At 36.2% G+C, this 282,847-nt stretch overlaps 2 protein-coding genes across 2 annotated transcripts; both read left to right on the top strand.

Moving 5' to 3' along the window:
* Window positions 1–31,914: 31,914 nt before the first annotated feature.
* HMGN5 (high mobility group nucleosome binding domain 5) lies at window positions 31,915–39,366 on the top strand (the record flags this gene model as incomplete). The annotated part of the gene is given in 7 exon segments (XM_084258941.1): window positions 31,915–31,929; window positions 33,621–33,650; window positions 34,153–34,182; window positions 34,733–34,783; window positions 36,269–36,415; window positions 38,739–39,023; window positions 39,025–39,366. Coding segments are annotated over 7 exon segments (846 nt in total). The 3' UTR covers window positions 39,313–39,366.
* Window positions 39,367–82,489: 43,123 nt separating this feature from the next.
* On the top strand, window positions 82,490–251,429 carry BRWD3 (bromodomain and WD repeat domain containing 3; the record flags this gene model as incomplete). The annotated part of the gene is made up of 41 exons (XM_084259146.1): window positions 82,490–82,520; window positions 82,645–82,703; window positions 82,899–82,928; window positions 83,340–83,399; window positions 94,451–94,601; window positions 98,703–98,801; window positions 152,137–152,297; window positions 153,050–153,271; window positions 157,611–157,711; window positions 158,966–159,036; window positions 159,888–159,988; window positions 162,169–162,209; window positions 180,037–180,141; window positions 181,432–181,585; window positions 190,758–190,892; window positions 191,869–191,997; window positions 193,080–193,305; window positions 194,988–195,155; window positions 197,509–197,692; window positions 198,995–199,088; window positions 200,788–200,937; window positions 205,932–206,008; window positions 206,570–206,738; window positions 207,837–207,950; window positions 216,563–216,670; window positions 219,585–219,709; window positions 220,392–220,474; window positions 221,821–221,932; window positions 223,036–223,097; window positions 223,197–223,352; window positions 224,019–224,139; window positions 224,996–225,121; window positions 225,211–225,289; window positions 230,839–230,895; window positions 232,954–233,094; window positions 240,544–240,618; window positions 242,229–242,381; window positions 243,787–243,950; window positions 244,327–244,424; window positions 244,985–245,143; window positions 250,675–251,429. 41 exons carry the CDS (start codon window positions 82,490–82,492, stop codon window positions 251,427–251,429), a joined length of 5,406 nt encoding a protein of 1,801 aa, XP_084115272.1.
* Window positions 251,430–282,847: the final 31,418 nt, after the last annotated feature.

Genomic DNA, 282,847 nt, shown 5'->3' with positions numbered 1-282,847 from the left:
ATAGTGGTGCAGGTGCTCTTTGGAATTGATGTTTCTGTGTCCTTTGGGTAAATACCTAGGAGTGGAATTGCTGGATCATATGGAAGCTCTATGTTTTGTAGGTCCAGAAATCTCCACACAGCTCTCCATAGTGGTTGGACCAGTTTGCACTCCCACCAGCAATGCAGGAGAGTTCCTTTTTCTCCATATCCTCGCCAACATTTGTTGTTGCTAGTTTTTTTTTAATATGTGCCATTCTCACTGGTGTAAGATGGTATCTCATGGTAGTTTTGATTTGCATTTCCCTGATTACAAGTGATGTTGATAATGCAATTTGCAGCCACATGGATGGCGCTGGAAGGGATCATGCTCAGCGAAATAAGCCAGAAAGAAAAAGAAAAATACTGGATGGTCTCACTCATAGCAGGAATCTAGAAAACTTAAATAAGGGACCAGGAAAATGAATAACTCTAAGAAAGTGAAAATCAAAATCAACAAAAAAATTATGAACCAGAGACACTTTATGGCGGGTGAGGGGCGGGGAGGGGAGGGATTGGGGTCAAAATAAGGGGGTTGCAATTGTATGGGGAATATAAAAATAAAATTTATTTTAAAAAATCAATCTAAAAAAATAAAAAAAAAATACCAAGGGGGAAAAAAAAGGACATATCATCAGACTGTTTTTTGATATAATATTCTGGAACTTAAAAAGGCCAAAACTAGAGTCAATCAATGCCATGTATCAGGGTTGATTCACCTCATATCAATGGATGATTTGAGACAAAAACAAGTTTAATTGCAAAAATGATTAATTTGAGGTGTATATGGGTCACTGAAGTGGGGTGTCAAGTAGGTAATTTAATAAATAGAGTTGGAGGCAGAGATAGAAGTGTGGGCATCATCAGCCTATAGTCATGGTAGTAGATGGGAACATATAAGGACAGAATATAGAGATAGAAGAGGAAGTAGTCTATAACTCCAGCATTTGATGTTAGATAAAGGATGAATTCAAAGCCGATGATCTTTCCATTATATCAAGCTATCTCCCAAATAGAAAGGAAAATGCATGTGATTATTTGATAAATTTTATATTAAGCACCTGGTATGTACCTAGAACTATTTATAATAAGTACTTTGATAAATAAGTGAACAAAACAGGCCTTGGGGTATTTTATTGTTTAGTAAGTTTCTTCATAATGAAGCAGGTATTTCAGAAATATTCTACTATAAAGTCTCTGAAAATATCAATTTCTCCACCCTCATTATTAGAAAGAACTCCTAGCTTCCATCTATTTACCCATTTCTCTCACTTCAGCATCTTTGCTCAGGGATGCATGTGACTTTGGTTTTCCAACAAAGTTGCTGGTTGCTTTGAACAAGTGTAATAGATAATAGAGGAATCCAGAAATTAGAGAGGCAATGACCTTGGGAAACAGGAAGGAGAAAAAATTGTCACATAAAAAGGAATGAGCGACATTCATAATGAAATAAATAACATTATAGAGCAAAGCTAAGATAAATGGACAAAGAAATCTTAGTGCCTAGATTCACAAAGTATAACAAAGATGGGACAACATAGTTACACAGTATTGGAGGGAGTAAGGGTAAAGGGGTGGATCTAATTTGAAGATGCCAGATTAAGAAAGGACAAATTAGCGTGAAAAGAGGTAACTAACATAACCATTTTTCTGATTCTGTGTATGTTTTTGCTATCTTATTTTTACTTCCATCAGGCAACAAGTTGATCTGAGTCAAGCCACATAATAAATGCATGGAAATAAAATTGAATGATAAACTCTCAGCATTTCTGAAATAACCCTGTTGTTACAGGCAAGGAAAATTATTGATAGAAGTTGCCTGGTAACATTTAATGATTGCTTTTCTGTGTCTCTATAATATAACATTAGTTATGTGGGGCCTCTGTCTGCTTTTCTACATACCTGAAACTTTGTACCAACTAAAGAGCCATTTTTAAACAATTCTGAAACTCCAGTGCCTTATATGGTAATGCAAAGACACTTGTAAAATAGTTTTAATTCCTAATGATTTCCTTTGTCCTTTTTGATGCCCTTGGCTGCTGAGAAATGGAAACCTACATAATATCCTTTCTCAGATTTCTGGGGTATATTAGTATAATGATCATTGAATTTCAGATAGAAAATTCATATTCCAAATTACATAGTCCCTCTTCCTACCCCTTGTAGATTATGATATATACCTCCTAACCTTATACCTGAAAATGTGTAATGAGACAAAGTCCTTAGAGACTCATTACTCAGTTGTGTTAGGAGGGAACAAAGATTGAAAGTGACTTATTGATTTGGCATTTTTTAATATATTTCACAGATATATTTCTCAGACAAAATCCTATTCTAAGCAATAATGATTTTCTAACACAGTTCTATTTCTAGGTAAAAATTTTTAAAAATATATCTTCAAAAGTCTACAGATGGAGTTCCTCCATTCTGTTTGGTAGCATATTCTGCCTGTCTGACTAGACTCTAGTTTAGAAATTAAGAGTACTGGCTATCAGATCCTGCTCCAGTTACTATTGCTATGCGACAAACCACTTAAAACTTAATGACTAGCAACAGCTTACTTATTATGCATATTCTGTAGGTCAAGAATTTAGAAAGGACACATCAGGAATGGAGTGTTATGCTCACAGATTCTTTGGTTTAGGAATTTTGAAAGGACACAATAAGGAGGTCTTATTTTTGATGAAAAATGTCTAGGACTTCCCCTGGGAATACTCAAGGACTTGGGGGGGAGGAGACATTTTAAGGCTAAGTCAAACAGTCAGATAAAACCAAAACAACAATAAACCCTAGATATCTAAGTGTAGAATTAAAGCTACCAGAGAGGTAGAGGGAAGATGAGAAAAAAGTGTGGAAGGGGCCCTATGATATGGTGGAAGACTATGGGTGACTTACTAGTGAGTGTGGTGTGATGACACACAACTTTAAGGGTGTGATCCTATACAGTTTCAGATGTAAAATTTCTCACCTCGGTAACTGTGTTATTTCATACCACAAATAGATAGTGAAGGAACTATACTTTGGCTTTATCCGATCTTTTGATTTGTTTTTCTATTTTCCACAAATAAGTGGTACCATCCAGTATTTGTCTTTCTCCTTCAGACTTACTTTGCTTAGCATAATCCCTTCCAGTTCCATCAATGTTATTGTGAATGGCAAATATTTATCTGTTTTTATTACTGAATAATATCCCATTGTATATATACCCCATCCTCCTAATCCATTCATTTGTCCTTAGATCCACAGGCTATTTCCATACCCTGGTTATTGTACATATTGTTACACTGTACATAGGAGTGTACAAGGAGGTAATCCTATATCTCTAAATGATATAAAGTGAAAATATTAATTAAAAATAAATGATATAAAGTGTTGCAAATCAAGGTTACCTCAATTTAAAAAAATAATTCTAAATAAAACAAAAACAAACTTTTAGACTGTAAGACAAATTAGTGGTTTCCAGAAGGGAAAAGGGGTAGGAAAAAGGGGATAGTGGTATGGTAAATGATAGATTTGGACTTTTTGTAAGGTTGAGTAAATAATTCTGGTTTCATCCTTTTTCTCCTTTTCATTCAGATAACATTAATTTACAACACTGTATAAGTTTCAGGTGTAAAATTTCTCTCCTCAGTAACTGATATTTCATACCATAGATAGATATTGAGGGACCTATGCTAAATGCAATAAATTAAAAAGAGAAAGATAAACATTGTATGACTTCACTCATTTGTGGAATATAGATTTGAACTTTTAGTGCTGACCTTAATGTACCATATACATATTTATTCTCAATAGTGAACACCTGAAACTAATATAATGTTATAATATAATATCACCTCAATAAATTTTTATAAATCATTCATATTCTCTCCCTCTAACTTTTTCTTAAATGAGGAAAATCTTAGCTGCCTCTGTAATCTGACTACAGACCCACATAAGGCAGATTTCAGGGCATTGGGAAACTTATTCATGGTCCAGCATGTCCAGAATCACTCTGAGCCTCTGTCATACTTAGAGGAAGCATACATTGAGCATCTGCTGCTAGGAGAGATCCATCATCTCTCAGAATTTATTAGGGTATGGAATTTTATGAGGCTACACCTACTAATATTGATAAATGAATTCAATTGGTCTAGACTGAACTATCACCTATAGCATCCTGAAATATAAGCTTAACCTTTGCCTACTCATGATATTAATGAAGGCAGATTTTTCAGATTGCCTGCTTTGTCATTCATACTGACAGTCAGAGTGTTTAACCAGAAATCTATCTACTGAGATTTTTTCTCTTTACAGAACAGAGAGAAGATATTCTCTTTATTCACCTGTTGAATAACTATTGTTGACTTACCATGAGACAGACACTTGGTACAATGGTGAACTAAGAAGACAAAAATAGACAAATAGTATATTAGAAAATAATCAGTGTTATGGAGACAAATAAGGCAAAGATAGGACATAGTGAGATTAGTCTTAAATATAATCAACCAGGGAGAAAGTGATATTTAACCACATAATGGAAGAATCTGAAGAAGCACACTATGTAGCTACTGATATTTGGATGCAAGAGCTCTAGACAGAGGGACAAAGAATTGGCAATCTTAACTATGCTTTAAAGTCTGGATTGAAGCTTCAGTCATTGTGATTAAATAACAAGTGAACCTGATGTGTCAATTCTGCTTTATTTCTAGACATATTTTGACTTACTCTCTTTTTTTGTGCTTATTTGCTATCTAGATGCAATCTTCAGTGAATCAACTGTTCATATCTTTTGCCTACGCTACTTGTTCTTTTTTCTAAAGTAAGATATTATCAACAAACACAGAATGGTTATTTATTCATTCCAATTATAAGATAATATGGCTTCAAATATTTTCTTAAAATAAACAGATTTAACAAATATTTGAATACCTATATTTTCAAAGAGCATAGATTAAATTATATAGGTTCTGATGAAAATGATAGAAATTTAGCAGTGAACTCTGTACATGTACATGTGTATTTAACACCGATATCTATGAGTTGAATCATAGTTTAGTAATTATATATATATATTATTGAGGTAAAATTAGTTCATAATATTATATAAATTTGAGGTTATACTTCAACATCTATATTTACTGTATTATGATCACTATCAAAAGTTTAGTTTCCATCTACGACCATACAGTTGAACACTGATAATGGAAATAGACAGAAAATCAAGTAGCTTTGGACATTGGAAAAGCCATAGAAGCCAGAAATCTGCTAAATAAAGGCATTAACTATGAAGATGTCTTGTGAACAACAGCCTGAAAGATTCAATTTATCAAAATCTACATATCCCCCCAAGGAAAGTTATGAAATTTGAAGACCTAAAAGTTACCAGACACAACTTGACCCAATATGTCTATAGAGAGACTCTCTAGTATAAAAAGACTTAGTAGCCTTGATTCGCACCTCTTCTCACACATAAATTATATCTGGCCACAAAGTTAATGAATTTTTTGAGATACACAATGTGCCCTCGCCACTTTTCAGTAACCAAGCATGTAGCAAGACATATCCTTTATCTCTGTTATAGAAAAATCATTTATTTTCTTTCTGTGCATATATCCTATCTCTATAAAAGGTGTATAAATTGAAACTAAACTTTTTAAGGTGGGAATGACACTCAGAAATCTAAAGGCCATCTCCCTGTGTCTAGATCTTAAGTTTGTTCTGAATAGCTTCTTTAATACACTTCTGTTTTAGAAACATCAATTCCAAAGAACACCTGCACCCCTATGTTTATAGCAGCACTGTTTACAATAGCTAAGCTTTGGAAACAACCCAAATGCCCAAAAATAGATGACTAGATCAAGAAAATGTGGTACATATATACCATGGAATATTACTCAGCATTCAAAAAAGATAAACACATGCAATTTGCAGCAACATGGATGGCGCTGGAAGGGATCATGCTCAGCGAAATAAGCCAAAAAGAAAAAGAAAAATACCGGATGGTCTCACTCATAGCAGGAATCTAGAAAACTTAAATAAGGGACCAGGAAAATGAATAACTATAAGAAAGTGAAAATCTAAATCAACAAAAAACTATGAACCAGAGACACTTTTAGGGGGGCGGGGGCGGGAGGGGAGGGATTGGGGTCAGAATGGGGGGGCTGCAATTGTATGGGGAATATAAAAATAAAATTTATTATTTAAAAAAAATACACTTCTGTTTTAATTGCTTCACAATGGCATCCCCTTTAATCATCTTACCCTCTCTCATCTTCTTCTGGTCCCTCTGGTCACCACCATCATGTTCTCGGAATCTGTTGGTTTGTGTTGTGTTTAGTTTGTTCATTTGCTTTGTTTCTTTTTCTTCCACATTAGTGAAATCATTCAGTATTTGTCTTTTTCCATTTCACTTAGACAAGCTAAAATGAAAATCAAACAAACCAAATCTATAAGATAAATTAAAATTATACTGAGAGAGATATTCAAAGCATTACAGGCTTACTGTAGGAAACAAAAAAAAAATCCCAAGTTGCTCATTTAACCTAAGGAAACAAAAAAAAGAATAATAAATAAAGTCTAAAGTCAGTAAAAGGAAATAAATAATAAAAGTAAAAGCAGAAATAAATATGGGGAAACTGGAGAACCATACAGAGTATAGATTGGAGAAAAGAAAGTGTCTTCAAAAAAATGGTGAGGGAAACAGTATAGTCACATGCAAAATAGGAACTAGTCCATTATCTCATACTGTATACAAAATTAAGCAAAAAGATTAAAGACATAGATGTGAAATATGAAACAATAATATACATAAAAGAAAACAGACAAAATATTCCATGCCATTGGCCTCAATGATCTATTTGAAAACTGGACTCTTACAGCAAAGAAAACAAGAGTAAAAATTTAAAATGAGACTATGTCAAACTAAAAATTGTTGTACAGTGAAAGAAACTATTATTAAAATGAAAGGACACCCTACTGAATGGGAGAAAATATTTGTACATCATGCCTATGACAAGTGGCTAATATTCAAGAACATCAAGGAGTTCATACAACTCAACAAAAAGAAAACAAAAACTTTAATCTAAAAATGGGCAGAAGCTCTTATATAATCCAATGACAAAGGCCAAACAACCCAATTAAAAATTGAGAAAAAGGAACAAAGTAGACATTTTTCCAAAGAAGACTTTCACATAGCCTACAGACATAGGAAAAGTTGTTCAACATCACTTACTATAAGGGAAAGGCAAATCAAAGCCACAATGAGATACCACCTCACCCTTGCAAGAATGACCCATGTTGGTGAGGTTGCAGTGATAAAGGAATGTTATCCATCATTCATTGGAATACAAGTTGGTTCAGCCAATGTAGAAAACAGTATGGAGATTTCTTAAGAAAATAAAAATGGAAATTCTGTATGATCCAGCAATACCTCTTTTTGGTATTTATCCAAAAAATATGCAAACTCTACTAAGAAAATATTTATCTACACCAATGTACATGGCAGCACTGTCCACAATCCCCAAGTCATGGAATCATCATAAATGCCCTTCAATGGATAAATGGATAAAGAAATTTTGTAATATATACTCTGTGGAATACTACACACCTGTGAAAAAGAGTAAATAGTATCATTTGAGACAAAATGGATGGACCTTGAATTTATTATGTTTAATCAATAAGTAAAACAATGAAAATAGATATCAGATGGTTTTGCTCATCTCTAGAGTATAAACAACAAAAAAATATATACAGGGAAAATGGAGTAGGAATAAATCTTGAACTCTCTAAAAGAATAAAATGGTTACCAAAAAGAACGGTGAGGAGAGACAAGGGGATGAAGGAGGGAGGCAGATGGGGTATTGACATGACTGTTTTGATGGAGGGTGAGTGGAACATGTGCACATATGGAAGAGCAAAAATATAACCTGAGAAACTAAGATAAAAATTTAAAAAGTGAAACTATAATTTCTACAGATGAGTGTGAACGGATGTGTTAATAATATTAGAATAGGTATGTCCTTCTCAAAGAAAACACTACCAAGAATTCATGAAGAAAAAGTGATAAAAACTACTTAAAAACTTAACTGTTCTGTCTAGGAAAACTTTTTGAAATTCTTTCCTCTCTGATAAACAAGCCACACAAATTTCAAGAACTTAGCTAGTGTATTCTCAAAACACAGTTATTAGCAGCTGTATGCAGGGAAAATACACAAAGATTTGGTTAAGTTTTTTTTTTAATGGAAACAAAATGCAAATTAATATTTAAATAAACTATCTTATCCCAATTATTTTAAAGATGAAATTATGATGACTAAATATAATAGAATACTACTTTTTATAGGCAAAGTTAGCATAAGCTCACATAATTATGCTTTAATTTTCAAGAGCTGCACAAAGAGTTTTCACAGAATAAAACATACCTTAGGAACTAAAACAGTATGCATTTTATTATTTTTTAAAAAATCTCCAATATGGGCCTTATCCATAAAATATTAATTATTCAATGTCAATTAATCTCATAATAAATTTAGAAGTTGAACATAAAAACAAAAATGATATTTTTACCTTTGATTTGCATCAGCATCAAATTTATAAGTAAATTCATAAGCAGACTAAACAATATATAATCCAACAAATACACTATTTAATGGACATATTTTTAAAATATTGCCTTATTTGCATTTCAACAATATAACTCTGAAACCTAGGAATGACTCCAAAGATATGTTTCATTTATGGGCTATAAGTGTAGATTTATATTATTGTCATTATAGTGTGTAAGAATTAAGCATATTCATTTTCTTGAATAGACATTCATATAATCTCCTAAGTTTTCATTTAAAGATTTATTTATGCATACAAGAACTGGGGTCTAGACCAGATGTGCAGGGGACCGGGGCGGGGGGTGAGAGGATTCACTAGAGAGTGGGGAGCAGAACAGGCAGATCTGTTGAGATACACTGCTGAGGGGAGCAGCAGGAGAGACAGGAGAGGAGGTCTGCTACACCATTTGGGTTAACTCCCTGGCCAGGGATCTAACTCATGCCACAGGGTTTGGCGACTACTTGGTAATGCTGAGACTTTAATCCCTGCACCACCAGAGATGCCCTAATTTCCTAGGGTTTAAGTAAGAAAATCAATGGAATTAATATGTCAGTTGTTATTCAATAAATGAATTGTATATAGACCGACTAGTTACAAAGAGGATAGGGGAAGGTGACTTGAGGAGACCAGTGATTATCTCCAGACACAGTTGGGCCAGCCATTTGCACAGCCCTGGAACCAAATCCGCAAAAACAAACCTGCCTTTCAGAGTTTCTCTCCAGTGGATCTCTCCCCTTCAACCGGGGGTTTCTCCTACATCCTCCCAGGTATCCTTTCAGACTTCTAAAGATGAGAGAAACTCACTGAGGCCAAGAGAGTTCCACATCAGGATTCAAGAGCACAGAGCACACAGAGGGACTGAGAAGAAGCTGTGACTCATAAATGATGTCAGAGGAGGTTCTTTGCTTTTCTCTGAAAGTTAACCCATATTAGCACTGTACCCAAACAGGTGCCAGGGCTTGGAGAAAAACTGAACATCTCTGGGACATCAGAGATAAGCATGGACCATACCAGAAAGGACACTGGAGAGATTCATGACTCATTAAGCAATAGGTGGGTGGAGAGAAATGCATGGAGGTTGTGGTCTTGGATGGCAGGCTGCCTTACAAATCATAGCTTTGCGGCCAGGCCAGTGACCCTGAGGAAGAGAGATCAAAGCAGGTTGGAGGCACATATCATTGACTGAGGGGACATATGTGCAGAGAGCTGCAGTACTCCAGAGGACTGGATGCACAGTAAACGGAACAAGGACAGGGCTCTAAACTACATTCACCCTCAATCGCTCTCCAAGACTGGTCCTGAAACTTGTGGAGCAGAGAGATAGTGCACAGTCTATACAGAATCAGTTCTCAAACCCGGAAAGAAATGTTATCAGCAGTGCCACAATCATGAGTCAACTCCCTGTCCCAACTCCCACAAGATTTCCAAGGCCATCAGGAGAAGACAATAACAGTCCAGAATCCAACCACAAAGACGTGGAACTACAATGTTCAAAATTGCTATGATAAAGAGATTAAAAGAATGTTCAAAACTGCTATGATAAATTAAAAGAAATGGAGTAAACAAAAAAATAAGCAGATCAAATAAATACAAGAAAATACAGAAAAAGAAGTAAACAATTTAAGAAATAAAATTAAGAGATAATGGAAATTGAAGCTTTGATAAGAAAATAACAGAGATGCAGAATGTGAAAGAATCAATAGAGAAATTAAAAAAAAAATTCTAATGAAAGCTATGGAAGCAAAATAGACCAAATGGAAGACCAAACCCGTGACCTTGCAGATGATAATGCAAAGAGCATGCAGGTGGAAAAGGAAAGACAACTATAAAGGAAAATAATGAAGAAATGTTTGAAGAATTAGAATTATTGACTCCATTATGATAAGCAACATAAAAATATTGGGTACTCCAGAAAGGAAAGAGATGTTATTTAGAGAAATAATAGAGGAAAATTCCCAAACCTGGAGAAGGGAACTAAATATAAAAGCCAACAAAGCTAAAAGAAAACATTGTTATCTAAATATAATGAAATCCGAAACAAGAAACATAATTGTGAGCTTCCAAGAGTTCAAGACATATAAAGAATATTGAAGGTGGTTAGCAAAAAACAAGATATAACCTATAAAAGTACTCTAATCAGGCATGTATCAGACTTCTCTGAAACAACCATGCAAGCATGGAAAGAATGACATATTCAAAATACTTACAGATGAAGATTGATAGGCAAGAACACAATACCCTGCAAGATTCACCTTCATATAGGGAGGAGATATAAAGGTCTTGCCACAAAACAGAAGCTGAGGGAGTTTGTAACACTAACCTCCCCTTCAAGAAAAATTGAAAGGAACCCTCTTATCAAAATCAAAGAAAAGGACATCTACACAAAAATGAACAAGTAAATAGATATAATTAGAAAAACAAAGACACAATGACAGTAACAGAAACTCATATATCAATAATAACCTTAAATGTAAGTGAACAGAACTCACCGATCAAAATGCACAGACAAGCTGGCTGGATCAGAAAACAAAACCCAATTTTCTACTGTCTCCAGGAGACCCATCTAAGGAACAAAGAAAAATATATAATACAACTACTAACAAACTTAAAAACAAATATTATCCACCAAAGAATAGTAAAAGACTTCAACACCCCTTTTACATCAAAAAAATAAACAGGGAAACAATAGGTGTAAATGAGAAATGGATCAAGCTACTACACATTTACAGGGCACTGCACCTACCAGAACTTGGGTACCCATTCTTATCAAGTGCACATGGAACATTTTCAAGACAGATCACAAATTGGGTTACAAAAAAAGTGTCAATAAATCCATGGTGATTGAAATCATATCTAGTGTCTTATCTGATCACAATAGTATTAAAACAAGAAATCAATCACAAAAAAGAAAATAGGGGAAAAAAGGTCTAATATGTAGAGACTGAACAACGCACTTCTGAAAGACTTTTGGGTTAATGAGGAATCAAAGAAATGTAAAAATACTTGGAGACAAATGAAAATGAGACATGATATTCTATAAAATATGGGATGCAGAGAAACTAGTACTAAGAGGATAGTATATAGCAATATAGGTCCATACCAAGAAAAAAGAAAGAGCTCAAACAAAAAATTTAACATTGCCCCTTAAGCAACTAGAAAAATAAATGAAACCAAAAGCCAGTAGAAGGAAGGAAATAATAAAAATTAGAAGAGAAATAAATGAAATAGAAGTAAAAAAGACAGTTTTAAAGATAAATGAAACCAAAAGCAGTTTCTTTAGAAAAATAAACACATTGACAAACCTCTAACCAGAATAAGAAAAGAGAGTAGAAATATTTATACATAGAATCATAAATGAAATAGAAGTTACTATAGACACCTCAGAAATACAGAGGATCATTAAAAACTACTATGAATGTCTTTATACCAACAAATTGGAAAATCTGGTGGAAGTGGACAATTTCTTAGAAGCAAACAACATTCCAAGATTGAATCATGAATAAATAGAAAACCTGAACAGACCAAAAACAGTAATCAAAAATGCCCCTCGGGCCTCCCCGGTGGCGCAGCGGTTGAGCGCTGGGTTGCGAAGCTGCCTGCGGCCTCTGCGGCGCTGGTTCGATCCCCGGCTGCTCCCCGGCCACCAGAGGAGGGTCCCACATGGCGCGCAGACCTCTCCTGCCGCCCGCTGCTCCCCTCAGCAGTGTACTTCGGTCCTTCTGCCTGCTCCTCTCCCTGCTCTGGCTCTGGTGAATTCTCTCACCCTCACGCGCTTCTGACTGTACCCAGTGCATGTATATATATATATATATATATATATATATATATATATACATATATATATATAAAAATCAACAAATAAAGAAATAAAAAAAAAATGCCTCTAAAAAAAAAATGCCCCAAAAGGAGCATACCTGGTGGTGCAAGGGGTTAAGTCTCAGCACTATGAAGCTATCCACAACCACTGCAGCATGAGTTCTATCCCTGGCCAGGGAGCTAACCCACATGGTGCAGCAGAACTCTCCTGTCTGGCCTGCTGCTTCCCTCAGCAGTGTATTTCAGTGGATCTGCCTGTTCTGCTTCCCACTCTATCTCTGGTGAATCCTCTCACCCCCAGCACCTCTGGTCTACACCCCAGCTCTTGTATGCATAAGTAAATAAATCTTCTTTAAAAAAGAAAAAAAAGTCCCAAAAAATACAAAAGCCCAGAGACATAGGGTCTAACTAGTGAGTTCTACCAAATATTCAAAAAGGATCTAATACCTATCCTTCTCATACTCTTCCAAACACTGAGGAATGGGAAATGCTCTGAAACACATTTTGAGGCCAACACCACTCTGATACCGAAAGCAAAGGCATCACACGCACATACTAAAGTACAGAACAATATCCCAGATTAACAAAGATGCAAAATTCCTCAAGAAAATTTTAGCAAAATGGATTCAACAGTAAATTAAAGATCACATATCATGGCCAAGTGGGATTTAATCCAGGGATGACATGACAATTCAACATATGTGTGTAATTCACCATGTCACGAAAGGAAAGTAGTGAAGTCTTATCATTATATCAATAGATGCATAAAAATCATTTGACAAGATTTATCAAGCACTTTTGATAAAAATTCTTAAGTAAAATGTGAATGGAAGGAACATACCTCAAGATAATATAGGCTATATATACCTAAACAACCTTTAGCATTATACTAATTGGTGAAAAAATGAAAGCTTTTTCTCTAAGATCAGGTATACAACAACAATGTCCACTCTTGCCATTGATTTTCAACATACTAATGGAAGTCTTAGCTAGATCAATTAAGCAAAAGAAAGATATAAAATGAATCAAAATTGCAAAAGAAATATATCTATCACTATTTGCAGATGAAATGATATATAAGAACATAGACATGTATATAAATGATCCTCCAAAGTTTTAAGAAATGTTTTCTTAACGACTCTTCTCTTCTCTCTTTCATCCTGAATTATTCCTTTACTATATATTCTGAAGCATTTTCAGTTTTAACACTTTTGCTGTACAGCCAATTGTTCATGTATCCTCTTGGAGAAATATATAGTAGTTAGTGACAACAATAGCATTGACTGCGAATTTCTTGAAACAAAACATACTTGAGTTATACTACTTCATCAGTTAATTCAAATCTACAGTTTTAAGATTGGAAAAAAATAGTTTTAATTTTGTTATCACTTTTTATATATGTCTAAATTTTTTAAAATATTTATTTATTTATTTATTTATTTATTTATTTGTACAAGCACTGGGTACAGTCAGAAGTGCGGGAGGGTGAGAGAATTCACCAGAGCCAGAGCGGGAGGCAGAGCAGACAGAAGGACCGAAGTACACTGCTGAGGGGAGCAGCGGGCGGCAGGAGAGGTCTGCGCGCCATGTGGGACCCTCCTCCGGTGGCCGGGGAGCAGCCGGGGATTGAACCGGCACGGCAGAGGCTGCGGGCAGCTTCGCAACCCAGCGCTCAACCGCTGTGCCACCGGGGAGGCCCTATATATGTCTAAATTTTAAAAAGCTGCATGTGTTTGGCTCATGTTTTTCAAGTAATTCACAATAAATTAAATAATGTAAAGGGTCATTTGGTGCTTATAATAAAATAAACTGATATATAGAAGACTTTCAAAGACCAAAACCAGTAAAAGGAGGGGGGATGGCCTTAGCGTGATCCAATGTTGAGGATCATTTCTGTATGTGCACTTTGAATTTTAGCTACTAGTTAAAATGGCATCAGCTTACTAAATTGAGTATTTTTATTGGTGAAGATGTTGGTTTCTGAAACACCACCTGTATGACAGATTGCCACTGTTTTCTCTGTGAAGAGTGTTTGTTTTTAATCAACATTCACTGATGTACATTTGGACTACATAAAAGATGGAACTATATTTTCTTATGGAGCAGCATGGGGCATTTATCAATTTGTTATGAATTATTTTATAAAATATATTTTATAAGCATCATCAGCATTAGTGACTTCTTAAGAAGATAGAAGACTGAAGTATTAAGGAAAATTAAATATACAAAATCAAAATATACTTGGATTAAACTAAAGGTGTCATTGTCTTAATGTATCATATTCACACAACTTGAGAAGTGACCCAATCTCCTCTTATCATTTTATAAACTATGAAGATAAAGTTTATGATAAAATATTAGAAAAACATTTAGATTTTAAAAGTATTATTTCATGCAATAACATAGATATTAGCAACATCAAAAACACAAATTAAATTCAATAGATAGAATTTAGTAAATCTCCTCCCCACTCCACCCTTGCCTCTGGTAAACTCAATTCTGTAGAAGATTTCTAGGTTAATTCTGTAGTTCCTATGTAGCCTCTACATTCTTCTAATATAATGCTTCTCACATTGTTAGGGGGAAAGGATGTCCTGAGCAAACTCCATACAGGTTTTGTGGACTCCACCCCCACTCCAGACCAAAGCCATCAAGACACTGGGAACTACAAATCTCATCATCACCAAAGGGAGGATTGCTGGGACCTGAGGGTGGAGTTAAGCAGCCAGATTTGTTATAAAACCAGTCATGTGGGCCTTGGGTCTCAATCTTGGCCTCATGGCTCTTGGCTTTTCGCCAGCTCTCAGCAGGCCATTGGGATACCATGTCAGTGAAACTAGTAGGACACATTCACAAATATATCTCCCTCTTTTTCTCCCTGAGTTATTCATCTCTTCATTTCCCCTTCTTTTGTAAATAAACCTTTTATTAACCTTTTGCGTGTGCCTGCAGTTGAGTATTAATAAGTCCCTTTTAAGTGTGCGGGTGAGGACCCACAGTCACACAACCCGTTTCATATCGGAGTTGCCCTGTAACATTATATGTTCATATAGTTTAAGTGTCTGTCTCTTTTACCAAGTTCTTAGTATGTAAGGCAGGAACCAGTTTTACAAATATTTTTAACATTCCTGCATCTAGCATGATGCCTGTCACTTTATTAATCACTTAATAGAAGGTATATTGGATTATAAAATAAAAAGAATTCAGTTTATTCAAGGGAACTAGAAGTCTTCATAGCTAAAGTGAGAAACTTTAAATCTCTTTTCAGGTAAATGAGGACACATACAAAATTCAAATAGCTTTTAGCCAATGAAACAGCTTATCTGAAATTTCATTTGCAAGCTTCTCTGCTAGAAAAGAAAAGAGGAAAACATGGACAAATATTTGGCAAGTTCTAGGTTAAAAATCATTAATTAGAATTACTTAGGCCAAAAGACAAAAAAAGCTCCTCTCCCCTAAATTTTCTATTTTATTGTAGTAGTTGAAAACTATGATCAAATTTAAGATCATAAAGGAACAGAGAGCCCAATAATAAATAGAAAGAAATATTTGAAGTAAGCTTATGGCCAGAGATTCTTCTTGAATATTGAAGTCACTGGAATTAAATAGAAATTCTACTCACCAGATATAGTCATATAGTCTCTAAAATTGCTGCATAGTTGGTATAATTGCTAATTTCACAATCAAATAAAATTTTAGTGTAAAAATGAAACAAAAACTGCTCCACATTTAATCGATGATCTTGGAAAATCATTTAAACTCAATGGATTTGAGTTAATTCATGTTTTCCAAGGGTGTTGAACTAAAAAATCTCTAATAGTCTCCTCTAAGCTTGAAGGTCCGAGAGTCTAAAAATAAGATTCTTTTGATTTATTATTTTAAAATTATGTGTAAAGTTTACAATTAAAAATGTAATTTTACTATATTTTCCCTAGAAAGCAGCACCATTTGTTTTACCATTGGAAACCTACTTTCCAGACCCTTCATATAAAGAATCACTTATTAATTTAGCACTTATTGCTTATCATCAAAGAATATAGGATATGGGAAGCTTTGAGTTCTCAGGATTATAGATTTCCAGAGTGAGCCTCTGTTAAGTGTTGCTATCAATCTAAGCAAAATCATCTATTTTAAACAATGCTCAAAAATAAGTTCATTGATGGGTTTGACTAAATGTAGACTAGCAATTTATTCTGCCCTCCAAAAATATCAACCAATGACATATTTTAAACGCAGTATTTTAATTATACTCCACAAGTCTTATATCAGTATTTAACAGTAGTATGCAGTTTGCTGTATGCTGTTGATGTTGTTTTGTTTCAGTATAGTAGAAATAATGGAATGGAGGAGACCAAGAAAAGAAATCAAATAGAGGGCCTCCCTGGTGGTGCAGGGGTTAAAGACAGTGCTGTCAAACAATTGGCAGCCACTGCAGCACAAGTTCGATCCCTGGCCTGCCAGGGAGCAACCCACATGGCGCAGCAGACCTCTCCTGTATCTCCTGCTGCTCTCTTCAGCAACGTATTTCAGTGGATCCACTTGTTCTGCTCCCCACTCACTCTGGTGAATCCTCTCACCACCCCACACACCTCTGGCCTTTATCCCAGTTTTTGTATGCATAAATAAAATAAATCTTTTTTTTTTTTTAAAAGAGAGAGATCAGAGACTAAAGTGGTGTCAGAGGAGATTCTTTTTTTTTTTTTTCTTTTGTTAATCTCTCTTGGCTTTATTCATATTGTTACATTCTTTTTTTAATTTAAATTTTATTTTTATATTCCCCCTACAATTACAAGCCCCTATTTTGACTCTAATCCCTTCTTTTCCTGCCCCCACCCTCCATAGAGTATCTCTGGTTCATAGTTGTTTGTTGATTTTGAAATTTTCTTTCTTATAGTTATTCTTTTTCCTGGTCCCATATTCAAGTTTGCTAGATTCCTGCTATGAGTGAGACCATCCGGTATTTTTCTTTTTCTTTCTGGCTTATTTTGCTGAGCATGATCCCTTCCAGCGCCATCCATGTTGCTGCAATATTCCATGGTGTATATGTACCACATATATATACATATACCACATATATATATACATATATGTACCACATCTTCTTGATCCAGTCATCTATTTTTGGGCATTTGGGTTGTTTCCAAAGCTTAGCTATTGTAAATAGTACTGCTATAAACATAGGGGTGCAGGTGCTCTTTGGAATTGATGTTTCTGTATCATTAGGGTAAATACCTAGAGTGGAATTGCTGGATCATATGGAAGCTCTATGTTTAGTAGGTACAGAAATCTCCACACAGCTCTCCATAGTGGTTGGACAAGTTTGCACTCCCACCAACAGTGCAGGAGAGTTCCTTTTTCTCTACAACCTCGCCAGCATTTGTTGTTGCTGGTTTTTTTAATATGTGCCATTCTCACTGGTGTAAGATGGTATCTCATGGTAGTTTTGATTTGCATTTCCCTGATTACAAGTGATGTTGAACATTTTTTCATAGGCCTGTTGGCCATTTGCATTTACTCTTTGGAGAAGTTTCTTTTTAGCTCTTCTGCCCATTTTTTGACTGGATTATTTTCTTTGTTGTTGTTGAGTCTCATCAGCTCTTTGTAAAATTTTGTGATCAGTCCTTTATCATTAGTGTTGTGTGCAAAAATGTTCTCCCAGTTGGTGGGGTTTCTCTTTGTTTTTGTTATTGTCTCTTTTGGCTACACAGAGGATCATCTAATACTTAATCAGAGGGACACAACACCCAGAGAGTCCCATGGCTTGGGGCAAAACTGGAACACTTCTTGGACATCAGAGAACAGCATAGGCTTCACCAGAAGGAACATGGAGAAGATTCATGCTTCACTGAACAAGAGGTGGGTGGAGAGAAATACCTGAGACTGCAAGTCCCCATTGAGAGGAGGATTGTGGAGTTGTTGCTCAGGCAGGGAACCTGTAGTAGCAAGAGCTAAATGGAGTACAAGCATACACCATTGACTAAGGAAAAATAGTGTGGCGGAGGTAAAATGCTGCACACAGGACAACAAAATCCATTGTGAAAAGAACATAGACATTCAGATGGATTGTGCTCCCCTTCCCGCAAACCTCAGACTGATACTGACCTCATGAGTGCTTTGACAGCACACAGATTACAGAATCTTGGGTCTGGAACCCCAGATAGGAAAGATATTTGTTGTGCCACAATTATGAGCCCTTCTACTGACCAGAAAATTCATACCAGTGACTAGACTGTTCCAGGGACCTCAAGCACCCTGACTCAGCAACAGAAAATACTTTTCAGTAAAGGCTAAAAGAACTAAAGCTAATACAGTCTAGAAAACTAAAATTAAAACACCGTTTGGCCTTCTGGAAAATAGTAATTGTTCAACTAAGTTAGTGCTGCAGATGTTTTAAAAACATGAAAAAATGTAAAGCATGTAGAGTGTGAAGGAGGGCTATGAACACTTTGCTGGTTGGAAAACTATGGAGACCCCACCTGAGGGTAGAAATTCCATGTTGTGAAAAAATAAACAAGAATGTTTAAAAAAGGGAAAAAAAAGCAGCGATTTGGAAGAACAAAAAGATACAATGAATGGCACCTTGACACTTGAGGGAATATGAAATTGAAGGAGTGAACAATTCTATAGAATCTTACTAAAAAGATAATGGAAGATTTCATTTCCTGTCAGATCTGTCTTGACTTCAAAAATGCCATAAAAAGAAAACCAAAGAGATGGAATAAAATGCAAAAAAAAATAAATTCAAAGTGATATAAGAGAACTCAGACAAGATAAATAAAGACTTAAAAAAATTTTCAGAAAAACAATGAATGGCCTGGATAATAAAAGCAATGAGCAAAGCACAGATACTTAATCTTTAATTAAGAAAGTAACAGAGATTCAGGAAATGAGTGTTCAATAGACATGCTAAAAAATTCTAGAGAATGTTATGGAAGTAGGACAGAACAAAGGAAGGATCAAATCAGTGGCCTCAAAGATAATAATTCAAAAAGGACCCCAGTGGGCACAAGACAAACATCAACAGATACACCAAGATTGAAATCATATCAACCATCTTTTCTGATCATGAAGGCATCAAACTAGAAATAAACCATAAAAAGAAGGCAAGGAACTTTCCTACCTCATGGAGATTAAAAACCACACTACTGGTAGACCACTGGACTAATGAGGAGATCAAAGAAGAAATTAAAAAATTCTTTGAATTGAACGACAAGGAGGACACCAATATCCTAAATGTATGGGATGCAGCAAAAGCAGTAATAAGAGGAAAATATATAGCAATAGAAGCTCACATCAAGAAACAAGAAAGAACTGAAAGAAACAACCTAATCTCGAAGCTCAAAGATTTAGAAAAAGAACAACAAAAAAACCCCAAAACCAGTAGAAGAAAAGAAATAATAAAAACCAAAGCAGAAATAAATGAAACTGAAACTAAAAAAAAAAATCCAAAAGATCAATGAAACCAAGAGCTAGTTCTTTGAAAAAATCAATAAAAAAGACAAACCCCTAGCCAGGCTCACAAAGGAAAAAAGGGAGAAAGCACAAATAAACAGGTTCATCAATGAAAGAGGAGAAATCACAACGGACACAGCAGAAATCAAAAGAATAATCAGTAACTACTATGAACAGTTATATGGAAACAAGTTCAACAATCTAGAGGAGATGGACAAATTCCTACAACTCTACAATCACCCAAAGCTAGATAAAGAAGAAGTAGAACACCTAAACAGACCAATTACAATTAGCGAAATTGAAATGGTAATCAAAAACCTCCCCAAAAACAAAAGCCCAGGACCTGATGGATTTACAAATGAATTCTACCAAAGATTCAGAGACCAATTAGCGCCTATCCTTCACAAACTCTTCCAAAAAATTGAGAAGGAAGGGACAATACCAAACACGTTCTATGAAGCCAGCATTACACTAATCAAAAAACCGAACAAGGACAACACAAAAAAGGAAAACTACAGGCCAATCTCCCTAATGAACACTAATGCAAAAATCCTCAATAAAATTTTAGCTATCAGAATCCAACAATGTATCCATAAGATAATTCACCACGACCAAGTAGGATTCATTCTAGGGACACAAGGATGGTTTAACATCCGAAAATCAATCAACGTTATCCAACACATCAACAAAAAGAAATATAAAAACCATATGATAATATCAATAGATGCTGAGAAAGCTTTTGACAAAGTGCAACACCCATTCATGATAAAAGCCCTTGAAATTCTTGGGATACAAGGAACATACCTCAACATCATAAAGGCCATCTATGACAAGCCAACAGCCAGTATCATTCTCAATGGTGAAAAGCTGAAAGCAATTCCATTAAGATCTGGAACAAGACAAGGATGTCCACTCTCACCACTGCTTTTCAATATAATACTGGAAGTCCTAGCCAGAGCAATAAGACAAGAGAAAGACATCCAAGGAATCCAAATAGGAAAAGAAGAAGTCAAGCTATCACTATTTGCAGATAATATGATAATATACATAGAGAACCCCAAAAACTCCACAGAAAAACTAATTGAACTCATCAATCAGTTCAGTAAAGTGGCAGGATACAAAATCAACACGCAAAAGTCAGTAGCCTTCCTATACACAAACAATAAATCTGAAGAAGAAGAAATCAAAAAAAAATCCCTTTTTTTATTGAAACAAAAAAAATCAAATATTTGGGAATAAATCTAACAAAAGAGGTAAAGGACCTATACAAAGAAAACTATAAAACACTGTTAAAAGAAATAGAAGAAGACACAAAGAAATGGAAAGACATCCCCTGCTCATGGATTGGAAGAATAAACATTATTAAAATGGCCATCCTTCCAAAAGCAATATACAGATTCAATGCTATTCCAATCAAAATTTCAATGTCATTCTTCAAAGAAATAGAACAATTATTGATGAAATTCATATGGAATCACAAAAAACCCCGAATAGCCAAAGCTCTCCTGAAAAAAAAAGAAGGGAATGGAGGCATCACACTCCCAGACTTCAAACTATACTACAAAGCCATAATCATCAAAACTGCATGGTATTGGAACAAGAACAGACACACAGACCAGTGGAATAGAATAGAAAATCCAGAAATAAACCCACAGATTTGTGGCCAACTAATCTTTGACAAAAGAGCAAAGACTATGCATTGGAGCAAAGAAAGTTTGTTCAATAAATGGTGCTGGGAAAACTGGGTCGCTACATGCAAAAGAATGAAGCTTGACCACTACCTCACACCATACACAAAAATCAACTCAAAATGGATTAAAGAACTAGACATAAGACCTGAAACCATAAAATATATAGAAGGAAATATAGGCGAAACACTACGTGATTTGCACATCAAAGACATCTTTACAGACACATCACCCAAAGCAGTGATAGTGAAGGCAAAGATAAACAGCTGGGACTACATCAAATTAAAGAGCTTCTGCACAGCAAAAGAGACAATAACAAAAACAAAGAGAAACCCCACCAACTGGGAGAACATTTTTGCACCCAACACTAATGATAAAGGACTGATCACAAAAATCTGCAAAGAGCTGATGAGACTCAACAACAACAAAGAAAATAATCCAGTCAAAAAATGGGCAGAAGAGCTAAAAAGAAAATTCTCTGAAGAGGAAATGCAAATGGCCAACAGACATATGAAAAAATGTTCAACATCACTTGTCATCAGGGAAATGCAAATCAAAACTACCATGAGATACCATCTTACACCAGTGAGAATGGCACATATTAAAAAAACTAGCAACAACAAATGTTGGCGAGGGTGTGGAGAAAAAGGAACTCTTCTGCACTGTTGGTGGGAGTGCAAACTGGTCCAACCACTGTGGAGAGCTGTGTGGAGATTTCTGGACCTACTAAACATAGAGCTTCCATATGATCCAGGAATTCCACTCCTAGGTATTTACCCAAAGGACACAGAAACATCAATTCCAAAGAGCACCTGCACCCCTATGTTTATAGCAGCACTGTTTACAATAGCTAAGCTTTGGAAACAACCCAAATGCCCAAAAATAGATGACTGGATCAAGAAGATGTGGTACATATATACCATGGAATATTACTCAGCATTCAAAAAAGATAAACACATGCAATTTGCAGCAACATGGATGGCGCTGGAAGGGATCATGCTCAGCGAAATAAGCCAGAAAGAAAAAGAAAAATACCGGATGGTCTCACTCATAGCAGGAATCTAGAAAACTTAAATAAGGGACCAGGAAAATGAATAACTATAAGAAAGTGAAAATCAAAATCAACAAATAATTATGAACCAGACACACTTTCAGGGGGGCGGGAGGGGAGGAATTGGGGTCAGAATGGGGGGGGGCTGCAATTGTATGGGGAATATAAAAATAAAATTTATTATTTAAAAATAAAATAAAATAAAAAAATAAAAAAGGACCCCAGTGGAAGATTAAGAAATATAAAGAAACAATTGAGAACTATCAGACTCCACAAAAAGGGCAACATAAGGATAATGGGTATCCTAGAAATAAAAGAACACAGAGCTCTTTCAAGGAATAATAGAGAAAACATTCCAAACCCGGGGAAAGAACTAAGTACACCAGCCCATAAAGCTGAAAGAACAGCTAGTTCCTTTATATGTAAATATAATGAGAAACACATTAAGGCACATAGCAGTCAAACTAACAAGTGACAAATAATATTGAAGGCAGGTAGGAAGAAAAAAAAAAAAAAACAGATAACCTAGATAACCTATAAAAGTACTCCCATGATGCTTTCATAAGTCTTTTCAGAGGATACCCTAAAAGACAGGAGAGAATGAAACCATGCTTTCAAAATATTTAAAGATAAAAATTGCAAACCAAGTATATCATATCCAACAAGACTCTCTCCAAGACATGATAGAGATATAAAGGCTTAACACTAGAATTCCCTCACAAGAAGAGTTGGAATGACCTCTCTTATCTAAATAGAAGAGAAAAAAATACACAAAAATTGACCAGGGAAATATAGAACCAGAAAACTAATGACAAAATGGTAGCAGAAAATTCTTGTATACCAATAATCACCCTAAATGAAATGAACTGAATGAAATGAACTGACTGAACTCACCAATCAAAAGGCACAGAGTGACTAGTAGGATCAGAAAACATACTGCTATCATCAGAACTATCGTAACTCTAACAAAAAAGATAGGCTCAAAGCATATGGTTAGTAAACAATTCTATAAGTAAATGAAAACCAAAGGAAAAAAACAAAAAACCAAAAACCACAGAGACAGTCATACTTATATCAGATAAAAAAAGAAGAGTGAAAACATCAGCAATCCATAACACTTACCAATAAATATGCAACAAATAACAAAATGAAGGAGGATGAAAATATATAATGCAACTATTAATAAATCTAAAAAACAGATGTTGAAAGCAACATCTACTTTCCATAAGTGGGCTACCTCAACACTCCAACACTACACTCAACACTCCACATCAATGGACAGATCAACAAGACAGAAACTCAAGAAGAATATTGTCACCTTAGTTGAGTAATTATCACATAGGCCTACAGGATATTTATAGATCTCTGTACCCCCAAAAGTTGAATAAGCAATCTTGCAAGTGCACAGGGAATCTCCTCAAGGACAGAACAGATGTTGGGTCACAAAAGAAGTATTAATAAATCTGTGAAGATTGAAATCTGATCAAGCATCTTCTCTGAACACAACGGTATCAAACTAGAAATCAACCAAAAAAGAAAGTGTGAAAAAGTTCTAATATATGAGACTGAACATTATGTTGAATGACTATTCTGTATAGAGATCAGGAAGAAATATAAAACCTGAACAGACTAATTTCAAGGAACTGAAGTAGTAATCAAAAGTCTCCCAAGAAACAAAACTCAGGACCAGACAGTCTCACTAGTAAGTTCCACCAAACCTTCAAAGAAGAGCTAGTACCTATCTTTCCTATCTTTCTCAAATTCTTCCCAAATATGAGGAAGAGGAATGCTGCCAATCACATTCCATGAAGACAAATTTACTTTGATACCAAAAGCAAAGACTCCCCCCCCACACACACACACACAAATTACAAACCGATATTCCTGATGAACATAGATGCAAAAATTCCCAGTAAAATTTTAGCAGTCTGAAATTAACTGTACATTCAGGGTCATAGATTATGACCATTAGATTTATTCCAAGGTTTCAAGGATGATTCATTACCTGTACATTGATCAATGCAAATTCACCATATCAACAGAGGGAAAGATAAAAATCATATACTCATATCAATAGATGCCAAAAAGAGAATATGACGTTTCACTATCTGCTTATTATAACAATGTAAAAAATGGGAACCTACCTCAGCATAATAAATGCCATATATAACAAACATAACTAACAATGGTTAGAAACTGTAAGCTTTTCTTCTAAGATCAGGTACAAGACAAGGATGTCCACTTTCACTACTACTATTCAACATAATATTGAAAGTCCTAGGTAAAGCAATAAGACAATAGAAAGACATAAAACTAATCCAAATTAGGAACAAAAGAAGTAAAAATGTCACTATTTGCAGAAGATATGGCAATAAACATTGAAAACCCTAAAGATTCTACTGAAAAACTACTAGAAACAATAAATCATACATAAAGTGGCAGGCTACAAATTTACAATAAACAAAAATGTTGGCATTCCTATATTCAAATAATGAACTAGAAAAGAAAGAAACCAACAAGCAATCTCATTTGCTTTCCCATGAAAAATAATTAAGTACCTAGGGCCTCCCCAGTGGTGCAGCAGTTGAGCGCTGGGCAGTGCTGGTTCCATCCCTGGCGCCCGGGGAGTGTCCCACATGGTGTGCAGACCTCTCCTGCCGCACTTGCTGCTCCCCTCAGCAGTGTACTTCGTCTGTCTGCCTGTTCTGTTCCCTGCTCTGGCTCTGGTAAATTCTCTCACCCTCCTGGCTTCTGACTGTACCCAGTGTTTGTATAAATAAGTAAACAAATAAATAGATAGATAAATAAATAAATAAATCTTTAAAAAAAAACTTTAAAAAAAAGAATTAATTACCTAGGAAAAAAACTTAACAAAAGAGGTGAAGGCCCTATACAAGGTAATCTATATATAATCATTAATAAAATTAGAAGACACAGAAAAAAATGAAAAGAAATTGCCTTTTATGAACTGGAAAAATTAACATTGCTAAAGTGGTCACCCTACCTAAAGCAATATACATACTCTATGCATTTCCTATCAAACCTTCAATGATATTCTTCAACGAAATAGAACAATCAGGGCCTCCCTGGTGGTGCAGGGGTTAAAGACACAGGGATATCAAGCTATGGCCAGCCACTGCAGCAGGAGTTTAATCCCTGGCCAGGGAGCAATCCACAAGGCATAGGAGACCTCTCCTGTCTCACCCGCTGCTCCCATCAGCAGTCAGTCTGCTGTTCTGCTCGCCACTCTCTCTGTTGAATCCTGTCACCCCCAGAACCTCTGGTCTACACCCCAATTCTTGTGGTATGCATAAATAAATAAATCTTTTTAAAAAAGAAATAGAACAAACATTAATGAAATTTAAAGAGATACACAAGACCCCAAATAGCCAAAGTAATCCTAACAAAAGAAGAATGGCCGCATCACACTGCCAGACTTCAAAATATACTACAAAGCTATACTAACCAAATCACTATGTTATTGAAATAAAAATAGACCACTGGGATAGAACTGAGAGCCCAGAAGTCAGCCCACACTTCTTTTTTTTTAAGATTTATTTATTTATGCATACAAGAACTGGAGTACAGGCCAGAAGTGTGTGTGTTGGGGGGGGGGGGGTTAGAGGATTCACCAGAGACAGAGTAGGGAACAGAACAGGTAGATCTACTGAGATACACTGCTTAGGGGAGCAGCGGGACAGACAGGAGAGGTCTGCTGTGTCACATGGGTCAGCTCCCTGGCTGGGGAATGAACTCATGCTGCAGAGGCTTTGAATGGCTTCATAGTGCTATGTTTAACCCCTTGCACTACCAGAGAGGCCCAATGAGCCCACACTTCTATAAACAGTTAATGTTTGACAAAGTTGCCAAAAGTATACAATGGAGAAAAGAAAGTCCCTTCAACAAATAGTGTTGGAAAAACTGGAAACCATATACAAAAATGAAACCAAATCATTGTCTGACACCTTATCTCACAAAAAATAACTCAAAATGTATTAAAGACTTGAATATAAGACCAAAATCCATTAAATACATAGGAGGAAACATAGATAAAACACTCCTGACATTGACGTCAGGCATGTCTTTGGAGCCTAGACTCTAATGGAAGGGAAATAAAAGCAAACATAAACAAATGGGGCTACATCAAACTAAAAAGCTTCTGAACACTGAAAGAAATTATTATTAAAAGAAAAATACACCCAATTGAAATGGAGAAAACCTTTGTTCATCATGCCTGTGACTGGGGTTTTAATATCCATATCTAAAAATGGCTCATAAAACTCAACAAAAAGAAAACTAAACACCCAATCAAAAATCAGCAAAAGAATTATAATTCAGGGCCTCCCCCTTGGCACAGTGGTTGAGCGTTGGGTTGCAAAGCTGCCTGCAGCCTCTGCAGCACTGGTTCGATCCCCAGTCGCTGGGCGAGGGTCCCACATGGCGCACAGAACTCTCCTGCTGCCCACTGCTCCCCTCAGCAGTGTACGTCGTCAGTCTGCCTGCTCTGCTCTTCCCTCTGGCTCTGGTGAATTCTCTCACCTTCCCACACTTCTGACAGTACCCAGTGCTTATATAAATAAATAAATAAATCTTAAAAAAAAAAAGAATTATACTTCTCTTAAGAAGACATACAGATGGCCAAGAGGCACATGGAAAAATGCTCAACATCATTTATCATCAGGGAAATCTAAACCACAATGGAGGGGGTAGTAAAAATAATAATAAAACCACAATGAGAAGTAAATCACACCTGCACGCATGGCCCATTTCAAAGAAAATAAGAAACAGGAGGTGTTGGGTAGGAACCCTTCTACATTGTTGGTAGGAGTATAGGCTGGTCCTGTACCCATGGAAAACCGCATGTGGAGCTTTCTCAAAATATTAAAAATAGATCAACCTATGATAAAATCTTCCCACTACTCATTATCTAGGAAGAAGGACGACACAAATTCAAGGGATATATGCACTCCTACATTCATTGCAGCACTATCTACAATAGTTTAGGTATGTGCCCAAAAACAGATGAATGGATAAAGAAGATGTGGTATATGTGCACAATGAACTGCTACTCAGCTACAAAAAAATATAAATTTCTTTTGTGACATGGATGGCACTAAAGGAGATTATGGTAAGCAAAATAAGTCAGAAAGAGATGATATCTTAAGGTATGTAGGATATGTAGAAATAAAACAAAGAATCAGATAAATATAAAGCCAAAACAAACTACAAATATGACTATAGTATTGAGGCTACCAAAGGGAGAGAGGGAGGGTGTGGAATCAAAAGGGGTGGGAAGCCCAATGGACTATGTTGAAGGACTATGAGTACATTTTTAGTGGGTGTGGTGGGGTAACATACATCTGAAGAGATGTGGACCTGTACCTATAAATAACACATAGTGTTATAAACTAATGCCAATTAAAAAATAATACAACAATAAAACATAAATTAAAAACAGATATTTTGATAGGGAAAAATGTTATACTAGTCAGTTTTTGAGACCTCACTGCATGTAAAGCAGCTTATATATACGTCTTTTATGCATATTCATAGTTTAAAATTACATATATGACTCACTTAAAGTTATATATATTGGGGCCTCCCCGCTGTGCAGCGAGTTAAGCGCAGTGCTGTGAAGCTGACCACAGCCTCTATAGCATGGGTTCGAATCCCGGCCAGCCAAGGAGATACCCACATAGTGTGGACCTCTCCTGTCTGTCCCACTGCTCCCCTCAGCAGTGTACTTCAGTCTGCCTGTTCTGTTCCCCGCTCTGTCTCTGGTGGATCCTCTCACCCTCCTGCACTTCTGGCCTGTACCCCAGCTGTTGTATAAATAAATAAAATCTTTAAATGAATTTATATATACATATATAATTTTATACTGTGAATGTACAGAGGACATTTTTCATCCTAATTATCTAGTATTCCTTTTCTAATAATCTCAATGTCTTAATAGTTTGTTTTTTTATTCTCTATCTCAAACTTTTTAATGTCCTTTATTATTTTTCTTATCTTCCCATGTCATCCCCCAATTGTTACTAAATAGACACACCACAAACCCTGTAAGTTTTGAGAAATGTATTCTTTGGATGAATACCAAGGAGTAGAATTGCTGGGTCATATGGTATGTCTATTTTTAATACTTTGAGAAAACCCCACATTGCTTTCTTAGAGGTTGGACCAGTCTAACATTCCCACTGATGTGTAACCAAAGGGTGCTTTTTCTTCACACCCTCACCATCATTGATTTTGTCTCAGAAAATTTTCTTATACATACATGACTATATTTTTCAATGTAAGGCGTAAATCACAGTTGCAGCAAGTTAGAATGCAATGAAGAAATGCTGACCAAAAACAAAATTGCTGGCAAACTTAAGAGCAATCTTCGAGTCCACTAACATGTCCATTTTGACTTTGCCTCTGAACTAAGTTTTACCTTGCTGGGCTCCTCATGATTATTTGTTTCAATTCACTTGGACTAAGCATTCTGTCCCCTAAACATGTACAAACTTTTCCTGTTTCTGAATTTGCTATAATGTAACAGTCTACCCAATAGTTCAGAGTCAAGTCAAATACCACCTCCTCAATAAAAGTCTTCTCCCAATTACGTAAGTCCCAAAGTATAGTTACTGCCTGGTTTATTACTGAATTTAGATTGTACCATTAATATCTGACAAGGAATCTTGATTTATAGATTTGTTTGCATTCTCTTTTTGCTGTATCCTACAAAATTATAACAATTCTTAAGGACAGAAACTGTGTCATTCAACTTTGCATGCCAGAGGGTTTTGCATATTCACAGACTAGTCTACAAAAAATAAAATCCAACTCACAAAATAATGCAAAATGTGAATTGTTGAATAAATGTATTCCAGTGTTGACACATTTTTAATATGCTTTTTATCGAACTACCTTTACTTTACATCCTTATTCATTTTTTCACAATAAAGAATTTCTCCCCTAAGGTGTGGTTACCATAGTTCTCCCACCACCACCCATAATCCTCCACTATGACCATTGTGCTTACCCACCTTCCCTCCTGGATGCTTCAGATCTATGGTCAGCTTTCAAGGGTTGGTTTTAAAGTTTGTCTTTGTCTGATGCGTTGTTTGTTTTCTATATAATTTCCTCTGTGTTTCTCCTTATCCTTATGAGGCAATCCTTATATTGAACCCAAATTTTATGTTTACCTCCAACACTCAAAAAATAAAACATTTGAAATATATCTAGGTTCACCTTACAATGCTTTAATCTTAAGGATAGGAAGAGGCATCTATAACATGTAGGTCTGATCCCAATAACTGGGGGCAAAGGAAATAATTTGAATGTCTTTTTGATTTACCTGTTTGAATCAAAATGCAATATGAGGCCAGAGGAGGAAAACTGAGTTGCAAACCAGTCTTATTCTACCTGATCTGTTTAATTTCACAGTGTAGGTGTTGGAGAAGAATGAACAAGAATAAAAATGATGGGGTCTTCTGTTTAGCTGGATTTGAGTTTGGTATTCTATAGCAGCTGTGAATATTTATTTTTTAAGCTAACTAGTCCCATTTTTAATCCACATGAACACAAATGGAATTCTCCCTTTAAGAAACTGTTTAAAAGGTTAATTTCTCCTTTTGATCATCCTTCCAAAATAGGGATGTGGACTTTTAAACACAATTAGCTGTTACAACAAAGAAACCAAGCCACTTTTGAAAAGGACCTGGGGATCTGGATCCTCTTTATACACAATTATTTTCAAGTATCTTATTCATCAACCCCCATCCCCACTTCCACAAGCTTTAGGTCTCAAAAAGTCTCCTAAATGTGGACAGGACTAGAGTGAGGCACTCTCAGACATAAAATATAAGGGAGCATCGCAAAACTCAGTGAAGATAAATATTTAATGCATAATGTTAGGGCCTCCCTGGTGGTGCAAGGGGTTAAGCACCGCACTATGAAGCAATCCGCAGCCTCTGCAGCACGAGTTCGATCCCCAGCCAGCCGGCCAGGGAGCAACCCACATAGCAAAGCAGACCTCTCCTGCTGGCCTGCTGCTTTCCCTAAGCAGTGTATTTCAGTCAGTCTGCCTGTTCTGTTCCCCACTCTGTCTCTGGTGAATCCTCTCACCCCCCTGCATCTCTGGCCTGTACCCCAGGGCTTGTAAGCATAAATAAATACATGTTTAATTAAAAATATTTAATGCATTGTTTTAAAATATTAAATTAATGCAATAAATTCCACGACTAACAAAAAGCAAAATTTTAAGTAAACACAGGATCTTACCCTGCACTTGCCTGATTCACCTCAATTGCTTTATCCTAAACTGAATTTTTGTCACATTCTTAAATTTTGTGCTAAAACTGAGTACCTCAATGCCTTATCCTAATCTAGGTTCTTAATCCTAAATACTTTCATGTATAGCACCTTCCTGAGTCCCTTCAGTAAATGCCACCTTGAATTCAAAATCCACTGTGCCAGTCCTTTCCCTGAAGATCTCTATTACTTCACACTTCACTGCGGGGGGCCTACTGAATTCTTGGTGAAGTACAACCAAGAGGGATAATGGAGTTTAGAGAGTGCCCCTTCAATCAGACACTTCCCTTACTTCCAGTTTCCAGTTATGTGTCTACTCCTTCCTCTGTGGGAGATGTGCTATTTCGGCACCCTCCTAATGCCAGGACCACAATTCTTCTTTGGCGGGAAATCCCCACAACCAGATTAACAGCTCCACTCTTTTCTTCTTTCTGAATGAATCCTCACCTCAGTTCATCTCCACTCTACTGCCAAAGGCAGATGGAGAGACTGGATTCTAAACTCAGTTTCCAAAGCACTTACCCCGGGGAAGAGGTAAAAAATGGGGATTTGGAGACTGTGGAGAGAGCAACTGCAGTGACTTTAGCCTGTCATTACAACATAAAAGGGAAAAAAATACAATCAAGACAACTTCCGCTTTCCCTCTGGCCTTATGCTGGAGCACTCTGCCAATATTAAGTCAGCGTGCTCTTCCAGCACCGGCAGTCTAAGCAGGTAGCCTTTGGGCAAGACCCTGGGCCACACCCCCTGGACCGGTCACCTTCCCTTATTGGCCTGACAGCCTGTCACTCCAATCTGGTTCCAGCTCCTGCTAACCATTCACGTAGTTTGGTTGCGTCTTGGTGTGTTTAATGTTGCCGATAAGGAGGAATTTTTTTTTTTTTTTTTAGAGGCGAGTACAGGTCGTGCTGCATTAGTTCATTGAAAACTCAGTTGCTCTTCGAGCAGTCCGGGAGAGACTGCTTTCGGCTTTTTATCTGTTAAGATTTCCTATAGAACTGCAACAATGCCCAAAAGAAAGGTATGTGAAACGGAAGGTAGAAGGAGGGATTCGCGACTGAAATACATATTTACTAATTGGCAGATTTATCTATCTATCTATCTATCTATCTATTTATTTATTTATTTATTTATTTTAGGATTTTGGCTTCTAGTTCGATTTTATGATGCACTGAATGGAAGGGGAGGGACGGGGAAAGAACGGTCGGTGTAAGATTTAGAATGGTCTTGCATGCAACTAGTAGTTCACTTTTGGCTTGTTTTGTTTAAGAGAAAGAATCGTTGAGAGGTGTCTCCATGCTGAATTACAAACAGCCATAGCACTGTGCTGTCGCTTCCTACCCCACCCCCTTCCTCCGCTTACCCTATTGGAGAACACTTCTCCCAACCACACTTCCACGCACCAGTTTCCTCCTCAGTCTCCAGCTTTTCCACCTGGAACCCGCCCGTTTGGGGGAAGGAAAGCCATGGCTTTCTCCCCTATTTGCCTTTGTTCTTCCCGTTTTCTTTTTCCTTTTTCTCCCTTCCCTCCTCCACTTCTTGTCAAGCCAGATGGCTTTGCAATAGTAATGCTATGCCATTAGGCGGCGCAGGCTTCAAACTCCCTTCTCAAAACTAGGAAGGGAGAGAGTAATTAGCAAGTTTAAGGGTGAAAGATCTGGGGCTCTCCAACCTTTCTAAAAGTGGATGGATGAGCTGTTGGTGATGTTGGGGTGGCATGGACTTGTTCACTTTGGATATACAGAATTGATATGAGCTATTCAAGGGCAAATCCTCACTTGGAAATTCGTGGCTCCTCTTGGATGGGTAATAAATTCACGCTCCGTGTGTGTTTGTTTGGGGTGGGTTCTTTTTAGGGACGTATCCTATATAAGTGACATAGAACGCTGTTTAGTTCCTTGATAAAATTGTAAAACACTGCGCTAAAGTATTATGGTTGCTTTCTTCTTATTGCTATATATACATCTGCCTTCCTAGAATTTAAGAATTAGAACGAAATCCCCGGTGCCAATGGAGGGCTGTATGAAGGACTGCTCAGATATCGAAAGCAACCAATTAGAAACCCGCCATCACCCCTTCCTTAGTTTCCCGCCGCTGCACTTTTCTAAACTTGTGCTAAGAGTGTTGCTATTTTGCAGAGCTGACAGCAACTTTGTAGAAAGTTGTGGCGGGAAGTTTTAAAATCCCTGGCCGGGTACTCAGAATAATGCATTGACTTGGCAATAAAAGTCCCCCATCCCAAAGCATTGTGGGGGTTGTAGTTCTTATATGCAAAACTTTAAGGGGAGTCTAGTCCAGAGCCAGTAGAGAATGTTCAAGAAATACAACTGCATATCAAACATAAGGCAAAGGACAAAGAAACTGCTTGAAGTGCCGCCTTCATTCTGCCTGCCCCCACACATTTTTCCTGGCTACAGCAGGTGGGTTTTTAATTTGAAAGATTTATTTTTAGGAGACACAACTTACCCATAAGGGTGAAGTTGATTACCAGTTGTGTAAATTTATGTATTGGAGAATGCATTTGCATCTTGGTGTACATTTGCATGTTACTAGACAGCAGTATGTACTATACTACTAGGAAATAACTGTTGACTACTGAGCCGGAATTCAGGAAATAAACAGTTATATTTCAGATGTAATCTATAACATTATTTTCTTGATCTATGTTTATATCAATGACCTTATTTCTGTGTGGTTTTCTTCTCTGTATAGGCTGCAGGACAAGGTGATAAGAGTCAGGAGGTGAGTTTGTTTAGTTTTAGAATCTGAAAAAATTCACTCCTTTTATAAACTTGAGACACATAAGCTACTAAAAAATAGATGCTGATACATATGAGTACAAATGTGGTATGCCAGTGAGCTCTCTCAGAAATATAATAAGTATTGAAAACTACAAACTATGTGGAATTTGGGATCTTGTATTTAAGAACTGGAGAAAACACCTTCCTTTTAAGCAAATGAATTCCTTTGTCAGTTTGCAAGGAGGTGCTGTATTTTCTTTTCAAAATAGGCTCCTTGTTACCAGCCACCTAGCAACTGAAGTTTAATTTGGATTTTTACCCTGTTAGCTGTTTAAATGATCCAGAAGAGGGAAAAATAAAAGCTATGTTTTTTTTTTCTAATTAAGTTCACAATTGCTTCTTTAACAACAATATTTATGTAGTGTAAACTAGTTTCACAATATTAATAATTCTAGTGTTGTGTATCTATAATTCTCTTAACTGGTCATTGTTTTCATTTATAGCCAAAGAGAAGATCAGCCAGATTATCTGCTGTGAGTAGTCTTTTTAAAAGTTGCCCATGTATTATAAAATGTAATTTTTAAATTCACAAATTCCTGCGCAATGCTATAATTTAAAACAAGATTATTTTTTTAAGATTTGTTTATTTATTTATACAAGCACTGGGTACAGTCAGAAGCGCGGGAGGGTGAGAGAATTCACCAGAGCCAGAGCCAGAGTGGGGAACAGAACAGGCAGTGTGATGAAATACACTGCTGAGGGGAGCAGCGGGCAGCAGGAGAGGTCTGTCGCACCGTGTGGGACCCTCTTCTGTGGCTGGGGATCGAACTGGTGGCTGGGCATTGAACCAGCGGTGTGGAGGCTGCGGGCAGCTTCGCAGCCCAGCGCTCAACCACTGCGCCACCAGGGGAGGCCCAAAACAAGATTGGCTTTTGACATTTTGAGAAAAAACTTTCACAAGGAAATAATTTTTCCTAGTGCTCAATTTGAATTGTATGCATTTGTTTTAATTAACAGGTTGGATTTCATTGTTAGTGGTCTTTCTTCACTTTTCTCCCCCCACATTTGTGTTTTTTGATCTAGATGCCTGTGCCCATTATTCCTGAGGTGAAGCCCAAAAGAACAACTCCAAGGGTAAATATTCAACTTGCAAGGTTTAAAGAAAATTATTTTTCGGAAAAGCATACAGCTGATAGATTTGCTTTTTTTCTGTTCAGCCTACCTCACATTACATCATATGGCACATTTAAGCCCTTTGAGAATCATACTCAATGAATGATCTTTTAAGGATGGCTTGAATTCTTAAAATTATAAAATTTAAAGCTAGGAGGAATATTAGAGATCATCTAATTCTACGACTTTGGTGAAAGAAACTAAATTATAGTCATATTTTTACATTGCTTTGAAAATATTAAGATATTGTTAAAACTAAAGTGAAGTTTTAGCAATAATAATAACAGTAAATGACAACGAAGAGAAAGTTTCTTATTATTTTTCTTCTATTTCACATTTCAAGGTCACAATTCTATAAAACTAGGTACTCAATTACAAGTTATTAAAATAGCAAGTGCCGTTTATTTCCTTTAAAAGTAGAAGATAGTGATAGAATAAAACAGATACTATGTAATCATGGACTTTAAAATACTTTATCTTCCCTTACTCTCAGTTTTTCATGTGTGAAAGAGTAATAACTTTCTGTATTTTATTTTACAGTTTCTAAAGCAATTTCACAAATATTTTCTCATTTGCTCCTTATAACATCCTTATGAGGTAGGTGATATTACTGTCTTTCACATATGAAAAAACAAACTCAAAGAGATTTATGCTTTTGCTCAAGATCATATAAGTCACAGATCCAGAATTTAAACACAAGATGTCTGTGCCCTTAACCCAGTGTTCTTTCTTCTACATACACACTTATGCAAAGGGCTTTTTTGGTAAATCATGATTCAAGACATTCCAAAGCTTGTAGACCCAGAGATTGAATCATCTATATCTGCAGGTATTAAATTGATGTTTTTACTAACATAATAGTTCTCTTAATTATTGCCAGTGAGGTTTCATAATCAACAAAACCCTGCTGTTGATTATTAGACATAATAGAAATAAATTGACTCCCTCTAGTCAGAGAAAATTTATCAAAGTCTAACGTGATTCTAGCAGTTGGTCGTGAGAGACTGCTGGTCAACATTTTAATTTGTTACCTCTCATCTAAAACAAAATGTGTTTTATATCAGAAAAACATACTCATTTTTAATGTCGCTTCAAGTTTACAAAGAAAGTGTCACTGTACAATTTTGTTGGTATTAAGTTTATATGGGTATTTTAAATCCTTTCCATAAATTATTAAAGAATTAGTAAAGTAAATTGGGCCACATGATTAACATAGCAGTTAAATTGTATACAGCAGGTCCTCAAATAGCAAATAGTGTGTTTCTTTAAGCATTGTTTTGTTATGTTGATGAGAAAAAAATTTGGCAGACATTGAACTAGACAACTTCATTTGAGGTCCTCCTTTGTTATAGGTCTTTTCACTTGAAGTCAGTTTCCAAGAACCTATCCATGACATCAAGTAAGACTTTGCTGTATTTATTTTTATTCTTTTGTGTTACTGGACAGAAAATGAAGACAAAAAGTGAAATGATGGAAAAAAACACAGATCCTTGTGATATAAGTGCTAAAGCAATAGAGGAAATAAAGGAAGAAGACGTTAAAGAAGAATACAACAATGAAAGTGCTAAAAATGGAGAAGCCAAAATTATAGAGGTACCTTAGAATATTAGCAGATTTCTCCATTTGAAAGTTTAACAGTGGGTACATCTGAAAGAATTCTTATTACCTTGTAGTTTTAAAGTTGAGAAACATTAAATGAGTAGTGTTTCTATAGTGTCTCAGTCAGTTTGGGCTGATTTAATAGAATATCATAAACTATATGGCTAATAAACAATAGAGATTTATTTCACACAGTTCTGGACATTAGCAATTTCAAGATGAAGGTGCCAGCATTTTTCATGACTACTGAGGATATGTTTCCTGGTTAATAGACAAAAGTCTTCTTACTTAGTCCACACATGGTTAAAGGAGTCAGAGAGCACTCTGAGGCCTCTTTTATGACACTAATCTCATTCTTGAGTGCTCTACCCTCATGACCTAATCACCTCCCATAGGTCCCACCTCCACATACCATTGCATTGGGGATTAGATTTCATCATATCAGTTTGGGGAGATACAAATATTCAGTCCTTAGCATATAGTATAATGGAATCTAGGGGGGAAAGAAAAAAATGGATTCAAATTATGAGAGTGGGAGGAAAATTATGGGTAGTAGGAGGAACACAATGACAGTAGTCATGACTTAGTACGAATATTATGATTCTCTTATTAAATAGAGGACAATTCTGTATTCCTTTTGTTAATAAATGAACTATTTGTCACTCCCTTTCCCATATCATATGATTCTTTTGTTCCCTCTGCACACTGCAAAAACAGAATCACTGTGTAAATGTTTCCAACAGGTCTTTCTCTACATATTTAATATATACCACTCTTATTTTTTTTTCATATTGAGATAACATTGGTGTACATTGTTTTTTGTATTTTGGAAGTATAGGAAGTATAGATATTGTAATAAAACAATGAAAATGGGATCAAATGCCAAATCTATGAACTAAACATGCACATATAAGGAGAATATTATATGTGATCTTATGATACCTGGTAGAAGACTTTTCAAGTAACTTTTTTTTAAGTGTATTACATAGTTATTTTATATATGTATGCATTGCAAAATGATTACCACAAAAAGGTTAATTAACATGTCCATCAGCTCACATGGTTAAGATTTTATTCATAGAGAGAACTTTTAAAATCTACACTTAACAACTTTCAAATAGTACTGTTAATTATAGTCACCATGGTGTACATTATATCCCAGGGCTTTATCTTGTAACTGGAAGTTTATATCTTTTGACCACCTTCACCTATTCCCCCTACCCATGGCAGCCACCAATCTATTCTGTTTCTGTAATTTTTTTTTAATGTTCTCTATATAAAGTGAGAATATGGAAAGAGTATTTACCTTTCTCTGATTTATTTCACTTAGCATAATGTCCTCAAGGTTCATCTATTTGTTGTAAATGACAGGAAATCCCTCTTTATATGATTGAATAATATTCCATTGTGTGCATATGTATATCACATTTTCTTTATTCATCCATTGATTGTCACGTAGGTTTTTTTCCATGTCTTAACTACTGTGAGTAATGCTACAGTGAACATGGGCATACAGATATTTCTTTGCCATATTTTAATAAATTTTATTGAGATAACATTCATTAATAACATAAGTTTCAGATGTAAAACATTATATTTCAACATTCGTGCATTCTATGTTACATTGATACCACCACCTAAAGTCTAGTTTGTATCCATTACCATACAGTTGACCCATTTTACAAAATTCATCCAACCCTTAATCTCCTTCCCCTCTGGTAAGCACCAATCTTTATACCAAGAGGTTTTTTTGTTTTTACTTTATTTGCTTTGTTATTTCATTAGTGAAATCTTATAGTATTTATCATGAAAAATAATAATATCTTGCCATTTGTGACTATGAATAAACCTTAAAGATACTATGCTAAGTGAAATAAGTAATTATTTTGCAAAGAAAACTTAAATGTCACCATTACAGAAACAAAGTCTATTATATATAATATAAATATATTATATATAAGTCAGTTATATCTCAATGAGTAGCTGCTCATTGAGAATTGCTGAACAGAACAAATGTACTTTTTTCCCTGTATTTGCCTTGTTTTTGCATATTTGTAATGAAATTTATTTATATTTATAAGCTTTCCTGAATTTATTGTTCCAAATCCATTTGTGCATGCTTTTGTGGAAATATTTTAATTCTATTTCTTATGATGCTTTTCTCATGATTTGATATGTAGGAGACCTTTTCCACAAGAAAATTACTTGTTGTAAATGAAGTTTTACTTTTTCCATATAGTGGATATAATTCACTCTAAATATTTAGGGGAAACAGTTCTAAACTTAAAAATATAATCTTTTTTTCCTGCACATATAGGTACTAGTTTCTAAAAAAGACATTGAAGAAATAAAAGGAGAAACTGAAAATGTCATAGAAGAGGGTGAAGAAAAGGTAAAAGAGGTCACAGTAGATGGAAAAGAAGATGAAAAAGGAGATCAGAAAGAAGATAGAGAAGATCAAGTTGAAGAAGAAAAAGGAGAAGATGGGAAAGAAAACAAAGATGGAAAAGAGAAAGGAGAATATGAAAAAGAGAATGAAGATGGAAAAGAGAAAGGAGAAGATGGAAAAGAGGAAGTAGGTAAAAAAGAGAAAGGAGATGAAAAAGAGGGTGAAGATAGAAAAGGGAAAGGAGAAGATGACAAAGAATCAGAAGTGGAAAAAGCAAAAAGAAATGAAAAAGAGGATAAAGATGGAAAAGAGAAAGGAGATGGAAAAGAGAACAAAGATGGGAAAAAGAAAGAAGATGGAAAAGAGAAAGAAGATGAAAAACATAGGAAAGAGAAAGATGGAAAAGAGAATGAAAATAGAAAAAGGAATGATGATGGACAAGAAGACAAAGACAGAAAAGAGGATGAAGGTGGAAAAGAAGATAATGGAAAAGAAAAAATAGAAGATAGAAATGAGGGCAAAGATGGAAATGTGGAAGAAGGAAAAAAGGAAGATAGGGCAGAAGAACAAGAAGACTATGGAAAAGGAGATGGAAAAGATAGAGGAAATGGAAAGCAAGGTGAAAACAAGCCTGAAGCTGGGAAAGAAGAGGAAACAAAAGAAGAGTCTCAGAGTATTGTTTAAAGCTGCCCTTTATACTTTCATAAATTGGCAATATGTACCTCCATGTTGTAATGTTAATAGAAATAGAGATGAATATTTTTATCAAATATTTTATAAAAATAGCTTTTCTTTAGCATCAGTTTAATTTCAGAACATCTTCATACTGATTAGTAGCCACAAAATTCCTAACAGGAGACCTTCATCTTGAAGTTTTGTGATTATAATAGTAGAATATATAGAAAAATATGCTTTCAACTTTGTCAGTGAATTTTGCATTGTGTAAATCATGTGTTAAGTCGTTGGATTTTAGATTTATTCTATGTGATAATTTTACAAGCTAGGTCTCAAAGAGTTTCCTCCAACATTCTTGTGGTTCTCTAAATTGGTTTTATAAAGAAGGTGAACTATTTTCGTGTAATGTTAAGAGTTGAATTATCTTTCCCAAATATAACTTTCTTGTCAGCTTGAGGGAAAAAGTAAAATTGTAATTCCATTTTTAAAAACAATACAAATATTTACTTCAGAAGGGCAGTTCTGATTATATATGTATCCACAGAATTTTACTGACTTAGCTTAATAAAAAGACTCTTCAAAGATGATTGTAGTTTGTTATATCTCCAAAAAATGTAGGGAAATATTATATTTAATTTTTTTCTATTGTGATGTCATATAAGCAATTTAAATTTGCACCAATATAAAACTAACATAACATATACATCACCATTTAAACTATTTCAAATTGTACAATTCAGTGGTTTTTAATACATTCAAACATTTGTGCAACCATCACCACTATCTAGTTCCAGAACATTTTTATCACCCTAATAAGAAACAGTACTGATTAATAATGCCTCTGTATTCTCCCTCTCATAAGGGTTCCCTGGCAACCACTAATCAACTTTCTATCTCTATTGATTTGACTATTCTGGTATTTCATATAAATGGCGTTACACAATATGCAACTGGCTTCTTTCATTTAGATTATTTTTTAAGTTCACCCATATTACCTGTGCCATTACATCATACCTATTTATGACTGAATAGTATATTACATTGGTACACATTTAAGTTATCATGTTTTATCAATTATGAGTAATGCTACCATGAGCATTCATGTACAAATTTTTGAGTGCATGTATATTTTCATTTCTCCTGGGCATCCATGTAAGAGTGGAACCACTGAGCCATATAGTAATTCTATCTTTATATTTTTGAGTAGTTTCCAGACTTCTTTCCAATGTAACTTTAGCATTTATAGTCTCACCAGCAATGTATGAGGATTTGAATCTCTCCCAGTCTTTGTCAGAACTTGATGTTTTCTTTATTATAGCTATCCTAGTGGGATGATTTTTTTTTTTTGAGGGAGGTATCAAAATCACGGTGATTTTGATTTGCATTTGTAAAATGATGTTGAGCATATCATCTCTTTGGTTATTAGCCATTTGTATATCTTCTTTGGAGAAATAGCTAATATGATTTGGTCATTTACATGGGTTATCTTTTTAGTATTTAGTATAGTAAAATTATGTATATACTTCAGATACTAGTCCCTTAAAAGAATGTGATTGCAAAACTTTTCCCCCATTCTATAGGTTGTCTTTTTTTTAAAAGATTTTATTTATTTGTTTGTTTGCTTGTTTATTTATTTATACAAGCACTGGGTACAGTCAGAGGCGGGGGAGGGTGAGAGAATTCACCAGAGCCAGAGAGGAGAGTAGAACAGGCAGAGTGACGAAGTACACTGCTGAGGGGAGCAGTGGGCGGCAAGAGAGCTCTGCGCGCCATGTGGGACCCTCTCCGGTGGCCGGGGATCTAACCGGCGCTGCAGAGGTTGCAGGCAGCTTTGCAACCCAGCGCTGAACCGCTGCGCCACTGGGGAGGCCCTATAGGTTGTCTTTTCACTTCCTTTATATTGTCTTTTGATGTGCAAAAGTTTTAATTTTTTAAAAATTTAAAATGTACAATTAGCTACTTTATCTTGTTTGTGTTTTGTGGCTTATCTAAGAATCTTGAGCCAACCCCCAAATCACAAAAATGTACATCTATCTAAATAAAGAACTTATAGTTTTATCTCTTACATTTAGGCCTTTGATCCATTTTTGAATTTTATATATGGTGTGCAGCAGGTTTCCAACTTCATTCATTTTCATGTGACTATCCATTTGTCCAACCACCATTTGTTGAAAATATTTCCCCATTGGATAATCTTGGCACTCCTCAAAATTCAATAGACCACAGATGTATGAGAATTTTTTCTGAATTCTCATTCTAAACTATTTTATCTATACTATGTTAGTATCACATTTGGTAACTAGCATTGTAGTAAATTTTGACAACCAGAAGTATATTTCTTCCAATATTATTCTAGTTGTTCAGAGTTCCTTACATTTCCACAAGTTTTAGGATTCGGCTGTACATTGTACCAAAAAAAAAAGGAGGGGCAGCTGGAGTTTTGGTAAAGATAACAATAGAAATGCAAATCAATTTAGGAATTATTTCTGTGTCAACAAATGATGAAAACACAAGAATTCTTTTCATATATTTAGGGTCTCTTATTTAAACTAATTTGTAGTTTGTAGTGTACAAGGCGTGCTTCCTTGATTAAATTTGTTCCTAAGTGTTTTATTCTTTTTGATACTATAAATGGAATTGTTCTCTTGATTTCTGTTTTAGATGGTTAATATTAGTGTCTAGGAATAAAAGACAATATTTAACATTAATAATGGATTTTGCTATAAAGTTCCTTCTATTGGTTTTATTGCTTAAGGAAACATTCAGACATTCTTTATTTTATTTCTTATTACTCTTTAATTGAGGTAACATTGATTTACAACACTATATGATTCAGAGATGTAGGATCATACCCCTTCAGACAAATGTTATCATACCACACCAACTACCAAGGCACCCACAGCCCACCAAAGTGCTTTTGAACCTTTCACACTTTGCTCACCAAACTGAGTCCTTCTCTGGTGGTATATTTCTAAAGTTAAATGTCTAGGTTTTTTTTTTTAGATTTATTTATTTATACAAGTACCAGGGTACTGGCCAGATGTGCGGGAGGGTGAGAGGATTCACCAGAGACAGAGCAGGGAACAGAACAGGCCGACTGATGAAATACACTGCTAAGGGTAGCAGTGGGCAAGACAGGAGAGGTCTGCTTCACCATGTGGGATTCTCACCTGCCAGCTGGGATCGAACCTGTGCTGCAGAGGCTGTGGACAGCTTCACAGTGCAGCACTCAACCGCCTGTGCCACCAGGGAGGCCCCTAGATTTCTAGGGTTTGTTAATTGGTTTTGTTTTGCCTGACACTGTGTTTTTATCTCTATATTCCACATAAACTGAAACCATCCAGTATCTATTGCCTTCTAATTATTTGGCTTTGTATTATCCCCTCCGGTTGTACTGATGTTGCAAAGGGAAAGAGCCTATTATTCACAGATTAGTAGTATTCCATTGTGTATATATACCACATCTTCAACTACTCATCTGTTCTTGGGCGCTTATGTTTCTTCAATAAGGTGGCTTTTGTAAATTGTGCTTCAGTGGACATAAGCATGCATATATTCTTTGAATTAGTGTCTTTACATACTTAGAGTAGATACCTAGGAGTGAAATTGCTGGATCATATGGTAGATCTATTTTTAATATTTTGAGAAACCTCCATACTGTTTTTCATAGGAGTTGGGCCAGAGTAAATTCCCTTCCATAGGTTTTGCTAGAGATTTTTAAGGTCTCATTTGTTGAGTTATATACATCCTGAGCCTCTTATTTTATTACTTAATGCTATAATTTCTATTTTATGTTTATTTTATATCTGAGCTCATTTTTTCCTAAATTTTGTATTATCTCTGCTTAGCTCTGGGTTCTCTCATACTGCTTTGAGTAGTTTTTTAGAACTTCCTCTAGCTCTTTGGGTTTCTTTATTATAATATTTTGAATTACCTATCTTATAGGGAGAGAAATCTTTCATGTCTTTATGGTTGGATTCTAGATAGTAGTTTTCTCCTGATGATGTCTTTCTCTCTCGAGGTCTTTAGTGGTTGGTTTGTGGATTGTTGTCCTCTCCATGTGATATTATACTCCCTTGATGTCTATAGTTACCATGTGTCACGTATTTTTTGTCTGTCCATTTTGCTTCTTTAAATTTCCCTAGTTTTAAAAAATAAAATAACTTTGAGTTATTTGAGTGTGATACTACTTTTACTTTTCCTGCAGGTGGTGCTGTATTTTTGTTTTGATTTGATTTTCTTGGCCTATGGTTACTTCTGTAGCTCCTGAGACTTATATTTGCATGTGCTGAGTCATTAGTGTGGTGGAGGAAACTGACTGGGGGTGGGGTGGGGGAGATTTGTCTAGCTATTAAAGCAGATTTGCTGAGAGGTGAGGGGATAAGGGAACTGGCTTGTGTTTCTGGTACTACCAATATCCTCCTACACTGGGGTTTCAGATATAAGACAATTTATGTGCTGTTAAGTTCAATTCATAAGGTCAGTAGCAGCCCCTAGCTGTGAGGTAGTGGGAATACACTCTAGATCAACTTCTCTGTTCTTTCTTTGCCAGGGACCCTGCTTTGTTGAACATCTCAACTCTTCCATATGAGTTTCCCTTCTTTCAAGGATTTGAGTCTCCACACACTACCCTCCCTTCCCCCAAGAGATCCTAGCTAGCAGGCAGCCCTGCTGTATTTCCCCCAAACAGAAGCCTTCAAGCATCTCTCTCCACTCACCTGTCCATCGACCAGTGAATTTTCTCCATGTTCACTTTATGTAGTCTGCTGATATCTGATATATAAATGGTGTTTCAGTCTCAACCCATGGTGCGGGAGTCTCTGCATAGTGTCACTTTGATTAACTGTAAGATATTCCTCTTACTGCAGCCAGAAATCATGGGGATCATTTGGGAGGATTTCCTGTCTTTTGGAGCTGCTGGACTTGCCAGGCTCCACAACACTGGCCCCCTGTAACTAATTTGTTTAATTGTATCCTGCAACTTAACACAATGTGTTTATTATTTCTTAGTACTTTTTGTTTGAGTCTTTAGGATGTTCTATATATATAATATTATATAACCTGCAAACAGGCACATTTTACTTATTACTTTCCAATTCAGATGTATTTTCTTTTCTTGTTTAATTGCTCTAGTCAGTACTTTCAGAACTTTATTGAATAGATATGGTTAGAGTAGGCACCTTCATCTTGTTCCTCATCTTTAGAGACAAAGCATTCAACTTTTCACCACTGAATCTGATGTTAGCTGGGGCTTGTCTTATATGGTCTCTGGCATGTTGAGCTATGTTCCTTTTACATGCAATTTCTTTATAAATTCTATCATGATTTGAAGTTGAGTTTTCTCAAGTTTCTTTGCATCTGATGAGATAATATAATTTTTATATCATTCTATTGTGATGTATTATGTTGATTGATGATATGTTGATTGATGATTATGCTGATTGAGTATATGTTGAACCATCCTTGCATCATAGATCTTAATTCATCCTGGCATATCATCCCTTTATATGTTGGACAATTCTACCAGTTTGTTTCTACAGAGGCACAGTTGATGACTGAACTCTGTTAAGTTGCTGCTGAGAGTGGAGCACCAGAATGCTCTATCCAGCTTCCTGTGTATTTTGGGTAAGTTTCCTGCTCAGATAGAACTAGGGCAGTGGGACTCCCTGGTGGCTCAAGGTGTTAAGTCTCAGTACAATGAAGCTATCCACAGCCACTGCAGCATGAATTCGATCCCCAGCCAGGGAGCTAAACCACATGGTGCAGCAGACCTCTCTTCTCTCACCTACTGCTCCCCTCAGCAGTATATTTCAGTAGATCTGCCTATTCTGCTCCCCACTCTATCTCTGGGGAATCTTCTCACCCACCACCCAACACCTCTGGTCTACATCCCAGCTCTTGTTTGCATAAATAAATAAAATAAGTCTTAAAAAAAGAACTGGGGTAATGGAAGTTTCTTATGAAATGAATTATATGTTTACTTTATTTTTTGAAATAGCTACTGACAGATGCAATAACATAGAAGAATCTCAAAAATACGCTGAGTGAAAGAGATTTACAGGAATAATTAAATAAATACTACATGATTCAATTTATGTGAAGTCATAGAACAAGATTAACAGAGTTGGGGACAATAAGTAAAGGAAAAAGTATGACTGCATGCCAATGAAACTTTATTTACACAGTAGGTAATGGATAAGGTTTGCCCCTTGGGCTGTAGTTTGCCAACTCCTATCCTAGAACAAATCCAATCTGATAGAATAAAATAAAAAAAATGGTTTCTTCTGAGGGATATATAGGTAGGGATTTATTGAACAAAGACACAGGGAACTTCATGAAGTGAATATATTTACTATAATTCATGGAATGATACATTCAAAATTTGTCTTCCAAGTCACATAAGTTTTACTTCTGTGCTAGACAAAATTCTAAGATATTGTCCAAAATTCCTTGCTCCTTGTGTACATGCCCTATAGAATCTCTAGTAATATAAATATGATGGATTAAATTGTTGTGATTAGGCAATGTTACATGACATAGTTAATTTTAAGAAAGGGAGATCATATAGATGGACATAATATAAAGGTGATCTCATTAATAATGGGTCTAAATGTCAGAAAAGGAGAAGTCAGACTCAAAGCATAAATGAGTTGATTCAAGGGAGATTCTCTATTGTTGAATAGAGAGTACAATGTTACAATTAATATGGTCATCTCTAGGACCTGAAAGATGTCCCTGACTGAAAACTAACAAAAAAAAAAAAAAATGAAACTGAGAGTCACTTGGACCTGAATTTGGTTTACAATCAAAATGAGCTTGGAAGTGTACTGTTCCCCAGAACCTCTAGATGAGAATTTGTTCTGGTTTATCCCCTGATGTAAACCATTGGTACTTTAAGCAGATTACCCAGCAATATCAGCCACTGACTTACAGAATTGTGGTCTAATAAATGGGTGGTCTTTGAAAACCCCAAATTTGAAGTAACTTGTTATACAATCATAGAAAGCTCAAAAAGAAAAAAAAAAGGGTCTCCCTGGTGGCACAGCAGTTTGAGCGCAGTGCTATAAAGCTGTCTGGAGCCTCTGCAGCGTGGATTCTATTTCCGGCCAGCCAGGGCGATACCCACATGGTGTGGCAGACCTCTCCTGTCTCACCTGCTGCTCCCCTCAGCAGTGTATTTTGGTCCATCTGCCTGTTCTGCTCCCCGCTCTATTTCTGGTGTATCTCTCACCCTCCCACGCCTCTGGCCTGTACCCCAGTTCTTGTATAAATAAATAAATCTTTAAAATAGGAAAGAAAAAATAAGTAAATGTTGAACTGTAATTAATGATATGTATGCTGGAGGGTTTTAAGGCAAAGAATACTGTCTGTGACTTACTTTGAAATTCATCAAAAATAATTGGAAGAATGGGTAAAAGAATTAGAAATGGATATGTAAAAAAGTAATATTAAAATATTAACTCTGAGGTTACATGGTTTTTCACCTTACTATTTTTTAGATTTGTCAATATATTTGAAAATTTTCAAAATCAAATGTCAAAATATGTGATGAAATGGTACCATGGTCTCAATGCTAAAATTCTACTCCCTAAGACTTATTAGGAAGTGGAATCTCTGGAGAACGATTAAATGAAATTAGTGGCCCTATAAAAAAAATTCTTCACAGAGTTCCTTAGCCATTTCCAACAAGATGATGACACAGTAAAAGCTCAACTCTCTATGAACTAGAAATTCCTCACTGGCAGAACTTGTGAATGATAGAATTAGATATTTGCTGTGGAAATTTCTAAGCAAACTGTTAAGGGAGCTGCCTGTTTTCTCTTGAATGCTTAAATTAAATGCAGTAAGATAGAAAAAAAATAAAGATGGAATTGTAAATGAAAAAAAGTTAAACTTAAATTTGTAAAATTCTCAGTCTCTTGATGTTGAATGTATTGAAAACGCTTGTTCAATTGATGGAAAAACTCTCAGAATCTTGGACACAAGACCCAGGCAGCGGACCATTGCAGAGAGTCAGTAATGCCCAGTAGAAATAGGGAGGGCGGGTCACTCCCATGATTCCAAACTGTTAGAATTAGAGAAAGATAACTTCAGCCCATTACAGCTACCATGTGGATTTCACTCAGCAATGTCTAGGGGGTAGAGATTTTTCAGTGTGTCTCAAAGGAAGATTACTCATCCCAGTGAGTATAGAAAATAGGACTTCTGCCCCTACTGTAGACCTGGAGGGCAAAGCATCATGTTAGCAAATATTATTCTCAAACCTTAAGATTTGATGTTTGTCAGTTGTTTTTTTTTTCTTTACTTTCTTGTGATCTGTCACCCTTTTCTTTGCACTTTCTTCCATGTGGAATGAGATTATTTAACCTATGCCTGTCTCATTGTATTTTGGAAGCACGTAATGTTTTATTTCTCAGGTTCAGAACTGGAGAGAATTTTTGCTTGAGGATAAATTAGACATTGTTGTGGGGCATCCTAAGGAAGATGGCCCCCTGTCCACAGGCAGCAGCTTAGTCCTCAGTAGTGATGACCATGATGACGATGACAGTGACAACAATGATATTTAATCTCTTCAATATACTTTTTAGGGAGAAGATTCCTTCATCTACATCTTGACTATTTGCCAGGGTAATTGCCAGAAGTGTTACGTGAACATGTGCATAGGGGTAGGATGCCATCTGATTAATGTATGGATGTTTTCATTATTACTGTACTTAATGATTTTAAATACATGTTAAGTGGCTGTTCGGTTAAACTTCATAGTTACAGTGCAAGTAGACTGGAAACATGTCCCTTCTCAGATTTGTTAAATGCATGCAGGATAATATTTTTTAAAAGTATTCTGATTGAAGTTTGTGATATTCAGAAATAAAAACTAAGTTGTTAATATGCAGAAAAATTAAACATTGAGTCATACTATTACTTAGATATTTAGATATTTTGGACTTGGACTTTTGAGTTGATGCTGGACTGACTTAAGATTTAGGGACTATTGGAATGCAATTAATGTACTTTGCATGCAACAAATAAATGAATTTGAGAAGCCAGTGTTGAAATGTTATGACCTGAGTGTTTGTGTTCTCCCAAAAATCATGTTGGAGAACACAGATATTCCATTATATGTGGAATATAGAGAAATCAAACATAGAGTCAAAGACACACTTTAAAACTAACCCTTGAAAATTTACCATAAATATGAGGCATCCAGGAGGGTAGAGAAAAAGAAGGCAGAGGGGGAGGGCTGAGAGCAGAGTTGGGAAAAGTACAGTGGACTATAGTGGAGGACTATGGGTGGGAGAGCTATGGTGACCACACCTGAGGGGAGAAATCCAATACTGTCAAAAAAATTTCACAAGGATATAAAATAATGGTACTTTATTTCAATATATATGTAATTTTAAAAGTATTTGTAGGCATCTTTGGTTGAAGTAAAAAGAAAAACCACAATACTCATGTTGAAATCATAACCCCCAAGTTGATGGTATTTGTAGGTTGGACATTTGGGAGGTTACTAAGCTATAAGAGTATAGTCCTTATGAATAGGATTAGTGCATTTATAAAATAAATAGCACAGAACTCCCTGGTGCCTTCCACCATGTGAGAACACAGTGAAAAGATGGCCATCTATGAACTGGGAATGTCTCCCTTGATGTTGACTCTGCTGATATATTCAGCTTGGATTTCTCAGGCTCCAGTTCTGAGAGAAATAAATTTCTGTTTTTATAAATCATTCAGAATTTTGGATTTTATTAAAACTGTCCATATGTACCAAAAATACCAAATTCAAGACATTCAGAGCTAATGGGTATCTTAGAGATTATTCCTCACCATGTGGAGGGATCCTTCCTTTCTTCCATCCTTTCATTGCATCATGGCTTCCCAGAGATAGCTTATGCAAAATAAACAATTCAAATAAACACTATTCAGTTATTCAATAGCACTGCTTTGTTACCTTGGTGATCTGGTCTGGGTTATCTAAACCTAAACCTGAAAGTCATCTATAACTTTATCCCTCCTTTAAGCTTACTTTACCTCTCTCTGTCTTACCTTGATTATTCTATGTGTAATCAGTACAGAAGATATATTAAGTCCAAATTAAAGCAATCAAAGGAAAAGTAGAACCTAGAGAACCAACGTTCATAAGATTAAACTTTCACTTAGTCACAATGTAGTCATTCAAAAAGCCTTAGAATCTATCAAAAACCATGACGGTTCTGATATTTTAATCTATTTGCAAGCTGCCATGTTGGTCTGCCACTGTTTCGGGAATGCTGATAGAAGACAGTAGACAGAGGACTTTATTATTCATGGCACAGCAGGCAGCATGAGCTTCATGTTTGTACTATTGATAGTTTCCCTTGCTCCCGTAGTTCTATAGAGGTATTGTGGAGATTTGTTCAGGTGGATACTGAGCATTCAATGGGTTTTCATCATAGCCAAGGAATCCTGAGTTTGAAAAACACCAATATTTTAAAGAAGATGGAAGAGAACTTGCCTAGCCTTTGTCCCTGGAGGAGAAATTATTATAATGGTTAGCACACATATCAATATTTTCCTTCTATCTCACAAGGAAACACTATATCTTCTAAGGCTGCCACACAAGCATTTTTGAGAGATCATCCAGAATGTAAGACAAGAAGATTACCAAAAAACCCATGGAGATTTGTCTCACAGCAACTTCCAATGAGAATATGACATTTTTCTACTTTATCTCTGACCCAGATGTTTCAATGGCTTCTGTCAGCGTCCATGGCTTTAAATTAGTACACTTACTGACTCTAAGTACATCATTGTGGCCCTTGAAATTAAAGTGTCATATTCGTAACTTCAAAGAATCTGAAGACTGAAAATAGCACAACTTGGGGTGATGGTCAAGGTATTTAGTAGACCTCCCATGTTCTCTCCCATTACAAGTATCCAGTATTATTGAACTTTGTAATAACTTCCTTAAAAATCAGCCCAAAAAGATTTCTGGCTGTACTTTCCTGGTCCATATAATTTAGTAAAGCAAACAAGTCTTTAAATTCAGCTATCTCTAGAAAGGGAGCATCTTCTCTTGGCCACTTCTTAGGTAATAATCAGATGAAAAGAATTGGATTCTGTACAGATCTATTTTGAAAAATTTTACTTCTTCTTTCCCAATTCGTATTCCTTTCATATTTTTCTTTTTCCTGATTGCATTAGCTTGGACTTCCAATACTAAGTTGAATAGTCATGGCTATAGTGGACATCCTTGTTTTGTACCTGATCTTAGAGGACAAGATTTCAGCTTTTACCATTGAGTATAATGTTGGCTGTGGGTTTGTTGCATATGGACTTGATTGTGTTGAGTAAAGTTCTATCTATCCCCTGTTTTTGAGTATTTTTATCACAAATGAATGTTGAATATTATTAAATGCTTTGTATTCATTTATTGATATAATCTTACAACAAATGGGACCCAAAGAAGGGCAGGAACAATCACACTTACAGCAGATAAAATATACTTCCAGTTAAAAATGGTAAAAAGAGACAGAGATGGACACTATGTAATGATTAAGGGAACGACACATCAGGAAGACATAACACTAATCAATATCTATGCACCAATTGAAAAAGCATCAAAATACAGAAGGCAACTATTATCAAATATGGAACCAATAATTGGCAGCAACACAATAAAAGTCCCTGTGAAGAAGTCTATGCTAACAATCTGGCTGCTCTTTACCCTACTCTCAGGCTAAACAGTCTCCCTTGCTTGAAACCTCATTATGAGCACAGGTAGAGGATTTGCACTTATACAAGGGGGAGTGTTGAGCATCTTTCCAATCTCTGGAAACGCCACAATCTATAAACCCCATAATGAAAAGTCTATAAGTGCAATATGCTCTGTGGTGACCCTGATGAACAACCCACCAAAATATCATGTTCACTGTGGCCGATCATAGCCTTCCAATAATTGCAGACCACAGAGGATTGAGATAGAAACTTTAAGTAAGAAAATAAAATAACTGCATGGTATAAAAAGAATAATTTAGGAGGTTAAAAATTCTGGGAAAATCCATGGAAATAGAAAAGAAAATATGGAAGAGTGAATCAGTAATATCGAAGATGCAGATATAAAAAAAAAAAAGAAAACCCCAAACTTAAAACAGAAAGAGATACAAAGGGAGCATAACAACAACAACAAAAGAAAAAAAAAACACTTCTAGAAATATCTGAACCATGATAATAGGAAATATAAGAGTCATAGGAATCCCAGGAAGAGAGAGAGGAGGGGGGGAGAGGGAGAGAGAGAGATAAGGGAGCTAAAAAGCTTTTCAAGGAAATAATTGAAGAAAACTTTTTAACCTTGAAGAAGGAAATAAAAATAGACAAACAAGAAACTAAAAGGATGCTAGACTACCTTAATGAAAGGAAATCTACAGCAAGACAAATAGCAATAAAGCTTCCAAGAGTCCAAGATGAAAACCTAATGAAGTTGACAAGAGGGAAGAAACGGATAACCTATAAAGGAACACTGATTAGGCTAACGCCAGACTTCTCTGAAGAAACACTATGGGCAAGAAGAGAATGGAGTAACTTATTCAAAAAACTACAAGACAAATAAATGCCAGCTATGAATATTTTATCCTACAAAGTTCTCTGTCTTATATGAGGGAAAAATAAGGACCTTAGACAAACAAAGCCTTAAGGAATTTGCTACTACTAAACCTCCACTCCATGTAATATTACAAGGAGACTTAGCATCTAAGCTAAGAGAGGAATGAACACAAAGACCACAATAAGGATCTAAACAGAACCACAATAATGATGAGCATCATGGTAGTAATGGATTTTCATGCAACAATAATCACACTAAATATTAGTAGACTAAACTCACCAATAAAAGACACAATGTAGAATGTTGGATTAGGAAACAGAATCCAACCTTCTGCTATCTCCAGGAAACACACTTAAATTCCAAAGCAAACATATACACAATTCTACAAAAAAAGTCACTAAATGAAGGTGGGGAAGCCATACTTATATAAGATAAAATAGACTTTGAGTTAAAAAAAGCTGACAAGACACATGGGTGGACACTATATAATGATCCAGGGGACAATACATCAAGAAGACATAACACTTATCAATATACACTATTATATATACTTGCCAAATAAAGGAGCACCAAAACACATTAGACAATGACTATCATTTCTGAAATTATGTGAAATTATGTATTAGAGAAAATACACACATGGTAAGAGATTTCAACATCCCAATATCACCATCTAGACAGAAAATAAACAAGGACACAATATCCCTAGACAATGATCTAAGCTACATGGGCCTAACAGACATTTATAGGACACTGACTACACATTTTTCTCAAATTCACATGGATTGACCACGTACATACTGGGTTACAGGAAAAACTTCAACAAGTACATGAAGACTGAAAACATATTATCTTCTCTGACCATAAAGGTTTCAAACTAGAAACCAACTACAAAGAGAAAGCAGGGAGATTACCAATTACATTAAGACTGAGCAACGTGGTACTGAAAGACCACTGGATTAATGAGGAAATAAAAGAAGAAATAAAAAATACCTTGAGACAAATGGTAATGAAGATACAACCTTCTAGAATATATTGGAAACAGCAAAAGCAGTATTAAGAGGGAAGTATTTAGCAATACAGACCACATCAAGAAGCAAGAACTCCCCCCCAAAAAAAAATCAACTTAATCTTCCATCTCAAGCAACTAGAAAAAGAAGAAAAAAGACCCCCAAATCCAGTAGAATAAAGGAAAATAATAAAAATTCAAGCAGAAATAACTGAAATAGAAATAAAGAACACAAACCAAAAGATCAAGGAAACCAAAAGCCTGTTCGTTGAAAAAATAAATAAAACAGACCAACTTATAGATAGGTTCACAAAGAAAAAGGGGGAGAAAACTCAAATGAATAAGATCATAAATAAAAGAGGAAAAATACAAAGGAAAAAAAAAAAACAACAGAAATCCAGAGGATAGTCAGTGATTACTATGAACATTTATATGTAAACAAGTTCAACAACCTAAATGAGATGGACAAATTCTTAGAACTATACAGTCACACAAGGCTGAATAAAGAAGAAATAGAAAACTTGAACACACAAATAACAAGAAAGGAAGTTGAAACAGTAATCAAAAACTTCTAAAACACAAAAGCCCTGGATCAGATTGCTTCACACATGTGTTCTACCAAACATTCAGATATGAACTAATACCTACCCTGCTAAGGTTCTGTCAAAAAACTGAGAAAAAAAGTAGTACTTCCAAATAAATTCTATGAGGACAAAACTACACTAATACCAAAAACAAGCAAAGAGAACACACAAAAGAAAAATACAGCCCAATCTCCCTAATAAATGCAGATGCTAAAATTCTCAATAAAATCTTAGCAAAACAAATACAATAATGCATCAAGAGGATTATACACCATTACCAAGTGGAATTTATTCCAGGGACACAAAAATGATTCAACATCTGAAAATCAATCAATGTAACCCACCACATCAATAAAAAGCAAAATAAAAAACATATGAGCTTATCAATAGATGCCGAGAAAGCATTTGATAAAATTCAACATCCATTATGATGAAGCGCTTGAAAAACTTGGGATAAAAGGACATATCTTAACATAATGCAAGCCATATGTGACCAACACATAACTAACATCATTCTCAATGGTGAAAAACTGGAAGAATTTCCACTAAGTTCTGGTACAAAACAAAGATGACCACTTTCACCATTGCTATTCAATAGAATGCTGGAAGTCCTAGGTAGAACAATTAGGCAAGAGAAAGACATAAAACGAATCTGAATTGGCAATGAAGAAATAAAGTTATTGTTATTTTTGAATATGATATAATAATATATAAAGAACTTTAAAAAATTCACAGAAAACTAATTAAAACAATAAACCAGCTTAGTGAAGTAGCAGGTTCCAAAATCAATACACAAAAATCAGTAGCCTTCCGATATGCAAGCAATCTCCTTGAAAAAGTATAAGTTGGGCCTCCCCGGTGGCGCAGCAGGTTGAGCACAGCTGTCCGCAGCTTCTGCAGCGCAGGTTCGATTCCCAGCCAGCCAGGGAGATTCCCACATGGTGTGGCAGACCTCTCCTGTTGCACCTGCTACTCCCCCCAGCAGTGTATTTCAGTCATCTGCCTGTTCTGCTCCCTGCTCTCTCTCTGGTGAATCCTCTCACGCTCCCGTGCCTCTGGCCTGTACTCCAGCTAGTGTATAAATTATTTTTTTTTTGAAAAAAGGTGTAAGTCAAGAAAAATCCTATTTACAATTACACACACACACACACACAAAACACCTGGGAATAAACCTAACAACCGAAGTAAAATAACTATACAAGGAAAATTACAAAACATTGCTAAAATAAGTAAGACACAAAAAATTGGAAAAATATGCCCTGATCATGGATTGAAAGAATCAGCGTTGTCTAAATAATCATGCTACCCAAAGGAAAACACAGGTTCAATACAAGGCCAATAAACATATTAATGACATTTTTCAAAGAATTGTAACAAACACTACTGAACTTCAGATGGAATCACAAAAGACCCTAAATAGCTAAAGCAATCCTCACAAAATAGACTATGGAGATACACACACTTTTAGAATTTAAACTGTATTATAAAATCATGATAATTAAAACAGCCTGGTACTAGAACTAAAACAAACACAGACCAATGGAATAGAATTGAGAGCCAAGAAATAAACACATACCTATAAATACATGGGCCATTAATTGATGACAAAGAGGCCAAGAACAAACATTGGAACAAGGATAACCTCTTCAATAAATGGTGTTGGAAAAACTTGACAACTGCATGCAAAAGAGTGAAACCAGACCACCATATAACAGTACACCAGAAAAATCAATTCAGAATGGACAAAATACTCAGATGTAAGACTGGAAACAATGACATACCTAGAAGAAAACATAGGTAAGATTTTTCATGGCAATAAGATTCAGTGATATATTTTGGGATTAGTCCCCAACAGCAAGGAAAATAAAAGAGAACATAAACAACTGGGACTACTTCAAACTAAAGAGCTTCTACACAGTGAACAAAACCATAACAAACACAAAAGGGCACTGTACTGAATAGGAGAAGTTATTTTTACATCATCTATCTGACAAAGAACTGATATTGAAGATCTACAAAGAACTCATACAACTGAAGAACACCAAAAATAAACTAACCCAATCACAAAATGGGCAGAAGAACTAAACATTTCTCCAAAGAAGACATACAGATTGAAATCAAGCCCATGAAATAATGTTCATCATTAATCATCACAAAAATGCAACTCAAAACCACAGTGAAATACCGTTTCATAATTGTGTGAATGGTCCATATCAAAAAAACCAGAAACAGGGCCTCCCCGGTGGCACAGCGGTTGAGCGCTGGGTTGCAAAGCTACCCGCAGCCTCTGCAGTACCGGTTCGATCCCCGGCCGCCGGGTGAGAGTCCCACATGACACACAGACCTCTCCTGCTGCCCACTGCTCCCCTCAGCAGTGTATTTCGTCAGTCTGCCTGCTCTGCTCTCCGCTCTGACTCTGGTGAATTCTCTCACCCTCCCGCACTTCTGACTGTACCCAGTGCTTGTATAAATAAATAAATCTTAAAAAAAAAAAGACCAGAAACAACAAGTGCTGGCAGGATATGGAGAAAAGAGATCTCTCCTACACTCCAGTGGGAATGAAGACTGGCCCAGTCCTTATGGAAAGCAGTGTGGAGGTGTCTGAAAACATTAAAAATGGATCTTCAGTACAACCCAGTAACCTACTTCTAGGCATCCAGCAGAAAAATTAAACAACACTAATTTGAAAGGAAACTTGGGCTAACATGCTTATTGCAATGCTATTTATAATAGCCAAATTATGGAAACAACCATGAATGCCCAAAAACAGATGAGTGGATCATGATATGGTATCTGTACACAATGGGATATTATTTGATGACCAAAAAAGAAACTGGCAACATTGATGGAGCTGGAAGGGATAATGCTAAATGAAATAAGCAAGAAGGAGAAAGATAAATACTGGATGCTGTCAGTAATATGTGAAATACAGAGAAACCAAACTAAGAGTCAGATAAAGAAAAGCTTAAAAGCTAACCCTTTAAAGCTGACTATTGAACTGTTGCATTCAAGGGAGATGGAAGACCGGTAAGAACAAAAAGGAAGGAAGCACAAAGGACTATGGTGGTGAACTATGATGATTTGGTGGGGGTTGTATTATGGTGGCAATATCTGATGGGGGTATCCTAATATTACCTCAATTAAAAATAAATAAATCAATTAAAAAACAAAATGGTGTTATATTGACTCAGTAAAAATTAATAATAAACAAATAAAACTTGAAATAAATTGATAAATAAATAATACCTTGGGTCCTTTGCCTTTGGCCCTAGAAGTCTTAGCAGTATTGGAATGGAATATTCATTTTAGTATATAACAGAATTCTAGGAAATCTTGATTAAAGAAATTTGTAGTTTAATGGTCATAGTAATTTGATAAACAGGATAAAACAAAAGCTTAAGAAATTATACCAGGTTTATCTAATTAGTCTTTACAAGTAATTTCTCAAATTTAAGGTTTTAATGCATTCAGTGGGAATTCATTGACTATCTAGAGCATTCCAACTGCAATTTTTGAATTTTTAGATTTTCTTTTGACTTCTTGTCATGCAAGAAAACTTTGGTAGATTTTGCAGGACTTTAGTGATGAGACAGGGGACTGTGTACACAGCATGCAGAGACTGCAAGAAACTCCAACACTGAGAGAGGCAGGACGCAATTCCAGGGCCTCCATGGTGGTGCAGGGGTTAAACACAGTGCTATCAAGCTACTGCCAGCCACTACAGCCCCAGTTCAATCCTTGGCTGGCCAGGGAGCTAATCCATAAGGCACAGCAGACCTCTGCTGCCTCACCCGCTGCTCCCCTCAATGGTGTATTTCAGTACATCTGCCTGTTCTGCTCACCACACTCTGATGAATCCTCTCAACTCCCCGCCCCCGACCTCTGGCTTACACCCCAGTTCTTGTACGCATGAATAAATAAATTTTAAAAAAAAGGAACACAACTCCACTGCCTAGTTCTCCTTACACTGTTAAGTGCCCAGAGACACACAACCGATAGATTGTTGCAAACGCTAGGCCCATCTCTTGTTTGCTAGACCTCTGAATGGTGGAAAACAGCATTTCAAGGTATGGGCTGTCAGTTGTGTGGAATGCGAAAAATAGCCTGATTTTAACCCATTTTACCTACACTTCTTATTATAAAGAAATCTAATAATTTAATATCTGTGAGTAAAATGTCTTAAATCACTTTGGAAAATATAATAATCTTTTAAAATTATTTAAAGTTAATTGTAAGTCAATTTAAAGGGTTAATGATAAAACATGGGGTTTTATTTTTAACAAATGCTTACAATTTAGAAATGAAGGTTTTAAGGAGTAAGAATTCTAATTAATGTATAAAATAAAAATAATAAAGGGAAACAACTTTGTAAAAAGAGAATGTGTATGTGAATATATAAGGAATGTAATATTTTGTTGAAGGTCAAAGAAAGATTTAGACTTAAGATGAAACTGGTTATTTTTGGAATAGAATTATATAAGATGTGAATGCAAAAGAAAGTATAGGTTTGATAAGAATGACTTGTTATAAGGGTATATTTAAATTAAGTTTTAGTATCAGCAATGTTTCTTTGTGAAACCAACCTTTAATTTCTTTCATCTGCTTGAGGGACACAAGCATTTTTTAATTATTGTCAGTTTTTTTGTAAACTGGTTAAGTAATCTAAAGATGTGGTGCTGTAAGTTCTCTGATTAGCTAGAGAAATCTAGTTTTGTTGGCATTGCTGTACCTTGTCAGAAATAAGTTCACTCTTAAAATGTTAGGTTGGGATTCTGGGTAATTATTGTTTCATTGTAATCCATTTGAGTGTTAAATCTGCGACAAAACTCCCCTAATATTAAAATTCTAAAATAGTAAAGTCTTTATTTAATTTAAAGGAAAATATATGGGAGGTCATGGAAATATATGGGGTCTAAGACACCCTATAAAATTAGTCACCTTGTGGAAAGAAATTAAATAAATTGGGCCAACTTGGAATATTGAAATTCATGGGAAGCACTGTCATAGAAGGAGAAATGTTAAACCTTTTTAATATGTATGTACATATTAATATGCATTCCAAAAATTATGTAAAACTTATGGGCTAATATTGTCTGGTATAATGTTACTGGTCAATTCTTGTTTTTCTGAAATACTGTATGTCACAAATTGAGCAAACTTTCTTGTCAATTGCTTTATAATTGAATATTAATTGTGGTTATTTTAATTCTTTTTCTATTTGCGGAAGTGACTTACTTTGCTTTATATTTAGAGAAATTCACAGGAAAAGGAATGTGGCATATCAACTAGAAATAAAGGTTTACAATGGATCTAGAAAAAGTTGCAGTGTATAAGGGGGAAAAGAAACTACTTATAGGGCCTCCCCGGTGGTGCAGCGGTTGATGCGAAGCTGCCCGCAGCCTCTGCAGCGCCATTAGGATCCCTGGCCATCCGGAGAGGGTCCCACGTGGCCCACAGACCTTTCCTACCACTCCAGCTGCTCCCCTCAGCAGTGTATTTCGTCAGTCTTCTGTTTTGCTCCCTGCTCTGGCTCTGGTGAATTCTCTCACCCTCCCGCGCTTCTGACTATACTCAGTGCTTGTATAAATAAATAAATAAATCTTTTTTTTTTTTAAAAAGAAAAACAACAACAAAAAAAAGAAACTACTTATAAAAATTCCTAACAAGAGATTAAGATTTGCTACATAAGACTGAATAAACTGTGAAGGACCAATATAATTTTAATGACTGATATATTAATTTTTTTCCCCAGAAATCTTCTCTCGCTGTCGTTCTTTTGTTATTGAGTTGATCTGTGGTCTGGTATATTAACAGCCCTGGTAAATTCAATATTTTTGCACGCATTTGCTTACAAAACATTTGCTTTTCTCTCTCTGACACCCCCAAATGTGAAAACACTGAGTATTCTTATTTCTCATAGCAATTTATTTATTTGCATAAATTCACGAAGACTTTCCCCCTCTATAATAGATATTTGGTAGTTTTGAGTAGAATGTCATAATTGAGCCCAGTCTTATTTCAGGAATCCACACATCTCAGACATTTCAAAGAAAAATTCAGCCTTAATTCCTTTAGTTCAGAGTTCCAACTCCATCAAGAAAAAGGTAAGGAAGGCCACCCTTTGGCAGACCCTAAAATCCCAGGATATTTTGGTAACTTCTGCAGAAGAATTTATTTAAAGATACAGGTATTTCAGGCACTCGTGTGTTAAGAACTTGGCATGGTCCTGAGAGACTGGTGATTAAGAGCTCAATCTAAGAATCCTCATGAAAAGTCACAGCAAAGCATATTTTTAAAAGTATATTGTCATATTTTGCTTATATTGTGCTTATGCAAAAGAACTGGTCCAGTTTATTAGAACTGGACTTCATTTGCAAGTTAATTGTACTTGGTTGTGCTGGAGTGAAGGTGGAGAAAAATGTTCCAGTAACATATCTTTTTTGAACATCAGTGTCTAGTCCTCTTAATCATTTTTTGGCTTTTGCTTTTGTACCTGTGGACTGGAGTGGATCCCAAATTTTCATATTATCAGGGTATGATTTTCCCAACTAAAATTTCCAGTTTTTCTTTCAATAATTTTGGTTGATAGATTGAAACTAAAACTGTTTTACTAAAACCAGAGATAGAGAATTTTTATAGTTCAGAGAGATCACCAAGATGGCTGTTTCAAAATGTGACTGTTGCTGTTTTCCTAAATACCTGATGACACTGAACTTCAAACAAGGAAAACACTGCCTCCCCTAATCCCATCTGAAGATGCTGTGACCCAACATCTAGAAATTTTAACTGGCTGCTCTCAAAACTCCTGATTAGAGTTTGTGTCAGTCTTTAACCTTTCTCTCTTTTGTTTCCTTAGAAATGTCCCTTATTTTTTTATGGCTAGAAATTGTAAGTAACTGTTTAATTGGACTCTGAACTGCCTAACACAGTTACAGTGGGTAAAATCACTATTACCTACTACAAGACCAAATTAAAATCTCCCAAATAATTGTTTCTGGGGAGACCCAATGGGCTCAGAAGGGCAACAAAAGGTTAAGTTTCAGATCTTAATAGCTGGAAAGGTAAACATGAACTAAAAAACGTTTTTAGGTGAAGCATAGGCAAAAGATATAAGAGGTTCCCCAGTACTGGAAAGAAAATACTTTAGTCAAGAATGTAAAAAAGGATTAAATTCTGACCAAAAGGAGGATTGTAAACATGAATTTTTCCTTGGAATCCAGCACCTGGTCTAGAATAGAATTGAGAGCCCATACATAAATCCATATGATCCAGCAATTTCACTCCTATGTATCTACCCAAAGAATGCAAAAACACTAATTCAAATAGATCTATGCACTCCTATGTTCTCTGAAGCACTATTTATGCTGGCCAAATTATGGAAACAACCCAAGTGCCTTAATATTTAAGAGTGGATTAAGAAGATGGGGTATATATTCACAATGGAATAATACTTTGGAATTAAAAAAAAAACAAACTACTACCATTTATGACAACATGGATGGAACTGGAGAGGTTTATGCTATATGAAATAAGTCAGAAGAAAGACAAATAGCAGATAGTGTTCCCTATATGTGCAATATAGAGAAACAAAAGAAAGGTCTATTAAAATGAAATCAATACAGACCCTAGAAATCTGAATGCAGAATTTTTTTTTTTTAATAAATTTTATTGTTATATTCCCCATACAATTGCAGCCCCCCCATTCTAACCCCAATCCCTCCCCTCCCGCCCCCGCCCCCCTAAAAGTGTCTCTGGTTCATAGTTTTCTGTTGATTTTGATTTTCACTTTCTTATAGTTATTCATTTTCCTGGTCCCTTATTTAAGTTTTCTAGATTCCTGCTATGAGTGAGACCATCCGGTATTTTTCTTTTTCTTTTTGGCTTATTTCGCAGAGCATGATCCCTTCCAGCGCCATCCATGTTGCTGCAAATTGCATGTGTTTATCTTTTTTGAATGCTGAGTAATATTCCATGGTATATATGTACCACATCTTCTTGATCCAGTCATCTATTTTTGGGCATTTGGGTTGTTTCCAAAGCTTAGCTATTGTAAACAGTGCTGCTATAAACATAGGGGTGCAGGTGTTCTTTGGAATTAATGTTTCTGTGTCCTTTGGGTAAATACCTAGGAGTGGAATTGCTGGATCATATGGAAGCTCTATGTTTAGTAGGTCCAGAAATCTCCACACAGCTCTCCACAGTGGTTGGACCAGTTTGCACTCCCACCAACAGTGCAGAAGAGTTCCTTTTTCTCCACACCCTCGCCAGCATTTGTTGTTGCTAGTTTTTTTAATATGTGCCATTCTCACTGGTGTAAGATGGTATCTCATGGTAGTTTTGATTTGCATTTCCCTGATGGCAAGTGATGTTGAACATTTTTTCATATGCCTGTTGGCCATTTGCATTTCCTCTTCAGAGAAGTTTCTTTTTAGCTCTTCTGCCCATTTTTTTTTTAATTTTTTTTTTAATAGAGGCATGCTTTATTTATTTATTTGTTTGTTTGTTTGTTTGTTTTGTTTATACATGCACTGGGTACAGTCAGAAGCGCGGGAGGGTGAGAGAATTCACCAGAGCCAGAGCAGGGAGCAGAGCAGGCAGAAGGACCGAAGTACACTGCTGAGGGGAGCAGCGGGCGGCAGGAGAGGTCTGCGCGCCATGTGGGACCCTCCTCCGGTGGCCGGGAAGCAGCCGGGGATCGAACCGGCACTGCAGAGGCTGCGGGCAGCTTCGCAACCCAGCGCTCAACCGCTGCGCCACCGGGGAGGCCCTTCTGCCCATTTTTTGACTGGATTATTTTCTTTGTTGTTGTTGAGTCTCATCAGCTCTTTGCAGATTTTTGTGATCAGTCCTTTATCATTAGTGTTGGGTGCAAAAATGTTCTCCCAGTTGGTGGGGTTTCTCTTTGTTTTTGTTATTGTCTCTTTTGCTGTGCAGAAGCTCTTTAATTTGATGTAGTCCCAGCTGTTTATCTTTGCCTTCACTATCACTGCTTTGGGTGATGTGTCTGTAAAGATGTCTTTGATGTGCAGATCACGTAGTGTTTTGCCTATATTTCCTTCTATATATTTTATGGTTTCAGGTCTTATGTCTAGTTCTTTAATCCATTTTGAGTTGGTTTTTGTGTATGGTGTGAGGTAGTGGTCAAGCTTCATTCTTTTGCATGTAGCGACCCAGTTTTCCCAGCACCATTGAATGCAGAATTTAAACTACTAGTTGGAGAGGTGGGATGGGGATAGCAGAGTAGATATGGGGCACAATGGACTATTGTTGAGGGCTATGAGTACCTTGGTGGTGGGTGTGATATGGTAACATAACACCTGAAGGGTGTGATCCTACACCTGTATATCACATACAGCATTGTAAACCAATGCAGCCTCAAAAAATAAAATAAACAAAAAATAATTTACATGATCAGGGAATCCCTTTCCATTTCCTTATGACTTCTATTTCTTTCAACTATATCTATAGCTTTCATTGAACAGTTCCTTTTGTCTCCTTTGTTAAGTTTTTTTCCCATGTACATCATTCTTTCTGATGCAATAGTAAATAGGATTGTTTTTTGCTTTTCTTTCTCTTCTAGTTCATTGTTTTCATCTAAGAATGCAATTGATTTTTTTATTGATTTAGTAGCATGCCACTAGTTTTGTTTCTAACAGTTTTTAATGGAGACTCTTTTCTTTGTATATATTTTGCAAATAGTTGTAGTTTTACTTCTTACCCAATTGGAATTATTTTTATAGATTTCTCTTGCATAATTGCTTTAGCTAGAACTTCCAGTATTAATGTTTAGTAGTGGTGGTGAAAGTGAATACTCTTGTCTTGTACCTGATCTCAGTGGAAAAGAATTCAGGTTTTTCACTATTGAGTATGATCAAAGCTGAAGGTTTGTCATATATGGCCTTTAATAGGTTCCAGTATGTTTCTTCTAACCCCATTTTTGAGGATTTCTACAAATGGCTTTTGAATCTTATCAAATGCTTTCTCTGCATCTATTTGTATTATGATTGTATCTTTCCTTTTATTAATGTGGTGAATTACCTTGACTAATTTTTCATGATGTGTAATCCTTTTTAGATATTGTTGAATTTGGTTTTGTAAGATTTTGCTGAGGGTTTTTTTTATCTATATTCAGCATGAATGTTGGTCTGTAGTTTTCCTTTTTGTGACGCCATTTCTGCTTTTGTTATTAGATTCATGTTTGTTTCATAAAATGTATTGTCATGTTTATGGTTGTTCTCCAGGCATAAAAATGTTATAACAGAGGGAAATCTGGATCTACATAAAGGAAGACCACCAGAACTGACAAATAGTGGGTACCAATTTTATAAATTATTGCATGTCTTATTAAAAGATAATCAACTATGCAAACAAAAATAATAATGAACTTGTGCTTCGTAACATGTAAATGTGTATCTGTAATATGTTAATATATGTCATATATAAATATGCATATATATTCCATATCTAATGACCATAATTGCATAAAGGCAGAGAAGGGAAGACGGAAATATACAGTTGTAAGATTCTTATATGTGAAGTAGTGTAATATCACTTGAAGGTAGATTATGAAAAATTAAAAATGCATACTATAATCTCTGCAATCAATAAAATAACAAACCAAATAGTGATATCTAATAAATTCAAGAGAAATACAATTAATTATTATAATGGTCACCTGAGTGGGTCAGAACAGTACTGAGGCCACAGCCTTGGGCTACACCCCTGATTGGATGAGTTAACTTTGTTTCAATATGGAGATACAACTGAAGTTTTGATCTAGATCTGTCTTCTTGGAGATGCATTTGATTGAATTGTCATGGATATTGTTGTAGGGTTGGGTGGTGAGTCAGTGAAGACAGAGTTAATAGCTCTACAGAATTAATCCCTGGTATTCTAGAGAGAACTCTGCATAAAACAGCCATTGATCAGTCAATAGCATGATATTTCTATACAAGTACCGCACAGTGCCATGTGAGCAACAGCCCTTCAAATGTAAGTTACAACAAGAACTTGAGCTTCTAGGACTTAATTTTTTATGTTTTTTTTTAATTTTACTTTATACATTTTTTACATCATTCTTCATTTTTGTACAATGTATGCTTTCTCATCTGTGAAATTCCCACCACCAATTCACCTGTGCACCATCTCCATAGTCCCTTGTGCTCTTCCCTCTCCTGCTTTTATCCTCTCCCTTCTCTCCCCCTGCAGAATGTCTTTGGTTTATAGTTGCCTGTTGATCTTGTATTTTTACTTTATTATAATTACTTTTTTTCCTGATCCCTTATTTGGATCCTCTACGTTCCTCCTATAAGTGAAACCATCCAGTATTTTTCTTTTCCTTTCTAACTTATTTCACCAAATATGATCCTTTCCAGCTCCATCCATGTTGCTGCAAATGGCATGAGTTTATCTGTTTTGATTGCTGAGTATTATTCCATTGTATATATATATACCACATCTTCTTAATCCAGTCATCTATGTTTGGGCATTTGGGTTGTTTCCATAGCTTACCTATTGTAAATAGTGCTACTATAAACACAGGGGTGAAGGTGTCCTTTTGAATTAATGTTTTTGTGTCCTTTGGGTAGATCCCTCAGAGTGAGATTACTGGATCTTAAGGAAGCTCCATTTTTAGCAGTTTGCGGAACCTCCACACAGCTTTCCATAGTGGCTAGAACAGTTTGCATTCCCACCAGCAGTGTAGGGGAGTTCCTTTTTCTCCACATCCTCACCCACATTTGTTGTTGCTAGTTTTTTTTTATATGTACCATTTTCACTGGTGTAAGATGGTATCTCATTGTGGTTTTGATTTACATTTCCTCTAGGACTTATTTATTATTTTTTTCTAAGATGTTGCCAAGAAAAAAAAAAATGTAACATTTTTCAGAATTGGAAAAGGTCCTAACATGCTAAGTCAATAGGCATCTGTCTAGTTACAGTCAGCTTCTGATGTTAAGTTCAAATTTGGAGAAAATATTTAAATAGAAGTGTGTTTGTCCTAGAAGAAACTCCCATAAATTTAACAAATGAATATTAATTGAGATTGTTTATTTTGATATCACAATGTGCATTTTAAATTTAGAATATTCATTACTTAGTGTGTGAAAATTGGCTAACGTATTGAAGAACAATGAAAGTTTCTTGTACTTTGATGAAGAATGATTAAACTCCATGGTCCTATCAGGTTTATTCATCTTAATTTTATTTCAATAATACATTTCCACCTACCCAATTATTTACAATCTTTGCTGTAGGTTTTATCATTATTAGTGAATCTATGACCTTTTTTCCTCCCCTGCTTCTAAATCCAGCAGAATACTGGATAGAGTATTCTGAGACAGCAGAATACTGTCTCTAGTGTATTGCTGTATAGGTTCTTTATGCCAGACTGTGTTCTTTGTATTAACTCTGCCCAAAGCTCTCAAGTGGGCATGAATCCCTTGCTCACTACTTTGGGACTACCATACTGTCATGATCAATCAGGAAATACTGCTGGCTGGGAAAGATACAGACCTGCCATTTAGTGTTTATAAAATAACATCAACTTAATGTATGCTTCAGTTCCTAATATTGATTGTATTAGTTTTCCAGATCTTTGTAATAAGTTAATACAAAAATAGCAGTTTTAAACAAATCACATTTGTTATCTCAGTTCCATGAATCCAGAATCCAGACCTAACTCAAGTTCTAATAAAAATATCATCAAGGTGTTGTTGGGACTTAATTCCTATCAGAGGCTTTATAATAGAAAGTTCCATTTGCTATCTCCTTCAGGTTGTTGACATAATTCATTTAATTGTGACTATAGTACTCGTGGTGAAGTTTATCTTCATACCCAGCAGGACAGTCTCCACCTCAGGGAAGTCCGGAGTACCTCTTTAAAGGGATTTTTGCCTGATTAAGTAAGGCAAAAGTCAGGTCTCTTTAATTAACTCAAAATCAACTAACTTGGCATATTAATTCCATTTGCATAATTCCTTCATCTTTGCCCTAGTCCATGCTTTATTAAGATATAATTTACATATAAAATTGTTTTAGTTTCAGGTGTACAACATAATGACTATATATTTGCAAATATTACAAAATGATCACTACAATAAGTCTAGTTAACATCAACATAGTTATGAAATTTTTTTCTGGTGATGAGAACTTTTAAGATTTATTTCACTAAACATAATTACCTCCACTTTCGTCCATGTTGTCAAAGACAAAATTTTACCCTTTTTGGATTGGCTTTATTTTACATTGTTTTGCATGTCACTGAGACAACCAACTTGCCTTGTTAGTTAAATTCTTGTCATGAACTTTCTCTGGATCTTTCACTTTTGAAACTTATCAGTAATATATTAGGCACAGCTATTTTAAGTCACTGTCATCTTCAGATTTTTAATTTTTTTAATTTTTTACATCATTGTTCATTTTTAAACAATATTTGCTTCCCCCTCAGTTGTAGTCCCCATAGAATTTCCTTCACCAATACACCCATGCACCATCACCTCAGTCCCCTGTGCTCCTGCCTCCCTCCCTCTGATACCTCTCCCTCCTCCTCCCCTGCAGTATGTCTCTGATTTTTAATTGTCTGTTTTTGCTTGTTGTGTTTTGTACTCTTATTATTTTTTACACTGATGTCTTATTTGGTTCCCCAATATTCCTGCTATAAGTGAAATCATATGATATTTTTCTTTTTCCTTCTGGCTTATTTCACTGAACATACTTCCTTCTAGCTCCATCCACGTTGCTGGAAATGGCATGAGTTTATCTTTTTTGATTGCTGAATAGTATTCCATTGTGTGTATGTACCACATCTTCCTGATACAGTCATCTATTCTTGGACATTTTGGTTGTTTCTAGGTTTTGCCTATTGTAAATAGTGCTGCAATAAACATAGGGGTACAGGTGTTCTTTTGAATCAATGTGTTTTTGTCCTTTGGGTAGATCCCTAGGAGTGGAATTGTTGGGTCATAAGGTAGCTCCATTTTTAGTAGACTGAGGAACCTCCAGAAAGTTTTCCATAGTGGTTCTTCAGATAGTTTTTTATCTTAATCTGATACTCTCTTTAAGGTTCTGAAATCAGCTGTAGTCCAGAATTAGTGTCTTCAACCAAGGAGCGTCTTAGAACCCTGTGGAAAAGGACTGTGCCAGATATTTCAGGTTGTTGACATTTATGTTATTAATGCAGTTACTTCAACAGAAGATAAATAAATAAAAAAAATAATTGCGATCTTAGGTTCTGAATGCTGATGGCATTTCTTTAACAATTTGAAAATGTTAGGAGTGGGTTGACTCAAGATTTCCATAACTTTTTGGTCAACAAACTGATGGATTTCTAAAATACAGAGGAATAATAATTCATTACTTAGAAAGATGATTGTAAAATATTAGAAAATCATAGCGAGAAATGAAACTGGATCCCAGATAGATAAATATAAAGGATTGTTCCATTTTTAGGGGTCATGAGAAATAAGAGGTTTTGGCAGCACTAATTTTCATGACTATTTGAGTTTCTCCAGTTGACCTGTGGGTAGAACTGAGGAAAGGGAATAGTAGAATTGATCCTAGGATAGGTTTTTATTAGAGTAGCTGCAAATGAAAGATAAAGAGGAAATGAAGTTGGGGTGCCTGGTAAGAGGCTGATTGACTTCATGTACATGGGGTCTAATTTTATCTATTCCTCAATCCCACCCATATCTCTGATTATTTTGAAAGTTTTGAAATTATGTATCACCCATAAATAATTCATTATTTCTCTTTAAAGGATAACAATTATATTTAACATACCAAAACACACTTGTCAATTCCTTAAAATAATGAAAAATCCAGTGACAAATTTCCAACTATTTCATAATTATCATAATACTCCTTGAGCAGCTGTTTGTTTGAATCAAGATCCAAATAAGTTCTGCATATTGGTATTTCTTGAGAATACTCCTGTATCTTTTAATTGGTAGATAGCTACTTCATTTTTCCCCTCTTGTAATTTATTTATATAGTAAAAATAAACAAGGTTGCTTGTCTCACAGAATTTCCTAAGGTCTGAATCTTGATGACTACATCCAAGTGGTGCCATATAATATGTTCCTTTACCCTCTGTATCTCCAATTAATAAATAATTGGACAAAAGTTTTCATCAGGCTCAGGTTTATTTCAGAAAAGGCAAGAATATTTCATAAGTTGTGTTACATTCTTCATCAAGGGCACACATTATATGGGCAGGTCACTACCTGCCCGTGTCTATGCAGCTGTCTCTCTTTGCTTTTTTTCCCTTTACTCAGTAAATTTTCCGTGTGCCGAGAAATGGGAACATCTGCTGAATTCTGTCTCAGAGGGACCCAAGAACTTCACACACCAAACGTCATCATCTGAACTTCAACACTGCTTATTTTGATATTTAATGTGCACTTATTGTTCTTCATTCCCAATCTGTACCTTTATTTTCACATTTTTCTTTAGTACAAGAATAATTTAGGAATGTAGACATTCTCCAATTCTAATCTTATTACACTGTGATAGACAAAATGCCTTTTATGATTTGTTGGGATTTTTGTAATCTACTTAGTTATATTTATTTGTAAATGTTTTCTGTGTATTCACCATTGGACTTAAATATGTACATGTACACCTATACCCATGTTACATATGTAGATAAATAAATATACTATTCAAGTAAAAAAAAAAAGGACACCATCTTTTTGAGACATTATACAGTTGTTGATGTTAAATGCCAGCTACATTAAGTAATTAGAATTGCAAAATGTTAATGCTCTAATTGTAGCATTTCTTCTTCATTTTTTTATCTGGACTACTTCTACAAAAACAAACTACTTTATCTTCTATTTGTTTATGCTATGATGCATTTTATTTAGGAGAGGCTGGAAAAAGTTGTTTCCTTTCCAACTTACAAAATGAGTTTGTTTACTAGCAGCTCCAATGGTGACCAATTCATTAAAAAAAATTCATTATGATCCAATTTATTAATGTGTTGCAATCCATGACAGTTATTATCCTTATGGGTGCTCAATAATATAAGTTTCAGATATTTAAGTACACTGACCTGTGGCAGTTTGTTCAAGTTGCGTCCTAAATTCTTTTTGACATAGCCACTAGCAATCTAATAGTTTTTTTTTTTTTTTTATTTCTGGTTTGACAAGATGTTCCAGGTTTGTCTGTACATTTCCTGCCCAGAACCTTGAATTTCTCAAAGTAACACTTTCATGTTAGGGAGAATGTTTTTTTTCAAAACCACAATCTGGCTACTAGAAGTGCTCCTTGTTCCTGGGCTGGTCATTATTTCTTGATGTTTTCAGTGGACAGAGCAAGGAATTTATTTTAAAGATTAAATACTTCATGAGTTCATATTGATACTTAAAATTCAAATCTCAGACCACATGTTTTAAATTAACCTCTTTGATCTTACATCTGTATCAGTTACTGCAATGTTGGGAATCCCAATTCTCAGAGTTACAAAGAATGAGAATTAAAAGATATTTGAGTTTCTTTTTCCATGAACTGACTTTTCATTGCTCTAGTTGATATTTTAATTGTGGTTCATCTCTTTCTTTTTTACTTTAAAAAATGGGCTTTTATACATTAGGAATGTTAACCCTTTGTTGGTGATATATATTGAAAATATATTTTCCAATTTTGCTTTTTTTTTTGGTTTTGAAGTTTCTTTTGTCCATGATAAATCTAAAAAATACATAATAAAATTTATATTTTCCCTTATTGCTTCTAGATATCAAACTATAGTTTAGAAAGTTTCTTCATTCACAGATTTTAACATATTTTTTCTCATACGTTCTAGTACATTGTTTCATTTTTTGTACTTAAATCTCTGATACTTATATTATTTGTTTTATTGTATAGTTTAGTAAAAGGAGCCCCATGGCTCCTGGTTCTGTGGCACAGTGGAGCTTACCTGGCTTCCCTGTGAACCCAGTGTGAAATGTTCTACCCCATGCAGGATGGGTTTTGACATATTGGTCAGATTTTGGTTTTGAAACTGGAGCCAGATTTTAAAATGCACCAAGCAATTTAAAAACTCACAGACCCTGAAAGCCATAAAGGGCAGGGTGCAAACAGCTTAGGACACAGGCTTGCCTCAAACTGACTCATCAAGACCTTTGGTTCCTTTCTTCAGACCTTTGCTTTTTCACTTCTGATCATGAACCACAGCTCCTGCCTCTGGCACAACCAGCACCATTGCTTAGAACTGTACACTGTTGCCAGACCCTTCACATTGAGGCCTACTGACCTGTGCTAATTGGCACTGCTGGGCTGTGCCTGGACAGTGATATTGTTACACCATTAAACGGGGGGTTAGTTCTTGATAATAACTATACTTATAGCATCTATTATGTTTTAGAAAGTGTCCTAAAACTTTATCAATTTTTGTAATCTTCATCATAATCCTCTGAGAAAGAACAGATCTTGTTCAACTTATTAATTGGTTACATATTGAGAAACCCATGATAAGTTGAAAATATTGTAAGTCGAAAATGCATTTAATACACCTAACCTACTGAACAGCATTGCTTAACCTGGACTAACTTACAGGGGTCCAGAACACTTATTTTAGCCTACAATATAACACAAGCCTGTTTTTGTAATTAAGTGATAAGAAGATTATCGTGATAAGAAGATTATCATGTAATATATAGAATACTGTATTGAAAGTGAAAAATAGTGAAGAATTGTTTGTTTACCCTTGTGAGTATGTGTTTGGTAGCTGTGACTTGCTATTACTGTCAAGCATCACAAGAGGGTATTATACTGTATTTCATTTTCCAGGGAAAAGATAAAAATTAAAAACTTGAAGTTAAGTTTCAACTAAATGCATAATCAGCTCTGTATATATAAAGTCACAAAATCATAAGTTGAACTCTCATAAGTTGTACCATCTGTACTAATATTATGCCTGTTCTTACTTATGATAAACTAAGGTTCCGAGAAGTTATGTAACTGGCCCCAGGGAGTGGTTGAACAACCTCTCTCTACTACCACAGGGCCACCACTCTATTTTCTTTTTTTGATGTAGGTGTTTTTTTGACATGTGTTAATAGTACAAACTTTCATCTGATCACTGTCATATAACATAGATTCTGATTTCATGCTTTATTATTAAATTTAATAAATTATTTTAGCAAAAATTATAAATATTAACAAATTATATTTCTTATTTCTCATTTGATTCAAGAATTCATTAGTGCCACGTTTGTTTAATTTTCTAGAAATAAGTCCCTTTTTGTGGGAAAGTGGCTGTTAATTTTTAGTTTTATTGCACTGTAGTCAGAGAATGCAGTTTTCATTATTTCTTTTTTTTCCAGTTTTACTGAGATGTAAATGCCATGTACTTTTTTTCTGTTTGTTGAAATATATGGAGATTTTATTGGATAAAGGTCTTTTTTTTTGTGATGCTTCATGGGCATTTAGGTAGAATTCATAGTTTAATACCTACCTATTAGATATATAATATTATATTGTTAAGTTTATATTATTACCATTTTGCTCACACTTTGTATTCAACAGAAAGAGGTTTGTTAAATCCTACCATTTTGTGTTTTTATTACTTCTGGCATCATCTATAATTTCTGCTTCATTAGAATTGCTATGTTACTGAGTACATAAAAATACTAATAACTATTTTTTTAATAGAGACATGTTTTATTTATTTATTTGTTTGTTTGTTTTTGTTTACACATGCACTGGGTACAGTCAGAAGCGCGGGAGGGTGAGAGAATTCACCAGAGCTAGAGCGGGGAGCAGAGCAGGCAGAAGGACAGAAGGACACTGCTGAGAGGAGCAGCGGGCGGCAGGAGAGGTCTGCACGCCATGTGGGACCCTCCTCCTGTGGCCGGGGAGCAGCCGGGGATCGAACCGGCGCCGCAGAGGCCGCGGGCAGCTTCGCAACCCAGCGCTCAACCACTGCGCCACTGGGGAGGCCCAAAATACTAATAACTATTAAAACATCATTGTGACTTTTTAAAAAGATTTATTTATTTATTTATTTATTTATTTATTTATTTATTTATTTATTTATACAAACACTGGGTACAGTCAGAAGCATGGGAGGGTGAGAGAATTCATCAGAGCCAGAGCGGGGAATAGAACAGGCAGACTGACGAAATATATTGCTGAGGGAAGCAGTGGGTGCAGCAGGAGAGGTCTGTCGCACCATTTGGGACACTTGCCGGCGGCCGGGGATCAAACCGGCACTGCAGAGGCTGTGGCAGGCAGCTTCACTGTCCAGTGCTCATCCGCTGTGCCACCAGGGGAGGCCCTATTGTGACTTTTGAGGTAAATTGGCTTACATCACTCTATACGATTCAGAGGTATAGGTTCACACCTCCTCAGATATGTTACCATGCCACACTCACCATAAAGCACCCATAGTCATTCACCACAGTCCATTGGGCCCCCTCAGTCCTCTGCTATCCATCTTCCCCTTATCTCTCTGGTAGCCTCAGTTCTACAGTGTGATTTACAGGATTTGTTATTGGTTTGAATTTGTCTTATCCTTTGTTATGTTTCCCTATATTCCACATATAGGTGTCTTTCTCCTTTTGACTTATTTCATTTAGCATAATACCCTCCACTTCCATCCATGTTGTTGCAAATGGCAAGCTTTCACCTTTTCTACAGTGAGTAGTATTCTATCGTGTATATGTATCACATCTTTTTAATCTTTTCGTCTGTCAATCGACTCTTAGGTTGTTTCCATAAGTTGACTATTGTAAATAGTGTGGCAATGAATGTAGGAGTGAGTATATCATTTTGAATTAATGTTTTTGGGTAGATACTTAGTGAATTCTATGAGTATGGGCTCACTGTCACAATTCTTTTTCTGTAAAGTAAGTTCCTTGGTAAGAAGCAATGCTGAGCAAAATACCATGAAGGTGGATAAGGCGTTCTGTAAGTCTAAGGATGGTAGTTTTGACAGAAGCATTGCATGCAGGGAAAACCAATCTATATACAAAGTAGCTGTTCCTGTAAGAACAAAATGCTGCAGCTTCCAGAACAGAAGTGGTTCAGTGCAATCAACCTGCCACCAAGTAACTGGCTGGTCACCCCATGGAATGGTCTCATATCAGGGGTTCAGTGTTAGTTTCTGTTTCTAGCACACTGGGCAACTTAGTGGTAGTCACAGACAGATTGGCCGTGGTGAGTGAAAATATGTTACTTGAGCCCATAACCTCCATCCCATTCTACCTTTACTGCCTTCTTTCACATTGAGTGAATATTTTCTGACACAGCATTTAAATTTCTTTAATGATTTTTTTCATTATTTTTTTTGAGTTATTCCTTTAGTGGTTTTTCTGGAGTTTACTCTGTGCATTGTAACTCATCAGAATCAGCTATGATTTAAATTAACTTAATCTGATGGAACATGGAAATATTACTCCTATATATAATCCATTTCCCCCTTTTGTGCTAAATATATTACATCTATAATATTTTAATCTAAACAATAGGGTGTTAAAATCATTAGTTTATATGATTTAATGTCTTAAATAATCTAAGTGAACTAATATAGCTATACCTTTTGTTATATTAGCCTATTATTTGTCATTTTTTGTTCTCTGCATTTGTTCCGGCAGATTTGAGTTACCATCTGGTATCACTTCCTTAGACCAATACAACTTTATTCCCACTCATCTTCTCTTTGCTGCATATTGGCAAATATATTACATCTCTATATGCTATGGGCCAAACAATGCATTATAGTTTTATACAATTAAAAATAATTTAAGAAAGAAGAAATACGTATTTTTACTGCTTTTATAATTATAGTTATCTTTACCATTGCTCTTTGTTATTTGTGTGGATTTCAATTACTGTCTGGATTCAGTTGCTTTCAGATTGAATAACTTTCATTACTATTTCCTGTAATGTGGGTCTGCTAGCGACAGATCTACTTATTTTTTGTTTATCTGCAAATGTTTTTAATTTTAAAAGATTTGCTTTCTTGGATATACGATTCTCGTTTCATTTTTTTTTTTTTAAGATTTATTTTATACAAGAACCGGGGTACAGGCCAGATGTGTGGGAGGGTGAGAGGATTCACCAGAGACAGAGTGGGGAACAAAACAGACAGACTGATGAAATACAATGCTGAGGGGAGCAGTGGGCAAGACAGAAGAGGTCTGCAGTGCCATGTGGGACCCTCACCGGCCAGATGGATCTAACCGGCGCTGCAGAAGCTGTAGACAGCTTCATAGCCTGGCGCTTAACCGGCTGTGCCACCAGGGGAGGCCCTCAATTTGTTTTTCTTTGAGCATATATATTATCTCATTCCCTTCTGGCCTTCATTAATTTTGATAAGAAATCAGCTTTTAATTTCCCCTTATGAGGTAGGAATCACTTTTCTTTTGTAACATTCAAGATTTTCTCTGTCTTTTAGAATTTTTACTACGACTATTTGTGGGTCTCTGCATTTTTCCTGTTTGCTATCACTGAGCTTCCTGCATGTTTAGATTAGTGGTTCTCAATAAATTTGGGAAGCTTTCAGCCATCTTTTCCTTTTCCTTTTAATACCCCCATTACACATATGTTGGTATTCTTAATTTTGTTCCAAAAGTCTCTGAGACTGTCTTCATCTTTTTTTTTATCATTCTTATAGTGCATAATTTCTACCAATTATTAAGTTTGTTCATTATTCTGCCAGTATAAATTTACTTATTCCCTCTATGCATTTTTAATTTCAGTTATTGTTCTTTTGAGCTCCAATATCTCCACTTGTTTTTTTTTTTCATTTTTTTTTCTCAAGAGATTTATAATCTCTATTTGATGGGATATTGAGGTCATACCTTCCTTTGATTCTTTAATCATGATTTCCTTTAGTTCTTTGAATATATTTATAATGGCTACTTTGAAGATAATTTTCTACTGAATCTAACAGCTGATCATTTTCACAGGCAGTTTCTATTGCCTCTTTTTTCTGGTGTATAGTTCTTACTTCCCTATTTTTACATGCATATCATACATTTTTGTTGGAGACTGGACATATTAGATAATATATTTTAGCAACCCTGGCTACTGATTCTGCCCCCACTTCAGGTTGCTTGTTTACTTCACTGTGTGAAAATGATGTTGCTCCTCAGGGGCTTTATCTTTGAGGATGGATACAATCACCCAGAGACCATAATGGTTTTAGCAGGACTCTCTTTGTCTCTTTCACTGACCACTCCCAGTTCATAAATTTCAGTAATTACCTGCTGTTTGCACTATTGTTTTTAATAATGTTCAAGGTATAGTTTTATCCAGTCAAATTTTGGCTCCTTTAAAGGGATATTTTCCTAAGTTAAAGTTTGAGATTTGTTCTGACCTCAGGAGGACTTTTTTCAGTTGTCGTTTTTCTGTTTCTGTCTAGCAAACCTATCAGCCTAAGGTTTAGCAGTTAACTTCCAATGAGTCTACTAGTTTTTTTCCACACCTTTCATTGTTTTATTAGGCTTGAATTTCTCCACAGTTTCAAATAAAGTCAGCTTCTCTGGGGAAAGATTCAGCGCTCTTGTCTAAGCCCTACTTCTTCCATAGGGCAAAATTTTGAGTCTCAGCTGCAGTACTGGAGACCAGGACAATGGCACACTTCTCTCTGACATCTGCTTTTAGTGGTGAGAGCTTGGTTTTAAGAGGGGGCAGCAAGTCCAGGTTTCTTTGCTTTTCTTTTCTTAGTATGTATCTCATTGGGCCACAGTCCTGTGCAAGGATGATCAAGGTCCCAGTTCTCAGTGCCCTGATGTCTAAGATCTAGCCTTATCCCATGAATTGGGCTGTGCAAAAGACGGGAGCCCAGCCCCAACTCATAGGGATTCAATGCATCAGAGCTTAGCCTCAGCAATAGGATGAAGTATGAGAAGCACTTGTGTCCTCCCCCACCCCAAAAGATAGACCTCCAACTTGGAACTAGGCAAAGAGGGAACCATGTAATTAGTTATTCTGGAATAGGTTTCCATCTTGCTAAGCTTGAACAAAGGGAGGGAGTGTGGGAATCTTGGTTGAAATATGATAGACTTTCATTTTTCTTAAAGTTTTAATATTCTTGAATAAATTATTTTGCATTGTTTTAAGCCACTAGTGTTACAGGCTCCCCCTCAAAAGAGTGGGTCCTTTGTCCTTTAGGGAAAGAATTTACCAAAGAGCACCAGGCTCATGCATGAGAGAACCAGTAGGGAGAAAGGAGAATTTAGCCTGTCTCCTCAAAGGGAGTTAGGAGGAAATATTAAAAGGTAAGTCTACTAGGTGGGGGCTTGGGGAAGGAGAACAGTATCATAGGTTGTTCTGGGTTGGTCTACACAGGGACAGGTACAGATGGGTTATATTCCAGCTGTGCAAGGGGGCTCTTGGACTTTAAATTCCAGGAGATTATGAGATAATTAGTCCGGATCTAACACTTTTTGTCCATCATGGTGCACCATAGTCAGTGTGGTGGTCCAAACTGAGCCCTGGACAGGGCTCAGCAGTCCATGATTTATTGTACCTGTTCAAACAGGACTTTGGGCAACTCATCCTACTGGTTCTCAATTTCTTTCACTACACTGTCTCATTACTATATCCAGAAACTTTTTTTTTTAATTTATTTTTGTGTAGAAGATCTGGGGTGTAGGCCAGAGGTGGGGGGTGAGAGTATTCACCAGAGACAAAATGGGGAGCAGAACATGTGGATTTATGGAAATACACCGCTGAGGGGAACAGTGGGCAAGACAGGAGAGGTCTGCTGTGCCACATGGGTTAGCACCCTGTCTTGGGATCAAACTCAGGCCATAGCAGTGATAGTGCTGAGACTTAATCCCCAGGCCACCAGGGAGGACCCTATTCCCAGAAACTTTATTTTTTTAGATTTTTATTTATTTATGCATACAAGAACTGGGGTACAAGCCAGAGGTGTGGGGGGTGAGAGGATTCATCAGAGACAGTGTGGGGAACAGATAGGAGGAATGACTGAAATACACTGCTGAGGGGAGCAGCGGGCAAGCCAGAAGATGTCTGCTGCACCATGCAGGTAGCTCCCTGGCTGGGGATAGAACTCATGCTGCAGTGGCTGCAAATGGCTTCATAGGCTGCTTCTTAACCCCTTGCGTCACCAGGGAGGTCCCCCAGAAAATTTAAATTATTGTTTATACTTATAATTTTCACTAGTTTCACTGGGGAGCTGGTCCATAAAGGGCCTCATGCTGTCATGTTGTAAGGGGAAACGACCTATTCACATATTATTGTCAATATAGATGGATTTATATCTGCCATTTTAATTTTGTTTTCTATATGCCTTATGCCTTTTTGTCCTAGTACTCCTTTCATTCTTTCTTTTGCTTCAAGTAAATATTTTCTAGTGGAAGATTTTAACATTTTAATGACTTTTTTTCATTAGTTATTTTCCTGGTGGTTCCTTTAGGGCTTACCATATATACATCTAAATATATCAGAATATACTTCATTTTATACTTTAGTCCTTTGAGATACACAAATATTACTCCTGTATAGCTTTATTATTCCATCTTCCTTCTTTTTTTTCCTTTTTCTGTTACACATCTTACACCTATGCACATACAAAAACATACTATGATGTGGCATGTTTAAAATCTATGAACATTGTTTTAATTATTAAATTATGCTTTAAAAAATAAACTGGGATTGGAAAGGGAGAAATTATTTATTTATATGCTTGTGAGATCAATCTTATTTACCGCTACTGTCCCACCATCTCAGGATTTTCCACTCTTTCTCTTTCTCTTTTTGGCATCCTAGGGAGAACTGTTGCATTTTCAACATTTATCTTCCATAAAAATGTGATTTTAAAGAGCCAGAATAAGTCAGAAATGATGATTTAGTGGGTTGAATGTTATGTTGAGTCATGCGGTTTCCATGATCTAACTCCTATTTACCTATGAATATGAACTTACTTGAAAGTAAGGTCTTTAAATGTAACTAAGTTAATCTTTTTGAAAGGATGTCCTCCTATACTTATGGTGGGCCCCAAATCCAATTGACTGATGTCCTTGAAAAAAAGGAGAGGGAGTTTTAACATAGGAACACACAAGAAAGAAGGCCATGTAAAGATGGAAGTAGAATTATACTTCCACAAGCCAAGGAATGCCAGATGAGGCAAATGATTCTCCCCTAGACCTTTTGGCCCTAGTGATACTTTGATTTCAGACTTTTGGCCTCTAGAACTTGAATAGAACAAATTTCTGTCCTTTTAAGCCACCCAGATTATGGTAATTAGTTTAGACAGTCCTAGAAATTAATATGCCTATCAGGTAACATTCCAGATTTTTTTTTCAGTATAAATCTATATATGGTTTAGTTGACGAAATTTTCCTTCCCTCCCCTACTATGCCTTTGGCCACAGAGTTAAGAATGGTGATTTTAATTGTAATAAAATAATTATAAGCACTAGGCTTATTCTGCAGAATAAACCTGTTATTAATTTAATGTATACATTTTAATAACTTTCACTTTACAAACTAGTTATTATAGTCAGGAAAACAACTGGAAATTTATGCCAGGTTTTTGATTTGTCACTTATCTCCAAATTTACCCTTATTGAATACTTTATTAGAATGGAACTGGGCAATTTAAATATACTTCCTTTGTCAGCTAGAACTTTAATTTTGCAGTAAAGGAAATTGGAGCGTGCAAGAAGAAAGGTTTTTGCTTCCTGTTTCTGTCATGATCACTGCTTAGGCTATTTCTAGAGCCAGTACAACTTTTTCGTGCCTGGCTCCTGTGGTGGATAGTTCTGGTAGCACCAACAGCTTCCCCTGGCAATGTCATTTTGGTGGTTTCATAAAGTGCAACTAGTGAGAGACTTACCTATGAACATCTTTCTTAGGCACTGCAGAGGGCTGATTCCAGATGGTGGGCTTCTGGAAAGTTCCAGCAATTTTCAGAGGTTGGAGGTTCAGCAAGTTCTGTCTACAAGGTACCACAGCATCGTTCCTCCCATTGAATAATCCTCAGTTGTGACCTCTCCAAGAAGGTATGATTCTTAGACCTGGGTGGGAATATGGAGGTTGAGAGTACTCTATCTCAGCTCTAGGGGTAGTGACTATGCATTATCATATGCTTATCTTCAATTTCTATATTCCTTTAGTGCTCTCTTTACTCTTTATTAAACAATACCCTATCATCCCAATGTCCTGATATTGTTAATAGGTCTGCATCTTAAACATTCTCTATTCAAATTACTGTGTGCCTTTTCTCGCTTGGTTGAACCCAGGCTGATACTGATCACTGAAATAACAATGCCAAATTTTTCAAATTTTGAAAAGTGACACCAATATATTCACATAACTTTTTCATTAATTAAAGATTTATTTTTATATATTTATGCATACAATAACTGGGGTCTAGGCCAGAGGTGAGTGGGGGGTGGTGGTGAAAGGATTCACCAGAGACAGAGTGGGGAGCAAAACAAGTGGATCAACTGAAATACAATGCTGAGGGGAGTAGCAGGTGAGAAAGGAAAGGTCTGCTGTACCATGTGGTTTAGGGAATTCAACTGATGCCACAGTGGCTGGTGACAGCTTGCTAGCGCTGACTTTAAACCCTGTGCCACTAGGGAGGCCCACATGACTTTTTAAAAAACACTTCCTGTGAAGTAGGTATTGCCACTATTTTTATTCACATTTTATAGCTGAGGAATAGTTTCCAGTATTTAAGTAAGTTGTCCAAAGTTATAATTTTATCATCTATAAAATGAGGGTAATAATAGAATCTACCTTTTAGGTTCATTGTAAAGGTTACTTTAGAGAGCCTTCCTGGTAGCCTAGGGGTTAAGTCTCAGTGCTTACACCCCTATGGCCTGAGTTCAATCCCCAGCCAGGGCACTAACCACATGGTGCAGCAGATCTCTCTTGGTTCACCCACTGCTCCCCTTAGCAGCGTATTTCAGTAAATCTACCTGTTCTGTTCCCTACTCTGTCTCTGGTGTATCCTCTCACCCCCCACCTCTGGCCTAGACCCAAGTTCTATGCAAAAATAAATAAAATCTAAAAAAAAAAAAAAAGATTTCATTAGATAACATGGAAAAGGTTTAATACGTAGTAATGGCTTGGTAAATGTCAATTGTTATATGTATATTATATTTGAAGTGTAAAAATATATTGTCTGGTGTTTTGATGAATCATTTGCAATGAGTTGCCTAGAGTTTATATCTTTTTCTTCAATAACTGATTTTTTTCATTTAATGGCATTTGTTTCATGAAGTACTGTAGTATGACTAAAGATAGGCCAGTCATATCATAATTAACTAATGTGAAGACTGCATTATAATGGGAAAATATGGCCAGAGTGAGAGCTAACCAACCTAAGTGTTTGTCAACAGACTGCAATTCTAAGTCCATTGTGGTCAACAGCTGAGCACCTGAGGAAAACAAATTCCTAAGGATTCTGCTCTATACTTAAAAGGTGAATTTTCAAATTTGGATACTTCCATGTAAATAGTATATGAAGTTAAAAAGATCCAAGTCTGTTCTCATCAGACTTAACTTTTATTATTATTTTTTCTGGTTAAGGCTTGAGGTGGGAGCAGGAAGTTAAGGCAAAGTAGGAAAGGAAACTCAGTTTACTACATGTGTTACTTTACAAATCCTCAGATCATTGAAGATTGAATAACCAAACACTGAACGTCGGTTTTATATATATATATATATATATATATATATATATATATATAAATAACAACAAATAATGCCCCAAGACTGTTGGGTAAAAATAAATGGTTCATGTCTGCAAGCAAATTACTCATGAAATATTTGTCAGCATCAGCAGCCATTTTTATTAGTTGTATTAAAAAAAATCTTTTGGGGACAACTGTTTTAAGACATATAGGTTCACACTTCTTCAGGTGTATGTTACCATACAACACCCACCACTTAAGTACCAATAATCCTCTACCATTGGACATCCTCTACCCGTTGCTTCTATCCCCCTTCTGCAGTCAGATTCCAAGAGTTTGTTTGGCTTGGTTTTCTCGTTTTTTTTTTTTTTTTTCCCTTCTTTATAATTAGTGGACATTTTTTGAACGGGTCTTTCACGCTAACAATGCGTCCAATTACTCTGGAATGACATTACGGCATTTTCAGCTAGTACCAAAAATCAGTTTTTAAAGTGAAACAAGTGACCATGAAGTAGGGGCTCATTTCCTCCCTCAGTCACAAGACTGTTTAGCAGCTAGATTCCCTTCAGTGAGGGATAGGATCAAAAAAAAGTTTTTATGCCGCGAGGAAAAAAAAAAAAAACAGCTGAGTCAAGTCAGCTCCTCACAAGGTCCTCAAGATCACCTCGACCAGCGAAAAGGATCCTCAACCGGAAAAGATCCGACTACCCTAACAGGAAGGGCAGCCGGCTGTGAGCTCGCGTAAGAGAACGCCACCACTGAGTTTCGCAGTGGCTGCCAGAGCGTCTGCCGTCAATTAACACTTCTCCCTCCTTCCGGGAGCGGTTGCTAGGCAACCTTTGGCCGTCTAAGAGAGTAGAAGCCTGTGGTCGTATTAGTGCCTCTGGCGGCGAATAGCGAGCGCTGCAGGCAGCTCTCATAGTTTTTACCCTCCCCTCTCTCCACCTCCTTTGCCCCCGCCCACCACTCCGCCACTTGGGCTCCTCCCTCCTCTTCTCTCTCTCCCTCTCCTTCCTCCTCCGCCTCCTCAGCTCTTGGGGTAGAATATCTATGGGTCGAAACGTGATGCGATGAATCCGAGAGAGACCGAAACTGGGACGTGGAGTGCGGCGGAAGCGGCGGGACTCCTGGGCATGGGGGCTTCATCACAATAGAGGCAGCGCCCCCACCCGCCTCTTCGGAGCGAAGCCCCCAAAACCCCTCGGGAAAAGGATGGCGGCGGCACCTACCCAGATCGAAGCTGGTGGGTAGCTGTGTCGGGGGCAAAAGGGATGGAGGCTTAGCGCGACGGCTGTCAGTTTCTTTTGAAAAAGCTTCTATTTCTTTTCTTTGCCTCCTTCTCAATCTCTTTCCCCCCTTTTCTTCAGAGCTGTATTACCTGATCGCTAGATTCTTGCAGTCCGGACCATGCAACAAATCCGCTCAGGTAAGAGGCACAAGATCTGGGACTCGCTGGGATTGGTCCCAATGGGGAAATCGAGGTAGCGGGTTGCGTGGCTCCGCTGAGAGAGAGGGAAAGGCCGGCCTTGACCGTCAGCTGCTGGGTTCTAAGTAGGGAGGGAGGGAGGAATGGGTTAATGGCTCGAGCTGCTCCTCATATCCATGTTTCCCTTTTGCTCAGGTGCTAGTGCAGGAGCTCGAGGAGCATCAGGTAAGGTCTCCCTTTGGGAAGAGGGGAAGGGTTGAGGTAAGACTGGAGAAAGCTTAGAGCAAGTCGGGCGGAGGGCAGGGGCCGAGAGGGAGGCTTGGATCTGGGCACTCATAGCTGTTGTCACAGCAGTGCACCGGTCTCTTCCCTCAAAAGGGGCAAATAGTGCTGGGGTCTTAACTCGCCCCCTCTTTTTGCCTGCGGGAGGCGGTTTTTCGGGATTCCTACTCCTCGGCCTTCTCCCTCTATCCCCCATCCCCCCGTCGTCTCTGAGGCGGTAGCTATCCGGCCGGTAGAAACACGGACGCAAAAGGGTCGGGGGCACAGACCCAAACTAGGTCGGGTTGATGGGGAGTGGATGTTTAGCCTTTATCGTTTGCTCCCCTCCCCCCTTTCTTTTCCTCTGGCCCCCAGCTGATTCCGCGCCGCTTAGACTGGGAGGGGAAAGAGCACCGAAGAAGCTTCGAGGATCTGGTGAGTAAAGTTTTCATTTCAACTTAACCCAACTCTTTCTCTACTTTCCCCCAACCTTGTTCCCCCAACCCGCCCCTGACCCCACAGCCAACGGGGCTCTAGCTTAGTGCCGAGTCTAAGAACGACTGCCCCCTTCCCCCCTCCCAGCGAGTCGGAGAAAGGGTACCTTGCCCTCCCCTGGCCTCGCTTGTTTCCACCCGAAAACTTTGAAGAATGTAAGTTGGTTATCAGAGGTGCGGGACTGTGGATAGTGAATATGTTACAAACATTGGGAAAGGCCCTTTGTAGGGGGAAAAGGGAGAGAAACCAGGGGGTTATCTTGGGGCACGTACCAAGGACTGACGCTGGCCAATGACAGCGTTGGTAACTGCTAGGAGTTCCGGATTAGTGGAAGAAAACTGGCTTCTGGTTGGTCCTGGCTTGAAATACGGGAACTGAGGCCAGGCTTAAGTCTTTTTTTTTTTTTTAAAGGAACAGCGGGGGCGGGGGGTGGCGGGGGTGGTGGGCAACTGGGGCCTTGGGGGTGGGGACTGAAAAGAGGAGCGGACCGACCTGATACTGGGGAAAAAGCGACACAATTACAAATAATAGGGAACATCGAGCGAATTCCAAAATGTGCCGATTAGATAATTCGACTACCAAATAAAAACAGAATCGCCTCTCTCAGATTTTAGAGAAATATTTCATCAGATCATTAAATTGGCATTCGTGCTAATAAATTCTCACTAAATAAATTACGACCTTTTTGAGAATTGACAAAACATGATTTTGTGTTTTCAAGGCGACAACAATGGTCATATTTTAAAATAGAATATACCCAAAGCGTGGAACTGTGTTGTTTTTCCTGTAAAATGATTTATAGTGTAAATGTATCTTCTGTTAAGTCTTGACACGCACAAAAAAGGTTTTTTTTATTTTTGGGAAGAAGTTCTCTTGTGTTACCCACTAGCACTGTGAATTGGAAGGGAATGAAAGGAGAAAGAAGTGATGTTGCTAAAGTGTTAATTCAGCTATAATGAGATTTAAGTGGAAGAATATTGGACAAAGTTAAAGGGAAGTGGAACTCTAAATGTAAATACACTGATTTAAACTTTTTAAAAACAATATTTAAATTGCTTCGTTGTTCATTTGATACTTCTTTTTATTAAAATAATGAGGCCATGTTAATTGTTACTAAATCTAGTCACTAAATTTTTCTTATTTTTTGCAAATCACAAAATGAAAATTGTGATAAGGATAAGCTCACTGTACTGTTAATGGTGAAAAATTCTGCGATGGATAAAAATTATTTCTGAAAATCTGCATGTATTCTCAGTTTATTTAATTTGTAGTCAGACCTTTTGTTGAACTTAAGTCTTGTCAAAAAAGGTGCAAAACCAACAGTAACTATACTAATATGTTTTAACACTTTATGACTAATGTGGTTTTAAAGATACAGTTTTATACTGAGGTGTATTGAAAATGTTTTCGTTTACATTTGTGTCTAAACACACCATTTTAGGCAGGTGGCAAAAGGAAACTTAAAAAGTAAAACACTATAAAAATCAACTTGACAGTGATGAAATAAGTGAACATTAAAATAATTAAAAATATGGAGTCTCTTAACCACATACAAAAATACAAAAAACAAAACTGATATAATTGGATTTCCTTTCCTTATATTTTAATGGCATATTGTTCTGTAATTGTAATCAATGTTCATTCTATGGTTTGTATTTTCTGTACATATACTTATCTATATTTGAATAGTCATTTCTATTTTAATGGTAGAAAAAGATTCAGTTGTTTTTAACTTGCTTTGATTTGAGCTGAGTGTAGCATTTGGGTTACTTCCAGTTTTTCATTATCTTTGCATAATTAAGTAGCCTTTCTGCTGTGTGTGTGTGGATCGTTTTTCCTGGGCTATAGTTCTGAAGGGGAGTTATCAGGTCAGAAAGTCTCATCTTGTAAGATTGTACTAATTTATTATGTCACCATCCTAGATACTTAGAGGGAGTTTTATATTTTTTAATCTTTCGGTGGCTTTAATAGGTGAAAATAGCCTCTACTTGACTTAATCACCTCTTTTCTTCCGTTTGTAGAGGGGCTTAACTTGAACCAGTTATGTTAATCCATTTTTATATCCCTACATATACTTGCTTTTCACCTTTTCTTTTTCTTTTTTTTTTCTGTGTTTGTTTCCTTATACGTTTTAAAACTTTATATACAGAGAATTTCTTCTATTGTTTGAACATAATCTAAAGATAGTATATTGTTTTTGTTTTTAATTTAATTTTTTAAAAGATTTATTTATTTATTCATACAAACACTGGGTACAGTCAGAAGCGAGGGAGGGTGAGAGAATTCACCAGAGCCAGAGCAGGGAGCAGAGCAGGCAGAAGGACCGAAGTACACTGCTGAGGGGAGCAGCGGGCGGCAGGAGAGGTCTGCGGGCGGCCAGAGAGGTCTGAGCGCCATGTGGGTCCCTCCTCTGGTGGCCGGGGAGCAGCCCGGGATCGGGGGATCCAACAGGCGCTGCTTCACAACCCAGTGCTCAACCACTGAGCCACCGGGGAGGCCCCTAATTTAAATTTTTTATGTTGTACACTTAGGTTTTCATTTTTTCACATTGGGATCCAATATTTTGATGCAAAATGCTCGTTCTCTACCAAAGATTTCTTTGTTAAGGGAAGATAGGACAGGACTGAGTGAGAATTTTAACAGAAGGAAAAGAAGTGTAATGGCTGGAAACTGAGTATTCACCAGTTGTATTTTTGATTAAAATTATTTCATATTTGACCTCTCAGATTTTGAGTGGCTTTATTGTGGGAGAGATGGGTGTTTTCTTGGAGTATTTTTTTAAGTGTTATCAGAACAATGCGTTTATACAGTGTTGATTTTTGATTTAGCTGCGGGTTTTTGTATTGAAATTTAGGGCAAAGTATTAGTATAGCGTACAGTCTGATAATGTTACGTTATATAGCAGCACTTCAAATACTACATACTGAGGTTTAAAAAGAATGAAAGTGTATAAAGGACTATGAACAAAGATATGACATACTAAATTGGGGGTTGCATAACTGTGTTTTTACTACTCATTCGAAACAAAAATCCTGCCTTTCTGTCCATATATATACTTATATATATACACACACATACATATACATATATATATACACACACACATATATATGGTTCTGGTTGAATTAATTGTACTGTTTAACTTGATTTATCCAGAAGGATATTAAGATAATAGTAAGTTAGATTTCTTCAGTACTTCATTACTGTTACTACTATATGTTCTAGAAATCCCCCTTTCTTTCTTCTTAAATCTGATTTAGTGTTTTACTTATAATTTGGAACGCAGGAGAAGGTGCTTTTTTGGTAAAGCTACTGGCAGACCAGTATTGACAAATCCAGATCTAAAATGCCTTTTAAAACCTGACTCTATAAGTGAAATATATTTATATTTATGATGAATTCTAAAGGTTTTTGAATATGGCATTCAAAATAAAACAATCTAAATTAATTTTAGAAATTTTTGGTAGTGATGGAGAATTTTGAATTCATGATGATTGTTTTTGAAGTTTGATCTGAACTTTTTTTTTAATTTTCTACTTCACTGTTATTAACAACTTAATAGAATTAGATTTGCTTTTTGAAATTCATCTTAAGATAGATAATTTAAATAATTACAGATGTCCTTTCATTTCTGGTGGCCCTGTCAGTCTGATCACTATGTTATTGCTTCTTCCTTGAAGGAGTGAGAAACGTACTAATTAGGGACTGTGTGTTTGTTTAAATGAATGATTTTTTGTTATTATGGACATTTTACATATTGAAGTAGTGACTTGGAAACATTTTTTAATGGCACCTTTTAAGAGGTTTAAATCATTTTATGGCGACTCCTCATAAAACTGAACCAAAGGCATAATTGTTCTTAGGTTTGGTATGTGTTTTTACATTTATTCATCATTTTCTCCCATAGAATTGAAAGCACTAATTATCGCTTACATTTGGAGTGACATAGATTGTATTACCTTCCATTTTATTCACAAAAGACTTGAAGCAATTTTATACTGTTAAGCAAAACTTTTATCATGGCTGTATGATCACTACTATTTTTAAAAAGAATACATACATATATAAAAACTTGCATCTACATATAGCATATTTAAGTTTAAAAGTTTTTTACATCTTCTCATTTGATTCTCAACTACTTTGAAACACTGTATTTAAATTCTAGTCATACCTGTATTTTTTTCTTACCATACTCTTTTTCTCTATTTAGTAATAGCTTGAATTGTCTATTAGAACAATTAGAACATAATCTTTGAGTGCTGGTAGCATAGTTATTGAATCTGTAGGTATGGAAGCGGTTTAAGTATGTGTAATTTATTAACTGGTATGTGGACACACAATCATAGTTAGGAAGAACAGAATGCACCATGGGAAAGCAAAAAGCATGCCCTGCTCAACCCAGTGTGGATATAGTGCTGATAGGTATTATGGCAGAGAACAATCAATGTATGGTAGCTAGTATTACTACTGACTTGATTCAGCAATGTGTATATGCTGATTTTTTGTAATACTTTTGTTTTAACTATTTGTCTGGCTTGACCCTTGACTTTTATTTATTTTTCACACCTGGAATGTAGGAACATACTTTTAAAGATAAAATCATTTTGGAAATTTATCATTAATCCTAGGAAAACTGGTGTCTCAATACAAATGAGATGGTATTAAGAAAAGCAAAGTAGGGAGTAATATTTTTTTTTTTAATAAAATTTTGTCCTGAAAATCCTTTCATCAAATTTGAATAGTTGTTTAATTTGTGTTTGTCTCATTTTACTGATATATTTGGTCAATTAATGATAAGATTTTAATAGGGAGAAAAATAATAATTTAAAGGCACTTTCGTATTTGTGTCATATTAGAGATGCCCTTGCTTGACTTTTCTTACATAGCATTTTGTGGGGAGTGGAAAAGACCATGAAATACAGTCTGGAAGATAGTTTTTACTTACTGAGTGATAACCTCTCAAGAGATTTGATTTCCTCATTTATGAAATAAAAATCTGTGCTGTTTTAGACAATTGCTGTGTACCAAATGAGTTAAATATGTAAGAATGTATTTTGTTAATTGAAAATGTTGTATAAACAAATTAGTAACTATTTTAAAAATAGGACATAAGGAAAATCTGGAGACCTATGGTCCCAGAATTTGATTTTCTTAGCTAATAAGCACCACTTAATTTTCTTAATATTTTATAGCATAAAGGTCATATCAAAAAGTAACATTATTCACACAATGGAATACTACCCAGGTATTAAAAAAAATGAAACATTACCTGTGCAACAATTATGACTCTAGAGTGTATTGTTCTAAAGTCAAGTCAGAGGGAGAAAGACAAACACCATATGATTTCACTCATATGTGGAAGATAATGAAGAAACACAAATGAACAAGCAAAACAAATATGAACTCTTGAAACTGTAAAAACAAAATATATAGTGATTACCAGAAGGAAAAAGGAAAGCTTGGTGGGTACATTGGGCAAGTGTGGTCAAATGTGTGGTGAAGGATGGAAACTAGAATTCTGGTGGTGAGAAAAATACGATATTACACAGATGTTGATTTGTAATGCTATACACCCCATATATATATATATATATATATATATATATATATATATAACTTTACAAACCAGTATGCAATAAAAATTGAAAGTAAGAAGTTTCAGAATTGAATCCAAAATGAGTATTTTGAAGTACGATTTTTAATTCAAACGAGAAATTATAGGGTCAAAAGATATTTAGTGTCATTTGTGTTGGATTATAGAAGAGAAGTTCAGTGTGATGCTGGTGTAAAATTCACTCTTTCAAGAAGTGGGAGGTAGGGATCCTAATCTCTTCTTCTGAACTTACTCTGTACATTGTTGATATTTTTTTGTATTTTAAATTACCTTGTTGAAAGTGTTTTCTCATGTCCTTTAGTATTTACCATGATACTTTATCTGGCCCTTAGTTATTAAGTTGTTCAATTTTCTTAGCTTTTGTTAATAGCATTTCATTATATATATATGTATATATATATATATATTTAGCCTATTTAATCTACAATCTGGTATTGTGTTCTCTACTGACAAATTTATAGAATGTGGATGGGTCCCTTTGCTAGTCTTGATATCTTCTGCCCTCAGGGTTATAGTAGTTGCAGTGCTTTCTTGAGGCAGTATAACACAGATAATACTTGAGCCTAAATAGGTTGCTATGGCTCTCATTTCTGAGGAAATTTTAAAACGAATGAAAACAAATGCTAGTAAGAGTGACTAACATTTTCAAAGTGAAGTGTTAGGAAGTCTTAACACGTAGCCCACCCTGTTAACCAGTGTGCATTTCCCTCCCCACCTTGAAATTCAGCAAACATTAAAATGGGCACTTAAATTATAAATATATAAAATTGGTATCTTGCAGACATTTATATTTTATTGAGAAGTATTAAGAAGAAAATAAACTTACTAATTTTTTTTCCTCCAGTTTCTGTTTTAATAGTATGTATTTTCTTCCTTCAAAGTCAGATATTTCTGGGCCTCCCCGGTGGCACAGCGGTTGGGCGCTGGGTTGCGGAGCTGCCAAGGCCTCTGCAGCGCTGGTTCGATCCCCGGCTGCTCCCCGGCCACCGGAGGAGGGTCCCACATGGCGCGCAGACCTCGCCTGCCGCCCGCTGCTCCCCTCAGCTGTGTACTTCGGTCCTTCTGCCTGCTCTGCTCCCCGCTCTGGCTCTGTTGAATTCTCTTACTCACCCGCACTTCTGACTGTGCCCAGTGCTTGTATAAATAAGTAATAAATAAATAAATAAATAAACAAATCTTTAAAAAAAAAGTCAGATAATTCTCTAGATAGAGTTTCATATTGCTTTTTATTTTTTAACATTTTGGAGGAGCATCTTAAACATTGAGGATATATTTTTTGCTAGTGACTGTGTAGAGTATGTTTGTTGGGTAGGAGTTTTGCAGTGCTAATGCTCTCTCTCCCTTTCCTGTGCCTGTACTGTGAACTTTTACTTTTCCTTCAAGTGTGAAGTTGGATATGAACTTATACCCAGGCCAAATTGGTTACTGTACTTCTTTGCTTCCTTAGGAGTTTTGTAGTTTTGATTTGTTTCCATTTACTTGTTTATTTCTTCCACGGACTGTGGGTTCCCTTAGGCACCAATTTAATATTCTTTCCATTGTCATCTCTGAATGCTTGAGTATGATTTTTTGTTTTAACCAAATCATACGAGGTGGTAACCATTATTCCCTCCTTTACAGATGAGGATGTTCAGGCTCAGAAAGACCATGTAATATTGCAGATCACATTAATTGGGAGCAGGGGATGCTGGAAAATTCAAATCTCAGTCCTTTCTACTCTATCACATTGCTAGAACAGCTAGTATATTTTAGAGCCTGAATAATGTAGGCTCTCAAATTGATATATTTAAAACTTTGATGTCTTTTTCAAAATTTGTTTTCTGTCTTTTAATCTTAAATAAGGTGACTTTTTGTATATGCCTCCTCTATTTCCCTACCCCTGGCCAAAGTAAAAATCTCAAACAAAATGTTGCATTCTACTTCTATAGCATATTTTTCTAGTTTGATTCTTCTTAGGAAAGAGGACACTAACAATTCTCTGTTAATATTTGCTTTTTTAGACTTACTTGTTTGAGCCCTGTTCTAACAGACAAGTAAAAATAACATCATTGCTATTTGAAAATTAGTAAGTATGTCAAATGTAGCTCTTGGTAGAGGTCTGGCCCCCCTGAGATTAGGTACCTTTGAATTTTTATCAGTGTCCGGCTTTATTCCTTTTAATTAATTATGATGAGTAGGATAATCTCAGTAATCTCTCTGGTATTTTCAGTTGTCAAATTGGTACTAGTGTGGTAATTCAAATGTTAGATTTTTCTCTTTAGGTCATCCTTATCAAGAAGAGTTATAATGTAGCTTTCATTTATTTTTCTATCAGTTATTCAAATTTTAAATTATTTTTATTTTTTACAGTCTTTCCATTAACTACCTTTATAATTCTTCAACATGCTTAATTTGGTACTGTGACCATGGGGACCCATATTCCTGTCCACTTCTCACCCTCCCGCACCTCTGACCTATACCCCAGTTCTTGTATAAATAAAAAAAAAAAATCTGAAAACAAAAAAGCTTCATACTAAACTTAAAAAAATTGGACCTCCCCGGTGGTGCAGCGGTTGAGCACTGGGTTGCAAAGCTTCCCGCGGCCTCTGCAGCGCTGGTTCGATCCCCAGCTGCTCCCCGGCCACCGGAGGAGGGTCCCACATGGCGCGCAGACCTCTCCTGCCGCCCGCTGCTCCCCTCAGCAGTGTACTTCGGTCCTTCTGCCTGCTCAGCTCCCCGCTCTGGCTCTGGTGAATTCTCTTACCCTCCCACGCTTCTGACTGTACCCAGTGCTTGTATAAATAATCAAATAAATAAATAAATAAATCTTAAAAAAAAAAAAATAATGGCCTCCCTGGTGGCGCAAGGGGTTAAGACACAACCTTTGAAGCTATCCACAGGCACTGCAGCACGAGTTTGATCCCAGGCCAGGGAGCTACCCACATGACACAGCAGACCTCTCCTGACTCGCCCACTGTTCTGGGCGAGTATTCCATTCACTCTGCCCATTCTGCTCCCCTCTCTGCCTATGGTGAATTCTCTCACCCCCACACTGCTGGCCTGTACCCCAGTTCTTGTACGCATAAATAAATAAATCCTTAAAAAAAGAAAAAAAATAATAAAATTTTGTTGATTCTAGAGTTATGGACTTTTTGATTGGAACCACTAAGAAAGTGTGCAATTTTTATTGAAGAGAGTAAATACCAAATTTGTGAAATTTATTTACTAATTTATAATACAAATCTTCAAAGATGAGAAATTTGGGGTGTGAGTGGATAAACCTCAGTTTAGTTGCTTAGTTAATGATTCTGTAGTTTTGAGTTATTACTGTGGATTGATAAAATTTCTTACATAATTAGCTGAAAATCATTTTTATAAAATGAAATATCTAGGGGGCTTAAGATGTCAGTTTAAGATGTAATTCTGACAGGCTTACCAGTAGAAGGACAATTCTAAAAATTCCCATTTAGAGAGTTTCCATTTTTCTGGATTATATATTGCTAGATATTTCAAAATTTCTAGGGTCATTAGATTTTTGTGAGATGTTAATTGGATGAAGAAAATGAAACTGACAAAATAGAAAATGCCAGTAAAGACATCAACTATCATCCTATGTAAAGCCTTTATATAGCATTTACTTGATGAAAATGTATTGGCTGATCTCAGAAGCCGTGTCTATTCAGGATAGTGTTGGGGATGGGGAGAGGAAAGGGCATAAACTAGATGTTAATGTACAGTATTTTATCTTTGTGATATTTTCAGGGTTACTAACTATATGCAGACATATTTTAGAACATGTCATAATGGTGAGAGTATGAATTATACTTAAGTTAGGATTTTAGGATATCAGTTTCTATATGTACCAAATTTTTTTTTTAGATTAAATCTTCAGCTCTTTGACATTAATATTGCCTGTATATTTTACTGAAAGATAGCTCTTTGTAGTTATTTTCTGGGAAAATAAAAAATAGAGATGTGAGAAATAATTGGAAACATTTGGCATATTCTTTGTCCCTAAACCAGAAGCAAAACCTTATAAAGTAATCAAGGCAAGGAAAAAAACAAACAGGTTAAGTTGCCGTTCTTCATGAGCATTATGTCAGTTGCCCAGGCCCCAGTTATCTTGGTAGATTATAATTGGTTTTTGCAGGGACTTACAAAAAAATAATAGGCAGGAAATTAAAAAAAAATTACAAAAGAATCACTTATTCCCAGAGTTCTGAATACCTGTTGGATTGTAACCACTTGTGTTTTCCAGGAAGCTAAAAATGTACTCTGATGTGAGAATCTAAAACTTTTCCTCTATGATTTCATGTGCCATTACTTATAGATAGGCTGAACTTTGGTTTTTATTAATTCATTGATTCATTGAACAAATATTTATTGATTTCTGCTTAACTTAATACCAGGCACTATTCTGGATTCTAGGAATACAGCACTGAACAGAACACACAATCTCTTCTCTCATGGTGATCATTAGGGATGACTTAAAAAATTACTGTGTTTTGTTCTTGACCTGGTGTTAATATGTTGATGTATGTCCTATGTGATGGGGTGTGTGTGTATGTGTATGTAATTAGACACAGTTCTGTTGTTTTATTGTCTCATCTCTACACATTTTAGCCAACTTCAAAAATTTACTTGTGTAAAAATAAGTTATTGTTGTAATGAAAAATAAGTTATTGTTGTAATGAATTTTGAGTACATATCTCAGTTGTTCACATCACAAGTATTTATAAAATCATTAATTTGATACTCTTAAAAACCAGTTAACTTTTCTAGGAAAAATGATTCTGCTTTATTATGCAAATGGCTTTTGTTAATCCTAAAGTGATTTGAGTGAGATTCCTGCAATACCTTTTGTTTGCATTCTTATTTGTATACAATATAGATCCTGGATTCTTTTTCTAAAGATTTATTTATTTATGCATAGAAGAACTGGGGTGTAGGCCAGAGGTGTGGGGCATGAGAGGATTCACCAGAGACAGAGTGGGGAGCAGAACAGGCAGAATACATCCTCTGATTCTTGATCATTTCATTATTACTACTGAATAAATCAAGTATTAGAATCATCATCTTTGTACTTATAGGGTTTTAGGCATGCTTACTTTCGCTTTTGTAACACTTATTTCATAAGAATGACTGATAAATGTTTTAAATCAAGCCATGTAAAAGTAAGAGTGCCACATCATTTAAATGTTACCATATCATTTAAATGTACATAATTTTTGTAGTTGTTTCTTAAATTTGGCTTAAGTATTACATATTCATAATGTTACTTTATTTTTTCTGTAATTTAAAATTATTGTTTGATCCATTTTGGATGGAACAATTTGATAATGGTCTAGATTTTCTTTAACCAAATTTGTTTTTAATGTGCTTTATTTATGCTTTTTAGGTGGCAGCCAATGCACACATTCCTCCAGACTACCTCCTTAAAATTTGTGAGCGGATTGGTCCCTTACTAGATAAGGAGATCCCTCAGAGTGTTCCTGGGGTACAGACATTACTAGGCGTTGGTCGGCAATCTCTGTTACGGGATGCCAAAGGTAAGATTTTCACAACTTTGAGAGGCAGGAGTGGGAAGTAGAATATTTTTACATTAAGTAAATGTTCCCATAGTTTTATAAATAATATCTTTCTTCTACTTTTTCTATCTTGCCAATATTTTTTAAATTTTCTTGGCCTGTAAGTTTTTAGAGTCCTTTTTCTGTAAAAACTGTCAGTATCATATTTTTCTTTTTCCTTCTGGCTTATTTCACTGAGCATAATTCCTTCTAGTTCCATCTACATTGCGGCGGATGACATGAATTTATTGTTTTTGATTGCTGAATAATAACATTGTGTATATATGCCACATCTTCTTGATCCAGTCATCTATTTTTGGGCATTTGGGTTGTTTCCAGGTTTTACCTATTGTAAGTAGTGCTGCAGTAAACATAGATGTATAGGTGTTCTTTTGAATTAATGTTTTTGTGTCCTTTGGGTAGATGCCTAGTAGTGGAATTGCCGGGTCGTATGGTCGCTCCATTTTTAGTAGGATCCACTATGATAGGAAACATTTCATTCTCAAAAAAAAAAGGTTAGATTTTTTCCCCCAATGTGGTCAAAGTTTACCTAAGTATAGCATGCAAGTGGAAAAATAGGGGACAGAAATCAGGTATTGGCAGCTTTTCCATTTTCACTTGTATGTGAACTTTTTTTTTTTTAAGATTTATTCATTTATACAAGAACTGGGGTACAGGTCAGATACACGGGAGGGTGAGAGACTTCACTAGAGACAGAACAGTGAGCAGAACAGGTAGACGGACCAACGATACTGCTGAGCGAAGCAGTGGGCGAGGCAGGAGAGGTCTGCCACACCATGTGGGTTTCTCCCTGGCCGTCCGGGAATGGAAACCACGCTGCAGAGGCTGTGGACAGCTTCACAGCACTGCGCTCAACCTTCTGTGCCACCGGGGAGGCCCCTGTGTTTGAATTTTTAATATAAATGCAGGGACATAAAGCATGAATATAAGTCAAGATATTTCAATGAACAAGTTTCAGCAGTTCAACTTTATAAGAATCATAAATAAACCTTTAATTTTTTCTGAAAATGAAAACTGTCAGTATCATAGATGTAAAGAATATAAAATCTTATAATCTTGTGGAATATAAAATTTTGTAATTTTGTGGAATAGAGATCTCAAAAGATCACTGCTTTGATTAGTAGAGTATAAATGCATAAAATAATATTTTATTACACATTATAATCTTAATCTTTGTAAGTCTCGATGTCATCCTAATATCATTTCATAAATATATTTCATACTAGGTGAATGAAAATTATGTGTAAAGTTTTTTGGAAAATATTTGTTTTAATGTTTATCAGTTTGTATTGCATATGAAGCAGTAGCATCGTAGTGTATGGGAATTATTTTCCTCAGTTGCACACATAAGTTATGGTTGTTCTAAGCCAGTATACATAGTTTGGAGGGGAAGGCTAAACAATAGCATCAACCATGTTATTGAATGTAAGAATTTTTATTAAAAATATTAAAAATAAGGGCCTCCCTTGGTGGCGCAGTGGTTGAGTGCTTGGCTGCCAGGCTGCCTGCAGCCTCTGCAGCGCCAGTTCCATACCCGGCCGTTGGCGAGGGTCCCACATGGCGCGCTACAGACCTCTCCTGCTGTGCCTGCTGCTCCCCTCAGCAGTGTATTTCATCAGTCTGCCTGTTCTGCTCTCTGCTCTGGCTCTGGTGAGTTCTCTCACCCTCCCGGGCTTCTGACTGTACCCAGTGTTTGTATAAATAAATAAATAAATCATTTTTAAAAAGTGATATTTTTAAAAAAATATTAAAAATTAGATAGCAATGTTAACATAACTCTCATCATTGGTGAATGGAAAAATAAAAAGTGACTTTTGGAGATTTAAAAATAAAAGAGGTCAGATAAGAAACCAAGAAAGTACTACACATTGCCATACAGTCAAATTATCATACTTCAGTATTTACATACTTGATAGCAGCATTATTTTTTAAAAAAGATTTATTTATTTATTCAAGCACTGGGTATATTTGGTGGTATATTTGGATCATATGATATTTCCATTTTTATTTTTTATTATTTTTTAAAAAATTACTTATTTATTTATACAAGCACTGGGTACAGTCAGAAGCGTGGGAGGGTGAGAGAATTCACCAGAGCCAGAGCGGGGAACAGAACAGGCAGACTGACGAAATACACTGCTGAGGGGAGCAGTGGGCGCGGCAGGAGAAGTCTGTCGCGAAATGTGGGATCCTCACCAGTGGGCAGGGATCAAACAGGCGCTGCACAGGCTGCGGGCAGCTTCACAGCCCAGTGCTCAACCTCTGTGCCACCAGGGGAGGCCCAGCAGCATTTTTTTTTTTACTGAACTCTGTTCAGCTACATTTAGGAGCACATCAAAACAAAATATGCATTTATCAATCAAGATCCAAATGAAGGAAAACAAACACAAAGTCTCTAAATTGAACACTAAAAGTAGATGAACATTTGTGCAGAATGAATCAATATGTGCATTCTTGGACTGTTTTATTCTGTTCCAGTAAAAGTGTAAATTCAGATTATCAATTGTGTATTTTTGGAGGATTTTAGTTTTACCAACTCTTAATTGTGCTGTGTTCTTGGAACAAAGAAGGTCATAATAAATTCTTCTACACAATGAACTTTAAGTAGACAGTTGAAAATAAATATACTCCATGTAAACAAACACATACATATGCACAAAATAAAAGAAACTTTTATCTTTAAACAGTCAGTGCTTCCAAAAGCACATTTTATCTTCTCTCCCCTTAGTCTCTGTCTCCATTACATAATCATTCCTTTTTTCTGTCATGTCCTCTCGGTGTCTTCTGTTATCTCTTGAATGGTCTCTCTTTCTGATCTCTTTCAGAGTGTGTAATTCTCTGACCACTAACAGCAGCTTGTATTGCTTGAAAATGTTTAAACAAAAACATTACCCCATCAGTGACAGTTCAATAATAGTTTCTGTATAGTGCTGTTTTTCAACTTTTATAAATTGCCCCCAAAGTTACATAAAAGCCTCTTAAAAATATAAGGTAATATTTTAGTATAATAAATACTTCAAGTATAGCAAACAGTTAATTTCTGTGTTAATTTTATTAGCATAATGCTTTAAAAAATTCAATTCATGTATTCCTTGGTGGCCTAGGGGTTGTCTCATAAATAAAAAAAATTAAATAAAAATTTCAATGCATAAATGCAAATATTTGCATAAATAATACCTGATTTTAAACATCTAAAGAACTGGGGTATGGGCCAGAGGTGTGGGGGTGGGGGTGAGAGGATTTACCAGAGACAAAGTGGAGAGGAGAACAGGCAGACTTACTGAAATAAAATGCTAGGGAGGAGATGTCTGCTGCATGCTATGTGGGTTAGCTGCATGCTATGTGGGTTAGCTCCCTGGCCCGGGATTGAATTAAGGCCCTTGCAGTGATAACACTGAGACTTAACCCCTAGGCCATGAAGGAGGCACTAAACATCTAATTTTATAATGTAAGGAAATATTTCAATTCAGTTAATTTGGAAGTTTTTAGGAGAGTGGTAGAATGTTTTTGTTTCAAAGTTGAATTTTTAGGAATATTTTATATTTGCTTGATTTTTTACATAAATAAAACTATTTATAGTCTGTTATAATTTTGTAAGCAGTTTTGTTACTAGTTATGCACAGTAGGCAGGTACTCCATAACAGAACCATGTACCAAGGATAAATGTGTATGAATTTTACTTAGAATGCTGACACTATAGTTGTTTCCTTGCTTATATAGTTTTATATGATAGACATGTATAAGCCTAAAGATCTAGAACCAAAATAAATTTAAAACCTTAATCATATATATATTTAAATGAGATTCATATATATATATAATAAAAGCTTCAGTTCTGGATCAACACAGAATTAAAATATTTTGATGATATATTAAGGCATTGGTGCCTAACAGTGATAATTTAGTTTGTAGCATGGTGAAAAATATATATGTGTGTTATTTTTTGTGTTTTTAATAATTAGAAGTGTATTTTAGGAAATGATGTTGAAAAGAAACATCTGACTCTAAGGTAGTCAGGAAAACTGTTCTATTTCTTTACTAACTATTGATCCTTTTGCATAGACTGTAAGAATACACTATGGAATGGGTCTGCATTTGCAGCTCTACATAGAGGCAGACCTCCAGAACTACCTGTAAATTACGTGAAACCTCCAAATGTGGGTGAGTAATGTCCATGTGAGTTTATAAACATAAAATTCTTGATTTGTTCCTTCCTGAACTTGTAATAAAGCCAAAAATAGGTACCAGAATTAAATTTGAAGTATAAACAAATTTCGTTTATTTTTGAGGAGTTTCATGGTTGTTCCAGATTTTAAAGCAAACATAATCATGGTTTTGTAAAAGGTGAACCTTTTTTTCTTTATTTCTTTTTTTCCTTTTGTAGCAGAGGCATTTTCTTTTTTTATATACTACAGATGTTTTTAACCATACGGATGTCTGTTTACATATCTATGTGCTGAAATTTTTCAAAGATTATACAGGAAACTGTAAAGAGAAATTTCAAAAGGGAATAAAAGTGTATTCTGCTTATATCTGCTTCTAAACTTAAAACAATGTAATAAAATTTTCATATGTCTTTATTAAAACAAAAAAGTCACCCTTCCCACTTTTAGTTTACTAAAATTCCTTGTTTCTTTCATATTATTTTTTGGATATCTCTGACCAGACCATTATGAAGAAATATTAGTAGTGGCTCCCAAGAAGATCTAGCTATAAAACTGTTCATAGTTACATTAACTTTTACAAAATATGAACAAAAGCGAGCTACTAGATGAGTAATTGCCCCTCTACTTCCATGTTTTCTCAGAACTCTAAAATTTTTAAAAATTACATTTTATATATTATCTAGTACCTAGAGAATATGCTTAAATTCAAATTGAAAAGAGTACTTTTTTAAGGTATACTATTTTATGTAATAATTAGGACTTACTTAGCTCCGGAGGATAAATAAATTTAAATAGAAATAATTTTAAAAGATACTTAGAAACAGTGAAAGGTTCATATGGTTTATTAAGAGAAATTGGACACTGATATAAATTGCTTACAATACTTTTTCATGCTTACAATACTTTTCCACTAACTTTCTAACATTGGTATTTCATTTTCTGGAGTTAACATACAGAATATTCCAATCATTTCTCATTATTTATTACTAATTTATTACATCAAAATGAGGTAGGTTTTGTTATTCATGCATTTATGTATTTATGATAAAACATTTTCAGACTATTAACATTTTTTAATTTTTACTTTTTTAAAATTACATACTTTTGATTGAAGTAACATTGATTTACAACACTGTATATGATTTAGGGATATCAGTTCACACCTCTTCAGATGTATGTTACCCCGCCACGCTCACTGACAATGTACCCATAATCCACCACAAGCCATTGCATCCACCCCCCCCATTTTGCTCCCCACCCTACACTCTCCAACTCTGGTAGCCCTGATCTTGCAGTCAGATATCTAGGGCTTATTATGCCTGTTCCTTTGTTTATATTCTTTATATTCCACATATAAGTGAAAACATCTGATATTTGTCTTTCTCCTTCTGACTTAATTTTGCTTAGCATAATCCCCTTCACTCCCTTCCATATTATTGCAAATCACAAGAGCTCATCTTTTTATTGTAGCTGAGTAGCAGTCCATAGTGTGTATCTATCACATGTTTATCCACTCATCTGTCTCTTGGCATTTAGGTTGTTTCATTAACTTAGCCTTTGTAAATGATGTTGAAGTATACATGGGCATGTACATATTTATTCAAATTAGTGTTTTTGTATTCTTCAAATAGATACCCTAGAGAGATTGATGAATCACATGGCAGATCTGTTTTTACTATTTTGAGAAATTGCCATATTGTTTTCCATAGAGGAAAGAGTATATAAGGGTTCCTTTTTTCTCTATATCTTTGCCAGCTCTTGCTTCTGGTCTTTTTGATACTAGCCTTCTCATGGGTGTGAAGGGATGTTTGATTGTGGTTTTTATTTGCATTTACCTGATAAGTGATGATGAGCCTTTTTATATGTGCCTGTTGGTCATCTGTAAGTCTTCTTTGGAAAAGTGTCTGTTTAACTCTTCTGTCCATTTTTTCAATGGGTTGTTTTTGTTGAGCTGTGTAAGTTCTTTGTAGATCTTGGATATTAGCCTCTTGTCATTTGTATGGTGTGTAAACATTTTTTTGCCTTTTGGTAGGGTATCTTCATTTCAGTGATAGTTTCTTTTGCTCTGCAAAGCTTCTTGGTTTTATATATAGTCCCATTTATATATTTTTGCTTTGGTTTCTTTTGCCATTGGATTTCAGTCCCCAAAGATATCCCTGGAGCCAATGTTGTGGAATGTTTTGCTTATGTTTCCTTCTACGTATTTTATTGTTTCAGATCTTACATCCACTTTTATCTCTTTTGAGTTAACCTTTGTTTGTGGTGTGAGATAGTGGCCAATTTTCCTGTGTTTACATATGTTTTTCCAGCATCATTTTCTCTTTCCATTTCTTGTGTTCTGTTTTTTTTTAGTATCTTAGAGTTTTCATTGTACAGTTCTTTTACCTCCTTTGTTAGGTTTATTCCTAGGTATATCATTCTTTGTGATTGTAAATGTGATTGTTCTCTTGGTTTCTTTCTCTTTTGGTTCACTGTTTGCATATAGGAAGACAACAGATTTTAGTGTATTAATTTTGTGTCCTGCCATTTCACTCTCCTGATATATACTGTTTCTAGTGATAAATGTTTTTTAGTGGATTCTTTAGATTTTTCTTATATATTATTATGTCACCTGCAAATAGTGATAGTACTAGTACTTTTACAATTTGAAATCCTTTTATATCTTTCTTTTGTCTAATTACTCTAGCCAGGACTTCCAATACTATGTTATATAGTGGTGAAATTGGACATCCCTGTCATGCACCTTACCTTAGAGGAAATCCTTTCAGTGTTTGACCACTGAATTTAATGTTAGCTATGGGTTTGTCATATATGGCCTTTATTATATTGAGGTGTGGTACTTGTATTCCCATTTCATCAAATTTTTATTATAAATGGATTCTTCATCTTGTCAAATGCCTTCTCTGCATCTGTTGATATGATTATATGGCTTTATTCTTTCCTTTTGTTGATGTGGTGAATCATACTGAATGATTTGGGGATGTTGAACTATCCTTATACACAGTATTCTTTACTAAATGTATTTTTGAATATGGTTTGCTAGGATTTTATTGATGCTTTTTACATCTCTGTTCTCCAGGGATATTGATTTGTAGTTTTTATCCTTGTCACCTTTCGTATCAGAATAATGTTGGCCTCATTAATTTTATTTGGAAGCATTCACTGTTCTTCATTTTTTTTTTGAGAAGTTTGTGAACCATAGATATTGTTTCGACTTTGATTTGTTAGAATTTAGAAACGGAGTGATTTGATTTGGACATAGGCTTTTTTTATTTTTTTGGAAAGAGTGTGGTGGTGTCCCCTACTGCTGTTGTGTTGGTGTATCTGTTTTTATGGTTTTTTAAATAGTTTTTTGTGTTTTGATGCTCCTTCATTTAACACACACACACACACACCACACACACACACACAGATCCCTTAATCAGTATATATCTTTATCCCTGCCTCTTGTTTTCTTTTAACCTGGATATCTATTTTATTTTATATAAATATTGCCATCCCTGCCTTTTTTGAGTATCACTTACTTTCAAGATTGTTTTCCAGCCATTTACTTTGAGTCAGTGTTTATCTTAGAAGCTCAGATTGGAGACAGCAAAAAGTTGGGTTTTGTTAGATCAAACCAGTCACTCTGTTTTGATTGTGAATTCAGTCCATTTATTACCTTTAGAGTGATTATTGATATATAGGTACTTGCTGCTCCCGTTTTGCATTTAGTTTTTGACTTTTATCTTTTCCCAAGTTATTTTGAAAGTATCTGACTTTCCCCATTGAATTATCTTGGCACAGTGGTTGAAAGTTAATTGTATATGTATGGGTGTATTAAGTGGGCTCTGCTATACAAGTCCTCCAAACTTGCTCTTGGTTTTTCAAAATTGTTTTGGCTTTTCTAATTCCTAGCATTTTCATATAAATTTTAGATTTCTTAATTTCCACAGAAAAGCAACTAGGGGTTTTGCTTGGGATTACATTGAGTCTGAAGAGCAGAATGGAGAATTCACATCTTAACACGTAGCCTTCTAATCCAGGAACACAGTGTGATTCTCACATTTGTTTAGGTTTTAATTTCTAACTTCAGTGTTGTAGTTTTCACTGTACAAGTCTGGAACATTCACTGGTATTTTCTTCTAAGGATTTCATGGTTTTTGGTGCTGTAGTGTATATTTTTAAATTTCAGTTTCCACTTTTTTGTTGCTAGTAAACAAAGTTTTTTTTTTTTTTATATTGACTCTGCAAAATTCACTAACCAGATTTCTACTAGTGTTTTGTTTTTGTTTGTTGCTTATTTTTTTGAGATTCTTTACAAGTTAATATTGTCTGTGAATAAAAATAGGAGTAGTTATTTCTTTCTAATCGTGTGCCTATATTAATTTTTCCCTGCATTATTGAAGTGCGGGTGTCTCTACTAAAATGATGAAATCAAAGTGGTTTAGATTGGTGTGGGGTCAAGCAGGAACAGGTAGGCATGCAGGTTCATTGTTGATTGGGGCAAATGGATAAAGGAATCTTTGAGCTTTGGGTAGATTTGACAGGCCTTTAATGCTCAAGCAAGGAACTGGGTACAGGCAGACCAGCAGTTATGGAGGAATGCATGAGGGGGGCTGGGATGCAGGCAGCAGCCAAGCCCCCCCCCCACCGCAGCCCCTGCTATCTCCCTGCTTCCCTTCTCTCTCTTAGTCTTGAGATCTTGTGCTCTCTGGCTTCTCAGCCCTGTTGTCCAGGTGCTCTAGCTCCCAAGTACCCTCCATTAAACCTTATCATGTTTGGTCAGTGAAACCTGGGGGGAAAGCAAGGCCGCATATGGTGGCTGTAGAGGCTAGTGGAAGGAAGGGGAAAAAGAGCCTGAGCCACCCATTTCCCCCTACAACTGGATATCCTTGCCTTATTCCTCATCTTAGGGGGAAATAGGCAATCTTTCAGTATTAAATATGAGTGTAGATGCCCATTCTTAGTTTGAAAATGTTCTGTTCGTACTTGTATGGATTTTTTATCATAAATAGATATGTCCTGCTTTTAATTTCTCTCCAGTATATTTGGAATTATGCTTTTTTAAAAGTTATATACTGTAAATTTTTAAAATTAAAAAATATCACATTAGGCCCCCCCTGGTGGCCTAGGGGTTAAGGCCAGCACAATCACGCTATTGCAGCTATGGCCTGAGTTACATCCCCTGCCTGGGAGCTAACCCGCATGGCACAACAGACCTCTTCTGTTCCACCTGCTGCTCCCTTTAGCAGTGTATTTCAGCCAGTCTGCCTGTTCTGCTCCCCACTCTTTCACTATAGAATCCTTTCTCTCTCTTTCTCTCTCTCTCTCTCTCTCTCTCTCTCTCTCACACACACACACACACACACACACACACTCATATCTGGCCTACACCCCATATCTTGTACGCAAACTAAATAAATCTTAAAAAATAAATAGCACATTATAACATTATGTAAGTTTCAGGTGTGTATCATTATAAATCAATATCCTGTAATACCACTTATTGGGGGGGGCTCATTTTAAGTGATATTTTATGTAGAATAGTGCTACCCAGTTGTGCTTTGTGCAATAGTGGAGATGTTATATCTATGCTATTCAAAACAGTAGTCACTAGTCACATGTAGTCACATGTGGCTGTTGCATTTGAGGTATAGAATTTTGAATTTTACAGAAGTTTGAGTAATTTGACATTCAGTAAGCACATATGGCTAATGGCTGATATTTTGAGCAGTGTGGGTCTAGACCAAATGGGAACTAGTAAGCTGCTCTCTGTATAGGTGCATAATTTGGTAATGCATTGAATAATGATTCATTTTACAAATTTGACTTTTAATGTTTCCACTTTTTGCTTTTAGAAATTACCCTTAGCTTTTTCTATTTTGAGTTTAGTAATTCTCTGTGAAGATCACATTGTACCACTTTTTTATTTTTTACATTTTATTTTATTTATTTTTGCTTTTTTTTAATTTATTTATACAAGCACTGGGTACAGTCAGAAGTATGGGAGGGTAAGAGAATTCACCAGAGCCAGAGCGGGGAGCAGAGCAGGCAGAAGGACTGAAGTACACTGCTGAGGGGAGCAGCGGGCGGCAGGAGAGGTCTGCACGCCATGTGGGACCCTCCTCTGGTGGCCCGGAGTAGCCGGGGATTGAACTGGTGCTGCAAAGGCTGCGGGCAGCTTCGCAACCCAGCGCCCAACCACTGCGCCACCGGGGAGGCCCTATTTTTTACATTTTAAAAGGACAGGTTTATTAGGAAAAGGAGAAGGGAAAAAAAAGAGAGGCACCTGTATAGACAAAGGTGGGGAGAGAGCTCATGCCACCTTTTTCTAATGAAACCTTTATAATTGCCTTGGCCAAAAACAGTAAAATTTTGACTTTGTTGCTGTTCTCTACTATGTTGAATTGTTTATTCAAATGATCCTATCGTTTGTGCAGTTAATCAACAATTTTATTTAGTACTTTAATGAAATATGTATATACTGAAGTTCGCCAAGGGCAAATTTCCAAATTTCTGTAGGACAAGAATAAAAATGGCCGTGATGTTTACATTATTACAGGACTAAGCTCCAGTCATACCATTTCATTAACTGTATGCTTGATTAATCAAGTTGGTTTTTTGCATGGTGCCAAAATTAAAGAAGAAAAGTGAAATAAATTCAAAACAGTATTAATATCTAATGCCACTCAAGGAAATCCTGGGGCATATATAATATCTGTAGTATAGTTTGAGGTCTTGCACTATAATCATTAAGTGATTTCTTCATCTATTTAAAGATTAATATTTGTTTTGGAAACTAGTTTGGAAAAACTAGTATTGTAGTTGCCCATTGTAAGGTCAGGACTGGGCACAGTGCAGGTTTTCTGATCCCATGCAGACCGGGTAAAGGAGGAGTCAGAGTCCTCAGTAGTTTTGCAGGTTTTTTATTTGGGGTTCACCAGGCATATGGCAGGCAGGGGTGCTGGCTGGGGGGCTGGGAGGCTGGCAGGCAAGTCTTCACTCTATCTGGGCTCTCTGGCGTTCTCTGCTTCTGCTTCGGCTTCTCCTTCAGGTTCTGCTGCTGGCTGGCTGGGGCTGCTGGCGTCTCCCTGTGACGCCGCCCTTAAAAGCACAGTCTTAGCTCAGCTGAATCCCATCTACCTATGCCCACACCCTATTCCAGGTGCCCGCCATCAGGCATGCATTCAGGACAAGGATCCATCATCTATCCTGATGGCGGAAGGGCAGAAAAGCCTGATATTTTCTTTACCCTACAGTCCACCCCCTCAGGGTTTTCTGCCATATAGTCTATACATATATATACAATTTTCTAAGCAAACAAACAATGCAGCCATGGCCCACAAAAGCAAATACATCAAATATAACAAAACACAATATAACAAAATACAACAGAACACAAATAAGTCCAGGCAGGGCACCAACCTAGTGCAAAAGACAATTATTGGTACTAGCAGATAAGCCACCAAATCTGCTGCCGAAGGCACTGCTCATATGAGGGAGGGGAATCACTCACGGCATCTACTATATCACACCAGGAGCCGTCAGGCTTCCTGGCCTTCTCTGGCTGTAGTCTCGGCTACAAGGCACACACAGCATCCACCCCCAGGATGCACTAGCTCTGGGATTGGCAATTTTATTCTGTTGGGGGTAATCGCCAACCCTCAGGGTTTCTGTCTGCAGTCGCTCCAACACTCGGCCTTCACGGCCACCAATGCGACTCGCAGACCCCTGCACTCAAGCCAACCCACTGCACAATCACATGGGTCGGGGATCCAAACTCTGCATTCGGCTTGGGCTCCACCCCAAGCCACATTCCCCACCCGTCCCCCAAGGACAGGTTCCTCAGTTCCTCACCCTCACTCAAGAATAAGCAGGGCATCACCCACAGGTGATTTTACGAGACTCACAGTTCTTCAGCATACTCAGGCTGCTTAACAGCCACTCAGGGCTTCTCAACTTAGCATCAGTACCAGCTTTTGCCTTCTTAGTTGGCTTTTCTCCTCCACCTGGCTGCTGGGCATGCACAGGCTGCTTTTGGCCATCAAGGCCCACTGGCCACCCCCAGATTCTCAAAAAAAAACATAACCTGCCAAGGTCCTCCGCCTTTTGGCGGGATTGTCAGTCCAAGATCATCAGTTCATCTGTCTATCAGTCCAAGTCCATTGGCCTCTCCCTGCTTCAGCAACGGCCTGCTGCCTCAGGGGTCATTGGCTGGTCCTTTCCGGTGTCGTTGGCTGGTCCTATACGGTGTCGTTGGCTGGTCCTTTCAGGCGTCTCCTTCACGCCAGGTCTCATCCTGTAGCTCGTGGACGTATCCATCTTCTATACCGCCATGGCGCCTCCAGCGTCGTCACAGGCAGTCTGTTCTCCTTAGTCCCTCCAGGTCTTCGGAGGGCTCCAATACCCGTCTGCATGGATCCTGCCGACTACGCCAATTGTAAGGTCAGGACTGGGCACAGTGCAGGTTTTCTGATCCCATGCAGACCGGGTAAAGGAGGAGTCAGAGTCCTCAGTAGTTTTGCAGGTTTTTTATTTGGGGTTCACCAGGCATATGGCAGGCAGGGGTGCTGGCTGGGGGGCTGGGAGGCTGGCAGGCAAGTCTTCACTCTATCTGGGCTCTCTGGCGTTCTCTGCTTCTGCTTCGGCTTCTCCTTCAGGTTCTGCTGCTGGCTGGCTGGGGCTGCTGGCGTCTCCCTGTGACGCCGCCCTTAAAAGCACAGTCTTAGCTCAGCTGAATCCCATCTACCTATGCCCACACCCTATTCCAGGTGCCCGCCATCAGGCATGCATTCAGGACAAGGATCCATCATCTATCCTGATGGCGGAAGGGCAGAAAAGCCTGATATTTTCTTTACCCTACACCCATTATAGAAAAATTGTCCTAATTACCATTTTCACAAAATTATCCATGGAATGGCAGAAGAATGCCTTGCTCATACTAGTTTGAGACTGACATACCCAAGGAATAAATGTTTGTACTTACATTTCTAAATTGTAAGTACATTTTCTGCCTTTTAACTTTAGTAAAATTGACATATAACAGTGTGCCCCATAATTTACATAGTAGGCCTGTAATTTACACTGTATACAACTCCTGAGGCTTGCATTAACCTAAAGCCAAATTAATATTTACATGTTGTCATAAGCTTCCATTTAGCATTGATTGGCTCTTGACTTATTGGCCTTTGTATGGTTATATGTCACACTTAATGCCAGAATTAACTTGGAGCTGGTAAACCTGTTCCTTATTAATATGTAAATATAAATTGAAAGAAAGTAGTCTAAATTAACTTGTTTAATTGACTGAGATGACTGGGTTTCTGCCAGGAATATTTGCCATTCCCCCTCACTAATTTTATGTAGTTCTTATACTTCCTGGGCTTTACTATTTGTTGCTTGCGTCCCTCCACTTACCACCTTCCTCTTTTTTGTACTCACTTAATTGTGCATGAAACAAGTTGCTTCTAAGTCATTATTTTTATGTATTTGTAGAAGAGCAGGGGATTCTTATCATATCTGAAAGCAATTAGAATAGAAGGTAAGCTCAGAATCTTACATGTGCTACATTGTGAGTGCTCACTAAATATTAAATAGAAGTGCTGTAATTGCTGCCACATGGAAATGGAAGCATCCCCTTTAAAAGTACTTATATGGTTTTATACTAATATGAGATTTTAGCCCCTTTTTCTCTATTTCTGGAATCAATAATGTATTAATACTAGGATTAATACTTTTAGTTATTATACAAGTCTTAGTGTTATTGTGCAAAATACAATGCAAAAAGAATTTTTGTTTAATCCTACTATGAACAATTTTCCTTCCCTTGAGCTTTTTCTTTCAACATACACCAAAGTATTCTAAAATAATCCTTTAGCATTTGTTCTATACAATTTATTCAGTACCTTATAAAAACAGAACTTTATAGTTTGAAAAGGGAAATTGTAAATCAGTTCCAGATTTATGTGTAAGAAAAGGCAGTCTAAATTGTATGTATAATAACCAAATCAGGTTAAATGGATTAGAAGATAGTAAAATATTTAGGATATTTATTTCCAAGTTATAGTAAGTGAACTTTGTAGAAAGGATGAATGGATTTAGAAATAGTGTTTCTGGGGGCCTCCCTGGTGGTGCAAAGGGTTAAGTCTCAGGACTTGAAGCTATCAGCAGCCAGTGCAGTATGAGTTTGATCTGTGGCCGGGGAGCTAACCCACATGGCACAGCCCACCTCTCCTGTCTGGCCTGCTGCTCCCCTCAGCAGTGTATTTCAATCTGCCTGTTCTGCTCCCCACTCTGTCTCTGGAGAATCCTCTCACCTTCCTCCCCACCCCACACCTCTGGTCTGTACCCCAGCTCTTGTATGCATAAATAAATAAATATTTTTTTTAAAAAGATATAGTGTTTCTTTGCCATATCTCACTATTATCCAAGCAGTAAGACACTCTGTGCTTATAGGATGTATTAGTAGTATTGTACTGTGGATGGGTGTTATGATATGGGAGTATGATTAGCTTCAAAGACTGTAAAGCTGTTACTCTGTGTGGCTGCATTTTCAGAGACATAATTTGATCCATGGTAACATCAAATACATCGAAGAAATAATTCTTTCATTTTGTGCTTTTATTCAAGGTTTTTAGATTTTATTAAAATTCACTTTGCCTTTTCCTGGCTTCTTTCCAGGCTTTATTTTAATTGTATTTAGTTGTTAGAGCTTGTTGGAAAAACCTCCAACCAAGCTTTCACACAGAAAACAATTATAAAACTACAACTGACACTGAATTTAAGTCACTTTCCAGTGTTCTTGACAGAGAATTTTGTTAGTCTGTTATCCTTGCTACTTATAGGAACCAATAATTTCACTGCATTTTAACCAATGATACTATTCTATTTTCTGATTTATTAAAAAAATAAAAATGAAACTTAGAAATGTTGACTAAGTGCCCCCCATTTTTGCAAAAGAGAAAAGGCTTTAAATATAGTTTGTTTGCTCAAAAACTTTGTATTTGAAGATAATACTGATGGTGCTGGGTGTGGTTTTAAAATTCTGCATCTGAGAACAGAAGTCCTTTCTGCTTTGTTCATATATAGCACAAGGTAAATTATTTAGTAAGCAGTTATTGACTGAGTGTGGTGCTGTTTTTGATTCAGTTTTAAACTTTTGCAAAAAGTACCTCCTCTTCCTGCTTTATCTTCTACCCCACCCTTCCATTCCTGAAGTTTGTTTTTGAGATAGGTGTGTAACTACTCTTTCTTAGAAATTCAAAACTTTGCAGGATTGTTTTGAAGTTGTTTTAGTGGATAATAAAAATATTTCTTCTTGATCCTATAGACATCATATTAGAACATGATGTCCTTTGTCCCTCATTCCCTTCATAAGGCTGACCTAGCAAGGTTGTGTTGCCATTATTTTTTAAAATAGCTAGACCTGATGTTTTCCAAAGCATTATTGGTAACAAGGCATCTTTAAACTCTAGATGTTTATGGCTTCTCAGGATATGAAGTTAACTTGACCTGTGGTTAAAAGAATTCAGTTTACCTTCAATGCTATTTACGAAATTGGAAATATTCTATTTATATAATCCGTACTAAAGTTTAAAAAGTTAGAAAATTGCACAAAAACTTCATGAATACTTGGCATGGAATATCATTACATTGTGGGTGGCAGATAAAATCTTTCAAGAGTTATGTAACTCATATTAAAAATAAGACATCAATTTGTACACTTAAGTTTTTTACCTGGGAGCTTGATGCGTAGTTGATGTACTCTTTCTTCCACCAGTTATGGTAGTTACCTGGCTTTGGTTAATTACTATATCTTTTAGCATCATTGATCAGATATTTCCTGTGATAGAAGCTGTAGAATTCAGTGATTTACTCCAAATGTTCTAGGCAGTGAAAGTCTCTTGTAGTTAGTAATTTTCTGGTTTGGAGTCAGAAGATTTTTTTTTTTTCTAAGGGGGAGAACTTTTGTCAGTACTAACTACTAAATTTGTAGGGTAATTTAAAATAGGTTACTTTGTTGAGAACTCATCTTCAAAAGGTTACCAGGTCAAAAAAAAAAAAAAAAGCTTGTAGTCTGACAAAATCAGATTTTTTGACTTATAGTGAGGGAGTATAGTCATGAGGAACCGTGGAAGGCCACTGAATAAGAGAGAAGAAAGTGCCTTTTGTAAATTTTGGTTTACCACTGAAGAATTCTGAGGAGGGTCTAAAGGAAGGCAGATTAATTCTGGTTAGGCTTCTGAGCCTTATTGGGTGAAGTGGGGATTAACTAGGGATTGAGTGCTGTCATGAAGCAAGAGGTTTAGGAGCTGTGTAACTCCCTTCAGTAAAAAAAACAAAAATAGCAAAGCCAGTCTTGGGGCATCATTGATAAGAAAGCAGTAATCACTCAAAGAGGGGTTATGATATTTTACAACTGCTGCGTTTCTTTGGGAAAGACAATGATTCTTGTAAACATTGTTACTTCCTTTGTCTGACCTTCTAGCTTAATTCATTATAGGGATGTTTTTTTTTTTTTCCCTTTTTCAGTCCGACCTTGATGTTCTTTCAATTCCAGATAGGGTTTTGCTCTTTCTGCATGTGGTCTTATAAATCTTTTTTTTTTTTTATAGAGGCATGCTTTATTTATTTGTTTGCTGGTTTGTTTGTTTGTTTTGTTTATACATGCACTGGGTACAGTCAGAAGCACGGGAGGGTGAGAGAATTCACCAGAGCCAGAGCGGGGAGCAGAGCAGGCAGAAGGACCGAAGTACACTGCTGAGGGGAGCAGCGGGCGGCAGGAGAGGTCTGCACGCCATGTGGGACCCTCCCTCCTCCGGTGGCCGGGGAGCAGCCGGGGATCGAACCGGCGCCACAGAGGCCGCGGGCAGCTTCGCAACCCAGCGCTCAACCGCTGCGCCACCGAGGAGGCCCTGGTCTTATAAATCTTTTTGAAGCATGTGGTCAGCATAGAATAATTTGTTATTCATTGCATTTAAATGGCTCTTCTGGAGCCATCTTAGTCTGTTGACTTGAAAATTCTTTGTCGGCTAGAAATATTTTCTGTCACCACTTGAAAGCTCCTTGCCAGCATAAGATACTAGTTTTAATACAAAAGATTTTTTTTTACTATAAGGGAATGAATATAATATAGAGGTCCAACAACTCGGATGTGATCATCTTAGAATACTCTGCTCTTGGTGGATTTTCCAGTGAAACCCCATTTAGTAGACATAACAGTCCCTTCTTGATTTTGTTTAGTGTCTTTTGCAGGTGAAGAATATCATGTAGAAATTTTGCTTAAAATTAATTAAAGTTATTTCCTATTTCAGGCTTATAGCAGATGTGCTTTGAGTAATTAAATAACATTGAAAAGTGAGAAGACTATTGAAATAGGATAAAAAAACTTGGAGTGAACCTAGACTTTGTCGTTTATTGGCTCTGTGATGTTAGACAAGACACTTTGTTTCTTTGGGCCTTAATTTCTTCATTTACAATTTGAGGGAAATGCTTTCTGTGAACTCAAATGGATGTCTATGGAATTATTTTATAATTTTTTAATGTTATGCAAATGCAATTTTTAATTATGATATTAGAACATATATGCTCATAATAATGTTGACATTGATCAGAAGTCATAGATCAGATATCTAGTATTTGAATTATCATCATGAAAATTAGCTTATGTGCAACTGTGTTAGGACACTACTTTAATATGTAGATTTAAGTCTTAGAGCTTTGACTCTAAATACAGTGCTCTTCTCACAAATTCTTCCAAAGTAAATGATATATATTTCTTGGTTGCCATAATAGAACTTTTTCAATCATTGTAGGTGCTTTGAGATATTTATATTGTCAAAATTATAGTTTATAGTACTAATACCACTGTTACCAATTTTCAAGTACTTTCCAACCTCATATTTATATTTAGAATCATACTTTTAACATTGTTATGTGTTTTTAATAAATATATCAAAGGAACAGAAGGAATTGGTAAGAGCCATCATTTTATTTTTTTTAAGATTGATTTATTTATGCATACAAGAGCTGGGATACAGGCCAGAGATGCAGGGGGGTGGTAAGAGGATTCACCAGAGACAAAGCAGGAAACAGAACAGGCAGACTGACTGAAATACACTGCTGAGGGGAGCAGCGGTCAAGACAGGAGAGGTCTGCTTCACCATGTGGGTTTTTCTCTGGCCAGCCAGGGATTGAACTTGTACTGCAGAGGCTGTGGATTGCTTCATAGTGCGGTGCTTAACCCCTTGGACCACCAAGGAGTCCCAAGAGCCATCATTTTATTCAATATGCTTTGAATATTGTATCCAACTTGTATCTAGTATTGCCTCTTGAAAAATGAGCTTTGGGAAATGGTGAAATGTACAACCCGCCAAGACTGAACCAGAAAGAAATAAAAAGAAAACCTGAACAGACCAGTCACAAGCAAAGAAATTGAAACACCAATCAAAAGTCTCCTGGATGTACTAGTTTGTTTGACTGTTTGCCAGTTGAAGGGCTCCTGGGTAATTCTAGGTTTTGAATATTACAGTTAAGCCCTTATGAACTTTCATGCATGAATTCAAGAAATTTTTTGGGTATGTGTGTGTAAATGTAAGCCTTCGTTTCTCTGGGATAAATGCTCAAGAGTACAATTTATGGTTCATATTTTTTTAAGGAACTGCCACTCTTCCAGTGTAGCTATATAGCATTTTGTGTTCCCACCAGCAATGTATATGTGATTCTTTTTTTTTCTACATCTTTGTCAGCCTTTGGCATTGTCATGATATTTTATTTTAGCTATTTTTATGGGTGTATAGTATGACATATAATTGTGTTTAAATTTGCATTTCCCTGATGCCTACTAATGTTGAACATCTTCATGTCAGCTTATTTACTCTGTGTTTTTCCTTTTCGTTGAAATGTCTATTTTTCACCCATCTTCTAATGGAATATTTTTTATTTTATTGTTAACCTTTAAGAGTTCTTTTTTTTTATTTTAAGATTTATTTATTTATGCATACAAGAACTGGGGTATAGGTCAGAGCTGTGGGTGGGCGGGTGAGAGGATTTACCAGAGACAGATTGGGGAACAGAACAGGCAGATTAGCTGTAATACACTGCTGAGGGGAGCAGTGGGCAAGTCAGGAGAGGTTTGCTGTGCCATGTGGGTAGCTCCCTGGCCGGGGATTGAAATCATGCTGCAGCGGATCTTCGCAGGTTGTCTCTTAACCCCTTGCGCCACCAGAGAGGCCCAAGAGTTCTTTATGTTTCTAGATACCTGTCTTTTGTTAGATATGCCATTTGCAAATGTTTTCTCCCTGTTTGTAACTCTTCTTTTCATCACATGAATTCACATAGGACTTGACAAACCAAAAATTTTTCATTGTGATGATACTCATTATATCAGTTTTCCCTTTTATGGTACATGCTCTTGTTATCAAGTCTAAGAATTATTTGCCTAGCCCCAGATCCTGAAGAATTTCTCCTTTGTATTTTTTTTCTAAATGCATGATAATATTGTTTTACATTTTATATTAGGATCTATTTTGAATTAAATTATGTCAGGTATGAGGTTTTGGTTGTGTTTTTATCCTTTTCTTTTTTTAACCTATGGTTGTCTAATTGCTCTAGAGCCGTTTGTTGAAAAGGTTATCTTTTCTCTATTGAATTTGATTTGCACTTTTTTCCAATTATCAGTTAAGAATATTTGTGTAGATTTATTCTTGGTCCTTTTCTGTTCATTTGATCCATGTTTTTAACTCCTCATCAATAATCACATTATTTTGATTACTGTAGTGACACAGTAAGCCTTAACACTGAAAAGAATGATCTCTTCCTCCCACTTTACTCCTAATAAAGGTTGTTTTCAATATTCTAGGGCAAGTGCCTTTCCATGTACATTTTACATTAAGCTTGTCAATGTCTGCAAAACCTTTCGAAATAAAGCATATTAACTATATTAGTCAATTTTGAAGAATTGACATACAACTTGTCAAACCTTCCAATCCATGGACATGGTATATTTCTCCATTATTTAAGTCCTTGATTTCTATCATCAGCATTTTTTTTTAAGATTTAATTTATGCATATAAGAGCTGGGGTACAGGCCAGAGACATAGAGGGTGAGACGATTTACCAGAGACAGAGCGGGGAACAGAACAGGCAGACTGACTGAAATACACTGCTGAGGGGAGCAGCGGGCAGCAGGAGAGGTCTGCGCGCCATGTGGGACCCTTCGACGGTGGCCGATCATCAAACTGGTGCTGCAGAGGCTGTGGGCAGCTTCGCAGCCCAGTGCTCAACTGCTGTGCCACCAGGGGAGGCCCCCAATCAGCATTTTTTAATTACAACAAATACTGTACATATTTTTAAAGTGTGTATTTAATTTTCCTTGAAATGATTTTAAATGGTATGTTTTTAATTTTGATTTGTACATGTTCGTTGTTAGTGTTTAGAAATATATTTGACTTGTGTGTATTCATCTTATTTCCTGTGACCTTGCTGAGCTCACCCATTATTTCTAAGTGTTTTAAAATTTATTTTTAAGCATATTCCATCCTGCTTTGGCAGGTGGGTGGGAGTAGGGGGAGATTTAAATATGTCCTGGCTGGGTTTGGGCTACAATTTAATGTTTAGGGTGAAACCTATTGTAGTCATTGGAGCATAATTTACCTATTTGGGCAACTGATAATGTTTAATTTTTTTTTCTAATTTTCAGTAAACATTATAGGATATTGATTAAGAAATTAGCCTCTGAGGCCATATTGCCTGGGTTTAAATATTGGATCACTTGTGCACTAGCTTAGAGTCTTACAGAAGTTAATTAACCCATGTATGCTTCAATTTCTGCATCGTAGTATATGTGCTGCTATAACAAATATAGCAATCTTTAAAAAGGGGATACTAATAGTACTACACAGGGTTAAATAAGTTAAATAATCAAAGTGCTTAGCACAGTGTTTGACACATTAAAAAAAAACACTAAATGTATGTCATTATATAACAACTCTTTGTTGTTGTTGACTCTGGTCAACAAAGTATAGGTAGTAATTTTGTATATATTTTATTTTTTCTAGCATAGTGTCACCAATGTAATACCAACCTGTTTCCCTTCCCACACCCTACCCATTTTAGAATGTGAGAGTGCTGATATCCCAGAGAAGAAAGGAAAGGGAAGAGGAATAGGGACTAGTCTTAATTGTATTTTTTTAAATTTAATATATTTATTTATATGAATGTATATTTTTACATCATTGTTCAATTTTGTTCAATGTTTAATTTATCTTCTCAGGTGTAATTCCCATAAAATTCCACTACCAAGTAACACATGAACCGATACCATAGTCTCTTGTGCTCTTGCCTCCCTGTTTTGATCCCTCCCCTGATGTATTTCTCCAATTTATAGTTAGCCTGCTATTTTTTTTTTTTGATGACCCCTTGGTTGGTTTCCCTATTTTCCTCCTGTGAATAAAACCATCCAATATTTTTCTTTTTCCTTCTCGCTTATTTCATTGAGCATAATCCCTTCCATCTTTATCCATGTTGCTGAAAATGGCATGAGTTTATCTTTTTTGATTGCTGAGTAATAATATATACAACACCTGTTTTATCCAGGCATCTGTTTTTGGTCATGTAGGTTGTTTCCATATCTTAGCTGTTATAAATAGTGCTGCAGTAAACATAGGAGTGCAGGTTTCCTTTTTAAAGAATGTTTCTACTTGTTTATTTTAGCTTCTGTTCTTTGTGTTTTTGGTGTCATGTGAAAAAATCATTACCAATATCAATGTCAAAGAGCATCTTCCCTACATTTTCATCTAGGAATCTTATGGAATCATGTCTTACATTTAAGTTTGATCCATATTGTGGTAATTTTTATGAAAGGTGTAAGATAGGAGTCCAGTATCACTGTTCAGCACGTGTTTATCCAGTGGAAGAGACTATCCTTTCCCCATTTTGTGTTCTAAGCTCCCTTATCATAAATATGGAGGTTTAATTCTGCATTCTCTATTCTATTACATTGCTCTCTGGCCTATTTTAAAGCCAGTATGATGTGGGTTTTATTACTATAGTTTTGTAGTACAATTTGAAATTGGGAAGTGTGAAACCATGACTTTGTTCTTTTTCTCAGGATTGCTTTAATTATTCTATGTGTTTTGTGGTTCCATACAAATATTAGGAATGTTTCTTTTATTTCTGTAAAAAATGACATTGGTATTTTTAAAATTTATTTATTTATACAAGAACACGGAGAGGTACAGGCCAGATGCAAGGGAGGATGAGAGACTTCACCAGAGACAGAGCAGGGAACAAAACAGGCAGACTGATGAAATACACTGCTGAGGGGAGCAGCGGGTGAGACAGGAGAGGTCTGCTGCACCATGTGGGATTCTCGCCGGCCAGCCGGGATTGAACCCGCGCTGCAGAGGCTTTGGACAGCTTCACAGTGTGGCACTCAACTGCCTGCGCCACCAAGGTGGCCCATCATTGGTATTTTGATAGAGATACATTGAACATATGGTCAGAGTTTGAAAGAATTGACTTCAATTTTGAAAGAAGTTCTACTGTGGGTAAAATGCTATCAAACAAAATTGTGTTCCTCGGAGAAATGTTCTGTAAATGGAAGAGGCAATGAATGTGGCAAGCTTCACTGATGGCTTTAATGTAAGGACTTAACTTACTGCCATCTTTTTTGTCTTGTGATTGCTTTCTGTTTTTACATTTTTTTTTTTTGGTAGAAGGCTTGGGATGTAGGGCAGAAGTGTGTGTGTGTGTGTGTGTGTGTGTGTGTGTGTGTGTGAAAGGATTCACTAGAGACAGAATGGGGAGCATAACAGGCAGATTTACTGAAAATACACTGTTAAGGGTAGCAACAGGCAAGACAGGAGAAGTCTGCTGCATTATATGTGGGTTAGCTCCCTGCCCAGCCATGGAGGTTATAGTGCTGAGACTTAACCCCTGGGCCACCAGGAGGCCCTCTTGTGGTTGTTTTCTATTTCCATTGCTTCTTTGTCCTTCTGTTAATGCCTACTTTTGTAAATTGGTGGTTTTTCCATAGTGAAATGCTCACCCTATTTTTTCATCTTTCATGATTCCACTCTATAGATTTTTGCTTTGTGGTTACCATGAGTCTTACATTATGTATCTCATAGATAAAACAATCCAATGTATGCTGCTAGCAACTGTACTCTCCTATATAGCAACTTTATTCACATTTTATCCTTCCCTTTTATTTTTATGTGACTGTTTATCCCATTTTATGCTGTGTAGTCATTAATAAATTGGAGTAGCTATCATTATTTTTTATATTTTTATTTTAACCTTTATATTATAGTGAAAAAGGTTAACAACATACTATTCTAATACTTAACAGTTTTCTAATTCTGATTATTTTTTACCTTTACCACAGTGTTATTTACTTTTTATGTTTTTATATCACATAATAGGGTTCTTTTACATCAGCTTAAAGATATCCTTTCAGCATTTCTTGCAAGACAGGTCCATTGGTGAATCCCTTCAGCTTTTGTTAATTAGTTTGGGAAAGTATTTCTTCTTCATAATCTGAGGGATAACTGCTGGGTAAAATATTCTTGGCTGGCAATTTCTAATTTTCAGTGCTTTGAATTCATCATTGTACTTTTCTCTTGGCCTGTACACTTTCAACTGAGAAATCAACTGATAGTGTAGTATGGGTTCCTTTTTGAGGCCACTTCCTTTTTTCTGGCTGTCTTCAAGATTGTTTTTCATGGTATTTTGACAGTTTCATTATGTTGTTCTTTGGAAGTCTTTTGCCCTTGTGATAATTGTATCTTCTATTAGCTTTGTGGACTTGTATGTCCCCAAGTCTTTTCCTAGGATTGGGAAGTTGGCTATTATTTCTTTAAATAAATACTTTGTCCTGGTCTTTTCTTTCTAGTACTCCAAATTTGCCTTCTTGAATTTGCCTTTCTTCTTCAATCTGATAACTCTGGTAGGATTTTTTTTTTTAATTCTTAGTTCTCTGTCATTTCTGTATTCCTATCCTCTAAGTCATTTATCTTTTCTTCTGTCCTATCCTGGTCTGTCTCATTAACCAGAGCTCTCTATTGCATTCTTCATCTCATCTATAGAATTCTTCAGCCACATATTTTTTTTTTTATCATTTTAAACCTTGCTGAAAACCCATAAATGTTTCCCATTGGCCTAAGGATAAACTTTTAATTCTCTCATTAGTTTTTATTTTTATTTTATTTATTTTTTCTTACATCGTTGTAGTCCCCACAGTTCTCCCACCATCATATTACCCATGACCCATCACCCTTTCCCCCCATGCCCTCCTTTGCTGTATGCCTCAGTTCTATGTTCACCTTGCTAGTTTTTACTTTTTCTTGACCTTTTGTTTGGTTTCTCTATATCTACATATAAGTGAGACCATCTAGAATTTATTTTTTCCTTCTAACTAACTTTGGCTAGAGTAATTCTTACTTCCAGCTCCATCCATGTTGCTGCAAATGGCATGAGTTTGTCTTTTGTGATCGCTGAGTCCATTGTATGAATATACCACAACTTTTTGATCCATTCGTCTACTTTGGGACATTTGTATTGTTTACATATCTTGGCTATTGTAAATAGTACTGCAATAAACATAGGTGTGCAGGTTTCTTTTTTAATTCGTGTTTTTGCATCCTTTGGGTTGATTTCTAGGAGTGGAATTGCTGGATCATATGGTAGATCCATTTTCAGTGTCCTGAGGAACCTCTACACAGTTTTTCATAGTGATTGACCAGTTTACATTTCCACCAGCAGTGTAACAGGGTTCCTTTTATCGCCACATCCTCTCCAGAATTTGTTGTTTCCGTTTTTTTTTAATGTGGGCTGCTTTACTGGGGTGAAGTGGTATCTCACTGTGGTTTTGATTTGCATCTCCCTGACAACTAGTGATGTTGACCATATTTTCATATGCCTCATGATCGTTTGCATTTCTTCTTTGGAGAAGTTTCTTTTTTGTTATTTTGCCCATTTTTTAACTGGGTTGTTTGCTTTGTTTTTATTTCATTTTGTAAATTCTTTGTAGATCTTTGATATCAGTTCCTTATCTGTGTTATGGGGTGCAAATATTTCCTCCCATTCAGATGGACTTCTCTTTGTTTTGATTATTGTCTCTTCTGCTCCACAGAACCTTTGTAGTTTGCTATAGGTTTAATTTTTCCTTTGTTTTCCTTACTTCTGGAGAAGGTTCCTCAAAGATATTCCTGAGGTTTATGTCATGGAGCATTTTGCCTATGTTTTCTTCTCTATATTTTATTTTTATTTTATTTTTTTTAAAGATTTATTTATACAAGCACTGGGTACAGTCAGAAGCATGGGAGTGTGAGAGAATTCACCAGAGCCAGAGTGGGAGCGGGAAACAGTACTGGCAGACTGACAATATACTGGTGAGGGGAGCAGCGGGCAGCAGGAGACATCTGTGCGCCATGTGGGACCCTTGCCCAGGGGCCGGGGATCGAACAGGCGCTGCAGAGGCTACAGGCAGCTTCCCAACCCAGTTCTCAGCCACTGTGCCACTAGGGAGGCCCTTCTGTATTTTATGGTGCCTGGTCTTACATTCAAGTCTTTTATCCATTTGGAGTTCATTTTTGTATATGGTGTGAGATAGTAGTATATTTTAATTTTTTTGCATGTTGCAGTCCAGTATGTGAATACCATTTATTGAAGAGGCTTTCCTTGTTCCAGTATATATTCTTTGATACTTTGTCATGGATTAGTTGACTTGTATATCTGGTTTTATTTCTGGGCTTTCCATTCGATTCCATTGGTATGTGTGTTTGTTTGTTTGTTCCAATACCATGCTGTTTTTATTATAATGGTTTTGTAATATTGTTTGAAGACTGGGAGTGTAGTGCTCTGTTCTTTTTCCTTTTAGTAAGGAAAGCTTTTGCTAATTGGTGTTTTTTGTGGTACCATATGAATTTCATCAATATTTGTTCTATTTCTTTGAAGAATGTCCTTGAGATTTTTATTGGAATTACTTTGAATGTGTAAATTTCCTTTAGTATGATGACCATTTTTATAATGTTGAGTCTTCCTATCCATGAGCAGGAGGGACTATGTTTCCATTTCTTCATGTTTTCTATTTTTTAAGAATATTTTGTAATATTCTTTATATAGGTCTTAGGCATTTAATTTTTTTTTTTTGGTAGAATTCTAAATGGGATGTTTCTCTGAATTTGTTTTTCTTGAGATTGTTTGCATATAGGAAGACTACTGATTTTTGTTGATTTTGTAACCTGCTACTTTACTAAACTGGTTTATTGTTTAATTAGTTTTTCTGTGGTTTTTAGTATTCTCTCCATATATTATCATATTATCTGCATATGATGATAGTTTCACTTTTTTCCCTATTTGGATTCCTTTTATGTCTTTCTCTTGCCTAATTGCCCTAGTTGGGATTCTAGTACTATATTGAAAAGCAGTGGTGAGAGAGGACATTTTTGTTTGTTCTATATCTTAATGGGAAAGCTTTCAGTTTCTCACTATTAAGCATGTTGTCAGCTATGAGTTTGTCATATATGGTTTTAATTATGTTAAGATATGTCCCTTTTATGCCAAGTTTTTCAAGGTTCTTCATTATAAATGGCAGATAGACTTTATCAAATGTTTTCTCACCATCTATTGATATGATCGTATGGTTTTTATTTTTCTTTTTGTTGAAGTGGTGAATTACATTAATTGATTTTGAGATGTTGAACCATCCTTGTGTCTCTGGGATAAATCCCACTTGGTCGTGATGTATAATGCTTTTGATGCAATGTTGGATTTGGTTTGCAAAGATTTTATTGAGGATTTTTATATCTGTGTTCATTAAGGTGATTGGTTGAAGTTTTCTCTTTTTATGTTGTCTTTGGTTTTGGTATTAGTGTAATGTTGGTCTCACAAAATGAATTTGGTAGTTTTCTTTCTTTTTCTTTTTTTCTTTTTACTCTTGATATTTTTTTTTAATTTTATTTTTATATTCCCCATACAATTACAACCCCCTTATTTTGACCCCAAGCCCTCCTATCCCCGCCCTCTACCCACCATAGAGTGTCTCTGGTTCGTAGATGTTTGTTGACATACATATTTTCATTCTTATAGTTATTCTTTTTCCTGGTCCCTTATTTAAGTTTTCTAGATTCCTGCTATGAGTGAGACCATCCGGTATTTTTCTTTTTCTTTCTGGCTTATTTTGCTGATCATGATCCCTTCCAGCGCCATCCATGTTGTTGCAAATTGCATATGTTTATATTTTTGAATGCTGATTAATATTCCATGGTGTATATGTACCACATCTTTTTGATCTAGTCATCTATTTTTGGGCATTTGGGTTGTTTCCAAACTTAGCTATTGTAAATAGTGCTGCTATAAACATAGGGGTGCAGGTGCCCTTTGGAATTGGTGTTTCTGTGTCCTTTGGGTAAATACCTAGGCGTGGAATTGCTGGATCATATGGAAGCTCTATGTTTAGTAGGTCCAGAAATCTCCACACAGCTCTCCATAGTATTTGGACCAGTTTGGACTCCCACCAACAGTGCAGGAGAGTTCCTTTTTCTCCACAACCTCGCCAACATTTCTTGTTGCTAGTTTTTTTAATATGTGCCATTCTCACTGGTGTAAGATGGTATCTCATGGTAGTTTTGATTTGCATTTCCCTGATGACAAGTGATGTTGAACATTTTTTCATATGCCTGTTGGCCATTTACATTTCCTCTTCTGAGAAGTTTCTGTTTAGCTCTTCTGCCCATTTTTTGACTGGATAATTTTCTTTGTTTTTGTTGAGTCTCATCAGCTCTTTGTAGATTTTTGTGATCAGTCCTTTATCATTAGTGTTGTGTGCAAAAATTTTCTCCCAGTCAGAGGGGTTTCTCTTTGTTGTTGTTAGTGTCTCTTTTGCTGTGCAGAAGTTCTTTAGTTTGATGTCGTCCCAGATGTTTATCTTTGCCTTTACTATCACTGCTTTGGGTGATGTGTCTGTAAAGATGTCTTTGATGTGCATGTCATGTAGTAATTCGCCTGTATTTCCTTCTATGTATTTTATGGTTTCAGGTCTTATGTCTAGTTCTTTAATCCATTTTGAGTTGGTTTTTGTGCATGCTGTTAGGTAATAGTCAAGCTTCATTCTTTTGCATGTAGCGACACAGTTTTCCCACACCATTTATTGAACAAACTTTCTTTGCTCCAGTGCATATTCTTTGCTCCTTTGTCAAAGATTAGTTGACCATAAATCTGTGGGTTTATTTCTGGATTTTCTATTTGATTCCATTGGTCTGTGTGTCTGTTCTTGTTCCAATACCATGCAGTTTTGATGATTATGGCTCTGTATTATAGTTTGAAGTCTGGGAGTGTGATGCCTCCATTCCCTTCTTTTTTTTTCAGGAGAGATTTGGCTATTCGGAGTTTTTGGTGATTCCATATAAATTTCATCAATTTCTATTTCTTTGAAGAATGACATTGAAATTTTTATTGGAATATCATTGAATTTGTATATTGCTTTTGGTAGGATGGCCATTTTAGTAAAATGTATTCTTCCAATCCATGAGCACCGGATGTCTTTCCATTTCTTTGTGTCTTCTTCTATTTCTTTTAATAGTGTTTTATACTTTTCTTTGTATAGGTCCTTTACCTCTTTTGTTAGATTTATTCCCAAGTATTTGATTTTTTTTGTTTTGATAATAAAATAATGTTTTTTTTTTTTATTTCTTCTTCAGATTTATTGTTTGTGTATAGGAAGGCTACTGATTTTTGCGTGTTGATTTTGGATCCTGTCACTTTACTGAACTGATTGATGAGTTGAATTAGTTTTTCTGTGGAGTTTTTGGGGTTCTCTATGTATATTATCATATCATCTGCAAATAGTGATAGTTTGACTTCTTCTTTTCCTATTTGGATTCCTTGTATGTCTTTCTTTTGTTATTGCTCTGGCTAGGACTTCCAGTATTATATTGAAAAACAGTGGTGAGAGTGGACATCCTTGTCTTGTTCCAGATCTTAATGGGAATGCTTTCAGCTTTTCGCCATTGAGAATGATACTGGCTGTTGGCTTGTCATATATGGCCTTTATGATGTTGAGGTATTTTCCTTTTATCCCAAGAATTTCAAGGGCTTTTATCATGAATGGGTGTTGCACTTTGTCGAAAGCTTTCTCAGCATCTATTGATATTCTCATATGGTTTTTATATTTCTTTTTGTTGATGTGTTGGATAATGTTGATTGATTTTTGGATGTTGAACCGTCCGTGTGTGTGTTCCTTGGAATGAATCCTACTTGGTCATGGTGAATTATCTTATGGATACATTCTTGGATTCTGATAGGTAAAATTTTATTGGGGATTTTTGAATAGTGTTCATTAGCGAGATTTGCCTATAGTTTTCTTTTTTTGCGTTGTCCTTGTTATGTTTTGGTATTAGTGTAATGTTGGCTTCATATAACTTGTTTGGTATTATCCCTTCCTTCTCAATTTTCTGGAAGAGTTTGTGAAGGATAGGCACTAATTTGTTTCTGAAAGTTTGGTAGAATTCATTTGTAAATCCATCAGGTCCTGGGCTTTTGTTTTTGGGGAGGTTTTTGATTACCATTTCAATTTTGCTGCTGTTTAGGTGTTCTATTTCTTCTTTATCTAGCTTTGGGTGATTGTAGAGTTGTAGGAATTTGTCCATCTCCTTTTGATTGTTGAACTTGTTTCTATATAACAGTTCATAGTAGTTTCTCATTATTCTTTTAATTTCTGCTGTGTCCGTTGTGATTTCTCCTCTTTGATTCATGATCCAGTTTGTTTGTGCTTTCTCCCTTTTTTCCTTTGTGAGCCTGGCTAGGGGTTTGTCTATTTTATTGATTTTTTTCAAAGAACCAGCTCTTGGTTTCACTGATCTTTTGGATTTTTTTTTTTTTTTTTTAGATTTGATTTAATCTATTTCTGCTTTGGTTTTTATTGTTTCTTTTCTTCTAATGGTTTTTTTTTAATTCTTTTTCTAGATCTTTGAGCTTTGAGATTAGGTTGTTTCTTTGAGTTCGTTCTTGTTTCTTGATGTGAGCCTCTATTGCTATATATTTTCCTCTTATTACTGCTTTTGCTACATCCCATACATTCTGGAAATTGTTGTCCTCCTTGTCATTCAATTCAAAGAATATTTTAATTTCTTCTTTGATGTCCTCATTAGTCCAGTGGTCTTCTAGTAGTGTGGGTTTCAATCTCCATGAGGTAGGAGAGTTCCTCGCCTTCTTTTTATCATTTATTTCTAGTTTGATGCCTTCACGGTCAGAAAAGATGGTTGGTATGATTTCAATCTTGGTGTATCTGTTGATGTTTGTCTTGAGTCCCAGTATGTGATCGATCCTGGAGAATGATCCGTGTGCACTTGAGAAAAATGTGTACTCAGATTTTTTTGGGTTTAGTGTTCTATAGATATCTGTTAAGCCCAAGCGCTCTAGATCCTTATTAAGAGCTTTGGTGTCTTTAGTTATTTTTTGTCTCATTGATCTATCCATCTTTGATAGTGGTGTGTTGAAGTCTCCCACTACATATGTGTTTTCTCTGATGTCAGTTTTCAGAGATGTTAATAGTTGTCTGATATATTTTGGTGCTCCTTCGTTTGGTGAATATATGTTAATGAGTGTTATTTCTTTGGCAGTATTTTCCCCTTGATCATAATGTCGTGACCATTGGGGTCTCTTTTTATGTTTTTGAGTTTGAAATCTGTTTTATCTGATATAAGTATAGCTGTTCCTGCTTTCTTTTTTGGTACATTTGCTTGTAGGATTGTGTTCTATCCTTTAACTTTGAATTTATTTTTATCTTTTGTAGCTAAATGTGTTTCCTAGAGACAGCAAAGGTTGGGTTTTGTTTCTTAATCCAGCCTGCAACTCTGTGTCTTTTTATTGAAGAGTTTAGTCCATTTACATTTAGAGTTATTATTGATATATTAGCATCTGTATTTGCCATTGTGTTTGTCTTTCCTTTGATTTTATTTATTTATTCTTTTAATAACTTTTTTTTTGGCCTTCTTTCTTTGTTATTCATCCCTCTGAGGTTCTGGCTTTGGGAATCTTTGTAATATTTTTTGGAGTGGGGGTTTAGTCGTAATGAAATTCCAGAGTTTCTGTTTGTCTGGGAAGGTCCTTATTGTTTCTTCATAGAGGAAGGAGAGTTTTGCAGGATAGAGTATTCTTGGTTGGCATCTCTTTTCTTAGAGTCTGTTGACTATATCCTTCCATTCTCCTTGCCTGTAGTGTTTCTTCAGAGAAGTCTGATGTCAGCCTGATTGGTTTTCCTTTGAATGTTATCTGTTTCTTCCCTCTTGTCAGCTTCATTATTTTTTCCTTGTCTTGGATTCTTGGGACCTTTACTTGTATATCAATTTTCAGCTCCTTCTTCACATTTGGAAAGTTTTCTTCAATTATTTCCTTGAATATTTTCTCTGTTCCTCCATCTCTCTCCTCTCCTTCTGGGATTCCTATAACTCTTATATTTCCTTTCTTCATGGAGTCAGATAGTTCCTGAAGTCTTTCTTCAGTCTTTTTAATTCATACTTCTCTTTCCTTTTTTGTTTTGTTTCTTTTTATTTCTGTGTCTTCAAGAGTGCTTATACATTCTTCCATTTCATCTATTCTGCTTTCATTGCTTTTCCCAGAGTTCTTTAGCGCCTCCATTAATTTTTGATCTCCTGCATTTCTTTTACTTCCCTCTTTAGGGACTCAATTTCATTCTTCTGATCCTTGTTTTTCTTAATGACTTCCATAACTTTTTTTCTTCACCGTAATTTTAAGTTCTTTTTCTGGAAGACTCAGAAGTTCTTTCAAGTCACCGTAGTTGCAAGCTGGTGAGTGTGGTTTTTTTTTTTTGTTTTTTTTTTTTGTGATGTGTCTTTTTTCTGAGGCGTTGCTACTTTGCTTGTATTTTTTCTTTTCCCTGCTGTCTGTCTTCTACTATGCCTTATGCATTGGGACACTGTGCCACTGATACTGGCTGGCATCTTTTTGGTGTGTTCTTTCGGGAGTTTCAGAAACTAGCAATCCAGACGAGTCAAATACTGTTATGCCAGAAGTCTAGTGAGGCAGTGGTACTTTGAGTATGTTAATGATCACTGTCACAGAATCTCTCCTCCTTTTGTGTTTAGTTACAAAGGTGTGTCTTGAAGTCCCACAGACTTCCCTGGAGGTGGGGCAGCTGGATTGAACTCTGGGTTCCAAATTTCTGAATTCTCCTCTGGGCTCTGACTTCCTACCAGGTCGGACCAGGCTTGTGGGGACTTTCAGCTCACCTCTGACTGTGCAGGGAACCTTCTCACTCTGGCTCCACAGGGAGCCTTCTGCCAGATTCAAGCAGTCTTTACTAATTTGGCAATTCTGATACAGGCACACTCTTCCGCGCTCCCAGTCTGACCCGACCCTGGGTGCCCACTCCCCCTCTGGGTTCAGACTGCTGGCCAGAAAGGGGCATGGCCTGGGCGAACTTCCCAGCTCACCTCTGGCTCCTCTGGGAGCCTTCTGCCAGTTTCAAGCAGTCTTATTGAATAAAGGTCCCTATTCTAATATGGCAATTCGGAGACAGGCACACTCTCCAGCACACTGGATCTGCCCTGGCAGTGGGTGCCCGCTACCCCTCTGGGTTTGGACTGCTGGCCAGAAGGAGCCTGGCATGGGCAAACTTCCCAGCTCACCTCTGCCTCCTCCGGGAGCCTTCTGCCAATTTCAAGCAGTATTTATTGAAAAACGGTCCCTATTCTAAAATGGCGATTTGGAGACAGACACACTCATCTGTGCGCTGGGTCTGCCCTGGGCCTGGTTGCCCGCTCCCCCTCTGGGTTTGGACTGCTGGCCAATGGGGCCAGGCCTGGGCGAGCTTCCCAGCTCACCTCTGGCTCCTCCTGGAGCCTTCTGTAGGTTTCAAGCAGTCTTTACTGAAGACAGGTCCCTATTCCATGGAGTGTTGGTGATTTTTTTCTGGTCACTAGGTGGCGGCAGAGATCTCTCCTAGTGTCCTTGGGGAGCTGTTTTTTTTTACCCGGTGGGACAGGGGAACAGATTGGGAGTGGTGGGGAAAGCCTCAACGGCTTTGGGGTGCTGTGTCTGCCTTGTGCCCCACCATCGTGAAGATCCCACACCCCTAATTTCGTCCCCCAGGTCTGAGATCCAAAGCCCTGAGGTCCAGGACGCGGGCTGTAGCCCAGTTCGGTGTCCACAGAAATGGTGCCTTTTGCACCCTGCTCCCATATCAGGGCTCCTGGTTTCTGAGTACTCAGTGAGGGACAGTCACCACAGTGAGGGCCCACGCGCGTCTCCCACAAGCTTAGGTCGCAGGCCAGGGACCTTGGCAGCCTTGATCCGCATATCCTTTTGAATCATGCCACTTTTCTGCACAAGCTTACTGGCTGGCCTGGGGCTGTTTGTAGGTCTCTGGGAGTCTTTGTTTTTCTCTAATGGTGCCTGGAGCAATTCGCTTACCTCTGAGGGGAATCCTGCAGGGTTCTCCACAGCTACAGTTCACGGGGTGTGGTGGCTGAAATGATTCCTTTCCACTCACAGTCCCTCTTTATGCGTAGTTTGTTCTTGTTGGTTGTTTTAGTTTTTTTTTTGTTTTTTCCTCCTTTCTGTTGGTCGGAAAGTGCACTTTGTGGGTGGGGGAGGGTAGCAGGGTTCTGAGCTTTCCTCCCTTCTAGTCCTCTTTTATGGCAACTTTCTTCTTCAGGTAGTTTGCTGGAGTTGCCCGCTTATCTTCCGTGTCCCAGTTCTCACTGGGACCTGCCGCTTTTCCTCCCTATTTACTTTTTTTAATGGGAGATCTTACTTGCAGCGTTTCCTCGCCGCCATGTTGATCCGCCCCTTTGGTAATTTTCTTGATACCATATTTTCTTTATTTTTCATACTGTTTGAAGGTATGTACTTTTACATTGAAGTGTCCACTATTTCCTTTATTAAGGTTCTGTGTCTTATTTATTTCTTTAACAATTAGACAGTTTGTCTATACCTTTCTTTTGTATTCTTTATGGTAACACAATATTTCAAATGTGTGTTTTCTCTTACTAGTGTTGACTTCCTCAGGTGTATAACAACTTGAAGATGATTGGTGGGAGGTGTGAACTAGCACATGGGATTTTTGGAGTGCCCATGGCCTGATGGGAGTGGTCCTTCAGTGGACATCCCCTGAGGTCCTTTTGTAGGCCTTTAGCTGAAGTGCAGAAGGAGATATCAGGAAATGTGTTCCTTCAATGGCCTCTGATATTCTTATCTGCTTTCTTCTCTTTGCTTTCTCTGCATCCTGTTGGGATGGAGGAGGGGGCTCTCCTAAGAAATTCAGATGCTGTTGGAAAAAACGGTCTCTCCAACCACCACCCTCACAACTGGGGCACTCAGCACAGCACTGTGTATTTACATCCCCTCCGTGGGAGAGGTCATATAATCTACCTGCGTTATCAGAACCATTTTCAAATGGTGTAAGCATCAACAGCCCAGTACCTTGTAGTGTTGCTCTGGGAAAGGGGGACATGCATTGGTAGTTCTTCCCTCTCTGTGTCAAGAATTATATGTATCCAACTCAGAAGGCATGCTGGATTGTCCTGCCAGGCAAGTTGGACCTCCACAAATTCTCTCTGGTCTGTGGATACCTGCTCTATTTTGCATTACCTATGTCCGTTTTCCTCATGGTTAGGACCAGTGTGGGTAGGGAAGGCTTGTTATTTCCCTTGGATCTGCAGTCCCCATTTTTGGGTGCACAGGTATATAGAAACCTTGGTGTCCTGGTATAATGTGCATAGGCACTTTTGTTCAGTTTTGGATGTGTAACTAGTTGTTAATCAAAGGAGAGAGAAACAAGGATCAACTTGTCAGAATGCTGACACCACTCCCTTAATGCACTTTAAATTTGTATTCTGCTATTGATACTTGTATTTAATCAAAAAATCATGAGGACTGTGACCTTTTATCAATAGTATTTATTTTAATTTGAAAATGAAACCATTTTCAAATATATTACCAAATAGACTAGATCTTTTAAGATACTTAAGAGCTCTATTTCAAAATTTTTTTATTAAGTATATACAATTCAAAACTTTGAATTTAATATAAATTAACTATTATTTTGCTCCTTATTACCACTTTTTTACTTTTCCCAGTTTTTAACTTTTTACTATTTATCATTTCTACCTGTTAAATAATTGTTTCAGTATGTTTCAGCATAGACTTTCTGAACTTTTTTTGGCCTAATGTTCTTTCATGTATGAAGATACTAAAGGGAAATGTGCATTTGCAATAATCCTTTTATTCTTGCTCATTGGCATAAGCTTTTGATATGATTGACTGGATTTAGTAGCACAAACTGTTTTTCAGTTATTGTAGGAATAGATTGACTTACTTATTCTTAAGAATTTGTTATTAAGCATCCTTGTTATTGAGTTTCTATTTTTTTAGTGTTTTTCTTAAATCACCAATTCATATTTGAGAGTTTAGTACTAAGGGTTTAGGTCATGGTGATAAATAGTATGTCTTGTACCAGTCTCAAATATTCTAAAATAAATACTTTTTTTCTAACACTAAGATTTTAATAGGATATTGGTAGTTTTTTTTTTTCCCTCAATAAAATGGAGTGAATTAATAGTGGAAAGGATAATGAAGGAAACACTAAAAAGGGAAAAGAAGCACATCCTTATAATCACAGAGTAAAAAAAAGTTATTAATTATAGGACAGTATGAAAAAAGTCATAGGTTGTTTCATACTTTGTTAATTTGGGTTACCGTATCCCCTATGTTAATTTTGAACCAAATAGATTTTGACTATGTGAAATGGTGTTAGTATCCAACATATATTAGAATACTATATACCTCAAATTATGACTTTTTTTTTTCAGAGGCCACTTAGTATTCTTAATTTCTAAAGGGAATTCAATGATTTTAAAAATATCAATTAAATAACAAATTTGTTATTTATTCAATTAAATGACAAATTTCAGGAGAACTTTTATATTAATTTTACCAGTTTTAATTAATTCTTTAATATATTTTGATAAAATTGGAGGTTTCTTATGGATTATTGGTGACTTTATAATCTCTTTATTTTCTATTCATTAGCACTTCTACTTGAATGTATAGAGCCCAGGAAATGAAAACAAAATAAAGTTAATTTTACTTTTTATTATGGACTTTGGTAAGAATATCCAGATTAAAAAAAAAATTGATGAAATAGATATCAGGTATAACATAGAGAAAAGATTCACAAACGAGGAAGTGATGAGTAACTCTCACAAGAGAAAGCATTAAGATTGGGCAGATAATTTGTAAACATTAGGCAAAATACAGCAAGGTAAACTAGAAAAGATAAAGAAATTTGAAATGGGATTTAGTACTTAAAATGTGATTGATTAGGGCCTCCCTGGTGGCGCAGCGGTTGAGCGCTGGCTTGCGAAGCTGCCCACGGCCTCTGCGGCGCTGGTTCGATCCCCGGCTGCTCCCCGGCCACCAGAGGAGGGTCCCACATGGCGCGCAGACCTCTCCTGCCGCCCGCTGCTCCCCTCAGCAGTGTACTTCGGTCCTTCTGCCTGCTCTGCTCCCCGCTCTGGCTCTGGTGAATTCTCTCGCCCTCCCGCGCTTCTGACTGTATCCAGTGCTTGTATAAACAAATAAATAAATAAATAAATCTTTAAAAAAAAAAAAGAAAAAAAATGTGATTGATTAGCTATATTTGGTCCTACACAAACTGATCTAACAGAAAGGTGAGGAGTATCAATGCATGTTAAATGTGTTTAGAAACCCATACACTAACATGTGGCTATACTATGATAAATAAGGGGTAGGGATAAAAGAACTGAGAAATCTATATGGGAATGGAGAATAAAGATGATTCTTTAGTAATGGAGAGGTAAAGAAATAGAATACCTAGATTATTTTAATTCTTGATGTTCTTCCATATTTTCTATTCCAATTATAGATATTGGGTTGAGTCATTTAAAATTACTGTCTTTGTATGTAGAAAATGGTCAGATATCAACAAATACATTTAATTTGAGGCCATATAGGAATACCCCAAATTACCTTTAAAGTTCCAGTTAACAGAAGAGGAAGGAATCTATAGATTTGTTAAATATGAATATATGGTGTAAGTTTACAGTTACAATACAAGAGCTGGAAATAACCATATTTTGCTTTAGGTTTCTCTATCAAAGATAGTGGTCTCTAAGCTGGAATGAGTAAAGCAAGCATGATCAAAGAAAAGAAAACCCAGGATACGTGAGTACTTAGTTGCTTTAGGAGATCCAAATGAATTAAATCTTGTTATACTGAAATAATAGTTTTTACTGGCAGATATTCTTTATGAAATCAGAGTGGACAGGAAAAATGGAAATAACCCATTGCATAATTATACAAAAGGGAACAAAGAATAAGTTGTAGAAATTACAGACTTATGAATTTAAATTTAACCCCAGGCAAAATTTTAATAGGTTTATTCTCCAGGTGGTTTGTGTACTCTTTGAAAACAGATGATCATTAGGAACTTACATAAGTTTATTAAGAAAGAATGTCATATAACTTTGTTTTTAATCTGACCAACATATAGTATAAGGCAGCTATTTTAGAAAACAAATACAGTCTTTGCAATCTGAGCCTCCTGCTCTTCTGACTAAACTAGCTGGGCGCCCTAGTCTCTACAATCTTAAATTGCATTTTTAGAAGTGTCATTGGAAATAATGTACTGTATCATGTGTGCATGAGACTACTGAATTAGAGACTTCTCAGAAAAAAAGCAACTACAAAGTGTTTATGATGGATTATTTTTTTTTTTGGTAGGGATGATAGGTTGTTTGTGAAGTATGTCTGTGAGTAATATAGTGGTAACCTCACATGTTGAGTGAATAATATAGAGTGGAACCTCATATGTTGAGAAGAGACTTAAGGCACAAATGGTAGTTATCTTTAAATAGGTCATGGGATAATATTTAGCAAAACAATATAACTTGTTTAGTGTAGCTCCCAACGGCAGAACTTAGATAACTCTGATTACAGGGAGAGAGACTGAACTCAATTAAATGTAGAATCTGACCAAAATTAGAGCAGCTCAGCATAGAAACTGGCCATTTTTGAGAAATAACCATTACTAGAAGTGTTTAGGCAGTTATTGAATGGCCATCTGTCAGATATGTTATTGAAATGATGCTTTTTAGGAGAGGTTAGACTAGAATTGGTAATTGCCAAATTTGACAGAATATCTGCATTGCCTTCAGAGCTAATAGAAAAAGCATATTTTAAGATATATATATATTTCTATAAATCACTTTATCCATTAAAATATTTCTTCCTCAAATTGGGTAAATGATGAGAGATTTGCCAAGTATAATTTAAATTCTATGAGGATGGCGGTCTTGTTTGACTTGTTTATAATTTCTATTTCTAGTCTGTACTGTTTAGCTCATAATAGGCAGTTAACCGACCTTTTTTAAAAGAGAAAATGTAATTACTCCATTGACAGTTATTTATTGATTTCTATGAATGTGTAAAATATACACAGTAAGAATATCTTGTTACTTGGATCATTAAAAATTGTGAACAATTGCTGAATAAGTTCATATCTTATTTTTTGCTAGAGAACAATTTAGAAGCTTTATCCTACAGAATTTTTAAAAAATTTGGGAGACATAGCTCTTCAACAAATGGTGCAGGGAAAACTGGACAGCTGCATGCAAAAAAATAAAACTAGATTATGATCACAGACTATATACAAAAATTAACTCAAGATGGATTAACGTATTGTATGTTAAGTCCTGAAACCATAAAATTCATAAAAGAAAATGTAGAGAAAACACTCCACATCCTTGGCTACCATGATGATTTTGTGGATTCATCTCCAGCAGCAAGATAATCAGGAGAATATGAACAATTGGGATGACATCAAATGAAAAAGCTTCTGCACAGTGAAAGAAACTGTCACTAAAACAAAAAGACACCTTACTGAATGGCAGAAAATATTTGCACACCATACAATGTGTGCTTGGACAAGTGGTTGATGTCCAAGATATAAAATAACTTACATAACTCAACAAAAAGAAAATAAGTAACCAAATGAAATATGGACAGAAAATGTAAATAGTCACTTCTCCAAAGAAGACATACAGATGGCCAACAGGCACATGAAAGAATGGTTATCATCACTTATCATCAGGGAAATGCAAGTAAAAGCCACAATGAGATGCCATCTCACACCTGTTAAATGGCCCACATCAAAAAGACTGGAAACAAGTATGGTTAGGTTGTGGAGAAAAGGGAACCTTCATATACTGTTGGTGGACATGTAGACTGGTTTAGCCCATTTGGAAAACAGTATGGAGGTTTCTCAAAATACTAAAAATAGACCTACCATACGATCCAGCAATTCTACTCCAAGGTATCTACCCAACAAATGCAAAAACACTTATTTGAAAGGATATATGTACTCTTGTGTTCATTGCAGTGCTATTTATAATAGCCAAGTTATGGAAACAACCTAAATGCTTATAGACAGAGATTGAGATTAAGAAGATATGATATATATACCTGAAGGAATACTATTTAGCTATAGTAAAAGATAAACTTTTACCATTTGAGACAACATGGATGAAACTGGAGGGGATGATGCTAGCAAAAACAAGTCAGAAGGAAAAAGCGAATTATGGAAGATTTATATGTTAAATTTAAAGAAACAAAGGAAATGGCCTGATTGACCCAAACCACATCAAACCCTAGAAATTTGTACATCTGAGACTAGCAGAGAAGGAGTGTGGGAGGGTGGAGAGCAAAATATGGAGGATGCCTATTGGACTATGGTGGAAAACTGTGGGTGCTTGGGTGTTAGGTGTGGTATGATAACAGTCTGAAGGAGTGTGATTCTATACTTCTGAATCATACAGTGTTGTAAACCAGTGCTGCCTCAAAAAAAGTCAATACATTTTAAAAGTATTTAATTTGAAAAAAAAACTTAGGTAACAATGGATCTAAATAGAATATTTAATATTAAGATGCCCTTTATACATATATACATTTGATTAATTTGTAACTAATTGAATATGTCAGTTTTGCTAATTATAAAGAAGTGTTTTGTGACATCAAGATATAGTTAGCATGCTCATATCACTACTCAAGAGAAAAAGTTCCATAGTTGATTATTGGAACATGACTATAACCATCTTAGCTCCCCACATAAGGAAGGGTATCATAACTATAGTGCTGTATTGTTTTTCATAACTTGCCAAACCCTTAATAACCATAGAATGAGAAACAGGCACCTTTTTTCTGACTAAAATATGTCGATTGGTTGCTTTGTTTTAACCAGTGTTAGAATTGTATTGCTATTTTACTTTTGTGACTTTGTGGGACTAAATTTCTCAGTAATATTGGGTTAGATAGCATTGCTTATCCTTTATATTGTTTTTGAAGTAATGAAAAAATCAAAGTAATTATATACCCTGAAACTTACTTCATACTTTTAGTCTATAAAATACTGTAGGTTTTAGAATGATGATGTGATTATGATATTATAGTGGCTATCTTGGCATAGGATTGTGGAAATTATTTACTCGTCGTTTTTTATTTTAATACTACATTTTATTTGGTTATGGTGAAAGTTAAATTGTTGATATGTAAACATTAATTGTATTTACAACAGAAGAAACAATTGACTCAGAGTATATTTTATAAAACAGAAGACACTAGTAAGTGTGTGTCTTCACCTTTATTGTTACCTTCAAGTAAAAGAAAAATGACTGACTATTCCTCTCCCTCCAAGTTGCTATATATCCAGGCTAAAAGAATGAGATCCACTCCTTTCTAGTAAATTACTCCAGGGTTGGGTAAAAGTGAACTCTTTTTATTATATTTTTGTAGTCTGTTATCAGCTACTAACAATTCGGAAAAAAGTTCCTGATAAAGTGTTATTGTGCGACCGAAGTATACCCAGAACCCCAAACTTTTAAGGTGTGCACACTCTTAAAGGGGTCCAGTCATAGTAACATACTAAGGCACAGGAATCAGACTCTTAGTGTGAAAGATTATTTTTTTTAAAGGGGACTCATTTATTGTCACCATTCCAAATGTACCAAAAAAATTAGAAAATAACCCCCCAAAGTGTGAAAGTTTCTTAGTAGAATTGGTATGCAAAGAGAAAGAGAGAGAGCGAGAAGAAAGTATTTCAAATAATAGTAACCCAATAAAATTCTAAAAATTACTCATCTCCTTGTGGGCAAATGCTCAGCCAAACAGGCCTGTCCTGATGGGGAACCACAAGAAAGGGCTTAGGCAGGGCCCAGTGAGCTGCAACAGAATGAGAGACTTAAAATTCAAAATACACCACATCAAGATAATGACTGCCATTTACAAACAGCTTCCCTATGTGTGTCTCACCTTTGTCTCTTCCAAGTGTCTCTGCATGATTCTCTTCCTAGCATTACAGGGTTTAAGTTGAAGCTGTAAAAGCAAGAGTGAGTGCTCACCTGTCTTCTTGGTATATATAATAGGTCCACCTGGCGACTCAGCTCTGCCCTTTGTTTTCAGTAGCTTCGCGGCTTAGTCAGTCTGGTTCATGGCATACGGGGACCTGTCCAAAGTTCTGCATGTAAGTGGGAGACAATGGTGCCTATTCATTGCATGTGATGCACTTTCTCCTTTTATGGAGATGCATTCTGTAACAAATGTACTCTGAAGATAAGTAAGAAAAGCAAGAAGCAGCAGTACATTATTTTTTTATTTTTTTTAAAGATTAGATTTTTTTTTAAGATTTATTTATTTATTTTTTTAAGATTTATTTATTTATTTATTTATTTATTTATTTATTTATTTATTTATTTATTTATTTATACAAGAACTGGGGTGCAGGCCAGAGGCATGGGAGGGTGAGAGAATTCACCAGAAAAAGAGCAGGGAGCAGAAAAGGCAGAGTGACTGAAATACACTGCTGAGGGGAGCAGCATGCGAGACAAGAGAGGTCTGCTTCACCATGTGGGTTGATCCCTGTCTGGCTGAGGATCGAACTCGTGCTGCAGAAGCTGTGGATTGCTTCACAGTGCAGTGCTTAACCCCTTGTGCCACCAGGGAGGCCCTTTATTTATATTTTAAACTTTTTTAAAACAAGGGTATTTAAAGTCTATTTATTTTAGTTAGTTATTTTATGGAGGTAACATTGGATGACACTGTATATACTTTAGGGGCATAGATTCATGTCTCTTCAAATACATATACCACACCACACCCACCATCAGAGCGCCAGTCCTCCACCAGAGTCCATTGGGCTCTCTCCTTTCTGTTTCTTTGCTGTGCAGAAGCTTTTTAGTTGGCTAGAGTTCCATTTATTTATTTTTTGCTTTAGTTACCCTTGCTGTTGTAGTCAAGTTAAAGCCTCTGTTTCAAAAGTCACCTCCAAGTAATTGCGTCTTTTCTGTCAGCAGGTTTTGTTATTTATTTATCTATTTATTTTTTAAAAGATGTTGTTGGTGATTATCAGCATATTTTATTTATTTGATAAATGATGCATGTTTATTATTTTATTTTATTTTTTTTTTAAATAAATTTTATTGTTATATTCCCCATACAATTGCAGCCCCCCCATTCTGACCCCAATCCCTCCCCTCCCGCCCCCCTAAAAGTGTCTCTGGTTCATAGTTTTTTGTTGATTTTGATTTTCACTATCTTATAGTTATTCATTTTCCTGGTCCCTTATTTAAGTTTTCTAGATTCCTGCTATGAGTGAGACCATCCGGTATTTTTCTTTTTCTTTTTGGCTTATTTCGCTGAGCATGATCCCTTCCAGCGCCATCCATGTTGCTGCAAATTGCATGTGTTTATCTTTTTTGAATGCTGAGTAATATTCCATGGTATATATGTACCACATCTTCTTGATCCAGTCATCTATTTTTGGGCATTTGGGTTGTTTCCAAAGCTTAGCTATTGTAAACAGTGCTGCTATAAACATAGGGGTGCAGGTGTTCTTTGGAATTGATGTTTCTGTGTCCTTTGGGTAAATACCTAGGAGTGGAATTGCTGGATCATATGGAAGCTCTATGTTTAGTAGGTCCAGAAATCTCCACACAGCTTTCCACAGTGGTTGGACCAGTTTGCACTCCCACCAACAGTGCAGAAGAGTTCCTTTTTCTCCACACCCTCGCCAACATTTGTTGTTGCTAGTTTTTTTAATATGTGCCATTCTCACTGGTGTAAGATGGTATCTCATGGTAGTTTTGATTTGCATTTCCCTGATGACAAGTGATGTTGAACTTTTTTTCATATGCCTGTTGGCCATTTGCATTTCCTCTTCAGAGAAGTTTCTTTTAAGCTCTTCTGCCCATTTTTTGACTGGATTATTTTCTTTGTTGTTGTTGAGTCTCATCAGCTCTTTGCAGATTTTTGTGATCAGTCCTTTATCATTAGTGTTGGGTGCAAAAATGTTCTCCCAGTTGGTGGGGTTTCTCTTTGTTTTTGTTATTGTCTCTTTTGCTGTGCAAAAGCTCTTTAATTTGATGTAGTCCCAGCTGTTTATCTTTGCCTTCACTATCACTGCTTTGGGTGATGTGTCTGTAAAGATGTCTTTGATGTGCAAATCACGTAGTGTTTCGCCTATATTTCCTTCTATATATTTTATGGTTTCAGGTCTTATGTCTAGTTCTTTAATCCATTTTGAGTTGATTTTTGTGTATGGTGTGAGGTGGTGGTCAAGCTTCATTCTTTTGCATGTAGCGACCCAGTTTTCCCAGCACCATTTATTGAACAAACTTTCTTTGCTCCAATGCATATTCTTTGCTCCTTTGTCAAAGATTAGTTGACCATAAATCTGTGGGTTTATTTCTGGATTTTCTATTCGATTCCATTGGTCTGTATGTCTGTTCTTGTTCCAATACCATGCAGTTTTGATGATTATGGCTTTGTAGTATAGTTTGAAGTCTGGGAGTCTGATGCCTCCATTCCCTTCTTTTTTTTTCAGGAGAGCTTTGGCTATTCGGGGTTTTTTGTGATTCCATATGAATTTCATCAATAATTGTTCTATTTCTTTGAAGAATGACATTGAAATTTTGATTGGAATAGCATTGAATCTGTATATTGCTTTTGGAAGGATGGCCATTTTAATAATGTTTATTCTTCCAATCCATGAGCAGGGGATGTCTCTCCATTTCTTTGTGTCTTCTTCTATTTCTTTTAACAGTGTTTTATAGTTTTCTTTGTATAGGTCCTTTACCTCTTTTGTTAGATTTATTCCCAAATATTTGATTTTTTTTGTTTCAATAACAAAAGGGATGGTCTTTTTGATTTCTTCTTCTTCAGATTTATTGTTTGTGTATAGGAAGGCTACTGACTTTTGCGTGTTGATTTTGTATCCTGCCACTTTACTGAACTGATTGATGAGTTGAATTAGCTTTTCTGTGGAGTTTTTGGGGTTCTCTATATATAATATCATATCGTCTGCAAATAGTGATAGTTTGACTTCTTCTTTTCCTATTTGGATTCCTTGGATGTCTTTCTCTTGTCTTATTGCCCTGGCTAGGACTTCCAGTATAATATTGAAAAGCAATGGTGAGAGTGGACATCCTTGTCTTGTTCCAGATCTTAATGGAATTGCTTTCAGCTTTTCACCATTGAGAATGATACTGGCTGTTGGCTTGTCATAGATGGCCTTTATGATGTTGAGGTATGTTCCTTGTATCCCAAGAATTTCAAGGGCTTTTATCATGAATGGGTGTTGCACTTTGTCGAAAGCTTTCTCAGCATCTATTGATATTATCATATGGTTTTTATATTTCTTTTTGTTGATGTGTTGGATAACGTTGATTGATTTTCGGATGTTAAACCATCCTTGTGCCCCTGGAATGAATCCAACTTGGTCGTGGTGAATTATCTTATGGATACATTGTTGGATTCTGATAGCTAAAATTTTATTGAGGATTTTTGCATCAGTGTTCATTAGGGAGATTGGCCTGTAGTTTTCCTTTTTTGTGTTGTCCTTGTTCGGTTTTGGTATTAGTGTAATGTTGGCTTCATAAAACGTGTTTGGTATTGTCCCTTCCTTCTCAATTTTTTGGAAGAGTTTGTGAAGGATCGGCACTAATTCGTCTCTGAATGTTTGGTAGAATTCATTTGTAAATCCATCAGGTCCTGGGCTTTTGTTTTTGGGCAGGTTTTTTATTACCATTTCAATTTCGCTAATTGTAATTGGTCTGTTTAGGTGTTCTATTTCTTCTTTATCTAGCTTTGGGTGATTGTAGAGTTGTAGGAATTTGTCCATCTCCTCTAGATTGTTGAACTTGTTTCCATATAACTGTTCATAGTAGTTACTGATTATTCTTTTGATTTCTGCTGTGTCCGTTGTGATTTCTCCTCTTTCATTGATGATCCTGTTTATTTGTGCTTTCTCCCTTTTTTCCTTTGTGAGCCTGGCTAGGGGTTTGTCTATTTTATTGATTTTTTCAAAGAACCAGCTCTTGGTTTCATTGATCTTTTGGATTGTTTTTTTAGTTTCAATTTCATTTATTTCTGCTTTGGTTTTTATTATTTCTTTTCTTCTACTGGTTTTGGGGTTTTTTTGTTGTTCTTTTTCTAGATCTTTGAGCTTCGAGATTAGGTTGTTTCTTTGCGTTCTTTCTTGTTTCTTGATGTGAGCTTCTATTGCTATATATTTTCCTCTTATTACTGCTTTTGCTGCATCCCATACATTTAGGATATTGGTGTCCTCCTTGTCGTTCAATTCAAAAAATTTTTTAATTTCTTCTTTGATCTCCTCATTAGTCCAATGGTCTTCCAGTAGTGTGGTTTTTAATCTCCATGAGGTAGGAAAGTTCCTTGCCTTCTTTTTATGGTTTATTTCTAGTTTGATGCCTTCATGGTCAGAAAAGATGGTTGATATGATTTCAATCTTGGTGTATCTGTTGATGTTTGTCTTGTGCCCAAGTATGTGATCGATCCTGGAGAATGATCCGTGTGCGCTTGAGAAAAATGTGTACTCCGTTTTTTTGGGGTTTAGTGTTCTATAGATGTCTGTTAAGCCCAATTGCTCTAGGTCCTTATTTAGAGCTTTAGTTTCTTTACTTATTTTTTGTCTTGTTGATCTATCCATTGTTGATAGTGGTGTGTTGAAGTCTCCCACTACGTATGTGTTTTCTCTGATGTCTGTTTTCAGAGAGGACAACAGTTGTCTGATATATTTTGGTGCTCCTTCGTTTGGTGAGTATATGTTAATGAGTGTTATTTCTTCTTGAAGTATTGTCCCCTTGATCATAATGTAGTGACCCTTGGGGTCTCTTTTTATCTTTTTGAGTTTGAAATCTGTTTTATCTGATATAAGTATAGCTGTTCCTGCTTTCTTTTTTGGTCCATTTGCTTGTAGGATTGTTTTCCATCCTTTAACTTTGAGCCTATTTTTATCTTTTGTAGCTAAATGTGTTTCCTGGAGACAGCAAAAGGTTGGGTTTTGTTTCTTAATCCAGGCTGCAACTCTGTGTCTTTTTATTGAAGAGTTTAGTCCATTTACATTCAGAGTTATTATTGATATGTTAACATCTGTATTTGCCATTGTGTTTGTCTTTCCTTTGATTTTATTTATTTATTCTTTTAATAACTTTTTTTTTTTGGCCTTCTTTCATTGTTATTCGTCCCTCTGAGGTTCTGGCTTTAGGACTCCTTGTAGTATTTTTTGGAGTGGGGGTTTAGTTGCAATGAAATTCCGGAGTTTCTGTTTGTCTGGAAAGGTCCATATTCTTTCTTCAAAGAGGAAGGAGAGCTTTGCGGGATAGAGTATTCTTGGTTGGCATCTGTTTTCTTGGAGTCTGTTGACTATGTCCCTCCACTCTCTCCTTGCCCGTAGTGTTTCTTCGGAGAAGTCTGATGTCAGCCTGATTGGTTTTCCTTTGAATGTTATCTGTTTCTTCCCTCTTGCCAGCTTCATTATTTTTTCCTTGTCCTGGATTCTTGGGAGCTTTACTATTATGTGTCTTGCTGTATTTTTCCTTTCGTCGTGGAAGTTTGGTGTTCTTCTTGCTTCTTGTATATCAATTTTCAGCTCCTTCTTCACATTTGGGAAGTTCTCTTCAATTATCTCTTTGAATATTTTCTCTGTTCCTACATCTCTCTCCTCTCCTTCTGGTATTCCTATAACTCTTATATTTCCTTTCCTCATGGAGTCAGATAGTTCCCGAAGTCTTTCTTCGTTCTTTTTCCTTCGTACTTCTCTTTCCTTTTCTGTTTTGGTTCTTTTTATTTCTATGTCTTCAAGATTACTTATTCGTTCTTCCATTTCATCTATTCTGCTTTCATTGCTTTTCCCAGAATTCTTTAGTTCTTCCATTAATTCTTTGATCTCCTGCATTTCTTTTACTTCCCTCTTTAGGGACTCAATTTCTTTCTTCTGACCATTGTTTTCCCTCTCTAGGGACTCAATTGCATTCTTCTGATCGTTGATTATTTTTCCCTTATCATTGTTTTCCTTTATGACTTCTGTTAGTTTTTTAATCACGGCAATTTTAAATTCTCTTTCTGGAAGGCTCAGAAATTCTTCCAAGTTATTGTCTTTGCAATCTGGGGGCTGGCTTTCTTTTTGTGGTGTGCTTTTTCTCTGGAGAGTTGCTAGGTTGCGTGTGGTTCTTCTCTTCCCTACTGTCTGTTTTCTAATTTGCCGTATGCGTTGGGACACTGTGTAGTTGGGACTGGCCGGCATCTTGGGTGGGCTTCTCTGTTCCCCTCTGGTTCTTCCAGGAGTCATCTGTCAGTTTCAAGCAGTCTTTACTGGAGAAAGGTCCCTGTTCTAAAATGCCGATGTAGGGACACACTCCCCTGTGCGCCTGGTCTGCCCCGGCGGTGGGTTCCTGCTCCCCTCTGGGCTTGGACTGCAGGCCAGAGGGGGTCTGGCGTGGGCGAACTTCCCCCGCTCACCTCTGGCTCCTGAGGAAGCCTTCTGCAGGTAGTCTTTACTGAAGAAATGTCCCTGTTCTAAAATGGTGATGTGGGACACACTCCCTGCGTGTCTGGTCTCAGGCACACTCTTCTGTGCACCTGGTCTGCCCCGGCTGTGGGTGCTCGCTCTCCCTGTGGGCTCAGACTACTTGTTCGGAAGGGGCCCGGTGTGGGCAAACTCCCCAGCTGGCCACTAGCTCCTTCAGGAGCCTCTGCTGGCTTCAAGTCGCTAGGTGGTGCCAGAGATCTCTCCTAGAGCCCTTGGGGAGCTGATTTTCCACCCCGTGGGACAGGGAGCAGAGCGGGGATGGTAGGGTACACCTCAACGGCTTTGGGGTGCTGTGTCTGCCTTGTGCCCCACCGTCGTGGGGAACCCACGCCCCTAATTTCGTGCCCCGGGTCTCTGTTCCAAAGCCCTCAGTTCCAGGACGCGGGCTGTAGCCCAGATCAGTGGGGCGGGAATGGCGCCTTTTGAATCCTGCTCCCCTGCCTGGGCGCCTTGTTCCTGCTCACTCAGGATGGGCCTCCGCCGTCTCCCCCTAATTTCGTGCCCCGGGTCTCAGTTCCAAAGCCCTCAGTTCCAGGACGCAGGCTGTAGCCCAGATCAGTGGCGCGGGAATGGCGCCTTTTGAATCCAGCTCCCTTGCCTGGGCGCCTTGTTCCTGCTCACTCAGGGAGGGCCTCCGCAGTCTCCCCCTAATTTCGTGCCCCGGGTCTCAGTTCCAAAGCCCTCAGTTCCAGGACGCGGGCTGTAGCCCAGATCAGTGGGGCGGGAATGGCGCCTTTTGAATCCTGCTCCCCTGCCTGGGCGCCTTGTTCCTGCTCACTCAGGATGGGCCTCCGCCGTCTCCCCCTAATTTCGTGCCCCGGGTCTCAGTTCCAAAGCCCTCAGTTCCAGGACGCAGGCTGTAGCCCAGATCAGTGGCGCGGGAATGGCGCCTTTTGAATCCAGCTCCCTTGCCTGGGCGCCTTGTTCCTGCTCACTCAGGGAGGGCCTCCGCAGTCTCCCCCTAATTTCGTGCCCCGGGTCTCAGTTCCAAAGCCCTCAGTTCCAGGACGCGGGCTGTAGCCCAGATCAGTGGCGCGGGAATGGCGCCTTTTGAATCCCGCTCCCCTGCCTGGGCGCCTTGTTCCTGCTCACTCAGGGAGGGCCTCCGCCGTCTCCCCCTAATTTCGTGCCCCGGGTCTCAGTTCCAAAGCCCTCAGTTCCAGGACGCGGGCTGTAGCCCAGATCAGTGGCGTGGGAATGGCGCCTTTTGAATCCAGCTCCCTTGCCTGGGCGCCTTGTTCCTGCTCACTCAGGGAGGGCCTCCGCAGTCTCCCCCTAATTTCGTGCCCCGGGTCTCAGTTCCAAAGCCCTCAGTTCCAGGACGCAGGCTGTAGCCCAGATCAGTGGCGCGGGAATGGCGCCTTTTGAATCCCGCTCCCCTGCCTGGGCGCCTTGTTCCTGCTCACTCAGGGAGGGCCTCCGCCGTCTCCCCGCAAGCCTAGGTCGCAGGCGCGGGGACCTGGGCAGCTGCGATCCGGTCCGGATCCGCGCCGCTTTCCGCATGCAACCTTACCTGGCGGCCGGGGCTGTGTGCTGGTGCTGGTCTCCTCCTGGGGGGCGTGGCTCTCTTTAATGGCGCCTGGAGCTCACCTCCGCGGCGGATCCTGCAGGGTTCGCCTCTCCCGTTCACGGGGTGTGGTGGCTGAAATAGTTCCTTTCCACTCACAGTCCCACTTGCTGCGTCCGTTTTTCTTGTTGGCCGTTTTGGTTTGTTGTTTCCCTCCTTTCTGCCGGTCGGAGAGTGCCGACTTTGTGGGCGGGGGAGGGGAGCAGGGTTCTGCGCTTCCCTCCCTTCTCGTCCTCTTTTATGGCAACTTTCTTCTTCGGGCAGTTTGCTGGAGTTGTCCGTTTATCTTCCGTGTCCCAGTTCTCACTGGGACCTGCCGCTTTTCCTCCCTATTAACTTTTTTTAATGGGAGATCTTACTTGCAGCGTCTCCTCGCCGCCATGTTGCTCCGCCCTATCTATTTATTTATTTATACAAGCACTGGGTACAGTCAAAAGTGCGGGAGGGTGAGAGAATTCAACAGAGCCGGAGCAGAGCGCAGAGCAGGCAGAAGGACCGAAGTACACTGCTGAGGGGAGCAGCGGGCGGCAGGAGAGGTCTGCGCGCCATGTGGGACCCTCTTCCTGTGGCCCAGGAGCAGCCGGGGATCTAACCGGCGCTGCAGAGGCTGCAGGCAGCTTCGTAACCCAGCGCTCAACTGCTGCGCCACCGGGGAGGCCCGAAGCAGCAGTACTTTAAAAGCAGTACCTAAATGTATTCAAACTTAGAGTGAATTGAACTAAATGAAACAAGTCAAAGAAAGAAATGTCATCTGATTTTCACTCATTTGAAGACAATAAACAAAACAAAACAGAAACAGTCCCTTAGATTCTGACAATAGAATGAGTGATGGTTACCAGAAGGAGATAGGGGTATGGGTAAAACAAGTAAACGGCGTTTAAGATTTATTTATGTTTTTATTTAAACAAGAACTGGGGTACAGGCCAGATGCGCGGGAGGGTGAGAGGATTCACCAGAGACAGAGCGGGGAACAGAACAGGCAGACTGATAAAATACAGTGCTAAGGGGAGCAGCAGGCGAGAAAGGAGAGGTCTGCTCCCCACGTGGATTGCCCCGAGGCTGGCGGGGATCTAACCTGCACTGCAGAGGCTGCGGACAACTTCACAGCGCTGCACTCAACTGCCTGCGCCACTAGGGAGGCCCCAGGGGGGTTTATAGTATAGTTCTACAGTGGAAACTAGACTTTTGTTGGTCATCATAATGTTATTTCATTTAACTTAATACACTCTAAGTCCATCAATGTTGTAGTAAGTGGCAAGATCTCATTTTTTTTCTTACAATTGAGTTATGTTGTGTACATATGCCACATCTTTTTTAATCCATAACTCTGTCTGTGGGCTCTTAAGTTTTCATTGTCTTGGCTACTTTAAGTAATGCTATAATTAAGATAGGGATATAGACATATATTTTCAAATAAGTGTTTTCATGTCCTTTGAAATAAATATTCAGAATCAGAGTAATGAAATCATGTGGTATTTCTGTTATTAATTTTTGGAGGCATCTCTATGTGTAGTGGCTGCAACTCTTTCCAGTCCCAACAAAAGGTGTGCAAGAGTTCCTTTTTCTCCAAAGCTTTACCAACACTTGCAGGTTTTTTGTCATTTTTATATAGCCATTCTCAACAGGTATGAGGAGATATCTCATTGTGGTTTTGACTTTAATTTCCCTAATAAGTGATGATGTACATATTTTCATGTGCCTATTGGCATGTATAACTCCTTTGGAGAAATGTCCATTGAAATCTTTTACCAATTTTTAATTGTACTTTACTGTTATTCTTAAGTTGCAGTATTTGTTTTTATATTTTGGATATTAGACACTTGACAGATTCATGATCAGCAAATATCTTCTCCCATTCAGTGCTTGCCTTTTCATTTTGATGATAGTTTCTTTTGCTATGCAGAAGCTCTTTGTTTGATGCATCCCTTCTTTTGCATTCCTTGCCATTGAAGTACAATCCACAAAGACATTGCTAAGTTAATGTTGAAGATCTTACCACCTATTTTCTTTTATGTATTTCGTGGTGTCAGGTCTTGCATTCATGTTTTTAATCCTCTTTGAGTTAATCTGTATGTATGGTGTAAGGTAGTAGTGTAGTTTCATTCTCTTGTATGTGGCTATCCAGTTTTCCCAGCATCAGTTATTGAATTAAACTTCTCTCTTTCCGTTATATGTTCTTGGCTCCTTTGTTTTAAATCAGTTGTTCATATGTGAGTTCATTCTTTATTTTGAATGTGAACTCCTTTTCCATTATATGGTTTGTGAATATCTTATCTCACTTAGTAGGCTGTCTTTTCACCTTGATGGTGGTTTCTTCACTATGCAGAATCATTTTAGTTGATTATCGACCCTTTTTTAAATTTTTACTTTTTATTTCTATCCTATTGGAGTTGAATCCACAGACATCACAAAAGGCAATGTCAAAGAACTTACCACTTATTTTCTGTTATGTATTTCATAGTTTCTGGTCTTACATACAATACTTTAACATGTTTTGAGTTCATTTTTGTGAATGAGTGTAAAAAAGGTGTAGTTTCATTCTTTTGCATGTGGCTTTTCATTTTTCCCAGCACAATTTTTGAAGAGACTTCTCTTTCTCTATTGTGTGTTCTTGACTCTTTTGTTGTGAATAGTTGTCCATATAAATGTTGGTTTATTTGTGGACTCACAATTCTATTCCATTGATCTGTGTGACTTTTATTCCAGTACCATGATATTTTGAGTATTATAACTTCATAGTATGTTTTGAAGTAGGGATTCACAATATGTCCATTTTTGTTCTGTACTCTGAGGATTGCTTTGTAGGGGTCTTTTATGGTTCCATAAAACTTTCATGAATTTCTGTTCTATTTCTGTGAAGAATGTTATTTAGATGTTAATATGCTATATGTTGAATTTATGTAATAGTCATATTAAAAATGCTAAATCTTCCAATTCATGAGCATAGACTACATTTCCACTTCTTTGTTTTCTAGTTTTCCTTGCAAGTCTTTCATTTCCTTTGTTAGATTTATTCTTATGCATTTAATTCTTTTTAATGCAGTTGTAAATGGCATTGTTTTCTTGACTCCTTTCTCTTCTAGTTCATCATTTGCATATACAGATACAACAGATTTTTGTATATTGAGTTTATAGCCTGTCACTTCACTGTACTGATTATTTCCAGTAGTTTTTTAGTAGAATCTTTAGCATAGTGATAGTTCTTGTTTTTTCCATTCCAATTTTAATGCCTTTTATTTCTTTTTCTTGCCTAATTATTCAGACTAGGGCTTCCAGTTCTATTTTGATAGTAATGAGAGTCAACATATTTTTCTTGTTCCTGATTTTAGAGGAAAACTTTCCAGGTTTTCATCACTGATTGTGACATTTATTGTGGAATTGTCATACATGGCCTTTATTTTGCTGAAGTGAGTTTCTTCTATATCCATTTTATTAAGAATTTTATTGTAAATTGATTTTTAATCTTTTCAGATGTTTTCTGTACGTATTGAGATGTTCATGATTTTTATTGTTCATTTGGTTGTTGACTTGTATCACATTAATTGTTTTGCATGTATAGCTCCATATCTATATCCCTGGAATAAATCCCACTTGATTCTAGAGTATGAAAATATATATATATTCAAATATATATTCAATTATATATATGTTTAATAATACATTCAAAGTATATTTGAATATATTTAAATATATTTAAATATGAAATAATATATTCAAATATATTATTGAATTTGGGTTGTTGTATTTATTGAGTTTTTTTGATTCTATGTTCACAGATATTTGCCTCTAATTTTGTCTCTTTGGGATCAGTAATGTGGGACTCATATAATGAGTTGAGAAGTTTTCCTTCCTCTTCAGCTTCTTAAAAAGTTCTTTCCTAAAATATATTGATTTTCCACTAGTTTATTTACCTGTATAATTTTTGGGGTACTGTTACTCATCTCCATATATATACATGCTTCATTCACCCTCCAGCAACTTTGCAGTGCCACAACCCTGCCTTCTCTCCCCTGTACTCTTCCCCTATCCTCTCTGATAACCAGTATGGTTTTCATAGAATCTCTAACAATTATTCTTGTTTTTACCTATTTTGTTTTCTTTTGTTATTTGCATTTTGCAAACGATATAACATCCAGTACTTTCTGACTTATTTTACTTAGCACAATTACCATAAAAATCATGTTCTTGTGCCTAAAGGCACCATTTTATCTTTTTAAGTAACTGAGTAGTATTTTATTGAGTGTATAGTACATAATTTCTTTATCTAGTATTCTATTGATGGGCATGACTTGGCTATTGTGAATAATGCTGCTATGAACAAAGGATTGCATAAATCTGTTTGTTTTGTATTTCCATATTCTATTACTGTATACCTAAAAATGGTATTGATGGGTCATATGGTATATCCACTTTTATTTTTTTGAAAAAATCTCTACATAGTCCACATTATAACCCCGCCAGTAGTGGATGGGTGTTCCTTTTTCCTCCACTTCCTCACTGACATTTGTTTCTATTCTTTTTTATGTAACCCATTCATACAGAGGTTAGATGATATCTCATTGTGGTTTTGAGTTACATATCCCTTATACTAAGAGGTTTTGAGCATATTTTCATGTACCTATAGGCGGTTCTTAATGTCTTCTTTGGAGAAGTGTCTTAAGCTCTTTTCCAATTTTTTGATTCAGTTATTTGTATTTTTGTTGAGATATATGACTTCTTTGCATATTTTGGAAATTAACTAAATTAACCCTTTGTTAAATGTGTGATGTGCAAATATCTTTTCCCAGTCCCCAAGGAACCAATCAGTTTTTGTGGTGATACCTTTCTCTGTACAAAAGATTTTCTTTTTCGTGTAGTCCCATTTGCTTATTTTTAATTTTACTTCTCTTGCCATTGGAGCTGTGTCCCCAAATGTACCTGTTGATGTCCAGGAATGTATCTCTTATGTTTACTTCTTTGTATTTTATGCCTTATCTTTATATCTAAATTTTTAATCCATTTTGAATTATTTTTGTATGGATTTAGGTATGAAACTAAGTTACATTTTTCTCCATGTGGCTATCCAAGTTGCCCAACACCATATTAGAAAGAGGCTTCCTGTTCTCTATTTTATGATTGTGGTTCCTTTTTCAAAGAATATCCATCAATATTGGTGTGGGAAGAATGGAACTTGATTTGGGGCTTTTGTGAGATAAACACACAGCACATTTCTCTTATATCTCCCATCAGGTAGGTGTGAGGTTGCTCCGCTGCTGGTAATGTTGGCAGGCAGATTTTCTGTAACTAAGCCCAACAAACCCAGTACCTGTATGTAAGTAGGTCTATACTCCTTGTTAGCTGAATAAAATTCTTCACACAGACTATGCACTCACTAATTCACTAGGTAGTCTATACCTACTCCCCAGCTTTTTTGACTATAATGACCACCACCCTGGCTGCATCTCCCTTAACTTTTTTTCTATTCTTCCTCTTTAGCAATTCATTAACCTTAGTGTAAGGTAGGCACACCTCAGAGTAAGGTAGGCATTTCCATTTCCTTTGGGTGGTGATGAAGTGGTGACATTTTCTCAACACATTCTACCCATCTTCAGACACTCAGATGCATTTATATCTCTGATGTCCTGACTTGATATGGAGATAAACTTGTGTTGAGTTATAGATGTCCTTTATTAGTTATAGATTAAAGAGGGCATGAAAAATTGAATGCCTCATGCCACCATGATATAGATGTCACTTCTGTATGTATTTTAAAATATTAATACTTTTTTCATATTTTTCACAAATATTTTCCTTTGTTTTCTTTTCAGTTAATTATTTTCTTTATAAAGGAGTCATAAAAAGTTAAAGCTAATTTGATACACTATAGGTACATAAAGTTTTCACTAAGGGTCTCTGATTTAGCAGTTTGGTCCTGAGAGAGTATCTTTAAAAGCTTAAGAATATTTTGTTGATATACTTATGTTCATTTAGCCATTGAGAAACGTAGATATTTGCTGTATGAATAAATTGATTTTTTTGGTAGATTTTTACCTTTCCTTTCCGTCATTCTCTTTTTGCTTCTCTTTCTGTCTCTCTTCGTCTTCTCAGAGTTGCTTTTTGATTTTTTCTTTCAGTCGAATATATGTATATATGTGTATATGTGAATATATGTATCTTTTAAGCAGTGGTTTCCAAATCAGGGGCAGATTTTTTTTTTTACAACCCTTAAATGCCCCCTCCCAATAGGGGTGGTTAAGCAGTGTCAAGGTGCTTATTATTTTTGATTTTCCTGATTTGGTGGATGTGGTAGGGTTGTTACTATCTTCAAGTGTTTAGGAAGCCAGGGATCTGTTTAACAGTCTACAATGGACAGACAGTCCTCCCACAATAAAGTATCATCGAACTCAAAGTGCCAAGAGTTCCAGGGTTGGTAAACCCTGACTTCAAGTAACATACCTTTTCTTCTATTTACAAATTATGAATAGAAAAAAGAAAAGCAGAAGTAATGAGTGAGTGTTTTAAGGACCTTAAAGTAGTAAGAAATATTGGACTGTAGAAGGAAAATAATGAAGTGCCAGAGTTATTTCTCATATTGAGTCATAAAAATTTTTACATTTTAGGATGAGGAGTAACTGCCAGAAAGAAATCCTCATACCTGGTACTGATGCTTATGGGTTGTTTACCATTATTTTCTTAGCATCTCACAGTGTTATATAAATACTCAGTTCTGTAATGTACCTTATGAATTTCATTCAGTGGTTTGTTGATTTTGCTGTTCATCATTCATTTTTTCTGTCATTTTATCTGTTTAAAATGTCCAGTGAATCTACCTTTCCCTGAAAAAGAGATTTAATTGTACTAATCTAGCTACAAGTCAATTCTTGCATTAATTTTGACTTACTTCAAAATGCAGCATTTAACATTTGTACTATATCATTTATCCAGTATGATACAATGTCACCTTGAAGGTGACTTTGAACTTACAGGAATTTTATAGTTTGGTTGAAATATATTGTGTAGTGTTAACTATTTTCAGTATATAAGGATAGACTTACTTCACAGGGCAAGTGAATGCTTGTAAATGTTTATATGGCTACCAAGATTTCTATTTTAGGGAAATGAGCAGAATGCTCATTTGGTATTTGAAGGAGAATTCCATAGACTTAGTCTTTATTCTGGTCATTTTTTATGAAAATTAAGAACAATGGGAAACAAAGGAGATAAGATGATCTGATAGGAGATGAGTCCTCAGAAGCACATTTTTAACTAGAGGGAGAGCTTCCAGTTACAGAAACCAAAAAAAAGAAGTCTAGAAAGAATTGTTACTAAAAACAAATGATGTGGTATAATAATTTCCCTTCTTTTTTCGCAGTATAAATCTCTTGTTTTACTATTTAGATTTTAGGAATAGCTGAATATGGGGTAGATGGGTTTGAGGTGGTAAGACAGGAATGCATGAAATTCCCAATATAATATTAAAGATGTGTTATACTTAACCAAATATAGTCTTTATCCTAAAATTCCTTGATGGCACAGTACATTTGTCTATACATTTAATTTATTATTTATTTATTTTTTAAAGTGATAGTGTCTTTGACTATAGTGCATCAATAAAACAAAGCATAAAATGTACTTGAGAAATCATAGTAAAGTAAGCAGAAAATCAGACCTCCTTCCATTTAAAAGATTTATCCTTAGTACTTTGTGGTAGTGAACTTAATAAAATCATGAAATATGTAATGGAACTTGGATTTCTCATAGGGTAGAATTGTGATGTGTATATCCTGTTTTTTCTCATCTTAATATTCATAATTTAACTTCAGGAAATTGGTTTCAATTTTTAGGTTCTAAGAAGTGAAAATCCTATTTTGTATTTTCCAGTGAATATCACCTCTGCCAGGCAATTAACTGGATGTAGTCGCTTCAGCCATATTTTTCCTTCATCTGCTTACCAGCACATTAAGATGCATAAGAGAATTCTGGGGCACTTATCATCTGTCTACTGTGTAGCATTTGACCGAAGTGGGAGAAGAATTTTTACAGTGAGTTTAAATTTTATGGTACTGTAGTATGTTAGTGATTTACAACAATTGAAGCTAGGCTTTATGACATTGAATTCTGTTTTATAAGCAGTTTATCCTTTTTAGATACATGAATGTAAGAAAAATGAGAAGATGAGTAGAAATTGAAAACTTTTCTCATTTTATGTAACTATAATCTCCTCAATCTTTTGGGAAACCTATTCTAAAAGGCTTTATATTCTAGAGGTAGTTAAATTGTGTTAGCTACTTAATTTTATGTCATTCCATTTTAGCAAATATTTATAAAATGTATTTTGGATGTTAATGATCATGATGAGGATAATCCTTGACATCTTTTTATTAACATTTATTAAGTAACATCTACATCTGAGTAAGATTTCATCTTACTATTTTAAAGCAATTTTGAATATTCAGTAGAAAGTTCAGCATAATATTTTCACCAGACATTAACAGCCCCTTATTTTCCTGAGAAATGAATGTGAATTTAAATTATTTTGAGTTGTCAGGACTGGTAGTAGTAGTTTTAAGAAACTCTTCATTAATGCCATTGCCAGTTAGAATAATGCTTTGCTAGTGCTATCATTTGGACATTGTTTATATTTGTTACTAGATTTATGTTATGTAGAAAGAGGGCATTGCAAAGTAAAGGTTCAAGAGTAACCTAATAAAACCCCTTTGTCTTTGGATTTTTTTGTGTGACAGGGAAAATGGCTACTTCGTTGTAAATGTCCTGTCCTTTTGTGTTACCGTAGGGTTCAGATGACTGTTTGGTGAAAATTTGGGCTACAGATGATGGACGCCTCCTTGCTACACTTCGAGGGCACTCTGCTGAAATTTCTGACATGGCTGTTAACTATGAAAACACTCTCATTGCCGCAGGCAGCTGTGATAAGGTTGTAAGAGTGTGGTGTCTTCGAACTTGTGCACCAGTTGCAGTCCTTCAGGGACATTCAGCTTCTATTACTTCCATACAGGTAAGAAAATTTAAAAGATATCTCTAATGTATATAATACAATAAAATTTCATTTTGTTATTTGTATAATTTGTATATTTTTATAAACAACAGGAAAATGTTGATCTCTTACTGTCTTTTGTTCTTATGCAACAGTCTGGTATTTTTTTTAAGAAAAAAAATTATTGAAGTAACATTGCATTTTAACATTAGTGTCAGTTGTGCATTATAAGTCAACATCTGTATATGCTGTATTAAGTTTACCATTAAATATCCAATTCTATTCTTCACCATACCTTTGACCTCTTTACCTGATTTATACCTGCCCACCTGCCCCCCATTTTCCCCTTGCTTGATAACCCCCCTTGCCTGATAACCCCCTTTGCCTGATAACCATTAATTTGGTCTTATACTCTACAAATTTATTTTTGTGTCATCTAGTTTATTTATTTTGTTTCTCTATGTACCACATTTGAGTGAAATCATATGGTGTTTGTCTTTCTCTGACAGTCAGGTATATTTTAAAGTTCCTTTTTCCTGTAAATCTATTCCCTTTAGAAAAGTTTCCTTGCAAAGGTTTTTGCAGATACAGTGTGAGACATCTTATTTATCTCACTTATATTTATTAAGAAGAAAGGAGACTTATAAATGCCTTTAAGGAGCAATATGAGTACCTGTTGATTAGGATATAAGCACGTTCTAACTTGAATATTGGCATACTTTGTGTTAATATTTGCTGCAAAATATTTTTATCAGATTCAGTATATCTGTAGTTTAATGGTAGGAAAATTTTTATATTAATTTCAGTGATTTCTTATTTTAACTGATGTTTGACATTCAATAAATATATTGACTTAGAGCAGTAGATGAGAGCTGTCATTTCTGATTTTTTCATTGTCTTATACATATATCTAACTTGTTAGTAAATCATGTTGACTCTACTCTCCTAATACTTATTTAGAGTCTGACAAATCTCATGACCTCCATCATTAATACCCTATTTCATACTATCATCTGAGACCTAGATTATTGAAATAGACTTCTAACCGATCTTCCTGCATCTTCACTTTTCTCCCTCTTGCTCCACTCTAACCTCTGCATAGCAGTCTGAATGATTAAAAACAAACAAACAAAATGAAATGGAATTTAAATCAAATATCTAATAATGCTCAAGCCTGACATAAAAGCTGATGCTTTTAAAATGACCTACAGGACCTTATAGATTCTCAGCTCCTTGCTCTCTTTGACCTAATCTTCACTATTTGTATACTCATTCTGCTTTAACTGCTGCCCTCTCTGCTTTTTTTTGCAGCACTCTAGCTACACAACTGCTTTTGCTATTGCTTTTTCTTATCTCTGAAAGGGTCTACGTTGAATAGTCATAAGACTTATTACCTCATTTTCTAATTGCTTTGTGCATGTGTTACTTTCTCAGGGAAACCTTCTCTGATCACCTTACCACTCTAATAAAATGATAATTCTTACCCCCCTCATCTACACTCTGTATCTCCCCTGAGTTTCAATTTTCTCCCTAATAATGATCACCACTTAGCATGCATTCTATGTATGTGCTTTATTTATTCTTTGATAACTGTCTCATTTAATATCATTTTTTAATTGAGATAAAGTGGTATGATATTGATAGTTGTAGCCTCTGGGCAGCGGAATTGTAGGTTGCTCTTATTCTTTTTACCTTTAATAAGTATGTATTTGTATCTCTGAATTGCGTATGTTTTTATTTTTATACTATCTCAATTTAAATATAGTAGGGATAATAAATGTTTCAGTGTTTCTTCAAAATTAACAAAATTGCTCTTTCAATTTGTTTCATTCTTGTAGATCAGAGATCAACAAATTTATAGGCCAGATAGTAAAAGTTAAGGCTTTGCAGTCTGTGTGGTCTCTGTTGCAAATATTTAACTTTGCTGTTGCAGTGCAAAAGCTGCCATGGGCAGTGTATGCTAACTATGTTTCAATTAAACTTTATTTACAGAAATAGGTAGTAAGGTGGAATGGGTTTGTGGGCCATAATTTCCTATAAATTGTGGATTAATGTTTTCTAATGAAAGCTTCTCTGTCTTAGAAATGAAAATATAGGAAAGTTACCCAAGTATTTATTTATCATTTATATGCATTTTATGTATGTATTTATTTATTTTTTACTTATTGTTCATTTTTAAACAATATTTGCTTTTTTTTTACACCCCTCAGGTGTAGTCCCCATAGAATTTCCTTCCCCAATGCACCCGTGCACCATCACCACAGTCCCCTGTGCTCCTCCCTCCCTCCCTCTGATCCCTCTCCATCCTCCTCCCCTGTAGGATGTCTCTGATTTATAATTGTCCATTTTTTCTTTGTTGTGTTTTGTACGGTTATTATTTTTTTACATTGATGTCTTATTGGGTTCCCCTATATTCCTGCTATTAAGTGAAACCATCCAATATTTTTCTTTTTCCTTCTGGCTTATATCACTGAGCATAATTCCTTCTAGCTCCATCCACGTTGCTGCAAATGGCATGAGTTTATCTTTTTTGATTGCTGAATAATATTCCATTGTGTATATGTACCACATCTTCTTGATCCAGTCATCTATTTTTGGGCATTTGGGTTGTTTCCAAGTTTACCTTTTATAAATAGTGCTGCAATAAACATAGGGGTACAGGTGTTATTTTGTTATTATTTATTTATTACTTATTTATTTTATGTTTTACATCATTGTTCATTTTTAAACAATATTTACTTCCCCCCCCAGTATTAATTTCTTTACTATACATTAACTATGAAGAGATAATATTAATTAATGATTATTATGTGAATTAAACTCTGTAGTTTTTAGAAGTTCTGTGCTTCCAAATAGTAAAACTAAGTTAAATGACTTTTATCTATAATGATCCATTTTTCATTTGAATTAAAATTTTATTCAAATACTATGCATCTTTATCTGTAATTTTTATATCAATGGAAGGTATTCTTTATCTGTTTGGAATTTTTAAAACTCTAGGCATACTAGAGATATGTTTGATTTTCAACTATTTTTTATGTCCCATGCATCATTAGCCTACTAGCTCTTCTCAGTGATTCTATTCTAAGGACATGTAAAGTACTAAGTGTCAGAAACTCAGACTCCTATGATTAAGGCCTATGTTCATTTTCTGTCAAGGGTAGTAACTGTCCTTTACATTGGCAACTTAGTATATGTTTTTTAATCTATTTTTCCATGATGATGTGAACAGAAATTTGATCTATTTGCACTAGTCATTAAATTGAATGATAATGGTTACATTTTAAAAGAACAAAATTGATACCACACTTCATTGAAGTTGGAGTTTAAAGTGAGATATTAAATAAAGCCCTAACACTTAGATATTATTTCCTAATCATTGGTTTAGATTTACTTCTGATGCCATATTCATATGTACTATAAAAATTTCATAATTTTTACTATGTACATTTATGTTTAGGAGATTATTAATGATTTAATTGTTTTTTTTTTATTTTTTTTCTGTGTGTAGAACTGGAATGTAGGCCAGAGGTGTGGGGGTGAGAGGATTCACCAGAGACAGAGTGGGGAGCAGAACAGGCAGATTTACTGAAATATACTGCTGAGGGGAGCAGCAGGCCAGACAGGAGAGGTCTGCTGCGCCATGTGGGTTAGCTCCCTGCTCCCTGACTGAGGGCTGGGGGGGTGGGCACTGTGCCTAGAATTCAGGTTGTATTGGTGATAGCACTGAGACTTAACCCTTTAGGCCACCAGGGAATCCCTAATGATATAACTATAAATGACTTGAGTTTCTTCATTAAAATTAGTGAAATCTTAGAAGTGTCATGTTAAGTAATTTTATTTATTTTTATATATTTTATACCAGTGTTCATTTTCAAACAATGTTTGCTTCCCCCACTGCCAGGTATAGTTTTAAAGTCGTTTTTATGTCTGAAATATTTTACAATGACAATTTTCTACAGTTACTTTATATTTTAAATCTTTGTAAAGTGTTCATTTATCTCAATGATGTAAACTAACATTACTTAAATAAAAAAATGAAAGAAAAATACATTTGATGGTTAATTGCTTGTAGTTATCGAATTACCAGTATATTAATAGGCAGAGTTAGCTTTAACAAAGATTTCGGCTATGCATTACATTTTAGATCACAAATTAGAAATACTGCTAATTATATTTCAGCATTTCAAAATATTTCTAAAACTTAAGAAATTTAAATAGCTGTTATTGTGAAACAAATTTTAAGTGAATATATTATAACCTGTTTATTAAAGTGTGTATAATTTTAGAACATGCTATGTTTAAAATAAGTTTAAACATAAAACCTTTCTATTTGAATTAGAATTTTTTTTTTTTTAAGTTTTGTCCATCAACTAAAGGCACAACCAGATACCTCACTTCTACTGGTGCTGATGGAACAGTATGTTTCTGGCAATGGCATGCAAAAACAATGAAGTTTAGGTAAGTTTAGAATTGGGTTAGATATTTTGTGTAAAACAAGCATGAATAATTTTGCATTATTACCTTGAGATATTTTAATAGTCCATATATTTAATTAGTTACTATCTATCTGTATATATATGTCCATACTTCAATTTTGTGTTAGAGATTTTGAAATAAAATTTTTATGGAACTACATTGAAGAGACTATACATAGTTTTGGTAAAGAGTATTTTTTTATTTCTTACCCTGCTATAAGACTTTGAACTTCTCCTAATTATAGTTCAGTTGACTCTTGAACAATGCAGTTGTTGGGGCATTGATCCACATGCAGACAAATCCACATACAACTTTTAACTCTCCCAAAACCTAACTACTAATAGCCTGCTGTTGTATGGGAGTCTATTCAATAACATAAATAGTCGATGAACACATATTTTGTATCTTATATAGAGTATATGTAATTATTTGTATACTGTAGTCTTAAAGTAAGCTAGAGAAAAGGAAATGTTACTAAGAAAGTCATAGGGACAAAAAATATGTTTATAATACTGTACTGTATTGTTGATTCCATAAAGCTTATATCATTTGTTTAGAAGTTCATTTGTCTTTTTAGTACCTAGATCAATATTGTCTTATATGCTAAAAAACGCTGTAGATACTATACATTTTCTCATACTTGATATCAATAAATGAAAAGTTAACATGAAAAAGAAATTCATGTTTATTTACAGATATAAAGATTCACACATTGATAGCAAAGCAGCAGGAACATAATTACTTTATAGCAGTTTAGTGTAACTGATGTGATTGCTTCATGTTGGCCTAGCCTATACACTATGAGTGAATCCTTATAAAATTTTTTATGGCATATAGTATTACAGTCATATTCATATTATAGTACTGAAAATGTTAAATTTTAAAAAAAACTGTGATGATAGACTGATATGCATTTTGAAATCTCAAAAAAAAATCTTGTAATATATTTATTTAAAAAAATCAGCATATAAGTGGGCCTACACAGTTCAAATTCATGTTAATCAAGGATCGGTTGAATTTATTTTAAAGCTATATTAATATTACTGACATTGTAAAGTTTATTTTTAAGGGTAAATGCATTTTTAACATGGATGATGGGAATAGTATTTATTCACTTTCAATTGTGTGGTTTCTATAATATTGATACTATATATATATTAATATCCAGCAGCATGCTAAGGTTTTTATGCATTAGATAACATGATGAAAAACAAGAACATATTACTTTTCTCTTAGAGATCGTCCAGTGAAATTTACTGAGAGATCCCGACCCGGAGTTCAGATATCTTGTTCATCTTTCAGTTCTGGTATGTATATTTCAAATTTGTGGAGGTAAAAATGCTTATATTTCAGTGTTAACAGAAATATACCAAAAGAGTGAACCATATGTTATGATAGGTGGACCTTTGTGGACTCTAATTAGCATGTAAAGGCTGTTGAGTTTTTTCTTTATTTGCAATTAATATTTTTATAATACAGATTTTAGTCAGTAAAAATGCAAATTCAACACTAAAATCCTGCCATGACATTTCAGAAAACATGTTGCTGTTGCTTCATATAGGAGACACTTTTACAATGTGTAAACAGTGCTTTCCTACTGTTAATAATCATTCTCTAATTAGCTTTTTCTTTTATTGTGGTAAAATATAACAAAAATTGCCATTTTAATAGCCATTTTTAAGTGTATGGTTCTGTAGTATTAAGTATATTTACATTCTGCATTCATTACTACTATACATAGTATAGTAGTAGAATTTTCTCATCATCCCAGAAGTGGTTGAGTTTATATATTCAATCACTATAACTCCTATAAAGAGACTTCTAGATAATAGATCATTTTATAAATAATTTTGCAACATTATTGTCTTAACATAAAAAATAAAGGAATGAATTCCTCAAAGCTGTGACCTTAAATCCTACAATCCAGACTTGGTTCATTGCATAACTGGTAGATTTTTTTGAGTGAATGTTTTGGTTGCCCTTTAAATAGTTCTCTTCTTTGTATTGAATTTTATCTATTTTTTCTAAAATGTGGCTATGTCTTTAATGATTAGAAGATAACCTTTTAATGAACATGGGGTACATATAACTAAGGAAGCTATCAGAGATTTTAAAGTACCTTGAGATGATGTTTCTTTGTTTGTTTTTAATCCTCCAGGTGGTATGTTTATTACAACAGGTAGCACTGACCATGTGATTAGGATATATTATTTGGGTTCTGAGATCCCTGAGAAAATTGCTGAATTAGAGTCACATACGGTAAGGGCAAAGTAAGAAATTTAAATATGCTGCTTTCTTTTTCAATATCCCTGGGAAATTGGTATTATCTCTTCTGTTCTCAGCTGCACCCTATTTTACTAAGATTAGTACTAAAATGTATATGAGTAACATGTCTTTTCAGTAATAGTGTAATATTCTAGATTTAGTATAGTTACGGTTTTTAAAATAAGTTCTATTTGACTATAGGAAAAAATTGCATATATATTACAGTCATAATTTATAAATAGTAGTTTATAAAAAGAACCTTAGCTGGTTCTTTTAGCCTGCTATACTTTAATTAAATAAGTTGTTGGCATTTAAATTGATAAATTAGTTAAATTGATATATTTGTTAAAGACATACATATTAAGTATGTCTTAGGAAAAATTTTGTACTGAATTTAGCTTGTCGATGTGAGTATTGTTTTCAAAATGATGTTAAAGATCCCTGAAACACAATTCCACTCTGTAATCAATAACAACCTTCTGTCAGGGAACAACTTTATTCCTGAGGTGAGAGACATTAGGGACTGACACTTTTCCTCTCAAGTTCTCTCCCCTCCCTTGTGTTCCTTTCATCTTTTCCTACTTATTTTTTAATCATTTTTTTCAGATAATTATTTACTATGGATCTTGGGAGTAATTTTCTTTCAACTCAATGTACATGTCATTGAAGTTGTGTAGTCAGAAATTGAAAGCACTCAGCTTTGCAAATCTTAGTGTTACTGTTCTTAACTGCTATTGACAACTGATTTGAAATAGTATTAATATACATTAATAAAAAACACACAATTTCCCTGAAAGATAACTTTAAAAAAAGATACTTTGTGAGCTGTAGAATCAATAATATTCCTGAATCTTGTAGTAAAAGAGACCCCTGTTAGAAAACCTTTTCTTTCTCGAGCTTTTGTAAATAAACTTCTGCTTCCTGTTTTGACATATAAACATAGGACAATATCATGAAGACTTACTGAACCAAACTGAGTTCTTGTCTTCCTGTTAACTTATTCCTAAATACTAAAATTCTGGAATATTTAAATTGTGGAAGGGAAAAACCTAGGATATAAAGATCTCAATATGAGACTATCCAGTGGGAGAAATTCATTTGTGCTAGAGCATGCAAGGGAGGCATCTTTACAATTACTGCCCAGGTAGAGTGTGTATACCCGTGCAGTTAAGTTTATTGAGAGCTGATAGAATAGGGAATAATAAATTAATAGGAAATAATTGGGCAGAATGAAGAAAAATTGGTAGAGGTGTCTTTTTTGTTTTTTGGGTTTTTTTTTTTTGCATGTGTCTAGCTCATAAGAAGTCAGATAAAATAAATAATCCCTACCGAAATCAGTGGGGACTTTAGTATTTAAAATAAGATGTCCCTTCAGAACATGTAGAACCAATTATTGCAGCTAGTGAAATCATGTAACAGTATGAATCATGGTTACCTCAAAACATATACAGCCTAAAAAAAATTTAATGAAAAATAATTAAAAATCACATAATATCTGAGTTTTTAATTAAAAATTAAGTGCAAATGCAATGTAGTAATTGAGTGGTTTGTGAAAATGTGTGTACAACATTTGAGGGTACACTTTTATTATCAAGGGATAAAGAAGAGAATTATCCACATTTTGGCTTGCACTTCACTCTTCTTGCTGTGATACACATTAGATTTGTAAGAGTATGGTTTAATCATTATAAAAGATTCAAACAACAGTCTATAAATTATGGTACCCAAGGGCTATCAGATAAATTCATTATAAGTTAGTTATTCCTTGTGGGAAACAAAATTATTTTTTTCTGAAATTAAAATAATGGATTAAGGAGGGAATGTAACTACTATTAAGTCAGTTAAAGTGGTGTTTCCATTGGCATACTATTTTAGGGGAGACATAATGAACTAATACCTATTCAGAACTATCTGTCTATTGTGATTATGGTTTTCTAAACCATAAAAATTACAAGTTTGCTTATGTCTGGTTTGTCTCAAATTACTGTTGATAAGTATTCCTCCTTGGCTAATTAATTGTTTAGCTTTCATTAATTTTTTCAAAGAAAATTAGTGTTCTTTTTTAATTGTTTTTAAAAATCTACTCCATGATGCTTTTACAAGTGAATTTGAGGGGAAGAACAATTTGTTTTTTATATAAATTTTAACCATAAATCTGTTGTTTTATGTTATAGGATAAAGTTGTTGCTGTTCAGTTCTGTAACAATGGAGACAGGTAACTATGAAGTACATATTTGTGTAAACAGGTGTTTGAAATATTTTATATCAGTTGCCTCAGCAGCATCTACCTCTAATATAGATAATTTATGTCTGTCCAGTCATTTAGGCTGAAGCCCTTATTATCTTTGATGTTGCCCTTACCTCATCTCTTCTCAATTCCCATCTAATGTGGAGGGGAAAAAAAAACACCTTTTACACTGTTGGTAGGAATGTGCACTGGTCCAATTCCTATGGAAAACAGAATGGAGTTTTTTCAAAAGATTAAAAATTGATCTGCCATATGATCCAGCAATTCCACTCCTGGGTATCTACTTGAGAATACAAAAAAACTTATTCAAGGAGAAACATGCACTTCTGTGTTTATTTACAGTACTATTTATAATAGCCAAGCTATGGAAACAACCTAAGTGCCCAAACACAGGTGAGTGGATCAGAAAGATTGAGTATAGTATTCTATACTCAATAGAATACTACTCAGTTATCATAAAAGATAAACTGTTGCCATTTGTTGCATCAGGGATGGAGCTAGAGCAGCTTACTTTAAGTGAAATAAGTCAGAAGTAGAAAGACAAATACCTATGGTATTACTTACATGTGGAATATAGAGAAACCAAACAAGGGGTCAGATAAAGCCATACTAATAATAAGCCCTAGAAATTTGACTATAGACATGAGGCTACCAGAGGGGAAAGGGTAAGGAAAAGAGTAAGAACAAAGTGGGGAGGGAGCACAATGGACTATGATGGTGAACTCTTGGTGTTTTGATGATCGGTGTGGTATGATAGCACCTGAAGGAGGAGATGGGCAGTCCCATATTTCTAAAACATGAACAAGGTGAACCAATGTTACCTCAACAGAAAAAAATAAGTAAATAAAATCCCATTCAAGTAATAGCCATAGTCTATCATTTCTTTCTAAGTGATTTCTTTTTCTGTTTTGTCTTGCTTTTTCAATTTCTGTTACCACCTACCTTAGTCAAGGATTCCATTATTTGACCCATTATCTTCAATTTTCTTTTCACTGCTCAATATATCCTGACTGTCTTTGCCAGATCATCTTTGCTCTATTTAGAAATCTTTAATGTTTCCTCTGTCTCGTATAGGAATTTGAATTGAATCAAATTCAGTTGAATGAATTGAAATATTTTAGCCTGGCCTTCAGAATGACTTAGAAATATAGTCTTCTCTCATCTTCTAGTCCCTGTATAAACCCTCAAAGCCAGCTTAATTGATTTACTCATCTGTCCTGTATATCCCATGTATATTCTCTCATCCATTCCTTTGCGTCTTCATACCAGTCCTGCCCAGAAATACCTCCTACATCCTCCTGTGCTTCTACATGCATTTTCTCCTTCTTTTCCCCTCTTTTTTTTTTTAAGATTTGTTTATTTATCCATACAAGAGCTGGGGTACAGGCCAGAGATGCAGGGGGTGAGAGGATTCACCAGAGACAGAGTGGGGAGCAGAATAGGCAGACTTGACTGAAATACACTGCTGAGGGGAGTAGCGAGCAAGACAGGAGAGGTCTGCTGCGCCATGTGGGTTGCTCCCTTGCAGGCCGGAGAGGCTGTGGATTGCTTAATAGCCTGGTTCTTAACCCCTTGCGCCACTAGGGAGGCCCCATCTCTTCTTTCTCTTAGTCTTCCTCCCCTGTTTTCTCTCTCTTCTTTAAGACATACTTTCTTTTTAAGGTTCATGCCCTACTTGACGCTATTCCTCACTGCTCCAGCATATATCTTTCTTGTCTTACTCTGAACATCTCTATCCCTTATTGTCTTGAAAACTCATGAAACATATTTCCTATGTCTGTAAACTCAAATTATGTACAGGTGTTCTTGTACCATCTAAAATGTCTCATCCTATAAGAAACCTGTGCTAGCCTGAAAGTTGGTGTAGATTAGAATTGAAGTTTTAGCCATGAGGCTTGAATTTTTATTCATATATATCTATGAGGACTTTATATAAAAGACCATGTTTTATTTTTAAATACTTTTTGGACAGTGGATGATTTTTGTGATGAATTTGTTCATATTTATTAAATGTAAGAGTAAATGATAATTGTCCACCAAGAGTTAAGTTTATATTAGGATTTCAAATAATTTTTAAGGTTTCTTTATTGCATTGTGCAGTTATATACTTGCTTCTTCCATGAGAAAGGACTCTGCATTTTTAAATTCCTTTGTCTTTTTCCCTAAAAGAGAAATATTTTATTTATTTTTTTTTATAGAGGCATGTTTTATTTATTTATTTATTTGTTTGTTTGTTTTGTTTATACATGCACTGGGTACAGTCAGAAGCGCGGGAGGGTGAGAGAATTCACCAGAGCCAGAGCAGGGAGCAGAGCAGGCAGAAGGACCGAAGTACACTGCTGAGGGGAGCAGCGGGCGGCAGGAGAGGTCTGTGCGCCATGTGGGACCCTCCTCCGGTGGCCGGGGAGCAGCCGGGGATTGAACCGGCGTCGCAGAGGCCGCGGGCAGCTTCTCAACCCAGCGTTCAACCGCTGCGCCACCGGGGGAGGCCCAAGATTATAAAAATATTTTATAATATTTATAAAAATGGTGACTGGAAATAGTATATTTATCATTAGGGAATTGATTAAATGGATTTTGATGCATTCATATAGTTGAACACTTATTAATAATGATGGTACTTTTATACTTAGAAAAAATAGAAATATATCTACAAAACACACTTAGGAAAAAAAAATTATGTGTACTATGATATATTTCCTAGAGAGGGAAAGATACATGTGTTTGTTTTTAATAAAGTTTGAAAGAATACAAATGAAAGTATGAACAGTGACAGAATTATGAGGGAATGAATGTGTTTTTATAAAAGTTTTAGTGAGATATAATTCACGTGACACAAGATACAATAGCTTTTTCCTCCACTTTTATTAATTTTTCAGTCATAAACATATTTATATAACTTTGGGGATAAATTTTCACACCTTCATGTGTGCACACGTTTCACTCATCCGCCAATAAAACTTCCTAGCCAGTGTCCTATCATGTTCCTACATTTATCGCCTCCTCACTCTTCCCTCTAGTAACAAGTATATTTTTCACAGTCTTAAGAATTATTTTTGCTGGCCCTCCCTGGTGGTGCAAGGGGTTAAGCACTGCACAATGAAGCAATTCGCAGCCTCTGCAGCACAAGTTTGATCCCTGGCCGGCCAGGGAGATTCCCACATGGCACAGTAGACCTATCCTGTTGGGCCTGCTGCTCCCCTCAGTAGTGTATTTCGTCAGTCTGCCTGTTCTGTTCCCTACTCTGTCTCTGGTGAATCCTCTCATCCCCCGCATCTCTGGCCTGAACCCCAGCTCTTGTATACATAAATAAATAAATCTTTAAAAATAATTATTTTTTCTGTGCTTTACTAGTTTGTTTTCTTTGGTTACTTATATTCCCTACATGACTGAAGCCATCAGGTGTCTTTCTTTCACTTTCTCACTTCACATAGCATAATTACTCCAAGGTCCACCATTTTTGTCCTAAAAGGTACTATTTCATTTTTTTACTTTTTTTATTATTTGAAGATTTATTTATTTATTTATACAAGAACTGGGGTACAGACCACATGCGCGGGACGGTGAGAGGATTGACCAGATACAGAGCGTGGAACAGAACAGGCAGAATGACGAAATACACTGCTGAGTGGGGAGCAGCGGGCGAGACAGGAGAGGTTTGCTGTGCTATTTGGGACCCTCGCCGGCTCTTCTGAATTGGACTGGTGCTGCAGAGGCTGCAGACAGCTCCACAGCATGGTGCTCAACCTCCTGTGCCACCAGGGGAGGCCCTTCATTTTTTTTTAATATATATTTTTATTAGTTTACATTGTTCTTTGTATTTAAGAAGTATAAGATTCTTCCCTCCCCGCTTTCTGGTGTTGTTACCATAGCAATCCCACCACCAAAACACCCATAAACAGTACACCACCATAGTCCATTGTGCTCCTTTCTCACTTTTTTGCCTCTCTCTTCCCCTCCCAGGCTGAATATCTCAGTTCTGTTGTTTGCTTTCAAGCACTAGAGTTTTGAGTTTGGCTTTATCTGACCCTTTGTCTGGTTTCTTTATATACTACATATAAGTGATAGAATCTGTTTTTGTCTTTTACCTTACGACATATTTCACTTAGCTCATTCCTTCCAATTCCATCCATGTTGTCACAAATGTTATGATTTACCTTTATTGATACCTGAATAGTATTCCTTTATAGTATTCCTTCTCGATCCATTCATCTGTTTGAGGGCATTAAGGTTATTTCCATAGTTTAACTATTGTAAATAATGCAGCAATGATCATAGAAATGCAGATTTTCCTTCGAATTTGTGTATTTGTGTTCTTCAAGTATATACCTAAGAATAAAATCGCTGGGTCGTGTGGTAGATACATTTTTAATCCTTTTTTAAAAGATTTATTTATTTATTTATTTATTTATTTATTTATTTATTTATTTATTTATTTATTTATACAACCACTGGGTACAGTCAGAAGTGCGGAAGGGTGAGAGAATTCGCTAGAGCGGGGAACAGAACAGGCAGACTGATGAAATACACTGCTGAGGGGAGCAGCGGGCGCGGTAGGAGAGGTCTATGGCACCATGTGGGACCCTCGCTGGTGCTGGGGATCGAACCGGTGCTGTACAGGCTGAGGGCAGCTTTGCAGCCCTGTGCTCAACTGCTGCGCCACCAGGGGAGGCCCTACATTTTTAATCTTTTGACAAACCTCCATACTATTTTCAATAGGGACTGGAGCAGTCCACCAACAGCATACAAGCATTTATTTATCTCCATATCCTCACTAGCACTTGCTTTTGGTCTTACTAATATGGGTCATTCTCACAGGAGTGAGGTATTACCTCACTCATTTGCATTTCTCTGTTGATGAGTGACTTTTTTCATGTGCCTTTTGGCCATTTATATATATTCTTTTGAAAACTGCCTATTTAGCTCTTCTGCCCTTTTTTTTTTTTTTTTTGATTGGGTTATATCTTGTTCTTTATGTTGACTTATTTGAATTCCTTGTATTTCTTTGATATCAACACCTTATTAGATGGATGGGGTGTGAATATTTTTTCACCATTCAGTTGGTTGTCTTTTTGCCTTAGTTGTGGTTTCTTTTGCTGTGCAAAAGTTTTTTAGTTTCATGTACTCCCAATTGTTTGACTTTTTTTGTTTTACTTGCTGTTGGAGACATAGCTGCAAAGACATCATTGAAGCTTATGTTGTTTATTGTTTTCCCTACATTTTCTTTTATGTATTTTATGGTTTGAAATCTTTTATCCATTTTGAGTTGATATTCATGTGTGGTGTTAGATGTTGATCGGGCTTGATTCTTTTGCATGTAGTTGTTCAGTTTTACCAACACTATTTATTTAGAGGCTTTTCTTGCTCCAATGTATGTTCTTGCCTCCTTACATTAACAATCCATATAGGTGTTGGTTCATTTCTGGGCACTCAATTCTATTCCATTGGTCTGTGTTTCTATTTTTGTTCCAGTATCATGTTTATTTATTATTGTTTTATAGTATAGTTTGAAGTCTGGAACTATAATAGGATGATTCTTCCTCTGTTTTGTTAGGATTGCTTTGACTATCAGGGTCCATTGTAGTTCCATATGAATTTCAGTAATATATGTTCTGTTTCTTAAAGAATGCCATTACATTTGATTGGGATTTCATTGAATTTGTATAATGTTTTGGGGTGGATGGTCATTTTGACTATGTTTATTCTTCTAATATATGCGCAGGAAATATCTTCACATTTCTTATGTCTTCTTTTACAATTTCTTACAGTTTTCTATATAGAGGTTCTTCACCTCCTTTGTTAAGTTTGTTCCTAGGTATTTACTTTTTGTTTGGTGTGATTGTAAATGAGATAGTTTTCTTAATTTCTTCTAGCTATTTTTCTTATATCGGAAGGTAACTGATTTTCGTGCACTGATTTTGTATCTTCCGCTTTGATGAAGTGGCTTATTGTTTCAATTTGTTTTTCAATGGATTCTTTAAGGTTCACTCTATATATTATCATGTCATCAGCAAATAATGATAATATTACTTCATCTTACCCAATTTGGATTCCTTTTATGTCCTTCCTTGCTTAGATGCTCTAGCTTGGACTTCTGATACTGTGATGAATAATAATGATGAGAGTGGGCATCCTTGTCTTGTACCTAATTTAGTGGAAACGTTTTCAGTTTTTTACCATTGAGGACAATGTTATCTGTGGGTTATGTTAAGTTCCATTTACCCCCAGTTTTTTGAGGGTTTTCATTAAAAATGGAAATTCAATCTTCTCAGATGCTTTCTCAGCATCTGTTGATATTATTGTATGTTTTATTTTTCTTTTTGCTGATGTGATTAGTCATGTTGATTGATTTTTGGATGTTGAACCACCCTTATGTTCGTGGTATAAATCCCATTTGGTTATGATACGTAAATCTTTTGATGCATTGTTGGATTCAGTTTGCTAACATTGTATTGATGATTTTTGTGTCTATGTTCATTAGGGAAATTGATCTGTAGCTCAAGGAGATTGATCTGTACTTTTTTGGTGTTATCTTTGTTTCATTTTGGTATTAGAGTAATATTGACCTTATAAAATGTGTTTGGGAATATTCCTTCTTTCTCACATTTTTGGAGGTGTTTGAGCAGGATAGGGATTAGTTCATCTTTGAAAATTTGTTAGAAATTGCTTGTGAAACCATCTGGTCTTAGGCTTTCATTTTTTGAGAGTTTTAATTAGTGTTTCAATTTCCTTGCTAGTGATTGGTTTGTTCAGGTTTTCTATTTCTTCCCTATTCAGTCCCAAATGGTTTTGTAATTCTTAGAATTTGTCTATATCTTACAGGTTATTGAACTTACCTGGTACATAGATGTTCATAGTTCTCAGTTATTCTCTGAATTTCTGTAATGTCTGTTGAAACTTCTTCATTTTTGATTCTATTAATATGAGTTTTCTGTCATTTTGCTTAGTGAGCTTACCTAGAAGTTTCTCTATTTTATTTATTCTTTGAAAGAAGCAGCTTTTGGTTTTTGTAATATTTTGGACTATCTTTTTGGTTACTATTTTGTTATTTCTCCAGTTTTAATTCCTTTCTTCTACTGTCTTTTGGTTTTGTTTGTTCTTTTTATATTTCTTGTGGTAGGAGATGAGGTTATTTATTTGAAGTCTTTCATGTTTCTTCATATGGTCCTGTATTGCTATAATAGTTGGCTCATAGGTTTTCTAAGGTTGTGTCCTCATAGTAATTTATCTTGAGGTATTATTTGGTTTCTTCTTTGATTTCCTCATTAACCCAGATGTCTTTTAGTATTCTGTCATTCAGTCTCCATGTATTGCAGGTTTTCCCTGCTTTCTTTTATAGCTAGTTAAATTCTAGTTTGATGCTGTTATTGTCAGAAACGATGCTTGGTATGATTTCGATTTTCATGTATTTGTCCATTCTTGCCTGTTGACCCAATGTATGGTTAGTTCTAGACAGTGTCTCCTGTGCAATTGAAAAGAATATTTGTTCAGCTTTTGGGGAGACCTGTAGACATCTATTATGCCCATGTTGTCTAATTCTTGTTTTTATGGTATTATGTCCCTATTTATTTTCTGTCTCATTGATCTGTCCTTTGGTGAGAGTGAAGTGTTGAAGTTTCCCACCACAAATATGTTTTTCCAGTGTTTGTTTTCAGAATTTGTAGTACTTGCCTGATATGTTTTTATGCTCCTTTAGTGAGAATACATTGATGAGTGTTATGTCTTCATGGGTTCTTTTGTTCCCTGAATCATTATATAGTGTCCATCTCTGTCTCATTGACTTTTTTTAACTGGAAATATATTTTGTTTGATATAAGTATGACTGTCCCTGCCATCATTTGGGTCCCATTTGCCTGATGGATTGTTTTCCAAACCTTTTTTTTTCCGAATCTGTGTCTATCTTGGAGCTCAGGTCCATTTTCTCGAGACAGCAGAAGGTTGGATCCTGTTTCCTAATCCCACCAGATAGTTGGTGTCTTTTAATGTCTAGTTAAGTCTATTTATATTTTGAGTAATTACCGATATATTAAATTCTGTTGCTGCCATTTTGTTCTTATTTTTTTGTGGTTTAAACTATTTCCTTTTTCAGTTCTTTGTGTATGTTCCTTTCTTCAGTTGAGATGAGAACTCCTTTAAATATTTGTGGGAAGGGTTATTCTAGAATTTGCAAATTTGTTTAGTTTCTCTTTGTCTGAGAAGACCTTTTTTCCTCCCTCATATCGGAATATTCTTGTCCATTTTTATTTGTAAGTATTGTCATTCCATTGTCTCTTTTCCTGTAGTGTTTCTGCAGGGTACTTCAATGTTATCCTGATCAGTTTACCTTTATAGATTATTTGCTTCTTCCCCCTTGCCAGCTTAAATAGTCTCTCTTTGTCTTCAACTCTATTTTATGTATTGGTGAAGGTCTCGGTTTTTTGTTTTTGTTTTTTAGGAATCCTGGGGTTCTTTATCTTCCGGCATTTGTACATTTGGTTTCTTCTCCACATCCAGGAAGTTTTACCCTATTATTCATTAAAATATTTTCTATTTTCTCTCTCTTCCCCCTCTTGTACACCCATTATTCTTATGTTGACATTCCTCATTATCCTTTTGAATAATTCTTAGAGTGTTTGTTCATTTTTTTTTTTTTTTTACTTTATCTCTTTCCTTTTCTACCTGGATTCTTTGCTCATTCACATCTTTACATGTACTGGCTTGTTCTTTCATTTGGTCTATTCTGCTTCTATAACTTTCTCTGGAATTTTTCGTCTTCTCTATTGCTTTTGTTTTTAATCCTGAATCTCCATTATTTTCTTATTTAGAGCTTCAATTTCTGTCATCTCTTCTTTGATTTTATTTCTCAATACATTCACCTTTCTGAATTTTCTTCCATTTCTGAGTTTCTTTAGCATGGCAATTTTTTCAAAGATTTATTTATTTATGCATATAAGAGCTGGGGCACAGGCCAAAGATGCTGGGGGTGAGAGTATTTACCAGAGACAGAGTGTGGAACAGAACTGGCAGACTGACTGAAAAAAACTGCTGAGGGGCGCAGCAGGTGTGACAGGAGAGGTCTGCTTCGCCATGTGGGTTTCTCTCTGGCAGGCTGGCGATGGAACTTACGCTGCAGAAGCTGCAGATTGCTTCATAGTGTGGTACTTAACACGTTGTGCCACCAGGGAGGTCCAGCATGACAATTTTTAATTCTATTTTTGATGGAAAGAATGGATCTTCCATATTTTTGCAATTAGATTTTAGAGATTTGTTCTCATTCCATGGTGTGGTATTCATTCCTATGGACACATATTACACTTTATGTTGTATTTTTCTGTCTCTTTATTTTTGCTTTTTTGGCTTCACTGCTTTAGGGCAGGGCGTCTTTCAGAATGGAAGAATCTTTGTACTCCCATGCAGGAATGGGATTGGCCTTACCAGGCCACACACTTCTGCTGCTACCTTGGGGCATTTGGTCTTCCACACTGGTTAGTCTCCCTTTCCCATGCAGGATCATGGGGGCTGATGAGCACCTGCAATTGCCTTGGGCCATTGGGGATTATGGCTTGGAGATTGTTGGCTTTCCCTCCTCTATTGTGCATGATCAGTGTTAGTGGTGGCCTTACTTGGGCAGCTGTACCTCTGCTGTTTTTTGGGGGGTTGTCAGGTCTTCTGGGCTGAGTAAGTACATGCCCACCAATGTAGGTTCCGGGGTGGTGGTGGCGTTATTGGTGCTGTTGTGCCACCACTCCTGTCTTGGTGCTTCCATTGCATCTTTTTAAATAGTGTTTTATTAAAAGTATTGAACTGAGTATATACTTCATAATTTCTTTTCTAGTTTACTGCCATTGGGCACTTAGGCTGGTTCCATGAGATGGCTTTTGTAGAAAGTGCTATAAACAGGGCCTCCCCTGGTGGCACAACGGCTGAGCACTGGGCTGCAAAGCTGCCCGCAGCATCTGCAGCGCCGGTTCGATCCCTGGCCACCGGTGAGAGTCCCACATGGCACGCAGACCACTCCTGCCATGCCCGCTGCTCCCCTCAGCAGTGTATTTCGTCACTCTGCCTGTTCTGTTCCCCTATCTGGCTCTGGTGAATTCTCTCACCCTCCCACGCTTCTGACTGTACCCAGCGCTTGTATGAATAAATAAATAAATCTTAAAAAAAATAAAGTGCTATAAACATAGCAATGCATAAATATTTCTGTTACAGAGTTTTCATATCTTTTGTGGTGGTATATTTGGATCATATGATATTTCCATTTTTATTTTTTATTATTTTTTAAAAATTTACTTATTTATTTATACAAGCACTGGGTACAGTCAGAAGCGTGGGAGGGTGAGAGAATTCACCAGAGCCAGACTGGGGAACAGAACAGGCAGACTGATGAAATACACTGCTGAGGGGAGCAATGAGCGTGGCAGGAGAGGTTTGTCACTCCATGTGGGACCCTCGCTGGTGGCCGGAGATTGAACCGGAGCTGCAGAGGTTACGGGGCAGCTTCGCAGCCCAGCACTCTACCACTGAGCTACCAGGGGAGGCCCCATTTTTATTTTTTTAAGGTATCTGCATACTGTTTTCCATAAAGGTTATACCAGATTGCATTTCCACCAACAGTGGATCAATATTACTTTTTATCCACATCCTCACTAACATTTGTTGATTTCATTCTTTTTAATGTATGCCATATTCACAGGGGTGAGGTGATAGTTCATTGTGGTTTCCATTTTTATACCTGCTATAATGAGCGTTGGTACATTTTTTTTAATTTGCCATCTGGTTACTTTCATTTCATTGTAGCCATCTGGATGTCTTCATTAGAAAAGTGTCTATTTAGGTATTTTGCCCATTTTTGAATGGGCTTGGCTTTTTTGTTGAGTTTCATGAATACTTTATATATTTTGGATACAACCCCTTGTGAGATGTGTGTTGTACATATATCTTCTCTCAATCCATAGGCTGCCATTTTATTTTTGTGAATAGTTTTCTCATTTGGTACAAAAGCTTTTTTAGCTTGATGTAGTCCCTTTTGTTTATTTCTGCTTTCATTTCCATTGTCATTGGGGTTGCATCCCCATATAAATCTCTGTATTTGCTGTCCATTGGTATATCACCTATGTTTTCTTTTGACTGTTTTGTGTTTTCAGGTTTTATATCCAATCCATTTTGAATTTATTTTTGTGTTTGGAGTTAAGTAACAATGTTTCATTTTCAAAGATATGGCTGTTCAAGTTTCACATTGTTTTGTTTACTGTTGCTGTGTAATATAGTTTGAAATCAGGGAGTATGATACTTCCATTCTTCTTTTCTCTCAGCATTGCTTTGGCTATTCAGGGCCTTTTGTTTGCAATACACATTTTTAAGACTTTGTTATATTTGCTTGGAAAAAAAACTCATTGGCATTTTGGTAACTATTGTATTGAACCTGTAAATTGCTTTAAGAAATGTGGCCATTTTAGGGCCTCCCCTGGTGGCGCAGCAGTTGAAAGCTAGGCTGTGAAGCTGCCTGCAGCCACTGCAGCACCGATTCAATCCCTGGGAGCTGGCAAGGGTCCCACATGACGTGCAGACCTCTCCTGTCTCACGCACTGCCCCCCTCAGCAGTGTATTTCATCATTCTGCCTGTTCTGTTCCCCGCTCTGGCTCTGGTGAATTCTCTTACCCTTCCGCACTTCTGACTGTACCTAGTGCTTGTATAAATAAATAAAATTAAAAAAATAAATAAATAAATAAATAAAATAAATCTTTAAAAGAAAAAAAAAGAAATGTGGCCATTTTAACTGTTTATTCTTGCAGTCCACGAACATGAGAATTTTTTTCTGCTTTTTTTGTATGCCCTCCTTTGTTAATTACTCCAGGGTCTTTCTTGCTTTTTAGTGTGATTGTAACCGGTATATATTTTTTTAAATAATAAATTTTATTTTTATATTCCCCATATAATTGCAACCCCCCCGATTCTGACCATAGTCCCTCCCCTCCCACCCCTCACCCCCCAAAAAGTGTCTCTGGTTCATAGTTTTTTGTTGATTTTGATTTTCACTTTCTTATAGTTATTCATTTTCCTGGTCCCTTATTTAAGTTTTCTAGATTCCTGCTATGAGTGAGACCATCCGGTATTATTCTTTTTCTTTCCGGCTTATTTCGCTGACCATGATCCCTTCCAGCGCCATCCATGTTGCTGCAAATAGCATGTGTTTATCTTTTTTGAATGCTGAGTAATATTCCATGGTATATATGTACCACATCTTCTTGATCCAGTCATCTATTTTTGGGCATGTGGGCTGTTTCCAAAGCTTAGCTATTGTAAATAGTGCTGCTATAAACATAGGGGTGCAGGTGTTCTTTGGAATTGATGTTTCTGTGTCCTTTGGGTAAATACCTAGGAGTGTAATTGCTGGATCATATGGAAGCTCTATGTTTAGTAGGTCCAGAAATCTCCACACAGCTCTCCATAGTGGTTGGACCGTAACAGGTATATTTTAAAATTTCTCTTCCAATTATTCATTGTATGCATATAGAATTATAGCTGACTTTTGTGTATTGATTTTTGAATCCTGCCACATTATTGTATACATTTATTATTTTTAGTAATTTTTTTTAGAGTCTCTTAAATTCAATCTATATAATCATGTTATCTTTGAATAGTGATAGCTTCACTTTTCTAATTTGGATTCCTTAGTGTCATTTTCTTGCTTCATTACTTTGGCTAGGACTTCTAATACTATATTGAACAGTAGTGATAAAAGTGAAAATCCTTGATTTCTTAACTGATCTTAAGAAATGACTTCAATCTTTCATTTTTGACTATGATGTTTGTCTTATATGGCCTTTATTATGTTGAAATAAATTCCAGTTATTCCCATTTCATAGAGAGTTCTCATCATAAATAAGTTTTTTGTCATATTTTGTTGAATTTTTTTTGTGTCTTGAAATGATTATGTGATTTTTCATCTTCAGTTTTATCTTATAATGACATTGACCTCCACATGTTGCAACAATATTTTATCTCTGAAATGAAACCTACTTGATCATAATGAATGATTGTCATAATGTATTGCTGATTTGATTTACTAAGATTTTGTTGAGGATTTTTGCATCTGATAATCAGATATATGTCGGCCCATAGTTTTTTTGTATTGTCTTTGTGTGGTTTTGAGATCAGGATATAGTTCATCTCATCAAATGCTTTAGGGAGCTTTCCACCCACTTCAATTTTCTAGAAGAGTTTGAGTAGCCTGGGTAGTAGGTCCTCTTTCAATGTTTTGTCGATTTCTTGTCTAGGGCTTTTGTTTGTTCTTAATGAGAATTGATTAGTATTTCAGTTTTTGCACTTGTGATTTGTCTGTTTGAGCTGTCTATTTCATCTGGTTGTCTTAGATTTTGTATGAGTCTAAAAATTAGTCCACTTCTTGTAGATTGTCCCATTTGTGTAAAAACTTTCAAGTAGTTTTCTTATGATCCTTTGCATTTCTGCATCATCTGTTGTAATTTCACTTCTTTTATTTCTGTTTTTTTTTTTTAATTAGGGTTTACTCTCTTCTTAGTGAGCTTATTTATGTAAGGGTTTTTCAATTTTGGTTATCTTTTCAAAGAAAGAACTCTTGGTTTCAGTGATCTTTTGAACTCTTTTTTTCTATTTCATTTATTTCCACTCTTTATTATTTCTGTTCTTCTAGTATTATTTTGTTTAGTTTGTTATTCTTTTACTTGTTTCATCTTTGCAATTTTAGATTGTTATTTGAGATTTTACTTATTTACTGATTTTGGCCTATATTGTTTTAAAGCATGCCATAGAATCTTGCAGATTGTCCGTTCATTTTCATTAGTTTCCTGATAGTTTTTAGTATTTCATTTGATTTCTCCATTGCTCCAAGAGTTATTCAAAAGCAATTTGTTTAATCTCTACTTATATTGTTTTATTCCAAATTCTTTTTTTTAGCTAATTTCTAGCTATACCATTGTGATCAGAGACAATCAATACTTGATAAATTTTTTTTTATATATTTTGAGATAAGTTGTGTGTGATCTATCCTTGAGAAAGTTCTGTGTACACTTGAGAAAAATGTGTATTCATGTCTTTTGGAATAGAAGACTCTTTAAATGTCTATTAATCTAATCCAGTACTTTATTTAACACCTTTATTTCCTTGTTTACTTTATGCTTGGGTGATCTATTCCCTTGTATAAGTTTTCTATTGACTTCCCCAAGTATTACATTTTTATCAGTATATTGCTTTACATCTTTTAATTGTTTTTTATAACTAGATTCCCCTTTGTTAGGTACATAAATGTTAATGACAGTTTCATAATTGTGATGAATTCTTTCCTTGCTCATTGTATAGTGCCCATATTTTTTGACTGAATGTCTGTACTTTATCAGCTATGAGAGTAGCAGTTCTTACTTTTTCCTCTGTGTTAATGGCTTGAAGGATCTTGCTCTAGCATTTCACTTAATCTGTGTTTGTCTTTAGGTCTTAAATGAGTCTCTTCTATGCAGCATAGATGGCTCATACTTTTTAACTCAGTTTTTCATTCTGTGCCTTTTAAGTGTGGAGCTCAGACATTGTATATTTATTTTGATTGTTGATACATGAGGCATCTGTTCCGTATCTATCTTTTCTTTTCTTTATTGTTTTATCTTTCATTGTTCTTTTTCCATTTGTTTCTCTCTGCTTTTTCATTTGGATGACTTTCCCTAGTGATTCAGTTTCTTTACTTCTTCTATATGTCTCTATTCTAGATTTTTATTTTGTGGTTACTATGAAGTTTATATGTTTATTTATTTTTAAAGTTTTATTTATTTATGCATACAAGAGCTAGAGTACAGGCCAGAGATGCGGGGGGTGAGGGGGGCTTCACCAGAGACAGAGCGGGGAACAGAACAGGCAGACTGACCAAAGTACACTGCTGAGGGGAGCAGCGGGCGAGTCAGAAGAGGTCTGCTGCACCATGTGGGTTGCTCCCTGGCCGGCCGGGGGTCGAACTGGTGCTGCAGAGGCTGCAGATTGCTTCATAGTGCGGTGCTTAACCACTTGCACCACCAGTAAGACCCACCATGAAGTTTTTATCAAACTTTCTATGTTTAAGAAAGTCCTTTATGAACTAAGATCGATTCACTGTTATTTAGCTATAGAACTTAGACCTTTTGTCCCTCTCCTTTCATGTTTTGCTGTTTTATATTATTCATGTTTATACTTCTGATTTTGCATTCCTTTTTTTTTTCCACTGTACTCAAGGTTTTGTATTTCATTTTTCTTTTCTCATAGAACTCCTTTCAACATTTCTTGTAGGGCAGGTCTGGTAGTATTAAGCTCCATTTCCTTCTGCGTGTTTGGGAAAACCTTTATTCCACCTTCATATTTGAATGATCATTTTGCAGGATAGAGTACTCTGGATTTGCAGTTTTTGCATTTTAATTTTTTGAATAGACCGTGCCACTCATTTTTAGCCTGTAGAGTAACTGCTGAAAAATATGAAGAGAGTCTGTTCAAGATCCTTTTGTAGGTTACATGCTTTTTTCTCTACCAGCCATTAATATTTTTCCTGTATCTTTTACTTTTAGTAATTTAACAGTGATGTGTGTGGAGTAGGTTGTTTTGTAGTTAGAAAATTTTGGTGTTCTTTTTGCTTCCTGGACATATATACTTGTTTCTTGCCTTAAGTTCTGAAGTTCTCAACTATTAGTTCTTTGAATAGGGTCTTAATCCCTTCTCTCACTCTTTTCTCCTTCTGGAATACCCAATATCCATATGTTTCCTCTTCTAGTAGTCTGATACATCTCATTGTTTCTTCATTTTTCCTACATTTTATGTCTCTTCTGCCACTTCTATCATTTGTATCTTCAATTTCTGAAATTCCTCTGCCAGCTTATTATATTTAATATATTTTCCATATTTGTCCTCATTTCATTCAGCATGTGGTGTGTATGAATGTGTGTGTGTGTGCGCGTGCACTTACATCCTCAGTCTCTTTATTGAAAAAAAACTTCTTGATCCTGGATCTCCTTTCTAAAATCCTGCACCTGTCTTTATGTGCTTGGCTGTCCTTCCTGTACCTCATTTGGCATCTTACAAATACTTTTTCCAAAATATTTGTTAGGTCATCTATTTCTGTATTCTTTATATAAGTTTATATATGTCTCTGTACTGTTAATTTCTTGCTTCCTAGAAATATGTATTGCCTTATTTGCTGTTTTGCATTTGGGGCACCAGGGGTTTAGTTTTGTTTGTTTCTCTTCTTGGTTTATCTTGTTGGGGAAAGAAGAGGAAGCTGGGATCCAACTACTCAGTCTCAATTCTGTGTAGGAGTGAGCAATGCTCTAGACAGATATGTCAACTCTTGCTTCTTGTTTTCTCTCTCCAGAGTGAGCTCTGTTCAGATCTCCAGGACTCCTTACTTCCTACCTCACCTCATTGTATCTCGCCTCTGTAGCATGGGGCTCATTTCACCAAGGTGGAGTCATTGGGCAAGGGGCAGCAGGCTTGATCTGTAGCCACAAGAGGCCGGATATAGGCTGTCTTCCACTGCTGGGCAGGTGCACCAGATGCTGTCTGTGGGACTTAGGGTGCCCAGCAATGAATGCTACTGGGCAAGGTACCTGGACTGTGAGGAGCAGTGGATGTCTCACTAGGATCTTTCTCCAGAGAGTAGGGAGGGGTCTTTCCCGCCCACTCAACCCTGACGCCAGACTCTCCACCAAGCAGTGCTGAGGTTTCCTTTGTTAAGGTCTTTCTGCTGGGAAGAGGGCGGAGCCTACCTCTCCCTTGCTTACTGCCAGTGAACTCCTAGCTACTGAATCTGTAATCCATGTATGTGTATGCCTGTTGCACCACCCCCTCTCCAAAAGTACCACTGGAAAGATTCATTATGCTAGGTAGGACCATCTGTGGCAGGCCCTTAGCTTATAGTGCACAATTTAATATTCCTTACCCTAGCCACAATCACCTTGCTTCTTCCCTTTCTAGTCCTACAGCAAGCCACCCACATCAGTACAAAACCTCGTTGGAAAAGTCCTCAGTCTCTGTCAATTAACCTCTGTCTGAAACTTCCTTTGAACAAATTTTATTCTGGTTTTATTTTCCTTTTAGTTGTGTTTAGGGGAGATAATAATCCAAACTGTTCTATTCTGCCATGATTTGGATCTACAGTTTTTAATATGTTAATAGGATTGTGAGCCTTCACCACAATCAATTTCAGAACATTGTCATCACCCTGAAAAGAAATCTTATTCCTTTTCTCTCTCAATCCCCAATCCTTTAAAAGCCCTACCCTAAGCTCTGAGAAGCCTTGTTTTATATTTATAGAATATAAACCTTGTTTTATATTTATAGTTTTGTCTGTTCTGCACATTTCATATAATTGAATAATTATACAATTTATAGCCTTTTGTGACTGACTTCTTTTCACTTCGCATAATGTTTTCAAGATTCGTCCATGGTGAAGTTTGAATCAGTGATTCATTCTTTTTTGTTGCTGAATAATATTTGATTGTGTGACTATATCACAATTTCTTTATTCTTTTATTGGTCAATGGACATTTGGATTGTTATCAATTTTTGGCTTATGCACAATGCTGTTGGTGTTTATTTACACTTTTTTTGTGTGAATGTTGCATTTCTCTTGGCTATACCTGAGAGTAGAATTGCTGAATCATGTGTCATCTGTTTATCATTTTGAGGAACTGCCAAACTGTTTTCTAAATTGTATCATTTTATTCACCCTAGTAGTATATGAAGATGAAATTAATACTTTCATACTTTGAAAAAATTGTTTTCCATTTTTGAGAAAAGTAACATGGCTATTTAACTGTTTCTTTGCAGTTTAAGATTTGTTAGTGGAAGTAGAGATGGAACAGCAAGAGTTTGGCAGTATCAACAACAAGAATGGAAGAGTATAGTGCTAGATATGGCTACTAAAATGACTGGGTAAGATTGGATGTTAGATATTTCAGTGATTCTTATAAGGTATAGTATCGCTTACATTATTAAATTATATTTAATATTGAACATAAAATATATTTTTACATTAGCCAATAGAAATTTGCATTTGTGTTTAGTCACTAAATAAATTGCCTTTTGCTGTTTATTGACAGAATGGATGATAGGAACATTGCTGATTCATTCAAAATTCTGGTTTCCTGTGACACACTAATCTTATGTGGTCTACTAAAATCTTAGTTTTCTATAGGTTATCTTTTATGTCTGTCTATATTACTTTCAACTTTGAATATTGGCCCTATTAAACATCAGCATATGTTAACTGTTTATTATTTATTGATGATACCTTTTTAAATTTTTTTTAAAGAGTTCTTTATTTTTATGCAAGCACTGGGGTACAGGTCAGTGGCACGGGAGTGTGAGAGGATTCACCAGAGACAGAGTGGGGAACAGAATAGGCAGACTGACTGAAATATGTTGCTGAGGGGAGCAGCGGGCTAGACAGGAGAGGTCTGCCTCACCATGTGGGAATCTCTGTGGCTGGCCGGGAATTGAACCCGTGCTGCAGAGGCTGTGTATAGGCACTGCACCACCAGATAATGTTACGTATTGTTAACATTCCTCCTGAACATTATAAACACATTTAATGAAGCATTTTGTTTCATTATCTTCACTGTCGATTGGGAGATAGTTACTTTTTTTTTAAATTGATTTGCCCTTAGTTTACAATACTATTATATAATTACTTTTTAAGAACGCTACAGTTTCTTAGGGTATGGCGGTGAAATTATTTTCCCATTGATGGCAATCTAGAATTTAATTTGTAGTCCTAGTGAGTTTTAATGATGCCATATTCAACTAAATCAAAAGTTACTGAATTTCTTACTGCTCTTTTACAAGACCTATTAGTTTAAAAATTTTTACACTTAAGTGAATATGGTATCCATTATGTTTTTTTCATATTTGCTTGTAGCTGTCACAACCATGCAGTTTATTTATCAAGGTATTGCAAGACATTTTTTTGTCTTTTTTGTTTGTTTGTTTGTTCTGAATAACTGATTACAAAATTTTGGTAATTTTTATGTTCTTTTCTCCCTGAAATAAATATATGCAGATAATTTTAATAATTTATTTCATGGATACTGAAAAGTATAGATTAGGATTTTTAAAATCTAAAATGTTACATGTTTCTGGAGAGATTTTTGCCATAAATTACTATTTCTATATACCTTTGTTAAAAATTTACAATGCATGAATACTGCAAATTGTTTTGTTTAGGAGTAATTTGCCATCTGCAGAAGACAAGGTCACTAAACTTAAGGTGACTATGGTTGCCTGGGATCGCTATGACACCACGGTTATTACTGCAGTAAACAATTTCCTCTTGAAAGTATGGAATTCTGTTTCAGGGCAACTTCTTCATACTTTATCTGTAAGTATTATTTTTTCAGGAAATTAAATTCTGGTTTATTTTCTATGTCTTACTATCCCTCAGAGAAGTAATTATTCAAGGTACTCCTGCTAAAATAGTTCCACATTAAGAATGATTGCAGCAACATGGATGGCGCTGGAAGGGATCATGCTCAGCGAAATAAGCCAGAAAGAAAAAGAAAAATACCGGATGGTCTCACTCATAGCAGGAATCTAGAAAACTTAAATAAGGGACCAGGAAAATGAGTCACTATAAGAAAGTGAAAATCAAAATCAACAAAAAACTATGAACCAGAGACACTGTATGGGGGTTGGGGGGCGGGGAGGGGAGGGATTGAGGTCAAAATAAGGGGGTTGCAATTGTATGGGGAATATAAAAATAAAATTTATTAAAAAAATAAAACCTAATTATTAAAATGAAAAAAATAAAAAAAAAAGAATGATACATGGTATAGTTGCTAAAAACTGGCACCTGAACTTTTCAAGTTGTATTCTAGGTCTGATATTTATTCATATATTCAATTATTGCATGTATATTATATATATATATATATATATATATATAGAGAGAGAGAGAGAGAGAGAGAGAGAGCGAGCATGAGTTGGGATTTTTTTATTATTGACATAGGGTTAGTGCTAACTATTTTGACAAGGTATCCTGCATATTCTACCTTCTGAGATTAGTTTATGCAATAAGTAGGAAAAGAAAACAAGTAGAAGAAAAAGATGCATTTTCCTCTTTGTATAAAAATTATATCTGTCAGTAAAATGCTGCAATATAATTATATAATCAAAATAACAGCATTTCAATATGTAATATAAAAGTTATTAGTAAAGTATTTTGCTTTTTTTTCAGATTGGTGTGTATTTTATACTTACAGAGCATCTCAATTTGGACAAGTCACATTTCAAATGCTTAATAGCTATATGTAGCTAGCAGCTATATAGTATTACATATAACAGATCTGTATCTCTATACATCACATTTCAAAGTCTGTTTTGTAACATCGATTTTAATTATTTGTATAAAGATATTTTAGGGCCTCCCCAGTGGCACAGCGGTTGAGCGCTGGGTTGCGAAGCTGCCCGTAGCTTCTGCAGCGCTGGTTTGATCCCCGGCCACCGGTGAGGGTCCCACATGGCGCGCAGACCTCTCCTGCCACCGTCTGCCTGTTCTGCTGCCTGCTCTGTCTCTGGTGAATTCTCTCACCCTCCTGCGCTTCCGACTGTACCCAGTGCTTGTATAAATAAATAAATAAATCTTTAAAAAAATTTAAAAAAAATGAAGCTATCTTAGTACCTTAGCATTCTCTTTAGTAGTATTCTTCCCTTTTGTTTACTCATGGGTACTCTGTTTTCAGTGAATTTTACTGAGAAATTTTAGAACAGACTATTTTCAGTGTTTGTAACAGTCTTAGTTTTCATACAGAACTTATATTTTTTTTGTGTTAACAATTTGTATATCAGGATCTTAGTAGGGTATACAGTTCTTCCATTCAGCAAATATTTATTCACCATTTACTGTGTGCCAGTCACTGAGTTAGGTATTATTTCTGTCTTAAAGAGTCCCTGTCCTCCTGGAGTTTACGTCCTATTAAGAGAAAAAAAAATAATGGAATAAATGTTAAGAAGTAAAAGTGAAAATTAAAATTTAAGTTTCTAACCGGGCGGCTAAACCTGGTCTGCGAGGACCTGAGAAAGCTTCCTTAGTAAATGAAGTTTGGGTTAAGAGTTGAAGGCCTGCAAGTCTTTGTCTTATTACCTTACCTTGTTTTATTGTCATAAAGTATTTATCACTACCATGTATTTTCTTTTTAAAAAAAATGTCCTTTTTATTTTTTTCTAGTTGATGTTCCATTGGTTTATAATAGTAAATAACTTTCCGGAGAATAATATACACTTCTGTAAATGCATTTCCCATACCATGCCCAGATCCAAAGTTCTAGTACCATTCACTAGTATCAAATTGACATCCTCTGCCTGTTAACTCCTTCTTCCTTCCCTATTCCCTCTGCTCACTACCATATTGTGAGAGTCTAAGAGTTGTTTGTATTGTGTTTTGTTTGTTGATTTGCTTTATTTCATTATATTCCACACATAAGTGAAATTACCTGTTATCTTTGTCTTTCTAATTATTACTTATTCTGCTTAGTATATTCATCTCTGGTTCTATCCATGTTGTTACAAATGGCAAGGTTTCATCATTTTTTTAATAGCTGGTTTGTGCCATTGTGTATATGTGATACATCTTCTTTAGTCTTTAATCAATATGCATTTAGTTTGTTTTTGCGTCTTGGCTATTGTGAATAATACTGCTGTGAATATTGGGTACATTTATCTTTTGGAATAAGTATTTTCATATTCTTCAGATAAGTATCTAGAAGTGGAATTGCTAGATCACATGGTAGTTCTTTTCAATTTTTTGTAGAACCTCCATACTGTTTTTCATAGTGGCTGCACCAATTTACGTTCCCACCAACAGTATGCCATCTCCCTTTTTCTCAATACCCAGACAAATATTTTTTTATTTCTAGCCATTTGGATAGAAACCATTCTCACAGGTATAAAGTGATCTCATTTAGAACTTGATTTGCATTTCTCTAATAGTAAGTGAAGTTAAGTATTTTTCATGTGCCTGTTGGCCATCAGTACATCTTCTTTGGAGAAGTGCCTATTTGGATCTTCTGCTAATTTTTGGTTGGATGGCTTATTTTCTTGGTGAGTTATATTAGTTTTGTATATGTTGTGGCTATTATCCCTTTATTGGATGTATGATGTGCAAATATCTTCTCCCATTGTGTAGGATGGCCTTTAATTTTGATGACAGTTTCTTTCCCTGTAAACTATTTAGTTTGATATAGTTGCATATGTTTATTTTTGCTTTTGTTTCCCATTCTTTTGGAATCATTTCCACAAAGACATCTATAAGGCTGATGTCAAGTAACTTGTCTATGTTTTCTTTGTGTTTATGGTTTCAGGTCTTAAATCCAAGTTTGTACTCCATTTTGAATTTATTTTTGTATATGTCATTAATGATTTAGTTTTTATTCTTTTGCATGTGGCTATTCAGTTTTCTCTGCACCATTTGTTGAAGAGACTTTCCTTTCTCCATTTTTTGCTCTTGACTCCTTTGTCATAAATTAACTGTCCATATATTTGTGGGTTAATTTCTGGGCTATCTGTTTTGTTCCCTTAGTTTGTGTTTCTAATTTGTTCCTATACTATACTGTTTTGATTACTGTTGCTATGTAGTATAGTTTTAAGTCAGGAAGTGTGATACTTGTGTGTTCATTTTTGTCAGGTTTGCTTTGGCTATTTGGAATCTTGTGGTTCCATACAAATTTCAGTATTTGTTATATTTCCTTGAAAAATGTTATTGAAACTTTGATTAGGATTGCATTGTATCTGTATATTATTTTATGTACGATGGCCATTTTAATGGTATTCATTCTGCTAATCCATGAGCACAGAATATCTTTTCATTTATTTGTGTCTTATATTTCATTTAATAGTGTCTTAGAGTTTTCAGTGTATGTGTCTTCCACCTCCTTGAGTTAAGTTTATTTCCAGGTCCTTCTTGCTGAGGTTGTAAATGAGATTGTTTATCTTAATTTCTCTTTCTGTAAGCTTGTTCTTAATGTATAGAAACAGAACAGATTTTTGTGTATTGATTTTCTGTCTAGTCACTTATTGTTGACATGATAAACATAGAAAAGTCTAAAGATTTTAGTAGGAAGTGATATTTCTTTACACATGTAATTATCTGTTTTGCATATTTTCTATTTCAGCATAATTGAGTGTCAAATAAATGTATGATAAATTTTATATTTGAGGAGTTTGGGAGATTCTTAAAGGAAGAGGGAAAAGCATATACCAAGGTCCCTAGGTAGAAGGGAGTTGAAAAACACAATTTTTGTCCAGAGTGCAGAGAACAGAAACAATGACACCAGATGTGACTGGAGAAACAGACATGGGTTAGACCATTCCAAATTTTGTAAGACCAAGAGGAAAACATTAACTGGCTTAAAAGCAAAGGAATGATATGTGAGTTTTCTTTTGATAAATACCTTGTAATTTGAAAAAAACTCATAGTTCTCTTCTTGATTATAGGAAATAAAAAAAACATTTTCTCCCTACTATTTCTTTGTTCCCTTTGACTCCCTTGCTTTCATATAGAATATTTCTGTCACTTTTGGCCATCAAATATGTAGAGTTTTTTCTTCACACTAAGCAATTCTCTGTAACACTAACGGGGTGTCCTACATTTTAACTTAAATTTGACACTTTCTACCTGGAGACAGCATCAGATTCCTATAAAATTGTCACTGCCCCCCCACACCCCAATAAATACACTCATACTTCAGAACAGTCACAAGCCTAGGTTATCACCTGAACTTCTGACCAACCAGCTGTAGATCAGAGGTTTCAATGATCCCCCTCCTTGGGTTCAATTAATTTGCTAGGGTGATTTCACAGATCTCAGGGCAACATTTATTATTTACTGGTTTATAACAGGTATATGATAAAGGATACAGATGAACTTCCAGATAGATGGGATGAGTAAGGCAAGATTCATAGAGCTGCCCAGCGTCTCCAGGTGTTAATCAACCTTGAAACTCACCAAAACCCATACTTTTGGGATTTTTTGAAGACTTCATTATGTATGAAGGTTTTATCATGTAGGCATGATCTATTATTTTTTTTTACAGTTTTGAGCCCTGTTATTTATTTTTTAATACTTTGTTTTATATAATTCTTACATCATTTTTCATCTTTGCACAATGTATACATTTTCATTTTGGTTATATTCGCCATACAGTTGCACCCCCCCCGGACTCTAGTCCTTCCTCTCCCCGCCCCCCCCCCATAGTGTGTCTCTGGTTTATAGTTGCTTGTTAATTTTGATTTTTACTTTGTATTGGATAGTCTTTTCCCTGGTCTCTTATTTAGGTTTTCTGAATTCCTGCTATGAGTGAGACCATTCGGTATTTTTCTTTTTCTTTCTGACTTATTTTGCTGAGCATGATTCCTTCTAGCTCCATCCATGTTGCTGCAAACTGCATGTGTTTATCTTTTTTGATTGCTGAGTAATATTCCATTGTGTATATGTACCACATCTTTTTGATCCAGTCATCTATTTTTGGGCATTTGGGTTGTTTCCATAGCTTAGCTATTGTAAATAGTGGTGCTATAAACATAGGGGTGCAGGTGCCCTTTTGAATTAATGTTTCTGTGTCCTTTGGGTAAATACCTAGGAGTGGAATTACTTGATCATATGGAAGCTCAATGTTTAGTAGGTCAAGAAATCTCTACATAGCTCTCCATAGTGGTTGGACCAGTTTGCACTCCCACCAGCAGTGCAGGAGAGTTCCTTTTTCTCCACAACCTCACCAATATTTGTTGTTGCTAGTTTTTTTAATATGTGTCATTCTTAACTGGTGTGAGATGGTATCTCATTGTAGTTTTGATTTGCATTTCTCTGATTACAAGTGATGTTGAACATTTTTTCATATGCCTGTTGGCCATTTGCATTTCCTCTTCAGAGAAGTTTCTTTTTAGCTCTTCTGCCCATTTTTTGGCAGGATTATTTTCTTTGTTGTTGTTGTGTCTCATCAGCTCTTTGTAGATTTTTGTGATCAATCCTTTATCATTAGTGTTGGGTGCAAAGATTTTCTCTCAGCCGGTGGGGTTTCTCTTTATTTTTGTTATTGTCTCTTTTGCTGTGCAGAAGCGCTTTAATTTGATGTAGTCCCAGCTGTTTATCTTTGCCTTCTCTATCACTGCTTTGGGTGATGTGTCTGTAAACATATCTCTGAGGTGCATGTCATGCAGTGTTTCACCTATATTTCCTTCTATATATTTTATGATTTCAGGTCTTATGTCTAGTTCTTTAATCCATTTTGAGTTGGTTTTTGTGCATAGTATGAAGTAATGGTCAAGCTTCATTCTTTTGCATGTAGCGACCCAGTTTTCCCAGCACCATTTATTGCACAAACTTTCTTTGCTCATGTGCGTATTCTCTGCTCCTTTGTCAAAGATTAGTTGACCATAAATCTGTGGGTTTATTTCTGGATTTTCTCTTTGGTTCCATTGGTACGTGTGTCTGTTCCTGTTCCAATACCATGTAGTTTTGATGATTATGGCGTTGTAGTATAGTTTGAAGTCTGGGAGTGTGATGCTTCCATGTCATTCTTTTTTTTTTTTTTTTTTTCAGGAGAGCTTTGGCTATTTGGGGTTTTTGGTGATTCCATATGAATTTCATGAATAATTGTTCTATTTCTTTGAAGAATGACATTGAAATTTTGATTGGAATAGCATTGAATCTGTATATTGCTTTTGGTAGGATGGCCATTTTAATTATGTTTATTCTTCCAATCCATGAGCAGGGGATGACTTTCCATTTCTTTGTGTCTTCTTTTATTTCTTTTAACAGTGTTTTATAGTTTTCTTTGCATAGGTCATTTACCTCTTTTGTAAGGTTTATTCCCAAGTATTAGATTTTTTTTGTTTAAATAATAAAAGGGATTTTTTTTATTTCTTCTTCTTCAGATTTATTGTTTGTGTATAGGAAGGCTACTGATTTTTGCGTATTGATTTTGTATCCTGCCACTTTAATAAACTGATTGATTAGTTGAATTAGTTTTTCTGTGGAGTTTTTGGGATTCTCTATGTATATTATATCAGGCATGATCTATTATTAGCTGAAGTTTCAGCCTATCTCCTTCTCAAGAGAATTGGTGAGGGGAATATTAAAACACCTACCTCTTAATCATGACTTGATTTTTCCAGTAACATCCTTCATCTAGGAGCCCATTCAGTGTTCCTCATTAGAGTAAAAGATGCAGCTGTTGCCCAGGAAATTATGAGTTTTGGGAGCCATTTTTTTGAAAGTAAGGTCAAAGACCCAATATTTAAATAAAAGATGCTCTTAGTTTTCTTATCACCCAGAAAGTTATAAGATTTCAGGAAGTCTGTGTCAGGCGAGATTAATAAATATATTCTATTATCTCAGACCTTATAATTAAAGTGACATAATAGAGAATATAGATTGAAATGGGAATAAGAGTGTTTCTGGGTATACTGGGGAATCTCTTGTATGATGATTTGGATTGGTGTGGTGGTAGAAATAGAGATATATTAAATAAATAAAAATGGGGCATATGGCAAATTTTAACGTACTGAATTTGATCAGCTTTTATTTCCTATCTTCGAGTGACCATGCCCTATTCTAAGGCTTATGACCAAAAACAATATCCCCTATTTAAAAACCTCTTTTTCCCAATATACACTGAAGTAGTTGTACCATTAATAATTTGAGTTTAACAAAGTAATCTTATTGTTTTTTTTTTTAAGATTTATTTACTTATTTTACAAGCATTGGGTCCAGTCAGAAGCGTGGGAGGGTGAGAAAATTCACCAGAGCCAGAGCGGGGAACAGAACTGACTGAAATACAGACTGACTGAAATACACTGCTGAGGGAGGCAGCGGGCGCTGCAGGAGAGGTCTGCTTTGCCATGTGGGACTATCACCGGCGGCCAGGAATCAAACAGGCGCTGGAGAGGCTGTGGGCAGCTTAGCAGCCCAGTGCTCAAAAACACTGCATCACCAGGGGAGGCCCAGAGTAATTTTATTGTTTACTGTTTAGGAATCTGGGAAAGTTTTTAGTATATCAAATTGATTTTTCAGCAAGAGATTTTGTTATAACAAAGAACTTTTTTAGTAATTATTGGGATGGGGTTTTTGGTAAAGTTCAAATTGTAATGGTATTTATTATAATGAGATTTTACTTACTCATCATAGTACTTTATGTTTTCAGCAAGTCTGCAGTTATTTTTTTTAATAAGTCATTTTCTTTGCCTATAATATTAATATGTTAGGGGTTATTCATTTTTCTACCATGATTTAGGATAAAATGTACTTTCTGGTTTCATAAGACATGAATATTTCTGGATGTTCCTGATGTGTAAAATCCTGGTGTGTTCCTAAGTGAAAGGCAACTTGGAGCGTATTGTTAATTATGTATTCTCTAACCAGGAGTTAAGGAAATGCAACAATGATCTAAATCAGGTGTCAGCGACCTTTTTCTTTATAGGTCTGATAGTAAATATTTTAAACTTTATTGTCCACATATGGTGTTTTTTACAACATTTTAAAATTGTAAAAAATATTCTTATCTCATAGGCTTTGTGTACAAAAATGAGGGTGAGAGCCAGATTTGGCCTTCAGGCCACATTTTGTAGACTCCTAATCTCTAAGGTCTCCATAAACTGATATTCTTTGATTTATTGGGAGGGAAACGTGCATAGAACATAGAACTTATTTTTTTTAGTAGCACACTAGTTTTTCAGATAGCATATTAAATGAAGCCTTCAAATATAAAGTAGATGAAAGGGCAGAGTCACTGTTTTTTCAGAGTCCTCTGTTTGTATCATTAGACCTTCCAAAATTCAATCTGAATACCAGGTATTAGAGAGTGCTGTATGAAGAACAATGATGGTTTGTCTATGGCAGAATTGCTTGTTTTTTTTTAATTTTTTAATTTAATTTAATTAATTTATTTATACAAGCACTGGGTACAGTCAGAAGCGCGGGAGGGTGAGAGAATTCACCAGAGCCAGAGCGGGGAGCAGAGCAGGCAGAAGGACCAAAGCACACTGCTGAGGGGAGCAGTGGGTGGCAGGAGAGGTCTGCGTGCCATGTGGGACCCTCCTCCAGTGGCCAGGGAGCAGCCAGGGATCCAACCGGCCCTGCCGAGGCTGTGGGCAGCTTCACAACCCAGCTCTCAACCACTGCGCCACCGGGGAGGCCCAGGATTGCTTGTTAATGATTCTATTTATGACCTTTCCTATGGCCTTTTAAACAGTAGAATTCTAGAAATATAAATTCTACCTCAGGGAGCTGATTAATGAGGTGTAACTGTTTTGGACTATCTTTATTTTAAACACCTTTTGGGGTCTTCTCTCTGTTGAATACGTTATGAAATCAGCACTTAAACGTATGCGGAACTCTAACTGAATTGTTTTTTTTTTTTGTAGTGGCCATGAAGTAAATGTTGTTAAATTGGTGTGTATGAATTCATCTGTGCCAGATAGATAACTCGCTCCTAAGACTGGACCAAATAAACCAGATAGTCAGTGTTGTTTTTCATTTATAACATTGATTTTTATCACAGGGACATGATGATGAAGTATTTGTTTTGGAAGCACACCCATTTGATCAAAGGATCATACTTTCGGCAGGTCATGATGGGAACATTTTTATTTGGGACCTTGACCGGGGGACCAAAATTCGGAATTATTTTAACATGGTAAGGAAAAGCTGTGCTTAGTTCATATTAAAACTGATTTCTATTTATTTAATGACTTGGTAGTTAAAGTATGGTTAGTGCCAAGGAACCTCTTATTGTCTGTGCTTTAATACATAAAATAATGGCAGAAAATGTCTCAAGATCTAAGAGTAAGGGCAGTCAGAATTATGCCTTTTGCATAAATGTTATTAGCATTTTCCAAATTCTGAACCCCAGTTCTAAACTCTTGAAACTCAAATTTGGAACTAACATTAACCAAAAATCACGAAAGTTTAATATTAAAGTGTAATCTTAATTTATGAATCACCACAGAGATTATGTTATATCTGCCTCTGGAAAACTCATTTGCTTTGTTATCAGGAAGTTGTTTTGTGAACATGGAATCGGAGGTAGAGATAGTCAAGTATATTTCATACAAATCATTGAAAAATCTGGTGGGCTTTCTCTTCTCCCAGGAGAACCTCTTCCTATGGTAATAGGATTACTCATATCCTGCATGTTTAGTGCCCTTCTCTAAAGAATAGTTTCGACTAAACATTTCTAAATTATTTGCTGTTGAGCTCCCTTTTATAGGCTTTTTACAGATACCTGGAACATTAATAACATCTTAGGTATTTTGAGAGTAAAATCAATTTGTGTGCTTTGATTTTAAGGTGGTTATTTTAAGGTTTAAATGCACTACAATTTAGGATGTGAAAATAAGTATCTTGACGTTGCTTACCTATGTCAGTTTTGTTGTATTTAGTATTTTTTTCTCTTTAGTCACTCATTTAGTATTTCTTGAGGTATGACACTGCTAAAAATAATTTCTTTCAGGGCTTTATTGTTTCAGTAGGGTTCTGGGAACAGAAACCAGAGAGGGCATTGGAATGTTGATGCATCACAGAATTCATGACATTGGCAAGGGACATTATTACCTAATTATTATTTGAAAATAACCTCCTAAGTGACTTAAAGTGATCCTTCTAAATTTCAGATTGAAGGCCAAGGCCATGGTGCAGTGTTTGATTGTAAATTTTCACCAGATGGAAACCATTTTGCCTGTACAGATTCTCATGGACATTTACTGCTTTTTGGTTTTGGATGCAGTAAATATTATGAAAAGGTTAGTACATTTAATTTTTGTTGCAGGCAACAATTTTGGATACTATCATTCATAAAATTAGAAGCCTTCCAGTTAATGTTAATAAATAAGACTAATAAAGTCACCTTTCTTGGTAAATTTTTTTCATCACTGCTTGGAACATATTCTTTGTACTGCCTTTTAGGTGTAATTGGAGAACAACTACCAAATTATGTTTTCTACTTATCCTAAATTGAGAATTAATAGCTGATGACTGGATGTTTAATTTGTTGCTTGGCTATTTTACTTATTATTGATCTTGTTAAAATACTTTGGATAATAACTCATTTAGTGCCTTATATTTTATTAGCTGTGAATTTGGAATAGGTTATAAAATTTTGGAGTTGAAAGAGAACTTAGAATTGTTGAGATCAACTCAATATTTGTATCTCCTTTGAGTAGTTTTGATGAAATTGATACCTGCCTTTCCACTTATTTTATACTCCATGTATCCTTGTTCGAATAAAAATAAGCAAGAAAAATAGTAATAAAGGTCTGTATGCATTTTGTAATTTAAGTAGAAATACTTACCTTTGGAACTTTGATAGGGATTTCCAAGAATAAATACCACTCAGTTACAGTGTATTTCTTATTAAAAATAAGATGAAGAAAATAAAATGGTAAGTAAAAGTTCCATTTTTAGAGCCATATGTATTTTCTCAGTGGCAAATTGTTTAGAGTTTTTGTTTTTTTTTTTTTTTTTTGCTTTTTAAACATTTAAGTGTTTTCACTATTTTTATTCTATAATAAAATCTATATAAAAAGTATGAGTATTTAATGGAAAACAAACAACTAACTTTACTGTATTTGTTGCTTTATTTCTCTCTACCCTAATTGAAGAAAGATAATATAGGTTCAGAAAATAATACAGCTGTAGGATTTTTTGGAGAAAAGAGGACTACCATCTAGGTGATTCACTTCTACCTGAGGAGAACATATGGCAATAGAGAACTATAAAAATGCAAAAATTGTCTGATTTGAAAAATGCATGTGCTCTAGGAATGAAAATAAGTGCCTATCTACAAATGCCCTTTGTATGTTACATACTAAAATCTTTCATAAAGATTCCAGATCAGATGTTCTTCCACACGGATTATCGACCTCTTATCCGTGATGCCAACAACTATGTATTGGATGAACAAACTCAACAAGCTCCTCACCTCATGCCTCCCCCATTCTTAGTGGATGTTGATGGAAATCCTCATCCCACAAAATTCCAAAGGCTAGTGCCAGGTCGGGAAAATTGTAAAGATGAACAACTTATACCACAGCTGGGATATGTGGCTAATGGTATGTTATTTCAAAAATTAAATTAAAACATTTATAAAATGTTATATTTACTGCTATACTCTCTATGGCATATGTCCCTCTGCTAAACTCCATAGTAGGTTATACTTTATTTTATATAATACTTCCATTAATTTTCAGTTGCATAATGCTTTTTACCTTACTGGATTGTTTTTACATTGTTTATCTCACCTGGACACTAATAAATGAATTAGAACAAACAAGCATGTGCTGAAGCAGAGAATGTGTTGACCTGCTTCCTTAGAAACCCTGAATATATGTATGATCCTGCTGTTTATAGTGTTGACTTCTAGCAATGATTAAATGTGCTAACTGTAATGTATCAAGCTTTTATAATCGGTATTATTTTATTGCTTATAGCCTTGGTATTTTAATTTCAGAGCCCATAGTTAGTGGACCCAAGAAGAGAAAATTTCAAACACCACAAATTTGGTAGTGGCTGCCTATCACCATGTTTGAATTGAAAAGAGTTATTGTGTGTTGGGAGGGAGATGTGAGTGTTTAAATAATACTCAATATTGGAGGATATTGAGCACATAATGATAGGTGTGATGGAAGGATAGTAGAATAAGGCATTGAAATAAGCTATTCTCCAGCAAAGCAGCTCTTCTGGTTATTTCCCTTAGGTGTACTGTTTCTTCCACCCTACCTTCCACACCAGAATGTTTTCTTATCTAGGTTTGTTACTTGTAGGTTTTCTTCCACATATTAGCTAGTGAGTTATTGAATTGCAAGTGGAATTTTATTTCTTCACTAGGGAATTAAGACTTGAATTAGCCTTTATAAGGTGAAATATGTTGTACATCCTTTTATGTTTTCTTTCATAAAAACAGTATAATTTGTGGGGCATTGATATGGTGTTACATGTGCTGATAGTTACTCTGATGAAGTCACATTTATCAAACAAGGGTGGAAATGTGAATATTAAATAGGAGACAAAACTGAAAACATCTGAATAAAAAGTGTTATTTCATTTCATTTCCTATAAAACCTGACCACTTGGTTTCTCTATCAGATGACATTTAATATGACTAGCAGTCAAGAAGAAAAACAGGTGTACAGGGGCCTCCCTGGTGGCGCAAGGGATTAAAAAGCAGCACTGTGAAGCTATCTGCAGCTACTGCAGCACGAGTTCCATCCCCAACCAGGGAGGTCACCGACATGGTGCAGCAGACCTCTCCTGACTTGCCCGCTACTCCCCTCTGCAGTGTATTTTGGTCAATCTGCCTGTTCTGTTCCCCACTCAGTCTCTGGTGAATCCTCTCATCCCCACCCCCACACCTCTGGCCTGTGCCACAGTTCTTGTATGCATAAATAAATTAATCTTAAAAAAAATGTGTACGATGATTTTAAGAAAGAAAAACGTCATAGAAATAGATTTTATTCAGACATAATTGTTGAATTTCAGTGTATAGGAAGTAATTTTTCTACTCACCAACATACTAAGGTGCTATCAAAAGATTATATAAAAAAACGTAATTTTGATATCTTTCAGAAAGGAAATTCTCATCAAAGAAACAAACTTTCTCTTCTGGAGGTTGTCTCTCTAGAGTTTTTTTTTTTTTAATCTTTTGCCTAGAAATTTATGAGTTAAGCTTGATTTTACTGTATATAGGGTATTTTAAAATATAATGTTTTAGTTTCATATCTTTGGTCTCATTAAGGTGATGGTGAAGTAGTGGAACAGGTAATTGGGCAACAAACCAACGACCAAGATGAGAGCATTCTTGATGGAATAATCAGGGAGCTACAGAGGGAACAAGATCTGAGACTAATTAATGAAGGAGATGTTCCACATTTTCCAATTAATAGATCATACTCTGCTAATGGTGGTATGTATTTATTTATAAAGGTATAATAAATATACTACATTTATTTGTACCAAGTAATTCCATTTTAGGTTTTGCTTTATTTTTCTATCAACTGACAGATTTTTTTTCCCAAATTATGTTTATTGAGGTAAAGCAGATTTACAGCTTTGTAACTATTCTTGGGATTATAGGTTTAAAGCTCTGCAAATGTATACTCTTACACCCTGCCCACCACCAGTATCCCAATAATCCTCCACCAATGTTCCATTGGGTGCCTTCCCTCCCCCACTCCCACCCTGCCACCTCCCTCAGTTTTGTAGTCAGATGTTAAAAGTTTATTATTGGTTCGGTCTTGACTGACCAATAATAAAAATAGAAACATTTTTTTATTAATCTGTGATATATGTACCAAAGTGCCTTAATCTCATTATAATTTGTTATTTGTATAAATTACAAATTTATAATTTGTAAAATGACAAATTTTAAAAACTCTCTTTTAAAAACTCTATAATGTATTTGCTGTCATTGCTTCTGTTTAAATAAGCAAGGTGCTGCAAGAAATCCATCCCCTTCATAGGGGAATCAACCTTTAAAATTTTCAAAATTAAAGCCACTATAAGTTTAAAAATCATTACCAAAAAAGTTGCCTTCTTTTGTTGACAAGAACGCTGCCCTCTTCCTGGGAAATACAAGTATAACTTCTGAATTGAATTTCACAGTGGTTTGACCTCATTTCCACTATTTTTCTAATCTATTGTTTCTCTTCTTTCATTTTACATGAAATGTGTCTATGCATCTGAGTTTTACATAAATTTTACCTTACATCAGTTTTACTTTTATCAAAAACTATTAGTTTTGTTTTCAATTTAAATCCTCATGGGATTTTGGCAGATTTGTTTCTTTTTTTCATTTATGGATTTGGGGTATTTTTATGTAACATGGCCAATTTGGAGTCCACAGAAACAAATAAAGTGATTTAAATTTGAGGTGATTCATAGGTTATTCTACATATTTCCTGATTTCTTTAGTATTTCATAAAATTAAGAGATTCTTTTTTTCCCATCTTTTGGATCACCTAACTCAGATAAACTTTCCTTAATTTAGAACAATATAAGAAGTGAGGTGATAATCCTATATATCAGGCCCTTTGTTCCTAAAACATTAAACTTGCTTAGAAACCTGATTTAGAGATCCATTAATGAAATCAGCATGTACTTCTACATCCACTACTATGTTTCTGTGGATAGATTTGAAATGTCATTAGTAAAAGAACTCCATTGACTTCTATTTGCAGTGTTCATTTGTTTTGAGTAGTTTCTGGTACTTTTAACAGTTGAACATCCAGTTTTTATTTTTGTTTTATTTGTAAATACACAAAAATAAATTTGTAGGGACCTTTCTAGAGGATGAAAAAAAAAAGCTTAAATGCAATGAAAAATAAAAATTAATGAAAGCTTAAATGTGCTGTCAATTCTTTCATCCTTTAATTGCTTATTACTTTTTTTTAAGATTTATTTATTTATTTTATACAAAAACCAGGGTACAGGCCAGATGCGTTGGGAGGGTGAGAGTATTCACCAGAGACAGAGTGGGGTACCAACAGGCAGACTGACGAAATACACTGCTGAGGGGAGCAGCAGGTGTAACAGGAGAGGCATGCCACACCATGTGGGACCCTCGCCGGCTGGCTGGGATCGAACCAGTGCTGCAGAGGCTGTGGACAGCTCCACAGCGCAGCGCTCAACCGCCTGCACCACCAGGGGAGGCCCTGCTTATCACTCTTAAAAAATAAAATTTTTGATCGTTAAAACAGTTTTGCACTTTTTATTTTACTATTTTTTCAGTTATCCTTTTTTTGACTTTATTTGTTTAACATTTATCATTTTTTAAATTTTTTAGACAATATTTGCTTCCCCTCACCCCCTTATTTTACTAGTTTTGAAAGCATAGATTTTATTCAGAAACCTTTTTTTAATTTTTTATTTTATATATTTTTACACCATTTTTCATTTTTGTACAATTCAGAAACCTTTTAATGGATTAAATAAAAAGAGAATTGAGATTAAAAAACATTTTTGAACAAGTACTAATAAACATTTGACTTTACCAAATTATGTGAAATATACTTTTTAAAAATTTACTGAGCATTTAGTAGGTGACAGATGTAAAAATGCTTTGAAAAAATTTAAAGAACTGTGGAAAATTTAAACATTTATTGAGTACCTGCTTTATTCATAACAGTATTTACACTGTATAGAGGGTATAAGAAATTTAGAGCAAAGGGATAGCAATATTGAACAGCAATATTATCTTTGAATCTTATATTTTATTTAGACCTCTGTTCAGAGTTGTACCTTTCTTGTTTTGGGTTTAGCTCTGAGAAGTCCAAATATGAATGTATCTTCTTCTTCAAATATTGGGCTCCGACGTAGTGGTCAAATTGAAGGTGTCCGACAAATGCATAACAATGCTCCTCGGAGCCAGATGGCCACTGAACGAGATCTCATGGCTTGGAGCAGAAGAGTGGTGGTCAATGAACTAAATAATGGAGTTAGTAGGTGAGTCAATAAGGTAACATTTGTAAGAAAGTTAAGAGCCTTGCTTTTTTAGTACATAAATTAAAATGTATCATGTTAGTATAAAAATTGAAATATTTTTTAATCAAGCTGATTCATGTATCTTCAATTTGTTTAGCTTTGTGCTAAATGGTTTGGGGCATATCAAAAAGTGAAAAACATAATTTCTGTCTTCATATGTTTATAGTCTAGGTTAAGAGGAAGAATACAAATATTATTGAGTCAGAATATAAGACCATGGTGGTTTAATAATAGTAGTGATCTATAGATCCAAAATTCAGCAGTGATTCTGAGGAGAAGGCCATGAACTTGGCATTGGAGCAGTTTTGGAGTACAATACACATATGTAGAAGAATCAGGTGCTTGGGGGGGCTGTATTTAAGAATGTCATTTTAGTACATTTCCTTGGATGAAATATTTTCATTAGTATAAATTCAAACTTAGAATCCCTACTCTTCTTTGTAACACCCAACATGTACTATAATTTCGATTCCAGATAATCCACATCAACTGGAAATACATTTAGTAAAGAAAATGGACATTGACAGAAAACATGTAAAATCCATATTAATCATGTTATCTTCCTAAACTAGCCTTTTACCAGATCAACCAACAAGAAGCAAAATTAGTTTTTTTTCCTTCATTTTTCTTTCTTTTCTTCTATAGTAATAAGAAAAAAGAAAGCATAGCCAACTTATACACTGAATGCTAACCTCTGATAGAAGAGCATTTTGTAATAAATCTGTTCAAAACTTTAAAACTGCCATTGTTAGCAGGGAATAAAGTAGAATACCATATTAATACCAATAGTTGAATGTTAGAAACAATTCAGGTTTCTGTCAACAGGTGAATGGATAAACAAAATGTGACCTACACATAAACACTATGATTCAGCCATAAAAAGTAATGAAGTTGTGATAGCTTTTGCAACATGGGTCAACATTATACTAAGTGAAATAAGCCAGACACAAACGGACAATAACATTTAATTCCACTTGCATGAATTTTCTAGAATATGCAAATTATACATGCATAAACTAGGTTCGAGGTTATTAGAGGCAAGGTGCAGAAGAAATAGGGAATTATTGTTTAATGGTTACAAAGTTTGTGGAGGTGAAAACATTTTGGAAATAGTGGTAATGTTTACACAACATTGTAAATGTAATTAATGTCACAGAATTGTGTACCTGGAAATGGTTAAAATGACAAAATTTATATTTGAAAGTATTTTGTTTCCTGAATTTTAAAATACTGGTTTGCTTTTTGATTATTTTCTATTCTTAGGGTTCAGGAAGAATGTCGAGCTGCAAAAGGTGACATAGAAATCTGTCTTTATACAGTTGAAAAGAAAAAAAAGCCATCTTATACTACCCAAAGGGTAAGTTTAGTTTTACAATACTTTGGGATAGACTATTTGCATACATTTATAGATACCAGGTTTTTGAAGGGTGGTACTTTCATATTAAGGGACTACTTTGAAAGGTATGTGCATATAAGAAACCTATTTTTTGAACACCAATTTGAGGTATAGATTTATTATAAATAAAGTTTAAATTACATATGGCCAGGGCTGCACCTCAAAAATCTAAGGTATAGGATATTGTAGGTATAGGATATTTATATTAAAATACCATTTTAATATGATAAAAGTAGAACATTAAAATTATTGCTTTATCACTAACTGCAATGTAAAACAAATGCTTAGATACCTATGCCAAAGGTTGGCCTGTGGTCCTGTGGCTCGTGGCTACTTCCCATGGGCTAAATTTGGTCTGGTACCCATTCCTGTTAATAAAGTTTTACTGGAATGGAGACACACTTATTCATTTATATGTTATCTCTAGCTTGTTTTATGCTATACAGAGTTGATCAGTTACAACAGATGTCATATGACATGTAAAGCTAAATATATTTACCCTTTGACGCTTTACAGAAAATGTTTTCTGATCCCTGCCCTAGACCCACTCCTGTCCTACCTTAATCATATAGGATCAATATCTGATATATGCACTGGGAAGATTCATATTTCCAATAGAAATTGCTGATCAGGCAGTAAGATTCCTATTTCCACTAGGTACATTGTAAGCTCCTTACTGGTACTTTGAGATTGAACGAACTAGTAACATAAGAATGTGTAGTTTTTATCTCCAGATCTAACCACAGCTCTTAAAGAATATGGTAGCTTTCTAGACTAATTTTGATTTTATTTAAAAAGTCTAGCTAACGGACCCTGGATTTTAGTTTTTTATTTGATATGGGTAAACACATGTATAGGTAATTATCTTGAATATCTCCATATATTCTTAGATCACTTTGATGCTTGCTTTCTTAATTTCTGTTGTTTTGTTAGTTTATATATTCTCTGATTTTGAATGACTCAGATTCACTATTTATATTCCTTTTTCCTGCTAAGCTGATATGTCAAATAGCAGACTTATCTGAGACTAATAAACAGGGTAGTTGAATCTGTAAACATTTTTATTTATATTGACAGTGAAATGTTTAGATAAAAAAAACTGGTGCTACATGCTGATTCATAAGACTTTTAAACTTTTTTATTCCTGATGACGTATCAGGGTTATAGTTTTGACATGGTATATCAGTAATAATATTTTATACTTGTAAAGGTTAGAATAAAATAGCTTTCACTTTAAATTTTAGATGTTAAAAATTAAATCTTAATTTAACCTGTTTACTAAATATAACTTTATAAAGCCAAAGTATATATTAAAAATTTTATATAGATAGATAATGTTACAGATAATCTTGCTTCATTCTATATAAATTATGAATAATGTAATATATGTATATTCTGGGTGGGAAAATTCTTGCAGTCCATACTTTCAACACTGCCTTTGATGTGATCACAACATTTTCAAAAGAGATGAGTATCAAGATTAGTAGAAGGTGGATTAAATATATGTAAATACAGTTATATCTTGGTTTTTCTTCTTTTGGATTTATTCTTATCCCTTACTGTTTCCATCCACACCAATTTATTTTCTTTATACATATTTCTTTGTGTACATTCACTGAACCTTTCATTTTTTAAAATCCATTTTCCTTCTCTTCCATAGAACGATTATCAACCTAGCTGTGGGCGATCTTTACGAAGGACACAGCGAAAGCGCCAGCACACTTACCAAACACGGTCCAACATAGAGCATAATTCACAAACATCAAGTCAAAATTCAGGTGTACAGGACGACTTAGACAGCTCCTCAGAGGTTAGATACTCAATATTATTTGCTCAATGTAATTTTTTGCTTCCCAATTAGTATCAATTTGGATTTGCCTTTAAGGGTTGCTTCTCTATTAGAAAATTATTTTAATGATTTTCTTGTAATATTTTTATTCATTAGTAAGGTATTTAATAGGCAAATTTAGACATTATACTTAATTCCTTTCAATATCTTCCCTGATTTATATCTAAAATATTGTCTTGGCTGTGGGTATCACGCATACCAGGAAAGTTTGGTTTTGGGTATAGTGAGAAAAGGTAGTGAAAAGAAATCTGCTTAGAAATGGAAGTAAATATAATATAAACAGTGGCAACTACACAGTCACAACTGGTTAACTAATTATCAGAACATGCACATTGTCATAATGATTTCATCAGTCAGAGAGATTGCTGAGTATTGATTTTTCTTATATCAAAAGAGTTGCTTTGATGGAGAATAGCTTATTTCAAAGCCTTATTCTACTAATTGCTTCAGCTAGGACTTCCAATAGTGTGTTGCAACTATCTCCTGCTGGAGATGGTAGAGTTCATTAAGATCCAGCATGATTACCTGGACCTCTTTGGGGATTCCAGTGTGACTGGCAGGATAGGTACTGACATCCAAGACAAAAAGTGCAGCTGACTGGTGGTTCAATGTTTGCAATGAGACTCTCCAGAACAGTGTCAGATCCTACAGAACTATGGATAGAAGGATGCAAAAAAGACGGCCTGGATAAAGACACTATGTAAGGCACTGAATCTGTCAGCTTTGTTCCTGCAATATGAGGAAGACAGTTTAAACAGCCTTATGAGTATGCTGCACCCCTACCCCCATCCATCTTCCTGGACTCGCACACAAAGATCTTTAAGCAGAAAAAGTAACTTAGGGGCCTCCCCGGTGGCGCAGCGGTTGAGTGCTGGGTTACGAAGCTGCGCGCAGCCTCTGCAGCGCCGGTTCGATCCCCGGCTGCTCCCAGGCCACCGGAGGAGGGTCCCACATGGCGCGCAGACCTCTCCTGCCGCCCGCTGCTCCCCTCAGCAGTGTACTTCGGTCCTCTGCCTGCTCTGCTCCCCGCTCTGGCTCTGGTGAATTCTCTCACCCTCCCACGCTTCTGACTGTACCCAGTGCATGTATAAACAAAACAAACAAACAAATAAAAATAAAACAAATAAAGCATGCCTCTAATAAATAAAAAAAAAAAAAAGAAAAAGTAACTTAGAGAATGAAGAACTGGAAGAGAGGCTCTCATTAAATTATTGTCTAACCTTGAAAAATAAATATGAAAACTGATATAAAATAATTTATGACTATATAGCCTGCACTGTCCACAGTTCCAAATCATGGAGCCAACTCAGTGCCTTTCAGCAGAGAAATGGATAAAGAAATTGTGGAATATCTACTACACAGCTATGCAAAGGATGAAATATAGTGGCTTTGGGTACAAAATGGATGGCTCTTGAGGTGATTATGTTAAGTGAAAGTTATAAAGTGAAAGAAAGAGTGGATTGTTTTACTCCTCTGTGGAATATAAATAATCAAAAACATACACAGGCAAAATATAGTGAAAGAATTTAATTGTTACCAGAAGGAACATGAGGGTGGGGGGGGGGTGCTTAGGAGAGGTGTCAGGGAAAGGAGCACAAAAAAGTTTGGCAGAAAGCGAATGGTTTCGTGGAGAATGAATGGAACATGTGCACTTATGGAAGAGTAAAAGAGCAAAAATGTTATCCTCAAAATTAAAATAAAAATAATTTTTGAAAAGAATTCTAATTCAAATAAATACTTACAGTTAAAATGACTTTTTTGGTCAGAATTTACTTCACAATAATTGGTAAAATGAGGCAGTTTTGAGGGTACAGATAATACAAGGTAGGCAGTGAGTTATTTTCTAAACTGGAGATTATGCAAGGTTGTGTTCTTTATCTCTGCTTTTATGTATTTAAAATTTTATACAAGGATAATTAATATTTTATGTATAGTAATTTTATTCACTTGGTAGAGATATATAGCAATTTTTTGAGACGGGAGGGTTTTTTTGTTTTGTTTTGTTTTGTTTTGTTTTTTAATTTATGCAGTTCTATTTGTTTGTTTTTAATTGAGTTAATAGGTAATATTTGTATATTCCCATCAGGTATTATCACCTTGGTGAATCCACCAAGAAATCACTCATAACTCATAGTCCACCACCATAGTCCTTTGTGCTTCCTTATCTTTTTGTGTTTACACAAGTTGACTTCAGTTCTGTAGTCAACTATCAAGGGCTAGATTTAAGCTTGTCTTTATCTGACTCTTAGTTTAGTTGCTTTATAGTCCACATATTAGTGAAACCATCAAGTATTTATCTTTCTCCTTCTGACTTATTTCACTTAGCAATATATCCCTTCCAGCTCCATCCATGTTGCCACAAATGGCATGAGTTTTTCTCTTTTGATCATTGAGTAGTATTCCATCTTCTTGATCCACTCATTTGTTTTGGGGCAGTTCATTTGTTTGCATAATTTAGCTGTAGTAAATAGTCCTACAATAAATATGGGAGTGCAAATTTCCTTCCAAATGAGTATTTTCAAAATTTTTCAGTTAGATACTTAGACGTAGAAATATTGTGTGAAAAGCCAGGTCCATTGTTAATCTTTTGAGACTCCTCCATACTGCTTCCCTAAGGGCTGGACTGGTTTGCATTTCCACTAGCAGTGTGAGAGGGTTCCCGTTCCTCCACATCTTTTCCATCCTTTGCTGTTTCTGGACATTTCAATATGGGCCATTCTCACAGGTGTGAAAATTGTGGTCTTGATCTCATTGTCTTGATTTGTACTTCCCTAATGATAAGTGTTGCTAGCATTTTTTCACATGCCTGTTTACAGTTTGTATGTCTTCTTTGGAGAAGTGTCTGTTTATTTCTGTGCAGTTTTTACTGGCTTATTTGTTTTCTTTTTGTAGAGGTTTAAGAGTTCTTGGTATATCTTCGATCATCATTCTTTTGTCAGATGTATGTTGTACAAATATTTTTTTTCCTCATTCAATAAGGTATCTTTTTGTTTACATTTTAGTTTCTTTAGCTGTGCAAAAGCTTTATAGCTTAATGTAGTCCTAATTGTTTATGTTCTCTTTTGTTTTCCTTGCTATTGGGGATGAATCGCTAAATGCATCACTAAACTTTAACCTATGAAATGTTTTGCCTATATTGTCTTCTATGTATTTTATGGTTTCAGGTTTTACATCCAAGTTTTTAATCCATTTTGAATTTATTTTTGTGTGCGGTGTGAGATAGTGGTCTAGTTTCATTCTTTTGCATGCGGCTGTCCAGTTTTCCCAATACTTTATTGAAGGAGGCTATCCTTGTTTCAGTGTATGTCTTTGGTTCTTTGTCAGAGTAACTGTCCATATAAAAAGAAAGTTACAGACCAGTCTCCCTAATGAACACAGACACAAAAATCCTTAATAAAATCCTAACAAACTGAATCCCACAATACATTAAAAGGATCATACACCAAGATGAAGTAGGATTCATACCAGGGATACAAGAATGAATGATTTAACATCAAAAATCAGCCCAAGTTATTCACATTAACAAAAAGAAATATAAAAAATTACACGGTCATATCAATAGATTCTGAGATAGTATTTGATAAGCCCCAACATCCATTTATGATGAAAAAACGGGATTAATCACAATGTACCTTAATATAATAAAAGTCATCTAAACCAAACCTACAGCTAATATCATTTTTAATGGTGAAAAAGGAAAGCTTTTCTACAAAGATCTGGTACAAGACATGGATGTGTATTCTTATCACTAGTAGTAAACACAGTATTGGAAGTTCTAGCTAGAGCAATTAGACAAGAGAAAGGTATAAAAGGAATCCAATTTGGAAAGGAAGTAAAGCTATCATTATTTGTAGGTGAGAACCCTCAAGAGTCCATTGAAAGACTAATTGAAACAATCAATTTAGCAAAGTGAAAAGGTATAAAATCAACAAGAAAATCAGTTGCCTTCATATATACAATGTGATAGATTAAAAAGAAATGAAGAAAGTGATCTATCAAAGGAGGTAGAAGTTATATACAAAGAAAACTGTAAGCCATTGCTGAAAGAAATAGAAGACACAAAGAAATAGAAAAATATTCCCTGTTCATGGATTAGAAGAGTCAACGTTATCAAAATGGCCATCCTACCTAAACCAATATATAGATTCAGCACAGTTCCCATAGAAATATTAACGGTGTTTTTCAAAGAACTGGAGGAAATACTTCTGAAATTCATATGGAATCACAAAATACCCTAAAGAGCAAAAGCAACTCTCATAAAAAAAGAAAGAGAATGGAATTATCAGATTCCCAGACCTCAATTTATATTATAAAGTCATAATAACGAAAACAGCCTAGTACTATATCAATAACAGACACACAGAATAGTGGAATAGAATTGAGAACCCAGAAATAAACCCACCCACAGATCCTTTTAAAACAAATGGATTTAACTTTTAAGAGACTTATATTTGGAAGTCTTTTTTTAAAAAAAAAATATTTACACAAGCACTGGGTACAGTCAGAAGCACGGAAAGGTGAGAGAATTCACCATAGCCAGAGCGGGGAACAGAACAAGCAGACCAACGAAATACACTGCTGAGGGGAGCAGCGGGCGTGGCAGGAGAGGTCTGCCGCGCCATGTGGGACCCTCACCGGCAGCTGGGGATTGATCCAGTGCTGCAAAGGCTGCGGGCAGCTTCATAGCCCAGCACTCAACCGTTGCGCCATCCGTGGAGGCCCTTATATTTGGAAGTCTTAAGAAGGCTGTTCAGTTTTTAAAATGATAAAATGATGCCTTGTATCAATAAGATAGTAGATGCTAGAAATTTTTAAATACCTGGTAGACTTACTTGTGTTATATATGTGTAAAAATGATTATATGTATTTTATTAGAATTTTTAACATTAAAAAAAGTGTTATAAAGCAGGTAGTGTGTATAATCATATATCTCAGTTGCTGGCTCTTTCTTGCAGGAAGATGAAACAGTTGGCACAAGTGATGCTTCTGTAGAAGATCCTGTTATTGAATGGCAAAGTGAAAGTTCTTCCAGGTAATTTTTTGATGGTTTTGTTTCATCAAAATTAGTTAACTGTTTAATGTGAAGAAATGTTCCTGGAGGAATTTGATAAAACTAGAGTTAAAAAGGTAGAAAGTGTAGTTGACCAGAGACCTGTTCTTTTATCCTGGCTCTGCCAGTATCTTTTTGGTCATATCATAATGAACTTTAGTTCTCTTGTCTATAAAATAAGATCTGCTTTAAACCCAAAATTCTGTATCTTGGCAGGATGTATTTATTTCTGTTTTAAATCAATCCATTTAACCATTTCTAGGGATATAGAACAGTTTTATATTTTTTTTTATGATTTGGATTGGGAATTTGAATTTTAAATCCTGTTATAAAAAAATAAGCATTATATTTTGTCTAAGAAACATTTCCCTAAAATCACTTAGGTAATGACCAAGATTCTATACTGATATTTATTTCTCTTATGTTAGAACAAAGTCAAATCATGTTATTCATAGTGTTGTTTGATTACAAATGATCTTCAATAAAGAGGAAAAACTATTCCTTTTCTAAACTTGCATATTCATGATTCCTATTTATTTACAGTGATTCTTCCAGTGAGTATTCTGACTGGACAGCAGATGCTGGGATAAATTTGCAACCTCCAAAAAGACAAACCAGACAGGCATCTCGGAAAATATGCAGCAGCTCTGAGGAGGAGAATTTGAAGTCTTTAGAAGATAGGCCAAAGAAACCTAAACAGACTAGAAAGAAGGTTTGTGATTTTACAGTTTGTGTTTCTGGGCTTTTTGTTTATCTTTGCCTTTGATAATTGAATATTTTGTAGTAACATTTGACTTTTCTTTAAAAATAACATTCCATCTTAGAAACTAAGTAAATGAAATTAATTAAAATGACTTTAAAATGTAAAGAATTTTTGAAAATTTTCTGTTATCAAAAATAGAGGTCAGAATATATTCATTATTATTTTAAGTGTTATATTTAAACATAGTGACAATTATTTGTGAAAATGTAGAATTGTAAATAGTAAGCCACTATAGCATAAAAGTGTTATTCTTATCATATCACCAGTCGTAAATTTCTATACGTATTTGACTTGGAAAATGGAAAGAGTATAATAAATCATGTAGGACTTTTCTCCCATTTATGTTTTCATTTTCATCCCAATGATGATTTCTTTTCCCCACTATAATTTGGGTGATATAAGACTTAATCCTCATAGTTCTTTGAAGAATAACTTGAGATATTGTTGTGTATGCATTTTTTTTTATAGCCAGAACAGGTTTGTTATAAAAGGGAAAGAAAAGTAAAGAACACTTGCACAGACACAAGCGGGCAGAAAGATCTGCCTCCTTAAAAGGGACAGATTTCTTAAAAAGAGGCCTGCATAATCACAGCTAGGCAGTCTTGGGAGGATAGCTGCCACTGCTGCTGTACAAGGGGAAGTTGGTGAAGAGAAACACCTGCAGAGTCACAGGCAGGCAGAAGAGTTGCTTCTATGTGTATGTACATTCTTTAGCCTCTTGCCATAGTAGATGGAATCATCTTGATTATTACCATTTTGTTGGCAAAAGTTATTGCTTATATTTGAATTCATTTGGTATTCTAGGGACATGAAAAATAAATTTGTGGGTTAGAGATAGTATATCATGTCATTATTATGTGTTAGGAAAAATTGAGCAACATGCTAAAGAAGTCACTTGATTGTTTTATTAGCACAAAATTTGTTGATAATTGGTAAAGGAAAATATTTAAAATTTATTTACTTTTAGCTTTTATTTTTAAACATTCTGTTATTTTTCATGCTACTATTCTTTTATTTATGATTCATACATTGTGAACTATATTTTAGAAAGGAGGACTGGTTTCTATGGCAGGTGAGCCCAATGAAGAATGGTTTGCCCCTCAGTGGATCTTGGATACCATACCACGACGTTCCCCATTTGTTCCACAGATGGGAGATGAGGTAATTGTTAGCTGTTACAACCTTTTCCTCTTGAACATCAAGAGCTCTCACTTTAATAGTCTTAGGACATTTGTATTCTCACTTTTATTATAGTTACATGTACACTTACTTGCTCCACTCCATTATGTATTTCTTGTGACTAGTGAGTGAAACCTGTTCATCTTTTTATCTTTTGTAGGACCACAGAATCTTCCATCATGCTTAATGATTAGTGAACATAGAGATAGATTGGTTTGTAAAGTAATTAAAAGAATTGTTTTTTATGCCTATCTTCATTATCACTTAGTAGAACAGAGTGATACTTTGCATCCTAATTCAAGTCCTAATACTGAGATTTTAAAAAACAAAGCCCACTTTAAAAAAAATAATTTATTTATTTATATATATATATTTTTTACATCAGTTTTTTTGTATAATGTTTGCTTCCTTTTCTCAGGTGTAGTCCCCATAGAATTTCCACCACCAATTCAACATCACCATAGTCCCTTGTGCTCTTCCCACCCTCTTTTTGATCCCTCTGCTTCCTCGTCCCCCTCCCCTGCAGAATGTCTCTGATTTATAGTTTTCTCTTTATTTTGTTTTGTTGTGTTTTTTATTGTTGTTACATTTTTGCTGAATCCCATATTTGGTTCCCCTATATTCCTCCTATAAGTGAAACCATCTGATATTTTTTTTCCTTCTGACTTATTTCACTAAGCATAATCCCCTCTAGCACCATCCATGTTGCTGTGAATGGCACTAGTTTATCTTTTTTGATTGCTGAATAGTATTCTATTGTGTATATGTACCATATCTTCTTGATCCAGTAATCTATTTTTGGGCATTTGGGTTGTTTCCAGGTCTTACCTATTATAAATAGTGCTGTGATAGATGTAGGGGTGCAGTTAACCTTTTGAATTAATGTTTTGTGTCCTTTGGGTAGATCCCTAGCAGTTGAATTGCTGAGTCATATGGTAGCTCCATTTTAGTAGTTGGAGGAACCTCCACACAGCTTTCCATAGTGGTTGGACCAGCTTGCATTCCCACCAGCAGTGTAAGAGAGTTCCTTTTTCACCACATCATCGCCAGTATTCGTTGTTGCTAGTTTTTTTTTTTTTTTTTTTAAGATATATTTTTATTTTTATACAAGATCTGGGGTATAGGCCAGAGGCACAGGAGGGTGAGAAGATTCACGAAAGACAAAGCGGGGAGCAGAACAGGCAGGTAGACTAAAATACACTGCCTAGGTGGGCGAGACAGGAGAGTTCTGCTGCACTATGTGGGATTCTCCCTGGAGGGCCGGGAATTGAACCCTCACTGCATTGGCTGTGGACAGCCTCATGGTGTGGCGCTCAACCCGCTGTGCCACTGGGGAAGCATGCTAGCTTTTTTAATATGTGCCAATCTTATTGGTATAAGTTGATACCTCATTGTGGTCTTGATTTGCATTTCCCTGAATATAAGGGATGTTGAACATTTTTTTCATATGCCTGTTGGCCATTTGCACTTCCTCTTTGGAAAAGTGTCTTAAGTTTTTCTGCCTCTTTTTTGACTGGATTGTTTGCTTTGCTTTTGTTCAGTCATGTGAGCTTTATGTAGATCTTTGTGATCAATCCCTTATCAGTTGTATGGAGTGAAAATTTTTCTCCCAATCAGTAAGGTGTCTCTTTGTTTTGGTTAGTGTCTCTTTTGCTGTAGAGAAGCAAAAAAAGTTTGATTTAATCCCAGCTGTTTATCTTTTCCTTCACTTTCTTTGCTTTGGGGGATGAGTCTTTAAATATGTTACTGAGATGTGTATCATGTAGAGTTTTACCTATATTTTCTTCTATTTATTTTATGATTTCAGGTCTCATGTTCCTTCTTTTATCCATTTTGAGTTGATTTTTGTGCATGATGTGAGGTAGTGGTCTGGTTTCATTCTTTTGCTTATGGTGGTCCAGTTTTCCCACCACCATTTATTAAAGAGACTGTCCTTGTTCCAGTGCATATTGTTTGCTCCTTTGTCAAAGATTAGTTGTCCATGTATGTGTGGCTTTATTTCTGGGCTTTCTATTCAGTTCATTGGTCTATGCATCTGTTTTTGTCCCAGTACCATGCTGTTTTAATTATTATGGCTTTGCAGTATAGTTTGATGTCTGGGAGTGATACACCTCCATTCTTCTTTGTTTTCATCATTAGAGCGTTGGGTATTCGAGGTTTTTTGTGGCTTCATATGAATTTCATCAATATTTAGTCTATTTCTTTGAAGAATGTCATTGAGATTTTTATTGGAATAGCATTGAATCTGTTAATTGCTAAAAGAAGCCCACACTTAATCTAGTAAAAAATATAATAAAAGATATTCAACCTTGATTCAGGGAATGTCTTTGTACAAATAGGCCCTTCCTTGTGAGCCTTTCATTGAATAACAGACATATTTATAATTGGTCAATCAAATATTAATTACATTTCTAGATGGTGAAAAATTAATAAAATTGTATTTGCTTATGAAATTGCAGTGACATAATATTAGTTCTCTTTGGTTTGTATAGTCTCTGACATAATTGACCAATTATTCAATTTTGAGTGAATGCTTACAGTTTTCAATTTAAGATTAATAATAGGAATGTGATATTGTCAATGAAATAAAAGGAGTACAACCTTGCAAATGGTTAAAAATTTTCCCAATCTTTTCTGTAATTGCCTGTTATATTTTGCCACAGGTAGCTAGCAGATAGCCTTATGAATAAGCTACTACCTGCTGATTTTTTATTATGCTTAGATATTATTAAAGTGTTTCCTTTCATAAGTGTGTCTTTGTAGGTATTCTACTTTGAGCAACACCTGTTTGTGATTATGTTAGTAGAATATGCTCTGATGAATACTGTAATAAAATGAAAAAACTGAAAGAGCTTTCTTTAAGAAATGTCCAAAATCAAAATTTCTTATATTTATTGCCTATTTTTACAAACGGTTAATAGAAGTAACATTGACTTAATCTTAGAAGACTTTAGAGAACAACTTAAGGATTTCTGTACATTCTGTAATCTGATGAGAGTCCTATATTCTGTAGTATCAATTTCACCTTGATAGAATCACTTTCCTTCTATTTTGTTAAACTTAGCACATGCTTAATACACACTTCAAGACTCATGTGTATTAAGTTAGTTAACAACACCATATGTGATTTAGAGGTATAGGTTCACACTTCACATACACTTCACCATGCCACACCTACCACCAAAGCACCCATTATCCTACACATTTGTCCTTTGGGCCGCTCCCCACTTTGTCTTCCTTCCCCATCCTTCGCCTTTGGCAACCTAAATTCTTTTTTTGAAACATATATTTATTTATGCATACAAGAGCTGGGGTACAGGCCAGAGGTGTGTGGGGGAGAAGGTGAGAGGATTCACTAGAGACAGAGTGGGGAACAGAACCGGCAGATTGACCTAAGTACACAGCTGAGGAGAGCAGTGGGCTAGTCAAGAGAGGTCTGCTGTACCATGTGGGTTGCTCCCTGGCCAGCCGAGGGGATCAAACCCTGCAGAGGCTGTGGACAGCTTCATAGGTTGTGTCTTAACCCCTTGTGCCACCAGGGAGGCCCTGGCAACCTAAATTGTATAGTCAGATTTCTAGGTTTTGTTTTTGTTTAGTTTTGACATTCCTTTTTTCAGCTTTTAAAAAAGTTGAAATCTTGCCATTTGCACTAACAGGGATGGAACTCCAGGGGATTATGTTAATAAGCAAAGTGAGTCAAAAGGAGAAATACAAATACTGGATGATTTCAATCATATGGAATATAGAGAATCAAAATGTTCATTTTTCAAGGTCTAACTCAAATGCAAACTTCTCAAAGATATTATCCAACTTTGCATTTGCTTGTTACTCCTTTTCTCGAACTATCTTATTTTCTTTTATTATACACATTACATTGTACCTTGTACTGTATACTTGCATATATTAATGTCTGTCCATATCCTTGAAGAAAAAGAACTTTCTTTTGATGTGTTAACAGCAGTACCCAGTGCCTTGTACACAGCTTTTCAGTCAGTATTTGTTGAATACAGGAATACATATATGATAAAAGATATCTGATTAAGATATTTTTATTGCTATTTTTACCCTAACGATTATGGTTGTATACTCCATATATAGCTTTTCTCATTTTCTGTTGTGTTTTTAGGTGTTAGAAATTCTGGCTTGGAATGTAAAATTGAGAATACCAGAGAGAGGTAGACTGGAGATAGGTAGCAAAGAGGGGAGGGGACCCAGTGGACTGGTGGAGGATTAAGGGTGCTTTCCTTGGTGGTGAGTGTAGTGTGTTCAACTGCATCTGAAGAGGTGCACACTTATACCTCTAAATCATATACAGTGTTGTAATCCAATATTACCTTGCTTAAAAAAATACAATATAAAAAATGAAACTTACATACATCATGTCAACTGGTATGTCAACGCATTTTAAAATCTTACAGTATGGTGTTTTAAATGTTTTTTTTTTTCTATGTATCTCTACCACTACTTTAAAATTATTGTGGGAAAGAAGCCTTTTTTTGTTTTTTTTTAATTTTCTACATAAATATGATTTTATTCTTCTGCTATCTTCACTAACAGAATTTTATTATTCTTCTGTCTTCTTTTTTTTAATAATAAATTTTATTTTTATATTCCCCATACAATTGCAACCCCCTTATTTTGACCCCAATCCCTCCACTCCCGTCCCCTACCCCCCATAGAGTGTCTCTGGTTCATAGTTTTTTGTTGATTTTGATTTTCACTTTCTTATATTTATTCATTTTCCTGTTCCCTTATTTAAGTTTTCTAGATTCCTGCTATGAGTGAGACCATCCGGTATTTTTCTTTTTCTTTCTGGCTTATTTCGCTGAGCATGATCCCTTCCAGCGCCATCCATGTGGCTGCAAATTGCATGTGTTTATCTTTTTGAATGCTGAGTAATATTCCATGGTGTATATGTACCACATCTTCTTGATCCAGTCATCTATTTTTGGGCATTTAGGTTGTTTCCAAAGCTTAGCTATTGTAAATAGTGCTGCTATAAACATAGGGGTGCAGGTGCTCTTTGGAATTGATGTTTCTGTGTCCTTTGGGTAAATACCTAGGAGTGGAATTGCTGGATCATATGGAAGCTCTATGTTTAGTAGGTCCAGAAATCTCCACACAGCTCTCCATAGTGGTTGGACCAGTTTGCACTCTCACCAACAGTGCAAGGGGTTCCTTTTTCTCCACACCCTCGCCAACATTTGTTGTTGCTAGTTTTTTTTTAATATGTGCCATTCTCACTGGTGTAAGATGGTATCTCATGGTAGTTTTGATTTGCATTTCCCTGATTACAAGTGATGTTGAACATTTTTTTCATATGCCTGTTGGCCATTTGCATTTCCTCTTTGGAGAAGTTTCTTTTTAGCTCTTCTGCCCATTTTTTGACTGGATTATTTTCTTTGTTGTTGAGTCTCATCAGCTCTTTGCAGATTTTTGTGATCAGTCCTATCATTAGTGTTGTGTGCAAAAATGTTCTTCCAGTTGGTGGGGTTTCTCTTTGTTTTTGTTATTGTCTCTTTTGCTGTGCAGCTCTTTAATTTGATGTAGTCCCAGCTGTTTATCTTTGCCTTCACTATCACTGCTTTGGGTGATATGTCTGTAAAGATGTCTTTGATGTGAATATCACGTAGAGTTTAGCCTATATTTCCTTCTATGTATTTTATGGTTTCAGGTCTTATGTCTAGTTCTTTAATCCATTTTGAGTTGATTTTTGTGCATGGTGTGAGGTAGTGCTCAAGCTTCATTCTTTTGCATGTAGCGACCCAGTTTTCCCAGCACCATTTATTGAACAAACTTTCTTTGCTCCAATGCGTTGTCTTCTCAGCTTCATTATTTTTTCCTTGTCCTGGATTCTTGGGACCTTTACTATTATGTGTCTTGCTCTATTTTTCCTTTTGTCATGGTAGTTTGGTGTTCTTCTTGCTTCTTGTATATCAATTTTCAGCTCCTTCACATTTGGGAAGTTCTCTTCAATTATCTATTTGAATATTTCCTCTGTTCCTACAACTCTCTCCTCTCCTTCTGGGATTCCTATAACTCTTATATTTCCTTTCCTCATGGAGTCAGATAGTTCCCGAAGTCTTTCTTCTGTCTTTTTCCTTCGTACTTCTCTTTCCTTTTCTGTTTTGGTTCTTTTTATTTCTGTGTCTTCAGGAGTACTTATTCGTTCTTCCATTTCATCTATTCTGCTTTCATTGCTTTTCCCAGAGTTTTTTCGTTCCTCCATTAATTCTTTGATCTCCTGTGTTTCTTTACTTCCCCCTTTAGGGACTCAATTTCATTTTTCTGATCATTGATTATTTTTCTCATATCATTGTTTTTCTTTTCTGAGTTCTGTCACTTTTTTAATCATGGCAATTTTAAATTCTCTTTCTGGAAGGTTCAGAAGTTCTTCCAAGTTACTGTCGTTGCAATCTGGGGGGTGGTTTTCTTTTTGTGGTGTGCTTTTTTCCTCAGGAGTTTTTAGGAGTTTTAGTACTCCCTACTGTCTGTTTTCTAATTTGTCGTATGCATTGGGACACTGTGTTGCTGGGACTGGCCGGCATCTTGGGTGAACTTCTCTGCTCCCCTCTGGCTCCTCCGAGAGCCGTCTGTCTGTTTCAAGCAGTCTTTACTGAAGAAAGGCCCCTATTCTAAAATGCCGATGTGGGGACACACTCCCCTGTGTGCCTGGTCTGCCCTGGCAGTGGGTTCCCACTCCCCCTCTAGGCTTGGACTGCAGGCCTGAAGGGGCCTGGCGTGGTTGAACTTACCCACTCACCTCTGGCTCCTGAGGGAGCTTTCTGCTGATTTCAGGCAGTATTTACTGAAGAAATGTCCCTGTTCTAAAATGGCGATGTGGGACGCACGCCCTGCGCGTCTGATCTCAGGCAAACTATTCTGCGCATCCGCTCTGCCCCGGCTGTGGGTGCCTGCTCCCCCTGTGGGCTCAGACTGCTGATCGGAAGGGGCCTGGCGTGGGCTAACTTCCCAGCTGGCCACTTGGTCCTCCGGGAGCCTTCTGCCATTTTCAAGCAGTCTTTTCTGAAGAAAGGTCCCTGTTCTATGGGTTGTTAGTGACTTTTTTCCTGGTCACCAAGTGCCGCCAGAGATCTCCTAATGTCCTTGGGGAGCTGTTTTTTTCACCCCGTGGGACAGGGAACAGAGCAGGAATAGTAGGGTAAACCTCAATGGCTTTTGTGTGCTGTGTCTGCCTTGTGCCCCACCGTTGTGGAGAACCCATGCCCCAAATTTTGTGCCCCAGGTCTCAGTTCCAAAGCCCTCAGGTCCAGGATGCAGGCTGTAGCCCAGTTCAATGACCGCAGAAATGGCGCCTTTTGCACCCCGCTCCAGTGCCTGGGCGCCTGTTTCCTGATTACTCAGTGAGGGACTTTCACCTCAGTGAGGGCCCCTGTGTGTCTCCCTGCAAGCGTAGTTCGCAGGCGCGGGAACCTGGGCAGCCGCGATCCGCGTTTGCTTTTCAAGTGTGCTACTTTTCCGAGCAAGCTTACTGGCCGGCCCAGGGCTGTGTGTAGATCTCCGGGGGTCTCTGTTGTTCTCTAATGGCGCCTGGAGCCCTTCACTCACCTCTTCGGCGAATCATGCAGGGTTCTCCACAGCTCCAGTTCACGGGGTGTGGTGGCTGAAATAGTTCCTTTCCACTCACAGTCCCGCTTGATGTGTAGTTTGTTATTGTTGGTCGTTTTAGTTTGTTTTTTTTTTCCTCCTTTCTGTTGGTTGGAGAGTGCCGACTTTGTGGGTGGGGGAGGGTAGCAGGGTTCTGCGCTTTCCTCCCTTCTAGTCCTCTTTTATGGTAACTTTCTTCTTCGGGTGGTTTGCTGGAGTCGTCTGTTTATCTTCCGTGTCCCAGTTCTCACTGGGACCTGCTGCTTTTCCTCCCTATTAACTTTTTTTTAATGGGAGCTCTTACTCGCAGCGTCTCCTCGCCGCCATGTTGATCCACCCCTGCCCTAAGAAACCTTTGTTTAATGAATCAGAATATAGTAGTAAATGCTGTCTTAAAGTGCTGAGGGTCAAGGTTCAAATTCTTTCATTCATTCTTTTTCTATACTGTGTTAGTACTGATGTTAATTCTTGTAAAGAATAAAATTAGAATGCCTTGAAATAGCTCTATTTAGTAGACTGTGGTTATGGAGTTTATATGTATAATATATATATTTATATGGTTATATAATATATATTTTTATATTTATATGTGTGAATTTACATATTTATGAATGGTATATAGGCTGAGTATTAAAATGTTACTATTTAGGATGTCAGTTACAATTTGAAATATTGTACTTTAAAATATGTCCAGTTTGTGTTCATTTGTCATTATTCTCTGTTTCTTTAGCAGACTTATAAAGCTGCCATAGGGCAAAGGACTGTATGTGTGCAGTGTTTATATCAAGCAGTATTTAGCATAGGGTTAGATACATAGGTGTGAATGAACATTAATTGAGGGTGACAAGTACCTTTATCATACAGATTTTTTTCAAAATTTTTTGTATTTGTTATAAACAGAAGACTTGTGATAGCACATATTAGGATCTAGAGAGTTGTTAAATAATAGTTTGCTGTTATTTATTACCTCACGGTTTTTGTTTTAGCTTATCTATTTTAGGCAAGGACATGAAGCTTATGTGCGGGCTGTGAGGAAATCAAAAATATATAGTGTTAATTTACAAAAACAGCCATGGAACAAAATGGATCTCAGGGTAAGTTTGCCAAATTTATAACCTGTACAATTGAAATAGTTTTAGAATTCAGTTATTTACCTATAAGATTTTCTCAATTTTATACATATTTTACTGTTGATTATATATCTAAGATAAGGTGATGTACCATTGTCTTGTACAGCTGAGTGTTATCGGTTATATTTTATATGTTTGCCAGAATTTATATGCCACCTGTTATCTTGATTATTTTACCTAATTTCCTTCAAGCTTTAGATCTCCTAGTGTGTACTATACTATAATTGGAACAAAGCACTAGTTCTCTGGTATGGATATTTTCTCACAGTAGCTTTATACATTCCAGAAGCTCTATAAATTGACTGGGTGTGTGGACTACAAACACTCTCAAGTTATAGCACTTTTGGGATATAATAAATACCATAAATCCCAAGAAGCTCAGAAATGTGTGGTACTTTATTGAATATTTCTTTTGATTTAGTACCAATGTATCTTCATGGTATTATTGATTAAAATACCTATGTATGTTTTTAAAGAATTTTCTGTCTACAAATACATAATTCATTCGTACAGATATAGGGATATATACAACATCATTTCTACTTAGGTTTATGTATGTTTTTTGTTCTAATTTTTTTCAACTTGGATAGCATGAGACTGAAAGGAAGTAATTTTATGGTTTTCCAGGTAAATGCAGGGTTATTGTGTGATGATGCTTAGCTGGAAGGTTCCAAGACAGAATGTGTATTTTTACCAAAATTAAGATTTAGACACTTGTAAAAAATTTTTTTAATTTATTTTATTTATACAAGAGCTGGGGTACAGGCCAGAGGTGTGGGAGGGTGAGAGAATTCACCAGAGACAGAGCAGGGAGCAGAACAGGCAGACTGACCGAAGATACTGCTGAGGGGAGCCGTGGGCAAGACAGGAGAGGCCTGACCTGTCATGTGGGTTGCTCCCTGGCCGGCCAGGAATCGAACCCATGCTGCAGAGGCTGTAGGTAGCTTCACAGCACTGCGCTCAACCTGCTGTGCCACCAGGGGAGGCCCAGACACTTGTAAAAAAATTATATTAAAGTTTTAAGATGCTGAGCGGCCCTGGTGGCGCAAGGGGTTAAGACACAACCTATGAAGCTGTCCGCAGCAACTGCAGCATGAGTTTGATCCCTGGCCAGCCAGGGAGCAACCCATATGGCACAGCAGACCTCTCCTGACTCACTGACTGCTCCCCTCGGCAGTGTACTTAGGTCATTCCGCTGTTCTGTCCCCGCTCTGTCTCTGGTGAATCCTCACCACCCACACCTCTGGCCTATACCCCAGCTCTTGTATGTATAAATAAATAAATCTTTAGGGCCTCCCTGGTGGCGCAGGTGGTTGAGTGCAGCACTGTGACGCTGTCCACAGCCTCTGCGGCACAGGTTCCATCCTGGCTGGCCAGGGAGAAACCCATATGGTGTAGCAGATCTCTCCTGTCTTGCCCACTGCTCCCCTCAGCAGTGTATTTCATCAGTCTGCCTGTTTTGTTCCCCACTCTGTCTCTGGTGAATCCTCTCACGCTCCTGCATATCTGGCCTGTGCCCCACTTCTTATATAAATAAATGAATCTTTAAAAAATAAATTTTTTAAAGATTCATTTATTTATACATGCACTGGGTACAGTCAGAAGCGTGGGAGGGTGAGAGAATTCACCAGAGCCAAGTGGGGAACAGAACAGGCAGACTGACGAAATACACTGCTGAGGGGAGCAGCAGGTGCAGCAAGAGAGGTCTGCCATGCCATGTGGGACCCTCGCCAGCGACCGGGAATAGAACCGGCACTGCGGAGGCTGTGGGCAGCTTCACAGCCCAGCGCTCAACCATTGTGCCACCAAGGGAGGCCCCCCAAAAAAATTTAAAAAAATTCTTTTAAAAAAATAAAGTTTTAAGATGCTAAAATATCAAGTAAGCTTTTTGTAATCATCTCCTAGAAGATACCATCTATTCTAAATCAGGTGAAAATTGTTCTTTTATTTTAATCAAGGAAATAAAGGCACCATTTGATTTCTTATTTAAAATTCTAGCCCTGTGTGTCTAGGAAATTGTAAGAGGTAGCATATATGTAGCACAAGAACCTGGGCTTTGTGATACACCTGGATTTCAATCCTAGCTCTGCTAGATGCTAGTGTACAACTTTAAGCAAGTCATTGTATCCAGAGACTCAGTTTTGTCATGTTGTGACTAATAATCAGTATGTATGGATGTTACAAAATAATAATATAAGCTTTCAAAAAGGAAGTCTATGACAAATATACATACATGTTCACTTGCATACTTTTCTGCTAGAGGAACGGTTCTTAACCAGACAGAGCATACTAATCCCTCTTAAGAGTTTTTTCAAAATACTTTTGACTGAACTGTAGCCGAAAATTCTATACAAGTTAGGTTATAGGAACATAAATTTTATTTATTTATGCATACAGGACTGGAGTATAGGCTAGAGGTCCGGGGAGTGAGAGGATTCACCACAGACAGAGTGGGGTGCTAAACAGGCGAATCTCCTGAAATACACTGCTGTGAGGAGCAGTGGGCAAGACAGGAGAAGTCTGCTGCTTGATGTGGGTTATCTCCCTGGCCAGGGATTGAACTCATGCAGCAGTGGCTGCTGATGGCTTGATAGCACTGAGGCTTTAACCCCTGTGCCATCAAGGAGGCCCAGAACATAAATTTTAAAAAGATCCCTGAGAGGTTTCTGCTGCTTATCCTTGCTTTAAAGCCCTTCACTTAAACTGTGGTCTACTAAGGATCAAGAACCATGTCTTACTACCTTTGACAATTTGTGATGTGCCTAGTATTTGATGGGTATTCAGATAATTTTTAAACTGTCCAAATAACAATGACATAATATGCAAATATAACACATTCATATTGAAAGTAATAATCTAGTGATTTTCTCTTAAATAGGAACAAGAGTTTGTTAAAATTGTAGGAATCAAATATGAGGTTGGACCTCCTACATTATGCTGCTTGAAGCTTGCATTTCTGGACCCCATTTCAGGCAAAATGACTGGAGAATCTTTTTCCATTAAGTGAGTAACTCTGTGTGTGTTTGTGTGTGTGTGTGTATTTTAATCCCTGGAGTGTATTGTGCAGAGAGCACAGGGATTGATGGCAGAGAAAATGCTACACACTACAGGCTTTAGAGTTTTAAAAACCAAGGTTTACTTCTTGGTTTGTTTCTCAACTATACACATATATCTTTGAGCAAGTTATTTAACATCACTGAATTTATGCCCTCATCTGGAAAACTAAAATATTAATATCCTCCTCAGGATTGTTGTGAAGAATATGAAAGAACCCTTTTAAGTGCCTAATATGCTTGAAACATGGTAGTTGTTTTTTTTTTTTTCTGTTAATAGCGATAATAGGAATAATAAGTGAATGGCACATTCTTGAAGTTGCGTTTTAAAGACCAATATGAATTGATATTCTTTCATCTCCTTAGATTTCGAAGTTCTTACTATAAAATACCTTACATTAAGCTTTGAGAATGTTCATTGACATCTTTATATTGCAATTATACAGTAGTAGGTAGATCATAGCAAATGCGGTTTGATTTATGTGAAGGCATTTATAGGGACATTGAGATGTTTGCAACATTTTGTTTAATGGCTCCGCATTAAACATAAACATATATCCATGGGCGTTTGGTAAGAAACATATGCTATTATATGTGTTTATTCATTCATATGTGCTTTATTTTCTATACAGGTATCATGACATGCCAGATGTCATTGACTTCCTTGTGCTACATCAGTTTTATAATGAAGCCAAAGAAAGGAACTGGCAGATTGGTAATTATAGTGTTCTCAGTTGATGACTCTTAAATTTGAGGTAGAGTAAGTAATTTTCAAACTCTAATTTACACAGAAAGAAATTAGTTTGCCATGTAGCTGGAAAAGCTTTCAGCCAAATTAGAAAAATTTTATTTTCCTTTTGGTGATTTTATTGACATGGTGTGCAGCATGCACCCTCTAAATCTTTTGCAAATACTTCTTCTCTTAGAATCCAAATCTTAAAGAAAATCATCAAATGTTAATTGCCCTGAAATAGAGTATTTTACACTTTGGCTTTTATTTTTATTTATTTTTTTATTTTTTTAAATAGTGGCATGTTTTATTTATTTGTTTGATTGTTTGTTTGTTTTTGTTTATACATGCACTGGGTACAGTCAGAAGCGTGGGAGGGTGAGAGAATTCACCAGAGCCAGAGCGGGGAGCAGAGCAGGCAGGAGGACCGAAGTACACTGCTGAGGGGAGCAGCGGGCGGCAGGAGAGTTCTGCGTGCCATGTGGGACCCTCCTCCGGTGGCCGGGGAGCAGCCGGGGATCGAACCGGCGCCGCGGAGGCTGCAGGCAGCTTCGCAACCCAGCGCTCAACCGCTGCGCCACCAGGGAGGCCCCACTTTGGCTTTTAAACCACATTAGTCATTGTGGTCAGCCTGCCTACTTGGCTCCCTCTCTCCCTTCCCTTTGTTCCATTCTTCATTTTTCTTTCTGTTTCTCTCTCTCTACCCCTCCCCTTTTCTCCTTTTTCCCTCTCTTCCTATCTCTTCTTCCCTTTACCTCCCCCTGCACTGACCGTTTCATCTTAGACAAATTTTAAACGTATGTGCCTCACTTCCATTATCTTTAAAATCAGAAGTCTCATCAGTATACACTTACAAGTTTTACATCAGCAAAAAGTGAGTTAATATATAAAAAGCACTTAAAATAGTACCTGGCACAGAATAAAAACTGTTAATGTCTGCTATTAAATGCAAAGGAAATTTTCTATCAGAATGTTTTGTTTTTGTAATCCTTTGCCATTTAGTAGAGGCAGAAAATTTGTATGAAGAGACTTTTAAAGGCAAAAATCTGAAAGCAAAAAAGAACTCTAGTAACATGTACAGTATAAGCGGTATGCCTAATGATGATTGCAAGTAATTAATAAAAGTTAAATTATATGTGGTAGCATTTAAGAAGATATGAATATATGTGATTTTTTTTAGAAATATGATTACTAGCACTTGGAAATTGAAACCTCTAGTAAAATCTAGATACAATGCTTCTCTATTCAACAAAAGGTAGAAATTTAGAGTGGGAAAAGAGCTATTATTTTTCTCAAAAACACCCTTTACAGTACTTTAAAAAATGTTACAGGTGATAGATTCCGCAGTATAATAGATGATGCCTGGTGGTTTGGAACTGTGGAGAGTCAGCAGCCTTTTCAACCAGAGTATCCTGATAGTTCTTTTCAGTGTTATAGTGTTCAGTAAGTACAGTTATGGTCTTTTATGCTTGATATAATTCTTCAGTGCTCTATGAACTTCCTATAAACCCTACCGGGGATAATGCTTTTTTATATGACCTATCTAGACTTAGAATATCTATACCTATAAGGAAAGTAATCATAGTACTTGTAAAGAAGGAATTTGATGATAAATGTTTTGATCCAATATGAATGCTCATGCAAAGCAGGAACTAACGATTGAATTCTACCACCTTTAATGCCTGTATTTTCTCTTGAATATTTCTATTTTATTATGTTTTTTGGCAAGAGGAAAAAAATGAAAAAGCTTGATAATGATGTGTACTTCCTGAATTCATGGGACTCTGATAAAAATTGAGTAGCTGCTAAATATTTCTATTTTAGATAAGATAAGAATTGCAACTTATTCTATGGCTAATACTAAAATTAATTCAGTGTTTGTTACAGCTGGAATATAGCAATGAATATTGTTATCTAGTTTTTCATTTAATGTTACCAATTTTAGACAGCAGTAGCTGTATTATGTTTGGATGTACCATTTGTCTGTATCTTTTTTCTTCCTGAAATCTCTGAGTTATAAGATTCCTAATGAATGACACTTTCCTCTCAAGAATAATAGAAGAAATGTTTATTCTGTGAAGGTAACTTTTAGTCTATACATTACAGATCAAATATAATAGAAGAAATATTTATGTCTCTATCTTACAGTGTGTCATACATGTTTTGTAGATAAGCTATCATATATGTAAGCTGTTAATATAAAGTAGATTATATCACAGAAAGACATGATCTATTAAATTGACTATTTTAGTTAAAATTTTCCAAAGAGATCTTTTTATTCTGTACCTTATCTTAATTTTAAATATAAGACTGATTGATGTGTAAAAAATAAGAATTAAAACTAAGTGTAACCTTACTGCTATGTTTCATAATATTGAATCATGTTTTCTCTATTATAGATTTATTATTTTTATGTAAGTAAAGTTGTGGTTTAAGGGAAAATGTATTAATTACCCTTTCCCAAATTTTACCCCCCAATAACTCATAGAAATTATGGCTAATAAATAAAGTGTCACATGAATTTGATTTGCATCTTTTTTTAATAGCTGGGACAATAATGAGAGAGAAAAGATGAGCCCCTGGGATATGGAGCCAATTCCAGAAGGAAGTAAATATACTTTTAAAAATGAATTATACTTCTTCTAAAAGAATGGCAATAGGATGATATTAAAAACTACTCATTTATGATTTTTCATATTATACATAGCTGCCTTTCCAGATGAAGTTGGTGCTGGTGTTCCTGTATCTCAGGAGGAACTGACTGCTTTATTATACAAACCCCAGGAAGGAGAATGGGGAGCTCATTCCAGAGATGAGGAATGTGAACGGGTTATTCAGGGCATCAACCACCTTCTTTCCTTAGGTATGGTGAATGTGGAAGAATGTTAGGACGGGGGAAGAGAATTAGGAAAACCAGCAGAAATTTAAATTCTACACAAAATAGTACACTTTCTCACTGTACACTTACTTAGTCAGCTTTTAAGTTGAGAGGTACTTAAAAATGTGGTTTTAGTGTTAACATTTTTATTTGCTTGGTGAAAGTAATGATTGATAAACTTTCAGTTCTCTAGAGGCTCATAATAATAAAGGCAGGCATTTAGGTGTATTTTTCTTTTTTAAGTCACTTTGACTCTAGCTATTCCTTAAACCTGATTTTGGATGGGTTCCTTGGTAAAAGCAGTGGGTATGTAATATAATTTACTCACATGACTATATTTTCTAAAACATATATCATTTGAGAAGTTTGGCATTATGCACAAAAATACATATAAAATTTGAAGCTAAGCATAGTTCTTAAATTTTTTTACATTCCACCTGACTTGAACCAATGTATCATGCATGTTTCATAGATATGTTCAAACAATAAAATTATAGCAGTACACAATCTATATTTACTTAAGTGAGTCATCATTGCTTTAAAAGTGTAGCATATTGCCCTTCCTCCTTATTTATGTATGAGTTTTAGTTTGTTAACATAAAATGTTAATGTCCTTTATAACTACCTCTTTTAATTTTGGTAATATTGTAGATTTTGCCAGCCCTTTTGCTGTTCCAGTGGATCTCAGTGCCTATCCCTTGTATTGTACTGTAGTTGCTTATCCAACTGACCTCAACACAATTAGGCGGAGGCTTGAAAATCGCTTTTACAGGTCTGTTTGATTTTATCATTTACTATAAAATATATAACTTTATGTCTTTTACTTTCCTTTTCTTACATAATGATACACTGGGATCTGTTTTTGTAGTGTAAACTAATCATTCAAAAGGCCCACCTCAAAATTTCTTCCAAAAATTTAGAATACTAATTTCCCTAATTCAATAGATTATCAGTCTTGTTAATTAGATTTCATTAACAGCTTGAAGTATGTATAGAAAAATAGTCAAATTATTTTTCCCTTGGTTCCGGTTGGGAGTAGACTTACTGTGGGAAGATTCTAGAGGGCAGTGTTTGGTACCTCTCCATCCCCAGAGTCCACTTTGTTCTAACTTATTCTGTGAACAGGTTATAAATATAACAGGTTATAAATATTGAATGTAATTTAAAATATTACATATGATTTTATTTTGCAATATTTCATATGATTTTATTTTGCAATATTTCATATGATTTTATTTTGCAATGTATATAAAAATAATTAGGTAAAAATCAGTTCTTTCCTACAACATGGTTTCTTTTGTTCTTGCTCTTCTCTCTTCCCCTGAAAACTAAACATTCTTTTGATTTTTATCAAAACATTGTATTTTGTCACATCACTGTTTACCCATAATGTACTGGGTCAGTACTATTCTAAATTTTGAAATGTAGTCTAGTGGTTATATATCTATCCTTCCATGTGCCTCAAATAGTGTATACTTTTATTAGTACATATTAGTCACACACACATATTGAGTCACAGACAGATATTGGAACACCTTTGATATATGGTTGTCTTGTTCTGTGATATACATTCCTAGAGTAGACTTTAAATGTATTAAGACTAACCAAGTTTATTTTTTCTTTCATAGGAGAATATCGGCACTAATGTGGGAGGTACGTTACATTGAGCATAATGCCAGGACTTTCAATGAGCCAGACAGTCCTATAGTTAAAGCAGCCAAAATTGTAACTGATGTCTTGCTTCGATTTATTGGGTAAGAAGTAATTTTATCTTCCATGTGGGCCAACTTCTGATTTTTTTAAATTATTGAAATATATTTGACTTATTTATCTTGTTTCTTAGGGATCAGAGCTGTACTGATATACTGGATACTTATAATAAAATTAAAGCAGAAGAACTAAATAGTACTGATGCAGAGGAGGTAAGAACACAGCATAATTAATAGGCATGAATTCCTTTTCTGTAATTTAAAGTACATTTAGTATTACATGTAAGTGCTGTAAATGGCTGTGAGCAGTGAAGCTGATTTCTAAAAGTTGGCTCAACACCTGCAACTTTTCATATTAAAAGCTTTAAACTGTATTTAGGTGGCATATACTAAAAGTTTAGTAGTGTGACAGTGTTTTTAGTCAGAGATGTGGTGGTGAGAATCAGGATGAGGCCTGAGGCGAGGGGGTAAAGTAATACACCAGAGGCAGAGTAGAGAACAGAAAAGGCAGATTCATTAAATACACTGCTGAGAGGAATGAATAGTGGGCAAGATAGGAGGGGTTGTGACAGGAGATGTTGTCTGCAACCCCAAGAAGAGCTTGAGGCTCTCTTTTATAACCTGTTATTTGCTGGGATGTCTGGTCTTGGATGTTGACCTTTGACACAGAATGTGTCCTGGCCCACCTCCCCATTCAATGCCTAGGTGCTGAGGTCTTCAGGCCAGGTTCCCACAGCAACCTTATGGATTCGCTTTATTCAAGCCAAACTTGCCTTTTGGGCAAGGAGTGGGGGCTTAGTTTTTAACCTTAGTAATGATACCTGGACAAGAGATAGGTGGCTGGGAGTCATCCTACTTTATCCAGTGGGTTACAGCGATGATAAATCAGTACTTCATTTTCTAATCCTTAAAAATAAGACAAAGAACTAATTAATTTACTTACTTATTTTTAAAAAGTCAAAAAGAAGTTTGCTATACCATTCATACCTCTTGCATAAATGGGAGAGATCCAGCATGACTGAGTAACTTGTCCATGTTGCCTCTGATAAATATCTTAGCAAAGAAAAGAGAGTTTGGAGGTAGGGAATGGCAGCTGGGGAGTTTTCTTGGAAAGACACAAAGATATGCAGACTAAGATCTGTCTACTCCTTTGAAAACAGATTAAAATCTTCCAGGGAACACCCTAATAGGGTGAGCTCCTTTATACTATAAATGTATTTCACCAAAGCTTGACTTCCACTCAGCCGCTCCCGTGAAATACACCTTTTTCAGAAAGTCTTATTTTGCAGTGGCAGATTTTTGCTCCCCTGTATAGTCCCACTGTTAGCTGGCAAGGTGAGGGACACCCCAGACAGGGTTTCATTCTTTAAATGGTTTCACCATCTACTGCATCAAGACAAAACATACTCTAGTGTGTAAGACCTTTAATAGAAAGGAACTTTAATACAATTATTTTGTGATAGAGGGACAAGAAAATAGTTTAAAATAATTTCCAATTAAACACCCAAGGTTACCCATTCCCTCGTGAGTAAATGTACAGCCAAATAGGGTTGACCCAAAGCAGGGCCACTGAGGTCCAAAAGCTTGCCACAAGTCTAAGGTACCTTCTGATGGGGACCCATAGGAAAGGGGCAGAATGGACCAGACAAGTCTGGAAGGAAAAGCACAGAATCAAAACCTAAGGAAGATAAAGGCTGCCATTCTCAGCCTTCCCACAGTTCTGTCACCCATGTTTCTCTCTTTTAAAGTGTCTCCTTCCACAGCCCCCAAGTCCCTAGTACAAATCTGAGGCCATAGAGCAAGTGTGGTTTCTTCACATATCTCTCTGCTCCATGCGCCTCCTTGCTCTTCCTCTGCTTCTGTCTGCTTCTTCCCTTCTTCTCTTTCCTTTTCCCAGTCTTTTCTAGCTTCACCTCCCTGTCAAGCTCCACCCTTCTTAGAGTGGTACAGGGAACTTGGAACACCTCCCCTTTCCCTGGGGATTTCATTATTATACCACTTTTAGAACTTCTCAAGAAGTTCCTCAAATCAGAAGTGGTGGTGTTAACATTATTTCGTAGAGCCAGTCTTTCAGTACTGAGAATAGATCAGTCTAATTAAAAGGTTGTCCCCAGTTTCTGGAGGCAGTCCTGTAGGTGAGTCTTAATGTCAGACCTATATTATACAAGCAATATGAGGGATTTCTATGGAAAGAAAGAGAAAAAAAATTACAGATTGAAGCAGAACACAAGTACAGTGTGGAATCCTAAGGGAAGCCAATTGAGATTTCTAGATATCAAGGTTAGAAGTATCTTCCGATAGCATGAGGGAAGACAGTGGTTTTCCCTTTTACAGTTTGATGTTTTCAGACATTTATATAACAGCAACAGTCATATTCAGGTGCTGCAAGCTAGAAATGAAGTTCTTGATACTTCATTTTTGAACTTCCAAAAACGAAATATTTTAAATGAGTATTTAGTTGATGGACATTTTAGTGGGATTCATTTTCTATGCAATATATAAAATATTTTAAAATTTCAGGTTTTAAAGTCTTCATTTTTAGTAGTTTCATGGAATTGTTATTTGATTCCTGTTGTGGTTTAATATTGGAGTAAAGCCCAAGAAACTGGGGTGTGTGTGTGTGTGTGTGTGTGTGTGTGTGTGTGTGTAAGAATTCACCAGAGACAGAGTGGAGAACAGAAAAGGCAAAATTTACTGAAGTACCCTGCAAGAGATAGAAGGGAGTGAGAGCGTAAATGTGTGCAGGAAGGATTCGGGCTTCCCTTTTATAAACTGTTTTTATAGGCTTTTCATAACTAGGGGAATTGGTCTCTGCTAGTTATTATCTGCTGGGACATCAGGAGGTAGCCTGCCTGGTTCTCTTCGACCTGATTCCTGGAAAATTCCTGGAATTCTACATAACCCCTTATTGGTCATGTGGACCTGTGGCCAGCTTCCCAGGGCAACTCTGTCAGTTTCCCTTATCTGCTTTTGTGACTCCTGGCATTATTCAGCTGAGCAAAGTGCAGAAACTTAAGTTTTAACTCTATTAAATGATGCCCTAACAATTTCTTTTATGTAAAAGTAGTAACCAGTTTTTTTTTAATGCAAAGAAGTTAGTACTGCCAGCAGACTCTCACATATATGATTTCTCCACCCATTCTTATCCCTAATTTACATAAAGCCTTTTTTGATTGGAGACTATGATATTCAGAAGCAAAAACCAAGGCAGGAGACTTAAACAAAATGGAAAGTGTTAATTCAGAAATCTTTAGTGGAAATTTATCCCAGGGAAGAGTGATTCAATATGCTATATTCTATTGTCTGGCTGTTATATAGAGCTATTTGACATGTTTTTATGCACTGTTAATCTCCAAAATTGTAAATCTTCAATCTATTTTTTTACTCTTGCATGAAAGTGTATGTGACTATAAAACATTATATTATTGTAGTTAACTATTATTTTCAAAATTAGGAAAACTTGGATATACCAGTTAGGTATTATCCTCCTGAAATGAATCAAAAAGTTTTCATTGTTACTCTTATATTTTTTTCTGAACTTTCACATAAATACATTTTGATTCTGGATTTGATGTAATCAGAATTTCACTTCACACTAGCAGTACTTAGATTAAAACAGAAAATTAAAGTAAAATATAATTCAACATTTTTCTTTATTTTTTCCTCTATTTTCTTTTTAATTTTTGATGAGAACATTTAAGTTCTACTCTCTTTGCAAATTTCATTTCTACAATACAATATTATCAAATATAGTCACCATGTTTTACTTCAGATTTTTAGATTTCCAGACCTTATTCATCTTGTAGCTGAAAGTTTGTACCCCTTTGCCAATCTCTACCTATTTCCTCCACTAACCAGCCTCTGGCAACCACTTCTCTACTCTGTTTCTATACGTTTGACTTTTGTTTTTCTTTAAAGATTGCACATGTAAGAGATACCACACAGTATTTGTCTTTGTCTGGTTTATTTCACCTAGCATAATGCCTTCAAAATTCATCCTTGTTGTTACGAATGGCAGGATTATCTTCTTTCTCAAGGCTGAGTAACATTCCATTGTGTGTGTATGTATGTGTGTATATACATACACACACACCTATACTACCACCACAAATCCCTATCAGTTCATTCTTTTGTTAGCAGGTAGAGTGAGTGGTACCTTCACACCTCCAAACTTGCACACTCTAAATAGGTTCTGCCACATAAAGACAAAACATACTCTTAGTGTGTAAGACTGTCAATATGCAATAGAAGATAAAGAATAGTTTCCCTATGAAATACCCAAAGTTACCCATCTCCTGGTGGGTAAATGGTAAACATAGTTTACCGTTGGTAATGGTAAACATAGTTGACCCAAAAGCAGAGCCACTAGGCCTAAAATCTTGCCATAAGTCTAAGGTACCTTTTGGCAGGGAACCATAGGAAAGGGAAAGAAGGGGTGAAGGAAGTGTGAAAGGAAAGGGGCAAAATCAAAGTGAAAGTCAAGATAAAAACTGCAATTGTCAGTCTCTTCATATGTTTCTCACCCATGTCTCTGCCTCAGGTGTTTCCTTCCACATTCCCAAGTCCCTAGTGCAAGTCCAAGCCTGAGAAGCAAGCATGGCTTCTTCTCCAAATGTGCCTCTGCTCCAAGTGACTCCTCCAAGTTTTCTCCCAAGTCCTCTCTCTCAAGTCCTTCTTAGCTTCCCCTCATGGCTCAGCTCTACCCTTCATTAGGTGGGGCAGGGACATGGAACTTCCCCTTTCCATGGAGATTACACAGTTGTACTTTGACTAAAACTTAGATTGTTTTCCTGTCTTGGATATTTTATTTTTATTTTTTTAGATTTATTTATTTATGTATAAAAGAACAGGGGTACAGGCCAGAGGTGCTGAGAGGATTCACCAGACACAGAGTAGCAACAGAACAGGCAGACTGAAATACACTGCTGAGGGGAGCAGCGAGCTGGACAGGAGAGGTCCACTGCGCCATGTGGGTAGCTCCCTGGCTGGCAGGGGATCTAACTCCTGCTGCAGAGGCTGCAGATAGCTTCATATTGCTGTGCTTAACCCCTTGCGCCATCAGGGAGGCCCTGTCTTGGATATTTTAAATGATGCTACAGTGAACACGGTAATGCAACTTTATCTCCTTGATATCTTGTTTTCATGTCCTTTGGATATTATACCCAGAATTGCAAAAATGCATCATGACTTTTCCAACAACCCAATACAATGTAATTCAACAATTTTGTTTTATTAGAAAGGGGTACCAATAACTCATGAGCTACTAGACATTACCTAGTTGTTTCACTAGCACTAGGTGACTAGTGTTACCTGATCCTTGCCTCTTGTATTAAATATTTATCCCTCAGATGGATATTTAACTGAATCTTAGATTTTAATGCACAGTATTTTCCCTATAGAAAAGAGATGTATTTCATGAACTAGCAAAAGTTTAATCATGAATAACTCATAGTATATTAAATATGTATGTCATATAAAATAAGTTTTTGTGAAATGCTGACATTTATGTGCAGCTTTAGATACCATTCACTGTACCTTTTCTGTATTCTTAAATCTTTTCTCTTTTCCTAGTATATTGTCCACCTTGTACACATCATATAGACAAACTTTGGTGTCAGTCTCCCTCCAACTTTTGTTCTGCTGTCTACTCCAATGAGGAAGTTAATTGTGATTGTACTTGCCATTACTTTGAAAATATCTATCTAATTTATAAGCCACTAAATGTAACATTAACATCTCTCATTATCCGCTCTTAATTTTAGGATACAGAAATGGTTGATTTAGATTCAGATGGTCCTGGTACTTCTTCTGGAAGAAGGGTAAGTGAATAAATGATCCCTAAGACCAACTCTACCTGTTTGGAGAACTATTAGAGAGAATCACAGAGCTCATTATATGCAGTTGTTTCAAATTGCTAAAGTCTTATTACTGTGACACAGTAAGGATACACAGCTGGGGGCCTCCCTGATGGTGCAAGGGGTTAACTTGCAGCGCTATGAAGCTATGGGCAGCCACTGCAGCATGAGTTCAATTCCCAGCCGGCCAGGGAGCTGACCCACATGGCATGACAGATCTCTCCTGAATCGCCCGCTGCTCCCCTCAGCAGTGTATTTCAGTCATTCCACCTGTTCTGTTCCCCACTCTGTCTCTGGTAAATCCTCTCACCCCCTGCACCTCTGGCCTGTACCCCAGTTCTTGTATGCATAAATAAGTAAATCTTTTTAAAAAGGGGATACACAACTAGATCACAGGGAAAAGGACATAGGCTTTGTCTAGAGGAATCCATGTACAGGCTTCTTAATGCTCTCTCCCTCCTCCAAGGGGCCACACAAAATACACTCTCTTCTCCCAGCAGTGACTATATAGCAACATGTGTGTCTTTGGACACTCAGTCTCCAAGCATTTTATTGGCAGGTGGTTGATTATGCAGGGATCATCTCACTAGACATGCCAAGATTCCATACCTCCAGAAAGCTGGAAAGCATAGGAAAACAGGTGTTCAGCACAAATCCTATTTTTTGCAGTAAACAGTTCAAATGCCAAGTTCCCAAACACCTTCAAGTGTCAAACTTACAAGTAAGCCCTGATAAAAATAACCTTCTGTTCCTTTAATTCTGTTCTGTATAGTTCCCTATTATTGATGATAATTAGATATGTTTATTCTGTCATCAATGTGTTATAGGAAAACGTTCCTTTGAAATACTGAAAGGCATCAAATTGTGAAGGCCAGAATCTATCATGACCCCAAAGGTTTTACTCACAGAGAGGTATCATTTAAGTTTTATTTTGAGGAAATTATAGTGCTAATACAGTAGATATTAATGCATTATAATTATTATCTTGTAGAGAGAAAAGCCATTAATTCCTCTATTTTATTTGAGCTTCAGACTTTCTTAAAATGGAAAGTCATAATACTCAAATTCATGCCATTTCCATGAATATAATATTTGGCTTTCATTTTTACCAGGGAGGATGATGTCTAATTTAAAATAAAAAACTTTTTTTCACATTTCAGATAAAATTTTATTTTTAGTTAAGTAGGAGAAGGTACATAGCAATCTCATGAATTTTTTTTATTATTTAAAAATTTCTTTAATTTTTATTGTTATTTAAGTACCATTATTCTTGCTAGTATTTTGACAGTGTAAGATTTCCTTACCCCCAGGTGTAGTCACTGTAGCCCTCCCTCCACCAAAGCACCCATGGACCCCACCACACTATATTGTATTATTCCCCATCCCCTTGTTTTCACTCCTTTCCTCCCCCCTTACCCTGCCAGAAGCCTAAGATCAATGGTTAGTTTTCAAGGGTTAGTTTTAAGTTTCTCTTTGTCTGATCCTTTGTTTTTTCCTATATTCCACATGTAAGTGATGCTATCCAGTATTTATCTTTCTCCTTCTGGCTTATTTCACTTAGTATAATACCTTCTGAGTCTGTCCATGTCGCGGCCATTAGCATGAGTTTATCCTTTTTGATTGCTGAGTAGTATCTGTGTGTGTGTGTGTGTGTGTACCATGTCTTCTTGATCCTCTCATTTGTTTTGGGGCATTTAGGTTGTTTCCATGTCTTGGCTATTATAAAGAGTGCTGCTATAAACATGGGACTTCAGGTTTCCTTTTGAATTGTGTTTCGTACTTTTTGGATAGGAGTGGGATTGGGGTTGATTAGGAGTATAATATGGCAGATCCATTTTTAATCTTTTGAGAAATCTTCACATTGCTTTCCATAAGGCCTGGACAAAAAAAAAGAAACTTTTAAATATCAGCTGAGGCATCCTACATAGATTTATTTATTAAGATTTAAAAAAAAAAAACAAGGGAAAATCAATGATGAGTTAAGGAAAGCGGTTTTAGATATCATTCTATTAAAATCTTCAGGTCAAATGCCGAGGCAGAAGACAGTCTTTGAAGTATAATCCGGATGCTTGGAGAATACAATGTAAAGAACTGTTGAGCCTTATTTATGAACGTGAAGATGCAGAGCCATTTCGACAACCAGCTGATCATCTTTCTTACCCGGTAAGTAGTTATTTAAATAATTGCCATGGCGTTCACCAAAGGCAGCGTATAGAGCATTATAAGGTCCGTGTTGCTCATTTTTTTTAATGCACTCTGAGATTTAGGGGATGGGAGAAAATGCTTGGAGCAAATCAGTGAATTTAGGTGGAGGGGCAAAAATTGGACATTATAAAGCCAGAGGCAGTGTTACCTAAGGTGTAGATAGTCTACAGGTAGTTGGAAGTAATGAAAAATCTGACCATCTGAGTGTCCTTGGGTCTCTGTGTCTGGGCTTAGTGCAGGTGAGATGGCAAGATTTGATTGCCTGTATTTGCCATTATGCTCAAGAATTTCATGATTGTGTCTTTACATTTACTTATCAGGACACACTCTATTACAACTGCATCTCTACCCACAGTGATTATGACTGGCGGCGCTCTTAGGACAAGAATTTTTATATGTACATTCCCATTCTTATTCAGAAAAGCACTCTTTCACCAACACACCAAGAAAGGCTTTATTTTGAATTGGAGTTGGTGTTCCTTGACAGAAAATTATAGCCAAGATGGGAAATGGAAGCAGTGTTCTCCTTACCATAGTTACTGGCAAACCCTCAGATCATGGAACTTGGAAGATGACTCTGAATTTAGCATATTAATCTATATCCCTGTGCATGGACAAAAGATGCAATCAGAGTCATCAATCATATAATTGGTGGTGGAAGCCAAGGAAAAATTTACTCTGTGTTAGCTAAATTGTTGGCAGGTCAAATGGAGATGCTTAAACCTTATTCCCTCCTGTGAGGCAAAAGCCCACATGTAACAGAAGAAAATGCAGCAGACTGTTATTCCTCCAGTTAACTGGGAAAAAAATTGCTAAAATGTAATTTCCCATAAATGTCCGTGCTAAGATCTAATTAAGAGCCACATTTCCCCTTTGTTCCTCCCTCCTTCCTTCCTTCCTTTCTTGTGTATTTTTGAAATAGGAAAGTAAGTCATGGAATTAGTTGTGACTTTTTAAATGCCTAAATACCTCCAACATACTTCGAGTGTAATTTGTACAGTTGTAAACCAAATTTGAATCCTAGATATCATTGTGATTCGATCCTGCTAGTATTTTGGATATTTAATATAGTTTAATAACTACTAATACACTTATACTCATGATAGACCCTTGGCAACATATATCAGTCCTGTTTATACCAAATATTTTATACAATACGATCACTTATAATAACCAACATCTGTTAATCACTTTTCTCAGATTTTATTATTTTGTCATTCACTTGCATATCTATATAACTTTGGGGGTACATTTTCAAACTTCCATATATGCATTTCTTGTACTCACCTTGTACCAAAACTCCCAAGCCAATTTCCTATCGCCTTCCTTCCCCTATCTCCTCCTGTTCCCTCTACTCTAGAGATGTGAATATAGGAGTGTAGAAATCATTTTGTATTAGAGTTTTGATATTCTTTGGGTAAATACCTATCAGTGGTATTGCTGTATTATGTGCTATTTCCATTTTAAGGTATCTCCATATCATTTTCTAAAGAGGATGCACCAAGTTACATTTCCACCAACAGTGGATCAGAGCTCCTTTTCCTCCATATCCTTGCCAACAGTTCTTGTTCCCATTCTTATTTATATAAGTCATTATCACAGGGATAATTGTGATATCCCTGTGATGTTGTGATCACGATGTTGTGATTTTGATTTGCATTTCCCTTATAATAAGTGAGATTGAACATTTTTTCATGTACCATTCGGCCAGCTGAAGTCTTTGAAGAAGTGTCTGCTTCGGTATTTTGCTCATTTTTGATATTTTTTTTTTTGGTGTGTTTTTTTGTTGTTGTTGAATTGTATGAGTTCTGTATATATTTTGGAAATTAATCCCTTGTGAGTTGTGTGATGGGCAAATACGTTATCCCAATTCCATAGGTTGCCTTTTAGTTTTTGTGATTGTTTCTGTCAAAGTGTTGAAAACATTGTAGTTTGATGTGGTCCCATTTGTTTATTTTTGCTTTTGTTTCCTTTGCCATTGAGATGTGTCTACAAATACAGCTCTGTGGTTGATGTCCAGTAGTGTATCATCTGTGTTTTCTTTTAAGTATATTATGGTTTCAGTTCTTATATTTAAACCTTTAATCCATTTTGAATTAATATTTGTATATGGTATTTTCTGTATAGAATTCCTTATTTTGTTCCTCATCTTAGAGGAAATGACTTCAGGTTTTCACCATTGTATATGATATTTATTGTCCATGGGTTTGTTACATATGGCCTTTATTATGTTGAGATAAGTTCCATTTATTCTCATTTCATTGGAGTTTGTATCCTAAATGTGTTTTGAATATTGTCAAATTCTTTTTGGGCATCTATTGAAATGATCATATAACTTTCATCTTGTATTTTTTGTGTATCTGGTGAATGACATTGATCAATTTCCATATTTTAAAACAACCCTACATCTCTGGCATGAAACCTACTTGATCATGATAGATGATTCTCTTGATATACTGCTAGATTCAATTTGCTAACATTTTATTGAGGATTTTTGCATCTATGTTATCGGAGATATCAGCCTATATTTTTTGTTTTTTGCCTGTCCTTTGGTTTTGGAATCAAGGTACGTTACCCTTAAGGGGCTTTCCACCCTCTTTGATTTTTTTTTCTGAAGAATATGAGGTTAGGTATTAGTTCCTTTTTGAAAGTTTGATAGAATTCACTAGAGAATACATCTGATCCTCTGCTTCTGTTCTTAGACAGAATTTTGATTACTCTTTCAGTTTCTGCACTTGTGACTGGTCTGCTGAAGAAGTTGTTAATTTCATCCTGGTTCAGTCTTGGAAGGTTGTATGTTTCTAAAAGTCCATGCATTTCTCCTAGCTGTTCAGTTTGTTTGCATAAAGACATTTATAGTAGTTTCTTAACGATCTTTTGTATTTCTGTGACATTTGTTGTAATTTTGACTCTCTCATTTCTGATTCTTTTTATCTGGGTTTCCTCACTTCTTAGTGAGCTTTAGCTATGGGTTTATTAATTTGTTTAATCCTTTCAAAGAAGCAGCTCTTGGTTCCATTGATCTTTTTTTTTTAATTATTATTATTTTTTTAATAGAGGCATGTTTATTTATTTATTTATTTATTTGTTTGTTTTTTGTTTATACATGCACTGGGTACAGTCAGAAGCACGGGAGGGTGAGAGAATTCACCAGAGCCAGAGCGGAGAACAGAGCAGGCAGAAGGACCGAAGTACACTGCTGAGGGGAGCAGCGGGTGGCAGGAGAGGTCTGCGCACCTCCATTGATCTTTTGAACTATCTTTTTGTTTTCCATTTCATTTATTTCTCCTCTAATTTTTATTATTTATGATCTGATTTTTTGCTTTCGTTTTTTCTTCTTTTTATAATTCCTTCTGTTGTCATGTTAGGTTATTTACTTGATATTTTTCTTGTTAACTGATTTGAGCCTGTATTTCTATGTCCTTTCCTCATAAAACCACTTTTAGGACATCCCATGTGATCTGGTGCTTATCTCTCCTCTTTCATTAGTCTTCCAATACTTTTAAATTTCTCCAGTGGTTTTCTTTGACACAGGAGTTATTGAAAAGCATTTTTTTTTTTTAGTTTCCACATGTCTTGTTTTTTATTTTTGTGCTTGATTTTTATCATGACACCATTGTGATCAGAGATAATGCTTGTCATAATTTTTATATTCATACTGTTTTTGAGACATGTTGTGTGGCCTATATAATCTGTACCTGAGAAAGTTTGTGTGCACTTCAGAAGAATGTGTATTCATTGTTTTGGGATGGCAGGTTCTGAAAAAGTCTGTAAATCGCACCTGGTCCATTACACCATTTAAAGGATCTATTTCCTTGTTAACTTTCTGGATGATTTATCCCTTTGGTAAGGATGTATTGAACTCAACTATTGTGTTTTTGGTAGTTTGTTGCTTTATCTCTGCTAATAATCATTTCATATAATTAGGTACATAAATATTAATGACAGTTATATCTTCTTGATGAATTGTTCCCTTGATTATTACATATTATCATTCTTTGTCCCTTATTACCTTTTTTTAACTGAAAGTCTTAATTTTTTAGCTATGAGAATAGCAGTTCCTGCCTTTTTCTTTGTGTTACTGGCTTGAGATACCTGGCTCCAGTCTTTCATTCTAAGTTTGTGTTTGTCTTTAGGTTTTTAATGAGTAACTTGTATGCAAATTATAGATGGCTTTTGTATTTTTTTTTAAGATTTATTTTTATTTATTTATACAAGCACTGGGTACAGTCAGAAGCGTGGGAGAGTGAGAGAATTCACCAGAGCCAGAGCGGGGAGCAGAGCAGGCAGAAGGACCGAAGTACACTGCTGAGGGGAGCAGCGGGCGGCAGGAGAGGTCTGCACGCCATGTGGGACCCTCCTCCGGTGGCCGGGGAGCAGCCGGGGATTGAACCGGTGCTGCAGAGGCTGAGGGCAGATTCGCAACCCAGTGCTCAACCGCTGCGCCACCGGGGAGGCCCTGTATTTTTATCCAGTTTGTTATTTGCCTTTTAAATTGGTGAGTTTGGACTATTTAGGATGATGATTGATGCATTAGGTTTATTTATTGTTTCTATCTTTCATTTTAAGGCTGTTTAATCTTTTGTTGTTTCTTTTTCCATTTGCTTCTCTTTGCTTCTTCATTTGGATGACTTTTGGGGGATGTTGCTTCAGCTTCTGCATTTCTTCTGTGTTTCTCTTTTCTAGATTGTTGCTTTGTGTTTTCCAAGAGGGTTTTATCAAGCTTTTGTTTAAGAAAGTCCTTTATGAGCTGATATCGAATTGTCATTATACAATTTCTCACCCTTTCTTCCTCCCCTTTTGTGGTGTTATCTCATTTTATCCTTGTTCATACTTCTGATTATATATTCCTTTTGTCATTTCTATCAAGGTTCTGTGTTTTATGTTGCTTTTTTTATAAAAGAACTCATTTCAACATTTCTTGTAGGGCAGATTTGGTGTTGATAAGGTCCATTACCTTTTGTTTGGGAATGCTTTTATTTCACTTCCATACTTGAATGATAATTTTGCAGAATAGAATATTCTTGGCTGGCAGGTTTTGTTTTTTTTTAGGTTTGTGAACACATCATTCCAATCTCTTCTAGCCTGAAGAGTAACTGCTGAAAAAAGAAGAGAACTTTATCAAGGTGCTTGTGTATGATGCATTCTTTATTTTCTCTACCTCTTGATGAGGTCGTTTTGCATTTAGAATTTTAGGTATTAATTGGCTATCTGAATATCCCTGTTTATCTCTTAGTTTCAGGAAGTTCTGTTAGTATTTCTTTGAATATTGTCGCTGTTCCCCTTTCTCTTTTCCTTCTTGACTATCCAGTGTTGTTATGTTTACTTTTCTAATTAAGTCTGATACTTCTCCTAGAGTTTCTTCATTTTTCCTGTCTTATTACTCTCTACTTCCATTTGCATCATTTTTACATTTGTATCTTCCATTATCATAATTCTTCTGCCAGCTTAAATCTATTTAATATATTTTCCATATTTATCCTCATTTTCTTCAGTGTCTGTTTTGTGTTCTTTCAATGTCTTCAGTCTTTTCAGTGAATAACTCTTTTTTTGTTCCTGGATCCCTTTTGTAAAATCCTGCACTTTCTGTGTTTGATTGTCCTTCCAGTACTTCATATAGCATTTTTTAAATTGTTATTCTAATATCTTTGTCTATTAGGTCCTCTATTTCTGTGTCCTCTTTCCATGTTCTGCAATACTTATGATTTTTCATCTTGTTTTCAGCTATTTCTTGCTTCCTAGGCATGTGTGTGGCTTTTTTTTACATAGTTACAGTTGGTGCTCTCTGGTTTAAGTTTGTTTGTCTCCTTTGTTTTCCTTGGTGACATATGAAGGCAGCATGGGGAGCTGAGACTCAAATACATAGTTTCAGTCGTGGTGAGGTATGGAGGCTCTTCCAGACAGATAGGTCAATTCTATCTCCTCTTTTTTCTCTCTCTAAAGCAGGCTCGCTTCAGGTTTCCTAAATTCCTGTCCCGCCTCCTTGTTTCTTTCTTCTATGATGTGAGGCATATTTCATTAAGCTTGAGTCATTGGGCATGACTGCTAGACATTGACCCACAAGGTGTGAGCATCCAGACATAGGCTGCCTTGCACTCCTGGACAGGTGGCTCCAGGACCCTGGTTGTTGGGCAATGCCTGCTGCCAGACAAAAGCCCTGATGTGCAGGTTGCTGAGTACTCCTCACTTGGGTTTTTCTGAAGGGAGTAGGGAGGAGTTTCTCCCGCCTACACCATTTAACTACCAGATTCCCTTATGCCAGACTGTCTAAGACAGTGCCCAGAGCAGCTCCAAGAGGAGTAGAGGGGTGTCCTGTCTTTCCTCTGGGAGCCGATAGGGACCTCTCTTATCTGTTCGGCTGACTGCCAAACTCCCAACGACCTAGCCTGCATTCTTGTGCATGTGCATGTCTGTCTGCCCCAACCCCTCTCTGAAAAGTCTGGTAGGACCATTGTAGTAGCCCTCCAATCCTGTTCCACAGGCCAGAATTGTTACAGTCCTATCTGAGACCATGTTTCCTTCTTTTCTCTCCATCCTCACAGCAAGCCACCAACCTCAGCACAAAGCCTCCATGGGAAAGACCTCCATATCTATCATGGAACCTACAGAACTTCCTTTGAGCAAATTTTATGCTAATTTTATTTTCCTTTTAGTGTAATGGTTAGGGGAGAGGATGATCCATACCTCTCTGTCTGGCCCTGTTGTAGGTGGAGTTTCCATTATCACTTTTATTTTCATCAAAGATAAAAGTGGGGCCTCCCCTAGTGGTGCAGCGGTTGAGTGCTGGGCTGTGAAGCTGCCCGCACCCTCAGCAGTGTATTTCATCAGTCTGCCTGTTCTGTTCTCCACTCTTACTCTGGTGAATTCTCTCACCCTCCCACGCTTCTGACTGTACCCAGTGCTTGTATAAATAAATAAATCTTAAAAAAAAAGATAAAAGTGTAAGAACTTAAATTATAGTATTTGTTTTCTAGGAGTATATATATTTAAATGTTGAATAACATTTTAGTATAGATAACAAGCCTATTTTAACTTTTTCTGAGTAACGGTGTAATATGTCACACCATCTTTTGATGAAACCTAGTAAACATCAGTATTTTCTGCACATACATATTTCAGTTGGGGAAAATATGCAAATAAGGAACAAATTATGTTCAGCAAAGCTGCTTTGTTTGTAAGGAGTTTGGGTGCAATAAATTAGCTCGTGTTTTTCTGTAATCGAGGAGAATGTTAAATGTAGAATCTATTAATCTTAAAATATAGCCAGTAAAGTTATATTAAAATATAGCCAGTAAAGTTATAATTCCTATTTATTGATCTTTGTGCCTTAAATCATAATTGCATTGCAAGTCTTGATATTTTGTTCTGGTGGTCTAGAAACACAATGTATCTTTTTCACCTTAATAGAACCATCAAGAGCAAGAGGGCGAATCCTCAGAGTCAGTTATTCCAGAAAGACAACAAGATCCATCTCTTTCTGAGGTAGGCCTAGTTGTCTCTTAAAAGACACATGTTGGTTGTTTTCATGTTACTTTTCTTATAAAACCTCCATACTGTACACTTTTTTTATAATTTATAAAGCTGTTTTCCGTCTTTGTTTACTCTCTTTTTACCCTTTTCTTTGGCTTTTTTGGTTGCTGTTTATATTTTAGTATTTTAAGTCAACAAGTCAAGTAGCATCCATATAGATGTTTATTTGCTTTTACAGATCCTAAGCCATTGGAACAAAGTAAATAGCATCAATTTTTATGTCTATATTGTAGTTGATTATTCCTACGAGAACCTTTATACAGGCTTACTGGGTCTTTTCAGTTTTGGTTATCATATTATGTAACAGTTTTCCTCTGTAAAAATCTGTTCCACAAGCCACACTGTGTTAGAATACAGTTTTAGTTTTTATGATTTAAGCAAAAAAAAATGTTAAATATATATATAAAGAACAATCATGTGTTCTCATAAGTCAAAAAATATTTTTTTTGTAATAACTTTCCTCTGCCATTTCCTCTAGTTCTTTAGCTTCTCCATTGAGAGAAAAGGGATAATTGATTTTATTTCTTCCTGATTCAAAATAGGATAAGTATATAATACTGTGGTTTTTACTCTGAAGTATACTTATTGAGGGTTATGGTATGTATAGGTTTAATTTCAATGAAAATACCATAGGGTAACCCTAGAAATATGAACTATACTTAAAAGATTTTAGGTTAAAATGGAATCATTCTTGTTGCCTCTGCCCAGTTGTACCTCACACCTTTGTTCTATTGTACAGTCACTAATCATTATCCTGAGTCAGAAAATGCAAGGGAAGACCAGGAAAGAGGATGCTCTGGGCTATGGTTTTAACCTGTGTGTTGTACCAGCTGGGCTGGAAAGATATCCACCATCTGCTCTAATCATGTACACTTATTGCAGCATGGTTTCTCCATTACAAAAAAGTTACTGTAGACTCCCTGCCCCATCAAAAAAAAAAAAGAATAGAATCATCTCCCTCTCTAATCAGATCAAACTAGTTCTGAATCTATGGAAGGAATGACCTTAGCTGAAACAAGTGTCACATTTATTGAAAAACACCAAATATAATTTGATTTTGACTCTTAGCTAATGACATCTTAGGTAGAATGCTCTTCGTAGCTGGGACTATCTTAGAAATATGGAGCTAAGTTGTGACCACTGAACTGTTTAGTTATATGTGGATATTATATATATATGTAAATATATGTATATGAAAATTATACATCTAGTGTTGTTTGTATTTTGTTGGGTATCTGGGAATTATTTCTGTCTTTAAGCCACAAATGGAATTCTGTATTATGGACTCTGTAGGGTTGAAACTGGTGGCTGTAGGTTTTCTATTTTGTCCCATAAGGTTATTAGGTTTATCATTTGCATGTGGAGGGCTAAGGCCTTCCCACAGACCCCTTCTGTTTTTTGATCCCCCTAAAGAGCTCTACATAATTAATGAGTGGTATGGGGTTTGGGGGAGGTGCTTGGCAGATTGAAAAGCAGTATTTTTGTTTTTTTTTTTTTTTCATGGCAGAGTGGTACTGCCAATCTCAGTCCCATTGTATTTAATGACACATTCTTCTTTGTAGGATTATCAAGATGTTATAGACACTCCTATGGACTTCAGCACTGTGAAAGAAACTTTGGAAGCAGGAAACTATGGTAGTCCTCTGGAATTTTATAAGGATGTCCGCCAAATATTCAGCAACTCCAAAGCTTATACCTCTAATAAAAAATCAAGGGTATGAGAAAGCAATATTTGGTTAATTAAGCATTTAATTACATGCTTATGCAATTTTTTAAAAAGATTTATTGATTTATACAAGCATTGGGTACAGTCAGAAGTGCGGGAGGGTGAGAGAATTCACCAGAGCCAGAGGGGGAAGCAGAGCAGGCAGATTGACGAAATACACTGCTGAGGGGAGCAGCGGGCGTGGCAGAAGCGGTCTGCCGCGCCATGTGGGACCCTTGCCTGGGCGGCCAGGGATCGAACTGGTGCTGCAGAGGCTGCAGGCAGCTTTGCAACCCAGCGCTCAACCGCTGCACCAGCGGGGAGGCCTTGCAATTTTATATATATATGAAACAACTTTCTCCTACCTGCCTTTTCTTTACTCTTTATAATACTTATATCTGCCTGATAGGTCAAGGAAAGGAGAGGTAGTCATTTGAGTACCCTTTAATAATTTGATACGTAAAAGTATTTGGCACTATTCATTTAAATATGTGAAATATTTGGGTTAGCTTTGAATATTTATGTTCCCTTTATTATAACAAATAGTGAATGCTATTGGTATAACAGTGTATTCATACTCACATTTAATACTGTCCCTATGTTTTGTCAGAACTTAAATATCTTGAGAACAAAAGATAGTAACAATAATTTTTGTGTTTTGTGATTAGTGGCATCTGATTAACTTTTAAATTATTTGCAAAATAGTTACTTTACTTGGCCACTTACATCTCATGAAATGAATTTTCACTGATTTTTTTTCTGCAGTCATAATTTTTTAACATTTATTTCTTACATTTACTTTCATGTTTATATATTCTTTAGAACAGTAGGTTATATTTTGAGTCTTTTAAAATATGAACATTTTTCTTATGTTATTACTGTTTGAAAACAGAATTTTTAATGTCTCCATATTCCTCTGTGTGGTAGTTCTATGCTATTTCACTAGTGTTCAGATATTGAAAGATACAGGCTATTTCTAGTTTTTCATTTGACATTAAAAATTTTGTGTCTAAAATATGTTAATATTCTTGAGCATAGTTATATTATCTGCACAATTATAGGATATTCCCTTAGGATAAATTCCCACAAGTGAAATTATTAGACAAAGGATATTTATTTTTTTAGGATTTTAGTACATATTGCAAATTTTCCTTTAGAATATTGTTCCAGTTAAAATATCCAGTGGATATCTATACAAATTTTATTCTAACCTAGCCCACCATTGGTTATTATCTTTAAAATATTTATTAATTTTTAGGTGAAAATGGTACCTTTAAAATTCTTCAGAAAAAATATTTCAAGTATATAAAATAGCTCCTATATCTTGTCTGAAGGAATGTTGATCCAGGCATGTTTCTGTCTTTTATATAATTAAAAATGTTTGTAAAACAAGACTACAATTTTCACCTTTTCAGATTTATAGCATGACGCTGCGATTATCTGCCTTATTTGAAAGTCACATTAAAAATATCATCTCTGAATATAAGTCAGCAATCCAGAGTCAGAAGAGGAAAAGGCCACGGTACAGAAAACGTCTAAGAAGCAGCAGCAGTTCGTTATCTAGTAGCAGAGCCCCCAGGTATGCTACATTGATATAGCATTTTATGTTTTCAAAGCATTTTGTATATATTGCCTAATCTTTGAAGTTTATGAATCGTTTAAGACATCCCAAGACCCAAGAGTTTTTTTTTAATTCTTGCATCTATGTGAAGTTGAGATGGTAACTCCCAAAATTCTGTTTATATGCATTTGACTATATCAAAGACTTTTTTAAAATTTCAATGATTGAAATTTAACCTTGTCGTATGCCCAATTTTAGGCATTTCACTGAAAAAACAGGAAATTTCTTCTTTGGTCAGCTTAAGCATTTTGTATCATACTGTCTATCATGATATGTTGCTAACAGAAAAAAAAAAAAAAAAACAACTACTCATTTTTATATATTTTTACTTTAGTCCAAAAGGGAAACAGAAACAAATGAAGTTGCAGCCGAAAAATGACCATAATACCTCAGTGTCTTTTGCCAGGACTAGCTCTCCTTTCTCATCTCCTGGTAAATATGTCTTTTGTTTGTAGTGTTATATATCTCAGTTTAGTGCTGGTATTTAGGATGTAGAAGAGGCAGCACGGTTTATAGCTCAAAGAGCAATGAATTTAGATGTAGGAAAGTTGTGCTTTCCCAGTTATATTCTATCTGTGGGGCCCTGAGTAAAACATCAGACCACAGAACTGATACAGTTTCTTCATTTTTAAATGAAGGTTTTAGACTAGATGAGTTTTAAAGGCTCATGGTTATAAAACTCTGTGGCTTTATGATTTTTAATATTGGTAATATCTCAGAATACTCATCTACAATATATTTGCCAACCTAAGAATTAAGGATTCATTATATATGGAGGTGGTTTCATTGGACAGTTTTTTTCTGAAATTCTGTACTTAAAAGCTAAACATGTAATGAACCATTTGTTCTCAAAATGTATTTCCTTCTTCAAGCAGTTTTCATTTTGATGTTAGAGTAACATAGCTGAGCATGATATAATTTTTAAAATAGCTCATTTAACTTTCCTGAAAACATGATAATTATGTTAACATTACAGTCTTTTTAAATGCAAGTTTCAGATGCTGCTGAAGGGCTTTCACTATATCTACTTGATGATGAAGTAGATGGGGCATTTTCTTCATCAAGCTTCAGTGGATATAGCCGAAGTGGAAATAGCCATGACCCAGGGAAAGCCAAATCATTTCGGAATAGAGTTTTGCCAATTAAACAAGGTAGGAAAAAAATATGGACAGGGTGTTTATTCTTTGTTTCCTCCGGATGGCAGACAAATCATTTAAAAACTGATGTACTTAGGTAGTACAAATTAACATGTCATTTTATTTAATGAGGATTTTAATGTTGTCAAAATTGAGCAGATAGGGTTTCATATCCACAGCCTGAAAAGGCCCTTAGCACGTTCCCAATAGTTATTTTTAAGCACATTGTAGTCTTTCTAAGTAAAATGTGAAATGAATAGGGAAAAAAAACTCAGACATTCTCTTCCCTTAGGGCCTGATGTCTCACTAATTCAGTGATTTTCAGAGTAGCCTCTGCCTATTTCTAGGAAAACCACAGAGATACTTCAGGAATTCTTAGAAGAACCTTCCCTTTTCAACCAGAACAGTTCTTGTTTTTAATTCATATAATGAGCTTCCATGTAACTTCTATTTGAAGAAAAATTTCCACTGCTTAAGAAGAAATCACTAACCTAATTCATTATCTGTATATTTATTTTGGACCATTTCAGGGGGCATCATTTATAAATATTTGAAGATTATAGTTGTTATTCACTTTTCTTCTTGCACTTAGTCCTATGTTATATACCTTGAATGTGTTCAAAGAAAGTTCCAATAGGTTATTCTGTTTTGAAATTTCTTAATAGTTAATAATAAGCTTTTACAAATATCTTTCTACAAAAACACATTTTTATTTTATATAAATTTTTAATAAAGCATTATTGAAGCTTTGAATAACTTAAATATCGACTAACTTAAAAGTAGATTTTTGAAAGATATATTTTATATTGGTTGTGTGAGATATATTGAAACACATTTGATTACTTTAAAATAATTACGGTCTTTACTTTTCTCAATTTGTATCTTGATTCTCTCTTCTCATCCTGCTGCATCTTGCATACGTTTGTGCTAGTTCCTCCTCTTTTTGCCCTTCCCTTTACCATCAAGCTTTTAGAAAGAATGGCCTAATACTTTCCATCTCTATTTTCTTTCATTAAGCATTCTTTTATCCTTTGTAAATCCTCTGGTTTCTGTCCCCACCACTCTGCAAAAGCTATTTTCCCCAGAATTACCTGTTATTGTCAATGACCAACCAGTGTCCTTTTTTAGTGCCTCTTTCCTTTATCTCTCTGTATGACTGCATGTTAATTGACTAACCCCACTAGGCACGCTACTGCCTGATTTCTTTACTAGTTCTTCTGTATCTGTTTCTTCTTTTTTGTCCCTACTTGCAGTTTCCTACTGGTTTATGGCTTTTCGGTTTTGGGTGGTTTTTTTTTTTTGGGGGGGGGGAAGGAATCTGATGGCTACATCAGTCATGCTGATGACTCTCCAGATTCATATATCTGTCCTTAAAATCTCTTTATTCTAGCAGCCTCATTTTCAAGTGCTTTCTAAAAAATTTCCCTTTGAGTGCTATCATCCATCTTTCTGTCTGAAACTTTCTTCTTTTTCTGAACTCATTGTTTTAATTACTGGCACCGCCCACCATCTTCATAGTCACCCAGTTTAAGATTTTGCAGTGTTCTTTGACTTTCCTTCTACTCTTCATATCCTGTTGGTTGCTAGGTTTTGTGAATTATGCAATTCTTTTATACCATTTGAATTTCTAGTCTGTAGTTTCTATTGCTAACCCCTTATTCTCTAGCCTAGTATATTAGTCAGCTGCGGCTGTTACAGTAATATTCCACAGATTAAGTGGTTTAAAGAGCAAATTTATATATGCATATATATATATATATATACACACACATAATTAAAGAAAAGATTTATATATACTTAGAGAAAATTTATATATACATATATATATACTTAAAGTATATAATTTGATGTTTCAATATATGTATATACTGTGAAATGATCACCATAATCAAACTAATTAACATACCTACATAGCTACTGTGTGTGTTTAAAAAAATTTTTATCCTTCTAGAAGATTTGAAATATACAATGCAGTATGTGAACTATAGTCAACTTGCTGTGCATTAGCTATCCAGAATTTACTCATCCTGCATAACTGATTCTTTGTACCATTTGACCAACACCCCCCCCATTTCCCCTCCCCCCAGTCCCTGACGGTTACCAACTTACTCTATGCTTCTATGAGTATGATGATTTTAGATTCCACATATAAGTGACATTATGTGTTATTTCTCTGTGTGTCTTGCTTATTTTGCTTTGTATAATGTCTTCCAGCTCCATTTCATGCTAATTATGATAATTTGCAAAATTTCCTTCTTTTTTTCTTTTCTTTTTAATTTTTTTAAAAAATTTATTTATTTATGCATACAATAGCTGGGGTGTAGGCCATAGATGCGGGGGGTGAGAGGATTCACCAGAGACAGAGTGGGGAGCAGAACAGGCTGACTGACTGAAATATACTGCTGAGGGGAGCAGTGGGCAAGACAGGAGAGGTCTACTTTGCCATGTGGGTCTCTCTCTGGCCGGCCAGGGATCGAACTCATGCTGCAGAGGTTGCGGATTGCTTCATAGTGTGGTGCTTAACCCCTTGGGCCACCAGGGAGGCCATCCTTCTTTTTTTAAAGCTCAGTAATATTCCATTGTATAGGATATGTATGTGTATATACACCGCATTTTCTTTATTCATTTATCTGTACCAAGACATTTAGATTTTTGGCTATTGTGAATAATGTTATAGTGAACATAAGAGTACAGATATCTCTTCACAACCCTGTTTTGAATTCCTTTGGCTATATACCCAGAAGTAGGATTGCTGGATCAAATGGTTGTTTTATTTTAATTTTTTTTGAGGACTATCCATACTGATTTCCATAATGGATAAACAAATTTATATTCTTTTTTAATAATAAATTTTATTTTTATATTCCCCATACAATTGCAACCCCCTTTATTTTGACCCCAATCCCTCCCCTCCCGCCCCCTACCCCCCATAGAGTGTCTCTGGTTCATAGTTTTTTGTTGATTTTGACAAATTTATATTCTTGCCAACAGTGTGCAAGGGTTCCATTTTCTCCACCCTCATGGACATTTGTTATCCTTTATCTTTTTTATACTAGCCCTTCTAACATGTGTGAGGTGATATTTATTGTGGTTTTGATTCACACCTCTCTGATGATTAAAGATGTTGAATACCTCTTCATATACTTCAAACCGACATATATTTTCTCATGGTTCTAAAGCTCAAAGATCAGGTGCTAGCAGGGTTGGTGTCTGGTGAGGGCTCTCTTTCTGGCTTGCAAATAGCTGCCTTTTTGCTTTAGATTTTCTTTTCACAGATGGGGAGAGAAAATATTCACTGGTGTGTCTCTTCCTCTTCTTATAAAGACATCATTTAGTGCATTAGGGCCCACCCCTCCCTTATAATCATATAATTTAATTTCTGCCTTGAAGACCCTATTTACAAATACAGTCACAATGGGGATTCAGTCTTCCACATAGGTACTAGGAGGAGTGGACATAATTTATTCCATAACACCTAGACTATTAGACTAATCTTGTTACAGTGTTTACTGTACAACCTTAGACTTTGCTACTTCCAATCTTTCCAGTCCACTCTCCTGTTTTCATCTTACCTCACTAGCCATTTCTTCTCAACAGTCTTTGCTGGTTCTTCAGTATTTTTAAATGTTGGAATATCCCGGATCTCAGTCCTTAGCCACCTTTTCCCTCTTTACTTGTTTTCTTAATGAGCTCTTAGTTTTCTTGACCTAAATATCATCTCTTTACTGATAATTTTCCAAATTATATCTCTAGCTATATCCAAATCTCCCCTGAGCACTAGACTGGTATAGCCACCTAAATTTTTCCATTTTACTTTTTTAATGTCTTAACTTGGAATCTTGACTTTTTTTAACCAACCTGTCCAAATCTATTTCCCCCTTCAGTGTTGTCCAGTTTAACAAAATATCTCTATTACTCATTTGCTCAGATCATAAAACCTGAGAGTTGATCCTCATTTTGTGCTTAATACTTGACATCTGATCTGTTCAGCAATTCCTGTCAGTTCAAGCTTTAATAACAGAGGTTGATTGTGGAGGCTCCTTTAGAAAGAAATACTCCAAATTTAATCACTTTCCATCACCTCTATTGGTACCTTCCTTATCATGTCTTAACTCGACTATTCTAGTGGGCTTCCAAATGGCTTCTGCTTCCAATATTGCCTCCTTTGTAATCTGTTGCCTCTACAGTGAAAATAGCACTCTTTTTTTAAGATTTATTTTTTTTTATGCATATAAGAGCTGGGGTACAGGCCAGAGATTGGGAGGGGTGAGAGGATTCATCAGAGGCAGAGTGCGGAACAAAACAGGCAGACTGACTGAAACACACTGCTGAGGGGAGCAGTGGGCGAGACAGGAGAGGTCTACTTCGCCGTGTGGGTTTCTCCCTTGCCAGCTGGGGATCTAACTCGTGCTGCAGAGGCTGCAGATTGCTTCATAGTGCGGTGCTTAACCCCCTGCACCACCAGGGAAGCCAACAATAGCACTCTTTAAAACTTGTAAATCAGATCTTGTCATTCTCCACCTTGAAAACCTTTCCACTGGCAGTCATTGCTTACTACCCTCTGTTTTTCTTTTCCACTGCAGTAAAACTGGTTTATATTTCTTCTGGAATGCTCTTTCTCCAGATTTCACTTTGTTAGATTCTTTTCTCTGATACTATTGCCATAAAAAAGTCTTCCCTGTGGTCTCCCTGGTGGTGCAGGGATTGAGTCTCAGCACTGTTGGGTTATTACCAGTCACTGCGATGCGGGTTGGATCCCCAGCCAGGGAGCTAACCCACATGGCACAGCAGACCTCTCCTGTCTTGCCCGCTGCTCCCCTCAGCAGTGTGTTTCAGTGGATCTGCCTGTCCGACTCCTTACTCTGTCTCTGGTGAATCCTCTCACCTGCTAACCCCTGCACCTCTGGCCTTCACCCCAGTTCTTGTATGCATAAATGGAAAAAGTTAGATCTTTGGAAAAAAAAGGTCTTCCCTGTCTAAAATACCCTAATTTTTCACATTTTTCTTGCCCTCTTTCTTTTTCTTTGCAGTGCATATCATTAGTTAATATTTGATCATTCATTTGCTCACTTTATTGTCTCTCAACTTTTGTCTACCAAAATATAATTTGAAAGAGCAAGAACTTTTTCTCATTTATTGCCATATCCAAAACTCCAAGCAATGCCTGACTCATAATAGGTAACCAGAAAGAATTTGTTGAAGAAATTAATGAAATTATTCTGATATATATTCCCAGATAATTCTTCCTAGAGTTCTGCACTTAAATATCTGCCCAGCTAACTCACCGCCCATTCTCCCACTTCCATGTCCTTCTCCCTGCATTCCCTCCTCCAGAGAAAAAATATTAGGGAAAACACAACTTGAGTGTCTTCCATATCATATCCAACAGATTTAGATTCACACTCCAAAACCCTCCATGATTTTATCCCATCTTTCTTTGAGTACCAAAAATTTTTGTGATAGACTGTTTATTTTACATTTAAACCTAAATAACCATTTTATTAATATCAAAGCTTAACTTTAAAAAATCATTCATCTTGATTTAGATCACTCCCTTGATGGACCCCTTACAAATGGTGATGGCAGAGAGCCCCGGACAGGAATCAAGAGAAAACTTCTTAGTGCATCAGAAGAAGATGAAAACATGGGAAGAGAAGAGAAAGAGAAAAAAGAAACAAAGGAGAAATCACATTCATCTTCCTCAGAGAGTGGAGAGTTAGGATCCAGTTTAAGTTCTGAAAGTACCTGTGGTTCTGATTCTGACTCTGAATCAACTTCCAGAACAGATCAAGATTATGTAGATGGAGACCATGACTATAGCAAATTCATACAAACCAGGCCTAAAAGAAAACTAAGAAAGCAACATGCCAATGGAAAAAGAAACTGGAAGATGAGAGGCACAGGAGGAAGGGGCAGATGGGGTAGATGGGGTAGATGGAGTAGGGGAGGCAGAGGAAGAGGAGGCAGGGGCCGTGGGGGTCGAGGAAGAGGTGGAGGTGGTAGTAGGGGGAGAGGGAGAGGGAGAGGAGGAAGAGGCGCTTCTAGAGGAGCCACCAGAGCCAAACGTGCACGCATTGCAGATGATGAATTTGATACTATGTTTTCAGGACGTTTTAGTAGACTGCCTCGAATTAAAACAAGAAACCAAGGCAGAAGGACTGTTTTATATAATGATGATTCTGATAATGACAACTTTGTGTCCACTGAAGATCCTCTGAATCTTGGTACATCCAGATCAGGCAGAGTGCGTAAAATGACAGAAAAAGCCAGGGTTAGCCATCTCATGGGATGGAATTATTAACAGTTATTAAATTTAGAATAATTTAAAAATTTCAATGGCCTTCTACTGCAGGGAATTTACCAGGAAATCTACAAAGCAAGTTGTGTGGGGACTTCTGCTTCCTTTCACATTGGTGCTTTTCCATTATGCCAGTATACATTTGTTTCAAGACTTTTGACCTCCACACTTCATTTGTTCAAACAAGCCTTACTCATTAGGCCTTAAATTTAAAGAAAAAATTGCCCCCCACACACACATATCACAGACACACTACAGATTTACTACATTAAAGGAGCATTATTCAGCTTCTTAAGAGTAGCATGACATTTTTATCTCAATGGAATATCCCTCTTTTGCTTTTGTATCACAGAAGTATAGCACCTTCTTATAGAGTTTTATATAGTTTGTTTTTGCCATTTTGATTCCTGTACCCAGTAATAATAACTTTTGCACAATACACCAATCCTAAAGGCAGCTATTAAATGTTTACAGTTTCTATATTGTAAGAACGATCTGGATTATTTTACTCTACCCAGGCCAAACTTTCATGAAATGTACTAAACTGAAGTATATATTTATACTACAGTTTTTTTTGGGGGGTGGGGGGTCCTCGATATGCTTTTCATTGATTTGCTTAATTCATGTTAAAGGTGAGAAAGGGTTGGTGCCTTGTAAATATGTAGCAAATCTTTGTGGTGTGTCCTGATGATGTATGCATTAACTTTATTAAAAAAGAATACTTGAGGTATCAATCTAGACAAGGTGCCAAATGCAAAAGTTTCTTGCATCCATTTTCTTTTCCTGTTATATTTTATTATATTAATAGAACTTGTGTAGCTTAAAAAAAATAATTTAAACATTTGAAAAATCTTCATCCACAAAGAATAGCTTCTCTAAATAGTAGCTCAGCTACCTCTATTAACTACAACTACTGGAAATATTAAGTAAATAGATGCTGTTATTCATTTCTAAGGAAAAATAGAACAAGCTTGGTAGGAATGAGTACCCTAAATTATAAGCTGAGAGGTTGTTAATAATCATTAGCTCTCAAATTAATAGTTGTAATTAACAAACTTTCATAAGTATAGTATGCTCTACCTTAGGCTTTTCTTAGAACATATTTTTAAGTAAACTTGGGCTACTATATCTCTGCTACCACTTACTATTTAACATCTGTGAGTGACTGGTTTTCTTTGAGTCCTAAAATGTAACAAAGTACCTAGATAGAGTTGGAATGTTTTGGGTAGCCAATATTTTGAATCAACTTTTAATAGGTTCTATTCATACCATTCCAAAGGGTTCTTCTGTTAGGGTCTTTCAGAAAAGAACCTTGCTGCACTGCACACTGATATTTTGAGTCATTCTATAGATGGAAAAGTCTTTAAAACATAATGGTATTGTTTGCAGCAATAGAGTGCATGTGAGTTTCAAGAGCAGTTTTACTCCTTAAATTTGAGAGACTTCAAATTCGCTAATTTGTTACTTAGATTTTTGAGGTGAGGGGGACTATAATATTGATTTTTTTTTCTGGTAACAGCAGTTATGTTGCACTTAGATCAGACTTGTGGGATAAAAGAAACTTCTTAATGTATACCTACTAATCCCTGGATATTTCTTAAGCTAATGTGTTTGTGTTATGCTTTCCATTATTTCATGCATCTGAAAATTCTTAAGCGCAGGAAATGGAGTATTCTCATAACTTTTGCTTATTTCGTTGGGTTGGGTAGGGGTTATTCTTGGATTAACATCTTTAAGCAGTTTTTTTTTTTTTTTGGCCATAGAAATATGTTCAGACTTTAAGAAATTATTGTTTTGAATTGTTAATGGCACTAACTTCTGTTGTTGGACAGTAGATCAAGCTGATTTTCTTTTTTCGTTTGTAGTCTTTTTTTCATCAAAGCAAAACTACTTCTGGCTGTAACTCAGCTGCCACTATTTGCCCTAACATATTTTCAGAAGCATTCATATTTGATACTTTACATTTGATTTTGCTAAAATACTACTATTTCAGTTATCTGTCTTTTGATCATTTAGACAAAATTTGTGCCTGTGTTTTTCTGGAATCAATAATCTTTGGCTTACTCTAATCAAAGTGACTTACTTAAAATCATGGATATACCCAAATGTGTATGTATCATGTGTATTTTTTTAGGGTGAAATTTTTGTTGAAATTTTTTTTATGAGGAGCTTACCCCTTGAAATGTAGAATTGCCATTTGTGTGATTGTAGCTATCTCAAGCTTTATTTATAATTTATTTTGAAAAATAAAAATGTCACCTTATTCCCCAAATGTCAAGATTTTCTCAGTTTAGATAATTAGAATAATAAGGCTACAGACATTTTAAACATATTTTATATGTAGTGAAATACTGTGAAAATACTAGTGAACAGCATTTTGCTGTAATGTTAATTTCAGTTATTAAGATTTAAAGAGTTAGTCACCAGATTATGTTAGATTAGCAGAGTTACCATTTATTACAAAATAAAACAGATCACTTTCTGTTTGCATGCAAATTATTTTAGTAAGTGAAAAAAAGGTTTGGAAGACAGAATTTTTAGTTTTATATCTGACTGCCCCCCCATCCCCAATTTATACTTTGCTTTTTTTTCTAACACTGCCTCCAGTGAATGTGTTGTAATTTTTATCACATTGAATATTTTATCACTTTAATTTTTTAGAAGCCCTTTAAACTGAAATTAGATCCAGGTTCAGTCATAGCAAAGCAAGTAGTAAGTGATCTAAAAATTTTGAAGAAAAGTCTAAACCTTAAATGATTGCTACACTTATATTTAGGCCCGTGAGAGCATACACATGTATATGCCTAAATCTATGCTATATATTAATAGTTAGTGAGCTGTAATATTTCTCATTAATGCTAATGATGTTTTAATTCCCAATTTAAGATCTTGGCATGTGTATATATTTATGAAAGTGTGTTTCTTCTATGGCTTGCTATTTGTATCTTGACTACAAGCAATAGGATGCTCTCCAAAACATTCACTAGCCTATTAGCCTAATGATTGTGTGTGTGTGTGTGTGTGTGTGTAGGTGTAGTTTATTTTCCAACTTGACAGTTTATCACAAACATTTAAAAAATATTTTTGCGAGTGGAGAACAGCTGTATTTCACTGTCTACAAGTTCTTTGCCTCTGTTGTAAAATGCTTAGCCTGTGTGTGTGTGTGCACGTGCGTGTGTGTATGTGTGTGCGTGTGTATACACACATATATATATTGCTTGATCATTCTCATTATCCTTCTAGATAAACAGTCTAGGATTTGTCTTACCTCTTTTTTTGGGATTAAATTGCTCTTTTGTTTCTTTTTATTTCCCTTCCTGGAGAACAGTATTGTGCTAGAATTTTACTATATAATACATTGTTTCACCCAGAGGCTAAAAAACAGTAAAATTCATAATCTCATCCTGCACAACCATGTGCTCAAATGTCTAACTCAGCTTTCCAGTACTTTGAAGTAAATTTGAGTGATTTGTCTTTTTTGTTGTAATCCTGTAGATTGTCATTAGACAATAACAGAGTGATTGAAAGGGAAAGATGTGAATGCTACTTCTAACTTTTTGATAAAAACTTTTTGAACATTTTTCAAAATTTGTATGTTTGTGGTAGTGATAAACACCTTATTACTTGTTTATATATTTCGGGAATTATTTTATGCACATTTACCAACTGGTACTTAAAGTTGGAATTTTCACATCTACAAAGATGACTTACATCCTGTATAATTTTCAGTATACTTTAATATCCATCTTTTTGAACAATTACCAACATTTTGAGTTCCAAAATGAATAGTTTAGTTCTGGAGGCAGGGACAGAACTTGACATTAAAGCTCATTGTTTTAAATGTTAACTACATGCCCAACATTTTTGTGGTACATGAGACCTTATGAAATTTTTATTGAAAATAAAATATTCTATGATGACTTTTAAGGCTTGTTTTAAAAATTAGTGTGAAAATATTTTCATGCTTTTTTTTTTGCTTTTCACCTCAGTAAAGTTTCTTTATCAACTTTCAACTACCAAGTTTTGATTAAATTCTAATATAATTTTTTCATGGTGCTGTATTTTATGGAATGTGGATTGCCCTCAAGTTTCTTGACATTTATTTCTTATCTAGCTTATCCTTGGTTAATTTCTTTTCTATCATTCCTCTCCTGCATACTTTTATTTTCACTTCTCTTTGTGCAATGAAGACTGCACCTAATTTAACACACTTCAAGACTGGCAATTTATGATTCATTGATGGGAGAAGTACAGCAGAAAAGCCCTGCAGTTTAGAGTTAAGGTGTATTTGTTTATATGTATGCCCATTTGTTATTCATATACTTGTCTTAATTAAATCTAGAATATGAGACTTTGACTTATAAAAGCATGATAAGTATTTTCTAAAAATAAAACTATTGATACACATTAAAATTGCCATTGGTAACTGAGTTTTAAAAATCACATACAAAAATATTTAGAAACCCAGTTGGGAAATGTGTTTTTACATATGTCATCAGATACACATTAGGCAGTACTATAAATGTTAATTCTTTAAACAATACTGTGGTGATGGCAATCAGTAATTTATTTTTGTCCTGTAACTTATCATCCTTGTCTTTTGTAACCCCTTACACAGTATTAACAAATCTGTACCTTATGTTTGTTCTTAGTGTCCATATATTTTAAGATGGAAATATTCAGTTAAAAGTTGATGTAATGTTGTATATGGGCAAAATGTCCATTAAACTTAAATTCAGTAAAGAAAGGTAAACTAAACTGGCTCGATTTATAAAAGATGTTTTGTTTGGCAGTTGTCAGTCCTTACAAGCAATTATCTTCAACAACAAAAAAAAATTGGACTAATTTGTTGCCATTCTTTATGGGATGTTTACAATAAAATTCCAAGTTGTTTGGAATCGGTTGCACTCTTACTGCTTTATGCTTTGAGTCAGAAAATGGAGATAATTAACAAGAAGAAGGAAAGATAGAGTTACCTTTCTGTTACCCATCTTCAGAGATTACACCATGTAACTCTTGGGTCTTTGTTGTTTCTTTGTCATAGATTTTTTTTTTTAATTATTTGCTTAGTCTGAGAAATTAGGGTGCTTCTAGCTATCAAAGAAAACTAAGACTTTGTTGCCTTAGTCATCGCAGATAATTTTTGGGTCACTTTTAGGTAATAAATATGGTGTTAACATTTTAAGTGTGGGCTACTGGTGCATTAAACAAAAGCCTGCAAAGCATCAGTCAACATTTTGTTTTGTGGAGCTTTTTGAAATGAATAGAATAGATTTCTAATGACTTTATGGCTTGTGAGTTTTAACAGCTGAGCTATGAACCTCTGGCATTTTAATTACAGAAAATTTGCCCAACAGAGGCAATTACATAAATGTTATAAATGGTGCTTTAAATCAGTGTTAAGTGAAGGAGGGAAAGAAGTGAAGTGAAAGGTGACAAACTAGGAACTGAAAACCTTAATGAGACTATTCATCCTAGTTGTGCATCCATATGCCTACCCAGAATTTTCTTCCCAGTGACAAGAACCCCACTCAATTGAAGGTAAGTAAGCAGACCAAAGACTGGACTGTATGTTTTTTTTTTAAAACCTATAATATTTGTTTTGTGGATTTAGAATCAAGAAATAGGGCATTTGGAAAAAAATGCCACCTCTATCTTCTGTCATTGTTTCTCCTGACTATGAAAGTCGACCAAATGTTCATGATATTTGAAGGTTGAAGTGTAGATGCACTATTGGACATTTGTGTTTAGTTGCTTAATTGAAGATAATCCTTTTTAAAGGTATGAAAGTGTTACATTAAAAATCCTTTATTAGCAGGCTTTGGTGTTTTCTGACCACCTATTCGATATTTTTAACTAGAAAAAATTTTAATTTTAAAATATTCTAGCATTATTCAAAAGAGGATCCTTTTTTTGTTGTTGTTTCCTAGTTGATGGGGGTCAAGAACAAATTTACGCTCTATTCTCTTTATTATATGCCCCTGACAATTTAAAGCTACTTCCCAAAAATGCATATAATAAGTTTATTCTAGTATATTGAGGCTATGAGTTGGTTTTCTTAGAATTTTTATGCCTATGTACTTGCAGTTGTTAGACACTTCTTTCTTTATATACACTTGAAGGATTTTTTATGCTATTGCTGGCAAACCAAAATGAACATTTTAGAGAATTTTTTTTTATAATGTTAGTATGTTTTCTTTGCCAACTGTGGCAATTGCCTTAATAGTTGCCTTTCATCTGGAGATTACAAGTATGCAGTAGATAATTTTAACTAAGTTACTATTACAAGTTAAAGGTTAACTTGCTATTGGAAAATTTTAAAAACAAATTTCTGAAGCTAGTATCCTTTCATAAATTTGTAAATGTTGAATTGTGAAGTGTGCACAACATGTTTATGATTCTCTTTAATGTTATAAGTTTTATAGTAAATATTGAAGAAATGAAAATATTTGAAATTGTTTTCTTTAGGTTATTAATGGTAGAATTTATTTATTTTGGGAGTGTTTTTGCTGTTGATTTTTGTCATGTTACTATTCTAAAATTTGTATAACAACATGTTAATTTTTATGTCTTTTTCCCCCAATTTTATGATTTGCCAGTTCTTTTAATATATATTAGGAATTTTGTGTACACTGTCAAATCAGTTAAGGCAGTAAGACTCTTAAGGTGTTACTTTATTTTTTTAAGAATGTGTAGAATATTGTGTTCAAATGAGACTTGCAGCCCAAATCGTATAATGATTATTTTTAAGGGGGTGATATTTTGTTATACTTGAGTATTGCTCCTCTAAAATACTGATGAAGTGGTGGTGATTCTGAATTGTTTTCTATTTGTTAAATTTTTACTTTTTATTTAGCACAAACCTTGTATGTATAAATGTTAATTTCACCTTATTTGACCCTATGGAACAGAAAATAGCATTCCCTTGACATTCTTATCATCACATTATCAAGTGATCCTTTCAGTTTTGGGGTTTGCTGTGCATTCTTATTGTAATTGTGATTAGTAATTCTCATGATTAAGAAAAATAGTATTAAGCGAAGATAATAGTTCATGGGAAATATATATTTTTTTCTTAAAGTGTGTCTTCTGCAAGCTTTACACAAGTATAAATACACATGAAAATTGTAGTGTTTACTTGAATCTTAATGTGAGGATTAGTTCTACTAATATATACATGTGCACTTGAAAGTATACTATACAAAATATTTCTATTATATCTACCTTCCACTTACCTTGCCAGTTGCAAAACCTTTTGAATTTAAGTGAGTTTTAGCTACAGCTCTCAAAGAATTCTTCAGGGTTCTGACTTAATTGTGGATTTAATTTAGTTTTAGGTGTTTTTTTTTTTTGTTTTCTTTTTTTTTAAGTTTTTTTTTTTAATTTTATAGAGGCATGTTTATTTATTTATTTGTTTATTTGCTTGTTTTGTTTATACATGCACTGGGTACAGTCAGAAGCGCGGGAGGGTGAGAGAATTCACCAGAGCCAGAGCAGGGAGCAGAGCAGGCAGAAGGACCGAAGTACACTGCTGAGGGGAGCAGCGGGCCGCAGGAGAGGTCTGCGCGCCATGTGGGACCCTCCTCTGGTGACTGGGGAGCAGCCGGGGATCGAACCGGTGCCGCAGAGGCTGCGGGCAGGTTCGCAACCCAGCGCTCAACCGCTGCGCCACCGGGGAGGCCCTTTTTTTGTTTGTTTTCTTTGAGGTGTTTAATTTTTTTTTTTTTTAATTTTATCACACTCGTTTTTAAAATATACCCCCAATCCAAAATATACGGGTAAAATAAGAAAGGAAAGCTTTGAACTTTTAGAAAGAAAATATTTACTATCTCAACTTAAATGATTTGTATTTTTTTCTTATTTTAAGACTTTGGAGCAGAGCTGGTAGTTGGTGGTAGTGTGAATAACCCTGTAAATGCAGTAAAGCTGAATTTGAACTCTCACTAACTTGAATCATATATATATATATATATATATATATATATATATATATATACAGAGAGAGAGAGAGAGAGTTATATAGTTATTAAGGAAAAATTTTTTAAGTAAATTATCAGGGCTCATGTATTTGTTATATGGTTGATTTCACCTCTGTGTTTTCAAGGAATGAAGTTTTGTACTGAATTTTGAAAAGGCATTAGGTCTACCCAAGTCGTGCTTAGTTCATGGTCTTTACATTAGTCTCATTTATATCTCACAAATGCCACCTTTTCTCCTTAACCACCTTCCACTTACCCATCCTCATCCTGTAAACAAAAATGTTGGTTTCTAACAGATAGTTAAATTATTCTGTCAACAAAAAAATTGCTGTAAAATATCAAACAGAAAGGGAGTAGAAAATAGAGTATTCTCTCTGAGCTTGCTGCCTAATTTCTAGTCAGTCACTTTTTTTTAACCTCCAAGTAGAAAAGTTAATTTTCCTAGCTGGATAGAACAGGTCAGATTTTTCTAACTGATTATACATACACTAATCTTTACTTGTGTTAGGAGAATATAACCAAAAGTCTGGATTGGATTGGAGCCTTGTGTGTGTACAGTTGGATACCATTCTGTGACCTGGTCTATGTGTTTCATAATGTGTATTAGAAAGAAAGGAGCCTGGGATTAGCTACCATGGTTATAGTGGAGAATAAGGGGATAAAGGAAAGCTAAGGGGAAATATTGAGCTCTTTCTAAGATCTGTCTTATATTTTGGAAGGTGGTAGTTAGGGATTAAAATATTTGAAGAGCGGAATGGGGTTTGGAGAGTTAAATGGGGAAGAAATAACCTAGTTTTCAGGATTTAGGTATCAATGTCTTCAAGCACAGTTTAGGGGACATCCCACATTCATTTTGATTTTTAGAGGAAGGTATTTTGCAAAGGGATCATTGATGGTGATGGTGGGATTTTAATGTAAGAATTATTTTATATTTCTTAATAATTCAACCATTTTATGAAGGTATTACTAGCTTCATATTGTAGATGAGGAAATAGATACTAAAAAGCAAAGAAACTTGCCCAAGATCATAGACAATAAATGACAGGACTTATACTAAACTCTGTTTCCAAAGCCTATGTGCTTAACTATTATACATGGCAATTCGCATTTTGCTAGTGTTAGACTTGCTGAATTACTTTGGCCAAGTCCCTTTTCTTCATTGGCTTCAATTGTCCTTAGCTGTACAAGGCTTAAGTTGATTGATAAATTATTTCTAAGGTATTTGTAATCTTATTCTTTTAAATTTCTTGCTTATCAATTCTTTATAAATCAATCTGCAAAATACTTCCATCTTGGTAAATTGTATCTCCTTCTGATTGCAGTTGTTTTTTTTTTGGAGACAAATACCCCAATGGAACTGCTTCAAGAGGTTTCAGTTTTCATAAGGAAAGCATTAAAAAAATATAATTCAAAAAGAGTAAAAGAAGTAATTAGAAAGATTGACTTCTAGAATAACAATGTAAGTTGCTCCACTGACTCAGTCCTCAGTAGTGGAAGGTGGTGAAAACTGTTAAAATAAAACCTCTAGAAATGGTTCTAAAAGGAAACAGAAAATAGGAAGAAATCTGTTTAAGAAATTCATGACATTTTGTTAAGATATGAATATGTGGTATTTGAACCAAGAAGGAAAACTACTCTCTCCCTATGTTATCCCAGGTTAGCTTTATTCTAGACAACTGCAGCCACAGATACAGGTTCTCTTTCCCCCAGCTCTCAGACTATGGGGTTTTTCCCAGGTAGGAGCAGGACATCAGCATTTCTCATCCTGCCATCAGCTATGTGTTACTGAGTCCCAGTGAGTGAGTGACAGGTGGGGGCTCCGTTCTACCCAATCCATTCCCTTCTACCCTTCCATACCAATTATGGAATAAATACTCTAACTTGGTGCTATGGACTGAAGCCTCGATTACCTTTGCCATAGTTCATGAAGTGGTGGTTCTATACCAAAAGACCTCAGGCTGATTTCCCTGTCCCCATTAGTGCTCAAGTCTTAAGTATGGAGGTGATACTCAGAAGCTTGGCAGCACACTCAGCACTAGCTGCAGCCTTGGCTTAGATATTTTGCCAGTGGGGAAGAAGGGGGGAAGTTAGTGGAAGCAGGACATAAAACAGCTTCTAATCTCTTTCCAGAGGAACTGATATATTTGCAAGAGACCTGAGAGTGCTGCTCAAGACCAGTGGAATGTGATGGAAGGCAAGTGAGAGGAGATTTAAGAAACTAAACTAAGCAGGCTGGTATGCAGGAGAGAACCAAGATGTAAGATAATTGGGAAGAACTCTCCTAAAGGTCAGAATAAATATCAGATACCTCAAAAATTTTCTTTATAGAACAATTTACAGCACAAATCATTGCTGAAACCATTTGTGCAGTCAGCCTATAATTTATGACATTTAATAGCTGTGTGCAGTTAGGGACAGAGAGAAAGATACCCCTACCTAAACTACTGTTATTCTAGGGGGATTCTGGGCATGCAAGAAGGTGAACCTCCATGAGAAGTAACATTAGACTCTTTGACATTATGGAAGGAGTACAGAAAGTTGGTGTGATATACAATATGAAAATTTCTGTTTCTATGCACTGTCAGTGAAGAATTCACAAATTCAGAAATACAAGAGAACAGTTTCATTTACAGTATCAAAAATAAAAAATACTTAGCCTCTACAAAAGAAGACCTTCACAATGAAGACTACAAAACTTTGAATGAAATTAAAGAACACTAAAATAAATAAAAAGATACCTGTGTTCATAGTTTGGAAGACAATATTAAAATGGCAATATGCCCCAAATTGATCTACAATTTCAACTCAATCTTTAGCAAAATCCCAGCAGAAACTAGAAATTTACGTGGAAATGCAAGGGATCCAGTTCAGAAAAGAATGCATTTGGAGTATTCAGACCTCCCAATTTCAGGCATTACTAAAACCTCCTATAAAATTGGTATTGACATAAATATAAACTGGAATTAAGAGTCCAGGTAAATCATACATATATTATCAGTTGATTTTTGACAACGTTGCCAAAACAATTCAATTAGGTGCATGGGAATGTTTCATATTATGGTAAGTAATGGTTCCACAACTATGTACATATACTAATTAAATTTAAAAAAAGTCCCTTCAACAAGTTGCTAGGACAACTGTATATCTACTTTCAAAGGAATGAAATTATACCACTATATTACTGTACATAAAAATTAACTCAAAAGTGGATCATATGCTTCAAAGGACACTATCAAGAAACCGATAAACCACAGAATGGGAGAAAATAGTTGCAAATAATATACCTAATAAGTATCCTAGTATCTTAAATATATAAAGAGCTCAACAAAAAAGGTAAGCAAATCAAATTAAAAGTGAGGAAAGGATCTGAAAAAAATATTTCCCCAAAGATGATAAATGTCTAATAAACCCATGAAAAGTTGATAAATATTGTTAGCCATTAGGGAAATGCAAATCAAAACCACAGTAAGATACTACTTTCTATCTGCTAGTATGGCTATAATAAGGACAATAACAAATATTTGTGAGGCTGTGGAGTTTTTAGAACCCTTATGCACTGCTGATAGAAATGTAACTGCAGTTGCTTTGGAAAACAGTTTGGTAGTCCTTCAAAAAGTTAAACATAGAGGGCCTCCCTGGTGGCGCAGCGGTTGAGCGCTGGGTTGCGAAGCTGCCTGCAGCCTCTTCAGTGCCGGTTCGATCCCCGGCTGCTCCCCGGCCACCGGAGGAGGGTCCCACATGGCGCGCAGACCTCTCCTGCCGCCCGCTGCTCCCCTCAGCAGTGTGCTTCGGTCCTTCTGCCTGCTCTGCTCCCTGCTCTGGCTCTGGTGAATTCTCTCACCCTCCCGCGCTTCTGACTGTACCCATTGCATGTATAAACAAACAAACAAAACAAACTGACAAATAAATAAATAAAACATGCCTCTTTAAAAAAAAAAAAAAGTTAAACATAGAGACAGCAGATTCTGGCAAATCCACCCCAAGGCCCAAGAAAACTGAAAATGTTTCCACACGAAAGTTTTACACAAAATTTCACCACAGTATTATTCATAATAGCCAAGTGTAAAGACAACCGAAATGTCCATTAACTAGTTAATATATTAAAAAAATGTGTACTCATTGAATAGGATATTTTTGAGCCATAAAAAGGAATGAAGCACTGATACATGCAACATAGATGAACTGAAAAATATGCTAAGTGAAAAGCCAGTAACAAAAGTCCACTTATTTTATGATTCCATTTATATGAAGTGCCTATTCTACAGGTACTGCATATAAATAGTATATAAATATAAATACTTCATATAAATAGACTAGGTTTGGCTGGAGAGGGTGGAGGTGTACTTATAGGTACAGTGCTTCTTTCTTGGTGCATAAAAATGTTTAATATTATGGTAAGTAACGGTTGCACAACTGTACATATACTAAAAACCATTATAAAATGTGTAAGTCACATTTTATGGTTTTAAAGTATATCTAAGACTTATAAAATGTATATACTTCCTTAAAAAAGGACAAACCAGTAAAATTAGATTAACAATTAAAATGTTTTAAAATAAGTTGAAATCATGTTTCTGGCCTCATTTTAATTTTTTTCTTCTCACAGTTGAAAAATTCAAGACAGAACAAAAGTGAAAACTGAGAGGACTGCCTTGTCCTGCTAATTTACGACCATTGCCCCTCTTCCACATAATCCACCAGATCTTTGTCAACCACCAGTAATAACAGAATGAAATATGAGTGGTATCCAGAAATAGTTATGTGGAAAATAGCAATAGGCTCCTGGATACAGCAAATAATTTGCCAAAGAATACTTACCCATCAGTGTTCAAATACAGGTCAAACTGATTTGAGGAGTGGGATATTAGCACAAGGGTATCATCATTTTTGGCAAGATGGAAGCCTAGTCCTGTGACCAGGGGGCTCTCTGAGCTGTGACAAGAGGTGTTTATCTCCGGCTTCCTGGGGAATGCAGAGTGGAATACCAAGGCCACCTTAAATGGATATTTCATATTTGGAAATCGGGGGGTAAAGGGAGTCATCATTCATCATGTGATATGGTGGTATGAAATTGTTAATGAGACTCATCAAAATAGATTGACATTTCTTTGAGGCCCAAACGCTTCCATCATCCTGGCTATTACAAACTCTGACCCTTTCCTAAGGTTACAATTTTGAAGTCCTAATACTAGTTGCTTCATTCTTCCTCCAGAAGTGCAAGAAGCAGATTTGAGTAAAGAGGCAGGGAAGTGACCATAAAATTGACACTACCAAACTATACATACTTCCTTTCTTTGACGCCAAACCTCAGTTGTTTCAAAGAATGAAGGCTAGGGGTAATATGGTAAAAGGCCTTTAGGTGTATTGCAGTTCATAAGTGGCTTACCATTTATGGTAACCCTGGCCCAAAGTATCTCAGTCTTGACCCCTAAAACATAAGCCCATATGGTTTTTAAAGTTCTTTAAAAAAATAAAATTCCTTTTTTTCCTATTGCAAAACACTTCAATTGAAAGCATCACAAAATTCAATATTTCTGAATCATGTTCCTTTTCATCAGTAGTGTCTTCAGATTATTCCAAACATACATATGTAGTAAAAGTTATAAACCTAACTCTCCTACACTGCTGGTGGGAATGCAAACTGGCCCAGCTACTATGGAAAGCTGTGTGGAGGTTCCTCAGACTACTAAAATTGGAACTACCATATGACCTAGCAATTCTACTCCTAGGGATCTACACAAAGGACACAAAAACACTAAATCAAAAGGACACCTGCACCCCTGTGTTTATTGCAGCACTATTTATAATGGGTAAGACTTGGAAGCAACCCAAATGCCCAAAAATATATGACTGGAGCAAGAAGATATGGTACATATACACAATGGAATACTATTCAGCAATCAAAAAGATAAACTAGTGCCATTCGCAGCAACATGGATGGAGCTGGAAGGGATTATGCTTAGTGATATAAGTCAAGGAGGGCCTCCCCGGTGGCGCAGCGGTTGAGCCCTGGGTTGCGAAGATGCCCGCAGCCTCTGCAGCACCGGTTCGATCCCCGGCTGCTCCCCGGCCACCAGAGGAGGGTCCCACATGGTGCACAGACCTCTCCTACCGCCCGCTGCTCCCCTCAGCAGTGTACTTCGGTCCTTCTGCCTGCTCTGCTCCCCGCTCTCACTCTAGTGAATTCTCTCACCCTCCCACACTTCTGACTGTACCCAGTGCTTGTATAAATAAATAAATAAATTAATTAATTAATTAAATGAATAAATAAATAAATATTTAACAAAAGAAGTCAGAAGGAAAAAGAAAAATATCAGATGGTTTCACTTATAGGAAGAATATAGGGCAACCAAATAAGGGATCAGGGTGGAAATAATAACAAAAAACCACAACAAAACAAAACAAAAACAGACAACTATAAATCAGACATTCTGCAGGAGAGAGGGAGGGAGAGGGATCAAAACAAAGTGGGAAGAGCACAAGGGATTATGGTGATGGTGCAAGGGTGAATTGGTGGTGGAAATTCTATGGGGACTACACCTGAGAAAAAGCAAACACTGTAAAAAAATAATGTAAAAATATATTAATTAATTAAAAGTTACAACCAATGATCACATTGCACTTATAATGTGATTTATTTCTGATGACTTGTGCCCCATCACAGAATGAGGGACTTGTCATTTAATTCTTCTGTAAAACTAAGACTCTTTCTTAGTAGATTATACATAGTGTTTTAACTATTTTGATATTAAATTGGGCTGAGAATAAAATCCAAACTCCTTACTATGAATTACAAGAACTTTTATGATATAGTGTATGTGCTCTTTTCTTCTTTTACCTCACAGATTTTCACTTTGCATTCCCTCTGCGTGGATCATATTTTGTTTTGCTTTTTTCAAATTTCATTGACTTGCCAGTTATTTATTGATACATAACTATAATTTAGGGAGTACAACTTCACAACTCCATATGTGCACATACTTCATTCATCTAACACCAAAGCTCCAATGCTAATTCCATATCACCTGCCCCCCTCAACTCCTCCTTTATATCACTCCATCCCCTATGGCAATCAGTATACTTTTATCATCTCCTATGTGTATCAGTATATTTTCATCAGAGTCTATGAATTATGTTTTCTGTATTTTGCCAGTTTGTTTTCTTTAGTTATTCCACAATGAATGACACCAACTCGCAACAGTCAATTTCTTATTAGCATAATCAATGAAAGGTCTAACCATTTTGTCCCAAAAAGCATATCCTCTTAGATGAGAAATATTGCATTGAGTATTCTACAATTTCTTTGTCCATTTGTTCATTGGACATTTAGGTTGGCTATTGTGAATAATGCTGCTGTGAATATGGGTATGCATAAAGCTTTTCATAGTTAGCATGGTTTTTATTCTGTAGGTAAATATCTAGAAGTGGTGTTACTGGATCATATGGTATTGCCATTTTTAATTTGTGAGTAATCTCCATACCATTTTCTATAAAGGATGCACCAAATTGCATTCCCATCAACAGTGGATGAGTGTTCATTTTTCTTTATATCCTTGCCAGTAATTGTTTCCAGTCTTTTTTTTTTATTTATATAGGCCATTCTCATAGAAATGAGGTGACATCTCATTGTGGTTTTGACTTGAATATCCCTCATAATAAGTGATGGGGAGCATTATTTCATGTGTCTGTAGGCCATTTGAAAGTCTTTGGAGAAATGTCTATTCAGGTACTTGCCCTTTTTGTTTTTTCATTGGGTTATTTGTTTTTTGTTGTTGAGACATATGTGCTCCTTATATGTTTGGAAAATTGACAACCTGTCAGAACTGTGTTATATAACTATCTTCTCCACACCGCCTCAGGATGAGTCCCCACAGAATTTCCCTCCCCAAGGCATCCTGGCATCATCACAACAGTCCCCTGCTCTCCTCCCTCCCTCCCACCGATCCCTCTCCCTCCTCCTATCCTGCAATATGTCTCCAATTCATAAAGGTCTGTTTCCGCTTTGTTGTGTTTTGTACTGTTATTATTTTTTTTACACTAACGTCTTATTTTGTTCCCCTATATTCCTGTTAAAAGTGAAGCCATCCGATATTTTTCTTTTTCCTTCTCACTTATTTCACTGAGCATAATTCCTTCTAGCTCCATCCATGTTGCTGTGAATGGCATGAGTTTATCTTTTTTGATTGCTGAACAATATTCCATTGTGTGTATGTACCACATCTTGATCCAGTCATCAATTTTAGGGCAGTTGGGTTGTTTCCAGGTTTTACCTATTGTAAATAGTGCTGCAATAATCATAGGTGTACAGGTGCTCTTTTGAATCAATGTTTTTGTGTCCTTTGGGTAGATCCCTAGTAGTGGAATTGCCGGGTTATATGGTAGCTCCATTTTTAGTAGACTGAGGAACCTCCAGACAGCTTTCCATAGTGGTTGGACCAGTTAGCACTCCCACCAGCAATGTAGGAGAGTTCCTTCTTCACCATATTCTCGCCAACATTTGTTGTTGCTTTTTTGATATGTGCCATTCTTACTGGTGTAAGGTGGTATCTCAGCGTGGTTTTGATTTGCATTTCCCTGATTATAAGGGATATTGACCATTTTTTCATATGCCTGTTAGCCATTTGCATTTCCTCTTTGGAGAAATGTCTTTGATTTCTACTGAGTCTGTTGTGATTTCTCCTCTTTCATTTATAATCCTATTTATATGTGTTTTCTCCCATTTTTTCTTTGTGAGCCTGGTTAGAGGTTTGTTTATTTTGCTTATTTTTTCAAAGAACCAACTTATGGTTTTGTTGATCTTTTGGATCGTTTTTTAAATTTCTATTTCATTTATTTCTGCTTTGATTTTTATTATTTCCTTTCCTCTACTGGCTTTAGGGTTTTTTGGGTTTTATTTTAAAGATTTATTTATTTATTTATACAAGCACTTGGTACAGTCAGAAGCGCGGGAGGGTGAAAGAATTCACCAGAGTCAGAGCGGGTTGCAGAGCAGGCAGAAGGACCGAAGTACACTGCCGAAGGGAGCAGCGGGCGGCAGGAGAGGTCTATGTGGGACCCTCCTCCGGTGGCCGGGGAGCAGCCGGGGATCAAACCGGCACTGCAGAGGCTGCGGGCAGCTTCACAACCCAGCACTCAACCGCTGCGCCACCGGGGAGGCTTTAGGATTTTTTTAATTGTTCTTTTTCTAGCTCTTTGAGATGTGAGATTATGTTTATTTGAGTTCTTTCTTGTTTCTTGATGTGAGCCTTTATTGCTATATACTTTCCTCTTATTACTGCTTTTGCTGCATCCCATACATTCTGAAAAGTGGCGTGCTCCTTATTGTTCAACTCAAAGTATTTTTTAATTTCTTCTTTGATCTCAGTAGTCCAGTAGTCTTCCAGTAGTGTGGATTTCAATCTCCATGAACTTGGAGGGTTCCTTGTTTTCTTTTCATGATTTATTTCTAGCTTGATGACTTTATGATCAGAGAAGATAGTTGGAATGATTTTGATCTTCATGTATCTGTTGATGTTTGTCTTGTGGCCCAGTATCTGATCGATTCTAGAGAATGATCCATGCACACTTGAGAAAAATGTGTACTCGGATTTTTTGGGGTTCCATGTCCTATAGATGTCCGTTAAGTCCATTGGTTCTATGACTTTACTTAGGGCTCTAGTGTCTTTGTTTATTTTTGTCTCGTTGATCTGTCCATTGGTGAAAGTGGGATGTTGAAGTCTCCCACTATATATGTATTTTTTTTAATGTCTGTTTTCAGAGCTGATAATTGTCTAATACATTTTGGTGCCCCTTCATTTGGTGAGTATATGTTGATGAGTGTTATATCTTCCTGATGTATTGTCCCCTTGATCATAATGTAGTGTCCATCTATGTCTCTTTTTACCTTTTTTAATTTGAAGTCTATTTCATCTGCTATAAGTATGGCTGTTCCTGCCTTCTTTTTTGGTCCATTTGCATGTAGGATTATTTTCCAACCTTTTCCTTTCAGTCCATGTTTATCTTTTGTGGTTAAATGTGTTTCCTGGAGACAGCAGAAGGTTGGATTTTTTTTTTTTTTAATCCAGCCTGCTACTTTGTGTCTTTTTATTGTTGAGTTTAATCCATTTACATTTAAAGTTAATATTGGTATGTTTGCATCTGTGTTTGCCATTTTTTGGTCTTTTTTGTGATTTTATTCCTTGCTTTATTATGTTCTTCTTCATTCATCTGTTGGTTTTGGCTTTAGGACTTCTTGTAGAATTGTTTGGAGTGGAGGTTTAGTTGTAATGAATTTCTGGAGTTTCTGTTTGTCTGAGAAGGTCCATATATTTTCTTCATTGAGGAAGGAGAGCTTTGCAGGGTAAAGTATTCTTGGTTGGCATTTGTTGTGTTGAAGTTTGCTAAATATGTTACTCAATTATCTTCTTGCCCGTAATGTTTCTTCAGAGAAGTCTGAAGTTAACCTGATTGGTTTTCCCTTATAAGATATCTGTTTCTTCCTCCTTGCCAGTTTCATTATTTTTTCCTTGTCTTGGACTCTTGCAAGCTCTACTATTATGTGTCTTGCTGTAATTTTCTTTCCATCATGGTAATTGGGAGTTCTTCTCACTTCTTGTATGTCTGAGTACTTTCTCAGATCCTTTGTGTCTGTCCTCACCTTCTGGAATGCCTATAACTCTTACATTTCCTCTCTTTATGGAATCTGATATTTGTCTAAGAGTATCCTCATACTTCTTCATTTACACTGCTCTCTCCTTTTCTCTTTTGGCTATTTTTATTGCTGTATCTTCGATAGTACTGATCCGTTCTTCCATTTCATCGATTCTGTTTTCATTGTTTTTCCCAGAGTTTTTTATCTCCTCTAGTAATCTTTTAATCTCCTGCATTTCTTTTCTTTCCTTTCTTAAGGTCTCAATTTCATTCTTCAGTTCAGTGATTATTTGTCTCAAATCATTTTTTCCTTTTCGTTTTCTTTCTGCTTTTTAATCATGATGATCATTAATTCTCTGATAGGCCGAGAAGTTCTTCCATGTCATTGTTGAGCTCTGGTGACTGTATTTCTTTTTGTGGTGTGTCCTCCTGCTGGCTTGCTTGGGTATTTATATTTTTTCTTCTCCCTGTTGTTTACTTTCTAATTAGTTCTATGTGTTGGGACGTTGCGCCACTGGTGTTGGCGGGCATCTCTTTGGAGTGCTCCTTTAGGGGTGTCAGAAATTGTTTACCAAAATGAGACCAGCACTGGTAGGCTAAAACTCCACCAGGGTGCTGATGCTGTGTTGCTGGGCGCTGTCCTTTCCAGTTCCCTCCCTCTGCATTTACTCAGTTCCAACAGGGAATCAGCTAGTTGGTGATTTTGTTCTGGTCAAGAGGTGGCGCCAGAGATCTGTACTTGCTGACCTGTGCTTTTCCCCAGTGATTCTCTGAGAAATGGTCGGGGGGGGGGGTGGCAGAGGGAAGCACCTCAATACAGGGGCTCTTATTCAAGCTGGGTGCTGTGTCTGCCCCGTGTTCACCTGGTGCTGTGCCCACAGTTGTATGGATACTGTGCCCTGAATTCTGTGCTCTAGGTCTCAGTTCCAGGGCTATCAGATCCAAAATGCTGGCTGTCACCCTGTGCAGTGCCCGCTGATATGGTGTGTCCCACGCCTTGGATCCTGCTCCTGGCTCTCAGTTCCAGAATGGGGTCTTGCTCCACACCTTATTTCCCTTCTTACTCCTGTTTGCGTGGCCTACCCTCTCTCAGAGCCTGAGCGTGTTTTGGGGATTCTTGGTTTCCAACTATCAGGATGTTGGTGATTTTGTTCTGGTCACTAGGTGGCACCAGAAATCTTTCCTAGTGTCCTTCCAGAACCGTTTAGTTCTCCCGTGGGCCCAGGATACAGAGTCGTGGCGTGGAGCCCCTCAACGGCATGGGCATGCTGTGTCTGCCCCATGCCCCAAATTTCCTGCCCAGGTCTCAGTTCTGAAGCCCTCAGATACAGGATGCAGGCTGTAGCCCAGTTCAGTGTCTGCAGAAATGGTGCCTTTTGCACACCGCTCCCATTTCTGGGCACCTGGTTTCTGATTACTCAGTGGGGGACTTTCACCTCAGTGATGGCTCCCATGCATCTCCCCACAAACCTAGGTCGCGGGCACAGGGACCTGGGCAGCTGCAAGCCATGTATGCTTTCAATCATGCTGCTTTTCCACACAAGCTTACCAGCTGGCCTTGGACTATTTGTAGGTGTCAGTGGAGTCCTTGTTTTCCTCTAATGGTACCTGGAGCCGTTTGCTCTCCTCTGTGGCGATTCCTGCAGGTTCTCCACAGTTCCCATTTGCGGGGTGTGGTGCCTGCAATAGTTCCTTTCCACTCACAGTCCCGCTTGATGTGTAGTTTGTTCTCGTTGTTTTCTTTCGGTTGGTCGGAGTGTACTGGTGTTTTGGGTGGGGTTGGGTGGCATGATTCTGAGCTTTCCTCTCTTTTTGTCCTCTTTTATGGCAATTTTCCTTTTCGGGCAGTTTGCCAGAGTCACCAATTTATGTTCCATATCTTGGTTTTCGCAGGGACCTGCCACTTTTCCTCCCTATTAACTTTTTTTTTTTTTTAACAGGAAGACTTACTTGCAGTGTTTCCCCACTGCCATATTGATCCCAACTCTCAGCTGTTTTTTTTTTAACTGCTTTTTTTTGTTTTCTGTAGTTATTTCTTTTGCAGTACAAAGGCTTATTAGTTTGATGTGGTAACATTTGTAGTTTGTTTTTGTTTGTTTCTCTTGCCATTGGAGTTGAGTACCCAAGTACATCTATGTGGTACATATCCAGAAGTGTGTCACTTATGTTTTCTTTTATATATGTTATGACTTTAAGTTTTATAACCATGCTTTTAATCCATTTTGAATTAATTTCTGTGTACAGAGTTAAGCAATGGTCTACCTTCGCTTTTTTTTTTTATATGTGACTGTCCAAGATACCCAACACCATTTGTGATAAAGGCTTTCTTTCCTTTATTGTATATACTTGGCTCTTTAGTCAAAGATTAACTGTCCATATTTGCATGGGTTAATATCTGGGTTTTTTATTCTATTCCATTAGTCGGTGTTTCCAATTTTCCCCCTGCAATACCATACTGTTTTGGTTACTACTGCTGTGTAATATGTTTCAACTCAAGGAGTATGATATTCAATTTTCCTTTCATTTAGGCTCACTTTGGCTATTTTGAATCTTTTGTGGTTCCATATAAATCTTTTAGTTGTTTGTTCTATTTCCTTAAATATTGTCACTGGGATTTTCATAGGTTTTGTATTGACTCTGTAAATTGCTTTAGGTAATATGATCATTTTAACAATGTGTATTCTTTCAATCCACAAACACAGGGTATTTCTCTATTTCTTTCTATCTTCTCGTATTTCCTTTAACAAGGTCTTATAGTTTTTAGTGCATAGATCCTTCACCTCCTTTGTTTAGTTTATTCTCTGCTATTTCATACTTTTTGGTATAATTGTGACTGAGATTATTTGAGATTATTTAATTAATTTCTCTTCTAATTCATTGTTTGCATATAGAAAAGAAAAAGGGTTTTGGTATTGATTTTGTATCCTGCAACATTTTAGTATGCAATTATTATTTCTAGTATGTTTTTGGTATAGTGTTTGGACTTTCTTTGTATATTTTTGTATCATCTGCAAATAATGATAGTTACACTTTCTTTCCAGTTTGTATACCTTTTATGAAATTCTTGCCTAATTGCTCTGGTTAATATTTCTTATACTGTGTTAAGCAGTAGTGGTGAAAGTGGACATCTTAGGAGAAATGTTTTGAGTTTCTCATTGTAGGTGTATTTATGGGTTTGTCATATATGGGCTTTATTATGTTGAGATAAGTTCCTTGTAGCCCTGTTTTGTGAAGGTTTTTTTTTATTTTTTTTTCCCCACTAATGAATGTTGAATGTTGTCAGATGCTTTGTCAGGGTCTTTTGAAATAAGTATGTGATTTTTTTTTGATCGGTAAGTATCATCAATTAGAATATGTTAAACTAGCCTTGAGTCCCTGGTATGAATCCTAATTAGCCATGATGGATGATTCTCTTAATATATTGCTGAATTCAATTTGCCAGGGTTTTGCTGAGGATTTTTTATCTATGTTCCTCAAAGATATTAGTATATAGAATTATTTTTTGTGCTGTCCTTGTTTGGTTTTGGGATCAAAGTAATTTTGTCCTTATAAAGTGTGTTCAGGAGCTTTCCTCTCTCTTTGATTCTGTTGAAGTGTTTGAAAATAGTATATATATATATATATATATATATATATATATATATATTGAATGTCTGGTAGAATTCACTTGAGATCCCTGGCCCATTACTTTTCTTCTTAGGGAATGATTGGTTTGTTTAAGCTATGTTTCATCCTGGTTCAATCTTGCAAGTTTATATGATTCTAAAATGAGTCCATTTCTTTTAACTTGCCTAATTTATTTGCATGAAGACATCCATAGGAGTTCTGCAGAATCTATTGTAATTTTGCATATTTCATTTGTGATTTTTTTTTTAATTTGTGTTTTCTCTCTTTTTTTTAGTGAACCTAGCTATGGGTTTATCAGCTTTGTTTATCATTTGAAGAACCAACTCTTGCATTCATTGATTTTTTATTGTCTCTGATTTCTATTTCATTTATTTCTGATCTAATATTTACTATTTTCATTATTCTACTGATTTTTGTTTCATTTGTTCTTTTTTCTATTTCCTTATGATGTGAACTTTGATGTCTAAGTTTTGACCTTTGATCTCTTTTGTGTATTGATGTAGGTCTGTATTGCTATATATTTCCTTATCAATACTGCTTTTAGTGCATCCCATAGGATTTGTTAGTTTGTCTCTTCTATTTTGTAGGGTTCCAGATATTTGTTTTATTTCTCCTTTGATTTCTTCATTGAAATGACGTAGGAGTTATACAAAAGCATTTTGTTTCATCTCCATATGTTTAGGTTTTGTCCTGGATTCCTTTTATGACTGAGTTCTAGCTTTATACAATTATGATCAGAAAAGATGCTTGATATAATTTCTATTTTCCTATATATTTGAGATATATTTTGTGTCCCAGCATGTGGCATATCTTTGAGAAAGTTCTTTGTGCACTTGAGAAGAATATGTATTCATTTCTTTTGGGATAGAAGACTCCATAAATGTCTACTAAGTCCATCTGACCCATTACTTCATTTAAGGTCATTATAGTCTTGTGTGCTTTCTCTCTGGATGTTCTATCCATTGATGTAAGTAGTTATGTTGAAATTCCCTATCACTGTGTTGTACTCTGTTAATAGTTGTTAATAGTTACCTCTGTTAATAGTTGTTTTACATATTGATTTTTTATTTATTTTAATTTTTAAGGATTTTTTTTTATTTTTTATTTATTCATTTGTTATATTTTTTAAAATAAATTTTATTTTTATATTCCCCATACAATTGCAACCCCCCCATTTTGACCCCAATCCCTCCCCTCCACGCCCCCCACCCCCCATATAGTGTCTCTGGTTCATAGTTTTTTGTTGATTTTGATTTTCACTTTCTTATAGTTATTCATTTTCCTGGTCCCTTATTTAAGTTTTCTAGATTCCTGCTATGAGTGAGACCATCACAGTATTTTTCTTTTTCTTTCTGGCTTATTTCTCTGAGCATGATCCCTTCCAGCGCCATCCATGTTGCTGCAAATTGCATGTGTTTATCTTTTTTGAATGCTAAGTTATATTCCACGGTATATATGTACCACATCTTCTTGATCCAGTCATCTATTTTTGGGCATTTGGGTTGTTTCCAAAGCTTAGCTAGTGTAAACAGTGCTGCTATAAATATAGGGGTGCAGGAGCTCTTTGGAATTGATGTCTCTGTGTCCTTTGGGTAAATTCCTAGGAGTGGAATTGCTGGATCACATGGAAGCTCTATGTTTAGTAGGTCCAGAAATCTTTACACAGCTCTCCATAGTGGTTGAACAAGTTTGCACTCCCACCAACAGTGCAGGAGAGTTCCTTTTTCTGCATATCCTCGCCAACATTTGTTATTGCTAGTTTTTTTTTTTTTTTTTGGTGGGGGGAGTGCAAACTGGTTTATTTTCTATTTTTTAAAGATTTATTTATTTATTTATGCAATCACTGGGTACAGTCAGAAGCGCAGGAGGGTGAGAGGATTCACCATAGCCAGAGCAGGGAGCAGAATAGGCAAGGACCGAAGTACACTGCTGAGGAGAGCAGCGGGCGACAGGAGAGGTCTGCGCGCCATGTGGACCATCACCGGTGGCCGGGAATAGAACCGGTGCTGCAGATGCTATGCACGGCTTTGCAGCCCAGTGCTCAACCGCTGCGCCACCAGGGGAGGCCCTGTTGCTAATTTTTTTAATATGTGCCATTCTCACTGGTGTAAGATGGTATCTCATGGTAGTTTTGATTTGCATTTCCCTGATTACAAGTGATGTTGAACATTTTTTCATATGCATGTTGGCCATTTGCATTTCCTCTTCAGAGAAGTTTCTTTTAAGCTCTTCTGCCCATTTTTTGACTGGATTATTTTTTTGTTGTTGTTGAGTCTCATCAGCTCTTTGCAGATTTTTATGATCAGTCCTTTATCATTACTGTTGTGTGCAAAAATATTCTCCCAGTCGGTGGGGCTTCTCTTTGTTTTTGTTATTGTCTCTTTTGCTGTGCAGAAGCTCTTTAATTTGATGTAGTCCCAGCTGTTTATCTTTGCCTTCACTTTCACTGCTTTGGGTGATGTGTCTGTAAAGATGTCTTTGATGTGCATATACCGTAGTGTTTCGCCTATATTTCCTTTTATGTATTTTATGGTTTCAGGTCTTATGTCTAGTTTTTTAATCCATTTTGAGTTGATTTTTGTGTATGGGGTGAGGTAGTGCTCAAGCTTCATTCTTTTGCATGTAGCGACCCAGTTTTCCCAGCACCACTTATTGAACAAACTTTCTTTGCTCCAATGCATAGTCGTTCCTCCTTTGTCAAAAATTAGTTGACCATAAATCTGTGGGTTTATTTCTGGATTTTCTATTCGATTCCATTGGTCTATGTTCTGTTCTTGTTCCAATACCATGCAGTTTTGATGATTATGGCTTTGTAGTATAGTTTGATGTCTGGGAGTGTGATGCCTCCATTCCCTTCTCTTTTTTTCAGGAGAGCTTTGGCTATTCGTGGTTTTTGGTGATTCCTTATGAATTTCATCAATAATTGTTCTATTTCTTTGAAGAATGACATTGAAATTTTGATTGGAATAGCACTGAATCTGTATATTGCTTTTGGTAGGCTGGCCATTTTAAAAATGTTTATTCTTGCAATCCATGAGCAGGGGATGTCTTTCCATTTCTTTGTGTCTTCTTCTATTTCTTTTAATAGTGTTTTATAGTTTCCTTTGTATAGGTCCTTTACCTCTTTTGTTAGATTTATTCCCAAGTATTTGATTTTATTTGTTTCAATAATAAAAGGGATTTTTTTTTTAATTTCTTCTTCTTCAGATTCATTGTTTGTGTATAGGAAGGCTACTGACTTTTGCATGTTGATTTTGTATCCTGCCACTTTACTGAACTGATTGATGAGTTGAATTAGTTTTTCTGTGTAGTTTTTGGGGTTCTCTATGTATATTATCATATCATCTGCAATTAGTGATAGTTTGACTTCTTCTTTTCCTATTTGGATTCCTGTATGTCTTTCTCTTGTCTTATTGCTCTGGCTAGGACTTCCAGTATTATATTGAAAAGCAGTGGTGAGAGTGGACATCCTTGTCTTGTTCCAGATCTTAATGGAAATGCTTTCAGCTTTTCACCATTGAGAATGATACTGGCTGTTGGCTTGTCATAGATGGCCTTTATGATGTTGTGGTATGTTCCTTGTATCCCAAGAATTTCAAGGGTTTTTATCATGAATGGGTGTTACACTTTGTCAAAAGCTTTCTCAGCATCTATTGATATTATCGTATGGTTTTTATATTTCTTCTTGATGTGTTGGATAACGTTGATTGATTTTCGGATGTTAATCCATTCTTGTGTCCCTGGAATGAATCCTACTTGGTCGTGGTGAATTATCTTATGCATACATTGTTGGATTCTGATAGCTAAAATTTTATTGAGGATTTTTGCATCAGTGTTCATTAGGGAGATTGGCCTGTAGTTTTCCTTTTTTGTGTTGTCCTTGTTCGGTTTTGGTATTAGTGTAATGTTGGCTTCATAGACCGTGTTTGGTATTGTCCCTTCCGTCTCAATTTTTTGTGAGAGTTTGTGAAGATTAGGCACTAATTAATCTCTAAATGTTTGGTAGAATTCATTTGTAAATTCTCAGGTCCTGGGCTTTTGTTTTTGGGGAGGTTTTTGATTACCAGTTAATTTTGCTGCTTGTCATTGGTCTGTTTAGGTGTTCTATTTCTTCTTTATCTAGCTTTGGGTGATTATGGAGTTGTAGGAATTTGTCCCTCCTTTCTAGATTGTTGAACTTGTTTCCATATAACTGTTGATAGTAGCTACTGATTATTCTTTTGATTTCTGCTGTGTCTGTTGTGATTTCTCCTCTTTCATTTATGCTCCTGTTTATTTGTGTTTCTTCCTTTTTTCCTTTGTGAGCCTGGGTAGGGGTTTGTCTATTTTATTGATTTTTTTACAAGAACCAGCTCTTGGTTTTTCATTGATCTTTTGGGTTGTTTTTTTAGTTTCAATTTCATTTATTTCAGCTTTGGTTTATATTATTTCTTTTCTTCTACTGGTTTTGGGGTTTTTTTTGTAGTTCTTTTTCTAGCTCTTTGAGCTTCAAGTTTAAGTTGTTTCTTATTACTGCCTTTGCTGTATCCCATACATTTAGGAAATTGTTGTCCTCATTATCATTCAATTCAAAGATTTTTTTAATTTTTTTCTTTGATCTCCTCATTAGTCCAGTGGTCTTCCAGTAGTGTGGTTTTCAATCTCCATGAAGTAGGAGAGTTCCTTGCCTTCTTTTTATGGTTTATTTCTAGTTTGATGACTTCATGGTCAGAAAAGATGGTTGGTATGATTTCAAACTTGGTATATCTGTTGATGTTTGTCTTGTGTCCCAGTATGTGATTGATCCTGGAGAATGATCCATGTGCGCTTGAGAAAAATGTGTACTCAGTTTATTTTTGGTTTTGTTCTATAGATGTCTGTTAAGCCCAAGCGCTCTAGGTCCTTATTTAGACCTTTAGTGTGTTTACTTATTTTTTTGTCTCGTTGATCTATCCATTGTTGATAGTGGTGTGTTGAAGTCTCCCACTACGTATGTGTTCTCTGATGTCTGTTTTCAGAAATGACAATAGTTGTCTGATATATTTTGGTGCTCCTTCGTTTGGTGAATATATATTAATGAGTGTTATTTCTTCTTGAATATTGTCCCCTTGATCATAATGTAGTGACCGTTGGGGTCTCTTTTTATTTTTTGAGTTTGAAATCTGTTTTATCTGTTATAAGTATAGCTGTTCCTGCTTTCTGTTTTGGTCCATTTGCTTGTAGGATTGTTTTCCATCCTTTAACTTTGAGTCTATTTTTATCTTTTGTAGCTAAATGTGTTTCCTGGAGACAGCAAAAGGCTGGGTTTTGTTTCTTACTCCAGCCTGCCACTCTCTGTCTTTTTATTGAAGAGTTTAGTCCATTTACATTTAGAGTTAATATTGATATGTTAGCATCTGTATTTGCCATTGTGTTTGTCTTTCCTTTGATTTTATTTATTTATTCTTTTAATAACTTTTTTTTTTGGCCTTCTTTTGTTGTTTTTTCGTCCCTCTGAGAGTCTGGCTCTAGGACTCCTTGTAGTATTTTTTGGAGTGGGGGTTTAGTCTTAATGAAATTCCAGAGTTTCTGTTTGTCTGGGAAGGTCCTTATTTTTTCTTCATAGAGGAAGGAGAGCTTTGCGGGATAAAGTATTCTTGGTTGGCATCTGTTTTCTTGGAGTCTGTTGACTATGTTCCTCCACTCTCTCCTTGCCTGTAGTGTTTCTTCAGAGAAGTCTGATGTCAGTCTGATTGGTTTTCCTTTAAATATTATCTGTTTCTTCCCTCTTGTCAGCTTCATTATTTTTTCCTTGTCCTGGATTCTTGGGAGCTTTACTATTATGTGTCTTGCTGCATTTTTCCTTTCGTCATGGAATTTTGGTGTTCTTCTTGCTTCTTTTATATCAATTTTCAGCTCCTTCTTCACATTTGGGATGTTCTCTTCAATTATCTCCTTGAATATTTTCTCTGTTCCTACATCTCTCTCCTCTCCTTCTGGGATTCCTATAACTCTTATATTTCCTTTCCTCATGGAGTCAGATAGTTCCCGATGTCTTTCTTCGGTCGTTTTCCTTCTTCTCTTTCCTTTTCTGTTTTGGATCTTTTTATTTCTGTGTCTTCAAGAGTACTTATTTGTTCTTCCATTTCATCTATTCTGCTTTCATTGCTTTTCCCAGAATTCTTTAGTGCCTCCATTAATCCTTTGATCTCCTGCATTTCTTTTGCTTCCCTCTTTAGGGACTCAATTTCATTCTTCTGATCATTGATTATTTTTCCCTTACCATTGTTTTCCATTATGAGTTCTGTCACTTTTTTAATCATGGCAATTTTAAATTTCTTTCTGGAAGGCTCAGAAGTTCTTCCAAGTTACTGTTGTTGCATTCTTGGGGGTGGTTTTCTTTTTGTGGTGTGCTTTTTTCCTGAGGAGTTGCTAGGTTGCTTGTGGTTCTTCTGCTCCCTACTGTCTGTTTTTTAATTTGTCATATGTATTGGGACACTGTGTTGCTGGGACTGGCCGGCATCTTGGGTGAGCTTCTCTGCTCCCCTCTGGCTCCTCCGGGAGCCAACTCTCAGTTTCAAGCAGTCTTTACTGAAGAAAGGTCCCTGTTCTAAATTGCCTATGTGGGGACACACTCCCCTTCATGCCTGGTTTGTTCCGGCGGTGGGTTCCTGCCACCCCTCTTGCTCGGACTGCAGGCCAGTAGAAGCCTGGCGTGCGCGAACTTCCCAGCTCACCCATGGCTCCTCAGGGAGCCTTCTTCTGGTTTTAGGCAGACTTTACTGAAGAAATGTCCCTGTTCTAAACTGGCGATGCGGGACGCACTCCCTGCGCCTGGTCCGCCCTGATGGTGGGTTCCTGCTCCCCCTCTGGGCTGGGACTGCAGGCCAGAAGGGGCCTGGCGTGGGCGAACTTCCTAACTCACCTCTGTTTCCTGCAGGAGCCTTCTGCTGGTTTCAAGCAGTCTTTACTGGAGAAATGTCCCTGTTCTAAAATGGCGATGCAGGACGCACTCCCTGTGTGCCTGGTCTCAGGCACTCTTCTGTGTGCCCAGTCTGCCCCGGCCGTGGTTGTCCACTCCCCCTCTGGGCTCGGACTGCTGGTCAGAAGGGGCCTGGCGTGAGCAAACTTCCCAGGTCACCACTGGCTCCTCCGGGAGCCTTCCGCTGGTTTCAAGCAGTCTTTACTGAAGAAAGGTCCCTGTTCTATGGGGTGTTGGTGAGTTTTTTTTTCTGGTCTCCAGGTGGCGCCAGAGATCTACCTAGTGTCCTTGGGGAGCTGTTGTTTTCACCCTGTGGGCCGGGGAACAGAGTGGGATTGGTGGGGAAAGCCTCAACGGCTTTGGGATGCTGTGTCTGCTTTGTGCCCCACCGTTGTGGGGAACCCATGCCCCGAATTTCGATCCCCAGGTCTCAGTTCCAAAGCCCTCAGGTCCAGGATGCAGGCTGTAGCTCAGTTCAGTGTCTGCAGAAATGGCGCCTTTTGCACCCCGCTCTCGTGTCTGGGCGCCTGGTTTCTGATTACTCAGTGAGGGACATTCACCTCAGTGAGGGCCCCTGCGCATCTCCCCGCAAGCCTAGGCCGCAGGCGTGGGGACCTGGTTAGCCGCGATCTGTGTTTCCTTTTCAAGCGCGCTGCTTTTCTGCACAAGCTTACCGGCTGGCCTGGGGCTGTGTGTAGGTCTCTGGGAGTCTTTGTTTTTCTCTAATGGCACCTGAAGCAGTTCGCTCACCTCTGCCACATATCCTGCAGGGTTCTCCACAGCTCCAGTTCACGGGGTGTGGTCGCTGAAATAGTTCCTTTCCACTCACAGTCCTGCTTGATGCGTAGTTTGTTCTTGTTGGTTTTTTTTAGTTTTTTTTTTTTTGTCGTTGTTGTTGTTGTTTTCCTCCTTTCTGTTGGTCGGAGAGTGCCGACTTGTGGGTGGGGGTGGGTTGCAGGGTTCTGAGCTTTCCTCCCTTCTAGTTCTCTTTTATGGCAACTTTCTCCTTTGGGTAGTTTGCTGAAATCATCCATTTATCTTCCCTGTCCCAGTTCTCACTGGGACCTGCCGATTTTCCTCCCTATTAACTTTTTTTAATGGGAGATCTTACTCGCAGCGTGTCCTCACCACCATGTTGATCTGTTCACTCTGTTTTATATATTTAGATGCACCTGGGTTGGGTTCATAAATACTGATGATAGTGAGAGTGGGTCAGTGTCTCAAGGAGCAGCCACATGTATAGCAGAGCTGGGTAAGTGAAGACAAGTGTCACTGCAAGGAGGAGAAACAAAGACCATCATGAATGGTAGGAAAGACTGAGATGCAGTGAGTCAGGAACTGTGAGAGGGACACAGAGAGATACCTGCCCTCTCCCACTAAGTCTTCTAGTATTTGTCATGGATCTGGGTGGGGTTGGAGAGTGTCAGCTTCTTGGTGAGAGCATAAGGGCATTTTAGTGGCCTGTGACTGGACTTAGCAGTAGAGAGAAGCATTTTCCTATCCCCTGTGAAATTTCTGTGCTCCCAGAGTGATCTGTAGCAGGTTTGGGAAGTCAGGAGAGCCCTACCCATGCACAAGGCCATCTCTAGTGTTTCCTTACTACAGTGGGAGAATGTATGTTGGTATTGTATGCTGGACAGAAAGGTAGTGAATTTGTCTGTACCTGACGTTGAGAGTTAGGAGAGGCACCCGCTGATATCCAGTGTGCTATTTTAGACTTCCCTGAAGCTCCTAACCTGTGCAACTAGAGTTTCAGGTCACTGTGAGAGATCATTGCCTACTAAGCAAGGGGTGTCCAGGCTGCCAGGGTTTGGCCTCAGTGGTTACTCTTTTCTAAACAACCTCTAGACTTTCTTTCAGTTCCCAGCTTGTGCCACCTGAGAGTAAGGGACTACCCAGCGGGACAACCTGCCATGCAAGGGGCATGAGTATTGCAGTAATCTTGGCCCAGCAGTCCAAGAAGCACCAGGTAGGCCCTTGGACAAACTGAATGCTAGTTGGAAGCTACACACAGTACTTGCCTGTGGCTGGAGCTCACAACTCGTTTCCCACCCATCACATGTGCTTGAACCTTAGGGGAAAGGTCTAACCTGCTAGGCTTTTGCCAAAGGGTTATCACAGCCTGGCTTCTAAGAGAGCATTTCTGTGGGAATCTCCCTGGACCCTCCTTGTCCAGATGGCGATTGCAGATTATTCCCTTCACTCAAGAAGCTAAGGGTAGCTCATGCCCTTGGCAATTTGCAGCA

Source organism: Talpa europaea, assembly GCF_964194135.1.
Source record: "Talpa europaea genome assembly, chromosome: X".
Lineage (NCBI taxonomy): Eukaryota > Metazoa > Chordata > Mammalia > Eulipotyphla > Talpidae > Talpa > Talpa europaea.
This window is presented reverse-complemented; position numbering and strand designations above follow the sequence as displayed.